The following is a 288,358-nucleotide window of genomic DNA, read 5'->3' as shown; positions in this document are numbered from 1 at the left end:
TCCTTTGATCAAGTACCAGGGGTAGGCCCTATATTGATAGCACCGTATAGAATGTCCCCAACCAAATTACAAGAACTTAAGAAACAAATTGAAGGACTTGCTAGAAAAATAATTTATCAGGCCTAGCGTCTCTCCCTAGAGAGCTTCAATTTTACTGGTGAAAAAGAAAGATGAGAGTTTTAGATTATGTTATGATTATAGATAACGAAATAAAGTGATTATAAATAATAAGTATCTTCTTTCCAAGATCGATGATTTGTTAGATCAATTAAGAGGAACTTCCATTTTTTCAAAAATAGATTTAAGATCTGGATACCACCAGGTCAGAGTTAAAGAAGAAGACATTCAAAAAATTACATTCCAAATATTTGGTTATGCCTTTTGGCCTTACCAATGTTCTCGCAACTTTTATGGATTATAAGAATAAGATAGTTAAGTCATATTTAGATAAATTTGGGGTAGTATTTATTGATGACATTCTCATTTACTAAAAAACAGAAGAACATGCGAATCATTTAGAGATAGTCTTGAAAATATTAAAAGAAAAAGAATTGTATGCTAAATTTGAAAATTGTGAATTTTAGATGAGAGAAGTGAAATTCTTCAGACCTGTGATTAACCAATAAGGCGTTTTAGTAGATCCCAGCAAGGTTGAAGCATTTATGGCTTGCGAACAACTAAAGACAATAACAGAAATTAAGAGTTTCTTAGGCTTAGCAGGTTACTACTATAGATTTATAGAAGAATTTTCTATAATCACTAAACCCCTAACCAAGTTAACTTGGAAATGAACTCCTTTTAATTGGACACAAGAATGTCAATAGTTTTCAAGAATTCAAGAAAAGACTTACTTCAGCTCCCGTCTTAATAATACTAGAACCTTTAGAAAACTTTTTAGTATTCACATATGCTTTGAGAAAGGGCTAGGATGTGTATTGATGCAAATACGAAAAGTGATATCTTATACCTCTAGGCAGTTGAGATCCCATGAGGAGAATTATTTCACACATGATTTAAAACTTGCTGCAGTGGTTTTTGCTTTAAAAATTTGGAAACATTACTTATATGGAGCATAATTTGAGGTATACACATATCATAAGAGTCTCAAATGCTTATTTGATCAGAAAGATTTAAATATGAGACAATGAGGATGGATGAAATTTTTAAATGACAATAATATGGAAATAAAATATCACCCCATGAAAGGGAATGTTGTGGTAGATGAACTTAGGCAAAAGAATGTTCATCTATTGCAACTAATGGTCAAGGAATTAATTAATAAAAAATTTTACAGATTTAAATCTCTCTATGACCCTTCATCCCAAGAAAATAACCTTACCAACTCTCAACATACATAATCATCTTAAGATTCAACTCAAGGTAGCGCTTAAGACAATGATCAAAATTTTAAGGAACTTAGGAATGAAATTTACAAGGGAAATAAAAAGGGCTTTGAGATATCTCAAGAAGGGTTAGTTATGTTTAATAAGAGACTTTACATGCCTAATGCCTAATGACCCTAACATAAAAAATCAAATTTTAGAGGAATCACATAAAAGTAGATACATTGTACACTCGGAATAAATAAGATGAACCAAGATTTAAAGAAACATTTTTGGTGGCCAAGTATGAAAGTAGAAATAGCCAAGTATGAAAATCAATGTATAATTTGTCAAAAAAAATAAAAATAAGCACCAAAGGCCTGTAAAGATGCTACAACCATTAGATATTCCAGAATGAAAATAGAATAACATTTCAATGAATTTTGCGGTTAGTTTACCAAAGATATTAAAAAGAAATGATGGCATATGGGTTATTATAGATAGATTATAGTAAAAATTCCCGGATAACGGCGCAGAGCGGCCGACCTCATAAATGCTATAGCAGCATAACAGAGATGGCCGCTATTTTAGGTATTATAAATAAATCCATAAATTAAATTACACACACACACACACACACACACACACACATATATATATATATATATATATATATATATATATATATAAACGGCGCAAAGCGGCCGACCTCATAAATGCTATAGCAGCATAACAGAGATGGCCGCTATTTTAGGTATTATAAATAAATCCATAAATAAAATTACACACACACACACACACACACACACACACACACACACACACACACACACACATATATATATATATATGCTTAGATGTCAATAACAAGTAACAACAAAATATAAAAAATAAATTTAACTAACTAAATTTAAGTCTCTAATGCTTAGATGTTTAAAAATACTAAGTGTTCAATTCAAATACAAATATTTTAATAATCATCATTATCGTCATCTCTAAGATTTGCCATGTTTTCTTCATTTTCACTTTCATACTACTTTTATAAAGAACTTCCTCCTCTTCCTCTTTTTCAAAGTCTTCCTCACCACATTCTTCTTCTTCTTCTTGCACAATTTCTTTCCTTTTTCCCTTAGATTTAGATGAAAAAGCAATTGTAGTTGTCTTAAATTTTGATCTAGCTTGTCGCCTAGTGTAGGTTATAGGCTTACTAGCCCCAATTGCATTAGCAACAGCTCCCCAAGTCAAGTTATCATCATCAAACACTAATTCATCTACAGCATCTTCATCATCTCCAGCTATTCCTTCTAGCAACCAATCATTACTATTATCAACATCCTTTAAGATAATAGGATCCACCATGTCAAAACACTCAAAACATTCATTAAGAGCTTGGTTATATTTAATGAAAACCAAGTCTTGTAATATTTGATGCTCAAGTCTACTTCTCTTTTTAGAATGAATCTATTTTACCATAAAAAATATATATTAGATTTGCACTTTTAATATAAGAACTTTAAATTGAAGTTACTTGACATTTATTTACGTGCTCAAAAGTACTCCAATTTCGTTCACATCCAGATGAACTACAAGTCAAACTCAACACTCTAATAACAATGTTTGTAAATGTGGTGTACGTACTCCATAATTCTTTCACCATTCAGCTGCAAGTTGTAACATCCTATATTTTGATTTAAATAAAATGAGGTTTGTTAAAGTATAATTGGAATAGATTTGGATAGAATTTATAATAAAAAAAAAAAAAAAAGTGAACAGTAAAACCGCCTATGAACAGTGTCGATGAACAGTAAACCGCCTATGAACAGTGAAACCGCCTTTGTACAGTGACGATGACGTCATCAATGACATCAGCATGACGTCATGGCTGACGTCACATCCGCGTACAGTACGCGTACGATCCGTGTACAGTACGTGTGCACAGTGTTTCCGGCGTGAACAGTTACTGCGAACAGTGTTTCCGGCATGAACAGTAAAGCGGTGAACAATGTTTCCGGCATGAACAGTAACTTTCAAAAATTTTCTATAAAAAGGGGGTTGCGAACGAAATTTTCATTTTTTCACTCCTATCTAAGGTTCTCAAAGGTTCTAAGGTCATATCTCGCCATTTTCTCCCATACTAAACCTCCTAAACTTAGATTTTTCTTCAGATCTGTGATTCTACGTTCGATCTAAAGGATTACAAGTAAGTTTTTCTAAGTTTGAAGTTAGATTTACCATTCGTTTCTCTTCTTCTTCTTCTTCTTATAGATGTTCATGATGTTCTTAGGAAAACCTCCGTTCTAGAGTTAAACCTTCGGTTAAATCCTTGTAAAAGCTCTGTTTTGAGGTAAGGGAGGCTCTACTTTATCATTTTGTTATGTTTATTACTTGTATTCTCATAGATCTTGTCATGTATGTAATTATATGTGAAATAATCCCTATTTTATGAGAAATAATCGGTGAAAAGTGAGAATAATTAGTTGTTTATGTGATTTTATGATGAGTACATGGTGAAATTGGGATATTATGTTCAAATAGGGCATGATAAGGTATATTGAGGATGGTTGATATGATTTTATGATTTTGTGATATAAAATATACGAAGAGATGGATGTTTCATGTTTGAATATATTGTGTTTTATGTAAAAATGATGTGTATTGTGAATATGCCATGGTTTGATGTATATGATGAAAAGTATGTGGAAATATAATGAAAAATATGTGTAAACATGATAAATGGCATATGTGAACATGTGAATATACTCGAAAGAGTATGACATGGAAAAAGATATAATGTAAATAGTTACAGAGATACACTGGGGAGTGGAAGATGGAGACGATATGGGATATCTTGAGGAAATGCAGGGTGGTGAGTGACATTCGGGATTGTGCACGGAATATTGTGTTCGAATGCACCACATGGCCACACACTCATTTCTCGACTTGACTCCTGACCATTACCTTTGCTAAGGAGCCGTCTATTGCATGCGTTGTATCCGTATTGCATTGGGCCATCCGGCGACTATTTACATGAATGTGTAAGACCTCGAGATAGAGGCATCAGATAACTGTGGCCACAGGGCGCGGTAAGCGCGGATGAAAGTAAAAGAAATTGTGAATCTATGGAATATAATATGTGTTGATATGAGAATATGCTATATATGACACTGTGATATGTAATGTCATGATGTTTTCTTTAATCGTGATAAGATGTGTGTGATGAATATGTGTTATGTATGAGTGGTAGGGTAGAGACTCACCCTTACACAACATTTTTCAGGAAACCAGGACGAATAGTACCAGGCTCACAGTGCATGGATGGATGAGAACTGCTATAGGACTTAGTTATTTTGAGTTATGTAATGAATATTTTCAGTTCTATAGCGTTCTTTTGAAACAGTTGTAAAACTACTATTTCTTTTTATTGCTTATGAAAATTCTGGAATCTTTGTTTTTCTAAAGTACTTATGAATTAATGAAATTTTACTCTATGAACCTTATGTCATTTCCATGTCTGTTTCTATTTAGAGAGTTTTTGAAAGAAAAATTTACTCTACTATTTAACTTTTTATGAAAATTTATTATATATTGGAAAAGAAATATAAGGCGTTACACAAGTTATGCATCAATTTATTAACCTTTGTGTTATATCTACATAATTACATTATAATAAAAAAAATTAAACAAATCTCTTACTAGGAGTCATTGTAGCCCTTTGTCTTTTTGCTCCACTTAAACCAAAGAAACCTTCAGCTCTTCTATATGTTAACAATTGAATTGTAGCATTGTCTACATCATCTTCACTTGTACATAGCCTCTCAATACATGTATACAAGCCCTCCACAACTTCAGGATCATTCTCAATTTGTTTATTACTATAAAAAAATTGAGGATTTAGATAATAACCTACAGCATGTAATGGATGATGAAGCTAACACTCCCATCTTCTATCAATTATAGCAAAAATCTCCTTATATTTGTCTACATTTCCTTTGAATGCTTTCTTTAGCTCTATCAATTTCCTCATATATATAATCCATTGCAGGCTTTCTTTCATTATCAACAAGTCTCAAAACTTGCACAAGTGGCCCCATAGCCTTAAGACTGAAAACCACATCATTCCAAAAAGAAGGCATAAGCACAGTGTCTATTGCCCTTTTTCCTTTAGCTTCTTTGGCTGATTTGGACTTTAACCACTCATCGGAAGTGAACATTTTTCTAAGGTTATTTTTTTTTTTATTATGCAACCTTTGTAATGTGAGGAATGTTGTGGCAAACCTTGTCACTCTATATCTAACCAATTCAGCTTTATTTGTGAACCGCCTTGTAATGTTCAAAGTCCATGAATTATTATAAATAAAACTCACAAGAGTAACACCCCTTTGGATTGTTCTCTTGACTCTATGTATTTTTCCAATGTCTTCTAATATCAAGTCAATACAGTGTGCAATGCATGAAGTCCAAACCAAATGTGGTCTTTTAGCTTGCAAAAACTTACCTAAAATAAAATTGCATAGTCTAAAATTAGAAACTAATAAAATAATTAGAAACTGATATTAATAGAGAGAGTTAAGAATAATTCTTACCGACTAATACATAATTACTTCTATTATCAATAACTACTTGCACAACATTTTTCTCTCCAATCTCTTCAACAAAGCTATCCAAGCGCTCAAACAAATTTTCTCCAGTTTTCATATAAGCAGATGCATCAATGCTCTTTACAAACATAGAACAAGCTGGACAATTTACTAAGAAATTGATCAATGTTCTATTTTTTTTTTTATCTGTCCACGCATCTGACATAATTGAACATCCACATTTTTCTTTCTTTTTCACGACTTTTCAACATTTCCTTTGTATACTCTAACTCTTTTTAAGAAGAGGAACTCTACACTCATGATAACTAGGAGGCTTTAGATGTGGACCATAGTTTCCAATAGCTTCAACCATTAATTTGAAACTTTTTTAGCGTACAACGTTAAAAGCAATTCCATTCCTACAAAGAAATTGCTTTATGTATTGAATTGTTCTTACTCTTGCCTCTTTGACACAAGCATCATTTATACTTGTTTGTCTTTTTGTTTTTGCTAATTTGATGCTTGTTTCTGGACTCTTTAACCACAATAAATCTAATGGACCCTTGACATTTTTTCCTTTTTTGGTGGCATTACAACCACTAACATAAGCTGATGCAACACTTGAGGTTGCAAGTCATTTTTCACTACGAATATTTTGAATTTCTTGCACCTCTTCTTCCTCATCATCATCTTCATCATGCTGAAATAAATATACCTCTTTTTCAACTTTCTTCTTCTCATGAGTTGCTATTAGTGTTTCTTTTATTTCTTTGGGAATCCTTGGACACTTATGAACATCTCCCTTCATTCCCATATGGTGCCTCTTTGTTCGGATAATACCGCCTGTAGTCGTTTTTCCACAAAAGTCACAAGTAATATACTTTTTATTATTTATGTCTTTTAAACTATTCCATTGCCAACCTATATCCAAATTATTTCCTAAAGGCTTCACTAATGCACAGGATGAAATAAACAGAGTCAGTTCCTTGTGACTGATTGGGAGGAGTAGCTATTACTTCTTCTTTTAAGCTTTGAAATTTTGAACAAAAAATAATAGAAGAATCAAAACAGAGAAGAGAAAAAAAATAGAGAAAAATATAGGGAAAAAAAATTGTTCAGTCACCAGAAAGTTTGCTAGAAGTCTACCGGAGTTGGAGAAGATGATCGAAAAGTATTTCAGTAATGTCAAAAGTTGTGCTGACCTTGAAGAAGATGACAAGAGATGAAGAAAATGACTCAAAATAATTTGGGTCACCTTAGAAGCTCAACGGAAACGAAGAAGATTACCGAAAAATCAAAGTTTGGATATTGATTTTGTATTTCGTTTGGAACTTTATGTTGGACATGTTCTTAATATTCATATTTTAAAGTATTGTGGTTTGAATTAATGTTTTTATTTTCTTCCTATTTATACTATTTTATATGTATATATATAATTTTGTAGGATCTTACGTTTCGTGTTACGATCCTCCAAGTTACGATCCTGAACCCCCTCTCCGATCCTACGTAAAATCTCGATTTTGACTACTATGGTCTCCATTATGCTGGTTCGAGAATAGAGGAAAAACTTTAATAAGACCTGAATTGATACAATGAACCTTTGATCAAATAAGACTGGTAAAAAAAAAATTAAAATTTGCACAAAGTAGGCAAAAGAGCTATGCAGATACTAGAAGACAATCTCTAGAATTTTAGGACAAAGAACATGTATTCCTTAGAGTCACACCTACAATGGGTATTGGCAAAGCACTGAAAACAAACAAATTAAGTCCTCAATTTGTTAGGCCATTTCAAATCCTTCAAAAGATAGGCCCAGTGGCTTATTGCATTGCTTTACCATGGCATTTGTCCAAATTACATAATGTTTTCCATGCCTCTCACTAAGAAAATATTGTCATTACCCTTCACAAATCATTGAGAATGAATTGATACAGCTAAACGATAAATTGACACATGAGGTGTACCCTGTACAAATCATTGGAAGGGATACAAAGAAATTGAGAAATAAAGAAATTCCTATGGTCAATGTCTTATGGCAAGGACAAAGTGAAGAGAAGGCAACTTGGGAAATTGAAGAGGAGGTTAAGAAAAAATATCTGTAGTTTAATAAATTTTGAGGACAAAATTTTAAATAAAGGAGAAATTGTAAGTTATTCAATAATAATAATAATAATAATAACAAAAATAACAATAAATAGCTATATGATAAATCAATATATATTTTGTATACTCTAAAAGTTTAATATAGGTGTATATCACCTCTAAGCAGAAGAAGTGCATGAGTACCATATTAGTCAACATGAAATTTGGATGATGGAATAATCTAATTAATACATTTAAACAATTATAATTAAAATAGTAACTAAAAAGAAATAAGTCAAGAAGGATAAGGAACCGTATGAATGAAAAAATTACGGTAGTAGTTGTCCAAAATAATCAAATTGAGTATAGAATTTCTTAATTAATGTGTCTAAGTCATTATTATCATTAAGTGGCATAATATTAGTGAATCAGATAATATGTTGCACTATTTTAAAAAATCACTGTAGCACTCAGTTAACACATGTAAAGTAACAAACAGTGAAAAATATTTTATAGCCACGTGTGTAACACCTATTGAAATTTCACCAACCTTCTACAGCTATATATAATGAACTCTCTAAATTTACCACACCAACACACAACTTACTAAAAACACATTTTCAATACAAGTCTTTCTCTATTCATTACCACTTCAGAAGATAAGAACTATCACTTTATTGTCACTTGAGGATTACTCTCATCTGCAACAAAGTTCATTGTTTTAAATCTGCCAAGGTATGAAAACTAAAAATGGCTCAATTCTTTAGTTGTTTTTTTTCTATTTCTAAGATTAAGGTGTCTTTTTATTAAAAAAAAATTGTCAAATTTGTTTGTTTTTTAATATGTTACCCTGTATATTTAAGTTTTTCATTTTTAGAATGAATTTTTATAGTAGAAAACTGGTGAGCAGAAATGTCTCTGATTCTGGAAAGAATTATTGTGTACTACCTATGGCCATAGAAGGACATAAAAGGGGAACTCCCTCAATTGGAGCTTAGAAAATTTAAGTTATGAATGCACAAAGTAACAGAATAAAATACAGAAAAGGGGATGGAAGATTAACTCCAGAGTAATCAGAATTAGTTTTATAGAAGAAAGAAAAACTTTTATACATGTTCAGAAACAGGAAAATGTTAAAGAAATCTAAGAAATTTTTATTTTTCTACTTAGATGTTTATCTCACTTTGTTGTTGTTATTACAATGACACAACTAACTTTTTATCTTGACGTGTTTTATATATGAGTGATGATTCCTAAGTTAGAACTAATCCTACTTGCTGTGATAGATTTTAGGATTACCATGGTGGAAGTCTTTGATGTTTATGAAGAATATGAATGGCTCCCTAATCTTAATTTTTTTTATAAATAATAATAAAAATTTACAAATCATCTTTTAAGGTTGTTTTTAAGACATTACAAAACCAAAATAAAAAATAAGAGAACTAAAATTTTACAAAAACTAAAAAAACTAAACGTATTTAATCTTTTTTTTTTAACCAAATAACCACCTTATAAATATATTACTCATTTAATTTCTTTAAATATTATATAATTTGTTATTTGATCCTTTTAAATATTACAAAATTTTCATTTGATTCTCATAAATACTTCATTTGATCTCCTAAATAATAAACTTGCAAAATTTAGGTGGACCAAATGAAAATATAAATAAATGGAAGAAACATTTTGTAACAAAATAAATTTATGATAAACTCATTCAGAAAAAATTAAAAATGAAAGACTAAATAGAAAAATTATGAATTTTCTAGTACCTGCACTTTAGCTAAGTCAATTGAAAATTATAATTCAGTCATAATTCATATATTACAAACAACCATATTCTATTGCAAAGATTTCATACATTGGCTAAACATCCAGTGTTTTCACAAACTTAGCATATAAATCGAAACGATATTACAGCTGATAATCCATTCTACAAGGCAGAGTTAGGAGAGTGCATACAAAGTTAGCAAAAATGGCTAATCCTGCCAACTTTGCAAGAACTTTGTTTTGTATAAACCCAGTCCCTAATAGGTGAGGGTAAACAATTTGAATGTATCAATGACAGAAATGCATTTTCACAACCTATCAACGTGATCTCTTGTTAATGGCATCTTACCTCCAACTGCGATGATGGCGATCGTCCCACCTGTCCATATACCGTGACGAAAGATCTCGGTCTCTGTCATACAGGCTTTCTGAGGACCAGTTTCCAAGTCTATCAGAATCTCGGTCCACCGGCAAAAAATGCCTCTCTGAAGAGGAATAATGAAGAGAATGGAAAGAAAAGGGCTTTGGGGATTCTTCATCATGCAAAGGACTTCTACTCCAGTCATACTGGGACCTTCCCCTTGAAGGACTTCTTGGTATAGAATCATGGCCACCATATCTAGGATGAAAACTAAACCTGGATGAACTATATCCTGGGTCCCCTGGAGGACCATCTTCCCTAAGATCCCCTGATCTATGTTCACGATGATATTCTCTTCCACCGTGATCACTATTATAATTGGACCTGTGCTGTGACCAGTTTCTTGAAGTATCTGAGCTTGAGGGTCCAGCCCTAGCAGACCACAATCTTTCGTCGGCATTTTCTGGAATAGGAGCATTTATTCCTGGAAATTCAACCGTCATTTTCCGTTTGGGTTTTGAACAATCGGCCTCCATAATTTCGCCATCCTCCTGCTCTGCAATCTCCCTATCAGTGTATATTGTAATGCCTGAAGGCTGATCCTCATCATCCACATCTACATTCCAAACATAAATCATGCAGATAATTAATTTGACATAAAAAAAATGGAAAAAAGGATATATATATATATATATATATATATATATATATATATATATATCAATCAGTAAAATAGCAAGCAAAAAATAAAAAATAATCAAGAAACTTTAAATATTGAAATAACAGTGCATTTTCATTAAGTTTTGAAAGACACTTGTGCAACCATAACAGATTTTTCAAAACTGTCCAGCAACTTATGGATAAAGGATTAAATTTAAACAACGAACTAGATACATATGCACCACAAAGAACACAAAATGACCTTTAGGATAGTAGGCAATGTATTGTCAGGAAAAAAATGAAATTGAGGTCAAAGCAATGAGTTTTACCAAGATATCCAGGTGGGTATCCTATTTCTCGCATTCTGTTAAGCCATGGAGGTGGATCAAGCTCCTGCATTAAAGAAAACATAAGTTTATTCCAATAATTTTCTTTAACATATACAGCCACTCTACAATTTAGAGGTCGAGTGACTTTATCAAGTTCCATTGAATATAATAATTTATTAGAAGATATTGTGTATACACACAAATATGTACACAGTTAAGGAGTAGCATGCATAAAGTTGCAGGGGGAGTCTTAAAAGGATTAAGAGAAGCATTTCTTCTTGTGAATATAATATTGACAACAGAAGAGTGTTCTGATTTGGGTTTTAGTTTGGAATTTAGTGAGCAACTTTGCTGCTTTACTGCATTTTGGCTGTTTCCTAGCAATTTTCTGGCATGAAGAATGTTGGTTTGAGTTATATAGTGGAGATAGCAGTCAATTAATTTTGATGGGGTGCTCTAACACTTCGGAGATGTGGCTGAGAAGTGTACATAATTGTCAGAACATAAAGGGTCTAATACAGGATGATGTTTTGAATCTTTGATAAGTATTTTTGGCTTTTTGGTTGGAAATCCAAAGCTCCCTCAAAGGTCAACACTTTGCTTGGACAGCAATACTTAACAGGATTAATAAGAATGATTGGCTTCGCATTAATAGACCCTGACCTGCTCTTTACTCAGGTGTGTTATGTGCAAGTCAAACAATAAACCAGAATATTTGTTTCGTAAGACAGTTACTTATTCTGGGAGCAGTCTTTGTGAGTGTTCTTCTAGTGGAGCATTACACTAGCTTCTTTAAGGGTTCACATTCAGTTTAGGGTGCATTGGTTCTCTCTCTAGTGTTCTGCTCAGGGCTGTTCCTATGAAGATGCTAAGTATATGTCCAATATGTAGAGCACAGTTTTTCTATCCTTTATAGATTATTTTCATTTTTCTTTCTACTTTGGACTTTGGAAGATACCCTACTTTTCCCTAGTTGAATTTTCCCTCACATCTTTCCAACAAAACTCATCTTTCAATCCAAATGTCTTATAGATCTAATGGTTGGTAATGTGTTACAATACTAAACATAAAAACTACATTTTCAATAACTCTTACCCCCAAGCCCAAGTGCTGACGTGTTACATCATCAAGAGCACCTGGCCTCAAACCATCATACTTTCCAGCTGGAGAATTTTGATAATATCGAGTTGGATTCCGGGAAGAAGGATTCTGGTTCCGTCGTGACTTGTGTTGTTTGCGAGCATTATTGACTGCAGTGTTGTCACGAGGCCTTGGACACTCTCTCAAAGAGTGATTGTAAGAACCACAATTGAAACACCGAGCAGCAGCATCAATGATCTCCAGACCACTACAATATTTATTGAAAAAATAAAAAAAGGCATAACATTTGCGTACAATATGCTTTCCTACTGAAATTTTCTTTACAATTTTAAAAATTTAATCAAACAGACAATCTAACACTGTAAAAATATAAAGGAAGTAATAAGGTATGTAAAGATGTAGTTCACTGCTTAGCCTACTTTAAGTAGAAATTTGAAATAAGAAGCAATTTTTGAAGCATGAGATAGAAAGACTATTCTGTAACCACACTGAACAGGGATTTTATGGAGCTTCTGGACAAAGGTTTTATGAACAGTGCAAAATCAGAATATTGAACAACTAAGTAACAAGCTAGCAGGCTAATCATGATATTAATATCATACTTCATAATATTATATTTCCAACATCGTATGATCACATAAAACATCTAGAAATAGTAAGGTAAGTGCACCCACAATTTCATCCTTAAACAATACAAAGTAACAGTGTATACCCATCCACATTACTTGAACCGTCAGCAGATGAAGTCAATCCCAAAGTATATCCACGATCATATAGAGGCACAAAATTATCATCTAAAGGAATGAAATCTTTGTTCTTATCATTTCTTGTTTCGTTCTCCATCCAGAATGACTGCAATTTAAGGAAAAGGGGAAAATGATATATCTATTGCAAAAAACGAGTGCAGATATTAGGAATACAATATCATGCCCATTATCGTTGTTAAGGAAAATGTGTAACTATGACTCAGATAGGCTTCATGCAACCACCCTAGACTTCTAACAATGCAGCAGTTAGAAATAAAGGCATTCAGAAAGACTGCACATATGCCAAATAAAAATTAATAGAGATAAAAATGATGGAGCAAATACCACATTTGAAGAGTTAAAAACAGAATATTAATAATGGATAAGGCAATTCTTAAAAAATATAGTGAATGCAGACTTCACACTGCAATGGCTATCAGAACTCTTGCCCTATTACTACAATCAACAGCATATAGTTGCACATAGTGAATTGAAGGCTTCAACCTAGAGCTTTGCTCGTTTGCCTAAACAGACTTAGGAAACTCACCACAGCAGATGTCTTTTCAAGTCCAACATGTAGTGCAGGAAAAAATGTCTCCTCACCAGATTCCAACACTTCACTAGGATCCTGAACAGAAAGACATTGTCCATGTTTCTCATTCTTTAGGGGGGAAAAAATGAAAGAAAGCAAAAGCTGCATTTATTAATAGCACAGTTATCACCCATTTCCTTGTCAATGCACCAACTGCCTAAGGATCCACCCATTGAATGTTCTCTTCCTCCCTTGAGTTGTCTATAGATTAGTTTTTACAATAATTTTGTAAATCAAAGCCAATCATAAACAACAGACATTGTTCTGTCTCATGTGAGATAATCATCACCAAAAAATAATAAAGATTTGTCAGGTTGCCACATTTTGATTCAGTTTTTCTAATAGCTTAAGACTGAGATTCACAACTTATCACCAGTGCCAAGATATTTGACTACTCATCAAAGTCAGGACATCAATCTTGGTTTGAAATTGAAAGCACTTGCATCAATCTAGAGTTTTTTTAAGAGAAAAGTAAGCATGTATTTGTATTTGTGAATCTTGTCTTCAAATTTACAGTCTTTTTCTGTGTTTTCTTGTCATGATACTTATTCTCTATCATCTGTTTAGTCATCTATTTACTATAGTTGAATTAAGAGGGAGCGAAAGAGAGAAATAGAGAGAGGGGGATAGGATGGAATTGCTTAAGTGGAATTGATCAATTGTACTGTACTTCAGTAATGCAGAACATCTATATATATAGACTCTTAATAGACTAAGTGGGTAGCATTTCAGATCCCAGGCAAAGTGTAAATAGGTACTACTTCCTAAATATTAATTTGTACAAAAACTAAATGCATTTAACAAGTGGCGCATGAAATGGGCATCATTCTAACAATTAGTATGGGAAATATTCTTTCACTATGAAAAATTAAAAACAATCAGCCTTACATTGGAAGAGGGAACATGTTTAGCATGCCATTTAGACCATTGCTGTAGTAGTTCCTGAAGCTTCTGTCTACTAGCCCTGGAATGTGTTCAAACATGAGTCAAAATGTCAATCAATGAAACTAAACTGAAATATCAAGTCACTTTGATTTTAAAAAAAAAGGAGACAAATATAGCTTTATTTCTAACTTTAGGAACTAAGATAATGTCCCACTGTAGTTTTAAATAAATTTTCTCATAAATTTCTACAAACCTTGTCAGGGAATTATACGTGAAATGAACTGAAGGTTGTTGTTCATCAACAATAATCTGGGCTCCTTTAGTACCTGATACAGCTAGCATGTCATATTAAGGAAACAGGCATAATAATAACTGGGGATGCAACTCTTCCAAAGCATTCATCAGTGTCAATGTTATAACATTTGCATAGAACTAATCCAAGCAAGTAATACCTGATCATGAACATATTGGTACAGAGAATTTTGAAAATTAAGATGTAAGCATTGCACAAACACGTTTTTGAAGGGAAAATAGTCTAGGATTAATTGCACTTTTGGCCACTTAATTTCAACTACTAGACCTATTTAGTTGATTTATTTTTTATCAGAAATTACAAAGACAATTGTTGTAAAGCATTTACTACAGCAATTACAAAAGACCACATCACAAATGCAATAAAGAGCATTGTTATAAAGCAACAACTGCACAGAAATTATGAAATACAACATCACACAGGTGGAAGAGAAATTCACCATTTTAACTTGCCCACCAAGCATATATGAATAATTTGGATGACTCCTGTAGCAGAGAACTCACAAGTCATATCAATATATGAAGCAAGGATAGCATCTAATTATTCGCCTAAGTAAATTCTGACATAGGGTTTTCCACAGAGCACAACTCAGCAGTTTTTTCAAGCAACAAACTAGACGAAGCTCAAAGAACACATAAGAAAACAACCTTTGGATACTAAGTTGGCATTTAGAAGAGCTTATCTTAAGCTTATACAAATAATTTATGACTCTCATAAGCTCTTGTTAGCTTATTCTAATAAGTTTCATTTGGTGTCTTAGGATACAAAAAATAAATAAGCACCTATTCAATAAGTTTTCTTTTTAAATGATGACTCATGTCATAAACTTGACCATGAAATAATTAGGATAAGCTGAAATCAGCTTATTTTGATAAGCTATGCCAAGAAGCTAATTGGTATAACCTAAAAGGAGCTCACAGGAGTAATAAGCTATTTTCGTAAACTGTCCATAGGCTCTTCCAAATGGACCCACTGTCAAATTTATGCTATAAGTCCTCATGTGGTAAGAGCTTATTGAATAAGTGCCTAATTAACCTGTTTATCCAAACACACCCTAAATGCATGTTGAGTTTGGGGTGTAAAAATTATGAAAAATAAGCAATATGTCTCAAATTTAAACACTAGCAAACATGCACTAAATTTCATAGAAGGATACATCTTCCATCAATCTCAAGTCTTCTACTAGGGCTCCCGTCTTCAAGAGAAATGTAACCATTATCGGCAAGCTCTCCTCTCCTTACTTCCTCAGCAATCACAACTGTCTCGGTCAACTTGAAACCAGCTTGCAAATCCTTGCCATGTGTAATTTCTGGCAAGGAAGCGACACACTCCTCAGGTTGGCTTGGCTTTTCATCTTCAACCTTGTTCTCCTCATCCCAAGAATCACTTTCCATTCTGCTTTTTTCAGCCCAAGAGCCAGAATCTTCCACAGTGGGAGGAACCTCATTCAAATGCTCCTCACCATCCATACCCATATAAACCCTTTTCTTCTTCTATTGCAAAATATTAAAATTTTATCAGAATACCAAATTGAAAACACTTCCCCCCCCTCCCCCCCCTCTCTCTCTCTCTCTCTCTCTCTCACGCACACATAAATACATACAGTGCTGTGAGTATAGTGCGAATAGAAGAAAGTGCAAAGAGAATTGGGAAAAAAATTTTACCCCAAGGGAAAGAAAAGAGGTTGCAAGCGAAAGGAACGTACCGAATTGCAAAGTGGAGAAGATTGCAGAGAAACAGAGAGACAGAGAGCTGGAACCCTAGGGGGAGTAATTGCAGATTCTTTTCTTTCCTCGTTCCAATCCCAACAGAACACTGCACTGCCCTATTAAACGCTCCGTTTTGGTTAATAATTAATTTCCCCCCTTTTTTAAATCAAAAAAGATAAGCAATAATGTGCTTTGGTGTTTGGTTAAATAAGATTTTCACATTTCATAAAGGTACACTAGACTTTTGTTCAGTATATTTTCAAATAGTTGACACTAATAGGAATAAAAATATTTAAAATATTATTAAATATATATTATGCTTTGGTACTGGCTGTTAAGTGTCTAAACAGTAAAAAAGAGAATATTGTATTATTAGATTTGAAAAAAAATGATTTAAAAGGTGACGTGTGCACAAAATCTAGATCTCTTCTAATTTATACAGGAACAAAATATCTAGTTTTATTTTTGTTTTAAAAAAATTATGCTTAAGTAAATTGCCTTTGATTGTGAAAAATTTATTTAAACAAAAATAAAATTGAATGTTTTGTTATAGCATAAATACAAAAGATCTAAATCTCATGTGCACCTAGATGCACAAGCCTTTCTTAATGTTAAATAAAAAAATTATTATATCAAATTGCATTTATACCTTTAAGTTTAATAAAATCTTATCCAATATAATATCAAATATTTTTTTAATAATATAATTCTTTCCTGATTTCTTACATAATTATATGAATTAAGATGTTAAAGTAATGTAAAAAAAAAAAAAAACCTACCAAGAAAATTTTTATTAAATCTCATGTGTTTGAATGTAATTTATGTAAAATGTTATTCTTAAAGTCATTATGTATATATACCCAGTAAAAGATAGAATTTGGGCTTAAAATCCCAACAGAACATAGCACTGCCCTATGCTAAAATGCTCCTTGTTAATATTAGGCACTTAAAATATTAAGAGAAATATAGATATTAATAAAATAATCAAAAAATATTTAAAATTTTGAATATTCAGTTTTAAAACCGTTTTTTTTTATTTGGTTTAAATGGTAACTTGCAATTAACTACTATTAACTGCCACAACCGTGTTTCTGTGACGTGAAATGACTCAATTACTTGTTTTCATCGTATTGGTGTTGGTTGCATCGTTGTCTTCTTCTGTCTCTACATATCATTGGCTTTCTAAACCTCTTCTTGGAGATGATGGAAGAATCTATGTCTGTTCTCATTACACATTTTTTGCATTTGAAAACAATGGTACCATTGCATGGACGATGCATTTAGACTACAAATGCAACCTTGGTACCGCCCCAGTTCATGGAAGTTATGGCAAGGTTATTTAAATTCAGTTTTGTTGGTTACACTCACATTACTATGAGTTTCTTTGCTTCAGATTCTTATTCATCATTCTTTCATAAACAAATGTCTTCATAAGAAATGAATTTTTTTGCATTAAATCCATAATATGAACATGAAATAAATGCTCTCTTTCTATAAATTTTTACTACTAATAGTGTTTAAGATCAACTTTAAAGGCTGATATTAAACAAATCAACTTTAAATGCCCTCAATTCTTGAAATTAGAAGGGTACTAAATTTAGACTCGGACACTTATTCATGCTAATCCCTTCATGTAAAATTGTCGGTGATTAAAATCATAACTTAATCTTAATTTTTTGTAAGGCAATTGCAGATATACTTGGTAGCTGATAACAGAATATTGATGATTAATTATGGAAACATTGGAGCTTCTGAGCCGGCAGCAGAAGTTTTCTTTGGTCCACAACCAGATCAACATGCTGAGGCTGAAATTATTGGTTTCTCAGTAAGCACATTAGGCTTGGGCTCAACTGTTTTCATCAGCATCAAGAATCGAGGACTCTTTGCATACAAGTCACATGGACGTTTGCTTTGGAGTGTTGGACCTGTGCTGAACCAATTTGGATACCGTCAAGGATGCAAGAAAAATCTTACAGATTGTTACTTTGCATCAGTTCCTGTGCTTGATCAATGTGAGGCTAGTATATATGTAAGGTTAACTCATCCTTGGTTTATTGTAATATTTATTCTCCACTTTGGCTATAGAAATGATGTACATATTGAATAATGGTTTTTGCAACAATTTCGATGTTGATGGCTGTAAAAAAAATTTTGATTTATCATGAGTTAATAATTGAAACTGTAATTGTAATTGACACTATGTCATGAAATGGTAACAGGCAAAGTTGTTTATTTTATGGCAGTATTTCAGTTACTAAATGACTGTGTATTGTGCAGTTTTCTCATATGATGAAATGTACATTTCCCAGGATTGATATGACTTGTTTGAAAGTATATGTTTTTTCACTTGCAGATCACAAATACAGAAGGAGAACTCTATTGTTTGTCAGTTCGTAGCCGTCACTTTCGATGGATACAGGATTTTAGCTCATTAGACAAAAAATTCACCATCACTCCTGGAAACAATGGTCATCTTTATGTAACAGTTCAAGCTAAGGCTCTTGTGCTGGCTCTAGATGTATTTTCAGGCACTGTCTTGTGGCAGAGAAGTATTGGGCCATTAAGCAAAGTTGACTCTGCACCTGTAGTGGACTCTAATGGTAAGTAGTTTGCTGTTAGATTAGTTTAAGCCTCACTCTAGAAAATATAATATCATTATGAATTTTCATATGTAACGTAAAAAGTCTCTCAATTACTACATGCAGGATCAGTGTTTTAATAAATATTTGTGCAAATTTTGTTAAGTAGAATTTAAAATTTCTTTGCATGCAGCAAATAAATTACTTCTTCCACAATTTCTTGTCAAAAAACCTATGGTGCCCTTACTCTCACTTACTTGAATCCCTTTGCAAACCACTGTGTGCTATGGAACTGTATGAAGGATCTACCTTTATATCCTTCACATGCATAAATTGATATCTAAATACAACAGTTTTCTCTAATTTTTCTTCATAGGACTTTCTGGTCCATCTGGACAAATCATGCCTAATAATGCTGTATCCATATTGCCGCATAGTTGCACTCGGTATTTTAATGTCTGCATGTCACACAAACTTTTGCATTAATTTGAAATATCTCTCGTCTCTACAACCAATGGTTAGAGGAATATAACTTTACTGGTGCACACATGATTTAACAGGATGGATATCTATTGGTTCATTGGATGGATTTCTGTACTCGTTTTCACCAACCGGGGTTCTTAAGAAATTCTCAAGAATGAATGCAGAGAAATATATGGTTCAAGTTGGTCCTTTTCTTGATTGCTCTGGATTTGCAGTCTACAGTTCACAGATAGAGATGGAAGGAAAAGTTAGCCATACTATAGGTGAATACACCGTTGTCTCAGCAATTCGACCAAAAGCTGCATTATTCACTATGTTGGTTCCTGCAACCGGATCAATCTATTGGTCTGAAGGCTATCCTGGTACATGCTTCTCAGTTATTTCCTCATAACCATTAGCACTGGAAATAAGGTCTCCATATCAGCAGACTAACTATTTTTCTGAGTGATTGATTCAGGTCAATTTTCTGCTTTATTATTTGAGAGTGACCTAAGTCAATTTGTTATGAATGAGGAGATTCTTCTTGCTTTCCTAGCTGCCTCAAGTAAGATTGCATTCTCTTAAGTAACAGAACATTTTCTTTCTTTTGATAATATAGAATAAGGGTAGTCAACAACTTTTCCCTGAATTAAGGTTGCCCCTATTTAGATCAACAGAAGAGAAATAGGACACTTAAGTATGGCCTTCTGCAGAATGTTGATTATTCATTTAAGGAAGCACAAAGTGGATAGCTAAAAATGTCCTGGGATGTTTACTTTTGGGAATTATATGTTTGATATGAAGATATTTTGTTTGAATGAACTAATGGGTTGGTTCTGATTTTCGAAGCAGAAATTGGCACCCCGCTGCAATGCCGAACTATAGGTACAAATCTTTTCTTCACCTGCCTTTAGATAAATAACCATTTTTTTAACCAGTACAATGAATGTTAATCTGAAATACAACCTGTAACATCACATTATCAATCGTTTAAATGACATCTATGTTAATGAAAAATCCTTCCAGCTTGTATATATTTTAAGACTATTATTTCTTGATACTAGCCAACCAGCTAAGGATTTCAGGCAATTGATTTTCTGTATGTACGTGTTCTGTAATTTATAATATTTCAATGTCAGACAAGTGTTCTTCAAGAATCAATGCTGACGTGCTAATAACTCCAACATTGATTTACATGCCAAAAATCAATTGCTTTTCTCAACTTTCAATAAAAATCAAAACAACTTGAGAAAGGTGAATGTTGTTTCTGCTTCTCAACATTGCTGCTTTCTATTCCTATCATTTTGCCTAAAAATCTAGAAAGATGAGATATGAATCCTCAAATGTTAATTTACTGCAAAACGCAAGCTTTCCAAATATAGATGGACGCCAAGGTATACTGGAAAGTTCATGGAACGAAACAATCTGATTTTCCTTCCAATATAAATATTATGGCAGAGTGTTTTAGTTGAGTACTTATAAACATGCAAAACTACAGTATCTAGGTTTTAGTTGAGCGTTTATTAAAATGCAACACTCTCTTTTTGTTAATGTGGCACAAAAATTTATGTACATGTAATATCTGATTACTTAACAGGTCAGAAACATGCATCTAGCTGCTCTCAAGCAAGAACCAAGCTTGTCAGCGTCTACACAGGTAATGTATAAATTTGAAAATTAACAAGAGAATGTGGCAACATTTCAACAATTGAATATGGTTTTCAATTTTTTGTAGGCAATGAAAGGGCTATAGTATTGTTTCTTCTCTTTGAGTCTGCACTCCTGATGGTACTATTTGGACTTGTAAGATTCTGCTATACATTCTGGGGAAAAAAGAAGCTTAAAGATCAAGGCCTCAGAAGTTTCCTTGACAAGCGAGTTAGTTTGAAATCGTGTTGTTCGTCTTGTTCTTGTTTCCCTTATTCTTTCTTCTTATGTTTTAATTCACCGAGTAGGAATTTACCTTCTATCATAATTCACTTATTTTTACCATTTTGATCTTTTAGTGCTCTCTTCAGTTTAAAAAGAAAGTTTTGGATAGGACAATTTCAGAGCTTGAGCAAAAAGCTGCAGAGGAAACAGTGGACAATGAAGTTTTTGAAAAGTTGGGTGATGTAGTAAGAGAAAGGGAATGCATAGAAAGGAAGCTTTCAACCACATATAGTTTGGGCAGGGACAGGACTGATTCACAACCAAAATCTATGCTACCTTTACATATGGGAAAAACAAAAAGCTACTCATTTCAGGATGCAAAGCAAAAGAATGTGACTATGCTGCACACATTAAGTGATACATCTTCCAGTGAAAGCAGCACTGAAGGAGAGACTTGCATGCTTGAAGGCATGGACACATTAGCTAAGGCCAAAGCAAAGACACCTGTGGTGGAGGAGGATACTTCAACTTCAAGTAACGATGAGTTTGGTTGGAGAGGCTACATAAGTCCTTCGGAAGTAACCTGACTTGAGAAGGGGGAGGGAGAGTCTGTGCAGGAAAGGAGCAACAGCAGTTGTCTTCGATTGTTCTAGTAATAGTTCTGAATGTTAACTATGAACAAATGATTTGATACCACTAACCAAATATTGAAAACAAACACTATGTAACCAAAGAAAAAAAACCATTTTAAAAAGAAAACACTTTAAACTGACAATTTCGAACATTAAGGGGGTAAAAAAGGCATGATTTAAGACAAAACAGGGCTTAGAAGGCATATATATAACGTGTAAGTCTTTCTTTTTGTTGTACAAATTTTCTAAAAAAAGATAACATGTTTCTATTGTGTATCTTTCATTCATGAGAAAATATATTCTCTTAAGATAATAAAATTAAACTTTACCATTTTATTAGTGTATTTTTTTTTTTTACTTCTTTTGAAAAACCATTGAAAATCTACGTTACACTGCATCGTGGAATCAGAACGTTGTTGTCAAATTCTTTCTCTGAAAGTGGTGAGTGAACAAATGCGCACAATGGGCTTAATATTGTTAAATTTCATTTATTATACAGTGTATCAAGGATGTGATTAAAAACTAATATCACATGTTAACGTGCGTTTGAATAAATATAACGTCAATCCAATGACACTAAGAATAGGATATGATAAAAAACTAAAAAATATAATTATTATTTTTTTATGCGCTTGGAAGCTTTTTCTTTGCTAACAGCAGAGATATTTTCCTTTCAAGCAAGTAAATTTTCTCTCTCTCAACAAAGACTTTTCCATATACCCAATAAAAAATTAAATTCTTGTCAACGTGTTTAAGAGATCCTGCTGACTCTCCCGAACTGTAGGTAATAATAGAAATATTAAGGCTCCAAGAGAAAACAGTATTTTAAATAAATAAATAAATAAAGAATACATGACATTCAAATTAAAAGAATAGTACGAGAAATTGACATTAATATTAATATATTAATATATAAGTGAATGGGAGATAGCAAAATTCACTAAACATGGAGATCTAGGCCACACCTCGCAATATGATAGGCCCTAAGTTCATAAGGAACGTCAACCTATTTCTCCCAAGAAATATGGTGACTCAATGAATGAGGAGTTTGAGGTATATATACACGAACTAAAGCCAGAGAAGTTCGTCAATAAGAAATACTATGAATACTACAACCTTAGAAGGGACTGATCTTGCCAGCCAATTTCAACAAAATCTCAGGAACAAACCGTCTTCTTGGGGGTGCAGTGGCATCCTTTGCAAGAGCATCAATATCATTGGAATGTAAAGTCGAAACTACATAATCAAATAGGTCATCTTTACCACCTCGGAGTGGATCCTGTACAACATGGTTGAGAATTAGCTCATTAGACAAAACAAAAGGATAGCACATAGTTGAACTGTAACTAGAATTACTTTGAATTTGAAAAGTGAAAAGGTAAGAAAAATCATAATATAGGCAGAGTGCTTTCCAGTTGAAGCCCTGCCTGATGCCACAAGTACCCTCCATGAACCTCTCGTAACAGATCAGTCTAGGATATTTTAGATAGTAACTCCAAGATACATTGCAATCAAATAAAAGATGCTTATGTGGCTAATTTTAGCACTACAATTACATACTATAATGTTCATCTTCTTCAGGAGCATCTAATAGGGAAGTTGTAATCATTTATATTCAGAAAAACTATTGTGCAACACATTATTTGTAGAATAAACAATATCAGTTAGTAGTTATGATATGGGATTTTAATTCTTAAACAAATTTGGGTGATTTTCTTGAATTACAGGAGTGTGAACTACATAATGGGTATTAATATAGGGTATGGCTGACTTTGTGTAGAACCAATTATAAATTGACCAAATTCTACGTAAAGGAGAAGAAAGATAAATTCCAACAAAGATAATAAGGCATCCTCTAATTGATGCAGGTTATCTCCCCTTTCTTAATTTTCTAGTGATAGAAATGATCCATGGGCATAGCACCAAAAGTGATTTATCAATCATCCCTCACTTTAAACTTATGAGTTCTGACAAAAATAATTAATTACTGTGAAGCCAAAACTAGAAGAGATCTGCAAAGATGAAGGTGAAAGTTCTTAGGCAGGGGGGCCAAGCCGAAGTTTCAGAAACTGAATCTGCTCTATGAGTCTGAAGGGAGATTAATTCAAGTTTACCGACTTAAAAATTTTTAGTTCTACATATATACTGCATGGGTATATGAGTTTCTTTCTCAGCTATACTTATAGTGATAATTGAAACGCCAAATTCAAACAAATTGCATAATACAATGTATTTGAGCCAGTATTAGTATTATTAAGTGTACAAAAATTTAAAAATGCATCACTTTTAACTTACTTGAAGAAACAAATCTGTATGAGTTTTCCCCTCATACAGAATCAGCTCAGCTCTTGCCCCTGCCTTCTTAAGAGCATCAGCAAACTGTTCACTGCATTAACATCGAAAAGTGTAACAAATGCCACCAACTTTTTTGGCGTAACATAGTTCAAAATCGAGCAAAGAAAATCATCACATTGGAGATTTCTTTTGAAGGAGTAAATTACAGCATTCCGTCATTGTGTTTAATCAGTACAAATAACACAAGTACTGTAGAAAAGAAAGGATGACCCACAATGTCATTAAGTTATTAATTTTACAATAGCAAAAGGTCATCAAACTCTGCCTATGCCATGCTTTGTTGCTAATATTAACATAGTCAACTCCAACTCCCAAGCCTAGATTAAAAAGGGTTGAGTTAAGCAAATGAAAGTCAACCTAAAACTTTGTTGAATCTTTAGGACATAACAGCAAATCAGGTTTTATCTATAGTATGAAGACACAGCATATAAGTAGATTATTGAAACCTTTAGTAGTTTCCTTCAATGCAGTAAAAGAATATAATACACCAATAGAACAATGAATTTCAAGGCTTATCCACTAACCTGGCAACTGATGGTATGGAATAATCAGCAGTTCCATGGAACAGAAATACAGGGGGCAAGAGCGGAATAATATCTTTGAGGCATGGATCTTGAATTTTGATTGCAGGAGAAAATTTCTTCAAGCTTTGTTCACCTTCCATTATGCTGCAATGACAATCACTGTTATGAGGAGGGAAAAACAATAGCCTCATAGTTGTAATGAAACTTGATTATTGGGGACACACCTTAAAAATATAGAACGATACAAGCCACGATTGTGGAAGTGATCTACTAAATTCAACAAGTTGTATCTGCAGATGTGTGTTGAAAGGGTTAATAGATTACCCTTAACATGTCTAAACCAATTGCTCAGAGAGCATAATTCAGAAGCACAGTCATCAGTCATCACACTTCTTCACAGAACAAGCCTGAAACATCTCTCTCTCTCTCTCTCTTTAATTTTAATCTCTTTGCCTAGGAAAAAGCAAAAATCAAATGGAAATAGATTACAGAAACATACAAGAGGTTTGTTAAAAACTAATTCTTCAAACAGTCCATTTAGATCTAAATTCTTTTTAGTGCCATTCCCAGAGAAACTCTTAATCCTCTATAATTCATTCATTTTCAATCCTAACTTTTCTAGTATGACCACATAACCAACACAACATTTTCATCTGCATAACGAATATCTTATGCTCCTGTTTGCACTTCAGCACCTTAAAATGTCGTTAGTCATATGGTTGTGTGGTAAAATTTTCCTTTTACCTTTGTATTATATATAACTCAAAAAATAGACAAAATAAATATCCAGGAGCTGCATTGATGTTTTTTAGACAATCCATAAAGAACAGAGATATATTGTTGAAATTGACCATTCACACATAATTCAGTACATGCCCATAAAGTTCTTGCAAAGTAGCAACAATATCTTACCCTCCAGATAAACCAAAATAAGCTTTTATTTGGGAAATGCTCCAAGAAACACTATCTTCTTTTCCAGCTTCTTTGGTTGCTTGATCCAATAAAGTGCAAGAAGAAATATGAGCACCAGCAGATTGCCCCATTAGATAAATCCTATTGCATAGTTATTAACAAAAAATAGAAAGATCAATCTTATAGTTGAATGCCTAGATATATATGAAAAGGAATCTTATATATTAGTAGCAAGCCACCTATTAGGGTCTCCTCCATAATTAGCTATGTTGTTGATGACAAAGGAAATACCCTGAGAAGTATCATTTACCATATCACTGATGGTTCCTTGAGGAAAATTTCTACGTTCACAAAACGAAGATCAATTAAGTGGTAAATATATCATACACTTTGACAATTAAATATAACAAATATGTTTGCTTCTACCATTTAAGCTATAATAACATACAAAAGAATCCTTAATTACCTTGGAACTCTACAAATCATTAAGATATTGATTAGGGAAATGCTTATCCAGTTGCCCTGAGAGTGGCTTACTATATTTTTTACTCTTAACAAAATTAACAAATAATTCAATTAGGATATGTGTGAGGCAACCGTTTGAGGTAAACATCCTTGTAGTTATGACTTATGAATTTCCTGGACACGATGTCCTAGAAATGTATTTTAAAAGGCACCCAATTTGTCCATCAGAATACCTCAAACACAGAGCAAGTCGGATCAAAGGTAAATTGTAGACTCAATCTTGCACTGCTTGAACTGAGACCAGGTACCTGTAATCAATGCATGCCACTATAATGCCTCTTTCTGCCAACTGTAGTCCTAAAAGGGAGCCCCATGCTTTATACCTAAGTCAAAATCCAACCAAAATCATTTGATTTTTAAATGATAAAATATTGGTGCATACACTCAAACAACAACAACGAACACAACTAAATTGTTACCGTATCATGATACTGGAGAGCAATTTTACATCAACCAAGTCCTACAAGTTGGTGTCTGAATTTTTAAAATTCAATTTCAATAACCTCCTCTGATATACTCTTTAATGGAAGCAGAAATCAATCCTAAATATTTAAATTATGTTATACCATTTACACCCAAGAATTCTGTTGTATGTTTCAACATGACATCAACTATACCCTATTTTTGGTCAAAGACTAGAAGCACATACAACTTGAAGAGGTATATGGTTTTTCCAACAGGACAGAAATCCTTGCACTACAACTAAGATTGATGAAATTATCCCAAATATAATCCTAAACTTGTCTTCCAAATTAAAATAGCAACATTCAGTCAGTTGGTGGAGGAGTTCATGTATCAGCAGTAATGTGCTATTCAAGCAAATATTGTATGCTCTGAATAAGACTAAACACTCTACAGAGTAAATTAACCCATGAATTCAAGCAAACCCATTTAGATATTTCAAACCACTCACCCGATAATCCATGCTCCCCCAGTTACAAATATCAAAACTGGCTTAGGTTCACTAATATCAGCAGGTAGATACAGATCCAACCTGCAAAAGCACAATTTAAAAGAATATCGTGCATACTACATGAAATGACCAGCATCACAGGATAGATTAACCAGTGTTTCAATTTACCTGTTTCTAGGTTGATCTCCATAAACAATGCTTCGCTTTACCTTGCTTGAGAAGTAATAGCAGTAAGCAACTGCAGAAAGTCAACAGTAACAGAGTGAAAAAACAAACAAGAGAGCCATTTTCTATAATGTTGCTGGATACAATATTTGTGTGTGAAGATTTCGATCTCTCCCCAAGGTGGAAGGAGAGACAGCAGCATGTAATGTAGAAGAACTAAGTATAAGGATAGGCAAGAGGGGAATCAGGTCATTATAAAACAAAATCATCATTGGGTATTGAGTGAACAGAATGCATAAGAAAATATATGATGATCTACATCCATGAATCTGAAGCACTCCCAAAGTAAATTTACAAAGCATAACATTTATCATTATTAGAGATAAGAAAGATGAGTTACACAATTATATTGAACAAACCTTGTAAAAACCCAGGCATAAGTAGCATTGCATAACATCCAAGGGCAAGTAGTTGCCTCATCCATCGGTAACCAATCCTGAACAATATATCAATAGAAAATCAGACATGCAAAGTCACAAATCAGAGTAAAATTTATGTATCAACAGAATAATCCTCATAGTTAAAAATATAAAGAGCCTTTTATCAAACAGTAGAGGTTTTTTATGAGACAATTTCTTTCTGCAAACTGTATGTGGCTAATACTTTCAGCTTCCTCTCTTTCAAGTATGGATGTAGAACGATCTTTCCATTCATGTAAAGATTTCAGTAGTATTCTTTTTTCTGTGTGTGGCTTTTAGTCTTCGGCCTTTTTGTGGTACTTTTCCTACGTACATTTACTATTTAACAACACATTAGTGGGACTTTGATGGGAATGGATTATGTTCGGAAAATAATAATTTTTTCGAAAACTCTTTAGAAAAAATAGTAAAAATAAGCAATTATATTTCCAAGATAAATTCAACCAAGCAATTACATTTAAGTGAGCTTATTTTAAGTTTATTTGGCCCCATGGCTAAGTAGCTACTAAGAATACAGTACGGGTAAGGGTACACAATACACAGTTCATATATGTGAGGGCATGGTTACTTTATGTTTGGGCCTATCTAATGGAATAAAAGGCTATAACGCATTTTCAGAAACCTCTGTCAGTTCTTTTTCCTTCCTTTTGGAAAGCTTCTAAGTTGAAGCTTACAAAAACACAGCTTTAGGAACGCTAAAAACAGCTTAGGCGGGAACTAACTTATAATGGTTTTTGACACATAATAATTAAATAATTTTATAGAATTTTTTATTAAAAATACAAAATCTAATACATTAAAAATTATATATTAACGTTATCTATTATAATTTTAATAAAATTTTATTATTTGTTAATTTTTTATTGTATGCTCTTGAGCTATGTTAGAAAAATCGATTACTAAATTACATCGTGCATGAGCAACCGTTGAAGTTCCATCCGAACCATTATTTTAGCATAAGTTTTGAAAACAATTAAAATGGGAAAAATATAATGTTTTTCCGGAATAGAAAAAGACAACGATTATTTTCCACTAAATAATTCCAACCAAACATGCGTGCATTTATGACGGTAACTACATATATTCATCACATTACTCCAACACAGTGACAAAGGGAAAGTAATTCTACAAACTTAAAGCCAATTTTTGGTAATGCCGCAACACGTGAAACAAATCAAACAAACAAAGAAATTTTCTATTATGCCTTAAAAGAGTATTTGCTCTCTCTCAATGTAAATCTTATATTAATCGATAGTAAAATTAGTTAATTATTCGAAAAAAAATATAAAGAACTTTTAACTTTTAATAGATATTAAAAAAATTACAACTACTGTATAAAATATTTATCCTCTTTAAGTTTAGAATACCGGGACAATCACCTCAAACAAATTTAAAATATCGATGCAATTTGTCACAAAAGTCAAGACAATTTCATAAATTTTGCTTAAATCATGAATATAAGTCAATTTAATCTATAAAAATTTTATTAAAAATATATCGGAATACTTTCATTTAATATTAACATTATCAAACTACGATAATTTTAATTTTTAAAATTAAAAAAGGCTTAAACAACTAATATTTAATAATTTTAAAAACTTTATCTAAATGATGTTTAGCAATTTTAATGAATAAATTAACTGATAATTTACAATATTATAAAATCATTATACGTTTAGAATTGCTTAAATTTAAAGAAATACTAATTAATTCATCGTGAATTCATATAAAATTTTATGGAAGTGCTTACCCGAGATACTTAAGAAGCGTGATGGCGAGACGAGTAATCAAGTAGGTTTCCGCGGCGACGTGGCCAATATCTCTCCGAAACGAGCTTTGCCGAGCAGGGCGAAAGTGGTGGCCATTTTCACCGGCGACTCGGCGGCGGTTGTTAGGAACGGAATCTGCCATTGGATTTGGATGGGAGTCGACGTCCACCGGCGATAGCATGCGGCGGCGATCGGAGAGGACTGCCATCGCCGGCGGAAGGTGGGAAATGAGAGAGGGAATTTGGATGGGAAGAGAATAAATTATTGCATGCCTTGGTTTGCGTAGCGCGAGAATATTGCATATATTTATGTACAGCCAAAGACAAGCTGTGTTCAAAAATTAGAAACGCAAATCAAAGGTCATTTTCAATTTTACTTAATTAAAATTTTCTTATTTAGTCTTTTTTTAAATAATTTTTATAATATATATTAAATATTTTTTATATCTCTAAATCGTATAAATTTATTATTTAACTCTTTTAAATGTTATAATTTTTTATTTGGTCTTCGTAAATATTATACTTTTTATTTGACTTTTTTTAAAATAAAAATTAGTGATACAAAAAGAGATAGAATAAAAAGTAAAAAAAATAATTTAAAACGAAAAATTTTAAAAATATTTTTTAATATATGTTAAAAAACAAAATAAGAATAATAAGAATATAATAAATTTTATTAAAATTACAAGATATAACTATTTTTAATGGAATGATATAATTAAATGAAAAATTAATAAAAAATTTATTTACTTTTAATTATATATAATTCAGCACACTTTAAATTTTTTTATAAAATTAAAAATGAGAAACTAAAAAAATTGAAAATTTTTTGAAACTGAAAATTTAATTATACCTTTTAATTTCAGTATTATGTATTATTGATAAATATTAACCAGTATCTTAAAATATTGCTTAACTATTCAAAAGTAAATAAAGAAATCATTAATACACCTTTTTTATAAAAGAAAATATTAAAGATATAGATATTTTGACATAGATAAAATATTAATTATAGTTTATATATTATAATTTTAAATGGTTGATAAAGAAAATGGAAGAAGCAAAGGAGAGTCAATCTTTATCAGTACATTTCAGGTCTAGTGAGATTTTGAGTTTATTTTTATGACGAAAGAATATAATACGCGTTGGGAAGCAGTAACATTGTTTCTTGAAAAAAAATTGTGTTATACTTTATTAGTATTCAAAGAGTTTAATTTGAATATACTATTAATATAAAAAATTATATTATTAATCAACTGTAAATTGTGGTAAATATATTTTCAAAATGATTATTAGAAGATTTAATAATTTTAATAATATTATAATACTGAAATTAAAAGGTATAATTTAAACATTTATTAATTTTTATTATAATAATTTAAAAATTATATCTATAATTTTATTTTAATTTATTTATAATGTCTGAATTTTATGCTATACAACTCACATTTTGAATTTTGTTAAAGTGTGAGTTTAAAGATTTAAAAGTAATAAATTTTTAATAAATATATTTATCACATTAAAATTATAAAATTGTGATAAATATTTTTGATAAAAAATTATTATTTTGAAATACTTAAATTTAAATTTTAAAAAAGTGAAGATAACAATTTATATATTTATAACATGTGAATGTGATATGTGAAAGAGACTTGTTGCTTTTGTGATATGTGGTGGGTGATGGCACTCAAACGTTCGGGATTGGGTGTATTGCGTTTTTGCCAGATGTTGGTATCCGACCATAAAACAATCAAGTTGCTCCACTCATTACACGTGTATCCCACGATCAACTAAATCGTTTTGATATTTTTTTTTAATTATTTTTTAAAATAATTATTATTAAAAAGGTATTTTATAAAATAAATACTAATATATATAATACTTTAATTATAAAATTATTTCATATTTTTTATTTCATAAAAATAAGTTTTATACAATATACCCATTATCCAATATCGGACGTCTCCAGAATCTTCCGTAGGGTACTTTTATATTATTATAATATTTTATAGATTTTGTTAATCATTAAAGTAGAGAATAAATAATTAATAATAATAAAATTTATTAAAAAAATATATTTATTATATTTTTATAAGTTTAATATAATAAATATATATCTTTTTTATAAAAATTTTCTATTTATAAATACTCAAACTTAACTTTAAGAATTAAAGTTAACAAAATCACAATACCTTATAAAATAGGAGAGTATTTTATATTTTTTTATATATAGAATAATTATGACCATTAAATTTATATTTTTATAATAGTATAATAGTTAAAAAAATTATATATAATAAAAAAATTATGTATAATGATTTTTATTAAAAATTATAAAATAAAAAATTAATAAATTAATAGTATAAAATTTTTAATTTTTAATAATAATAAATTTATTATAATTAATATAAAAAAATAAACTTTTAAAATAGTCTTTCAAATAACAATAATTGTGTATATTAGTTTTATATTGATTTAAATAGTCATGATAGTTCCTCCTATATTGCATAGATAAATTACTATCATTAATAAACTTTTGAAAAATGCTAACTTTTCTATTAAGTACTAAAGCAATATTGTTTCATACATTTTCTACTTTCTTTTTTTATCCTTTTCTGAGTCATGTTGTTTGTGGTGGTCTATACTTTAAAGTCGTTGTAACATCTCTTTCTTTTTTTTCTACCTTTAGAACTACATCGTTCATGCTGGTTCATGCTCCTAAAGCTTTCACCACATTCATTTCTTTTTTTTTTTTAAATCTATTCATTGTTTGATCTAGTGTACTACTTTATTTTTATTTTAGATGAAATATTTGTTAACATGTTTTACTAATAGTCTAATCGATACAAAATATATTATAACATTAATAGATATGAAAATAGTCGTCTCACATTAAGAGAGTTGAAACGTGCAAACATAATTGATGCAATGCATCACACTGATCAAGAAGAAGACATTAACAAGGGTTTGAGATAAATATACTATCATTATCATTAATTGTATGGAAAGGGTCATAAAAAGTTCGTGACAATATGTAAACAGGGGATGTATGATAGGGGCAGTTAAGAAGGTTGTGATTTAGGTTTTAAAAAATACTTGTATCTAATCTCGTACCCGAGCAGATAGTAACTTTAATTTTTATACTTATAGTCTCTGCGTACTCATATATCTATAAATGCACTCGTTTAAGAAAAAAACACTTATAAAGAAAAATATGTTTATATAACTTACAAAAATTCAATGTGTAGTTGCCAAATAAAGTATAAGTATAGATAGAAAATAAATATTTAAAGATTAAAGTTGTTAAGTGTATCTGTGAATACTAATTTTTGCATCACTGGAATGGCCTCCAAATTTTTTTAATTTATAAAAATAAAATAAAATTATTTTACAGAAAAATGTAAAATTTTGAAAAAAGAGAAGATCGGATCATGAAAATGGAAGTCTTGTACCGTGTAAGTTTACACTACAGTTTCAAAACTGACTCCATACATAAGAAAGGAAAACTCAGAATTTTGACATTTTGTAAAAAAATCCTAAAACGTGAGATGGAAGGAGGTATAAAAGATCAATATCAGAAATGAAAAAATTAAGAAAGTGACAAAATCTGTTAAAAAGAAGAGGAAGATCTGGAAAAGAGGGGACAGCAACCATTTTTGAGAGAAAAAATGGAAAAATCTTAGAGAGATATGAGAGAAAGGGGAAAGGAAAGATCAGAAATAAAAAGAAGAAAAATTCATTATCGACTTCAGATATTTCTTGCTTGCTTTATTACTTTGTTCGTAGTTGAATACCTTTGAAGAACAACAAGTGATAAAAATAAAATGTTTTCGGAAGAGCTGGGTAAATGAGAGATGGAAGGAAAATATTAAAATCAAATTGTGAAACCACCATTATTACTTTTGCTATACATTTTAATAATATAATATGATGCTATTTGATAATATTGATTTGAAAAGGGCCTAGAGTCTAGACCACGAAAATGCTACCTACTCATGAAGGGCCAAGACTTCCATCAACTTTTCACCTTTTTATTTTCTTCTATTTTTTTAAAATTTTCTAATGGAAAGTTTTGTTCCAACTCTATTACGATTACCTCTGCAGCATATCTCTCAACTTTTACTTTCCTTTCATTTACGTCTTTTATCTTAAATGTTTTATTTTTATTTTCTTTTTCCTTTTTTTTTTACTTTTAGATTTTTAAGTTTTGTTTGACTTCTTTTTTTCCTTTTGTTAAAAGAGTGAACATTATTATTTTTATTATTCTTATCTCAGATTATATTTTAGTGATACAGTTTATCTTAAATAATATATTTTATTTATTTATTTTATTTTATTTTATTTTATTATTACCTTTTTATTAATTCTCTTAGTTTTATTTTATTCTAATATAAACAATAATATTTTCTTTAATTTTCTTTTATATTATCTCATTATTTTTGCTTTAGTTATTATGTTAGTCACTTATCATTTAAAATTATTATTATTATAATTATAGTTGTTGTTGTTGTATATTTATAAAATATAGATAATGATTTAATTTATATTTATGGTTTATCTTTTTACATTATATTTATTTTATTTTATTTTTTTAATTAATAAATAATAATATAATTACATCAATTTATAATACTAATGTATAACTTCTTTATCGTCATTTATTATAAATTGATAAAATTTATGTGTACCTATGTTACCAAGACTTTATGCAATATTAATTTATCATGTATTGTCTTAAATTAATTAGTTAACCACTTTAATAATAAATCAAAATATATTTTCTTTCTAATTACTAATTTACTTAGTAATCAATCAACTAATTTAAATCTAAATTATTTTATTAATAAAATAATTTATAATGCTAATGTGTAGCAACTCTACCTTCATGCACTGTAAATTGTCAAAACCTATATGTACTAACGTTTCCTTAGGTTTTATACAATATAAATTTATCAAATAAAGTTTTATTTATTTTTTATTAAATATTTTTTTAATCAATTCAAATATATTTACTCCTTTCATTAAATAAGATTAATTTCATATTTTAAAATTTCTTGAATCATACTTCCAATTTTGATAAATTAAATAGTTAAACATTTCTTTACTTATTTATACAAATTTTTACAACATCGATGTGTAATTTACATTGTCTTTGATTATTCAATAAATTATAAGAGATTTATGTATAGCTTATTATTGCAATCGGGGTCACGATGGGACGGCAATGACAAGGAGTCGCTACCAAAGTTTATTAAAGAAAACATTGGAAATTTTTTTGATTAAAATAAAAAATTCGAAACTAAATTTGGGCTCGGGAGTCGTTTACGTGTAAAGAAGATATTAGCACCTTACTATGTCTGTTGGTTAAAACAGTTACCTTCTAATTAATTGTGCAAAATTTTATTTTAACTTTAAAAACATTTATTTCACTCTAAAAGAAACTAATTAATATTCTTTTTACTATTTTCAAATTTGTTATTATTTTTTTTTTTAGATTTATTTCTAATTTTTACAAATTTTTTAAGAGATTTTAATTTTATTTTTTAAAATAAAAATTATTTGAATTAAAGGAATGAGTTATTTGTAAAAATATTATTCTTTTTTTTTATTTTTGTATTAAAGAAATATATAGTAAAAAACTTATCTTAAAACTTTATTTTTTATTTTTTATTTTTTAAAATAAAATAAAAATTTCTTTTTTAAATTTTTATAAAAAAAATATGCTAGAAATTAATCTTAGTTTAAAACAATTTTAAAAATATTTTGAACCTGAAAAAATATTTTAAAAAAAAATTTGGACTTGACAAGTCCTACGTATCCTCCGTATGTAACATAGGAATTAAAGCTGTAGTTCTTTTTCAAAAATTATGTTTTGAATAAGTTTCAAAGATTTTCTTTCTTTCTTTCTTTCTTTTGTGAAAAAAACTTGATTTTTCTTTATTATTATCATTTTTAAGTAAATCCACTCCTGGACAAGGTTCAAGTTAGCACACGGCTACTCAATAAACCCTTACAATCCAAGCAACGTTGAAGGTAGATCCTCACTCTATCAAAATTACTTGGTCGTTGCGTGGATTCAAAAGACTCATTTTTTTATAATAATGCAAAATTGATATACCTTTTAATATAAAATTTTTGCACGCAAAAAAATAAACAAACGAGAGACATACAAAACAAATAAATAAATACAAGAGCAAACAAAAATGATGAGTAAATAACTCTTATTCAATTTAGGAAATAAGTTTTTCTTTAGGTTAAGATATGTAAAGAAATTAGGAGTTTTAGAATTTATGAAAAGAAAGAATTTTTAAGATTTGGAAAAATTAAATTTTTATAATTTTCTAAAACTTAGATCCTAATAAAGGCTTCCTTATTTTTCGATGACCAGGAATTAGATTTTTTTTTTAATCCATTTTCCTAAAAATCTACTAACTACTTTGACCATTTTTAAATCTGATTTTACATTTAAAAATTGAAAATTTAAATTTAAATTTTAAATTAGTTTTTTTTATCTATTTTCTTAACCTCTTAAAAAAATTCTTATATTTAATTTTTTGTTTTGAAATTTATTTTTGACAGGGACCTGGATAAAATTGGGTATTCACGTTATCTTAAATTCTCTTTCAATGTTAATTATAATCAAAATTCAAATTCAAATACTTCATTTACGAATAAAATATTTATAACGATTTGTAATATGATTGTGTGATATTCCTTCACCTTCCGTATCATTTCTCGTAGGATATGTGTATAACCGCATTATCTCATATTCTAAATATTATTTTATAAATTCTCAAAATGAATCTTCTTTATTAAACTTAGTTTTAATCAACCAATTTCATAATTTTTTAGATAGAACTACGTAACTTTGAGTTCTCATGGCACCCAGGGATACGTAGGAGCAAGAACTGGACCTGTCAAGTCCAAATAATTTTTAAAATAACCCAAATAATATCTCAATAAATAATATTTCTTCTTCTAAAATAAAAATAATTAATGTTTAGGGATTAAATAAATATTTTTCAGAATTTAAATAAATTTACACAATTAATTTAAGGTAACCGTTTTTAAATGGACGTTGTAGGGTGTTAATACCTTCCCTACACGTAAATGACTCCTGAACTCATTTTTGGTTTTAAAGATCATATTATATTTAAGTTTTTCCAAGGTTTTTCTTAAAATAAACTTTGGTGACGACTCCTCTGATATTTTTGAAAACGTTTTTCGCCATACCGTTGTGACTACCCGGTTGCGGCAATATCTTAATATAACAATTTTCTAAACTAAAGTATTTAGAAACTATAAGCAAAATTAAACAAACAAATAATTTGCTAGCAATGATCCTATCTTGTATGAAATTTGATCGAACCACAAAAATACTAAATTAGGCAATGACGAGATAAATCTGCACAATAGGGGGTCAACTGTTAAACGACAACGAAGAATGGATATATAACACATTCTTTTTTTTTTAAATATGAAATTTAAAGAAAAATAATGGATTTAATTGAATGGAAATAAATGATAAGAATATTATTATTTAAATTCAATATATTATAGTTGTGCTTGTAACGCACATATTGCATAAAAAAATATTATGTCAAATTAAAATATAAAATATAAATATTTTTAATAAATAATAAACCTACTTAATATTAAGTGATTGTAAAATTTATAAAATATTTATAATATATTTATTATTTATCATTCACTTTATGATTTAAATATTAATATGATTTTATTTAAAAAAAAATATGTGTGAAAAATATTTTGTGTCATATATAAATAAATTTTAAAAAAAAAGTTAATCTTATAATAATTAAATTGTATAGCCTAGTTAAATAATATAAAACAGTGAAGAAAATTTTCTATTAAAAATATGAAAAAAAATAATTTTTATGATTTACTTTAGTAGTAAATATATTTTTATGTTAATCTTATAAAATAACTATTTATGTATTATGTAAATATCTATTTTCTATTAGATATATTTGTATATATTTATATATGCATTCTTTTATTTTCAGTAACATATTTATTTATATAAAATTTTTCAACCTCTTATTTTACATAGAAAAAATTGGAAAGAGAGAACTATAAATTGAAAGACAATATTACTCAAATTAAAAAATTTGTCCATTAAAAAAATATAATTATATTTTTAGTCCCTATAAATAATAGACATTTTGTGATAAGTCTATATAAAATTTTTTGTTATAATTTAATTTTGAAAAGTTAATCCTGGTGTTAACTCTCTTTTATTAAGTGCTAAATTTGCTTAGCACTTCCATGTAATACACATGCTACATTATTTATTTATTATTATTTAAAATTAATATTTACAAATAAGTCTCTGAACATATTTTACATAATTATCAATGACTCTCTCTTCTTCCTTTTCCCCTCACCTCACCCTCCCCACTCCTCTCCATTCATGCTACCCACCTATCTCACCCCTTCCTCAACCCCAACTCCAACACCCTCCCCTCCCCACTACCCACCTCAACCTCAACCCCAACTCCAATCCCTACCCTTACATCCTTCTTGCTATCTACCCCAACCCCACATTCCTCTCCTCTCCCTCTCCACTATCCACCCCACTTTTTCCTTAACCCCAACTCAATCTTGCACCCTCATCCTCACCTCAACCCTACACGCTCTCATTCTATTCTCTACTCCCCTCTTCCCAACACTTTTCCCCACCTTATTCTCGACTCCATAATCAGTACCTTGTAAGTATCACTTGAATTGTCATAGCCAAAGCTCAATGACACACACCAACTAAAGCATAATATTTGACTTTCTAAGGGTTAAGATATTCGTTACAAAATTGGACATAGACTTCATCATATGCATTATTCTCACCAAATAAGACTATAACCCTTAAATAGACCAATCCATTGTAGGTTCTGATAATGTCGATGGGGTTATCAAACTTACATAGAACCTCACCTTCATGAATGGTGAAAGATGGGTGCTCCAATAAATGTTGGACGGGATGGGGTTGGAGTGGTGTGAAAGGGAAGGGGAAGGGGTGGATGCGAGAATGAGGTTAGGGGAGGGGAGGAAGGAAGTACAAGAGGAAGGGGAAGGGTGTGTGGGGAAGGGGAAGAGAAGGAGGAGGGGAAAGAATTTTTTGCAAATATAAAAAATGTGTTTAGATACTTATTTACAAATATTAACATTTAATAGAAGAGAATTGACAATAGAGAATAAATGTTAAATTTTTAACTTTTCAAGTACTAAATTTTAACAAAATTTTTTATAAGAACTTCTTACAAAATGCTCAATATTTATAGTGATAAAAAAATAATTTTGCCCTACAAAAGAACTGAGTAGAAAAGATAAAACATGAAATTATATAAAAAATAGTGAAATATTTATCTTAACCAATATTTCACAAAAGCATCCATGGATTTTTTTTTTTCTTAAAAGTAGGTTGAGTACTTATTTTCCTGAATTCTCATTTACTCTATTATTCTCTGCCGTGTAAACTAGAGAAAGAGTTAATTATTTATTACAAAATAACATGGATAAATTAAAATAAAAATAATATTTGAAAGAGAAAGTAGAACAATATTTTTAGTTACTATAATGTATTTTGCAAGAAAATTCTCCTTTTTTGCAATACTTGTTAGTATTATATTTTAAAATCAAATATTAGTATTTACTTGTTGGCTTCAATATGGAAGTCTACAACAATACTGTCTAAACACATGTTCTGTAAAAAAAAATGATAAGAAAAAAATAAAGAAAATAAAATCTAATTTTTTGAAGATGACTTGATGGTTAATATTTGTTTTGCTAAATAATGAAAAAAAAAATGTATACCAAATGTGTGTAAGCAGTAAAAAAAAAAAATCAATGAATTATGAATGCTATCCATCATACAAAAAAATAAATCAATGTTATATACAATCGCTTATAAAGAAAAATATGTTTATATAACTTTATATGAGTAACATAATAATACAAAATTTTAATACATAGTTATAAAATAAAGCTCAAGCATATATAAAATTTTAGATAAATAGTGTAATTAATAATATATATATATATATATATATATAGGTACCCATACTCAATACCTACATTCATCTCTATTAAAATTTGCAGGTATTCTTCTTATACCAATATTGTACTCGTTTAGTAGATAAATACTCTACTTGTGGATAAATTTTGCGAATATCCATCAAGTTCTTTACTCATTATCATTCTTAATGTGGTTGAGAGAGGGAAGACAAGAAGGAACATCAAAGATGAGAATAATGATCATAACACAAAATCGATAGATTAGATTAGTCTTAAATGAAACAATGTTGTTTTATAATCTACATATCATTTTAATGACAAAACATTCTTCTAGCGTCTGTTAACTGCAAAGTCTTAATTGTATAACAAACTAATGTATGAAAGACTAAGAAACAATTTAAATAGGTAAAGAACTAATATGAATGATTTCCACTATCTAAGTGATTAATTTAAGAGTTTACTTGTCCAAGAAGTAACACATTTATTTAAAAAATCACATGCTAACAAAATTTAATTATTGAGATTTGTTTTCATTTTCTTAAAAAAGAATTATCATTTTAATGTTTTTATATTAATTTTTATTGTTTATATTTTTATATAAAATAATTTTTTTAAAAATAACTATAAATTGCTTTTATTACCTATATTTTATTAAATTTTAGATAAAAAAACTTATTAAAGTGTTTTTATTTTTATATGATTTAAAAATAAATATAACATTTATTTTAATATAGATAAAGGAGGTATCGAATAAAATTAAATTAATGTATGGAAAATAATCTAACAGTTTGTTTATAATAAAATATATGCTAAAAAATTAAATAGCGTAAAAATAAGTGATTCACGATAATATGTATTGATTTCTTTGTATATATATATTTAAAAGGGAAAAGTTGGTTTTATTTTATACTTTTCTTTCTCTTTGTTATGAAATGGATTGATATTATTTATTAACTCCATTATTTCAAAAGGATAAAATATTAAATTTTAGTGTCCTACTGATTAAAGAATTGAAGGTAAAATTTTTATTAAAAAGTACAGAAAGAATATATTAATAATATTTTTTGAAAAAAAAATATTATCTTTAATTTGTAATTAATACCTTTCAGGCATTAATTAACATTTATCTTAATTTTATATATGACTTTTTAATATATTTAGAATATGTTTGTTTTAACATTAAAAAGACACCAAATCAATTAGAGGAAATCGACCCAAAAGAAGAAAAAAAAAGCTACCACTGCCACCTTTATAGCAATCCATGCCTTTAAGTATATAATTAATCTTACCCAATTTTTCTTATACCAAAATTCTTTCAACAAGTTTTGAATTCTTCTACTGAATATAAAAATTTCTCACATGACACCTTATTGACAACTATGCTATTTCTCTCTTTAACAAGAGAGCTGTTCCCAGTTTCTTTGATGTCGTTTTCTTTCAAATAAAAGGAAAAAGAGAACAAAGAGCTATTAACTTGAACAAGTTTTCTTCATTAATAAACAAAATACGTGTCTCAACTATCTATATATCCAGATTGCATCTTTAAACTTTACATGTGTAAAAATTATAATATTTATTTTTCCGACATCGTAGATTATTATTATTTTGCGGCTTACATTCTACACTCTATCCATGTCTCGATGGGGACATACATGTTTAGATATGGTAACAGATATGTTTGGACTCACACGAACAGAATTAATACGTTATTTAGGTAATAATTTTTTTATTAAAAATTATATTCAGAAAGATAATTAAGGAATTAAAATAAATTTTTTAAAAGAATATTATTATATTTTCCACAATTTTTAATATATTTTTAACAAAGATATTTTACTTATTGATTTTTAATTAATATGTTAAAACAGCGTTAACTTGATACTTATTCCTTTTATTGTTGTCCTTCCATTTGCCTTTTTGAACATATTGTAAAAGCCAACTATTGAAGAACATTCGTGTACTGAATGAATTGATGGGTTGGCCTTCCTAGAAGGATCACGAGACCCCAGAGGATGTCTTTTGCAATTGTTAAACATAATGAATGTGTGTTTTTGTTCGTGTTTTCTTTTTTAAATATAATTTATTTATTTTAATTTTTAAATTATGATAAATCAGAATTTTTCTTAGAAATAATCCAAAAACCAATTTCATTAAATAAAATAAATAACTGCTAAAAGGGTAAATAACGTAAAAATATATCCATATTAGAACCTACACTATGCTTTTTAAGGACCAATGGATACGGATGATAATTCGACCCATATTCAATAGATACTCAAAAAAATATATTTACAATGAATAGATAAATTATTCATTAAACATGCATGAGTTTAGATAATTATCTCCAAAATTTAATAAAGATAGGTGCATGTCAATTTCAAAAGAAGTGTATAATAAAATTTATTATAATTAATATATATATATATATATATATATATATATATTTGTAACTCTTAGTAATAAAATAGTAATAACACGCTAAATATGTAAATATAAATTTTTTATATATTGATAAAATTTAGTAGCAGAGACAGAAAGTATACATATTGAGATTAGAAAGCATAGATAAAAGGAAATTCTAAACTTACAGCACAAGGTTGATCAAGTACAAAAAAAGAAGAAAAGGATAAAAGAAAATGTTCAAAAAATACAACCACTCATTCTCATTTTTTCTTAATTATCATATGGTCTCATTTTCTCTCTACTTTGGTCCTCAACTTTCACCTTTTGCATTTCTCACGTTTATTGTGCCACAACTTTCTAAATTTAATTACCCCATCATTATGATTGCTCTCCATGTGTCTCCTCCTTTCCTTGTATTCTGTGATGCCTCCTATACTAGTATTAATGTTCCCTTCCATTAAAATGGACCTTGTTCCTAAGGTCAAAAGATGGAAAAGTTGCTGCATAAAAGAAATGGACTCCCATGTGCTAGCAAAAACAGGTAAATAAGCTTGCTGAATAAGGACCTGATCAAGCGAGTGCCCTTGTTTACAGATTCTTCTCAAGTCTATGAATGTCATGGGACAATGTTGGGGACCTTTTTCAACTATCTATTGGAAGGAGAAAATATTGCTGACTGGAATGGCCAACACACTTCTTAAGCAGCGAAATGTGAAAAAATAGAATGAATACAAGCAGTTGGTGGTAACCACCACCTATGCGCAACTGGTCTCATGTTCAATCACCGAAAAAGGACTAAAATATCGAAGATCAAGTTTCTGATGCTTGTGGGATCGAAGAGTGAACTGTCTATATGGTTGCAGCTTAACAAATACCAAATCTCCAATATGGAACTCCATATCCATCTGATTGCAATAAGCAAGTTGTTTCATGCGGTTCTATGCATGTGCTTATCCCTCTCCTCCAACAATTGAACCACTTCTATAGGTAATCCCTCCAATGGACGAATTAAACTCGGAGGTGGATGCCCATCACAACTTGAAATAGGGTCATATCTACAGAAGTATGATATGTAAAATTGTACCAAAACTTGACCAACGACAGAAACTTAAACCAATTACGAGGATAATCATATATGAAACAACAGAGGTACATTTCAATGTAACGATTAAGAACTTTCGACTGATCGTCGGTTTGCAGATGATAAGCGGCCCTCATAGCCAATGTAGTGCCTTGTGACTTGGATACAAACTGCCAAAACTGACTAGTGAATGTCTTATCCCAGTCAAAAACTGTAGATTAAGCATATCATGAAGTTTCACCATATCCTGAATGAACTGATCAGCCACAGTAACACTAGTAAAGGCAATTTTAAGGGGAATAAGGTGAGTATACAATTGACTGATAACCACCATGATGATAGTATAACCTTGGACCGGAAGAAGGCCAGTAACAAAATTTATTGTTATATCCTCCTAAATACGGTTTAGAATAGGTAACATAGTGAGAAGCCCCGCGGGTAAGGATTGAGAAGACTTCGCTTATTCACAAATTTGACATTGTTGCACATATTGCTTAACATGTTGCTTAAGACCATGCCAAAAAAACAGCGACAACAACCATTCGTAAGTGCGTAAAAAACCAGCGTGCCCCCCATAGGAGTATCATGAAATTCATTTACTAACTACAAAATCAGGGGAGACTGAGAAGGAAGAACCAAACAATCCTTCCAATACAATAAGCCATCATGGATATGGTAATGAGGCGGAGGCTGGCCAAGGCAACAATAAGCTAAAATAACATCGTATTTAGGATCAACAAGTAGTTCTTGATGCAAGGCAGGGAGGAAATCACAAGTAACCGTGGAGAGAGCAAAACAACTCACCCTAGACAAAGAATCTACACTCGCATTTTAATTGCCCAGTTTGTACTTAATCACAAATTTGTACCCCCATCAACTTATGCATCCATTGTTGTGTTCAAGAGTTTGGAGATCGTGATCAACCAATGATCTGTGTGTATAATAAACCAATGCTCCACCAAGTAATGATGAAATTTAGCAACTATTTCTGTAACCACGTACATCTCGCACACACAACCAAGGAGATAATTCTTTTGAAAAGAATGTAATTGGGTGGCCTTGTTAACTAAAAGTTACACCTACCCCAACACTAGAGGCATCAGTTTCTAATTCAAAAGGTGTTGTGAAATCAGGTAAGGCAAATATAAGGACTTGTGTAATAGTTTGTTTTGAGGCATTCCAAAGCTAGTTACATGGTTGAGTTCCAAATAAAAACCAATTGTGTAAAATTAGTAATTGAACTATCTAATGCAACTTCGGAGAATTAAATCTTTCCATTAAATTTTTCAATTAATTACACCATAATAAATTGATTATTCAATAGAAGTATCTAAAAACCCTTAATTTTTAAGAGTCAAAGACAAAAAAAGTTCAAACATTAACATGAATTTCAAACTTGGGTTCAACTGTGAGTTCTATTGGGAATGATAAGTAAATTCTTTATTTTCATTGAACTTAAAAGACGTACTTCAACTTAGATTCACTTATATTAGTAACATATCACCTTTTAAAATTTTAAACAAATACTATAGCTAAATTGATTAAACATTATATTGACTATTTTAACTAATAGTATATCAAAATTAAATTCGTTCTTTGAATAATAACTCTTCTGCACAATAACATTAATTTTTAAGAACAAATTATTTCATATTTCAATTAAACGAAGCCTTGTGTGATACTATGATATGAGATTATAATGGATAAGTTCTTGACTACACTCGTAGAACAAGGAACTAAATAATATTTTGTATTTAAAAAAAAAATTAAGTTAGTATGGATCAATTCTTTAACAAAATGCATTAAAATCAATCTCTAAATCAATTAATGATTATTTTAATCCCAAAAACTAAAAAAATAAATATAAAAATAAAAATTACTTCTATATAATTTTAAGAACTAAATCAACCAAAATTAACAGTTTCAAAAACTGTTTTGATATATCATTATTATTATTATTAACACTCATTCTTTTTATTCAGATATAGTAAAATGTTAACATCACAAAATTTGTGCCATCATATATGTATTTGTTTATTTATCTTTTGTATAATTTATAGTCAAACAAGCAATTATTTCTGTCTTTAACAATGACATCTCAGAAAGACAACATCAATATCCCAAAGAAACAATACCAAGATTTACAAAACCCGTAAAACATCACTTTTTAATAGTATACAAAATATCTATCTTAAATTGCTTTTTCTTTTTCTACACAAGTCAAGCCAGTGACAATAACTCCTTTAAAGAAATCAAATATCACCTTCCAGTAACAGAGATAGAAAGACAAAGTAGTAAGCTGTGTAACCAATCACCCATCCGAAGAATGAACCATGAATTCCATGGAAGATTAAAATATGAACTCATGCTATCACTTAATATGTTTAGGTTTACTTGTTTTAGAAAAATAACCACTTTTTTCTTGGTAAATTTTTTTAAAAAGAAATGATAAATTCTCACAAATAATCAGTTACGAAATACATGGTTAGATCATTATTCAACCAAAATGATAAAGTGCATATAAACACAATACTCAAGCATACTGAAATTCATGGTTAGATCATTATTCAACCAAAATCTACTTCAGTTCTTTGTAATATGACCAACTGGCCACTTGATCGTTCATGTGAAATCAATCTGTATTTGAAGTTAAAAACAAAAATTGTCTACTAGGCGTTCATACGAAATCATTTTAGCCAAGCTTCTACCTCAGCCACCACCTTTGAACAGCAGAAATAGGAGTTTTCAAGAATGGCGCATGGCGTTGAATGTATGGATTAATCGTCCTCCCAATTTGAGCCCAAACACTCTGATGGTAAGCCGCAGTAACAGGAACATGATACATGAGCTTCAATAGCTGCAGAAGGAAAGGCAAAGTTGGTGAATATATGTAATTAGTTAATAAAATTTATTATATTCATTTTAGTTTTGTAGCAGATTGATTGAGTTCAATGCAATACTTTTTATTGGAAGTTGGAGAACAAGAGCATTTCAAAGGTATACCCCCATTTGATAAATTATTTTCCAATTCTTTCTCCTTGGGGGAAAAATTCAAATTGTACAAACAAGCATAATATTTGTACTACATATATTCAGATAGCAATGAAACAAACCTGCCAGTACATAAACGTTTGTATTATGTTGCGCTGCCACCTGCATGCGTGGTTAAAAAATAAGGGTAGAATGAGGCAAACAATAAACTTTCATAGAAAAGGGATATGTAATATAGAAACATGAGGGAGAAAAGAAAAAGCTCGAGAAACTGACGAGAACAGTGAGATGATCAGCAGGAATCCAAGACCGATCTCAGCGTGTGATGTCAGTATGTTGAGGGTAGTACTGTTTGACTCCACCCAAACACAAGGCTCTTCCAGGTACTTCCTATTGGAGTAAAAAAGCAATAAAAAGATCTTAAATTAGATGTTAGATGTTAATGCCCATTAAGAAAATAGTGTCCTTAAAGGAGAATTGTGTGATTCAGTATATGGAGTTGAGCTAGGGGGAATTTGGGCACAAACAATTATCAACAATAAACAATTATGCATAGGGTTGTTAAGATAATTATTCAGACACTATTTGGTAGCAAGTAAATTACATGCTTAGGCAGTTAGGCCTTCCAGATCTAAAAATCTAATTATAGAAAAATGATCCGGACATTTCAACAGATAAAGCACAGAATACACATTAATTAAATAAGAAATTCCACAATTGGCTTTAGCCATTAAACTTCAATGTAAGACTCAACAAATGTCAAAATTTTAATTTAGAGTGACATTATAATTCTTCAGACCAAGCTGTTCTTTTAAACCAATGTTATATTCAGGAAGGTGCATATTCAAGAAAGAAAAAGATGAAGTAAAACAATAAAGTGCATGTTTCATTGTGGTTGCTAGTATAGAGATTTAAAAAATATTCACCTGTACAAGGTAGAGCGACTGAAATTACGTCTAAGGAACTTGGCAACATGTTCAAATGCCAAGCATAGGACAGGGATCAAAGCAACTGCAATGTAATGCAAACAGATTATCAAAAGCGGGCCATGGAAGTGACATATAGGAATGATAACATTACTTCCCTTCAAGAAGCAAACAAAGCATACAACGGGACTTAACTGACAAAGGAATACTCACATTTAAGGCAAAGATGTGACGTTACAAATGTAAGGCAGTAGATGAAGTATATGAAATCCTTTGAAGCAATTATTGTCTGAAAGTAAACTTGCAAGGCCTGCAAATTCCATGCCCTTGGCTTCTGCAATAGCCCAAGACAATGTAACAATGTATTACAGATAAAAGAATCACAAAATCATGAAAAAATCACTTGGCCCAGAATCACATTCAGAAGATAATGTTAACTGTAAAATCACTAAAAAGAACTCTTACCCCATATTGCGAGTACAATGCATACAGAGAGGAGCAAGTAGTGCCCATGAAAGAAAGCCGATAAGCTCTATGAGAAAGATGCTTCGGTACCAGTGGAATGGCTGCAAGGAAACCCACAACAAACACCTATAGAAAAATATTTAAATTAAAGGATCAGCATCAGAAATGATTCAGATCAACAAGTAAACAGTCTAAGAGGAAAAAAGAGTCATTTAACAAATAACTAGCCAAGTTCACAATTTTAATGCATCCCTTCCTAGTTCTGACATTTTTTTTTGGCCTTTTCTCCACAATTGCTCCACAAGGAGATTATACTAGTGATAAAATCAATTCTGATCTGCAGTAGCATACTAAGTAAAGTGTTTAGAGACATAATTACAAAAGAGAACTGAATAAAACAATCAGTCAAATGTGGTCATTACATCAGCAATACACAAATGGAGCATATCTTAACTAGAACATATGAATTTTTGCCTTCAATGTTGAAAAGTATGTACCCAAGCATTAACAGAAAATAGAATCGTCTGTCGATCCCATCGCAAAGGAGTAGGACTAGGACCTGCAGTTGCAGATGTCCCTGAATTTCTATTAGTTGATCCTGCCAAAAAATTCAACAAATACAATAAGACTCACTAAAGCGTCACAGAACAAACAAATATGATTACCGAGACATTCATCAACAAAAGTTTCTTATTCTAATTCTTTAAAAAATCTATGAGATTAGCAGAAATGAAATATTCACCAGAGCTTCTAGGGCGTGCTTGATTATTTGTTGGGGGTGGCGACGAAGATGTTGCCGATGGCCGTGCTGGCTGGGATGAACTTCCAACAGACATTGGTTCCACCACAAGATCAGGATCCTGTTCAGTATCCAATAGTTACAACCGATTAAATATGCTAGTGAAAATAACACACTCTCCTGATACAAATATACACTTCACAGCATCAAGATATGAAATCTTGCACGAGACTATACATGCAACCCTCCAAAACAATTCACAAGTAAAAATTAAACAATGAACCCACATGAATACTTACTAATTTACTAAAATTCACAAACAATCCAACAGTTACTTACAATCAATTTACTAATTCAGTGAAATTAGAATAAACATTAACTACTATCATTAGTGATTAAAAAGTAATAATTAATTAAGAAAAATGAAGTGAAATTTTGCAAGAAACCCCCAAACCCCATAGTGAGAAAGGAGAGTGACCCAATTGGGGAAAAGGAGAAAAATCGAAACTTGATTGAACATTGCGGGTGTGAGAAGAAAAACGCACAACGTAGCGCTGGTAGAACTTGCGCCTGAAGTGCGAAACGACGTCGGAGCGAGAGGTCATGTGGGGAGGGATGAGAACGTTGTTCCAATAATCTGGCCATCGAGAATCGTTGTCGTAGTCGTATGAATCCGCCGCTATTCGCTTCAGTTTCTGTGGATCTTCTCTCTCTTCACCCATTTTCACTCTGGTGTTGTTGTTCTTCTGCTACTGCTTCTACACACGCTCTCTCAGTGTGGACTTACTTGCATATATGTGTCGTTTCGTGCAATTTCTAAAGCTTAAACGCACCCTGACAAGTGTCGTTTACTTGGGGGCTAGTCAATGAGAAAGTGCAGGCAACTTCTTCTCTTAAAAGAAAAATCTTAGATACAATTCTTTGCTGTTTTTTATTTACTAAAATTATAATATTATTTTGGTACTTTATGATAATATTAAATAAAAATATTTATAAAAATAAAAAATTAATTAGACAGCAATACTTATAGTAAAATATATAAATTTATCTTAAAATTGCTATATTCTTTTGAATATTGATTATAGTTTGTGATCTCGAATTCAATTCAAATGTTAGACAATAAGTTTGTATTAAATAATTAAAATAAATAATTTTTTGTTAATAATAATTTTATTGTACTCAAATATGATTGTTATATTTAAATACATTTTTTTATAAGAAAAAAATAACTTATTTTTTATTTTAAAAAATTCTCTTCTTTAATTTTTTTAAAATTTGAAGAGAAAAAATTATTTTTAATTTACATAATTTTTTTTTTCTTTTACATATACTTATCTAAAAACTTACCATAACTGGGTGATGTCTTCCATATGATAAAAGATGGCACAAAATCCACTGGGCTGAGCTTTTGTATGTATCCCAATTACTCTTTTGAGGAGAATATGACAAGTCTCTCCCATCTTTCTCGCAACGATCTCTACGTAGGTACCCCTCTTTTCTATACTTTTACATTTTGTTTCAGTATCTGCAAAACTAATTCAAAAGTTTTTTTTTTAATAAAGGAAACAATAAAAATGTATTTTATTTAGAAACTAAAATAAAAAAATATGTATAAGGAGAAGAAAAAATAAAATACATATATATATAAATCAATCATAGATGCATTTTTATAAGTGTTGTTGATATTATTTTTTAAATAAAATAGAGTTTTTTTTTCAATAATTAATACAACAAAGTCAGCATTATATATAGATATATATTACTAAAATAAACTTTAATCATGTGAAAAGCACGTGAAGATCTGTACCTAAAATTTATGAATTATTCTAAAAATGAATTTTCGTTTATAAACTCATCCTAGTTTTGAGTTTGTTACGTAAATAAAAGAAAATAAATTAGATATTATGTATATCTCTCAATTTGAATATAAATGTTCAAATAAAATAAAATTTAATTAAAATTAATTTTTGTAAAAAAAAGTCAAATTAATTTTTCACTTAAAATTTAATAATTATTAAAAAATTCACTATAATTAATTTTGAATCGTTTAATAACAAAACATAAATCAATTTTAGTTCACATTGGCACATTTAAGTATTTAATTTAATTGTATTTATTAAAATTTAAAGTTGAGACCCCGTATTAAACTAAAATAATTCTTTATTTGATCCTGTAAAATTTTACTTTATAATTTATTCACTAAATATATATTATTAAATTAATTTTTTTAAAATCAATATTATATTACATAACTTTGGCAAATTTAATAAAGTTAATTAAGGTTATTTACTCTTTAATCATAATTATTTACTACTTAATTAAGATTATTCACCACTAAGTCAAAGTCATTTACTATTTAATTAATGTTATTTATAATTTAATTAATGTTATTTATAATTTAATTAAAATTATTCACCATTTAATCAAGATCATTCATCACTTAATCAAAATTATTCACCTAATAAAAAATTATTCTAGTTTAATATGTGATCTCAAATTTGAGTCTTAATAAATACAAATAGATTAAATACTAAAACGCATTTATATATATATATTAAAATCTACTATAATTAATTTTTATACTAAATTAAAATCTATTATGATCGACTTCTATATCGTAATAAAGCCTATCATAATAGTTTTCAAAAATTTACTATAACAGCTTAAAGTTTTCAGAAATCTACTATAACGTTTAAAAATTGATTATAATCAACTTAAGTAAAAGAGTTATTGAAATTTTGAATAAAAATTAATTTAAGTTGATTTATCTTTTACATGATAGTCAAGGACTTCTATTTTACTAAAATTAATACATTTATAAAAGATATATATAGTATATAATTTATTTTTTATTTATGTAAAAGATTCTTAATTTTTTTTATTGTAGGTACGAAATTGAAAAGAGAACTTTTAAGTAGGAAATAAAAAGCATTTAAAATTTTCATTAATTGAAATTTTTTACTTTTAAAATTTAACAAATTTGGTCTCACCCTGAAAATTTTGCTTTTAAGTTTGTGCGAATTTTGATTTTTTTAATTGAGTAGTATAGACTAAAAGACATTTTATTCGATTTAGTTCGTAAATATTTTAACCAAGTAAAACGCATGAGAATTTTAGGTGAAAAATGATAAAATACCATTTTTTTTATCCTCTGGTTGTTAGATCATATGGTTCTAAATTAAGTAAATAAAATAATTAATGAAAGTATATATAGATGGATAAATGTAGTCTTAAATTAAATTAAATAAAAAATGTGGGAGGTGATGCCTATTAACCGACAAGATATTTATTAGTCTATCAGACTTAACACAAAATCATCAGCAATCTCGTTAAGGGAAAAAAAAGGAAAGAACAATGAAAATAAATGATATCAGATGAAACAGAGAGGTGTGCATCATCGTCAGAAAATTATGTACATATATAATAATTAAAGTTGAATCTAATGTTTCTCAAATGATGACATGCCACCCCAAATATAACTAATATTTCACATTCTCCACAATTTCCACATGAACAATAAAAGCATATTATCAACGAAGGTCATGATTGTTAATACTAATTAAATAACTCGGATCAAATTACAGAACTTTTACAGAGTACAGATATTAATTATACCAACATATCACACTAATAAATATCCCACTTAACACTCTTTACAATGATACTAACTATAAACATTCACATGTCGATGAAGAGGCAAGATACTAACATTAGCATGGGTCATATATTCACCTCAACATCTCTAGATAGTTAATAGTTAACAGTGCTTAATGGCAGTAATGGCCAAACCAGCAATGTTTTCCATGACCAATTGCTTCCTCCATATCACCTCTACTATGAATCCACCATAATAGATTAGTCAATGAATTCCCATCATCAAAAACTTTCATGCTTCTTACCTTTTGCAATGCACTTTCTTTATTATAAATTCCTTCCATCGCATAGATAAACCCCTTCCACCCTTCACCAACACCTTTCCTGTTCAAATTGGCCAGTGTCCACTCCACAAGCTCCTTCACATAACCAACATCTGAAAACAAGGCTTCAGTAATAGGAGACAATGGTAAAACATGAATACCAAGCCTACACTCTCTCCACTGAGCAGGAGCAAACCATAGTGCACTATCTCTCTTGTTAGCCCACACAACACTCACCACCCTATTCTCTTTGGTAAAATCTTCCTCGTAGAGTTTATCTTCCTCTCTCACATGCCACCACATTTGAGCTGCATGAATTTCCAATGCTGCAAGTGTTGATCCTGTAGCAATAAGTTGAGTGTCACCATATGCCAAACCCATCAATGCTGCTGAATAATATGCATTCACAGCTTCACTAGTACTCTCCTGATTTCTTCCATCAGCAAACTCAGTTAACCCTCCAGCCCAAGAGTGCAATTTATAGAGATCAAAACACCTCAATCGTGTGTAATTAGCGTCTGATCTTCTTCCCAAGTTCATGAAATCTGCCATAAGTGAATAGGCATGAGGCTTATACTTCCTCCCCCAAGCTGGATCAATCTTAGCAAGAACAGCAATTCCATAAAGGAAGTACCCCAAATTGTAATGATGATCATTGTAAATACCAAACCCGAAATCAGCACCTGAATCTTTAGACCCTTGTTTGGTAACAATCCCTCCCCATTTCCCATCATAGAGAAAACCATTTCCATCAAAAGTTCCACCCAACCATGGCTCAATGGTCTCCTTCAAGAACTTCCTGATTGCTGGTATTGCATCAAGAAAAGACACCTCCTCAGCAATCAATGCCAACCTTGCAGCCCTTGCTATCACCTTGCCATAAAAATAGCATGATGTTGTTGTTATTGCCAAGGGGTTAAGAGCATCCACATCTTCAGAAAGAGCTGAAAAAATCTCTTCATGGTTTTCTTTGACACCTCTGGTGGAATGCCATGTGATAGAAACAGGATCAGTTTTCAACATCCATGCGTCTCCAACAACACCAACAAGCTCTCCATCAATGCTTCTATACTTCAAATCATGAAGCACAGTGACACCACATTCACTATCACACAAAAGCTTAAGGTGAAGAGGGTGAGCTAGCATTAACAACTCTCCCCACCCTTTCTTTTCCCACTTGTACTCCACACAAAATGGCTTTGTGAATGTTGCACAACCAGATATAGGGTAACAAGAACTGAACCTGTTGAGGATTACCTCATATTTAGGGTCAGAATCAGGCAACACTGCCATCCTAATTATGCCAGAAAACCCATCAGAGGTAATCTCAGAAAGGGTATGGTTCAAAGTGATGGGAGAAGAAGTGTATATGAGCCATGTTTGGCCATTGTTGAGGTTCAAGGTGTGTTTTGTGAGAGAGTTATTGGACGAAAGTGAGAGAATGGAATGAATGGTGGTGATGGAAAGTGGTGTGGGACCTGTCACTGATGCTGTAACAAAAGGACTTCCTCTAACAAGGAAGAACTTGAGGTTTGAAGAGGGAATGTCCAAGGTGACACTGAGATCACTGAAGGAAGAGATCGTGTGCTTCTCATGTGATCCTGGGGTGCTTTTCTTTTCAGAGGAAGAGATGGTGATGTCAGGGTTGAAAGCTTGTGTGATGAAAGAAGAGTTGAAGACGTGAGAAGGGTATGAGAGGGAGAGGGATGAGTTTGAGGATTTGATGAGGTAAGGGTGAATGTATTCAGGTTGGTCACCATCTTTTAGAACAAAGTTTTGAAAGAAAGAGTTTGTAGGCAGTGGAGAAGGAAGAAGGTTCGGAGAGAAGAAAGTAGAGGGGTCAGGGAGAACTGTGGATTGAGTTTGAGGGAAGGGAAAATGTGGTGGTGGAGGCGGCGGAGGAGGCGGTGGTGGTGGTGGTGGTGGTGGAGATGGAGGTGGAGGCGGTGGTGGTGGAGGAGGAGGTGGTGGTGGTGAAGGTGGAGGAGGTGGTGGTGGTGGTAGTGGTGGCAGTGATGGTGGTCGTGGCGGCGGCGGTGGTGGTTTTAAGGTTTTTCTTATTCCTCTTGCAAGTTTTCTAAACATGTTGAGTTTAGATTTTTGATGTAGAAGAAGTTAAGTTAGTTGGAGATAGAAGGGGTTGGTTACTGTTTTTGATACGTTATATATTGAACAGAAAATTGAAGCGGAGAATAATTTGGAATGACACCAAGAAAGGGATAGTAATAGTTGTAAGATTATCAGTCTAAAAGACAAGAATCTGTAAGATTTAACGTTAACGTGTCACATTATACTTAACATACTATATTTCTAAGAATTTATTAATAGAATTTACTAAATAAATTAACATAAATTTAAGAACTAATTTTAATATTTTTTATATATTAAATTAAAAAATGTATTATCTTAAAGATTAATTTGAGATTTTAATAAAAATAAAAAGGTGTTATGAGTGTACACTGCACAATAAGAACAGAGAAATGTTACAGAGAGAACATGATTCCATTCCTTGGCTTGGGTTTGGAGAATGGAGTGAGAATCCACGAAAGATAATTTCTAGTTTATGCACTTGAAGGTGCAAGTAAGAGATGACATGACGAGGATGTTTAGCATTTGATAAGGTATATTGTTTGAAGAAAGATCTTTTTCGTAACTTGTTTATAGAATCTTTTTCCCTAGCTTAGAAAGAAAACAGGCTCATTTTTATTCTTCCATTTTATGGACAAGTTATTTATAAAAATTCCTCTTATTTTATTTTATTTTCACTTTTTTGGTTTCTTTTTCTTGTTTGTGGTCAACATTCAAATAAGGAATTACCTTTTGCATTGCGTTTAAGTGGACTCGCATATTGCCTACTTTTGCAAAGATTATAAACACCAATTCTTTTCTCTCTGTACAAAAATAAAGATATTTTTTAAACAATTTTGGTTCTTTTAGTTTTTATCTATATTTTTAAGATACATATTTATAATAGGAATATATATATATATATATATATATATATATATAATATCACGTAAAATATTAATTTAGAAAGACATTGAAAATAACTATTTTGTTCTGAAATGTGAGGTTGGAGTTTATTTTGCTGTAGAATGAAGTTATTCGTGCATTGGCATAGATAAGAGATTTCAATTATTTAGATTTTGAGAGAAATGGATAAGGCACAGAACCATAGAAAATCAAGGTTTGCTACTTGCTAGTTACTTGCAGATAGCTGCCACACGTGGCAGTCAAAGGCTTGTGAAAATCAATTTTTTATGTTTTATCTAACCTTCCTAGCACTTTTCATACCAAAGTCACATTATATAATGGTTTAAGAATTTATTGCTTGTTGAGATCCAAATGTATGTTGATTAGATTTAGTTACCTTGAGCCTTAGTTAATGGGTTTTGTTTATATGCATACATAACTACTCTGCATGTCTCTATGGCAGTGTTTATTGCATATTCTGGGTGCTGCTTTTGAAGCAATTTACGATTTAGAAACATGTTTTTACTAATAGTAACTGAAACAAATTTTCTTGCTTGAGGTATATTATTTGCTTGTGTTATTGTGGTTTATTTATTTTGTTATGATTATGAATAGGTTGCTCTTCTTTGATTCTGGTAGAATCAGTGGTCTAAACCTTCATGATTTGTGTTATGTATGCTTTATATCTAATATTCGCTACGTACGATTATGATGAATAAAGTGCGCTAGGTGAGAGAGAAAATAAAAATTTAGGAGTGAAAATGGCATCATTCTCCTTGTGTTTAATCTTCATGTGGCAACATAACAGGGCACCTTTAAGGTTTGACGCAGGAGACAACATTTTCATTCCTGTGATTAAGATGATTCTAAATCTGTAGTACTTACTAGTATGTATTCAGTATGAAATCATAGCAGATATATATATATATATATATATATATATATATATATATATATATATAACTCTTAGAATATGTTTAGATAAGATATTTTAAATACGTAATTATTTTTTGAAAGAATTTATAATTTTATGACTTAAAATTTGTTGTTTGGATAATAAATTTTAAAAAATTCGAAATTCTTACAAAAGTCAAACACAAATTCGTACAATTGACCACTTCACTTTGTTAGAAGTAAATTTGTTTTTCAGTTTAATGGACATGAGATTTTCCATGAGGCCACAAAAGAACAAGGGAAGCTACGAAGATTGAAGTAGAATTTGGAATTGTCGGGATAACCCTGCAATATGAAGACACTGAAATATACTAACAAACTAACTATAGAGACACTAATTCCTTTTCCATGTTTATCAATGCTTAATGGGCACATAGCAAGAACACAGACTGCTGGAAGCCAAGCTCAATTTTTCTGAAAAGAATATCGCCTATTTTTCTTTGCGGAGACAATAGCAAAAACATTTTGTTTGAATGGGTGCTGTTCTTAGGAGCTTCTACATCAACAACCAAGTCTTATACCATTGTTCCTAGGAGCTTCTGTCCTCACAAAATATTGAAACATGGCTTTGAGGGTTAAGTTGGATAATTTCACGATCTTGGAGTTTATGTTGCACCCAAAAAAAGAAAACTTACCATGATAAAAAACTGCTTAAGTTTCTGCTGCTGTCAAATGGACTTATATTTCAGCAGGAAAAAAATGCACAACATAACAAGATTAAACAGTTTTTATATTCACTAAAGAGCTTAAAACTAGTTTCAGTCACTGCTCATATAGTGCTTCCTTAATTGTACTTAAAACCCTTAGATTATAGAGGGCATCCACAAGCTAACAGCCACTTTTACACATGAAAATGCCAAAAACACACAATGGAAAATTAAAGACAGAGAATGAATTCGGAAGTCCACAACACACACATATTTTACTTATGAAGAAATTATAAGAAACAGACCTCAGAGGTATACAGAGATTTATTTATGTACAATGCAAGAAACTATTATAACATATTTTCTTCTGTAAGTATTTGAAACCATTAACAATACCTAGTGGCAGTAATGACCAAACCAGCAGTGTTTTCCATGACCAAATTCCTCCTCCTCGTCACCTCGGCTGTGAATCCACCACAAGAGGTTAGTCAACGAGTTCCCATCATCAAAACCATTTAAGCTTCTTATCTTCTGCGATGCACCTTCATTATCATAAATTCCCTGAAGTGCATAGACAAACCCCTTCCATCCTTCTCCAACACCTTCCCTATTCAAAGCAGGCAATGTCCACTCCACTAGCTCCTTCACAAAATCAACATTTGAGAACAAGACTTCAGAAATTGGCAGTATCGGTAACAGTTGAATACCAAGCCTACATTCTCTCCAATCAGGAGGTGCAAACCATAGTCCACTGTCTCTCTTGTTAGCCCAAAGAACACCAACTACCTTGTTATCTTTTGCAAAGTCTTCCTCATACTGATTATCTCCCTCTTTCACATGCCACCACATTTGAGCAGCATGGATTTCCAATGCTGTAAGCGTTGATCCAATGGCAACAAGATGGGTGTCACCATATGCCAGACCCATCAATGCAGCAGAATAATATGCATTGACAGCTTCACTGGTGCTCTCCTGATTCCTTCCGTCTGCAAATTCAGTTAACCCTCCAGCCCAAGAGTGCAACTTATAAAGGTCAAAACACCTCAAACGCGTATAACTAGAGTTTGATCTTCTTCCCAAGTTCATGAAATCTGCCATAAGTGAATAGGCTTGAGGCTTGTACCTCCTACCCCACACTGGATCAATCTTTGCAAGCACTGCAATTCCATAAAGGAAGTATCCCAAATGATAGTGGTGATCATTGTAAATTCCAAACCCAAAATCAGCACCAGTATCAGTAGAACCTTGTTTGGTAACAATGCCTCCCCATTTCCTATCATATAGAAATCCATTCCCATTAAAAGTTCCATCCAACCATGGCTCAATGGTCTCCTTCAAGAACTTCCTAACCTTTGGAATCACATCAAGAAAACACACCTCCTCAGCTATCAATGCCAACCTTGCAGCCCTTGCAATCAATTTCCCATAAAAATACGACGAAGTTGTCGTTATTGCCGACGAATTCAAACCCTCAACATCATTCGAAAGCGCCGAAACAATCTCATCCCGGGATTCTTCCCTAACACCCTTGCTAGAATGCCAAGTCACAGAAACAGGATCTGTTTTCAAAATCCATGAATCACCAACAACACCAACAAGATCCCCATCAATGCTTCTATACTTAAAATCACTCAAAACAGTAACATCACAACCACTATCAGACAAAAGCTGAACATGAAGAGGGTGTGCTAACATCAACAAATCACCCCACCCCTTCTTCTCCCACTTATACTCCACACAAAAGGGTCTTGCAAACACAGCATCACCACACACAGGGTAACAAGAACTGAACCTATCAAGAACACCCTCAAGGTTCCAATTAGAATCAGGCAACAAAGCAATCCTAATTACCCCACAAAAGGCATCATCAGTAGTGATCTCAGAAAGGCCATGACTCAACCTGATTGGCGAAGATGCATACAAGAACCAAGTTTGGCCATTGTTAAGGTGAAAGGTGTGTTTGGTAAGAGAATCACTGGAAGAGAAAGAGAGAATAGCATGGATGGTGGTGATGGAAAGAGGGGTTGGTTGAGTCACAGAAAGGGTCAAGAAGGGACTTCCCCTAACAAGAAAAAACCGCAAATTTGAATCAGGGATATCCAAAGTGACACTGAGATCACTATAGGAGGAAATTCTGTGGTTCCAATGGGAAAGGTTGGATTCTTTAGAGGAAGAGATAGTGAGATCAGGGTTGAAGACTTGGTATATGAAAGAAGAGTTGAAAAAGCGAGATGGGTATGAGAGGGAAAGGGAAGAATTTGAGCATTTGATGAGGTAAGGGTGAATGTATTCGGGTTGGTCACCATTTTTGAGAGCAAAGTTTTGGAAGAAAGAGTTTGTAGGGAGAGGAGAAGACAGAAGGTTTGGAGAGAAGAGGTTGGAGGGATCAGGGAGGACACTGGAACGAACCTGTGGGAACACAAAAGGATTGTGCTTTGTGTTGTGAGGCATTGTTGTTGTTGGTGGTGCTATTGGTTGGGGTAATGTCAATGGTAATGGCAGTAATGGTGAAGGTGATTGGAGTGGTGGTGGTGGTGGTGGTGATGGTGTTTTGAAGGTTTTATAGTGTTTGGAGCCTTTTTTAGGGCCTCCTCTTGTTAGGGCAGTGCTAACCTTGCGTCTAAGTTTTTCCAGCATTTGCTAGGTGGTTGACTAAAACTAGGTTTACAGTAATAATAATAATAATTTATTGTTAAATGTGGTGAGGATTATCACAAAGTGCCTCAAACAGCAGGTAAGATTGCTTTACTTTAATTAATGATTTTGAGTTTTAAATATCTAATTGCGTTAAGTACTTTAAAAGAGAATTTTAGTTCTTACAAAGAATACTAAAACAAATGTAATGAAAATTGGAATTCCAAAAATACAAAAATTTAACTAATAAAAATCTTGAGGTGGCAATACCTGAGAAGCTAGCGAGGTTAATATGATTTTAGTTAGGATACTCGATTAAGCATCTAATATTATATTGGACGGTGGTGTTTGCGTTTTGGACTTTTGGGTGTGAGTTGTTGGAGGGTTCAGAGAAGGAGCTAAGTTTATTGGATTTTGGTTTGGGAAGTGGGAGTTTTATGAAGGTTGAAATGGTTGATTGAAGTTTAAGGAAAAGGGTATGTTGGGGGCAGCAAGGTATGTGTGACTATGTGAAGAAAGAAACCAAGAGGAATGTGCAAGGAAGGGATAGCATGATTATTTGTAGTTAGAATTTCTATGATGTGACTCATTCAAGTGAGAATGGGAAGACAAAATCTATGCAACTCTTCTTATGTAAGGAATTGTTATCTTATTTTGGTACATTAAGGAATTATGATGTTAGGAAAGGGACTTCATTTTATACAACGCGTTTTTGTATTTGTACAACTCTCAAATATTATATTCGTTTGATAAGTAAAATTTTATTATATAATAATGTTAATTGTTATTTAAGTGTAATGTATAACCATTTTAAATAATATTATCAAAAACTATTTATTAAATACAAATTATTTACCAAATTTATTGACTGTAATATATGGTTATTAAATGTATGATTTTTATATCAATATAATTTATCTAAAAAATAATTAATACATAATTAAATACTTAAAAAATTCTTACTCTTAAGAGATAGACAAATACAAATCTTACACCCAATTTATCGTGTAATGATAGTCTGCCATCTCATAATATCCCGAGATGTTGACGTGAGGGCACCAATTTTGGACCTTCGTCTTCGGCCCAAGCCCATAACTTCTTCAAAATTTGGATCATCATGCACATACCCCGGTCATCTTCATAGTTGTCTGAAGAATTTTATTATTTTGTTCATTTAAAATGAAATGAAATGAAAACTTAAAAATGTATTTTATTTCATTCAATTTGATTTTTTTTATTTAATTTAAGAATACGCGATAAAATCATTTTGCTTTTCGTTTCATCATAAACGTGTTAAAACCATAAAATAAAAATTATATACGAAATAATACTTATATTTTTACTTTATTAGTTTATATTAATTATATATTTTTTATAATAGTAAATATTTTTAATTTTTTATTAAATTAATAAAATATAAATACAATCTACTAAATATTTAATAGTTTAATTAAAAATTCAAATGAGTTAGATTTACATTTCAGTTTGTTATTTTAGATTTACAAATAGTTTATAATCTCAAAATAGAAATAGCTTTTTCCACGAAGAACCAAATTTTAGAAATTATGATTAAATGATAGTAATTGTTTTCAGTATTTTTTATTTTCTTACTTTATTCTCAACAATTGATTATTTTAAATACAAAATTAATTACTACAAAATTTTATATAATTTGTAATTAGTACAACATTACACATGATTAAATATGTAGTAAATTTTTATTAAAAAATATAGCATTTGATAATATTAATATATTTTTCTTTTGTTTAAATCATATATATATTTTTATTGGAAACAATCTTATTTCGGTCGAATATAAATATTATGATGACAAAATTTCTTTTTTAAATATTTACCATAATTACAAATTAAAATAAAATAACTCAGTTAATTCATGTGTTCAATGGTCTAATATCAATACATTTAATTGCATTGAATTATATTATTTTTTAATAAAAGTTTACTATATATAATTTTTTATCTAGTGTAATGTAATAATATACATGATAAAGAAACTTAAATTATTTTTTTTTTCCTTTGTAATTTGCTATAAACAATCCATTGTTTTAAACAATCGATTCAGATCCTCCTGTCAAACTGAATAGCACTTGGTTTACAACAGCATGCATTGATCCTGAAGAACTGAACTCTCAGACCAGAAAAGAGTAAGGAACAAGGCACAAACAAATATTTTATATAACAGTAATATATACCCATCTATGCCTAAGTTACTTGCACGAACAGCACGTGTCAACCGTACAAGGTAGTGTAGACGACACTTCCAATTGAATGTCTGTCCTTGTTTGCAGTGACTTGCCACAAATTTTGGAAGAGTAATACTATTTTAACGTTTAATTTGGATTAATATTAGACATTCTATATAATTGGGGTGTTAAAATGTGTTCTTTTAATTGCATTATGCATGCATCTGGTTACATTAGTATAATTTTAAACATTTTTAACACCCGATTGTGTAGAATATTAGATATAAGACATTTAAACTAAATGTTAAAATTTTAACTAGGATTATAATATATAACTCAACCAGTTAATTAACCAATGGAAGAGGATTGGTAAAACATTCCGCAAAGGTTCTGTAAAAACAAATCATGGGTTTGTGCTTGCTTGCGACCTCCACTTCCATTCTGATTCGTATGTGTGTTGACTGACTTGTGTTTATCTTCTTGTTCAATTTTTCCGTTTATGTACACACAACGTTTCTTAATGTGGAAAATTGATTTTTGGGTCCAATTTTAGGCATGTTTCCATTTAGAAACCTTGATTTTGTTTCTTGACATGGTCACATTCACGTGCCTTTGGGGCCCAAGCTTCCCTTCCCTTTAATCAATCATTCAATCCTCTTTACTTCCACCCTTCCATCATTCATTTAAATCAATACCTTCAATGCCATTCCAGCCTCCATCAACATATCAAAACAAACCTTTTAGCTCAACTTGTGCTAAAATCCAGTTCACCAACCCAATAGATTAAGGTCAACTATCCAACAAGCATCCCCCAAAATCCAATAAGTCCCATTATCCTACTCATAACAATTTAATAATAACCAAGTTGTAGATGGAGTAGCTGCCAATAATTAAAACACTAGAGTCAAACTAAGAATTTCATTTACCATAACCCCTCTCAACACTATAAAAGCCCTAAGTAACCACCACTACAACAACACAATCACCATTCAAGCATTCATCACCATAATCACACACCACATCCAAAATGTCTAATAACCAAAACAACACTCCTTTTATTTTCCCAGAGACACAATCCACTGTCCTGCCTGATCCTTCCAACTTTTACTCCCAAAACCTTGTCTCAAATCCACTCCCTACAAACTCTTTCTTCCAAAACTTTGTTCTAAACAATGGTGACCAACCTGAATACATTCACCCTTACCTCATCAAATCCTCAAACTCATCCCTCTCCCTCTCATACCCTTTTCACTCTGTCAACTCTGCTGTCATATACCAAGTCTTCAATGCTGATCTCACTATCTCATCAAACCAAACTTCCAATGGGAAGCACATTATCTCCTCCTATAGTGATCTCAGTGTCACCTTGGATATCCCTTCTTCCAATCTAAGCTTCTTCCTTGTTAGGGGAAGCCCCTTTTTGACCGTGTCTGTCACCCAACCAACCCCTCTTTCCATCACCACAATCCATGCCATTCTCTCCTTCTCTTCAAATAATTCCTTAACCAAATACACCTTTCAGTTTAACAATGGTCAAACATGGCTCCTATATGCTTCCTCACCAATCAAGTTGAGTCACACCCTCTCTGAGATCACTTCTAACGCTTTTTCTGGCATAATTAGGATAGCTTTGCTGCCAGATTCTGATCCAAAACATGTGGGTGTTCTTGACAAGTTCAGTTCTTGTTACCCTTTGTCAGGTCATGCTGTGTTCAGAGAACCTTTTGGTTTGGAATATAAGTGGGAGAAGGAAGGTTCTGGTGATTTGCTTCTATTGGCCCACCCTCTTCATCTTCAGCTTTTGTCCAATGAAGACAGTGATGTCACTGTTCTCAATGATTTTAAATACACAAGCATTGATGGGGACCTTGTTGGTGTTGTTGGGGATTCATGGCTTTTGCAAACAGATCCGGTTTTAGTAACTTGGTATTCTACCAAGGGTGTCAGAGAAGAATCCCATGATGAGGTTGTTTCAGCTCTTGTGAATGATGTTGAGGGTCTAAATTCATCGGCAATAACAACAACATCTTCTTATTTTTATGGCAAGTTGATCGCAAGGGCTGCAAGGTTGGCATTGATTGCTGAGGAGTTATCCTATCATGATGTGATTCCAAAGATTAGTAACTTCTTGAAGGAAACCATTGAGCCATGGTTGGAGGGAACTTTTAATGGGAATGGATTTTTACACGATCCTAAATGGGGTGGCATTATAACCAAACAAGGGTCTACTGACACTGGTGCTGATTTTGGCTTTGGAATTTACAATGATCATCATTATCATTTGGGATATTTTCTCTATGGAATTGCAGTGCTTGCTAAGATTGATCCAACATGGGGTAGAAAGTACAAGTCTAAAGCCTATTCACTTATGGAAGATTTTATGAATTTGGGCACAAAATCAAACTCCAATTATACACGCTTAAGGTGTTTTGATCTTTATTTGTTTCACTCTTGGGCTGGAGGGTTAACTGAATTCACAGATGGAAGGAATCAAGAGAGCACAAGTGAAGCTGTGAATGCATATTATTCTGCAGCCTTGATGGGTTTGGCATATGGTGATGCACATGTTGTTGCACTCGGATCAACACTCACAGCATTGGAAATTCTTGGAGCTAAAACGTGGTGGCATGTAAAAGAGGGTGGAAATTTGTATGAGGAAGATTTTACAAAAGAAAACAGGATAATGGGTGTTCTATGGGCTAATAAAAGAGATAGTGGACTATGGTTTGCTCCTGCTGAATGGAAAGAGTGTAGGCTTGGCATTCAACTCTTACCATTATTGCCAATTTCTGAAGTGTTGTTCTCTAATGTTGAGTATGTGAAGGAACTTGTGGAGTGGACTTTGCCTGCTTTGGATAGGGATGGTGTTGGAGAAGGGTGGAAGGGATTTGTGTATGCCTTGGAAGGGATTTATGATAATGAAAGTGCATTGCAGAAGATAAAAGGCTTAAATGGATTTGATGATGGAAACTCTTTGACAAATCTCTTGTGGTGGATTCATAGCAGAGATGATGGTGATGAGTAGTTGGGATTTGGTCATCAAACATGAAAACAATACTGGTTTCTTATAATAAAGAAAATTATAATAAAGTTACCAATGTATATCATGCATTGTATTTCTTATATGAATAATGTTTGTGGACCTATTTTCTTTAGTCCCTTATATCAGTAATATTCATGGACCTTGCTTTTATTTTTGGTACAAGACTTCTGCAATCATTGCTAAGCTGCCAGCATTGTGACAGGAGAACTTCCTGCTGTAACGTGTCAGCTTATGCCAGGTAGCCGCCCTCTCCTATGATAATATCATTTTCAAATCCTGTGTTACTGAATAATGTACGAGTTTTTCAACATTTACAACATTACATAAAAAATTATGAAGTTATATATAATATTTTGATATTATTAATACATTTAATTATATTAATTTTATAATATTTAATAAAATTTTATTTTATATAATTTTTATCCTGTATAATATTACATAGGTGAAAAAAAATTAAAATAGAATAATATAGTTATATTAAAAACATAATTTTAATCAAATTTAATTAATAAATTCAACAATTAATTATATAAATATTTATTGATTAAAAGATATTTTTTTAAAATAACTATATCATGTTAATTAATATTTAATAAAGAAGATCCAAATTCTGATTTTCCCAATAGGACAATTATGAAGGAAGTAAAAAATAATTAATTAAGTATAGTTATTGAGGAAAAATATGCAATTGGGAGTGACTAACTAAGATTATCTTCGATAGCAGCCCTTAATATGAGAGGAGACAAGTTGTTATTAAATTTGATCCCATTCTCTGTATGTAACCACCAAAAAGTGAACTCACCTAATAAGAAATATTTGAAAGTTTTCAATTAAATTCATATAGTATACAGTTATAATTTTATATTAATTTATATATACTATTAGTCAAAATAGAGAGAATAAAATTCACAAGGTTAATAGTTATTAACAGATAAGATCTGGGTTGTTTCAAAATTAAGTAATGAATAATGCATACCATTAAAGAAAGAAGGTGTAATACTTTAAATTTAATTTTAAATATCAAATTTCATAAATAGAAAAAATAAAATTTCATTTAAGATGATTTTTCTCATACATAGTTGTGAACACTAAAATTTTGATTTAAAAAAAAATCTGAATTTTAATATTATAAAAGAAGAATGGAATCAAAAAGTTTTAAAGAAAAAACAAAAATTTGTCTTAATAAAATAGGAAAATTTCAGAATTAATTTTTAAAAAGAAAATAGAATATGACAAATAATCAAACTTTTGAACCAATGTTACTTTATACATAAAAAAGGAAAAATTCAGAAGTTTTGGCCTTTTGTGAAAACCCTAATAATAAAAGGAAAAAAGAACCATGGAGCAAGGGGGGACATCAAAGGAGGCTAAAATTTTTTTGAGAGGAGACATTCAAAAACTTGGAGAGAAAAAGAGAAAATATAGAGAAAGAAAGGTTAGTGGAAAGGAGAAAGAATAAGAGGCAAGCAAAAATTTTCAAGAACATCAAGTAAACTTCATCATATATCTTATACATTTTTCTTCTTCATACATATTTATATTTTGAATAAACATTTCCTATATCAAATAAATCCCAAATGACAAAAAAAAAAAAGTTTCAAACCACCACTTCAAACACCCATATCTCACTACCTCTCCACCCATTCATCCATCTATTATCATCAACAAACACAAAACTAACCATAAAAAACTCTTTCTCTACCTTGTCTCATTCCTCTTCCTTTTGCTCTCAATAACCTTCACCACTCAAAACCATGGCCGCCATTAACCTCACCTCCACCCTTTCATAACTTTTTTGGTTTTTGTTGGAGAAAAGCACACTCCTAACCCTAAAGTCCTTCCCTCTCAAATCTAAAAATTTAAAATTTGGGATCATTTTATCCTTTTTTTTCTTTTTTTTTTGTCTGAATTTTTTATTTATTTTATTTTTATCAATATTTAGTTCAACATATAATTTATTGTTTTAGTTTTATTTATTTATTCATCATCATTATTATTTGTTATTATGATAATTATTAATTTATTTAATGAATGAGTTCTTATTATTTATTTTTATTTTTTTATGTTAACCTTGTTTAAATTATTTTATTTTATTTTATTTTATTTATTTAAAATCTCTTGATACCGTTTACTTTACAATATCATATTTGAGTTGATTTTTTTACCTCATTTTAACATTAACAATAAATTATTTCCTTTTTTATATTTCATTATTTATATCTTACTTTTTAGGATTGTTATCTTTTATTTTATTTATTATATATTTGTATCATATTAATGTGATTTAATTTTATATTTATGATTACTTTATCTTATATTGTGAATACTAAATTACTTAATTTTTTGTATAATTAATTAATAAATAATAATATAATTGTATCAATTTATAATACTAACGTATAACTTCTTTATCGTCATGTATTATAAATTGATAAAGTCTATGTGTACCTACGTTACCAAGACTTTGTGCAATATTAATTTATCACATATTGTCATTAATTAATTAGTTAATCACTTTAATAATAATGCAAGATGTATTTCTCTTCTAAATACTAACTTACAAATCAATCAACTAATTTAAATCTAAATTGTTTTATTAAGAAATAATTTATAATGCTAATGTGTAGCAACTCTGCCTTTATGCGTTATAAATTGTCAAAATCTATGTGTACCAACGTTACCTTAGGTTTTATATAATATAAATCTATCAAATAAAATTTTTAATGTTTTTTATTAAATGAGTATCTTCTTTAATCAATTCAAATAAAATTATTTTTTATTAAAATATAATTAATTTTATATTTTAAATTTTCTTAAGTCATATTTCAAATTTTGATAAATTAAATTACTATAATTTCTTCATTTTATAAATTTTTATAATATTGATGTGTAATTTACATTGCTTTCGATAGTCTAATAAATTATAAGAGGTTTATGTATAGCTTACGCTATCTTAAATTTCTTTCAATATTAATCATAATCAAATTTCAAATTCAAATACTCCATTTACGAATAAAATATTTCTTAACGATTTGCAGTATAGTTGTGTGATCTTTCTTCACTTTCTGTATTGTTTTCTCGTAGGGTACATGTATAATTGCATTATCTTGTATCCTAAACATTATAATTTTACGAAAATGATTTTAATTTTAAAATAATTTTTTTTTACTAAACTTAATTATAATCAACTATTTTCATAATTTTTAAATAGAACTACGTGGCTTTAAGTTTCCCATTGCACCCGGGGATACGTAGGAGCGAGAACTGAACCCGTCAAGTCAAAATAATTTTTAAAATAACCTAAATAATATTTCAATAAATAATATTTATTCTTCTAAAATAAAATAATTAATATTTAGGGGTTAAATAAATATTTTTTTTTCAAAATTAGAATGAATTTGCACAATTAATTTTAGGTAACTGTTTTTAAACGGACGTTGTAGGGTGCTAATACCTTCCCTACACGTAAATGACTCCCGAACTCATTTTTGGTTTCAAAGATCGTATTATATTTAAGTTTTTCCAAGGTTTTTCTTAAAATAAACTTTGGTGGCGACTCCTCTGATATATTTGAAAACGTTTTTTGCCGTACCGTTGCAACCGCCCGGTTGCGACAATAGTTTATTAAAATGTTTCAAAATAAGGATGAGTTACAACTTGTATCAAATCATTGTTACAGAATTAATTCAATTACATTAGAGTTCAAATAAATTTCTAATCCTATAATAACTCTTTTGTCTATCCTGTACAGCCTTCATCTTCTCCTTGATCATCTTGATCTAATCATTCTGCTTTTGAATTATATCCAGCGCACCCAGAGTCACCTATCCAGTTTCATACCAACATAATGGAGTTTTGCACCTCTCCCCATACAAAGCCTCGAACGGTGTCATCTCAATGATGGTGTGATAACTGTTGTTGTAAGTGAACTCCACTAATGGCAGGCATTCTTCCCAAGTTTGTTGCTGCTCAATCATGCAGGCCCTCAAAAGATCCTTCAGGGAGTGGATAGTTTGCTCGATTTGACCGTCAGTCTGTGGGTGATAAGCCAAACTAAGTCTCAACTTAGTTCCCAACGCCTTCTGCAAGCTCTCCCAAAACTTTGACATAAACCTTATATTTCTATCAGACACCATATTGGTTGGCATTTCATGCAGCGACATCCTTTCTCGCTACAGCGAAAATCTCAGAGAAAATTGCATCCTGGTTTCTACAAAATCTAGTTACAGCGAGACTGCACCTAGAATTGTACCCTAAACTACAGCTCTCTCGCTATAATGAGAAGGCGACAGTTTCACGCCTTCTTCCCAGGACCCTCTCGCTGCAGCGAGAACACCCTGCACCCTATACTCAACCTATTTCAAAAAGTTCAGTATAGTAAATCTCGATGCACAAACAACATCCACATTTATCACACACACACACACACACACACACACACATATATATATATATATATATATATATATATATATAAAATTAATATTACAAAATTTGGGGCTTTACAGAAGGAACCATGATAATTTTAAGTATTGTTTCTCTTTTTGTTTTCTATAAATTTAATATATTTTTATCTAGTTTTTAATTTTTAAATTTTTTTTACAATATTTTTTATTAAATAATTTTGTTGTGAGCTTTATTTCTCATTTGGTCACTTGAACAATCATAACTTTAATATTTTCAAAATATCACAAGTTTTCTATTTAATCTTCGTAAGTGTCATTAATTTTCATTTGAATTCTTAAAATTAGAGATGAAAAATAAATGAAACACTTATAATGTTTAAAGAAATCAGATGAAAAAACAAATAAAAGAAACTAATTAACAATAAAAAGTGTTTTATTATAAATTTATTTTAAAAAAAATAAGGAATCCAAATTAACTCAATTGTGTTCAATCATGAAAATAATGCTAATTTTATGAATACCAACAATTAGAGTAATTAAAAATAATTCAATAATTAAATCTTTGTGACTCATTTTAATTTAATTTTTATAAAAAAAATTATTTAATTTGAAAATAAAAATAATATGTAATTTTGTTTATTTTTTTAATGTAATATTAATATTGAAGTAATATTTTGTAATTTGTAACACCTTAAATTTTCTTTTAATAAGAAAATAAATTTTCATGTCTGATAAAATAAATTTATTTTGAATACATATAAATTTTGAAATTTTCACTAAGGACATTTTTCAAATATTTTTACTATCAAAATTTGTTTGAGAATTTAAGTTCTGAAATCTGACATTAAAGTCATTTACAAACTTTGATCAACATCAATTATAATTAGATAAAACAATACAATTTCTCAAACTATTTTAATCCCTATAGAGCAGTTTTCCTTCCAACACCCTCGGATTATGATCCTAGGACGGGCCAAACATCTTTATCTCTTCACATTCATTACCTGAAAATATTAGTACGGGTGAGTATCCTCTGCTTTACTAAATCTCTGGTTTAACATAGGTAAATACTCACATGCATATACAGTACTAAGAATACCATCCAACACAAATTAAATCAACAATAACACTCAAATCATCCAAGTTGTCATTATCAGGAAGCACGCATAGGACAAACAATCAATCATACTCACCACTTTAGATCATAAATCTTTCTGTTGATCTGCATGCCATACTACATGTAGTATACCACGCCAATTAATATATCACAACACATGTGTCCTAATTGCATATGTTGATGTATTACAACACATATATCATAACAACACTAACTGACATATTACAATGCATATATTATGACTGCATAATTTTTATACTAATTTATACTCATCACATTTTCACATTTATTTCACTTTCACATTCAATGCCCCTGGATCCCTTGAGGACTTCACAGTTTAGATAGTCATTAGTTAGTCGCAGCAACACAGATACATGTGTGCCGACTCAGCCTCTTCTAGCAAAGGTATAGTTAGGAGTCTCGTAAGAAAATGAGTTTGTGGCATATGAATGCTTTTATTTTCAGCAAATCGTTGTGCATTATCCACAGTAGCATTCACCACCCCCATTTTTCCAAGATTTCTCAAATCTTCTTCGGACTCTATACTCCCAATTGTATCACTGTAGCTATTTAAACTCACCACCATATTTCTCATTCTTTTCCACACTCTTTCATAGAGCAACGTGTCATAATACGTGAGTCTTGACCAAATAACTTGGTGTCTTACAATACATATATTATGAGTACACCCTTTGGGTCGTACTACAATACTTGTATTGCAATTACATCCATTCATCTATTCTGACTCCCGTATTATAATCACTTTTCCAGCATTTCATTTAATTCGTTCACACGTGCGCTCACCGCACTTAGCCACGCTCACTGTGGCAATGTAATCTTACCACACAGAAAACCTTATCTTTATTTAAGAATAATTAAACACTTGCAGTATAGCATCGGTTCACTTATTTAGCATACTTCAACTATTAAGTAACACATATACAATAATTATATCATTCATCATGCAAGCATCATCAACCAACTCATTCATTCACAATACTCTAACACTCATCATTACAACCTAGTTTGACCAATGCCAACATACCTCAATCATCATTGAATATTCATCCAACACAGAAAATCATCATACATCACACAATCAATACAAAGTGTCGGAGGTCGGACACCTCCAGACTTAGCCCAGTCGTATCACTCACATTTCTCAATAATAACAATAGAGTCATCTACCCTAAGGTTTAGCATCATTCCAACTACCCTCAAACCATGTTTGCTTACTAAAAACATAGTGTTCCTTCAAAAACAGTTTTATTTACAGCCTTTATTACAAATTTTGTTTGGAGACTTATCAAAATAATTACCAATTTTCCATTTTAACTACCCAAGAGAGGTTAGGTTTGGGATTTACTCCCCCTTACCTTAGAATGGAGACCCACCACAGAATCAACGGTAGAAACACTTCTCACACAAATTCTTGTCCTAAACATAGATGAAGAAAGGGGGTAAAAATCGAGAACCCTAACTCAATACACTTACCTCCAAATGTTCCAAACATGAATCTAGCCTCCAATCTAGGGCACGAACGACTTAAGGGAAAATTTAATTGGTGAAAAAAGCTAGGGATTGAGAGAACCGAATGAGAAAACGAAAGGAAGGTGAGAAATACGTTTTCCTAACCCTAAACCCCTTAAATACTTCTCTAATCGCGACACGCTGGCTACAGCGGCACATTCTCGCTGCAGCGATGTCTCTTGTCGCTACAGCGAAAATCTCAGAAAGAATTGCATTCTGATTTCTGCAGAATCTTGCTACAGCGAGATCCTCTCGCTGTAGTAAGACTGCACCCCAAACTGTTGCTTTGTCGCTGCAGCGAGGGACCTCTCGCTACAGCGAGAAAGCGACAGTTTCATGCCTTCCTTCCAGGGCTCTCTCGCTACAGCGAGAACATCCCAGTTTTACACACTTAACCTATTTCTCAGCCCAATCAATCCAGTGCAACCATATACAAACACATTTATACGCATCCATATTTATCTCATGTATACGCATATATCCACCTCATGCATTCACACCACCATCTAATATACATTATTATCACATAATCAATCATACAAACACATGGAAAACCATATATATATATAGTAATTAAAATATTATTATAAAATCTGGGATGTTACATAATTCACTTTAGATTATTTTTTTTATTTTTTTAATAAAAAGAGTATTTTGATGAAAATTATGTCAAACCAATGTTTAAGAGTGTTTTTATAAAAAAATATATTTTAAAATAAATTAAATTGTGATATAATTTAAAAAATATTATTTTAAGAATTATTTTTAAAAATATTAAAAAAATAAGTTAGCCTGCTGGTAATATTAAAAAAAATTAGTTTTTATATAAGAATATAAAAGAAAAAATAATGTCAATATATTATAGATGCAATTCAATTTGATTTAACTATGAGAATAAAAATCAAACTGAATAAAAAATATAAATATTTTTAATTTTTTATAAATTTAGAACCCCCTCATAAACGAAAGTGGCATTTACTCCATGTGTTATATATGTAAACGCCATGAGCAGCCAAATTTTAGCAATAAAAAAAAACAGAAAAAAGAAGGCCCGCTTAATTGGAAAAATATTTTGTATTTTCATTTCCTATATTTACTTTCAATTATAAAAAATGCTAGTGTTTTTATTTTATTTTTAAAAATTATATATGAAATAGTAAAAATGGTTTTTCATTATTTATAATCTTTTCATACACTTTTTAAAAAATAAAACAAAGTAAAAGTAAGATAACATTTTTCTGTGATTAAAAAATATTTTTAAAAATAAAACCAAGCTAAAAGGTTCCAATAATATTTATAAATATTTTATTTAGTTTTGTTTTAAAAGTTCCTTTTCGCTTTGTTATTCATAGAGATTAAATAAAAAAGTCTGCGATATTAAAAACAATAAAATAAAAAACTATGATAGTAAAGAGATAAAAGTAAATAAAAAAGTTTAAAAGAATACTAGTAAATATAAGGATATTTTCTTTGACGTCAAAAAAAATAAAAAGTAAAAAAATATTTTATTTACCTATCAACCAACTTAATATTTATTAAAAAAAGTGTAGATTGTTTGGTATTAAGTTATTCTAAATTAATCATTAATTTTAAAGTTGAAATAAAATTGATTTTGGTATAATTAATTTTAATTGTTAAAAGTAATTGTAACTTGTTCAAATTAATTTTAGAATTTAATTTTAATACATTATTATAATAATAATCAAATATTTAATAAATAAAAAAATTTGTGTTTATCCACGAGGTCTATAAATTAGAAGATTTGCAACTATTTTTTTTAGTAACAACTAGATTATGACTTAATATAAAAGTAATTATTCTTTATTTGATACAAAGAGCTTAAAATGTTAATTAGTTTATAGAAAAAATATTCTAATTTATAAAATTATCTTTGATGTTATAAACTTCGTCAATTAGCTTCAAATTAGTGCAATAGTAATCTTAAATTTACCTAAAATGTTAGTTTAATTTTTCTAAATTCATCCTTAATATTGATGAGAATGTTTTGAGAGTTCATAAAAATTAGTTTCAATACTCTTATTAAAAATAAGGACAAAAATTGATTTAAAAGAACTTGAGGATTATTTGCATTTCTAACAACACTCATGTTAAATTCATAGTCATGCTTTAAGGATTAACAATAATGACTTAAAATCTAAATATTAAACTTCTCTTGTATTACTCTAATGCGATGAAGGTTATAAACTTTGTGATAAAAATTATTCTACTTTTATACAGGTATATTAATTTTATTTAAAATATAAAGAAGTAATTGAGAAAAGATAACATATGTGATTTTTAGCTAAACTGAAGATTCATTCAGATTGTAGTTTCAAAAATTTTGTCTCATTTTTTATAAGCTTGAGATTATTTTTGAAGACGGATGTTTGGCATAGTAAAATATATATCTAATATTGCAATTTTTTTTTTCTTTGCTTTCTTCTACCAAAAAATACTACTTACAATTAAATAAAATATATTATGAATATGATTTTTATATTAATTATTAGATAAATTAATAGTTCTAATTGATATAATATAATTCACAATTAAATAATAATGTAAAGTACTTTTATATTATCAAAACAAATTCTTAATTTTAACCATAGAATTTTTTGAGTTATATTTTTTTATTGAAAAGTGAGAGAACTTAATTTTCAATTGTAAATGAGGTATACACTAATTCCACCGAGGTTCCATTCAAACATCATTTGAGTTTTTCAACTTGGCAACTTTTTAACCTGATTCTTATTTGTGTGACTGAGCTACTTGTGTTCACCATGTTTCATTTTTCCATTACATATGCATACAGCGTTGTCATTAAAGAACTATTTGTTTTAAGTGTTATGCAGAAAATGTTTTAAATTCAAACGACTTAAAACTAATCTTTATTCACAGGTGCTACTGTCTTAAAGAAATTTTGCATACTGCAAGATTCGAATACAAAATCTCTTGCTAAAAAAATCCATCACACACTTATCAATATAACATATTACTAGTTGATATTCTAAAAGTATGAATTAAGAAACAAAAATTTGAATAAATTTATATTAAAATATTTTTAATAAAAGTTAAGTACACTGATTAATATTTATGTTATTTTAAAGTTAAACAAAATTAATTATAATAGTTAACTTTAACAGTTAAACTTAATTCCAATGTGTCAAAGATAAGGATTTGTTTAAGTTATTTTATGGGATAAATAATTTAATTGTTCTTAGGTATACTAATAAAATTAAGACAATATATCAAAACTATATCAACTTTATATTTAACATTTTATAGATAAAATTTCAATCTTACTCTTAAGTGTGTGACTAAGAGACTTGTGTTTACCATGTTTCATTTTTTCATTACAGATATGCATAACTTGCTGATATGGGATATTTATTTTTGGGTCTGATGCACCTTTGGTGTTTTTGTCCCCTTGTGAAATTTCTGCCAAAATTTAAGTATAGTATTATATATTTTTAATATTATTTTAAATTAAAATTAAAATTTCACTTCAATAATATATATTAATCTTTAATATAATTTTTTTTTTTGTATAAATTTTTAAAGTTTAAACTTTAAATTTGATTAAAAAATAGCACTGCTCCAAAAAAATTTCTGATATTGTCACAATCACATACATTTATTTTAGGCCCAAGATTTCCTTCCCTTAAATCAATCATTAAATTCTCTTTACTCCCACACTTCCACAGTTGATTGCCCTTTAATCTCATTCAAGTCCCCTTAGCAAACCAAAACAAACCCTTCCCCTCAACTTGTTCTAAAATCAAATAAACTAAGGTCAGCCTCCTAACTAGAATCACCCAAAATCCCAGGACCCAAACCACCCCCCCCCCCCCCCCCCAGTCCTACACGTAAGAATATAATAAACCAAGTTGTAGATAGAGTAGCTGCCAATGCAGAAAATGATAATAAAAAAATATCACTAGATGATACATCTTTAAGCATTTTTTATATTTAAAATATATTTTTAAAATTTCTGTACCAAAAAAATATGTAATGTCTATTTTTAATAATTCAAATAGCAAAATTAAATAGAAAATAATTTTAAAGTTTGTACAATATTACACACAAAATTGTATATAGTAAATTTTTATTAAAAATTACAGAATTCATCATAATTCAATACAATAATATTATCAAATGTTAAAATATTTAAAAGTTTACTATTTTTTAATTTTTATTATATATATAATGTGGTATAAATTAAGAAAATGATAAAAAAAAAACTCAAAGGTGAGAACCACACTCACCTAACCGTTTTAAACAAAAAATTATTAAATTATCTGTAACTATTATGTATCTATATTCTCAGCTAATCACCAGGCAACACATGATGGTATTTTTTAATTTAAAAAAAAATTACAACTCTACTATATGTTGTATAGTAATTACCCAATACCATGAAATATAAATTTTACTATTGAAACCTCTAATAATTTATCTTTCCCAACACTATAAAAGCCACAAGTAATCACCACCATAATCACCATTTAAGCATTCACCACCATCTTCACCAACAATGGCAAACACTCCCTATATCTTCCCACAAACACAACAATCCACTGTCCTCCCTGACCCCTCCAATTTCTTCTCCCAAAACCTTCTCTCAAGTCCACTCCCCACAAACTCTTTCTTCCAAAACTTCGTCCTCGAAAATGGTGACCAACCCGAATACATTCACCCTTACCTCATCAAATCCTCAAACTCTTCTCTTTCTCTCTCATACCCATCTCGCTTGTCTAACTCAGCTTATATATACCAAGTTTTCAACGCTGATCTCACCATCTCATCCATGCCAAGTTCCAAGGGAAAACACATTATCTCTTCCTACAGTGATCTCAGTGTTACCTTGGATATCCCTTCTTCCAATCTGTGCTTCTTCCTTGTTAGAGGAAGTCCCTTTTTGACCATGTTTGTGACTCAAGCAACCCCTCTTTCCATCACCACTGTGCATGCCATTACCTCATTCTCTTCAAATGAGTCACTTACCAAGTTCAGCTTTCACTTTGACAACAATCAAACATGGCTCCTTTATGCTTCCTCTTCAATCAAATTGAGTCACACCCTTTCTGAGATCACTTCTGAAGCATTTTCTGGCACAATTCGAATAGCTTTGTTGCCTGATTCTGGTTCAGATGCAGAGGTTATTCTTGATTCGTGTAGTTCTTGTTACCCCGTGTCAGGTGATGTTGTGATCAAAGAACCGTTCTGTGTGGAATATACGTGGCAAAAGAAAGGTTCTGGTGCTTTGTTACTGTTAGCACACCCTCTTCATCTTCAGCTTTTGGTTAACAATGGCAGTGATGCCTTTGTTCTTGATGATTTCAAGTATAAAAGCATTGATGGGGATCTTGTTGGTGTTGTTGGGGATTCATGGCTTTTGAAAGCAGATTCTGTTGTCGTATCATGGCATTCTACAAGGGGTGTCAAAGAAGAATCCCGAGATGAAATTGTTAAAGCACTTGGGAATGATGTTGAGGCTCTAAATGCATCAGCAATGGGTACCACTTCATCTTATTTTTATGGTAAATTGATAGCAAGGGCGGCACGGTTGGCATTGATAGCTGAAGAGGTTTTCTTCTTTGATATGATTCCAAAGGTTATAAACTTTTTGAAGGAAACAATTGAGCCATGGTTGGATGGAACTTTTCAGATGAATGGATTTCTACATGACAAAAAATGGGGTGGCATTATTACCTATAAAGGGTCTTCTGATCGTGGTGCTGATTTTGGATTTGGAATTTACAATGATCACCAATACCATTTGGGATACTTCCTTTATGCCATTGCAGTGCTTGCCAAAATTGACCCATCATGGGGCATAAAGTATAAGGCTAAAGCCTATTCACTTATGGAAGATTTTATGAACTTGGACACAACATCAAACTCCAATTACACACGATTAAGGTCCTTTGACCTTTACAAATTGCATTCTTGGGCTGCTGGGTTAACTGAGTTTGCAGATGGAAGGAATCATGAGAGCACAAGTCAAGCTGTGAATGCATATTATTCTGCAGCATTGATGGGTATGGCATATGGTGATGTCAATCTTATTGCACTCGGATCAACACTCACAGCATTGGAAATTCATGCAGCACAAATGTGGTTTCATGTGAAAAATGATGGACACATGTATGAGACTGATTTTACAGAGGAGAATAGGATCCTTGGTATTCTGTGGGCTAATAAGAGAGACACTAATCTATGGTTTGCTTCTGGTGTTTTGAAAGAGTATAGAGTTGGTATTCATCTATTGCCCATATTGCCTATTTCTGAAGCACTTTTCTCAAATATTGATTATGTGATTGAACTTGTGGAGTGGGCTTTGCCTGCTTTGAATAGGGAAGGTGCTAAAGATGCATGGAAAGGGTTTGTGTATGCTTTGCTTGGAATTTATGATAATGAAAGTGCGTTGAAGCAAATAAGAAGCTTGAAAGACTTTGATGATGGAAACTCTTTGAGTAATCTCTTGTGGTGGGTTCATAGCAGAGGTGATGGAAAAGATGAGTAGGAAGGATTTGGTTGTTGAATATGAACATGCTGCTTGTTATATAGTTATCAATAATATTATGCCAATATGTAAAGGTTCCGATATTTAAAAAGAAAGTCATAATAATGTTAAAATAATACCGTGCATTGTAACATATATCTATAAGAAAGTTATATGTAATATTCTTGTTTTTTTTTTTTATAAAAAAATTATATGTAAATATATATATAATAAAATCTTCTTATACCGATATAAATTTAAAAATTTTTATACTAAATTTAAACCTATTAAATATATATCAAATGAAATATTCAGATTTAATGTTAGAGTTTTTAAACTTACATAGATATAAGAAGTTATAAATTTGTGATTTGTTATAAATGATTTACTGTAAATAATTTTTTTTAGTATAATATATGTAATTTTATTCTTATCAAAGGGTAAGTATTATTCTTCCAGCGATATTTAATGTGATGATATGATATAGATAATTCATCTTTTAGTATTTATTTTATTATTTCATCTATACATGTATCTAGCAATGTCTTTAACTCACCTTTTATATATTAAGGGTTTTACTATCTTTATTATCTGAAAAAACTTAGCCTATGTTTATTTTTATTTTTTTCTGATAAGCAGCCTATGTTTAATTAACTTAAATTTTACAAAATAATTATTTTTGTTTCTAAATTTCCTCTCAAAAGGTTGACAAAATAGAAATAATAATGTTTAAAATAAATTAACCTAAATACATATATAATTATTTGAGTAAGTATTACTTTAGGGGGAAAAAATGTAATAATATTTGAAAGCTACTAACTATATTGTGGATACTTTCGCCTCAAACAGTATTTCTAGGAGTGTACTTACAAAATAATCATAAGTTTTTCAACTTATAATATCTCATTTGATTAAGGGATTAGCTCGACTTGAACAACCTTAAAAATTAAACTGACCAATTAAATTGATTGAAAAAAGTTATATATAATTGTTAAACTGTTATATCTATTCTTTTTACATTATTTCATATATATTTTTTATCATATTATCTATCATATTTTTCTTTTTTCTCGGCTCATTTAATATTAAAAAAAGGGTGTTAAACTATCTTTCTCATTTCACATAAATTGGCCTCTTAACGAACTTCTTAACTTATCTTTATTTTTAAAAATAAAATATCAAATTAGTCTTAAAATTATAGGTTAAATATTCTAATCTCTAAAATTTTATTTTATTTTTTACCTAATAACACTTTTATTCTTCATATTTTATTTAATGTGTAATTTTAGTTTTACTAATTTTAATTATTTATATTTAGTTCTCATATTTTTAATTTTTAAATTAAATTTATCTCTCCAAAATTTTATCAAATAATTTACAAAAATAGAACTAATATTTAATACTGATTAATACAAGTTTGCAAAGATAAATATATTAGAATAATTAAATAAAAATTAAAAAAGCTTTTATTATATTTATTTAAATCTTATATATTTTTATTAATTTATACATATTAATTATATGTCATTTATTAATTATTGGATAAAATTTTAGGGTGAGTAATAATTTTAAAAATTAAAAAACTATACGACTAAATTTGAGCAATTAAAATTAAAAATAATCAAAGTAATTATAAGTTAAAATATAAGAAAAATATAATTAAGTTAATTTCACAGTAATCACCATAGTTCTTGTTCCTTTTTCTTCTATCCAAATCAATACTGCGGCGGTGCAACGAGGGATGCAAACTCGTAATTATAAAACTTTATTGGTGTTTTCAATCACTTATTACAAAAATAAATCTAAATGGGCATTGTTTATTGTATCATTGATCTAAGGAAAATATTAATTAATTTTTAAGAATATTAGGTAAAAAAGAAACTTTCTTCATGGATAATATATATATTTCTCAACAGTAACCAGAGTTTGTCCGCTGTAAATTGTTGTGATTAGTACTCATTATTTTTCAATCTTATCTTTTTTTTTCGATTTCCTTTTTATGACAATTTTCTTTACCTTTTGTTGTTTCTTTTTTCTGGTTGTTGCGATTATTATTATACCAAGAGTTATATGTGGTATAATCTAATACAATAAAATAGAAAATGAATGTTCAAGCTAGATAGATGATATTTCATGTAGAGTTTAATCGGATATTGTATACAGTGTTCGTTCACCTTCTCATGATAATAATAATAATAATAATAATAATAATAATAATAATAATAATAATAATAATAATAATAACAATAATAATAATAATAATTTGTGAATATATATATATATATTAATTTAAATTCATAATATTTAAAATAGAAATCAATTTTTTTTTATCCCAAACTGCAAAATAAATAAATAAATATTAAATTTTGTGTTTTGAACTAAATCTTGGCGTAATTAGAAATTTATGGGTTTTTAATTTTGTTCAAAACTTGAAGAAATCAAATTTAAAATTTAAAAGTTAAGATAAAATTCATATAATTATATTTAGATATTTGGATGAATTTTTACATTTTATTAGTTGATGATTTAAGTCATAATCATAATAATAAATAATAAATAAAAAGAAGTGAAGTGGCAAATTAAATATGTTAAGTTTACTTTAGATAATTGTTATTATTATCATTATCTTATACTTTATGGCATATAAATTTAGAAATTGTATATTAATAAAATATTTTGTTTAAATATTAAGATATATTACAAATATGAAATTATGTACTCTAGACAATGATTTATTAGGAGAATAAAAATTAATTATTTTAAATTTTATTAAAATAAATTAAATCGAAGAATACACATATAAAAAATTAAAATAACAATACATAAATTATTTTATTAATCGCATTTTATAAATTTAGATATATTTTTTTTTATTTCTGTAATAAAATAAAATGAATAAGCTAGTTTTTCAAATAAAGTATAAAATAAATATCTTTAAATTCTCTTATATTTTTATTTTACTTAATTAACTCGCTTTAATTCATATAATAGTTTTTAATTGCGATATATATATATATATATATATATATATATATATATATATATATATATATATATAAAAACTATTTTAATCATTCACATGTTATAGAATTACAAAGATATCAAGTTAAATATATTATATACTCAAAGATTTTTTTAAAATATTTGATATTTTCTTAATTTTTTATTTTAAAATCAAAATATTTTTTAAAAATTTATAATAATATATAAATTATTCTATCATTTATATATATTATATGATTGTAAAATTTAATTTTTATTCTATTTTTTTATGAAAAGATAAAAATAAAAATATTTTTCTTTAAATTATTTTAAAACACTGAAAATTTATTTTCATTTTTATTTTTAATTTCTTTGTTTTACTTTTTAATACTCCTCCCATTTTCGAATAAATACTTTTTAATTTTTTGTTTAAACTATGTAGCTTGATTTTCACACATCAGATGAGACAATTTTAAAAAATTTTAGAATCTTTTAAAATCTTTCTAACTCTTAGAGGGATGTATTAGTTTAGAATTTCATAAGAATTTAAAAAAAAAATTAAGTAAAAAAGTCTATTGGTATTTAATTAGAATTTTATTTCACTTAAAAATAATTTAGTTGTATTCAATCTAGATTTTTAAGATTTTTTAAAGAGTAAATTAAAATTTGTTGATATTCATTTAAGATTTTTTACAAGTTTAAAATAATCTATTGGTATTAAAAAAAATATAAAAATTTTAAAAGATTATTGTATTAGAAGAATTTTGAAGGACTTTTTAGTGATATCTATAAATACTAAATTCATAAAACAATTTCATCAAAACACATCAGATTTTGGAAGATTATTTGAAGTAATTTTTCAAGTGCTTTAAGAATTTTTATGAGTTTTTCATCTCTTTTTTTTCTATGCTTCTGTCTTTTCTATTTTTTTTCTCTGCTAATAATATTGTACTACTGCTCATATATAATATTGTATTACTGTTCCTATTCCATTCCCTTATTTTGTAAAAATGTAAATGATAGTGCTAACTAAAATTAGATAAAGCACAAAGTTTTTCCCTTCCTTCAAGATATGTACTAATTATAATTACCTTACAATAAAAATTATAATTAAATTTTGCACTACTATATTTATATTTTTCATATGATGAAGTGTTATATATGCTAAATTTAGGATTGCATTGGAGCTATTGACGGGACACATACTTTAACAATGGTGAGGGGGCGAGATGTAAGCTGTTGTCGTAATCGTTATGGAAAGATATCACAAAATGTATTAACCGCTTGTAATTTTGATTTGGAGTTTATGTACGTTCTTAATGGGTAGGAGAGTTCGACTCATGATTCTAAGCTACTAAATGATGCTATAACAAAGAGGAATGATCTTAAAGTGGCTCAAAATAAGTGGTTATTTTTTAAATAATAATAATAATAATTATTATTATTATTATTATTATATATATGTTGTATATGTAATTAGGTAAATATTTCTTGGTTGATAGTGGATTTCTTAATCAATGTCAACTTTTAGCTCTATTTTGAGGTGTAAGATATCATATACAAGATTTTGTAAATTTGGGTAAGAACCATAAAAATGAGAAAGAATTGTTCAATTTTTGTCATGCATCTTTAAAAAATGTGATTGAGAGAATATTTAGTATTTTAAATCAGGATTCATAATTTTTAAGTCAACATCTCTATTTTTATTTAAGACACAAGTAGAATTTGTATTAGTATGTGCAACACTACATAATTTTCTTTTCAAAAAATGTTCTTTAGATGAATTTCCAATTGAACTGATGGATCATCTTTAATATTTTTTGTTAATAAAGATTATAATTTTGAATCTATTATTCAAATCCAAGAGCAAAAGCAAGAAGACGCCAATACTTAAAGGACATGTATAACTATGGATATATGGGTGAATGTTATTTAAGAGAACATGATATTACAAAGAATTATTATTATTATTATTTATCCACACATCGTTGTATTTTATTATTTTTGTCTTTGATTCTTTTTAAATTTAAATATATAAAAAAATATTAAACTATTTATGTCAAAAATTCACGAAATTCTGCAAAATCTACAAAGTTATGCAGAATTTATTAAAATCTTAATTTTAAAATCTTACAGAATCTTGCAAAGTCTTAAAAGTTATAAAAATCTTGCGTAGTCTTTAAAAAAAGTCTTTTAAAATTCTAATCCAATTAACCTCTTTTATAATCTTTATTTTTTTTATTTTTAATTCATAATTTGTTTATAATTTCTATTTTTCACTTGGCCTATATTTAATTAACTTAAATTTTACAAAATAATTAATTTTGTTTCAAATATTCGTTTCAAAAGGTTGACAAAACATAAATAATTATTTTAAAATAAATTAAACTAAATACATGTATAATTATTTGATTAAGTATTATTTTAGAAAAATCAAAGTATTTAAAAGCTATTATTTTGTGGATATTTTCGCCTCACACGGTATTCCCAAGAATGTACTAACAAAATACTCATTAAGTTTTCAACTTATAATATGTGACTAAGGGATTAGCTCGACTTGACCAGTCTGAGAAATCAAATTGTCCAACTAAATTGTTTCAAAAAATCATATATATAATCCTTAAATTTTCATATCCATTTTTAAAAATTATTTTACTTTTTTATTTTGTTATCATATTATCTATTGTATTTTTTTCTTTTTTTTTCTCTGCTCATTTAATATTAAAAATGGTGTGTTAAACAAATATATTTCATTTCACATAAATTAACCACTTATAAAATTTTTTAACTTATTTTTATTTTTTAAAATAAATTATTAAATTATCAAATTATATAGGTTAAACATTCTAATCTCTAAAATTTTAATTTGGTTTTACTCTTTTAATCTTCATATTTCAGCTTAGGAAGTAATTTTAATTTTACTAATTTTAATAGTTTATATTTAGTTTTCATTTTTTCTAATTATTGAAATTAAAATTTTCTCTCTAAAATTTTATCAAATAATTAATAAAATATAATAAACACGTAATATATAATTGATTTATACAAATTTATAAGTTAGATAGAATTTTAATCATTCCCTTTTTAAAAAAAATATTAACGAAATGGTGTGTTTCATGTGTTTTTTAAATGAATATAACTTAGATTATGTTTTTGGAATGATTTATTTTTAGTCTGTTCCTTAAACGTAAACATGCGTCGTTGATACCATTCTTTTACCATTCACCACTGCTGATGCTGACGGTCAACCCTGTCACCACTTTTGTTTTTGATTTTTTTTTTAATTAAAAGTTTAACTTATTTATTAAAAGATATAATATTTAAATATTTGTATTTCTTCTACAATTTTGAATATACCTTTACCATAATATTTAATAATATTTCTTTATTTAGTGATTGATTTAAGACACTGATTACCAATACCTAATCCCCAATTTTCGAGTGTGAATCCAACGATCATCAAAATGAGATATATCGGAACGGAAAATTCTTAGAAAAAGAAAACAAATCTGAGAAAGTGATTGAAGAGTGTGTCGTAAAGCATGGCAGGGTTACTGGCCTGGGCTGCAGATGTGGTGGGTGGAGGCGGAGGAAAGGAAGAGGAAGAAGAAGACGGCGTCGTTTCCAGTATTCCAATTCTCTTCTCCGATGATCAGCAAAACTACGTTAACGAACTCGATCGAAAGGCGAGCTCTCTCCGGCGTTCGATCCACGATCTACGGCTGAGATTGCCTCCCCCTGACATCTCCCAAAGCCTCCCTCATCTCCACGCGCACTCCCTCGCTTCCAACGCCGCTCTCACTCTCCAATTAAACGCCCACTCCTCCACTCGACAACAGGTTTCGTCGCAATTTTCGTATTTATTATTTTCATTTCTTATTTAGTTATTATTATTAATTTGGGCTCATTCACAGGCCCATCTTAGAGAGGTGACGCTGAAGGAAGAAAATGGTGCGTACGAGAGCGCGATATTCAGTTGCGAGAATAAGATAAAGGAGAAATTGGAAGAGCGCGATATATTGAGGCGGAAGTTGCAGGAGATGGATGAGATTGAGAAGAAACTCAGAGCTGAATTGGAAAGCCATGCTTGGGTTTCTGATGGGTGGGGAGAAGAAACTGAAGAAACCAAGCTCAATTCTAAAGATGCTGATGCTGTTGATGAGGAATTGGTTATGCTTGACAAGTTGGAAAATAAGAAGAAAGAACTGGTTTGTTTATACATTTAATCATACAGTTTAACATATTATTATTCGGCGCTTAAAAAGAATCTACGTATAGTAATTTTTTATTGATAAATAAGATAATGCACCAATAACATCAAATCGTCTAATTTCTAATAAAAATTTATTATTTATTGATTTCTTAATAGGAGTCTATCTTTGGACATATTTAACTTATCGTATACAATTTTGCACGAGTTAGACAAATTTATATTAGAAAGCAAGATAATGTATAAATAGTATTAATGTTATGATTTTCAATAAAAACTTACTGTTTATTGATTACTTACTGTGTGTATTTGGCACAGTTTAGAAAAATCAATTATTATTTAATACTCAAGTAACAATGTCTTCAATAATGAAAAGTATGCCTGAGGTCATGAATGTGCATTTGTATCTCCCTTTAGGGGTTAATTTGATTGATAGAGTACACATTGAAGGACTAATTTGACTGTCTAAATGAATAATCCGGAACTTTGGGATTGGGGGTAGCATCCGTGATTCAAAGACTAATTATGATCAATGCCATGTATTTCAGGACTGGTTTAACTTTTTATTATATTGATTCTGTTACCAAATTAATAACCCTTTTTTCGTTTCAGAGTGCAATGGAGGATACTGTACAAGAGTTGGAGAAGAAATGGGCTCAAGTGCAGGAATATGCCCTTAAACAGCCTTCCCCAGGTATTTTATATTTGTATAGTGTTGGTATATATTTTTTGATGGTGGAATGTTAAGAGTAGGAGTAAATCTACATATGGCAATGGAAGATCAAATTTTAAATCTGGGATCTCTTTCCTTCAAAGTGGGATATTTATCATCTTGTGCGGTTCTGCCAAGATTTCTTATTGTAGTTCTTTGAACTATAAAAGGAATAGTGATAATTATTAATACCTGGATTATGTCAATTTAAAAGTGTGATGGATTAATTCCCCTTTTATATTATGAGTTTATTTTTTGATATCTGAATGATAATGCTTGTTTTAATCTGAAAGCATGATTATGTCCTTTTTTCTTTTTTATTTCTCGCACATTGTTTATTTATTTTTCCTTTTTGCTTTAGGTGGTATTTTTTGGGGGGTACTTCTGTGTGCATAGGTAATGCACCATTTGGAGCCATTGAATTGATCACACCATGAAAATATATCATAAACTCATTTCTAGAACAAAATGTCTAAAACCATAATTATGTATGCAGAGTTCTTAACTTCTTTACATAGGTTGAGTCTACCTTGATGATGCTGGGTTAGATGATTTCTTGCTTTTGGTGTTTTCTTCAAGCATTTATCTGTGCTTGAACCAGTTTTGGGAACTTCCGGACTTCAGTTTAAATACTTCCTTGACGAATTTCTTCTAATATGGTTGTATCCTGCCATTACATTGACAATATACTAATAGTTTTCAAAATGCTGATAGAAAGTTTGGTTGGATTTATTTCAAGGGTCTTTCTAGGCTGGACATGCCAAGGGACTAGGTTGTTTTTTTTATTTGATGTATTTTCCTTTTCTTTATTTCCCCTTATTGTAGCTTTGGGAAGATTCCTGATGCTCCTGTTTTTGTATTCATCTTTTTTAAAGTTATTATAAAAAAAAAGAAGAAAGAACCTGGTTGAGGAGATTTTAATCTTGTTCCATCTCTTAATAACATTGGATACTGTTTCATCATTTTCATGTTCTTAGAAGTGCATATAGCTTATTGGGACCTGAATATAATTTCTTATTGTTTTTGTTGTGTTAATCTGCCAGAAATTTTGTACACTTAAGAAGCATCTGCACGTATTGTTTTGGCTTTAAAACATTCTTGTTCTGCAGTGCAAAGAGAGAAGACATTGGATAAACAGCTTCATGGTCTAATTGAGCAACTAGCAATTAAACAGGTGCTTTTATACTTCACAGTATATGCTTGACATATAGGAAACTGCCTGTGTTTACAATACTGTTTTATTCTCCCCTTTTTTCAAGAAAAAAAATTGGAATAGCCAGTTAATAACTGTTTGATTGATTATTCGTGAAAAAGTCTAGTAAAGTGCCTTATTCTCTTGTTTTCAGGCACAAGCTGAGGGCTTACTTAGTGAAATTCATCTGAAAGAGATGGAGCTGGAAAAATTGAATGGGCAGTGGAGACAAATTGAAAGCTACAATTCAGAAGTGAATACTGCTAGGAATCGTTTTGGTAAAAGCTCCTTTGATAAGGTACATGGTTTGTCTGATTATGATGGTCATCAGAGGCTTCCATACCATTCTGCTGGCAAAACTGAAAGCCAGCAGAGGCTTATGCTGCTGAGGTCGGCATTTGTGCTTTATATTTTAGCTTTACACATACTAGTATTTATCAGGATATCTTTTTAACCAGCATTGGCACATTAAGATGACATGTTAATTTTTACTGTCCATGATTGAACCTTTATTTGTACTAATTAAAAATGTCCTGCATATACAAAGAAGTTTGTGCAAAATTCTTATTCATGCTTTGAAGTTTGATCAAAATGTTGCATGTGTGTACAGTTAAAGTTGAGGGAAAGATAAGTACAATAAAATGTAGTTGCTATACCCGAATATGTGCAGAATATAAAAAATAACATATGATATGATATCTACCGTAAACTAGAGTTAATTTGATTTTACTGTTATGAAAAATGGCGTTCAAAAAAGAAGTGACCAGTGATACTTACCGAGTGGCTAAATCTAACCAAGATTAAGCAACATTCAAATTTATATGTTGAGGCTCAAGTATTTCTGAAAAATGACAGTTCAAATTTAGTTCACACTTTGGAATAAAATAGGGGTTTGTCTAAGAAATCCCATTACTCCCATTTCAGGTGGACTAATGAAATTTTATAAATAAAAAGTTGATATAATTTTTAAAATAATGTCAACCTTATTAGTCCATCTTGGATGGGCAGCCTCACATGCTGAAGTCGACATTGTCATTTTGGCTTCGATGAAATTGCTTATATATCATACATCAATCCTTTGCATAATCCATTGTCATATTTGAATGTCTTCATCAAGATCATAAATGTGAGATCAAGCATTGCGCAATCCCTTGCAAGGCCCCCGAAGGCTCTCCCCTGTTTGGTCGTCCTTTTTTCTTATCTACTTCGTGTATCGGTATGATAGTTCTCGCTACTCAAAGTGGAGTCACTTCTGCCCACAAGTTCACGCTAGACTTTTACCAGTGATAGAATGACAAGTTCAGTATCTTCTTCACAAAGATTCTATGATTACCAAGTTACAACGGTTTTAATTATCTAGGGTAACAATTATATGGGAAATTAAAGTAAAATAAATTAATAAGTATATTAATCAAACCGGAATTAAATAAGCGATGAAATTCTTAATGAAATTTTAATTAAGGAAATTCAATCAATTAAACATGGAGGACATGCGATTTACTAAATCTAAGTATATTAAACATTAAGGAAATTTGATTGCAGTAGTATCCTTGAGTTTATTGAAATTGAGGTAATACTTTTAACCTTTGTTGTAAGTATTGGAATATGGAATTCTTTGAGACTTTTGTCTAAACTCTCAAGGACAATGTCAAAACATATCATCGAACTTACTATATACAATTTAGCTTCTCTAAGATTTTAGGACAATGTCAAATGAGATAAAAAAAATTTCTACTTTAAAAACAATTTATCTCCTAAAATCTTAGAGAAGCTAAATTGAGATAATTTCTTTAAAATTTTATCCAAACTTGAGCTTATTCAAACTCATATACAAACAAGTAAAACAAACTTATACGCCAAAGCCTAGAGTAATGAATTCACCAATTCTTCAATATCAGCACTGCTTTCAGGTTACTGCGCCGAAAAGTTATATTGTAATAACCATTGGGCTCTTCTTGCACGAATGTGCTTGCTTGCAATTAGGAGACAATGGAGCTTCTTCGGCCCGAATGTTAGAATCAAAACACGTGATAGAAAAATAGAAAATCAAATGCGTAATACTGACCAAAAAAAGAAATAAATTTACAATGGTTTTGTTATTTAAACAACAAAAAATTGATATTTTATACCATTGTATCTATCTCATTTAATTTTTATCTTTTCTATATACACAGATTCTAAAAATATATTTTAAGGACAGTTAAAAACTATCAAACACGTAAATCAACTTACAAAAATTATTCCAGTTTAATCTGTAATTTCGAATCTAAGTCTCAATAAATACAGCTGTGTTAAAGACTCAAAGAAATAGTTTTGTCACTCGTAGTTCAAATCAAATTGGTTTTTATTAGAAGATATTTGTGATTTATTAAAAAAAAAACACCTGAAAATATCTACTTCTGATGACGTGTAACTTTGCATATACATCATATATTTAATTATCTACATTGGATAAATACATTCAGCGAATTCTTTCCCCATTCCCTCCCCCCTCTCCATTTTGTATAATAAATACAGGTAAAAATAATACAATATACTTTGCATATCCAAAGACAGAATAATAATATCTTCCACATGGTCAACATGGTAAATCCGATGTTCTAAAAAACTCTATAGCTTTGAACTATAAGATGCATGGCTTTCCATATTCAACATATATTGCAAAAACTCATTCCATGTATCAACAGGGCCTGGTATACACCAGTGAACACAGTCATTTAATGTCACATTTTTGTCTTTGGAATGTCCATAGTTGTTGGGATGTCCATCAGGTCTCAACAACATAATTTCAGTTGTGTCCATCATTAAAAACTGCAAACCCCTCTTTGTGGCTTCTTTTTGTGCTTCTCTAAACTCCTCCACTTGTGTCAAATATGTCTCTAGAATATACCCATCTAACTTCATTTCTTCCTTGGTAAATGGCCTTGTCCTCACACAATTCCCTCCCTTGTTCCAATCTCCATTCTCAAAGTGGGCTGGAGAGAATGTCCTTAAAAATGTGACACCCTTATATCTTTTATGATTTGTTAGAGTTCTAAATGCAGTCCTAAAAGCTTTCCTATATCCATAGTAGTGAGCAAGGTCTTTGACATTCTCCATTCCACATTTGTTGCATCCAACAAGTTGACCCTTTTCATAATACAATAGGGGTCTAAAGAACCATTGTCCTGCTGAGATGATCACAATGTCAAAGTTTTCAACTTGACTAGCCCATGCTTCATCTGCCTCATCTAAATACAGTCTCATGATGCTGTTATAGGAATGACCACTTTGGTCAGCATCATTGCTTCTCACAAAAAATGGAGACCACAGTGTTCCAAGGGTGAAACTGTAATCAGCATAGAAATACCGTTTGAAATATGAAATATCTGATGAATATCTATGAGAAATGTCCTCAGGTTGAGACACCTGAAAGAGTAAACCACATTTAGGATTGTTAATTATTAGTCATCTAAGTAGGACTTCAAATGTGAGCATGAAAAGCAGCTCATTAACAAAATTTTCGCTCATAAGTACAACTAGTAAATGATGAATTAAGACAATGGGGTTGTGGTAAAAATACTAGCTATCTTCTGCGGTAGTGAGAGTTAAGCTTTAAATGAACTGTACGAGAAAAAAGTGAGTAATAAAAATGAGGATGTTAAGATGCGTGTTGTCATATGAGAAAGAATAAGATAAAAAATAATTGTATGAGGACATACTGAAGAGACAACTATTGAGGAGAAGATAACAAAAAACTGGTTAAAGTGGTTTGAATATATCCACACCAATGAAGAAGATGATGTGCATGATTTGTAGCCCTATAAAGGAAGACCAAGAAGAATTTTGGACGAAATTAAAAGAGATCTTATGATAAATATCTTTAAGAATTTGGGTGTGAATTGATGAGTGATGACTTACATGACTTAAGAGACACAACAAAGACTGCATCTGATTTCTCCCAACTGAGTCCCCAACAAATGCCATCTTCTTTCCTCTGACAAGCCTTAAGAATTGAGTTGCATTGAATAATGGAAGGTCACATTCATCTGGTTTCCACCTCCAATGCAGGTACTCTCTGTCAGGTCTCCCAAACTTCATGCAGTTTTGCTGGTCTATTATCCAGTTGCATGTCTCATTGTTGTAGTAAGGTTCTTCAGGATAAGGAATCCATCCTCCAGAAAAGATGTTACATTGTTTTATTTCTGTGTTGTTCAAAGTTCTGACCGCAGATATCTGAGGAGTTGATTCATGTGAGTTTCTCATAAGAGAAAGCGGAAGCATTACAAGAAGCAGAGTGAATGGTAACAGTAAAACACTTTTGGCAGTGGAAACCGTTGCGTACTTCCCATTGAGAATTTCATTGGCCCGAAACTTCATTGCTGAGCTATATTCTGAATCAAAGAGCTTTGCTGAATAGCTCAAATAAATAAATATGAACTTTATCCTACTGTTTGGTTAGGATAAACTTTTAAAGTTTAAATTCAGTTTTAAACTTAAACTCTATCAAAGTCTTCTATATTGCAGTTAAATCACCTTCATTAGTTCATGATGTGTCACAGTCTTGTTGAAATGTCATTGTTCAGTAATGGTACTCCGATGTGTACATAAACAAAGGGAGAAAAAAGAAAAAACAAAATAAGAAACAAAATTCTCATTTTCACTTTTTATTTGTGTGCCCACTTTCAATGTTTTAGTTGTAAAGGTGGAATTGCTTTTTTTCTAAACTGAGCTATAAAACACTCTGGCTTCTTTTCAGCTTCTAGATTTGCATAACCAATGGTCCCTGTGCTTGGTTCTTCACATCTTTTATTATGTATGGATAAGGACAAATAAGCTTTGTGGCTGCTGGCCAATTCTTAAATTACTAAGTCTGAATGATAAAAGATGTCAAAAACTACAAAATAAATAGAATAAAATTATTTTAAAAACCAGCAGAGGGAATCCAAGAATAAAAAGTTGCTTTTGCACTCAGGTTTAGTAGGATTTGCCAGTTTGTGGAAGTGTCAAAACCAAAAATAAATGGAAGAAACTAAAACTGGTAAGAAAGATTTTATTATTATTATTATAGTAAATCACACTCACCCTCCCTGAGGTTTGACAAAAATTCACTACTTTATGTAACAAGATAATACTACGTATCCTTCTTGATTACAGAAATCATCCCTGATTTCTTATGCCAATATATGAATGGGGAGATGCTAAAGTAACATAAGAAAAAAGAAAGATGTAGGTGTAATTGTATTAAACTTTAAGGGGTGCAAGTGTAGTTTGCCCATATTATTTTATTATGAAAAACAGTTGTTGTTTATTATTATAATAATATAATTTTAAGTAAGCATGTACGGCTAAGTAAGTAGATCTCAAGTTCTACCAACCAGCCTCCTTCCAAAGCATGAATAGTAAAGTTTACGCTCAATGCATTTTGTACATGTTGATCAAAGAAAAAGCAAACTAGTTTCAGCAAAGTTAAAAAGAAAAGGAAAGATGAGATGTTTCAGGATTGAAGAACAGAACCAAATTTCAGCCCTGAAATATTAATTGTGTCTCCTTTATTCCCTTTTAATTTTCTATCCATAAACAATTATGGTCTAATTTTGATGAATTTTCAATATAGAATATTATTAAATTATTGGCCTTTTGGTTACCCTTGTTGGATTACATGTTATTTATGCACTGAATAATGCTATATACATAACTAATTGTTGTGTAACATTGAGAGTCACTTTGAACATTGTCATCACATGCCCCTCTAGGAAGAGGTGATCTTTCAGTATTTTTCTTATCAAAATCAATGATATGAAGGAACAATTTGTATTCATTTTTTGTGTTTTCCATTGTTGTGACTCTATCATTGTTCATAGCAAAGGCATATGAGCCCTATATTTGAGATGAAGTTTGGAAGAAAGTAGTGGTTTAGGGGATAGGAATATTGCCGACAGATTGTTGATTTTCAACAGGTGTTTTTGTCCAAAATTTGCTGCATAAAAGAAAATAAAAATATTAAAAGAGAAAATATCATCACCTGTGGTCCATATATGTTTAATTTCTTTTAGAAAATAAGACCAAATGGTGGGTTCGGGAGAATGTTACCTGAAGTTAGCATAGTTTGGAAGGATGTGGAGGGAAAGGGAATAAAATATGAAGTGATGAGAGGGAAACATATAAAACCCAACAAATCAATGACTTTTTGCAAATCATCCATTGTTACAGTGATTGCATAATTATTCTTTTTTTAAAAACATTGTTTGTGTATGTTTATTGCATTATAACATCCAAACCACCATCAAATCAAAGTCGGTTCAATTTTTATTCATAATATCTGCAATGTATGCATTCTCTATATTTTAGATTTCATCTTAATTATTGAAGTATATCCTACTTGTGTAATGCAAAATTTAGACACTTAATTAAAAATAATAGTTTAATCTTTTAAATAAAAAATATTGGTAGTTCCATCCACCTTCAACATGATTCTTTTTTAAAAAAATTCTATGTACCAGAAAGAAAATATTAAAATAGAAATCTTGGGAGGTCTCTTTTGAGCTAAATGTCTTAAAAGATTTACCTTGATCAAAGTTTCTTTAGGAGCTTGCTAAATCGACATTGTTAGATTGTTATTATCACAATTAATAGCTTTGATTAATGCGTTTTAATGACTATTTAGATGAAGTTTCGTATTGGAGTATCTCTCAATTCAATTTGACAATAATTTCTGGGAATACCAGTTAAACTAACTTTTCTTGTGGTGGGGTACTCATGGTTCCATGACAGCCCAAAACAATGTCCAAAGCTTGGTGGTTAAGATATCAGTTTCGTATTTAATTTTCTAAAGATATGGAATCAAGCAGAAGCTTGAATTTTAGCTACAGATAATAATAATAATAATAATAATAATAATAATAATAATAATATGTGAAACTTCAATTTGATTCCTTAAAAAATTTCAATATCAATTTAATATTCCTGTTAAAACTAATGATATTTTTTCATAGAAGTAAATCATTGTCAATTTTTAAGAAGATCAAATCAACGTCATTTTCATTATTTAAAGATTAAATTGATGTTTTAGCACAAAAATGAGCAGCACTTAAATCCTTAAAAAGAAGGGTTTACTCGTAAGTTAAAACTTGGCCATTTGCAAAGCTTGATGGAAAGCTTTTGTGATGATGAGTTTGTGAAGTTCTGAAAAGTTTCAATTAATTCCTCTAGCAAATTTTAGACTTTTGAACACTTTCGATTTGAGTAATCTCATAGGGGTAATTTCTCTTGAAATGATTGTGATTCATTTCTGAATTTCATACAACTTTGCCTTAGCCTTTGGCTTCCCTTGGCAGTGAAGTCATTCTAGACACATTTTTTTGTTTCCAATTTTCACATTTCACGTTATGTTATATTACTCAGACACATGTCATACTGATTCATTCTTGTTACACGCCACCATATATGTTTGAGGCTTTTATATTCCGCAAGGTGTTAAAAAGATTCATCTAAATGCTTTAATGGAAAAAAAAATGTATCAAGATAATCTTAATTCTAGAATGATTTGATAAAAGTAGCTTTGAACAACTAATGGGTAATTTTTTTCCTTTTTCATTTATGTATCTTTTATAGGAAATAATCTTGTTGGAGTTGAGTAAGACAATAATCATTATTGATAGCAAAGTTATTCCTTTGAATATTGAATTCACTGAATTTAAACTTTAAATAGTGATAGTTAATGTTTTAAAGTAAAGTCTCCATTCGAATATTGTATATAAAAAAATTATTAAAAAACTAATTTAATCAAGTTGGAAATATTTGTAAAATTCCTTTTTATGAAGGATAAAAGAAGGTAAACTTTGAATAAATAGGTATTAACACATGTTGAATCCATTAACACAATTAGCTTGGAGTACCTTTGCTTGATGCGATGCAGCACCTTTCTTTTGACTCAAACACATTAAAACCGAAATTCTTGATCCAAGTACCCATCATCTAGCTTAAATTAATTTTCCTAAGTTAATTACATCCAGAAAATGAGAGATTGAAGATGCAGAAGTATCACTTTTTAACTATTCTTTTTCCCTTTGTGAAAATGAATTTGGGTGTGGCTAATCACTGAACTAAACTAATCACAAGTGTATCAATGAGCTAATAGGCCCACATGAGATCAATCATAATGTACTTGCTTTTATGGATTCAATTTTTGTCTTTATCATAGTTTCCTTTCCTTCCTTCTTAAGTCTACAAATTAAATACCAAGGAGTTGTAGATATTAAAAGCATATAAATATTATTATTTTTCAGCTATCTTATCTTTTTTTTTTTCAATTTTATTAATATTTTGAAAGATAATTCACGTATTATGATTTTACAGAAATACTTCAAAGGTTTATTTGAACATTGCCTTTCAATAATTGCATCACTCGTACCCCTATTGCTTTGCGTTTCAATTAACTAAAAGGACTACTTTTATTTCAGTAAATATTTATCTGTTGGATGAATATTTTATGGAAATGCACAAAAATAAAAGCTATTGTTAGCGTTTACTATTTTTCTTTATACTATTTTCTTATCTTATGTTTTTCATATTGCCATGTGTTAAAAGAGAGAAGCTTAATAAGCATAATTGAATGAATAAATCATATTTTGTCCCCTAAAAGATGCAATATCAATTACATTAAATTCAAAAGATAATAAAAACTACTATTTTTTTAAAAGATAAAAGTATAGATCAATTCAGTCTTTCTTCAAGAACCAAATTGGTATAAAAAATGGTATTTTTTATTTCCATGAACGAAAATAATATTACTATCTCTTAAAAATTAATACAATTGACTTCAAGTTTTTTAAAAACTAAAATGATATTTTACTGGTAACTAAATATTACATCAGTGCTAGCTGGAACAAGTAAAATCAATGTTACATCAACTTCTTTTTCTCAAAGAATCAATACGTAACCCCACTTATGTGAGCCCCCTTCTGAGTGTCATATAATGCCAATGCTTCTATGTGGATAAGAGTTATTTGCAAGCTTGATTTAGGATATGTTTGAAAATATAATTGAAGTATGTCTTTATTTTATAGATTTTATCATAAATTCTTTTAAAATAAATTAAAAAATATTTTACAAACAAAATAAAAAGAAACTACTCTTTTTATTTTACAAAATTTTAGATTACTTTATTTTTTGTCAAAGGGCAAAGAAATGTAGATAATTAAATGAGCAGTTAATTAATTAGTGGGTCAAATATCAATCATGGGTAAAACTAAAGTTAATTAGTGAGAGTAGGAAAGAATAAGGATAAAGCTATGGGTCATGGAAAAGCAAAATGCTATGATCTACCATGCAATCATGTGAAGACAGAAAGGCATAAGCATCAGAAAGTGACTTGGTGTCAGAAGCTTAAGGAAATGGACAAGCAACAAGGATGCATGAGATGGCTATATTCCACATTAACAATGGTGGGGTCTATGAAGTGTGTTAGATCCATCCTTTGGATTCATAGAAAAGTGGTAGCAGTAGTAGTAGTAGTTGCCATGAAGGCTACTACTTGGATTTGATTTTGAGGCTGTTAGTTGAGTGCCATTATTTGGTGTTGATGTTTCACAAAAAAGGTTTGTTGTAGTGGGTTTTCTTTTTAAATTTTGTTTATGCTCTTTTTGTATTTTCTATTTGACCCTTTTGTTTTATCTGGTGATTTAATTACTTATCAAGGTTAAAGGATTTCATCACTAATGATATTTATGCATATAAAGAATCAAATATAAATATTTTAAGGATCTCTTTCACAATTGCAAGGATTAGATAAATTATAATAATAAATTATTAAAAATTACCTAGTCCTGATTGAAATTGTGAACAAGGATTATTGTTAAAAATTTTAGATTTATTTCTTTTTACTTTTAATTCTTTACCCAACGTTCTTACATGTTAGCATTTATCATTTTAAATGTATGCTGTATTTGAGTCAAATTCATATTCACATTAAATATTGATACTTTAATAGATCATCTACTCTACTTTATGTTTATTAGATTAAAAAAAGTGTGTCGTGATACCTAAATCTTTTTTTGATAGATATTGTATCTAAAAAGTTTATACCAAAGAAAAGACATTTAATAAGTTAAAAAAATTATTATATATAATTTATTTAAATTTATATTATTTATAACATGATCTTTATTATTGTTATTTGTATATTAAATTTTTATTTTCTTTTTCTATTATTTTTTTATAAATTTTTAGTTTTAAATAAAATATAATTCATATTTAAGTACTTTCTATTTATTATAAATAAAAATAATTATAAATAATATATTAATTTAATAATTAAATATTAATAATAAAAAAATTTAAAATATAAAAAATATATTAATATAATATTATTATTTTATTTTTAAATTTTAATTTATTTAGTTTTAACTTAAATACTTTTTAACTTATTTAAATATAATAAATATAATAGTTTATTATTAAATAAATTTATATTTAAACACATATTTAAATATTATTAATTAAAAATTTTCATGTACAGTATCCTAAAAATTATGAATACTTTAAATTTACCTTAAAAAAAAGTACTTTTATGCTTATATTGCACATTTTACGGTATTTTTTATTTAATTTATTTTATTTTATTATAAAACTGAATGAACTAACCATATGAGGAAAGATGTGAAAAAAGGAACATTTTTAGTCTATGAAAATATTTTTTTATAAATTTATAAGCATAAATAAAAGATAAAAATATTTAAATCAATATTTTAATATTAATTTCTAATGCTAAATCTTGCACTTTTAGAAAGCATCGTCTACGGGTCCCATGTTCAGGAAAAAAGTATAAAATTTATGGATAATTCTTTAAATATTATTCATATTACTTTTTTATTAAAATTAAAATCTTATTTAGAAAACATTTAAAATTTTAAATATTAAAAATTAAATTTAACTAAAAATAATAAAATATATTAAAAATTTATACTTAAATTTTATATATAAAAAATTCTATCCTCATTTCACTATTGAATTGCCACTGTTCCTGGCCGTGGTCTCCACCAACTCTTAATATGATTGAATTAAATTTTAAATTTGTATATTAATTTTAATCTTTATAAATTTTAAATATTTTATTTTTTACTTAATAATAAATGACAGAAATTTAAACACTAGATGGATATTGTATCAACCCAAAATAGTCCCTAACTTAATAAATAGATGTTATGTCATCGCTAGACGTTAATAATGAGTATTTTTAGAATTATTAAATTTATGAGGATAAAAATAAGTAATATATTTTGAAAATTAAAATTAAATATAAAAATAATTATATAAATTAAAAAACATTTTTAAAATTAAAAATTATGTAATATTTTTTTTTATTCAAAGAGAAGTCACGGGATGTCCTCAAGTATAAAATGTTTATGATTAATTTTTGTTAGCAATACGCAACTAATTGTCGTTAGTATAAGAAAAATTTATATCGAGTAAATTTGAATGCATATTTCTTTTATTAAAAATATGATCATACTTATAAATATAATAAGAATTATTAATCTTTGGAGTTGTTGCTGAGATAATTAAGAGAGTATTTTATGCTCTTTAAAATAGTTATTATTGTTAATTTTAAATTAATAAAAAAATAAGATTAGTAATTTATTTTAAAATAATATAAATAATTTTTAATATTTAAAATATTAAAAAATTATAACTATTAATTTTAAAAAATATATGATATTTTTCAAAATTTATTAGTACCGTAATAAACACTAGTAAAAGATTAAAATTAGTAAAATATTAAAACGAATTGAAAAAATTAGTTAGTTTAACTAAACATCGATCAATTAATAAATCACTATTATAGATATTTTTAAAGACTAAAGTAAAAAAATAATTAAAAGCAATTAAAACTGATAAAAATTAAGTTTGATTAGTTATAGTGTTTCTAATTATTCTAAAATACTTTTTAAACAAATATATACGTATATGGAATACTATTTCTTATTTCCATATTAATATCATATATCATGTTGATAACTGTTTAGTCATTCAATTTAATTAAAAATTAATGAATAAATTATAATTAAAAATAAAAATTATTTTTTACACTTATTTTTCTTTCTTTAATTTTTAGTTTCTCTGTTTCTTTCATATTTAAAATCAGATTTATATCTCGCTAAAATATTTTTTATTTAAAAATAATTTTTTATTTTTAATTAAAATAAATTATTTTGATTTTTCTTTCCATAAAAAAATACTTGAAATGTTATTTTATTTTTTAAAATACACGGTATATTGAATGGAAATTTGAAGCTTGGAGTATTATTTTTTTAAATTATTGTTTTAAACATACAGTGATAAATTATGAGTACAACAATTTTTGTGAAAAAAATATATTTTATAGCCAATGCCAAAAAATTCAATCATATGACAACTCCTTCTATTTTGAAAAATATTAAAAGAATTAATTTAGAGAGATGTCAGTCTGACTAATAGCTTGAAAAAAAAAGAGAAATTAAAATAAAAGCATAATCCGTTATATCAATTTATAAAATTATCTAACTTAATTTCTTATAATTTATATAAATTCAAAATAAAATATATTAAATTATCATTTCAACTATAGTTAAACCAATAAATTACAAATTAATACATTTATACATTGACCAAAGTGCATTTGATAATAGTATTTAATTAAGTGATTATTTGATAATTTTTTAAAACGATAGTTTATGTTAATAAATTAAAAATTAAAATTTATTAAAATAAAATAGAAATTATTTATTTTGACAAGTTAAATAAAATTTTTATTGAAATAAATTAAAAATAATTAATAAAAATTATAATTTATTCTTGATAAGTGGTTTATAAGTTTTTTTTTTTTTTAAACAAACTCGATTATTAATTTGACTTTCAAATTAATATTATTTTCGTTATCTATAATATCAACATATTTTAAAGGACTAATTAATTAATGTTACCACCATTTTTTATTTTAGTATCTAGAATAATGTATTCAAATTTACTACCTAACAAAGTGTTCTTAGTCTCTGACAAGGTTAAAAAAAGCCTTCAATTTTATCATAACACAACAAATTTTATCTTTATAAAATTACAAAAAAATAAATAATCAATGATAGTTTACAAGAAAAGAAAACAGTGACTAATAAATTTAGCCTTTTAATTTGTTTGCAAATGAAGGGTTTCTCCATCTGAAAATCTTATGCTCTCCATCTTCAGCATTTCAAGCAAGAAATCACTCCATGTGTCTATAGGCCCTGGCAAGCACCAATGCACACAGTCATTATATAATGTCACATTCTCATGTGCCCAATGCCCATATCTACTTGGGTGACCATCTGGTCTTAATAACATTGCTTGAGTAGTGTCAAGTAACCTAAATTTTAGACCTTTCTTTTTACCTTCCTTCTCAGCAATTTTGAACTCTTCCAATTGGATCATATATAACTCTAAATTGGTGTCTACTAACCTTGTCTCACTGCTCTTAAATGGCTTAGTTCTCACACAATTTCCACCTTGATTCCACAATCCATTCTCAAAATGAGAAGGTGCAAATGTTCTAAGAAATGTTACACCCTTGAAATTTTCTAAACTGTTAATAGCTTTGAATGCTGTCCTAAAAGCCTTTCTATAGCCATAGAACATGGTTAAGTCATTGACATTTTCTAAGAGGCAGTAATGGCATCCAACAATTTTTTGTTTCTCATAAAACACCATTGGTCTAAAGAACCAATGTCCTCCATTAAGAATCACATAGTCAAACTCTTCAATTTGGGTTGCCCAATTTTCATCAAACTCATCAAGATAAAGGTTGAAAAGACCAGTGTGGCTTGGACCATTTGAATCAGCCATTTTTGCTTTTACTAAATGGGGTGTCCAAAAGATAGCCATAGTAAAATTGTAACTTGGATACTTCCATCGCTTAAAAGATTCATCACTTGAGTATGATACATCTATGGGCCATTCTACCTGCAAAGTTAAGAAGACTAAAATTTAACAATTTCATAGATATTATTGCAAGAAAAAAATGAACACAGTAATCTATAAGTAGATTAACTGCATATCCACAACAACCAAAAGTGTGAAATCTAAGGAGATTATACTCATTTGTTGGATACAGACAGAGAACTCATATATGCAGATAGTAAAACAAAAAGGGAATTTGAAAATTCTTCTGATTTTTAATTACATTGATTTTTTTTTAAAATTATAATACGAGTTTGCCCACAATTTACTTTACACAATTGTATTGTAATTATTATTAATTTTAGTAGTCCCAACCAAGCAATGAAACCAAATATACTTAATTTGAAATATTTTAATATTCAATTAGGCATAAGAAACTTAAAATAGTTTATTGAGATTATAATTTTTGCATTTAATTGGATATATTATTAGTATGAACAAGTTTATTCTGTTAATCGAATAAAAATTACCTTAAACAGTTTTTAAAGCAATTATTATAAATGTGAATAATTTTAAAATATGTAATAATTTATAATTAGATCTCAGTGTTGATGACAATAATTTGTCAAGGTATTCTGTTTAATTTATGTTTTAATCTTATTTTTTTTCATCATAACGAGTCAACATAATTGAATCTAATTTTACATTTTTTTTTTATCAAATTTATATATGGCTTATTTATTATTAAATTGCAATAAAAGAATATTCCAATTTAGATACACTTAAAATATGATTGAGATTCTAAATATTCTAGAAAAATGCAAACTGATGGTGTGTTTTCTACACAAGTTATGTGAATGGGTAAATTTTTTCACACAATTTAGATACACTTAATGAGGTGAATTTTATCTTGGTTTATATAAATTCAACTGTTTAAAAATTATGTTCAGCTTGTTTAATTATTGTGTATTGAAAAAAATATTAATTTAGAAATAAGAAAGTGTAGAATTTCCTTAATTTTAGTAATTTTTAACAAATTTTAATTAATAGTAAGAGGAGTGTTATAATATTATTTTTTGTGTTAAATATCAGGACAAGTCCTTAAAATAATTTTCAATTAACATTTATATAAGAATAGAATAGAAAATTAATATACTTGAACTTTAGTTTAGTTCAAATTGAATATAAGAATCCAAAATAAACCAAATAAAAAACAATTTTTTAATTTTCAACTTTTCTATCAATTTAACAGTTTGAAACTATTGGAATAGGTTCTTTAACAGCCCTAATATCATTTGGCCTCTCTTGCTATTCAGGTCAAGCTTTCTTGTTCCTAATTGGTGCATATTTCAAACTCGAAGGACCCAGCCACAGTTACCACGTGGATTTAAATTTTCTAAACTTTTCATAGTATAATTTTTTTCTTTTATTTTAGAATGTTTTTGTTTTAAATAGTGACAACAAAAATTAATGAAATTAATAAATTTTTAAAATTTAGAAAAAAAAAAAGTTAGTGATAAGATTAAATAACCCTTTTCTTATACCTATACACCCTTAATATTTCATCTCTAAAAAAAGACCTAATTTACAATTACCAAGATAGAATATTTTGAAGAAAGTGCAGAAATTAAATGATAAAAAAATGTCAGTTTAGAAATGTCAGTTTATTACGATATATAATTAGGTGATGATATAAAAAGTTAATAAAAATACACTAACAATATAATTTTTTTACATTATCATCTAAATATAATTTATTATATTAACAAAAATTATTACTTTTTATGTTAATAAATTTAAAAACAATATCTCTAATATATTTCAACTAACTGATAATCTAATTGTTTTATTAATAATATATCAAAATTAAACCCTATGAAAAAAGATAGTGTGTTAGCATTATTTATATACTATAATAATTAAGGTCCCCATCAGGTTTTGTCCCATTAGATACCACAAGAAATTATTCATTGTTCACACACAAACAACTTCATTAGTTGGATTGTCAAACAACACTAAGCATTAGCTGTTTTCCTTCCTTTGGTTTAGTTTGATTAGTCTTCATATTCAAGTTCCCATTCTATGTTGCCCCCTGATTTTTGTTTATAATTAATGTTATTATAAATTAAACAAACTTTAATTTTAAAACATTTTAATTGAAAATTATTTTCAGATATATTACAAATTATGTTTTTTTTTTTTTCATTTTTTTCATCTTTTTTTTAGTATATCTCTAATTGTAAGGTGTCAACAAGCTCTACGTCATGGGGTTTGTTAGGATTAAATAATAATTGTAGAATTAAGGGGTGGTTTAGGTGACATGATTGAGCTCTTCCCTAATAATATTATGTGATTCATAGAGATGGGCAATAAAATGTAAAGAACTATAGCCAGCAGGGACAATGTCACTTTTAGAGCAGCTTTATGCCTATAAGCTAATTTTGTTTGGGTATAAATTGGATGCACTAACTCATAAACACTATTTTTGTTTGGGTACTCAGAATTAAAGAAAAGCTTGGAACAGAGGCATGTAATTATAAAACACTGAATACACTCTGTTTCATGTGTTTAGGCATCTAAAAGTAGAAGACATGGAATGTGATCGGCAGAGTTTCCAGTTCAAAGATTCCCTAATATGCATGTTACTTTTTATTTCATAATTTATCTAATCCTTCAATCACATGAAAAAAATGCAAACTAAAATTTATTATGTTTTTGTTGTACCTTTTTTATATGAAAAAATAATAATATTTTGAATAAAATTATAGAAATATGAATTTTCTTTAAGAATAAGCAGAAAAATTATAATTGTCTATTGACAATTTTTAGTATTTTTTTTTTTCCTTTTTCTTTCCTTATATCTTTTTCCTTCGTCTAGTCAAAGCATTGTATTAAACTCTGTATTAATTAAGGGCCAGATTAGAAAGCCACAGGAATCAATTTAATAGAATAAAGTAATTATTATATCCATCCAACTTGCATTGAAAATTGTGCAAGATTTTAATATTGATTTTTTCTTTGAAAATCGATTAGGGTTGGAGAAAACATTAAAGTAATTAAGTACTAAATGAACGTTGAAACCAAGGTTTATTGCTTAAATAATGTGCCAAGTTACAGATGAATTAGAGATTTATGGAGGGGGATGAACCTTATTGATGATTAATCTTCACGACTCTAAAAGCTTAACAGAGAAGTATAATGATTGCTTTTCACGAGTGTGAAATCCATCCCATGTATAGATTACCATTGAAAAGGAAAAGGGCATCATCGAATGAAGTGTTTTTGGCTCTAAAGTTTTGGAAAAGAAAAGATGCAGGCTTGCTATGCAATCAGATACCAAATGACGTAACACCAAAGCGACTATTATTGATATATAAAAAGTCAAATAGAAAGAAGACAAAAGCAAATAAGAAAAAATGATAGTGATGATGATGGAGCAAGAATGGTAGAATTTTCAATGTTGAAGAGGGTGGAAGAGACTACTTACCTTTGATAGGAGGCAAATCATAGATTGCATCTGATTTCTTCCCACTGAATCTCCAACAAAAGCCATAGATTTTCCCTTCATAATTTCAAGGAATTGGAAAGGATTGAAAATGGGAAGTTCACACTCATTTGGTTTCCATCTCCATTTCATGAACTCAGAGTCAGGTCTACCATACTTGATGCAATTTTGGTGCTCATGAATTGCCCAACATGTTTTGTTGGTATAATATGGTGCCTTTGGATTTGGTACCCATTCTCCACTGAAAATGTCACATTTTTTGAAATTTGTAGAGGACAAGGTTGTTGGCTCTTGATATGCAGAGGATGGTTGTTTGTACTTATTGATCATCTTGAGTGAAGAGTAACTAAACAAAGGATAAGACAATGGGGTGATAGTAAATATAAGCATGGCTAAGATTGCTAGTAAAGTTACTTTTGGGATCATTTGTTTTGGGGTATTGTTCCCATAAAGAAACTCAATGTCTCTGAACTTCATCTTGGAAGAGATGGAGAAAGAGAGAAAAGAAAAGAAAGGGACAGAGGAAGGAAATAGGATAGGGTGGTAGTGGAAGCAGTTTTGCTCTATATATGCCCTATAGAGTTGTCTCGTCTGAGTTGTTTTGGCCTCTGATTGAGTATTGTTTTGGCTATAAATTGACCATTTATATATATATTCTCTAACTTTTTTAAAGTGAGTTGTAATTCATGTAATTATTAACTAGTGTTATAAAATCAATGATGTGATAAAGAAAGATCAAGAGAGATTTATTATTGTAAAAAGATATTATCAAAACAGTATAACTCGTGTGAAAACCACTATCATTTAATATCATTCAGTTTTAATATACACATTTAAAAAAATTAATTTTATTAACTATTATGATAAAAAATAAATTTCACTAAAATATTTTGATTGAATTTTTTATAATAATAATAATAATAAAATTTTAAAATTATTTATTACAATAAAAATATTTAAAAATTAATTACCAAAATGAGTGAATTCAACCATACTTAAAAAAATTGTACGAAAAGAACTGGCACCATACATCTAAGTGTAACATGTGTCACATTGTTATTGTTATATATTTATGTGTGCTACTTTTTAATTTTAAAGTTTGAATTTGAAAATTTTAATTTAATTTTATCCTCAATTAAACTAAATTTTAAAATTTAAATTCAAATTTTGACATTGATTTTTAAGTTTAAGTTTAAATTTAAATTCTAATTTAATATCAAAGTTTGAATTCAAAAATTTTAATTTAATTTTCTCCACACTTAAACCAAATTTTAAAATTCAAATTTTGTTTCCTTTAACATTAATTTAAGTTTAAATTTAAATTCTAGTTTTTCTCTCATATTGATTGAAAATTAAATTTGAAATTCAAATTTTAATTTCTTTCTCACTTTAATTAAAATTTGAATTCAAAATTTAAAATTTTTAATGTTAAACTTTAATCAAGGAGGAAAATAAAAAAAATTAATTTCAGATTAAAACTTCTAACAAAAAAAATAAAAATAAGCTTCAATTTTAATTTTAGTTACAATGAAAAAAATTTTAAATTTAAACTTGAATATTTAAAAATAATATTTATTACATTAAAATTATAAAAATATGATAAATAAAATAAAAATTTATTAATTTTAAATGTTTAAATTTAATTATATAATTTAAAAATGATTTTTTATTAACAAAAGCAAAATATAAAATTTAAAAGTAAATGATGAAGAAAAGAGATGAAAAAAAGAAATTAATTAAGTAAAAAAAAAATCTCTCAAAACATTTCAAAATCACACATAAAAATATCATAAGTAAATTAATTAGTCATAAGCTATATATTATATGTTTTCTTTAAATTATAAATATTTTTCATTTGAAACAATTCAGTTGAAAATAAATAAGATTACTATAAATAATAAAATGATTACTATAAATAATAAAATATTTTTTAAAGATATTTCAGAATTCTTTTTCTAAGTATTTACCATAATCTCACTCAAACCCTGAAAAACCTTTCTCCCACAGTCGCATCCATCTTTCATCCTCTTTTCTTCCAAACCCTAAACATACATAACCTCTCGCCCCCAAAACTCTCACAAACTCTACCTTTCGGATGAAAATGTATGTTTCCACCCTTTTTATTTCTTTTCAAAATTAATGCACTAATTTCGATTCAATCTTTCTCTTCGTATTCCGATTTTGTTGATTTTTATTGCTTTGTGGTAGCTTGGAGGCTAATGTTAGTGCTCTCACAAATTTTGAGGTCCTTGATTTCTTACGAGCTAAAGGAGCTTCAAAGGATCCAACAAGGGTCATTGCCAATGTGTCACAGTCTGAATACAAGGTTAGCTTTGTTTTCTGCTGAGATCATAGATAGCCCTTTTTAATGGATAATTTCAGCTTTTGCTACTCTATGGAAATTTGATAATTGTGTAATTCATATATAACAGGTTTATGATTATTTGGTTGATACTGCTGCCTCTGTTCAAACAAGAGAGAACATCAATGAGTTCTTGACAAGGGTTAAACGACATGACCTCGCAGAAGCTGAGGTTCTCAACATATTAAACATTAGGCCAGCTGCTGAAGTTGAAATATTCCCAGTAAGGATCAAAATTATGATTTTCCCATTTGTTTTTTACCTGAGTATTTAGTTAGAAGTTATCTTAGCTCTGCCTTTTTTTCACTCTAACCACTTTCTCTGCGATGTTTTCCCTCTCTTATTTGTCTTTAGCTTTGAAGTATTGGGTTTTAAGTTATGTTGACTTGTCAGCAGTAACATTTGAACAACAAAAATATTTTGAGAATTAGCAAGTATTGTAGCAGAATTCTTGTTTTTCTAATTACTGAAAAAATCACTTTGTTCTGATATTATCCAAATATAATGCAGTAATGTATACGAAACTGTTATTGGTAGGATAAACAAGTTTGGAAACATAGTACCTACATTATTGATAACTTTTAATGGGTCAAAAGGGAAAGTAATTGGATGTTTCTCAAGCAATATTACCAATTCAGTTTTGAAACGTTTTCTAACCGTTTATATTTGTTATCAATTTCTAAATTTCTTTTTATGGAATCCCTCAGATGAAATCTCAGTTGGAAGCATTTAGACAATTAGACGTAGCTTTTACTCTCTTTGGTCCCAAAAAGTAAATTAGCTTGTATATACACCTATTGGTGAATTAGAGGGTAAATCTTAGTGCAATGATAAGGTGTTGCCTTGTGAATTAGTGTGGTGTCTTATGTTTGATACTAATTTTCTGCTAAGAAACTTGTATCTCTATATGTTGATGTTGATTTCCCTCATTCTAGGTAAGACTTGGATCTATGAGACTAATAATACGCTTCCAAGTGTTTTGTCTATTTTAATTTAAACTTCTATTTCTATAGGTACCCCTTGTGAAACTGTATTCAGTTTGTTCACTTTCATTACACAGATCATAGAGGTTTGTGAGCAGCGTTTTTCAGATGAAGAGGTTACTGAAATAGTAGAGCTGGTGAAGAAAACATTGCCGCCGCCTGTCAACATGAACCCAGGAGAAATCACCAAGGATGGTGACGAAGAAACCGCAGCAATGAAAAATGAGAAAGATAATGAGATTAGTCAAGACCAGGATGAAGGTGGAGAACAAATGGACACAAGTTAAGATCCTAGTTGGACACGAGTTTGTTAGCTTTGATCAAGCAACCAAATGCTAAAGGAAATGCTTAAAACGTTACTGATCAGGTCGCGAATGTGTTTAGTGTAAAGTTGGCACTTAGGGATGATGACATATATAGAAAATCACTTTACTCTATCTTCCTATTTCTCAACACATCATTTAATGCGTGTTTATTTTTTATTTTGAGGATATGAACAAATCATATTTATAGTTCACTTAAATGGATTGGTTAATACAGCAAGGTCACTCCATTTCGCATGCATCATGTATCAGAATGACGTAAAAGATAACATTAAAACTTTTGTTTGCTACTGTGTCAATAGGAGTTTGAGGTGACTTGCTATTAAAAATACTTGAAATTTTAAGCATGTAGAAGCTTCTGCAAATCACTTGTAACTACCATATGATTGGTAGAAAACTTGTATGTCAAGAATTCAATATACGGTCAGTTTGTGTAAATTTTAAAAAAATCTTTATAAGAGAAAAAAATTTGTATAAAAAATAATAAAATTTTCTTGTAACTGAATTTTTTTTTATTTTTAGAGAAGTAAAATGAGATAATTTCAAAAAATTAGAGAAGCATAAATAATTTTAACTTACAAGAATAATTTGATTTAATTTTTTTATTGATTTCTTTTATGATAAATTTTGTAAAAATTTACTCAAATTCAGCTATAGGATAGTTGTTTAGGGGTGAACTAATTGTGTTATAACAAAAGAGCATATGTAATTTTCATTTGGAATTAAATTATCAATTTTCAATAAATATATTTTGGACAAGAATTTTTTTTTTTGTTGAAAAAAAGAGTTTAATTAGTGTAAAATATTTTACAATTCATAATAGATATGATTTTTGAAATAATTATTACAAAAGTCAATAATTTTTACACACATAGTAATTCATAATTGTAAAAATTTATAATAAATCGTCATATTAATCTATGAGATTTTTAGATAGATTCATTAGATATAAAATGTTAAAAATTTTAATTTAATTAACAATTTCTGTCATAATAATTATAAAATATTAAAAAATTTAATTTAATTAATAATTTCTATCATAATAATATTAACTTTTATCATTAAGTGTAACACGCACTGTGTTAAAATGACTTTTATCTTTATTTCACTTCAGAATAACATTATTTTCTCCCCACCACACTCTAGCTATATCGATTGTTACTCCAAAACCTTTACCATGTCTTGAACATCCACCTATTCCTCTTCCATAATCACTTCCTCCTCCACCGTTAACACTACTTTCTACACCACCAACTCCAAAACTTCCCACCGTGTCTGAAGCTTCGCATGGTTCCTTTAGCATTGGTGTCACAAGGTCCTTCTCTCCCAACTCCAAAATATATACATACATAATATTTTGTAATGTTATTTACATAAGAGTTGCTCAATATAGAGCTTAAAATACAGATTACAAACAAATTTACATGTCTCAAAAATTTTTGCTAAGTAGTTTAGGTTACAATTCTTCTAAAAAGCATGTTAAACTTCAGGTATCCCTTAGCCAGACAATCTAGCATGGGGAGTAGATGCATCACCTATCACTTCTGCCCACGTACCACCATACAATCATTGTAGCATATATGCCAATATAACTAAAGTGCAAGAGTAACCCTATATAAACAACAATCATAACTATAAAGTATGGAAATATTAAAATTATCTATATAACGCAAGTAATTCATGGCAATCAACATAACAGCCTCAGTCAATTGATATAGCATGTTCAGTCCATTCATAGCCCCATCTAATGCAGATGCAGCAATTCAGTTCCAGTTGGTTTTATAGCCTAAGTAATTTAGATGAACTATTTCCGGTTTAGGAGTGACTCATCCCAGTATTTGGATCTAAACATAGCACAGCTCAACATATCTATCGTTACATGTCTAACCACCTAAACATGTAACTCAGCTCTAGAATGATGAAAATCAACATGATGTAGCACAACTATACATATATTCTCAGCTTTAGCCACACAACTTTATATATTTTCAAAATAAACTAACAAGCTCACAGCATTAATAAGACCTTTCGACATATATTAACTGATGAGAATCAAGGAAGGCCCATTGAAGACAAAGACTTGAAGGCATTGGAAGAGTTTTAAGGACCAATGACAAGGGTAAGGGCAAAAAGAATAAATGAAGACTTAGAAAAGATTGTTGCTGTCTTATTTGAAAGGGAGCTCAATTTAGAGTTAGAAAAGTCTAAGATAATCAATTACATATGCTTAGAGGATTTAAACTCTAACGAGTTTTATTAGGATTTAATTATTATGTTTCGTTTATTTATTTTAATATTAGTCATTACTTATTTTGAGTTTTTATTTAGGATAAAATCTTGTTATTTTATTTAGTCTATTTGAATTTAGGCTTGTTGGTACAAGAAGCCCATTAGGGTTTGCATTAGTATTAGTTTACAAGCATTAGACATATATAAGCTCTTGTAAACACACTTTTAATTAGTTTTGAATATAATTTGAGATTGAACACTCTTGTGAGAGCGTGTGACTCTAGGTTCTTGAGTGAGCCAATTTTCTTTGATCTTATCAAGAGGCCAAAACTCTTGTGGCGATCGTTCCTTAGCTTATCAATCTTGCGATTGTGGCGCCATTTTTCATCTCTATTCTATTCTTACTTCTTATTAATTTTCTTCTTATTTCAATTCTTATTTGTGCCGTAATAATTTCTTTTTTATTGTGTGAAATCCAATTCAAGATCGTTTAATTCGGCAACACGGTTTGTGGTTGTCATCAATTGGTATCAAGAGCTTTGGTTAGAATTGGATTGAAAAGTACTATTCATCGCACGTTGCTCATTGGAAAAAAAAAGAGAAAAAAAATATACTACAAAAAATAAATAAATAGCAACACACAAAAGTGTGTTTTTGATATATTTCTTCCAATCTTTCACTTATTTTGCTTGATTCCATACAAAAAAAAAATAGTAGTTGTTTAACGTTATATAATCTTCTTTAAATTCTCCAATTTTGTCTTATTTGCAATCTATTTTTGAGTGTGCTTATTTCTTATTTAGTCTTTTTTTTTCTATTGTCTTGTTGGCTTCCTTAGTTTTGTCTTAGAGTTTTCTTTTGTTGGCTTCACTTGAGTCTCATTGATTGATTGTCTCTTGGTTTTGGTTAATTATGTGGATTGGATGTTGACTTCCTTAAGAACTCTTGAGAGCATTTGAGGGAAAAAAGACAAGAGAGAAATCCTTACACAAAAGTCAATTTAGAGTGAAACACGAGTGAATATCTACTGAGTGAAAACACTTAGCGAGTGGAGAGAACCTTTTCTTTTTGCATTAACTTTTATTGTTTTGTAGAATGTCTCAAGAAGGAGGATCAAGTAGAGAGAGCACTCCTGCCTCGCAAATTGAAAGACTTGCTCAAAGATTTGAAAACATGTTTGAAAGCAAAACGAAGCAATAAGGAATGTTCAAGAGGCGTTGGCAAATAATGCAAGAAGGCGGTCACGTGATCATTTTTCACATGCCCATGGAGACTCTAGTAATTCTTCAAGAGAAAGAAGAAGAAATAGGAGAGATGATGAAGAAAGGAGGTATGATAGGTGGAGAGATAATAGAGAGAGGAGAAATCAAAGAAGAAGAAGAGAAGATGTAAGAATAAGAGAAAATGAGAGAATTGGTGGAGTTAAAATAAAAATTCCTAGTTTTCATGGAAGGAATGATGTTGAAGCATACTTAGAGTGGGAATTGAAGATAGAGCAAGTATTCTCATGCCATGATTATAGTGAAGAAAAGAAAGTAAAGGTGGCTTTCCTAGAGTTTTACGACTACGTGTTGGTGTGGTGGGATCAAATTCAAAGGGACCGAAAGAGATATGATGAGGAGCCTTTAGATACATGGACTGAAATGAAGAACCTAATGCGTAGGAGATTTGTTCCTACATACTACAATAGAGAGCTTCATACAAAGCTTCAAGGTTTGAGGCAAGGTGGCAAAAGTGTTGATGACTATTATAAAGAAATGGAAGTTGCCATGATACGAGCTAATGTATTTGAAGAAAGAGAAGCAACAATGGCTAGTTTCTTAAATGGGTTGAACCATGACATCCGTGACATAGTGGAACTTCATCCCTATGTGGAACTTGAAGATTTGGTTCACCAAGCTATTAAAGTAGAAGCACAACTAAAGAGAAAGGGTACTTTGAGGAAGAATGTCTCTTCTTACAACTCAAAAGGGTGGAAGGAAGAAGTAAAGAAGGAGGAAATATCAATTAAGGATATAATTGTGCAAAGTGGTAAACCTTCCTCTAAAACTTCTTTTAATTCTACTAATACTTCTGCTTCTCCTACTTCTCAGCATAGAGCAATCAAATGCTTCAAATGTCTTGGAAATGGTCATATTGCATCCCAATGTCCAAACAAGAAAACCATGATTTTGAGAGAGAATGGTGAGATCTCAAGTGATAGTTCATCTCAATCATCACACGCTTCAAGTGAAGAGGATAGTGAGTTTGAAGCTTTATGCCACGAGGGAGATTTGCTTATGGTAAGGCGTCTCTTGGGTAGTTTAGCTAAGGAGGATGATACCACACAAAGAGAAAATATTTTTCATTCAAGATGTTTGGTACTTGGAAAGGTTTGTTCTCTTATTGTTGATGGTGGTAGTTGTACCAATGTGGCTAGTATTCGACTTATTGAGAAATTGAATCTTACTACTACTCCTCATCCCAAGCCTTATAAGCTACAATGGTTGAGTGATGAAGGGGAGTTGGTTGTTAATAGGCAAGTTTTAATTACTTTTTCTATTGGCAAGTATAAAGATGAAGTCTTGTGTGATGTAGTGCCTATGGAAGCAAGTCATATACTCTTAGGGAGACCTTGGCAGTTTGACAAGAAAGCTATTCATGATGGTCATTCCAACAAGTTCACATTTATACATAAAGGGAGCACAATCACTCTAGTGCCCATGACTCCTAGTCAAGTGTGTGATGATCAAATAGTCATGAGGTTGAAAAGAGAGCAAGAGAGAAAAGATGAAAAGAAAAAGAGTGAGTTTGAGGGGAACCTTAAAAAGAAAGGAGAAAAAGTGAAGACACTTACAAGTGAGGAATATGAGAGTGAAGAGAAAGGTGAAACATTTACAAGTGAGAAATATGAGAGTAAAAAGAAAGGTGAAGAAAAAAATCAATATGAAAGGAGAGAAAATTTGTTTGTGAGAGAAAAAAAAGTAAAGAAAGTTTTGTTGGCCTCTCGACCTATGTGCTTACCTCTGTATAAAGAAAGTCCTCATAATAAATTTATGGATTCCTTTGCTAACGATATTTTTCCTAGTAGTGTTTTCTCTCTTCTACAGGATTTTGAAGATGTCTTCCCTAAAGAAGTATCTTACTGCCTACCTCCAATTAGAAAAATAAAACATCAAATTGAAAAGAAAGTGAGGCAACAAGCAAAGTATATCAATAAGGGAAGGAAGAAAGTAGAATTTGAACCTGGAGATTGGGTTTGGATACATATGTGCAGAAAAAAGTTTCCCATGCAAGGAGATGCAAGGTTTCAAACAAGAGGGGATGAATTATTTCAAATCTTAAAGAGGATTAGAGATAATACATACAAAGTGGACTTATTAGGTAAGTATGGTGTTAATGCTACTTTTAATGTATTTGATTTATCTCTCATTGATGTAGGTAATAAAGAGTCAAATTTGAGGACAAATTTTCTTGAAGAAAGAGGGATTGATGAGAATCAAGGAAGACCCATTGAAGACAAAGACTTGAAGGCATTGGAAGAGTTTTAAGGACCAATGACAAGGGTAAGGGCAAAAAGAATAAATGAAGACTTAGAAAAGATTGTTGCTGTCTTATTTGAAAGGGAGCTCAATTTAGAGTTAGAAAAGTCTAAGATAATCAATTACATATGCTTAGAGGATTTAAACTCTAACGAGTTTTATTAGGATTTAATTATTATGTTTAGTTTATTTATTTTAATATTAGTCATTACTTATTTTGAGTTTTTATTTAGGATAAAATCTTGTTATTTTATTTAGTCTATTTAAATTTAGGCTTGTTGGTACAAGAAGCCCATTAGGGTTTGCATTAGTATTAGTTTACAAGCATTAGACATATATAAGCTCTTGTAAACACACTTTTAATTAGTTTTGAATATAATTTGAGATTGAACACTCTTGTGAGAGCGTGTGACTCTAGGTTCTTGAGTGAGTCAATTTTCTTTGATCTTATCAAGAGGCCAAAACTCTTGTGGCGATCGTTCCTTGGCTTATCAATCTTGCGATTGTGGCGCCATTTTTCATCTCTATTCTATTCTTACTTCTTATTAATTTTCTTCTTATTTCAATTCTTATTTGTGCCGTAATAATTTCGTTTTTATTGTGTGAAATCTAATTCAAGATCGTTTAATTCGGCAACACGGTTTGTGGTTGTCATCATTAACATACTCAACACATATATCACAGCTTTCCAGCATGTCAAATTCTATTACAGTATTCCAAGCATTCACCAACCAACACAAGGATCCCCTCAGCCATAATACTCTGGGTTCCAACCTAGGGTTTGCTCATACAACAAATCATTCTCAGTTAAAACAAAATTAAATACGTAATTAACTCAGCATTTACTTTGTAGACAAAGCCAGTTTAGGTAAGCTCTCCTTACTTGGAATGAGTTTCCTTAGATCTAGGTCCACGAGAGTTCCAGAGAAAGGAACAAGGCTTAAAGGCTCAGATCTCCGCACTATTAGAAAATAGAAACCTTTGAGAAGAGGAACCAAAAGAAAATAAGGGATGAAATAGGGGAACCAAGTCTTAAAACTCACCTAGATCTGCATAAGGTAGAGGTTCTCACTTAGTTCTAGAAGAGATTTGGCTTTGGGAGAGTTTTCTTTGAGTGAAGAGGGTGAGAGAACGGAGGGGAAGTGAGAGAGAATAGTGGTTTGGTGAGAAATGAATGTTTTCAATTCAAAATTTTCTTAAATACCTCTCAATTCGCGATTTTCTCGCTATAGTGAGCACCTTGCTACAATGAGATATACCAGACAATGGAGCCCATATGTTATCTCTTGCTACAATGAGAACCTCCTCGCTCCAATGAGAGAGTTCTAGAATGATCTATTCTCGTTACAACGAGAGACATTTCCCTGCAGCGAGATATCCAGTAGTTCAACCTGAACTAGAATTCTCGAATTCACACAACATGCATTAACTCTTTGCCCAGCAATCATACAACTTGTACACACTTGAATTCAAGTCATTCCATGCCATTATCAACACATAACAATGTATTCAAAAATACATAGACGTCATAATTGAATAATTACATCATTAACTCAAAAAAAAATAAAATAAGTATACCCCAAACACAGGCCTGACCTCATGTAAGTCTTCCTGTTCCTTATCAATGACACTCTTCTGTTCCAAAATCTCTTGCACCTCTTTGTACTGAGTAGATCCATGATAAAGAACTATGAAACAACCTTCTTTTGACACTTGGTCCAATTCCACAAAAATTGTTTCCCTTCCTAATCTTAAATCCCAAATCAATAAACTACAACCCAAAAGGCTTGTGCAATTCAAGCCCCCTAATTGTAGTGGCAAGTAGTGGTGGACGGTAGGGAGGATGAAACTTAGAGGTGGTAGTGGATAGTAGAGATGGGGGGGTGGAACGACGTCATTGAATAAGTCGACGATAGAAGCAGTGAGTTTAATGATAATAACACGGACACCGAACACAACATGACACAGACACCGGAACACAACTAAGGTCTAAAATATAAGACACCGAGACACTGCTTATACATAAATATATATAAAAAATTAAATATAATTAATCTGAAAAATTTATATTGAAAATTAAGATTTTTTCATTCATCCTCTCAAGATAAAGTTGTTAGACTTTACAATTTTCATATGATACCCTAACAAAAAATACTAAGCGGCATTATTTCACAATGTAAAGGCTTTATCTCTTTATAAAAAGAAAATTTCAAAAATAAGAAGATGAATCAAATCTCTTAGGGATTATGACCTCCTTGATCATTATTGAAAAACACAACCTCTAGTTCTGATTCATAAGTAACAAACTAGCAACTTCAAGCATTCCACTTTCATCTAGTGATTCAAATGCATCTTCCACTATGTCCCACATTTTTGTTTCCTCTTAGTCATATTGTGGAAATTTTTTTTAAAAGAAGACGGAGGTTACTGTGAACAAATTATTAGATTTTCTGCCCTATGTGGTGTCATCTTGTTTCTCTTCATAGAATGAATAAAAGAGTAAGTGCTCTAATTTCTTTTATAACATGAAAAAGAATATGTTTGTCTGAGTAGCTTAAGGACAACCTTTTGAAGTATTGGAGCATGAGCACCATGAACAAGCCACCAAGATTTTGCATCTATCTTGCTCCTATCACTTAAAGAATCAATGCCATCAAAACCTTCTCTTCTATTTGAAAAGTATCTTTTGAAGTATTTCATTCTTTCACAAGTAAGTTCCATATCTTGATGTGGAGGAACTCTATTAGAATTTTCACTTAGCCATTCGTGGCTATAATATCTACAATATAAAAAATTGGTTATAATAGCATAGAAATGTAACTAAAAATTTTAATCATAAATATTATTTAGGAATATAATTTATTACCTTAGATTTAAAGAATGAGCTAAACAATGGAGAGACATGCTACTTTTTGTCCAACATTCAATTAATATGGAGTGCACAACGTTATAAAAGCTTGATTTTCACTTTCTGCCTTTCTTTCATATCAATATATGACTTTCTTTACCTTTTCAATCATTGAGTCCCACATTTCATACACTAAATGGAGAGATGAAACTTCCATATCCATTTTCCTAAGAACATTATAGATGAGACTAGTAAAAGATAGTATATAATCAATCTTGTCTCACCAAACATCATCTAATAATGTATCTTTCATTACTAATAACCATCTTGTGGAATCCTTTCTTCAATTGCTTAAATCTCTTAAGCATTACTATAGTAGAGACAAATCTTGTTGGAGCAACCGAAAACAATTTCAATGAGTTGAATGAGTTGAAAATGGACAACTTCATAATGTGATCCATGATAAATTTTTTTATGAATATAACATCTTCCGCTATTGTAGTGATCCAAGAACATTCTTGATAAGTAACATTGCTTTTTTTGTATTCTTAGTTGTACATATATTTTTTAAAACAAGGTTTAAAGTGTGTACAACACAAGGAGTCTAATAAGTAAAAGGAAAATTAGCCTCAATCATTAAACTTGCTGCCTTACATACAGGTACATTATTAGTCACAATTTGCACAACATTTGAGGGCTCAACCTCCATAATTACATCTCTCATTTATTTGACTATAAAATCTTTGTCTTTAATCTTATTTGAGCATTCTATAGCCTTTATAAACATGGGTCCACTGTCTGTTATTGCTATAAAATTAATGAGTGGCCTTCTTTTGGGATCACTCTATCCATCACTAATAATGCTAACACATTTTGACTTATGTATTTTTTATTAGCTCCAATAGCCCCTTTATATAGTTTTTTTTTTCATTTTGGAGCAAACTTGTTCTCAACTTATTATAGCCTGGAGGTTGATATCCACTTATATAATTGTTGGTAGCAAAAGAAAAAATTCTCTTATAATGAGAATTTCTTGCTAAATGAAAAGACAATCCTAATGAGTAAAACATGTAGTAATTTCATAATCTAATACCTCTCTAGCTTGCATATTGAAAGTTTTTTCTCGTGGTCTAGATATTTTTCTCTTTTTGAGATCAACACCATCATTGGTGTCCATGGGTGATTCATTAGAAACCCGAGAGAAAGGAACAAATTTTGCTTTTGACTTTTCTATCTTTAATGTAGCCTCGTTGTCTATCTTTTTTAAATCAAGAAGTTTTGAGGGTGTAATCTTTTGACAACTTCTAACTTCTTTTTCTGTAATCTTCAAAAAATATGTCTTCACTCTAGTATAAGATCCATTGAAAGTTAGGTCACAAATATCGTATTTGACTTCATAATTTTTATCACCTACACACACATTTTTTATATTTGTAACAAATCCATAGGGGTTTAGTGTCATCTTCTTATAAGGGTTGACTAGAAGTATTCATTTCTACAAGATTTAGAGAAAATGAGTGACTATATATCAAGGCATCCACAACCACAACTTGCAAAAATAAGAAAAAAAAAGAATTGTTAATCCTCATAGTACTTCCAAATTTTCTAATAATAAACACATAGGAAAACATAATCTTAATAATAAAATTTTGGGAGAAACAGATTTATATTAACCCCGGATCTTTTATAAGAAAAACATACTCTTGATAAGGAAAACACATATGAAAACAAACTTTTAATCGTCGACCATATTGTCATATCTCTTATATTGTAATTATAATTCTTCTTCCATGCAAAAATAAGGGAACAAAAATAGAAAAAGAAAAAGAAACATAAAATGATAAGAAGAAACAGATTGACAATGAAACAGAAGCAGAAACAAGGGAACAAAAATATCAACCTTGGAATACAAAAAGAAGCAGAAAAAGAAAAAGAAACACAATAAAAAAAAAATGAAATAGCGAAACATAAATATAAACCTCAGAACATAATCAGAAAAAAAAGAAACAAAAACAAAAATAAAAACGAAAACACTGAATAGAAATAAGAAAATGAAACAAAGATGAATAGAAAAACAAAAAACTTTACTAGTAAAAATGTGCAGAGAATGAGAAGCAAACACAGAGAGACCTAACACAGAAGTTAGGAAGAAAACATGCGGAAGAAGGAATAGGAAGAAAGGAGAGAGTTTTAAAGATTTTTTTTTAACTTTTTTAAGTTTTAACATCTTTTTTTTTTTTACTTTGAATTTTTTTTTTAGTGAGCCGTTTTGGAGCCGTGTCTCCCTTCTCCAACTGTGTTTGCGCTATGTCACAGCCGAAAAAAGCATTTTAATTTTTGGACACTTGTAAAGTAGTGTTGGACACGTATCCAAGCCGCATCTAAGGGTGTCGATGTCGTATCCGTGTCCAACACCCGAACTCTTTTTCCTCTTAATGTCGGTGCTTCATAGGATAGTAACGATCATAAATGAAGAGAAAAGGTGAAACAATACAAGATAATGTGCTTAATTATATTAAAGTGTTTAACATTTGTCAAAAATCGTTAATTATATTAAAATATCTAACATTTCACAAATTCAAAAACTAACCAGATTATCTAAAAATATCAATGACTAATTAATTAGATACGTCTCAAGACTAATTTAAAGGGTTTACTTTAAAAACTTTTATACTAATAATGTGTTTAATTAAATTCTTTTAAAATTTAAAAATTCTTCTTTTAAACCTTTAAAGAGTTGATATTTTTTTTTCTTGTCTTCTTAAATAATATTTTTCTTAAATTATGTAATTTTAAAAAGTTTTCTAAAAAGGTTAAAAAAATGCAACCCAATGTATTTTCTTTTGTACCTTTCATAGTTATTAAAAAATATTAGAATTTATCAAATATTTTACATATTCATGCCATTGATATTAAGACTTTTACAAAAAAAAATTATGTATTCACATGTTAAAAGCCTTAATATTGTTACTAAGAATTTAAAATTAGTCTTAAAAACAAGAGTCTTAAAACAATAAAGAAAACTTTATATATAATTGTTATTTATATCATAATTAAATAAAATATAGTAACATTAATCTCTTATAGAAGGAATATATTTTAAATTAATTTTTTAGGTTATACAAATAAGATAATTTTTATTTTTAAAATTTTAAAATATATTATTTGTATAAATCTGAGTTTTATGTCAAAAGTTATACACCTTCAAAGTTTACAACATTAAAAAAGAATATTATTAAAAAAAAAATTAGTGCCTTCTACATCGGTTCTATAGAAAGACACATGTAGAAAATAACTTCTTTTTTTTTTAAAAAAAAAATCTACATCGATTAGAACCGATGTAAAAAACAGCGACTTTAACTTTCTATATTGATTTCCTCATAGAATTGATATAATGAGTAGTGACGTTAACTTTCTACATCGGTATTTCTACAAAACTGATGTAAAAGGTAACAAGGACGTTAACTTTCTACATCTTTACTCTCCATGGAACCGATGTAGAAAATATACATTAGCTTTCTACATTAATTCTATAAGCAGCGACGTTAACTTTCTACATCTTTACTCTTCATGGAACCGCTGTAGAAAGTATACATTAGCTTTTTACATTAGTTCTATAAGCAGCGACGTTAACTTTCTACATCAGTTCTCTCATAGAACCGAAGTAGAAAGCAGCGATGTTAGCTTTCTATATCAATTCTCCTACAGAATTGATCTAGAAAGTAACATTAAAAAAATAAATTTTTCACTTCACTAAGAGAACTGATATAGAAACTACACATTTGTTCGAGAAATTCTGACCGAAATATCGAATGACCATTGTTCTAGATTGTGTACGCTAACTTTCTACATCTTTACTCTCTATGGAACCGATGTAGAAAGTATACATTAGCTTTTTACATTAGTTCTATAAGCAGTGACGTTAACTTTCTACATCAATTTTCTCATAGAATCGAAGTAGAAAGCAGTGACGTTAGCTTTCTACATCAATTCTCCTACAGAATCGATCTAGAAAGTAACATTAAAAAAACAAACTTTTTACCTCACTGAGAGAACTGATATAGAAACTATGCATGTGTTCGAGAAATTCTGACAGAAATATCCAATGACCATTGTTCTAGATTGTGTACGGGAGAGAAAGGAGACATCATCTACATCCTAAGAACTCAAAAGCCTTAACTCCTACACCAACACTTGCACTAGCCCAGATTTCTAAAAGGGACAAGGATAATTAGGAAAACTCATTTTTGAGTGAAGTTTCGTATGATTTCAAAGTTTCGATAGAAAAAAAAAGTTAGAAATAGAGGAGTTGCAGGGAGATAGAAAAGAAAGAGATGAAGGAGAGACAATAATTTACCTATTTACCCTTAATTAACATATTATTATCCAAAATAGTCACATGTTATTTTCGATTATTAACCTTTGCACTCATCAATCTTAATCATTCATTTTCTATCTACAAATATTGATGACTCAATGTTAATTTCACTTTACTTATTGAAAAACATTATTTTTACTTCTGGCAAAAGAAAGAAGGATATTAGAATTCACTACTCTAAAAGCTTAAAAAATTCATCATTTGTGGCATGGCACGTCACTTATAACAATGTTAAACCCATTATTTTTCTCTTTCAATAGTGAAAGTGTAATATGTAAAATTTACCCAACAAAATCATCACTCAAAGTTTATAATCCACCAAACAATAATTCTACAAAAGAAATAAAAACCAACCATACATCCAATAACTCAAACCCAACAACAAAGGTTTGATTTGAATAAAAAATCAATACACAAATATGGCATCTCAAGGTGAAGGGAAACAAACATAATAGAGAAATGCACTTCATGATATGAGAAATCAAGTGAAAAACAAATAAAAATAATTAAAAAGAAAAAAAGTTACTCTAAAATTGAAGAATCTATGCAAAAAAATGTTTGCTACCATGTTTATAAACTTGAAAAGACATTTTAATAACTCTTCTTAAATTAATGATTATGATTGTTTTAATAGCTTAAAAATCAAAGGATATTTATGTCTTTTTTTAAGATGAACCATTAACCTTCATTATCTATTTACATATTTAATATAACATTAATGGTAATGATTATTTTAAGTGTGTGAAGAGTCTTCTTAGTTTTCAAGACACCATAGAAATTATCATATAAAAAAAGGTTAGGCAATAATACACTTATATAATCATGTAATCATTGAAAAGAAGATAAAGTTAGATTTTTTATTTTCTATTTCTCATTTTTTTTATTATGGTGTGGTTGTTTAACTAATTAACCAATCATTTAAATTGTAGTAATCAATGATAGACCATTTTTCATTGCTAATATTTATGATTTTGGGGATCCAAATTTACTGGTAGCACTGCAACAAACTGTCAAGCATGCTTTAAGTTAAACTATTAAGAAAATTGAATCTAACTCACTCTTTAAGGTTAACTCATAACTCATAGAAAGAGAACTATACAAGCTTTTTTATAAGAAATATTTTAACTCTATTTCTAGTTAATCCATCTTAACACAAATAATGTCAATTTTATTGAGTATGCAATTCTACATGTGATAACTTAGCAATTTATCCTTATATTTAAAAGTGAATAGTTATTCAAGACAAAAATAAAAAATGTTTTACGTATGCAAGAGACTAATTTGGGAGTCTATTTCTTAAAGAAATATAATGTAATTTTTTTTATAGAAAGTATAATGTAATTTTATAAAATAAAAATATTTATTTAATCATTTTTTAAAAAGTGTATAATTTATTCAATATTTTTTGTGTTGCAGCTTATCTCAATAGGATTCTTGTAATACCATTGTAAAAAGGAAAAAAATTGCACTCTTGGAATGAAAATTTTTGTAAATTATATTAATTTATAAATTTATCTATTTTTCTACAGATGATAATGAAGCTTTATTCCTCAGCATTTCTCATTTCCTTCATCTTCAACATTTCCAACAATAAGTCACCCCATGTATCTATGGGCCCTGGCAAGCACCAGTGTACACAGTCATTACTTTTTGTCATGTTTTCATGTATCCATTGCCCATATTTACTTGGGTGACCATCTGGTCTTAATAACATTGCTTGCGTGATGTCAAACAACATGAATTTTGAACCCTTCATTTTTGCTTCTTTCCTAGCAACTTTGAACTCTTCCAATTGAATCTTATATAATTCCAAAAAAAGACTCTCTAATCTTGTCTCTCTACTACTAAATGGCTTATTTCTAATACAATTCCCACCATGATCCCATGACCCATTCTCAAAATGAGAAGGTGAAAATGTTCTAAGAAATGTTATACCCTTAAAAGTTTCTAAGCTGCTGATGGCTTTAAGAGCAGTACTTAAAGCCCTTCTATAACCATAAAACATGGTTAAGTTAGTGACATTTTCTAAAAGGCACTTATGACATCCAATAATTTTTCGTTTCTCATAGAACACCATTGGCCCAAAGAACCAATGTCCTCCATCTATGATGACATAGTCAAACTCTTTAATTTGGGTTGTCCACTTTTCATCAAACTCATCAAGATAAAGGTTGAAGTGATCAATGTGACTTGAACCATTTGAATATGCCTTTTCTGCTCTTACTAGATGGGGTGTCCAAAAAGTGACCATAGTGAAGTTGTAACTTGGATATTTCCATCGCTTGATGAAAAAGTCACCCGGTGGGTATGATACATCTACAGGCCATTCCACCTAAAAGGTTAAGAAGACTTGATTTAATAATTTACACTATCAATACAAAAAAGGAAAAGAAATAGCAATCACATAACTTCATGAGAAGATTAAGTGTCTAGTTACGACCAAAAGTTCCACATCTAACTTCAGTTATTTGTTGGATAAATATCTCAAAAGAGTAGTAGAAAAATTTTCAACTTTCTAAAATTAGTTATACGTTTTTTATATTTTAATTATATTATTTTCTTAAAAAAATTACAATATGAATTTGTCATAATTTAGGTTAAATAATTAGAAATTAAAATAGGTCAAGTGACCATCAAAGACATATGACCTTACCTACCAGCTGAGATTTAGCCTAACCTAACTCTATTATTAGATAAGTTAAGATGTCTTAAAAATTTATTTATATGAAAAAGCTTATGATTCCAGTCAATTAACAAGCATTTTAGACTAAAAAGCTGGATTTTTCTAGTATTATCGTAATAGTGTTTTTACTATTATATCTTAGAATTATATATAGTCATAAAGTTATTGTGCTACATAAAAGCTTGACCTATTTAAGGGAAGGTTGGTTAGCTTATTTCAAAAGTCTTACTATATGGTAGGTTTGAAAACAAGTTTTCAGAACAAACCATGTCAAACAATAAAAAAAAAATGATACTTATATTAAGTAAAAGGTTAGACTTAAACTTTAAGTTTGTGAAATACATCGTGCCCATGTAAGGTAAAGTTCGATCTAACTCGATTCATTTTCACCCCATAAATAATGTTATTATATGTTACCTTTATTTTAAATTGTTATCATTTTTAATAATGCTCTCATTGGTTGGTATCTCACCTACATGTTAATTAATTCTCAACTACACATCATATCTTTCAATAAGGGTACTATACCAAAAAGAAAATGTTTTTTGTCATCATAATTGATGTAATTATTAATTTTATTAAGATGTGTCTACTATTTTAAACTACATGTAATTTAAAATGCAAGGAATATGTAATGTACCAAACAAGTAATAATATACAATTTCTTAGACTTGATTTTAATCTAATAAAATAAGGGATGACAATTATATTTGAACCAAATGAGTACCAGTAAAATTCACCTAAGATAGGGAGGGAAATAGACCACTAAATAGATCCTGATCTAGGTATTTACCTCCATGAAAATTATGAGAATGGAATGTAGCAGTGTGTTAAGGTAGAAGACTTACCCTTGATAGGAGGCAAATCATAGACTGCATCTGATTTCTTCCCACTGAATCTCCAACAAAAGCCATAGATTTTCCCTTCACAATTTCAAGGAACTGGAAAGGATTGAATATGGGAACTTCACACTCATATGGCTTCCACCTCCATTTCATGAACTCTGAGTCAGGTCTTCCATGCTTCATGCAATTTTGGTGCTCATGAATTGCCCAACATGTTTTGTTTGTGTAATATGGTGCGTTTGGATTTGGCACCCATTCCCCTTTGAAAATGTCACATTTTTTTACATACGTTGAGGGCAAGGTTGCTGGCTCATCATGTGGAGGAGATGGCTTCTTATATTTGTTGATCTTCAAGAATGAAGTGTAATTAACCAAAGGGTAGCATAGTGGGGTGATAGTAAATATAAGTATGGCTAAGATTGCTATTAAAGTTACTTTTGGGATCATTTGTTTTGGGCCACTGAAAAGCTGATCAATATCTTGAAGCTTCATTTTTGTTGGAAGGTATGTAGAAAGAAAGAAAAGAAGAAAAGGGACAGATCGAGGAGAAGAGAAGAAGCACTTTTGCTCTCTCTATAATTGTGTGGAATCAACTTAACTTTGCATCTCTTTTGTTTAATTTGGCTTTTGATTAAGTCTTGTTTTGGAAAAATGAAAAGGAATGTCTTCTATAATTAAATTAAGAAAATAAAAGAATAAATTTTTATTTTGTAATAAATTTTCAAATAATCCAACATATTAAATGCTTTCTTTTACCAGTACTTTTAGGATATTTATCAGCAATTTTTATTTTTCTTGAGGTTCTGTTCTGTACATTTTAGAGCCATGGTTGAAACTCGTGTGTAATGTTTTAGAAACCCATCATGTGCTAGACAGGTGTGTATATTTTTGTGCTAAGAACAGTTATTTAAGTTTAAAATAATATAAGATATTATAACTTACTATAATATATACAGATTGTATGGGCTGAATGTTTATGAAAAATACTCCTAATGATATTGTTCACTCACTTCTATGATGTATAACATGTCATTATCACTAATTTTATTTTTATTCATGTCCTATTCTGTAGCCTAAGTTGTGTGCAATAAAGTAATCGTCCATTTGCATCGGATTCATTTTTTCTTTCTTTTTTATTGTTGACTGATCTACTAGCAACTATTTATTTGTATGTTAAGTGATTCTCAAATCCACAACTCAATTTTCACAACACCCAGAAGCTGAAAACATAATAAGTTCATTTTGTATATAGGAAATATGATTTTGATCTCATGGCACAAGTACAAATTAGAAGAGTTTTCAATCACAGAGAGAGACATAAATTTTAATTATTCAATTTAATCATGAATACTTAAGATTAAAGTGTTAAATTATTTGACATTGAAAAAATAATTGTTATTATTGCAAGTCATCTATGAATGGTCAATTTTTTTATTAGAAATATATCCATCCTGTAGTACCATTAACTATGCATTAAAGCCCAACCATCAAATATACATTAAATAATATATTACTATACATAATTAATAACTTTTTATAAAATATAAAATTTATTAATTATTTTATTAAATTATTTTCATCATTTGTCTCAAGTTTTATATAATTTAGACATTTGTATGTTATACAAAATTTATTTATTTATATTTTTAAAACATATTCCTTATTATAAATAAATGTCATAAAATACTTATAAATCTTATCTTTTGTAAAAATACTATTAAAAAGAGTAAGTATACAAATTTAATAATTAATGTTAAAAGATATTGAATATATATATATATATATATATATATACACGTGTATTTTTATCTAAGTAAATTAATAATTTTTTATAAATTTTAAATTTTGTTAATTTAATTAATGAACTGAAATTTTATTAAATAAATTAAATTTATACAATTTAAAAATTGATTAATACTTATTTAATCAATTTTATTTTAATCAGCATTATATTTTTTTAAAGATACAATTGACTGAGCACCGTAGGAAACATAGCTAGAAAGATAAGAAAGGTTAAGATGTTGCTTCCACAGGTATCGTTGTTTGTCGGATTCAGAGGACAAAAGTGGGCCAATATCTGAAATGATATTCGACTCTGTTTCCAGTTAAGAACAGCAATAGATAAGGTTTTAATTTTTCATATCCGTGTATTAAAATTTTATTTATATGTATTTTTATATTTATTTGATAATAGTTTTTTTTTATATAATTGGATATCTAAATTCTCATGTCAGCTTTTGTTACTCATAATTTAGTTAACTGAAATATGATATTCCTCCTTTTCTGTTATTTAATTAAAAATACAATAAGTATACTACAAAATTTCAATAAATAAAAAATATAAATACAATATAAACTATAAACTTTGTATGTGAGTTATACTCATTATTATGTTAAATTTTCTATTTACCCCACCTTGTTTACTCATCCAGCAATAGATAAGTCCCTTTCCCTTTCCTAATCACCCCTTTGAATAATAAAAGAATATTATTTTAATGACATTCATAAATGTCTCATTATGTATTATGTTTAATTAATTGAAGAAAAATGAGTAATAATTAAATAAATTATGAAAAATAATGATTTCCTTTGATAAAAAAAACCTAATAAAAGAATTAATTTAATTAATATAAAAACCAAGGGAAAAAAGTATCATTAAATGAAGAAAGATATATAAATACATTAAAAAAATAGTACAAAGACTCTTATGCTTTCAAAAATAAGGACTCAACCTTTTTACATTTGGATGAATACTTTACAAACCCCAAAAACAAATAATAAACAATATATATTTCATTCAACAAGGTAAATCTGATGTTTTAAAGAGTGCTATAGCTTCCAAGGAGAAGATGTCTGAATTTTCATATTCAACATATAGAGCAAAAACTCATTCCATGTGTCAATAGGGCCTGGCAAGCACCAATGAACACAGTCATTTATTGTCACATTTTTGTTCTTGGAATGCCCATAGTTGTTGGGATGTCCATCAGGCCTCAACAACATAATTTCAGTTGTGTTCATCATAAAAAAATTCAAACCTCTCTTTCTAGCTTCCCTTTGTGCTTCTCTATATTCCTCCACTTGTGTCTTATGTATCTCCCTAACATACCAAAATTCCAATTTGATTTGTTCCTTGGTGAATGGCTTAGTCCTCACACAGTTCCCTCCTTTGTTCCAATCTCCATTCTCAAAGTGGGATGGAGAGAATGTCCTTAAAAATGTGACCCCTTTATATCTTCTAAGATTTAGAAGACTTCTGAATGCAGTTTTGAAAGCCATTCTGTATCCATAGTAGTGACCAAGGTCTTTGACATTCTCAGTTCCACATTTGTTGCATCCAACAAGTTGACCCTTTTCATACAACAACAGAGGTCTAAAGAACCATTGTCCAGCTGAGATTATCACAATGTCAAAGTGTTCAACTTGACTAGACCAAGCTTCATCTACCTCATCTAGATACAATTTCATGATGCTGTCATAAGAACGATTACCATTGTGATCAGCATCACTGAATCTCACCAAAAATGGGGACCATAGTGCTCCAAGGGTGAAATTGTAATCAGCATAGAAATAGCGTTTGAAATTTATGGAATCTGACGTGTTTGTCGGGGAAATGTCTTCAGGTTGAGACACCTGAAACAATAAACCACATAAGCAGGACTTACTAAGCAAGCATGCACTAAACTAAAAATTCATATACTTATGATCAGTCATTGGACTTTCCTCTATTGTTAAGACTTTATTAAATGGAAATAATCTGAATTAATAGTAGTATAGAAAATTCATATGCACCATTACCATTGAAGCATCATATTATTAGTACTATTTGTGCAGACTTGTAATATTTATATTAGCTAGAGGGAGTGTATGGAAAAACTTACGTGCAAGGCGCTTTATAGAAATAGCTTCTGACTTTTATGAACTCCTTAACTTATTTCAATAAAATTCTAGCTTAAGCCCTTGTATAAAAAGAGTTTAATTGACTAAACATTTAATTAAGCTGTGTACCCCAAACGCATCCAAAGACTATACCAGAGTCCAGTGGCAAATAGAAAAATGAACCATTAGTGTAATTTTTTATAGTGATGCGAAGGAGCTCATTAACAAAATTGTGTCATAAACAATGGATGATTAATCAAGAAATAAAACAAGGTTTGATAACTTACTTGATGATTAAGGAGGCACAACAAAGACTGCATCTGGTTTCTGGCCACTGAGTCTCCAACAAATGCCATTTTCTTTCCACTAACAAGTTTTAAGAATTGAGTTGCATTGAAGAGTGGAAGCTCACATTCATCTGGTTTCCATCTCCAATGCAAGTACTCTCTATCAGGCCTCCCAAACATTATGCAGTTTTGTGTGTCTGTAATGAAATGGCATGTTTTGTTGCTGTAGTAAGGTCCTTCAGGATAAGGAATCCATCTCCCAGAAAAGATTTTACATTGTTTTGCTTCTGTGCTGTTCAAAGTGCTGACAGAAGATATCTTTGGATATGATTCATGTGAGAATATCATAAGAGAAAAAGGAAGAATGATGAGAAATAGAATGAATGGTAACAGGACAAAACTTTTGGGAGTGTTTAGTGTTGTGTAGTACTTCCCATTGAGAACCTCACTGGCCCAAAACTTCATTGTTGAGCTGAATTCTGAATCAAAGCTTTGCTGAATGCCTCATACAAATATAAACTTTATTTTTCTTTTGTTTGGGATAAACAAATTTCAAATTTCACTTGATTTTTGAACTAAACTTTCTCAAGGTTTTCCACTACATATTATGCCTAAATCACCCTCATTAGTTCATGATATGTCCCACCCTTGTAAATAAATCAAGTTCTGTTATTTGATCAACTAAAAATTGACATCGTATGCTATTGTTTGTATCTCTCACTTACCACACAGCACAAAAATATACTCAAAATGTAAAGGGGACACCTCCCAATGGTTCACAATATTTTCCTAAAAAATCACCATTCATATTGACATTGTCACGTGGACAATTGACAGAGGGAAGAGGAGAAAAAACGAAAATCTCATTTCCACTTTCTTTCACGCAATATTTTAGTTGTAAAAGGAAGAATTGATTGTTTTCTGAACTACAAGTTATGAACACTCTGGCTTCGGTTCTACTTCTACATTTGCTTAAACAGAAGTCCATGTGCTTGCTTCTAAATATTTTTAATATGTATGTATGTATACAAGGTCAATGAACATTATTCTAAGACAAATTGTATTTATGAAAAAAGTCGGTACAAAAATTTATACAATGGATAGACTGTGGAACAAAATAGGTATTGTGATAGAGAGAGATAAATAGAAAAAGTAGTATAGTGTGAATGAGTTGTATTAATAACACAACTCCATTCATAAACAGTAGAGGGATTACAAGAGTGAAAGTTCCTTTTCAACTCATTGTTTAGAAGGATTTGCCAATTCTTTAGTGTAAATGAGAAAGCCAAAAATAAAAAGAAGAAACTAAGACTAGTAACAGAGATTTCTTTTTATGCATGCTATAATGTCCAGCTGATGTAAGCTGGTAGATCTTGTGTTCAAGTAGTGTTCACTTTCGAAGCTTGTGCAGTAAAATTTACACTCAGATGTATCCTGGTATTTGTTTATGAAAGAAAAAGCAAAGTGGTTTCAGCTCAACAGAAAATACAGCATTGAGCCAAAAATGAAAAGGGGTGCAAAAATTTGCACTGAAATATCAGCTATGTCTCCATTATTCCTTTTCAATGTATCATTACTATACAACTATTTTACAATTTGGAACAGGATCCCCTGCAGTAGATTTTTTTCCCCTCGCAGGGGATGCAATTCATATTAAAAATTCATAGATACAAAAATTTTAAAACGTTTATAATTTATAACTTCAATAAAATAACGATTTTTTAACATATGTCTAAAGATATATGATAAAATATTAAACTGTAAAGTGTAAATGATAAAGCAAAATACTATTGGCTTTGGACCCTTGTCTGATTACATGTTATTTATCATAACGATTAATGCTAAATCCACAACTAATAATTAAATGTGTAACATTGAGGGCAGATCCTTATACATCCTAATCACTTTGAACATGGTTAGAACATGCCACTCTAAAAAAGCTATGGTATTTCAGTATTTTTCTTATCAAAACCAATGTCATGAAAAATGATTTGTGTTTGCTTGTATATCCATTTTGATTGACTCTATCATTGTTTACAGCTAAGGCACATGAGAGCTTTATTTATATAGTTTGGAAGATAGTGGTGGTTAGGGGGATAGAATATTGTCGACAGATTGTTCTCAATAGGTATTTTTGTCTAAGACTTGTGAAGGCTCAATTATGTTGAATTTCTTTTATAAAATGGTGGGATCGGAGAGTGTTACTTCATTAAGTTGGCAGTGTTTGGAAGGAAGTGAAGAGGGTAAGGGAATAAAATGTAAGTTGACGAAAGAAACAAATAAAAGCCACCAATGATTGACGACAATTTCTTTTATGAAAATAAAAATAACCCAATAAGGTCAATTTTATTTATAAAAGACCAAATTAATGTTTCAAAATGAAAGCTTAAAGAGAAGAGTTTTCTTTCTTTTTTTTACACGAGTCAAAAATTTAATCAGAAGTTGTAAGGTTCAAATGGATCGTATAAACCCTTGTCCCATTGGCTAAACTCAATTATGTAAATCAATGGTCAAAATTTATCTAACACACCTTACGATACAAGTTGAATGATAATCTTTTTAGCATAGTCTATTTTCCTTTGGTTCAAATCTGGCTGTGAAGCATTTATGCTCGTAACTTTTGTCACAGTTGATTGATTGACAAAAAAATATAATTTTCTTTCTTAAATAATAAAATATTTATTATATAGTAAATAAAAAATATAAATTTATAAGAAATATTTAAGAAAATCACTTTTAATTTTACTTTCTTGCTGCATAGCTACTCGATCCCGTGAAGAGTAACCCAATCTTGATGTGCCACGTAGTAGGAAGAAACTGCAGATGATGGGCATTCCCATCGAGGATAATAGATACGAAGAAAACTAGCATTATGTAACAACTAAAAGAAAGCAGAAGTTTTCAGCTGCAAAACCCTTTTCAAAGATTGATGATTCTTGGAGATTAGAAAAGGAGTTAATTTCAGTTGAATTTGCTGGGTGATTCTAACTTCCTCTCTTTTCTTTTTTTTTTGGTAAAAAGTAAAATAAAAATAAATTTTGAAAAAGCTATTAAATATTGTGAACTGTTAATTTTAATTGGATGGTTAAAATTGTATTATAGGAAACTGGTTATTTAAGTTAGATTTATAAAAGGATATATTGATAATTTCATATTCTCTTCCTTCTCAATTTGTGATAATTACGAGTAAAAAGTTCATATTTTTCATAGTCGTCGATACATAATTTGTTGGATAATATTCAATACAGTTACTACAAAATATACAGATTCTAAAATCAGTAATGCAATAGTTTTTTTCCTTCTTCTTTCATTCTTATCCTGTAAAGGATTCTTAAATGGCAGAAACCTTTATCCAGAAAAATATAACACTACAAAATTTAGAAAATATTAAAATTTTAGAATGTTATTTATATTTCTCCTTTATCTTCTTCTTCCTTTTATTCCTCTCTTACTCTCATCTTATTAGCACCATCAAAGATTCATAAATGACAGAATTTTAACATAAAAAAATTTAAACTAATAAAATGACATGTTTCTTCCACTTTCTATGGGTATCAAATTTCTATTATGTTTATTAACATATTAGAACAACGAAGAAGCAAACAATCAAAGCTTATACGCACCTTCGTATACAACGTTAAAAAACAATGACATTCAAAATTTTTTACTACTTTTTACATCAGTTCTACTAATGTAGAAGTAGCTATGCAAAAAAAAAAAAAACTTTCCACATCTGTTCTTTCTAGATAATCAATGCAGAAAGTTGTGTTTTTTTTAATTACGACATCAGTTTTATGAGATAACCAATGTTACAGTAATTGCACAAAAAATAAATTTCTACATCAGTTGTCTCCAGACAACCTATGTAGAAAGTTAGAAAGTTGTGTCTTCTTTAAAAAAAATACATTATACATCAATTTTTTACATTAATTCTTTGAAATAATCGCGTAAAAAAATAAATTTCTACATATGTTCTCTCTAGAGAACCAATGTAGAAAGTTGTGTTTTGTAAAAAAAAAAATGTGTTCTACGTCAGTTTTCTGAGAGAACTAATGTAAAAAGTTGTATTTCTTTTAAAAAATATATTTTTTTATATTTTTTCCATTTTTGCTTTTTTCAACCACTTTTTATCTTCTTCTTAACTTTTAAGATTCAACTTAGAAAATTTAAACATATATATATATATATATATATATATATATATGTATATATATGTACATCGGATTTATTGAAAATCAGATGTTGAAAGTGACCTAGGGAAGAAATAAGTTTAAACATCTGTTACTTATAGAGCCAATGTAGAAAATGATGAGTTATATTTAAAAAAACATCAGTTTTACATGTGGTGGATGTCTGAACCGATTTTGATAGTTAATGTATGCTACTATCCACTTATTAGTCAGTTGTCTCAGCTGACCGACTTAGAAAGTTGCAACCTTTTAATAAAAATCATATCTACATCTAGTGGTGGTAATGACTGATGTAGAAGTTTGAAAAATAAGAAAGCATAGATTTAGTAGCGGTTGGTCACAGAGCTAATGTAAATAGTGTTGGGTGTTTATTTGAAAATTTTTGAATGTGAAGTGGAACGACCTTGTTAGGTGAAAAACGCGAAACAAGCGTTGCAGGAAATGGTTATCTTACTTGTGAAGTTTTAATTTGTTTGGTTAAACAATTAAAGAAGTATTGTCTTTATCTCTGTAAATGTTTTTCATTATGTTTTCTCAAATTTTACTTTTTTCCAACTATGTTTCATGTTCTTCCAGCCATGCCTCATTGGAACCCATATTGATAGGGTGGTGCATGTAATTCAGAAGAAATTATGAAGGAAGTCACGGAGGAAAAAAATCTCATCTTAGTTAATTTTATCCAACAAATTTTAAAGTTTAGATAAAAAAAAATCTGAGAATGAAGGAGGTCAAGAGAAAATGAGAGAGATAAAAATTGAAGAGTTGTCGTAGAGATGAAGAAGAAAGAGATAAAGGTGAAGTAGTAATTTACTTATTTATTCTTCATTAACATTTTATTACCCAATGTAGTCATATGTTCCTCTTGATTTTTAATCTTTTCACCAATCAATCTTAGCCATTCATTTTATATCTATAAATATCAAGGGTTCAAAACTAATTTCACTTTACTTATTAAAAAAGTATTGTATTTACTTTTTGCAAATAAAGAGAGGATATTAGAATCACCCGAATTTGCCTTTGTATTAGGAAATAAAGTGCAATCTTAAAAATAAGAGTACTTCCTCCTTTGATTAAAAGTGAAATAAGTTTTTTCTATGCTATATTTTTAAATTAACATTGTATGCATTTTTATTTTTTTTAACTTGTATATTTTTTCATCGAAGAAATAATACTTTCATTTTATTTCCTTTTATTTAGTCTTAGATTTTTTATTCATTTTATTTTAATTTTAATTTTTTTAACATTTATCAACTTGGTTTTTATAATACACTAATTTTGTCAAACTATACTACTAATTACATGGCTCAAAATATATTTAATGTATTTTTCTCTTGAAAATTGAAAAAAAAAAAATGGCAATGTGGTTGGCGCATTGAGGCTAGTTTTGGATGCTCACAGAACTATAGAGGTTTAGCTAGGTGCAACTTGCTTGAGGTTTCATGTGTGGTTGGTCAGTAGTCTTTTAAGATAGAAGCTGATGATGTGGGTATTCTTATGCTGGTGTTGCTTTTGGGGTTAAGTTTTTGATCAAGTAATGATTGCATAGGTAACGAAATGGTTGCATGATTGTCACCAAAGATGCAAGAATGGCTTGGTGTGATTTTAATGGTGGCATGGATTGTCAAAGTCAATGGAGACTAAAGTTGAGATTGGTTGTGGATGAAGTGACATATAAGAAGAGCTTGTGTGATGGTGTCTGCAATGTAAATATAAGAAAATATTTTGGGTAGTTTGGAATCATTTAAATGTCGCAACAATTAATTGAATTAATTTGACCTTTTATAATATGAGATTTTAAGTAAATTTAATTTTATTTATTTTAGTCTTATTTATACTCTTTTAGGATTCATATAAAAGTAGAGACAATGGGAGATTTGGAAGAAATAGTTACCAAGTTACATTATATTGTTGAATTCTTTAAATAAATAAATAAATTACTATTCATTAAGTTTTTACTTATATTTTTTTTTCTAGTTATGTGAATTAATTTTCATTTCTAATATATTCAATAACACATATTAATCTTTTCAAGGTTTTACTTTCCTAACCCAAATCTCAACAACTATTAAAGATTTTATTGTTCACATTTAAAAACTTAATTGAGCAATATTGATGAAGAATTTGTAAATGATCTTACTATAGATATTTTTCTTTGCCAACTATTTAGATGTTATATAATATGTTATTGTTTTTTATTATTATGAGTAGGATCAGGTGTTCCAACAAATTTTTTCTATAAACCATTTCAGGATAAATTATAGTGCTCTCTTTTCCATTTTAAAATATTATATATATATATATATATATATATATATATATCCTTTCTTTTAACTAAAAAAATATATTATATATGCTCTACTTCAAGATAAAAATGTGTTACACCTTTTTAGTTTGATAAGTAATTAATCTTATAGATAAATTTTTAAATATTAAGAGTATGTTTGATTTCTATTTTAAAAATATTTTTTATTTTTAAAAATAAAATATAATACAATTAAAACTCTTTATACCCCTCCCTCCGCTTGCCCGATCACCTTAAGTATAGTTTTCTAAGATAATGCTTACTTTGATTGCGACTTACCATTAATCTGTTATACTTTGTTCATTTTAGTATAAAGGAACATTTAGTGATGGTTATCAATGAGAAATAAGTCTGCTAAGAATATTTTTCCTCTTTTTCTACAGCTCCTAATATCTAAGGCAACTGAAATTGAACAGTCAACTATTGATTTTGAGACTTTAAAAGATGAAATCAAGTTTTTGAATTGTTCAGAAATTGGATTGAAATCAAGTAGAGTCCCAAGAGTTAGCTACAAATCCATGTATTCTTATTTGAGTTATTTGATAGGCATCTTAATTATGACCCAAAAGAAAGTAGTACTTTATTTTATATTGTTTTTTAATATAATGAGCTGAATTAATTATCATTAAGTCTAATTTAGATTGGGTTTGATTTACTTAGGTAGTTCAGTCCTAGTCCATATATACTTATGCTATCTTATATTTAGGTTGTCATTATTTGAGGGTTACAGAACAACCTATGAAAAAAGTTACAAAATTTTATTTTCATAAGCTTTTGAATAATATTGAATTTTTACTATTATGACTTATTTTATATCTTTTTAGAACAACATAAACTTATCAAGAGTATTCAATCATGAGGCATATATCCCTTCATAACTTAGGTTTCTTTATGCAAGATGCTAGTAGGTCTAAAAATCTCTTCCAACTTTAAATATCATACTAAAATGTGTAACTACAAGACGTTATTGCATCAGGATATTTAAAAATTTTCCATATCAAGTTTATATACATTCTTATCGTTGCTTTCATTTCTCATGGTATTCTTGAGATTTTCACCTAAAATATTGCATCATTTTGTAACTTCATAAAAAAAATTATTTTTTTTAAGTAATAAAGTTGATATTAAGGATCGAAAATGATTCTTAAAGATGTGAGGAATTATAAAAGAAGAAAATAAAAAGAAAGTAGTGTAACTTTTTTAAGAGACATATGTTAACTAATAATTCATTTGTAATATTGTAGTAATAACAGTAGTATATGTGTGTACACACCCGTGAACATAAAAAATTATCAGCTATTTTTTGTAATGAAAAATCATCAATTTATTATAATAAAATAAAAAAATATATTTATGAGTAAATTTAGAAGGAATAATCTGCCATTAATAATTGGGCATATGAATGTTACTTAGAAGCCCAACTAATTTTCAATGTGTGCAAATGAAGCCTCTCTATTAGTAGATTTCATACCATCCATCTTCAACATTTCCAATAGGAAATCACTCCATGTGTCTATAGGTCCTGGTAAGCACCAATGCACACAATCGTTATATAGTGACACATTTGCATTTGGCCAATGCCCATATATACTTGGGTGACCATCTGGTCTCAATAACATTGCTTGTGTTGTATCAAGCAACATGAATTTCAAACCCTTCTTCATGCCTTCCTCTTCAACAATTTTAAACTCATCCAATTGGAGATTATATAAGTTTAAAAATTGTCCCTCTAATTGTGTCTCATTAGTCCTAAATGGCTTCGTTCTCACACAATTTCCACCTTGATTCCACACTCCATTCTCAAAGTGAGATGGTGCAAAAGTTCTAAGAAATGTTGTACCCTTATAGTTTCTTAAACTAATAATGGCCTCAAATGCAGTCCTAAAAGCCTTTCTATAACTATAGTCTATGGTTAAATGAGTGACATTTTCTAAAGCACAGTATTGACATCCAATAATTTTTTGTTTCTCATAGAATATCATAGGCCTGAAAAACCACGTTCCTGCATTGATAATGACATAGTCAAACTCTTCAATTTGGTTTATCCAATTTTCATTAAATTCATCAAGATAAAGATTGAAGAGGCCACCATTTGAATCTGCTGGTTTGGCTCTAACTAGATAGGGTGACCAAAAAGTGGCCATGGTGAAGTTATAGCTTGAATACTCCCATCGCTTGAAATTAAAGTCATTTGTGTATGATACGTCTTTGGGATACTCCACCTGAAAAGATAAGAATACTGTGATTGATGAAAACAAGAAGGAAAAACGTGTGCATACTAACAAATTTGTAAGATTAAACCATGTTTCTGCAACTAAAAGCTTCAAATCTAGCTTTGGTTATTAATTTGTTGGATAGATATCTCAGGCCCACAGTAGTATAATAAAATTTCCGACTTTCATAATGAATTTTCAAATTCTTCAGATATTTTAGTTGCATTAAAATACAATTTTGGTATGTCATGATTTAGTTTAGAGAATTATATTATAACATGCATTATTGCACCAGTCAAGTAATGATAGCTAAATTTTTATGCTTGATTTGAATTCACTATAATTAAGTTAGCGATGAGAAGCTTGGATAATTTACATGAATGGAATTCAGAGACAATGTTTTCATTTCTTGTTCCTTCAATTGAAAAAGTATCACTTTAATAAATTTATAAAAAAAACTAATACTAATAGGAAGGAAGAGAGAATGTAATTTTTCAATGACAAATTTTCAATTTAAAGGATAGGGTATGGAAATAAATAAATAAAACTTCAACCTTATAAATTTAAACATCATTATTATTATATTAAAAAACATTGTGTAATTTTTTTATTTAGCTGTTAAATTAGAATTATTTTCATTTGTATCAAATTATGTTGAAGTTTAACACTTGTAAGAATGTGATCAAAATACTTTTATTTTTATAAATTTTAAAAGTGTATAATGTTCAATTTAATATAAGAATAGAGTATTAAATAATTTTAGAGCTAAAACTTTGCAGATATAATTATTAAAGACTAAAAAGTCTATTTATATTTTGATGATTAAATTTTTTTTTTTATATTAAGTATATTGTTTTATTTAGCAATATGGTCAAATGTTTTATTATTGTCTCTAAGATGTTTATTTAAGGAACTAATGAAAGAATAGATCATTCCAAATAAAAAAGCAATATGTACATGAGAATATTAAGATTGAAAAAGCATTGGTTTCATTAATTGACTATGGACACAAAATCATCATCTAGAAAAGTAAAATTACATTCATTTGCAAAAGATAAAAAATCTTTTATATTTTATTTTATGTTAAGCACTAAAATAGTAAAAAGATAAAGAACTAAAAGCATTTTAATTTATCTCAGCAGAAGATTAGAACAAATCAGAAAACTTTTCAAAAAGAAGTATATTAAGATTAAGAGATCATATATAAATGTGTTTAGCATAAACATGTCATCATGAGGCTATAAAATCAAGACACAGATCTAATCAAAAAAATAAGTGAGATTGTCATAAATAAACTTTTTAAATTATCAAATATTTGAATGAGAGTGATTAGAGAAACTAAAAGTGGTGTAAAAAATACTTAAAAGTGTAATAATCTAAAATTATATTTCAAAATACTTAGGTTTATTTGAGCTTCAAGAAACATGAACAATAATATTTTGATTTGTAAATTCTTAAAATTTTGTAAGAAATATACAAATATTAATATCAAATTAATATTGGACATAACCCTAGTTTTTTAGGCGAACTAATATAAATTGTTTGGTGTTTGTATTCTTTCCTTCTTCTGATACAACCGGTTTTTCTAAATTTACTAATTTGAAAATTTTATTATTTTTATAAAAAGCACGAAATCATTTTTGAAAATAGATTAAACCTCTCTTCTTTCAACTTGAAACTTTATTTGGTATCAAAGTTTGAATTTTTGGGGTTGAACACTTAATGGTGAATGGGGGAAGAAATCCTAAAAGAAAAATATGGCAGATCAACAGAATCAATTCATACCTGAAGAAGGGTATGTTTCAAGACTTCTAGCATTCTTTGGTGATAATTATTTATTCTGGAGAAATAAAATGTTCATCAAATTAACTCAATTTAATCTCTAGAACATCGTACAAAATAGAGACCATCATCTTTTCAAAGATGCGGATGGTAACATAAAATTTGAAAATTAGTGGACTCTAGATGAAGTAAAAATAAATAGCAAAATAATGCTAAGACTAAATACTTTATCACATGTGCCCTATCCACTTCGGAATACAACAAAGTTATCAGTTATAAAATAGCCAAAGAAATGTAAGACACTTTTGCAATGATGTATGGAGAACCCAGTAATGTCGAACGAGTAAAAACTAGCATACTTGTTTGTCAATAAATCATTCAGAATGATTGAACGAGAAACTATTAATAAAATGATAGAAAAAAATTTCAAATCACACTTAATGGCTTGAAAGCTCTTAAAAAGATGTATACTATTGAAGAAAACAATCTAAATATTCTAGAAAGTCTTCCAGCCAAATGAAAGCCAAAATTTATAAGCTATATAAGAATTAAAGAAGTGGAAAGAGAAAAGGATAAATTATTACTTTCAAAGCAAATGATAAAAAAAGGTTATGACAAGAGAGTTAGCTCGAAAGTCGTAAAAAAATAATTAATAGATATATTTGAATTCGATTCCAACTATTCATCTGAAGAGTTATTAATAATCTCTAAAACTCTAAAAGCTCTTATATATATATATAAATCAAACCTTTAAAAAAATAATAATAAAGAAGTATATTCATCTAAAATTGAAATCATATGTATTGAATATAAAATATTTGGGGCACATTGAATTTTAATGTCCAAATCTCAAAGCAGAAAAGAACAACTTCGGAAAGAAAACGAATTTGTTCTCCATATAAAAACATCTTAAAAAGAATAACACAAAAAGTAATAAAGAATAAAAAAAAATCACGTATTATGGCCAACCCCCTTGACCAAACTGCCTATACGTAAGAGATGTGAGTTTGAGATTTTATTTAAAATCAATTACATTTTTAGTCATTTAAATTAACAAACGTCAAATTTTTATTATTAATGTTTTTAAATATAGTATATAATTTGCAAATTGCATGACAAAGATAGTGCATGTTACAAACCGCAAAGATCCGGCCAATAGATAGTTATATAATTATTTGATAATTCTCATGCTAATCATACAAAACTTGATAGCTAATACATTATTATATGGATTCAATTAATTTAATGAGTATTTTATGTTATCGTTTAACTCATTAACTGTACGTACATGGCCTTATTAGAAGAGTTTGATTCTTTTCGTTATTTTAAAAAATAGTCTTTTAATATCATCAAATATGTAGAAGTCTTCTTAACTAATGCTTTAAAGGCATTATTTTAGAAAATTAATAAATAAAAATATTTTTTAATTATATTAAAATTTTAGAAATAGTATCATTAAAATTTTAGAAATAATATCATTAAAATTTTTTAATTATTTTATTAAACAGCATCCTAAAAACATTAATTAAATTTTATTAAAATGTATATTTAAGGATAATATAAAAAATTATGTTAAGTCAAATTAAATTTCATATATAAGAACTTGTTAGCATATCCTCGCTCTTTTGTAAATTAGACTATTTCCAAATATTGGGAATATTCTCATTTATTTACTAAAGAATACATTCGGGAGCTATAACTTTAAATTTATTAAAATATTTCTAAAAATATAATTTAACAATATATTTCTTTTAAAAATAAGTAGGGACATTAATAAGCTTCAGCTAATTACTTGCCTTTGGTTTAGTTAGTTATTCAGCAACTATTTCATTCTTCGTTCTTTAGTTGAAAATATTAACATCCCATGCAAAGTTGAATAACATGTCAAAGATAGTTTAAATAAAATTACGTAATTGAAAGTGGTTTTTAGAGCTTGTTTGTTTTAGCTTTATTCATAAAAAAATAATTTTATTTTGAAAATATTACTTTTAAAAATTTTAGTATATTTGTTTAACTTTTTACTATTTTGAAGACTTAAATATTTTAAAATGAAGAATTATCTTTTTATACTAATATAAGTTTAAAATTTTTTACATCAAATATGAATTTTCTATTTAACTTAAATTTAACTGCTAATAAAATAATAAATTATAACCTATTAAATTTAAATTAAATAAAAAATTTAAATAAAGTGTAAAATTTTTTAAATTTATACTAATTAATTCTTTTAAATTATTATATGCCGTGTTTCATGCGGTTTAGGGACACGGATGACATATACTACATCCAGATGCAGGCTTGCTATGTAATCTGATACAATATTACGTGCCACCAAAGCAACTACAATTGATATAAGAAATCAAGGAGGAAAAATAAAAATAATAATAATAATTGTGGAACCATAATTCTATAATTTGAATATTGAAAAAGAGACTGACCCTTGATAGGAGGCAAATCATAGACTGCATGTGATTTCTGCCAATGGAGTCTCCAACAAAAGCCATAGATTTTCCCCTCACAAATTGAAGGAAATGAAAAGGGTTGAAAATGGGGAGTTCACACTCATTTGGCTTCCAACGCCATTTCATGAACTCAGAGTCAGGTCTTCCATACTTCATGCAATTTTGGTGCTCATGTATTGCCCAGCATGTTTCGTTTGTGTAATATGGTGCCTCTGGATTCGGTTCCCATTCCCCTTTGAAAATGTCACAGTTTTTGACGTATGTTGGGGGCAAGGCTGCCTCATCAAGTGCTGGAGATGGAGATGATGATGGAGATGGCTGCTTATATTTGTTGATCTTCAATAATGAAGTGTAGTCAAACGAAGGATAGCATAGTTGGGTAATAGTAAATATAAGTATGGCTAATATTGCTAGTAATGTTACTTTTGGGATCATTTGGTTTGGGCTATTGTTCCCACGGAGAAGCTCAATACGAAGGAACTTCATTTTGGAAGGATGGATTAAAGAGAGAAAAGAAGAGAAAGCAGAGATAAAGGAGGAAGGAAATACTCTAGGGAATGGAATCTCTTTTGCTCTATTTGTTGTGTTTTAAACAACTTAAATTGTTTCTGATTTGTCTTTTTATTCTACTTGCTTATAGTGTTTTTTCTTTTTTTGCTATAAGCTGTTATTGCTATTTGTTTGAGAGTATTCTTTTAGAGTCACAGTTTAACTAAAATATTGTATTGTATTGTATTGTATTATAATATTTTACTGTTCATAATTTTCCGGTGCTCTCACCCCATATATATGTATAATTATTTTTAGTGGCATGTGTTTGGATTTAGCATAAACACATTGGCTTCTGTTCGGCTTCAACATTTGCATAAACAATGGCCCATTTGCTTGCTTCTGCACATTTTAAATATGTAGGTACAGTGTCAATGAACCTTTGTGATGGTCCGGCCAATTCATAAATAGCTAAGTCTGATTAATAAAAGATGTTAAATTACTAGTGGGGGAAAAAAATGATGTTAAAAACAAGTAGAAGGAAACTACATGTACAAGTTCCTTTTGCCTCATTTTTATTAGTATTTGTCACTTTCTTCGTGCACATGAGAGACCCAAAAATAAAGAAGACACTGTTAAATTGGTAAAAAATAAAGAATTGAAAACGAATCTTTTTATGTAAGTAAGCATGTGCGGCTGGTGTAAGCAGGTAGAAAGCATTGCCTTATAAGGAGTGTATCAACATGCTTGTTGGTAAACCATTCTTCTCTCAAAGCACGAAGAGTAAAGTTCATAGAAAAAAAAAAAAAAAAAGGACATTTGAGATGGGTTTAGGAGTTGAAGGACCGGAGCAAAAATCAGCACTAAAATATCACCTGGGCCTCTTTTATTAGTTTTTTGTTTTATTAAATACAATTTTAGTCTTGGACAAAAACTGAATGCACTTTTAGTCTATGTTTTAATCAATGGGTAATTTTAGTCTTCTATTTTAAAGAATGTCCAATTTTGGTCATTAGCCAAGCTCCCAGTCCAATGTCTCTTAAATGGCTTCATAGTCATCGTTCTTTCAGTATTATTATTATTATGACTATGTTTCTTTCTTTGCTTTTGAAGGAGCCTATAGTTTTTTCATTTTTATCTTTTTCATTTTGCTAAAGATTATCATGCAAATTTTACAAATATCATTAATAAAAGTATTAAGTCTTTTAATTTTATTCTTTTAGATGTATAAACCTATCCTTATGTCTAATTAATATATCTAGTGCTAAATGATTTGTTTCATTCATTAATAATTGTACTTCCACTTGTTGGATCTATTATATGAAGTAAAAATAAGACATTGCACAATCGTTTTTGGACTTCTATCGCATGATTCAAGCTCAGTTTGGACGTTGAATTAAATTCTTATGGTCTGATAACAAAAGAGAATACGTGAAACAAAATATGCATCAATTTCTTAGAGAGAATGGTGTTATTTATGAATTGATATGCATTAATATATTACAAGAATGACTCCATATAAAAATAACTAAAGGATGAAAAAAGACAAAAAGAGTGAAGACAAAAATCAAGAGAAAAAATCTACAACAATATGCTCATTCTCATAATTGTGTTTTGACTTGTTTTTATACTCTTGAGAGTGTGTGTGTGTGTTTTAATTTCATTGTAACTCAAATATAAGAGTACTACATATTTATAGTAGAGATAAAAAAAAAAGGTTTTTATGGTGTCCTTAATAAAAAAAAAATGGTAATACTCTATCAAGTAGAGATAAAGGGAGATTTTTGTAGTATACTTGGTCAAAGAAATTACTAGAATACTTTACATCCAGCATAGAAGTTTTTGTTGTATTCTTGGAAAAAGACGCTATTGTACAGTCTACCTTTGGGTTAAGGACTTAAGGTAAAAGAAGGTTTCTCAAAATTTTTGTAAGTAGAAGCCTAACAGAGAGTGAAGAAAAATTCAAGCAAATACTTGAAAATTAAACATAGATCATTTGTTGCAGTTAAACTAATATAAACAAATTGTGCACATCTCTCCTTATTCTATCCTTTATTATCTTGGTCCTATCTTAATTTTTTAATAGTTAATATGCACTCAGCAATAATTTTTTATTTGTCATTTTTAAGCACATTTACAACTAGATTAAATAAATAAAAGTTCAAAATGAGGCTTTGATGTAAACCTATTTCAATTAAGAAGTCTTTAAATAGCTTTTAAAAGTTTTCACACATGTATTTACTCTCTCGTACATGTCTTGTATGTCTAAATGTATGTTATATGAATCCTTTATTTTTTTAAAGTCTTCTATAACACTTTTCTTAGTACTCAATTATATTTTTTTTAAATAAATAAAAAGAATTTGTAAGTCTTTTTCTTTATAATAATATTTTTCTATCTTCTTTCATAAAAGATATATCTAATGTAGACCTTTCTGTCATAAAATCAAATTGATTTTATATAATTTAGTGTGACTCATAAGTTTAATCCCTCTATAGTTTGTATAATTTTGGATATCACTCTTTTCCCATTCATCTAATATATTCTTAAATCTCGAATCTCATTAAAGAGTTTAGTGAGCCACTTCACTCTTTACTTTCCTAAACTTTTATAAAGATATTATCAAGGTCAATAATTTTACCATTTTTTATCCTCTTAAAAACTTCTTTTACTTCTCTAACTCAAATTCTACAGTAATATATTAAATTTAGCTCCTCTACTTACACTTCTAATCCTACTAAATTTTTTACTTTTTAAGATTTTCAACACTTGAATGAAATTTATAATTGATACTTGGATGATTTTTTATGTTGCATTTATCTTCAAAGTAAGCTGTGAAAATTTTAAATTCATTTATTTGTATGAAAACTATTAATAGGAATATATAATTTTTTCTAATATTTTGAATATTAAAAATGTGTTTAACTTAGAGATATACTTAAATTTCTTCTTTCTTAATGAATGAGTCAATGCAAAAAGGCATATTTCAACTTAATCTAAGAAAAAATTAAAACAAAATGGTTTCTTAAAAACTGGCTCCCAAATAAAGTTAGAAAGGCTTGGATGGCATAGGTTGTGAGACACTAAGGAAGGAACACTACCCTTATAAGAAAATTAATGTGAAAGTTTTTGGATGACAAAGATGAATTGTGGGTCTCTATTCTTAAGTATCTTAAGCACAATTTGAGATAGATTTAATATTCGAGTTAGATCAAGAACTATTTCATTTTGGTACGATGTTTGGTTAGGTATTGGTTCCCTCTCTTAGTACATTGTGCATATTGCTATCGCTCAACTTAAGCATTTGGACATATAACTTAATGACTCTTAGATTTCTACCTTTTGAGACTATACACCAACATTTTTTAAAATATTCATAAAGAATCATGAAAGTAAAGATTCTAAACCATTCTTCTAGCAATAATCTCCTTACATGGGCCGCAAGTTAGGAAAGAAAATATAAACTTATAATTGGTTAAAATTAAAAGACATAATGAGTCATGACATATTAGTCTTGCATTGACATTCTCCTACAAGATATGTAGATTTAGGTCGCCATTTTACTTGGTATCATATTCATAAATCATAAGTGTTTCATGTGCAATACATGATTATCGTATGCTTTTCAAGATGTTCCTCCTTTGTGAAGATTTCTTTTTATTGTGTATGTGAATGCTCATACGCTAAAGAGTTGTGATTGTACATTAAAAACTTTTCAAGATCTCTTTTTTTGTCAAAGGAATTCTAACATTTGAATTTACAAGATATTGTTTCATGATAATGCATGTTTGATACTTGCAGTTTGTGGTCTTAGAAATGACAAAATAACATGATAATTGGTGATAAGCCATTAACTCGTGCATGTGTTCTTCAACAAATTCATATATCATAGACTGAGGTTAATATTTTTTCTCAAATCAAACTACTAATAATAACTCTTAAATCCCTCCACCATTCTCTTTTGTTAAAATGAAAGTCAATGGCAATGAAACTCTTGGATCGCATGTTTGCTTGATCAAAATTTTATTAAATCTTAAATAATAAAATAATTACTGAGAGGAAAAGAATGAATCATGTAAGAAAAGCATAGCATAGAGGTGATAAAGGGGAGAGAGAGCAATGTACCAGTCATTGAAGGAAGAAAAATGTGTTCCCCTAAGCCAAGAGAGAGAAGATTGATACGTGACAATGGTGCCGCTTTCTTGCCTTTTTCTTTGCTCTCAAGATGAATTAGGATTGTGTTGTGTGTTGCATATGTGTTCTGCAATATGCATGCACATATATGAGGTTTGTTAGGGGGAGAGAGAAACATGGGAAAAAAAGACTAAAAAAAGAAAAGTTGCTTTATTTTTTATTTAGTTTTAATTACCTTGATTTTTATTTTAGATGACCAAACTCTTAAAATTTTTCTTGTAATTGTGTTGAATTATTTATAATATTTGGATTTATGCATTTAATTAAGGAACTAATAAATGAATAATGATTAAAAAAAGGGTCGTGGACAGTTAATTATTTAAAATTAAGGGTTTTACATTTATTCAACGCTAATAATTTAACTTTGTATTAATGGATTAAAGTAAAAGTTTATAATACCTATTTGTAAAAGACTTTAATTGCATGTATTTTTCTTTATTTTTATTTAATACTCATGAATGTCTAAAATATATTCATATAAAAAAAATCAACACGGTGCTTCTCAACATGAGAAAATATAGGGAGTGTAATTGAATTGAATAAGTTCGACTTTACGTGAAAATTATGTCTTAACTAATCAAAGAAATTAATTTGGTTTGGTTGGATTTTATTGTGATTTTAACAAATCATTCGAACCAAACCAATCTAATCATATGGTTGGGTTGGTTTAGTTTAGCTAATTGAAATTGTTATTTATTTAAAATATAAAAATAAAATAAAATACATTAAAAATTATCATAAAGTATATTAAAAAAATATCATAAGAAAACCATGAAAAATTTATGTGCACTGTTTACGTAATACTATTGGTTGTTAAGTTACTTAAATATTATCACTGTGTGTAATTAAGTATTAAAAAGTTATAAATTTTCACTCTCATTTTTTTGGTAAAAAAAGAAAAACTTTTAGTTATTTCTTTGACATTTCGATCATATTTTGGGCTGCTCCCCCATTCAGCCCATTTCAAACATTCTCTTATATTAAAATCATACATGCAAAATATTTATCACATAATGGGGAAAAATTGAATTTTTACTGATAATTAATTAAAGAAGACAATATTTTTCACATATTATAAATATTTTTACGTAACATTGTTAGGATGTCAATCATACAATTTAAGCGATTCAACCTTTGCTAATAATCTCGTCTATCTACTGTATGATCTGAAGTCAACACTACTTTGATAGACACAACACAGCAACATATAAATATTTCGGATTTAGAAATGTTTTTTAAACATCTACACTACTAGAAAAGTGCTTAATACAAACAGATTTTACAGACAGATTTTAATCCGTCTGTATTATAGACGGCTTTATAGACGGATTTGTGGAATAATTTTTTTTTATTTTCTGAAAAATCCGTCTGTAATACAGATAGATTTTAATCCATCTGTATTTAGTCCGCCTTTTGGTGCCAAATGTTATAGACAGCAATTACAGACAGATTTTTCCGTCTGTAATTTGAAAATAGGAGGAAATATTATAGCGAAAAATTACAGACGGATTTTTCCGTCTGTATATATGACGGTTTTAACCGACCTTTCAGGTGACAAATTACAGATGAATTTTTCTGTCTGTAAATGGGATTGACGCATTTACAGATGAAAAAATCCATCTGTAATGTGCCACCTGAAACACACTGTTTCATTAAACCCATTACAGACGGATTTTCCCGTCTGTAATGACTGAAACCCATAAAAACCGTGTCTCCTCTTCCCCTCCCCCATAATCAGAACCCTCTCTCTCTCGCTCCCCCCTCTCTCTCTCTCTAAGAGCTCAGTGTTTTGGCCATTGCGAGTGATTGGAGCAACCATTTGAAAGTTTTTTTGCATCATTGTATTCTTAGTACGATACTCTAACTTTTAATCGGTTTAGTTTTTTAATTTTTTATGTTTTTTAAAGACTTAAAATTTCTAAGATAGAGTTATAGGATTGGAGATTGTATGACTGGGGGGAAGGCGTAGAGGTCCTTCTTCGAACCTGATTATTGTGTGTTGTGGGATTGTTTGTATTTGTGGAGTTTGTAGAATATGCATGTTGTGGAGTTACAAGGGGATGTGCTCTAGAACGGTTTAGGATTATGATGTGTTTATGTTTGATGTATCGAATAATTTATTGTTATATAATTTATTAGTTGATTTTAGGTGAAATTTTTATTTTTGTAAAAAAATGGTAAACAAATGTAAGGAAATTAACATGTATTAGGGGAGATTCTGCCAAAATTTATATTAAAAATTTCTGTAATGTATTTTAGAAGGTTGATACCACATTGTATATTTGTATTAGGTTTATATAGTTTTGGAGGAAGATGTATCTCAGAAATCGTCAGTGGATGTATGATAGGTTGCACCCAAGTCGGGGGGGAATAAAACCTGAATTCTTTGAAGGTGTAGAGGAATTTATACGCGTCTGTTGTAATTCACAGCAATTCATCACCAATCAGGTCGTTAGGTGTCCATGTTCTAAGTGCAAGTGTAGAAAATTTTTGGATATTGATTCAATTAGATATGATTTGTACAAATTTGGATTTAAACATGATTATTGGATATGGACTGAGCATGGAGAAGAAGTTAATTTGGAAAATCAAGTAGGTAATTCAAATATATTACAATCAGGTGGTCATGTAGGTAATGTAAGTTGGGAAGAAAGCAATAGTCGTTATCAAGAAATGGTTTATGATGCTGTTAGTCCTCAATTTGGAATTTTTCATGATTTTGAAGCTGAACAAGAACCTAATGGAGAGGCTGCAAAGTTTTATAATATTTTAGAAGTAGCAAACAAGCCTTTATGGGATGGGTGTGTGCATTCAGAGTTATCTTTAGCAATAAGAATGTTAAGCATAACAGAAGGCAATCAAAGTCAGAGTTCATTTGATCAATAGGTTACATTAATCAATGGGCTACATTCAGAGTTATCTTTAGCAATAAGAATGTTAAGCATAAAGTCAGAAGGCAAACAAGCCTGTGGGTTGATACACGATCTCAGGCCACATATGTAAGTCATAGTTATTGATAATATATGTTATTATTAGTGACTTATTAAATAGTTCTCCAAACTAATATCTAATTATCTGAACTGAACTGTAGGATGACTATATTCAAAGGCTTGAGGAAGCATCTTCTCAGAATCCAGAGTCAGTAGATGAGGATGCTATGTGGTCACAGACAGTGGGTGGCCTTTATAAAGGTCACATTTATGGCATGAGGGGCCGCTTTGCAGACTCCATATCCCCTGCATCTGTCACTAGAGATGCCCCTTCTCTTGCACCTGAGGATGTGGAGGACATGGTCCGCACTCAGGTCCATGCCTTCAATGAAGAACTCCAGAAGCAGAATGAGGAGATGTGGAAGAGCAAAGAAAGTGCATGGAAGAAGAAGTGGGCAAAGAAAATGGAGAAGATAGAGAAGAAGGTGGCGTCGAGAATGCAAAGGGAGGTCCAGCAGCAGATGACGCAACAACATATGCAAATGCAGCAGATGCATGCTTATTTTGAGCTCGTGAGAGCAAGCAGCTCCACACCTCTTCCTCCTCTTCCACCAGCTCCAGCACCACCGATTTTCACCTCCATGCATCATTCCTCTACTGATGATGATGCTCCTTCGGATTATGACCATACAGATTATTCTTGATGAAGACTTGTATTTTATTTTTAAATGTATTTATTTAGATGCTTTTTTGTCTTCCTTTGTAATAACATTTAAATTTTATATTTTATAAATCATTTTGAAATGTTTAGATGCTGAATCTATAGTTTCTATTTTGTTTATAAATTGTGACAATCAAGAACAGCAAGAAATAACTATCTATATAAACAAAAAAATATCAATAATAGTAAAATATATCACCGACGGATTACAGACGGATTTTTCCGTCTGTAACTTACAGACGGATTTGAAAATTCGTCTGTAATTCTTTACCGACGAGGATATTATAGACGATTTATGTCCGTCTGTAATGAAAAAAATCGTCTATAATGCTCTAAAAATCTGTCCGTAAATCTGTCTGTATAAACAGACTTTTTAGTAGTGTCTATTTTCAGACACGTATGAGACACTTCTGAATAAAGCAATAATTTATTTTTTAAAAAAAAATTTAGTATAAACATATCAAATCATGGGTTAGAATTAGACTCGTAAGTTTTTTCTTTTCTCTTTCTCACCGGCCAAACACAGTAGATGTGTCAAGAAAGGAGAAGAAAATTCAAAGAGAATAGCAAGGTAACATTAGAATGGAGGGTTGGATAAGAACTCAAGAAGATTTCATTATAATGGAGTTTACTTTCCTATCTTCTATATTTGCACGTAAGGTTTCATTTTCTTGTCATGTATAGCTCCATTACATGACACAAGTTAGCTTTCACCGAACTTTAGAAAAATATATCTTGCTTTAATTTGTATAAATTTGTAAAAGGTATGATAATTTTATTGGTAAATATTGCTAATTACTATTTTGTTTTGTAATTCAAAATTATGTTTGGATGGGAAATTTTAAAATTTTAAAAATATGAAATTAATAATGAGGATAAAAGTGAAAATCAAATATTAAAAAAAAAGTTATAAATGATGAGTACAAAAAGTTAAACATAATAGAGACATTTTTTAATTCTTTCTAAAGATGTGTTATTTCAAATTTTTTTATTTAGTATATAAATTATCTAATTAAAAGTCTACAATATTTTAATTATATTTTTTAATTATTCAGATATATACAATGTAATAATTTTGAATTATCTAACTACATTGTATAATATGTGTGTGCAAATTTTTTTTATATAGAAGAAGGATGAGAGTATAAAGAAAATATTAAAATAAAGAAGGATGAGCTTCTAAATTATAAAATGAGTTCACTTCAAATAAATTTTTATTAAAAAGAAAAAAAAATCAATTCTTGAATCCAAGATATTATTTATTAATCATGGACTATGATCAATTGATAGGTATTATCCTCTTAAAGAGCATTCTCCTCTCTTTTGTAGAGCTTTATTCTTATTGTAGTTGGATTTTCTCCTCCTTAGTAAGAGTTTTTTCCTTCTTTTTTTTCCCTTTATTTTCATCTTTTTGTTTTTATTTTTATTTTTTTACTCACTATTGTTTCTTATAGCTAATATTATTATCTTTTATCTTTGATAGTTAAAAAGATTCATTGTTTTTAATGGTCTTTTATGCTACTCAACTAATATATATATATATATATATATAAACGAGATGACAAAAGAAGAAAAAGTAAAAAAAAAAAATGTTTAGTTGCATGAAACTTAGAAAACATTTTGTTATTTGAAACTTTTTAAAGTCTTTTATAATTTTATTTTGTATGCATTTAAAGTGAACATACAATATATTTTAACGATTATATTTTAAAAAATTATTGCATCACTCTTATAAATAATAATTTTAAACGTTGATATCTTATAAATTTTGGCGATAACTTGATATGTAATGTGAGAATTTATATATATAATTAAATTATAATTTGCCTGAATTTGTGTTTCCTTTCCCCTGTTATTTACTATACAATATTTAATTTTAAATATTTAAATAACGAGATTTGTTTAGATTCTCTAATCTGTAGTGACACTGATACGATATAAGTAATATAAAGTAGAAATTTACATGCGGTTAAATGTATTAACAAAATAAAGAGTTGTATAGAAATTAAATGAGATAAGGTAATAAAGAAATAAAGATGGATAAAAGTAAAAATAAACTAGCAAAAATGTAAATAATAGTTGCTAAAGAAAAAATCTACGTTATGGTAAAAATGGGGATAATACAAAAAAACATTCTGATATGTATTAATATCCTAAAGTATTCAAATATTAGCAAACCAAAAATTTATTAAATTAAAAAACATAAACCAAATATCTTAACAAAAATATTTAAGAAACTAAATTTATACTATTATAATAACTTTTTAAAATTATAATTGTGAAATGTGTGAAAAAAAATTAAAAAATCTAGAAAATAATTTGCTAAAAAATGACATATCTCGCTATAAGTTTACAATAACTATTATTACTTTTAGTCATATAATAGATTTTATCACTATTTACATAAATTAATAATTTTGTAATTTTACCATGCAATCCACAATTATTTTGATTTTATCATTTTATTGTTGCACTATAATATAAATCTATAACATGTTTTATGAGTCAATCTTTACACAAAGAAAAAATATTAATTTTTTAATATTAAATATTTTTATTTTTTCATTTCCATAATTATTTATTTTAATTTATTCATTCATCCTTATACAGTAAAATAAATTTTCAACAAGCATTATGAATTAATCCTTATAAATAAATAAATAAAAATAATTTATTTATTTAAAATATTAAATTTTATATTTTATATTTCATTGTTAGCATAATATAAGAAAATGTTATGCATATACCTATACATATAATTCATTAATTTAATTTTTTTACATTGAACCATTAATTACAAAGAAGTTAATAGACATAAATAGACTTTTATTCTTATAAAAGTTATTACATATAAAATTAATTTATAAATAAAATTGTTTTTCACAAATTGAGTGAAAAAAATATTTTTCGTCATTAACTTTTGTCTTTTGAGTGGTACTAAGTTATCTAATAGATTTTTAACTTGTATTATGATAAACACTTGTTTTAAGCTTTGTTTGAAAAATAAAGAGAAAAGGCAAAATTATTCTTTTCATCTCTTATTTTTAAGGTAAAATTTACTTTTGTCCTTTAACTTTCTTTTAGTTCATTTTAATCTTTAACATTTACAAAAGTTTTAAATAGATCCTTCTCTGTTAAAAACCCTAACTCCCTTAAAAAAATTTGTCATTTTGTGTCATGTGTATTGTGCATTATTGTTCATCGTCTTCCTTCTTAGATCTCTGATGTTATTTTTGACACTTCTTCCTCTTCTTTCTCTCTTTTATCTTTTTATTCTCAAAACTTTACTTGTTTGCCATTAATAACACCAAGCACCCACCTCCAATATGATGAATTTAAAATCAACTTCTGCATTTCTACATTGACTCTCAGATTCCCTCTAAAATCAACTTCTTACCATCAACAACATCAATGCATCGCTCCTTGAACCGATTTATGTAGAACAAGCACGTTTTGTACTCATCTTGAATGGTAGCTGTTGACATATTCTGGTAACTCACGCAGACATTTTTTTGAGGGTCATTCCCCTAAATACTACAATCCCAGAGAAGACAGTGCAGTGTTCCGTGTTTTCTAGCGCCAATAGCCTAAAAAACAAGCACAAAGTGATGAGACACGATGGCTCTCCTACTCTCGTTGCAAATCATAAGGTGCTTCGTATTCCTGCTATGGCAGACATACTGCTGAAGATAAAAAAATGGATATTTAAAAAGTTGATTTGTTTATGCTTTGAGATTTGGGGATGGGTGCTTGGTGTTAATGGCAAGAAGATAAAGTTTTGAGTATAAGAAGATGAAGATGAAAGGGAGAAGGAAGAAGAAAAAGTGCTGGAAACCAAATCAAAGATCTAAAGAAAAAGACAATAAACAGTAACACACAGTATACATGACACAAAATGACAAAACTTTCTAAAGAAGTTAGTGTCTGTAATGGAAAAAGACTTGTTTGAAACTTTTTTAAAAGTAAGAGAACTAAACTGAATTAAAAAAAAAGTTAAAAGACGAAAGTGAATGTTACCTGAAAGTTAAGGAACAAAAAGAATAATTTTGTCAAGAGAAAAAAATATATTTTTAAAGGATATAAGAAAGAGAAAATTAATAAAAAATTCTTTAAATTTAAGAATATTATGAAAATTTTATAAATTTTTTTTATTCTCTAAAAACTTTCAAAAAAAATTATCATCACATAAATCTTCTTTTTTTTTCCTTTTTTTCTTTCACAAATTAATTCTCAAATAAAACTTATTCATCACACATTACTTAAAAAAAATTTAAGTGAAGACTTAAATAAATTTTTAATCTTTATAAAAGTTCTCATGCCTAAAATATGTTTTTCAAAATATTTTACTTGCTTAATTTGTTAAGAATTAAATTTTAAAAAATATTAATTAATTTTAAGCACAACAATTTTAATTAGAATTAAAAATTTTATTCATTTATTTATTTCTAAAATATTATTAAATATTATATGCAAAAATTTTATAGAGAATAAAAAGTATTTTTCATGTTTTCAAGACAATAAATAAAAAGAAGATTGTTACAAAAATATGTAAAACAATATAGCAAAACTCGTCTATATAATCATCTATATATGTTTCTTTATCTTTTATATATACATTTATTTTTTATTTTTAAAAACATTTACGTGAGATCTCAACTTCATATAAAATGTTTTCCGAACAAAATTTATCACACTTTTTATTTTTATATTTTTTTTCAACCTTTTCAGTATAAAATTAATAAAAATTTTAATTATTCATTCTAAATAATGATGGTCTCATTATTACTATTGCCGTAGTATGAAATAAATAAAAATTTAATATAACATAAGTAATGCAATAAATTTAAAGCTAAAAAAATATAAATATAAAAAGTAGCATGTCATTATAGTAAAGGAAATTAAAAAATATAAGATATAAAAAATCAAATAAAATTATAATATAAAATTTAATAATAATTTTACATTTAATAGTAAACATTTAATTTAATTTTGTTAAAATAAAAAATTTCTTTATGTGCATTTAATGTTAGACGTGTATATTAAATTCTTACACATAAAGAACATTGGTTTCTTAAAACTATGTATGGTGCAATAACTTTTACTTATTTTTAAATAATAATAATAATAATATCAATATTTATTATAAATACATATAGATAAAACATAATAATTTACTGAGACAATCAATATATGCAAGAATTCAAAATGGAACAATTGATGTATTTAAAACTTCAAGCTTGGTAAACTAACTCTAAAGTTTGTTAATGAGTGGTCAAGGTTACCGACATGTGTTACTAGCATTGTTCATTAAAAAAAAAAAATACTACTCTAGTGTCATTCTAATCATTTATGTTATAATCCATCTACTACAAACTATATACATTTCATTCTCACCCACCATACATTATCCTCTTTGCAATGTGTTTTATCTCTTTTTTAAATAAATTGTTGATTTTATTTGTTCTACCATTAATTCATCTTGCATTTTGGCAAATATATATTGAAAAGCAACATATGTCCACAAAAAAGAATATTGCAATTATTTTGATTTGTCTTGAGAGTCAATGTAAGTTCATTGATACAATATGCCAAAACATTCAGATACTGGTCAAGCATTTAGTCACAAGTCAAGCGAAGAAATAACGAGTTCTTACTCATATTTGATTCATAGAGTGCATGACTTTGTAAAGATGATAGGTTTCAAACTATTTCAAAATAAAAATAATTTGTTAATATTCATTTTATATTTTGCATCATCTTGACATCTTGCACCATTGACATCATCATGCATCAATTAATTCAAATAGGATTGCCTTTCATAGTACTTGGATAATCTTGACCACCCATAGTTCTAGCTTCATACATCATGTTTGTTGCATATGATAAACATTTATGTGAAATTCATTTCATAAACACACTTGTTGCATATCATAAGATTTCATGTCATTCAAGTCTTGTGCCCACTTCTTATCGAGGACACTGTTGATTCCTAGTTCAAAGATCGTCCTATTGGTTCCATCTCAAGACTTCCTATGTTTCCTCTTTGAATGCATCATAGTTCCTTCAGAAAATTATAACCATTGACTCATGACTTCAAGTTCTTCTAGGAGGTGAGTTGGTGTCGTACATGGTAGCAAAATAGGTATTACTAATGGAGTTTGCCACTGGTGGATATGGTTATGGTTTTAGTCTTCAAGAGTGGAGCTAACGAAAATAAAGAAGACGAGTTTTCTAGACATTTTTGTTATAACATTGTTTACGATGAAAATTTGCAAGTTTGTAAACAAATAATCCAAGATCAATCTGGGGACTGGATTTAGGTCCTTTTTGAGTTCTTTTAAGTGTGTTTATGGTTAAATGGACATTGTAAAGTAAATCGCAAACAGGAATAATAAACAACGACAATGTAAAACCAGATTCAAAGTAGAAGTTTTTACAAAGAGTACTAAACAAAAACTAAATTGAAGGAACATAAAGTAAAATAGAAATTAAATGCATAAAGTAAATGTGCAGGATTGTAAACGTACGACTTCTAACAAACAGTAAACAACAACCACCGTACGTCCATGGGTAGCTGGTGTCTGGCACGTGCAGGTTTCAGCTTGCAGAGAATTTTAGGTGCAATATCTGGAAACAAAAAATCATCCTTAATGGTGTCAAGTTTTTTGGTATTTATAGGCGGAGGAACCACCACCAATCTTCCTTCTTTCGCGGGCACTTCTTAGTAACCGCCTTCAACTGCTGTCCATTACCCACGATTGGCCTGATCGTACTTTTTTCATAACCACTATCTCCCACGCTCCTTCTTTGTGTTGTTGAACTTTTGTCTAGTGATAACTGCTGGTAACTGTTAATAACTGCTTCTGAGTCTTGTAATGACTTTTGAGTCTTATCATGACTATAAACTTGAAATAATTTCTCCCTCAATTTCTACATTCGATCAATTTTAGGAGAAATTTGAGAACTTATTCAGTCTCATGGACTTAGAATAATTTTTCTTTCAGTTTCTACTTTCAACCAATTTTGGAGAGGTTTGAGAGCTCAATTAATCTCGTGAACTTAGAATGATTTCTTATCTAGTTTCTACTTTTCGACCAATTTTGAAAGATCTGAGAACTCTTTTCGGTCTCGTGGACTTGGCATACCGTTTTCTGCCTTCTTAAAAGAAGACCAAGTCCTCACAAAAATAGTTGATTGCATCTTAATATCATTAAACTGCTCTTCAGACTGCCTCAACTTTTGTTCAGAATCAAGCAATTTGTCCTGCATTACCATGAAAGCCTCTCCCAAGTGAGTGCAAGAACATACTCTCTCTAACTTCAGCGATCCAAGCTTGAAGACTGTCCAAGAATCTTTCCAACTCTCTTACCTCTGAATCCAACACCCCACATAACAGATCAAATTCGATACCCTTTTCTAAAGAACCAAGCCCCGTGTGATCCTCCTCCAAATCCAAGTACTTAAATTCACTCTCCATAGTTGCAAGATGCATCACAAAAATGCTCAAGTTGGAAACTTTCTCTGAGAAACAAGCCAAACTAAAATCCAGCTTTGTAAGCATTGTACTGCAAACAATGCCTGCATCAATTAAGAAAGTAAATATAGTTTCTTGAAACAAAATATATTCTATACATGTAATCAATTAAGAACAAAACTGACACTAACTTTAATTTCATTGAAGTGATTATAACTTCTTTCAACAAAATTACGTGAGAGTGAATTTTTTATACTTCTATAATATACACTTTCTTGCAGATTTATTATTTATTTATTTAATAACTTCCTCTTTAATTTTAATTTAAAAAACAAATAACAAAAAAATTATTCCAAAGAAATAAATAAAAGAGATATAAGATAAATATAATATTTAAGGATAAAAAATAATTATAAATATATATTCTTATCGATAGGTAATGCTACTTGAAATTTAATTTCTTTTTTCTTAATGACTACTTGAAATTGAAAGATAAGAAAATTGTGAAATCACGGAAAGCCCCTTTGCATGGCCGACACCAGAACCACATGGCCAACCATGCATTGTCCCCTCCTTTTCTCTCCCATGTTCAGTGTTTTGTTTATTATGCAGTTCAAAACATTATCTATGTGGGTCATCATTCTCATGCTACAATATCTCATCTTTCTTACTTAATTTTAATAAATTTTGCAAGTTTTGTTACAGAAATATAATTACATAAACATAATCATGCATGACACATTAAGTGTGAGATCAATTAGAAAACTAATACCTTGTATATTTATCAAACCTTGTATTATTTGCCTTTATACTATACAATGTTCCAAACATGACACAATGAATATCAAATTTATGTAATATGAATAAATAAATGATTTGTCAAAAAAAAATAAAAAATTCCCAACTACACACCTTATGTGACTCTGCCAAGTAGAAGTAAGCATGACTTAGAAAATCTATAGTAGAATCTAAGTGACAAAATCATATCAGCAAGCCATGTAGGGCTGTAAGGCTATGGACAATTGCATTGTGTCACAGAGAGTAGGAAAACAAATTCACAATTTTTATATTTTGACAAATATCCAAATAAAGCATTTCAAATTTTGCTGTCACACAAAATAAATAAATATAAAAAAAAATCCAATTATACCAATGTAAATGACACTCACTTTTACACCATCAATAACTACATAAAATATGAATTTCATTAATCCAATCATTCAATTATAATTATTTATAACCTTGACTATTGGCATTAAAGTTTATCAATCAACAAAAATATATATAATTAAATAGTCTTTATTTTCATATATTTTTTAAAATATAAATTATGTTAATTTTAATGTATATGAAATAAGATATCAAATAATTTTCAATTGATTTAAAATGTTACATACATAATTTATGTTATTAGAACTTGAGATCTAACAATTGATTTGAAGATTAAATTATCCAATAAAAAATTCTTAAACAATGCAAGAATGGGTATAACTTATACTGGCGTAATATATATTTATATCCTTGTTGTCTCCTCTTTGTAGTGTGTTCTCATGGCCACATTCTAGCCATAAACACCTTGGATTTGACAAATTTCTCTAAACCTTATATTGGACTGATCATACAGTGAAGTCTAATACTAGATAAAGGATTTAATCTGCAATTATGCCTAGCACACCACAAGAAATTCTTTAGTCATGGTAATTTCACAAGAACAAGACAAGATAATTCAATATGTTACAAAGAATTCAAATATGCTTACGCATTGCTTAAATCTTGATCATGAATCTGGAAGACCATGCATAAAAATTGCCCTCCCAGAACTGTATTTTCAACACTATTCCTATGGAATCAATTAACGAAAAACTTCTAGTTCTTGTGAAGTAGATAGCACAGGTTGTTGTGATGGCTCTTCTGCTTGCAAGCTTTCATAATACTTGACAAGAACCTTCCATCCACTTGGGCACATAAAACCATCTGGTGGATTCTCCCCAAAGCCCGCATCTAGAAATATAAATCACCAAAGAAAACATAAAAATTTGCAAAGAACAGTTGTCCAATTGTCAAAGGAATTCAGAATTCAACTTGATGATGCATGTTATTCACTTTAGTTATGTCTCCTTTAGGCGTATATATAATCATGTCGTTAGGAACCAATATCTTATTGATATTTTGTATTTAACATACTTTAATCATATATGAATTTGAAATCAAACACAAAATTTGAGTTAAATACAAATGTTGCTGCCTTTCTTTAATTTTTCAAAGTTCCAACTCACTAGCATACACACAAATTACTTTTGTTTAAGTTGCAGCCAGCAAGAGTGTAAGATACAGGAACCAGGATACTTAAATTGTAACCTAATATGATACATTGACTACAAAGCTATTTAATTAAAAACCAAGTATTGTTGACAAATGCCAAATTAAGGTTGATGGAATTGGAATCTGAAACACCTGACTGAATGACAGTGAGTCAAATAATACCTTGGTTCCAGATATAAAAAGGAAATCTTTAGCACGGGTTGGATCAAAAAATGCTATCTTACTTTCCTTAGTGTCATAAGCTGCCACCTGTATTTTAAAAATGCCAAACAAGGCAAAAGATATCATTAGACTTGAGCGTGCTCTAAATAATCATAACATGAAACAGTTCGTCAGCATAATTTTTGGTAGTATATTAAACTTATGAAAGAAATTTTATGTAATAATGAACAAGTAAATTTTGTCATTTCCCTTCTCAAACAATAAGAGACATGGTATGCATCACTAAGCAGTCAATTTGATCGACCAAATATCAACTTCAGTGAAACATTGCTTAAAATATGAAGCAGAGCATAGCGTAGAAGAAGATACTATTAAAAGAACGTATCTCAGAGGAGCAAGAACTAGCCATGGGTAAAAGTAATACTACCTACCCTAAATGGCAAAATGTTAAGCTTCTCCAGACCAGGAGCCATGCTGAGCACCTTTTCCCATGATCAGGGTCATACAAATCCCTTTTCTCAGTTGGGTGGCCCACACCAGCAGGATCGCGACTAACAACAATATAGAAGTTGGCACCTGCGTTTATCCGTGCCTTGGCATGCCACTGTACTTCAGTAGGACCTGCATAATGCATTGGTGATGGAAAAATTGCAACTATGGTAGTCTCAGGATCAACAACTCCATCTTCTAGGACCTAAGAAGAAACAAAGAACATGATAGGATAAAATTCCGTAGATTGTGCGATTACAAACGAATACATTGCTGAAATTGAATGACAGTTCAGTCATTTCCAAGGACATTTCTGTGTGTGTATTGTTATAGCACATGCACATTATTATATTACTCAAAGCCTTATGAGAAGAACAATGGGAATTAATTTGCTATGTTGCTCCATCCTGACATCCAAGGGAACATCATCAGTCTTGGTGAAACCTCCAAGAGGATGAAGCAATAAAATTGGATTTCTGTAGCCCATTTCCAATAAGCGCGTACGAGTATCATTCATTAACAAGGCATGACCATTATGCACAGGTTTCTTAACTGAAATGCAAAAACTGCATCTGCTTCACGTTTGTCAAATTCTTCACAGAGTTGTTTGGGAGAGAGTCTGTAGTTATCAAGACCATCATTATATTTGATAGGTTTTAGAACTTCCAAATCTCCTCCAATAAGCCAATTTCCAGCTGGAGTAATCACTTCCTCAACATATGGCAATCCTGGAGCAGTTGTACCCCAAGTTCTAGCTATTCTTTCTTCCTTGTTATGCTTGTAAATTTCAATACTGCATAAGAGTTGAATGGTTAATGAAAGCCAAGAGATACCATGACAGAAATTTATTTAGATAGCCAGAGCACTTCAATAATCTTATTTTCAAAAGAATGTCCAAAAGACATTAAGACTTTCAGCAACAGCAGAAGCTTATCCTGCTATGTGAGTTTGGATACATGAATTACACATTGCCATTAAGCCCAGTCAACGACTGTAAGGTTTACAGTTAAAGAAAAACAGAAGACTGAAAACTGAAAGGAGGAAACCAACTTCCAAGTAAGAACATGTGAGACATGTGAAAAGACATAATTTAAGATAGGTCAATAGTTTTTTTTCTTAACAATTTTACTTTACTCAGTATTTTACTTAGCCCTCAATCGAGGGTTCTAGCTGTATAAAATCAGTCTTGTACAATCATAACACACAGGTGACAGACAATGCTTATTGCTCAGTTTTATCGAGTATCAGAGCAGCATGCTTGCTTTGCATATTCTCAAAATTATTTATCTAAGCTTAAGTCATTTGCCGGGAATGATTCAACCATGACAAACCCACCAAACACAATGACCCTTCATCACTTTTCAGTCACCTTATTCCCTTAATTCCTCATATAACCCTAGCACTCCTTTGTTTTTTTTACCTGCTCAAAGGAGAAAATATGCCATTTATATGAGAGGGAAACATGAATAAACTGTGTGCCATAAACAAATATGGATTTGTAGATGAGATGCTTAAGGCTTGGTTTATCAGTATCATTCAGAGGAGCACTATGAGCAGCAACTCTCCAGCTCTTTTATTAAGTGCTGGAAAGCCTCAAGCAATGGTAAGACCCTTCAAACTGAAATCCATGTCTCTAAATAATGGATACTAGATAGTGATGTTTCGGATCACATGACAGCTAATAACTTAACTAGTGCCCATTTGAAATCATTCCATAACCATTTGGTTGTAAGTTGTAAGTGAAGATTAAAATCTTCTTTTGGTGTTTCAACTTCCATTCACATGCATTTTTTTTAAGAACCAATCAGCATTCCATATATCTTCCAAATCTTTCACAAACACACCAAACATACTGTTTTGGTCTGCCATACTGTCGGCTAACAAGTGCAAACACAAGAGACAACTCCACAACACAATGCCACTTAAATGCATTTCATCAATATCTTCACATAGAGGACTGGGATGGAAACAATTTCCATTCTTGCTCAGCAAGTTGGGCATTTTGAATCTATGTGTTCCCACTTGAGAGACATATTAACATAAGAAAAATATGTGTAATTTGACTAAGATAGTTCAATAACTTTTGTGACCAAGAAAGTCCAATATGTAATTTTTGTGAATATGTTCCATTGACTAAGCTTTTCACTAGGCCTTGCCTAAGGCTCACTGTTCAATTTTACAATAGATAGTGGAAAAGGAAGAGAGCAGGGGGCGAGGCCACCCTATTCCAGTGGCAGGGCATGCCACAAGCCTCAGCCATGGTTACATTGATAATTAAAATCATCTACCAAAGCTAATTTCTGGCAGCAGAAACCAAACCTAAGTACTCTTAACTACATTGGTACAATAACCAACTGAACCAAGCCCCTTTGCTGGGGGCTTCATAAATTTACTCAAATCAGGATGCCAATGTTAATTTCTCATTAGGGATTCAAATGGCGGTACCATACATCTAGTTTTTGTTCCTTTTTACAATTTTAATCACTAAAATTCATTCAGCAAAATAATTGATCAACCGACAAGAAAACACCAATCAGAAAAGAAAAAAACACTAACCTTCGAAGAATAGCGACACGATCCCCATCAGGGCCAAGCAACCGCACATGTGAAGATGACCCAATTCTCTCTTTAGCCTCATCATCAATGGCCAACAGAATGGGAAGTGACATGTTCGCCACAGAACCATCCATCATCCTAAGGGAATTGAAATGCAAACTCTACAGATACTCATCCTCCCTCATGAACCCCTTCAAGGGACTAGCCCAACCTTCCCCTATCTATAACATGCACCCACTCAAGGACATGCTCAGTGAGGACAATGATTCTACCCCTTTTCTTAAAGAGTATAACCGTTATTTCTCTGAACTTTGTAATTGATTTGTGGTTAGATGTAAAACCTGCATTTAGCAGTGTTATGCATGATTTATGTTTTTCGTTTAGAAAATACGGTAACAATGATTTATTGCTTTTGTAATGCCTTCACTTTATCTATAATTTTTGTACTCTGACGTTTGTGAAAATATAAATTCCTATGGTTATAATTCCTAAAAGAAAAAAATTGAAGTTTTTTTTATTCCTGATTATTATTTTGTTAGCAGCTTTAATTCTGTTGTTAACTTCCTACTGTGTTTTATATTAAATATCAAATAATTTTTTTATTTATTATTTTAGAATATTAAAAAATATTAATTTATTTTTTAATAAATACATTACTTATTATTGATAATTGTTACCAACTAACTATTATAATAATTCTAAAATTATTTTAAAAATAATTTTTATCAATTAACTACTGCAATAACTTTAATACTTTTAATAAAAATATTTTAATAATATAAATTTTTTTATTATAATAATTAATAAAATTAATTATTTTTTAAAGATTTTTAATACTAGCTAACATCTATAATGAGACAAAAAAATGATTCCGGACGCTGATAAAAGAAAACAAAAATTAGACTCTAAGAAAAATAAATTGCCTCTTTTCTCTCTCTTATTTTTTAAGGAATGTTTGTTATAAATTATTTTCTGTTAAAGCTTGTTTCTATTGATCACATAACCCCCGCATCCCTCCCACTCTCGAACATACAACCTCGTGCATTCCTTCCACTGTTGAACATACAACCCCTCGTTCTTCCCTCCCATCATCCATCACTTTTCAAAAACGAAGATGTCAACTAAGGTGGAACAATAAGAAAATCCACAACATGACCCTCTTGCTATCGATCAACTTCAGATTTAAATATCTCTTCTTTCTCATATTCTTATTCACCCCATTTACTTTTTTTTCTTTTATATACCTTTTTCACACACATTATACTTTAGGGCAAAAATTCCCTTTTTGTGTTTTCTGTTGAACCTGATGCTTAATCACAATGTCAGTAATGGGGTAAGCCTCTACAGTTGTTCCATATGGTATTTGCACGGTTGAATCCCTTGTCAACAAAAGAAGTTTTAAAAATTAAAGGAATCAGAAAGGACTTTTAAAAATTAAAGGAATCAGAAAAGATGCAGTTGACAAGATTATCGAAGTAGGTATTATTCACCTTGGCTTTTGTTTCCCTTGCCTATTTCTTTTGATTGCTACGAAGCTCTTCTGATGTTGCTTTCTTTTCACAGCCTCTAAGCTTGTGCCGATGGATTTTATCAGTGGTAATGAACTCGAGGCCAATTGCAAGGCAACCATTCATATAACTACAAGATCAAGACAGCTTGACAATATATTGGAAGGTCAGAATCAGAAACAATAACACCTTGTTTAATGTCTGTGTGGAATTCACTGTTAAAGTGTCTTAAACTTGATACTGCTGTTTATGCCAGGTGGAATTGAGACAGGTTCTATCACTGAGTTACATGGTGAATTTGAAACTGGGAAGACTCAATTGTGTCACACCTTGTGCGTGACTTGCCAGGTAAATGGTTTCTTTACGGCAGTCAGAATACATTCATGCTGAATAAGTTGTTGTAGTGTATTCAGTTTCAAACTCGTCTTGTCATGTTTGGCATGAAATTTGAGTTTGTGAAGCTTTTGGTTCGTACATACTGTGTTATACCTTTGCCTAATGTTTCAATTTATTGTTGATGTTGTAGTTGCCACTAGATAAAGGAGGTGCTAAGGGGAAAGTTATGTACATAGATACAGGGGGCTCATTTAGGCCTCAACGACTCTCACAGATAGCAGATAGGTATAATGATTCTTGATATTAAGACTTTGCTTGCATGTGTCTTTGATATGTTGGTATGTCCATTCAATATTTATGTTTCTTTTTCCTACAGGTTTGGATTGGATGGGTCTGATGTAAAGGGAAATGTCACTTATGTTAGAGTGAATAACACTGATCAGCGATCAGAAATGCTCATCTCTTTGTAGTTTCTTCTATGGGTGAATCCTGGTGGGGACCCAGGTTCAATTTTGTGTTGAAAAGCCATGAGAAAATGAAAAATTTGGGGGAAAAGAGACGAAGGAGAAAATGGGTTTCGTCAAAGTTACACAAAAGAAGGGCTGTTCTGAAGAATTTAAGCAATGCGTAAGCATATTTGAATTCTTTGTAACATATTGAATTATCTTGTCTTGTTCTTGTGAAATTACCATGACTAAAGAATTTCTTGTGGTGTGCTAGGCATAATTGCAGATTAAATCCTTTATCTAGTATTAGACTTCACTGTATGATCAGTCCAATATAAGGTTTAGAGAAATTTGTCAAATCCAAGGTGTTTATGGCTAGAATGTGGCCATGAGAACACACTACAAAGAGGAGACAACAAGGATATAAATATATATTACGCCAGTATAAGTTATACCCATTCTTGCATTGTTTAAGAATTTTTTATTAGATAATTTAATCTTCAAATCAATTGTTAGATCTCAAGTTCTAATAACATAAATTATGTATGTAACATTTTAAATCAATTGAAAATTATTTGATATCTTATTTCATATACATTAAAATTAACATAATTTATATTTTAAAAATATATGAAAATAAAGACTATTTAATTATATATATTTTTGTTGATTGATAAACTTTAATGCCAATAGTCAAGGTTATAAATAATTATAATTGAATGATTGGATTAATGAAATTCATATTTTATGTAGTTATTGATGGTGTAAAAGTGAGTGTCATTTACATTGGTATAATTGGATTTTTTTTATATTTGTTTATTTTGTGTGACAGCAAAATTTTAAATGCTTTATTTGGATATTTGTCATAAAATATAAAAATTGTGAATTTGTTTTCTTACTCTCTGTGACTCAATGCAATTCTCCATAGCCTTACAGCCCTACATGGCTTGCTGATATGATTTTGTCACTTAGATTCTACTATAGATTTTCTAAGTCATGCTTACTTCTACTTGGCAGAGTCACATAAGGTGTATAGTTGGGAATTTTTTTTTTTTTGACAAATCATTTATTTATTCATATTACATAAATTTGATATTCATTGTGTCATGTTTGGAACATTGTATAGTATAAAGGCAAATAATACAAGGTTTGATAAATATACAAGGTATTAGTTTTCTAATTGATCTCACACTTAATGTGTCATGCATGATTATGTTTATGTAATTATTTCTGTAACAAAACTTACAAAATTTATTAAAATTAAGTAAGAAAAATGAGATATTGTAGCATGAGAGTGATGACCCACATAGATAATGTTTTGAACTGCATAATAAAGAAAACAGTGAACATGCGAGAGAAAAGGAGAGGACAATGCATGGTTGGCCATGTGGTTCTGGTGTCGGCCATGCAAAGGGGCTTTCCGTGATTTCACAATTTTCTTATCTTTTAATTTCAAGTAGTCATTAAAAAAAAAGAAATTAAATTTCAAGTAGCATTACCTATCGATAAGAATATATAATTATAATTATTTTTTATCCTTAAATATTATATTTATCTTATATCTCTTTTATTTATTTCTTTGGAATAATTTTTTTATTATTTGTTTTTTAAATTAAAATTAAAGAGGAAGTTATTAAATAAATAAATAATAAATCTGCAAGAAAGTGTATATTATAGAAGTATCAAAAATTCACTCACGTAATTTTGTTGAAAGAAGTTATAATCACTTCAATGAAATTAAAGTTAGTGTCAGTTTTGTTCTTAATTGATTACATGTATAGAATATATTTTGTTTCAAGAAACTATATTCACTTTCTTAATTGATGCAGTGGGAGATCTGGGCATTGTTTGCAGTACAATGCTTACAAGGCTGGATTTTAGTTTGGCTTGTTTCTCAGAGAAAGTTTGCAACTTGAGCATTTTTGTGATGCATCTTGCAACTATGGAGAGTGAAGAGAGTTGGAAAGATTCTTGTACAGTCTTGAAGCTTGGATCGCTGAAGTTAGAGAGAGTATGTTCTTGCACTCACTTGGGAGAGGCTTTGATAATTTTGTCAACTTCATCTTTTCCGATTCCTTTAATTTTTAAAAGGGCTTTCTTTCGAGTGTTGACAAGGGATTCAACCGTGCAAATACCAGAATCTTTAAGCTTTTGAACAACTGTGGAGGCTAAACCCAATTCCTGACATTGTGATTAAGCATTAGGGTTCAACAGAAAACACAAAAAGGGAATTTTTATCCTAAAATATAATGCGTGTGAAAAAGGTATATAAAAGAAAAAAAAAACTAAATGGGGTGAGTAAGAATATAAAAAAGAAGAGATCTTTGAACCTGAAGTTGCTCGATAGCGAGAGGGCCATGTTGTGTGATGTTTTCTGATTGTTCTATCCTGATTGACATCTTTGATCTTTGAGAAGTGATAGATAATGGCAGAGAGAAGAACGAGGGGTTGTATGTTCGAGAGTTGGAGCGATGCTAAGAACGAGGGGCTGTGTGTTCAATAGAACCAGAAAATAATTTATAACAAACATTCCCTCAAAAAAAAAAAAAGATAGAGAAAGGAGGCAATTTATTTTTCTTAGAGTCTAATTTTTGTTTTCTTTTATCAGCTTCCGGAATCATTTTTTTGTCTCATTATAGATGTTAGCTAGTATTAAAAATCTTTAAAAAATAATTAATTTTATTAATTATTATAATAAAAAAATTTATATTATTAAAATATTTTTATTAAAAGTATTAAAGTTATTGCAGTAGTTAATTGATAAAAATTATTTTTAAAATAATTTTAGAATTATTATAATAGTTAGTTGGTAACAATTATCAATAATAAGTAATGTATTTATTAAAAAATAAATTAATATTTTTTAATATTCTAAAATAATAAATAAAAAAATTATTTGATATTTAATATAAAACACAGTAGGAAGTTAACAACAGAATTAAAGCTGCTAACAAAATAATAATCAGGAATAAAAAAAACTTCAATTTTTTTCTTTTAGGAATTATAACCATAGGAATTTATATTTTCACAAACGTCAGAGTACAAAAATTATAGATAAAGTGAAGGCATTACAAAAGCAATAAATCATTGTTACCGTATTTTCTAAACGAAAAACATAAATCATGCATAACACTGCTAAATGCAGGTTTTACATCTAACCACAAATCAATTACAAAGTTCAGAGAAATAACGGTTATACTCTTTAAGAAAAGGGGTAGAATCATTGTCCTCACTGAGCATGTCCTTGAGTGGGTGCATGTTATAGATAGGGGAAGGTTGGGCTAGTCCCTTGAAGGGGTTCATGAGGGAGGATGAGTATCTGTAGAGTTTGCATTTCAATTCCCTTAGGATGATGGATGGTTCTGTGGCGAACATGTCACTTCCCATTCTGTTGGCCATTGATGATGAGGCTAAAGAGAGAATTGGGTCATCTTCACATGTGCGGTTGCTTGGCCCTGATGGGGATCGTGTCGCTATTCTTCGAAGGTTAGTGTTTTTTTCTTTTCTGATTGGTGTTTTCTTGTCGGTTGATCAATTATTTTGCTGAATGAATTTTAGTGATTAAAATTGTAAAAAGGAACAAAAACTAGATGTATGGTACCGCCATTTGAATCCCTAATGAGAAATTAACATTGGCATCCTGATTTGAGTAAATTTATGAAGCCCCCAGCAAAGGGGCTTGGTTCAGTTGGTTATTGTACCAATGTAGTTAAGAGTACTTAGGTTTGGTTTCTGCTGCCAGAAATTAGCTTTGGTAGATGATTTTAATTATCAATGTAACCATGGCTGAGGCTTGTGGCATGCCCTGCCACTGGAATAGGGTGGCCTCGCCCCCTGCTCTCTTCCTTTTCCACTATCTATTGTAAAATTGAACAGTGAGCCTTAGGCAAGGCCTAGTGAAAAGCTTAGTCAATGGAACATATTCACAAAAATTACATATTGGACTTTCTTGGTCACAAAAGTTATTGAACTATCTTAGTCAAATTACACATATTTTTCTTATGTTAATATGTCTCTCAAGTGGGAACACATAGATTCAAAATGCCCAACTTGCTGAGCAAGAATGGAAATTGTTTCCATCCCAGTCCTCTATGTGAAGATATTGATGAAATGCATTTAAGTGGCATTGTGTTGTGGAGTTGTCTCTTGTGTTTGCACTTGTTAGCCGACAGTATGGCAGACCAAAACAGTATGTTTGGTGTGTTTGTGAAAGATTTGGAAGATATATGGAATGCTGATTGGTTCTTAAAAAAAATGCATGTGAATGGAAGTTGAAACACCAAAAGAAGATTTTAATCTTCACTTACAACTTACAACCAAATGGTTATGGAATGATTTCAAATGGGCACTAGTTAAGTTATTAGCTGTCATGTGATCCGAAACATCACTATCTAGTATCCATTATTTAGAGACATGGATTTCAGTTTGAAGGGTCTTACCATTGCTTGAGGCTTTCCAGCACTTAATAAAAGAGCTGGAGAGTTGCTGCTCATAGTGCTCCTCTGAATGATACTGATAAACCAAGCCTTAAGCATCTCATCTACAAATCCATATTTGTTTATGGCACACAGTTTATTCATGTTTCCCTCTCATATAAATGGCATATTTTCTCCTTTGAGCAGGTAAAAAAAACAAAGGAGTGCTAGGGTTATATGAGGAATTAAGGGAATAAGGTGACTGAAAAGTGATGAAGGGTCATTGTGTTTGGTGGGTTTGTCATGGTTGAATCATTCCCGGCAAATGACTTAAGCTTAGATAAATAATTTTGAGAATATGCAAAGCAAGCATGCTGCTCTGATACTCGATAAAACTGAGCAATAAGCATTGTCTGTCACCTGTGTGTTATGATTGTACAAGACTGATTTTATACAGCTAGAACCCTCGATTGAGGGCTAAGTAAAATACTGAGTAAAGTAAAATTGTTAAGAAAAAAAACTATTGACCTATCTTAAATTATGTCTTTTCACATGTCTCACATGTTCTTACTTGGAAGTTGGTTTCCTCCTTTCAGTTTTCAGTCTTCTGTTTTTCTTTAACTGTAAACCTTACAGTCGTTGACTGGGCTTAATGGCAATGTGTAATTCATGTATCCAAACTCACATAGCAGGATAAGCTTCTGCTGTTGCTGAAAGTCTTGATGTCTTTTGGACATTCTTTTGAAAATAAGATTATTGAAGTGCTCTGGCTATCTAAATAAATTTCTGTCATGGTATCTCTTGGCTTTCATTAACCATTCAACTCTTATGCAGTATTGAAATTTACAAGCATAACAAGGAAGAAAGAATAGCTAGAACTTGGGGTACAACTGCTCCAGGATTGCCATATGTTGAGGAAGTGATTACTCCAGCTGGAAATTGGCTTATTGGAGGAGATTTGGAAGTTCTAAAACCTATCAAATATAATGATGGTCTTGATAACTACAGACTCTCTCCCAAACAACTCTGTGAAGAATTTGACAAACGTGAAGCAGATGCAGTTTTTGCATTTCAGTTAAGAAACCTGTGCATAATGGTCATGCCTTGTTAATGAATGATACTCGTACGCGCTTATTGGAAATGGGCTACAGAAATCCAATTTTATTGCTTCATCCTCTTGGAGGTTTCACCAAGACTGATGATGTTCCCTTGGATGTCAGGATGGAGCAACATAGCAAATTAATTCCCATTGTTCTTCTCATAAGGCTTTGAGTAATATAATAATGTGCATGTGCTATAACAATACACACACAGAAATGTCCTTGGAAATGACTGAACTGTCATTCAATTTCAGCAATGTATTCGTTTGTAATCGCACAATCTACGGAATTTTATCCTATCATGTTCTTTGTTTCTTCTTAGGTCCTAGAAGATGGAGTTGTTGATCCTGAGACTACCATAGTTGCAATTTTTCCATCACCAATGCATTATGCAGGTCCTACTGAAGTACAGTGGCATGCCAAGGCACGGATAAACGCAGGTGCCAACTTCTATATTGTTGTTAGTCGCGATCCTGCTGGTGTGGGCCACCCAACTGAGAAAAGGGATTTGTATGACCCTGATCATGGGAAAAGGTGCTCAGCATGGCTCCTGGTCTGGAGAAGCTTAACATTTTGCCATTTAGGGTAGGTAGTATTACTTTTACCCATGGCTAGTTCTTGCTCCTCTGAGATACGTTCTTTTAATAGTATCTTCTTCTACGCTATGCTCTGCTTCATATTTTAAGCAATGTTTCACTGAAGTTGATATTTGGTCGATCAAATTGACTGCTTAGTGATGCATACCATGTCTCTTATTGTTTGAGAAGGGAAATGACAAAATTTACTTGTTCATTATTACATAAAATTTCTTTCATAAGTTTAATATACTACCAAAAATTATGCTGACGAACTGTTTCATGTTATGATTATTTAGAGCACGCTCAAGTCTAATGATATCTTTTGCCTTGTTTGGCATTTTTAAAATACAGGTGGCAGCTTATGACACTAAGGAAAGTAAGATAGCATTTTTTGATCCAACCCGTGCTAAAGATTTCCTTTTTATATCTGGAACCAAGGTATTATTTGACTCACTGTCATTCAGTCAGGTGTTTCAGATTCCAATTCCATCAACCTTAATTTGGCATTTGTCAACAATACTTGGTTTTTAATTAAATAGCTTTGTAGTCAATGTATCATATTAGGTTACAATTTAAGTATCCTGGTTCCTGTATCTTACACTCTTGCTGGCTGCAACTTAAACAAAAGTAATTTGTGTGTATGCTAGTGAGTTGGAACTTTGAAAAATTAAAGAAAGGCAGCAACATTTGTATTTAACTCAAATTTTGTGTTTGATTTCAAATTCATATATGATTAAAGTATGTTAAATACAAAATATCAATAAGATATTGGTTCCTAACGACATGATTATATATACGCCTAAAGGAGACATAACTAAAGTGAATAACATGCATCATCAAGTTGAATTCTGAATTCCTTTGACAATTGGACAACTGTTCTTTGCAAATTTTTATGTTTTCTTTGGTGATTTATATTTCTAGATGCGGGCTTTGGGGAGAATCCACCAGATGGTTTTATGTGCCCAAGTGGATGGAAGGTTCTTGTCAAGTATTATGAAAGCTTGCAAGCAGAAGAGCCATCACAACAACCTGTGCTATCTACTTCACAAGAACTAGAAGTTTTTCGTTAATTGATTCCATAGGAATAGTGTTGAAAATACAGTTCTGGGAGGGCAATTTTTATGCATGGTCTTCCAGATTCATGATCAAGATTTAAGCAATGCGTAAGCATATTTGAATTCTTTGTAACATATTGAATTATCTTGTCTTGTTCTTGTGAAATTACCATGACTAAAGAATTTCTTGTGGTGTGCTAGGCATAATTGCAGATTAAATCCTTTATCTAGTATTAGACTTCACTGTATGATCAGTCCAATATAAGGTTTAGAGAAATTTGTCAAATCCAAGGTGTTTATGGCTAGAATGTGGCCATGAGAACACACTACAAAGAGGAGACAACAAGGATATAAATATATATTACGCCAGTATAAGTTATACCCATTCTTGCATTGTTTAAGAATTTTTTATTGGATAATTTAATCTTCAAATCAATTGTTAGATCTCAAGTTCTAATAACATAAATTATGTATGTAACATTTTAAATCAATTGAAAATTATTTGATATCTTATTTCATATACATTAAAATTAACATAATTTATATTTTAAAAAATATATGAAAATAAAGACTATTTAATTATATATATTTTTGTTGATTGATAAACTTTAATGCCAATAGTCAAGGTTATAAATAATTATAATTGAATGATTGGATTAATGAAATTCATATTTTATGTAGTTATTGATGGTGTAAAAGTGAGTGTCATTTACATTGGTATAATTGGATTTTTTTTTATATTTATTTATTTTGTGTGACAGCAAAATTTGAAATGCTTTATTTGGATATTTGTCAAAATATAAAAATTGTGAATTTGTTTTCCTACTCTCTGTGACACAATGCAATTGTCCATAGCCTTACAGCCCTACATGGCTTGCTGATATGATTTTGTCACTTAGATTCTACTATAGATTTTCTAAGTCATGCTTACTTCTACTTGGCAGAGTCACATAAGGTGTGTAGTTGGGAATTTTTTATTTTTTTTTGACAAATCATTTATTTATTCATATTACATAAATTTGATATTCATTGTGTCATGTTTGGAACATTGTATAGTATAAAGGCAAATAATACAAGGTTTGATAAATATACAAGGTATTAGTTTTCTAATTGATCTCACACTTAATGTGTCATGCATGATTATGTTTATGTAATTATATTTCTGTAACAAAACTTGCAAAATTTATTAAAATTAAGTAAGAAAGATGAGATATTGTAGCATGAGAATGATGACCCACATAGATAATGTTTTGAACTGCATAATAAACAAAACACTGAACATGGGAGAGAAAAGGAGGGGACAATGCATGGTTGGCCATGTGGTTCTGGTGTCGGCCATGCAAAGGGGCTTTCCGTGATTTCACAATTTTCTTATCTTTCAATTTCAAGTAGTCATTAAGAAAAAAGAAATTAAATTTCAAGTAGCATTACCTATCGATAAGAATATATATTTATAATTATTTTTTATCCTTAAATATTATATTTATCTTATATCTCTTTTATTTATTTCTTTGGAATAATTTTTTTGTTATTTGTTTTTTAAATTAAAATTAAAGAGGAAGTTATTAAATAAATAAATAATAAATCTGCAAGAAAGTGTATATTATAGAAGTATAAAAAATTCACTCTCACGTAATTTTGTTGAAAGAAGTTATAATCACTTCAATGAAATTAAAGTTAGTGTCAGTTTTGTTCTTAATTGATTACATGTATAGAATATATTTTGTTTCAAGAAACTATATTTACTTTCTTAATTGATGCAGGCATTGTTTGCAGTACAATGCTTACAAAGCTGGATTTTAGTTTGGCTTGTTTCTCAGAGAAAGTTTCCAACTTGAGCATTTTTGTGATGCATCTTGCAACTATGGAGAGTGAATTTAAGTACTTGGATTTGGAGGAGGATCACACGGGGCTTGGTTCTTTAGAAAAGGGTATCGAATTTGATCTGTTATGTGGGGTGTTGGATTCAGAGGTAAGAGAGTTGGAAAGATTCTTGGACAGTCTTCAAGCTTGGATCGCTGAAGTTAGAGAGAGTATGTTCTTGCACTCACTTGGGAGAGGCTTTCATGGTAATGCAGGACAAATTGCTTGATTCTGAGCAAAAGTTGAGGCAGTCTGAAGAGCAGTTTAATGATATTAAGATGCAATCAACTATTTTTGTGAGGACTTGGTCTTCTTTTAAGAAGGCAGAAAACGGTATGCTGGAGATCTCATTTTATTCATTTTGTTGATATTATCAGGTTTTAGGTGTAGAAAAAAATAATAGAAAGAATAGTTATAAAATACTACGAAATTGATATTGACTTGATGAATTTTGCTATGTCCTCCTACAGATCTTCCTAATAATCCTTCTCCTATTTTATAAAATAAGCATTAAATGAACAACTATATGCATTTACATCTTGAGGTAAGATGATTTAGAATTATTCTAACTATGATGTGATGATATGTTCATGAAAGGTTAGACCACTAACCCTTGTTTATACTACTCATGATCCTAAATAAGTATAAACAAATCATGAAATACGGAAATATGGTAATCAATCTGAAGATATATTGAGGCTGTCATCAAGGAATTAGTTAGGTGTAGAGAAAAATAATAGAAAGAATAGTTATAAAATACTACGAAATTGATATTGACTTGATGATATGTTCATGAAAGGTTAGACCACTAACCCTTGTTTATACTAATCATGATCCTAAATAAGTAGAAACAAATCATGAAATACGAAAAGATGGTAATCAATCTTAAGATATATTGAAGAAATAGAAAACTGACCTAGAAAGTAAATATTCTGAGATACGAAGTAGATAATATTGAATATTTTCATAATATTATGTGTTTCTAACACATTTCTTTACAAATTTTATGTTTTCATGAAGTTATGTTAAAAAGGACATTCTTTTATTTCTGTCCTAAATTATCTGGAGTTTCTCTTCCATTTCCATGTGAAATTGATCCTATAAAAGCAGTCAGAACTTTTCTTTAGGATTACTTCTATTATAAAATTGAAAATAGAATGAAAGAAAGAATCAAAGTAAGTTCTGTGGAGGACATTGAACGGTTAAGAATAAATTAATGTGAATAAGTCTGCATTTTTTTTAATAAAGGTTTCTTTTTATCTTGTTGGTGCATTTTCGATGACAACAGATAACTGTGAAGCAGGTGAAATCATCAAAGAGGATGATAAATTTTTGAATGTAAATGCCGGGCTAACACTTTCAAACAGTTGAGCAACAAAGATATATTCTGCAAATGCTTGAAAAATATTTGGCAAGAGAAATAGATCTTGAGAAGAATATCCATCATTCAAGAGAAGTTCAAGAAACTCTAAAACTAAGGATGTATATCACAAAAAGACACAAGCAAAGGTAAAAAAGTAAATTTCATTATATCATTCTTTAACGTCTACAATTCCTTCAGCACAAATCTGAAATCTTGCCTCAGCTTTGGCCAAACACGGAGAACTTATCACTTTACATATTCGCTCTTCCCCACTTCCTTTCATGAGAGCATCAAGGAATTAGTTAAGGGTCAAACTTTAAGAAGAAAGAAAAAAGAGACATTTCATATTCTGCAGTTCAAATTTGACCTTGTTGTGACAGCATGAGCCACAATTTTGCCTCCAATAGGCTTAGGTTCACCACCGTCTACTTGTGAAACTACTTCATTTGTTATTACCACAGCCACACCAAACTACAATTAAAGAATCAGAAAAAATTATTAGTTCCAAACTACTATGTTCTGTAATTTAATATCCTAGGCCAGAATCTTGAATTAGTTTGACCGAGAAGGTTAGGTGCACTGCCAGCCCAACAATGAGTTTTACCTCGTATGCTAATTTCTGAAGGTTCCTCAGAAATTTGCCTAGATGCATTTGCCTGTCTGAAAGCTCTTCCCTTCCATGGAAATCTGTTCTATAGTGGGCAGTAGCACTGTCTACTATCAGTAGACCAAACCTGTGTATATCAATCAAAATTTAAGCCTCAAGAGCATGTTTTGCCACCCAAACAAAAAGAGCTTTCTCACTTGCAGAATCAAATATCACTATTTAAGGAAATCTAACAAGTCAGGGTCTGGGCCCAAGAAAAAAAAAAAACCACAAAGGAATAAAACAGCCACTTCATCCGGTAATAATGCTAGCCTATGATAAATCAAGATGAGCATAATGCACTTGTGTATCATTATGCATATTTAAAAGGCATATTATGTTGATTTCGGCATATCTAAACAAAACTGAGCAAAGGGAACCATCAAAAGTCACACCTTGTTTCCACCATCTTTGAAGCTGCTTGCAGCAGAAACCGTGATTGCTGATCAGTGTTATTCACTCTAACATAAGTGACATTTCCCTTTACATCAGACCCATCCGATCCAAACCTGTAGGAAAAAGAAACATAAATATTGAATGGACATACCAACATATCAAAGACACATGCAAGCAAAGTCTTAATATCAAGAATCATTATACCTATCTTCTATCTGTGAGAGTCGTTGAGGCCTAAATGAGCCCCCTGTATCTATGTACATAACTTTCCCCTTAGCACCTCCTTTGTCTAGTGGCAACTACAACATCAACAATAAATTGAAACATTAGGCAAAGGTATAACACAGTATGTACGAACCAAAAGCTTCACAAACTCAAATTTCATGCCAAACATAAGGTGAGACATGAATGTATTCTGACTGCCGTAAAGAAACCATTTACCTGGCAAGTCACGCATAAGGTGAGACACAATTGAGTCTTCCCAGTTTCAAATTCACCATGTAACTCAGTGATAGAACCTGTCTCAATTCCACCTGGCATAAACAGCAGTATCAAGTTTAAGACACTTTAACAGTGAATTCCACACAGACATTAAACAAGGTGTTATTGTTTCTGATTCTGAACTTCCAATATCTTGTCAAGCTCTCTTGATCCTGTAGTTATCTGAATGGGTGCATTGCGCTTGGCTGGAGTTCACTACCACTAATAAAATCCATAGGGACAAGCTTAGAGGCTGTCAATAAATAAAAGAAAGCAAACATCAGAAGACCTTCATAACAATCAAAAGAAATAGCCAAGGGTAATATATTCTCAAAGTTTCTCTGGTCTTTTGCTAATCGGAGCTAAAATTCCAGAAATTAGAAATGCAAAAATAGGAATAAAGTTTAATATTATTAGAAATGCCCAAAAAATATCATATTCGTAAAGCAGAAAAATAAACGACTCTTATGAATGTGAAAAATATACTGGCTTAGTATTAATTATTAGTCTATTTGAATGAACATTTGAGAATTATTATTCTATTAATGATTATTATATTAATGAATATTTACAGAATAATAAATATGAAATATATTCTAAATAGAAATGTTTTTTCTAAAAAAAATTAAATTATTTCCAAAGAAAAAAGACTAGTATTCGAATATACTAATATTGGTATTATTTTATCAAATATTAATATATTCTTATAGAAATTTAAGACAAGGTGAATAATATCTGCTTAGATAATCTTGTCAACTTCAGCTTTTCTGATTCCTTTAAGCTTTTTAACATCTGTGGAGGCTATACACGATGCCTGACATTGTGATTAAGCATTAGGGTATCAACAGAAAACACAAAAGGGGATTTTTGCCCTAAAAGATAATGGGTGTGAATTGAAATGCGAAAAAGGTATATAAAGGGAAAAAAACTAAATGGGGTGAGTAAGAATATAAAAAAGAAGATATCTTTGAACCTTAGGTTGCCCGATAGGTAGAGGGTCATGTTGCAGGGACAGCTTTCTGGTTTTCTGATTGTTCCACCCTGGTTGACATCTTCGATCTTTGAAAAGTGATGATGGATGATGGCGGAGGGAAGAAGGAGAGACGCCAAGACCGAGGGGTTGTGTTCAAAAGGACGAAACTGCTTAACCTAAAAATATTTATACCAAACAATGTTTCATAACATATTTTTTATTGTATTCTTTTATTGTTAGTTTAATTTAATTTAAAAAAATAATAATTTATTGACGCATCAGTGTTACTATTTTAAGTTTTTTAATTGTATTTTTTTATTGTTAGTTTAATTTAATTTTAGAAAATAAGAATTTATTGATGCATTAGCATTACTATTTTAAGTTTTTTAATTTATTATTTAATTATTTTTTGTAGTAATTTATTTTTAAATTTTATCATGAATACTTTTATTAGGTTATCAAATAATTTTAATAAAATTTTAAAAATATGAAATTTTATAAAAAAAAATTTCTAAAAGGAGGGGCTAAACACCCAAAATAAAAATCTAGAGTTACATATGAAATATCCATTGCCATAGGTATCAACGTAGAGAATGGAAAATAGAGAGGTGGAGGGATTATCAAAATAAACTAAAGAAATACAGTCATCAAACCAAGTTTAGCAAGCTAATCGGCACAATGATTAGGTTCTCTATAAATGTGACTAAACCTAACAAACAAAATTTATTTCAAAAGGACTCTAATATTATGCAGTAAAATAGCAAAAGGATGGTGGCAAGATTGGAGATTCAAAATAAGAGATAAAGCTTTATTGGAGTTTCCTTCAATCCAAATACATTGAATATGCTTTTGGACAACCAATTTGATCTCCCAGAATAAGGCCCATAGTTCAGCACCAAGAGGAGAACAGGGAGATGTGCATCCATGGAAACCAGCAACAAATTTGCCTTGACTATCCCTTATGACACCACCAAATCCAACAGCTTTATTATGAGAAGGAACTGAACCATCCACATTAAGCTTGAGGTGACCAGAACTGGGAGGAATCCACTTGACACGACTCTATTGCTTCATCAAAACAGAATTAAAATAACACAAATCATGAAAAATCTTATGGACTAGATTATCAGGTAGAATATAAGATTGCTGGAAAATAAAAGAATTCCTATCAAGCTACATATACTAGATTACAAAACCAAAAATTCTAGGTCAGGTAGGAAAAATAATGTGACACTAGTTAGAAAGGTTGCTACTAACCCAATATGTAGATTACTACTAAAGAAAACAGCTTTATGTCTAGAAAAATAAAGTGATCCCAAACCTGTCTTGCGAAAAAATAATCTTGAAGAATATGGATGATTGATTCATAATCATCACCACACTTTGGGCAAAAAGGGGAGTTAGACATACCTTGCCTGAATCTTTCTAAATTAGTAAGAAACTTACCATGACCTATTTTCCAGAGGAACATAATAATTTTGGGAGGACCCTTCCAATTCACAGGGCATTACTTAAGAAGGAATAAGAAAATTTTAGAGAGAAATTACCATTATCAATTATGCTCCAAAAAAATAGGTCTTAACCCTTAGATTGAGAAGGGGGATTCATATTACTAATTAGAGAACAAACTTGGGAGGGGAGCAAAGTTCTAATCTTGTTCCACTGCCAATCCCCTTGAGTAGTGAAAAGGGCTCTGGGGTCTCTAAATCTGGGTTCAAAATAGGGGCATTAGAATAGTTGGATAGAGACTTGTGATTGGTAAGCTAATTATCAGTCCAAAATTTTATGGTAGAGTCATCCCCCACAATCCATCCCAAGACCTGAGAAAAGATAGGCCAAATAGAAACCATGCCTTTCCAAAGATGGGACACCTTTCTAGGGTCCCTTATACTAGGATTTTTACCAAGCACAAATCTATATTTATTATTAATCACCTCTGCCCAAAGGTCATTAGGAGAATTAATTAATCTCCAACAAAGTTTCAAAAAGTAAGCCTTATTGAGAGTTCTAATGTCCTTAAATCTCAAACCCCCTTCATTTTTAAGTTTACAAATTTTCTACCAACCTATTAGGTGACCCAACAAATCCCCAAATAAAGTCTCTATATCTTATTAATCTCATCACAAACTGAAATAGGGAAGATTAAAGATTGCATTGTGCAAGCTGGAATACTCATTAGGTAGGACTGGGCAAGAGTGACCCTGCTAGCCATAGATAGAGAATTTAACTTCCAAAGGCCAAATTTTTTCTTAAGGTTATCAATAATATGAATGAAATCTTTTTTATTAGGTTTAAGATAACTGACAGGGATATCCAAATATTTACCAAACTGGTCAGAATTATTAATGTTAAGGAGATTACAAATAGACTGAGAGAGAACAAGGTCAGTATTATTAGAAAAGAAAATTGAGGACTTATTAAAATTAATCGTAAGACCTGACCTGAGGCAGAGCAGAAAGTAGACAAGGTATCCTTAATAATCCTAGCATGATGCATGTCAGATTTAGCCACCAAAACAATGTCATCAACAAGGAAAAGATGAGAAAGCGTAGGCCCAGAACAACTAAAAGAAAAGGGAGTCCATTCTTTGTCAAGGACTCTATCATGAATTAAGTGAGCAAGTCTTTCCAAACAAAGAACAAAAATATAGGGAGATAGGGGGTCACTCTGTCTGATCCCCCTAGAGGGACTAAAAGGCTTGGTTTGCTTATTATTCCAGTTCAATTACATTTGAGTATAAGAAATACATTTATAGATCAAATTAGATAAACTAGGGTTCAAGCCAGCCTTGAGAAGGGTGTCCAAAATGAAATTCCATCTGAGTTTGTTATATGCTTTCTCTAAATCTAACTTAATAATCATGAAGGCAGATTTATTTTTAAGTTTTTGAAATGAATGGACAAGCTCTTGGAGTATAAGGGAATTATCAATTCCCTACCTCCCAGGAACAAAACTAGTTTGAGTAGCAGAAATTAAGATAAGTAAAGAGTCTTTAAGCCTGTTTGCTATAAGATTGGTAATGATTTTATAGCTAACATTACAAAGAAAAATGGGTCAAAATTATTAACATACTCATGATTAGCTGACTTGGGGATTAGAGTTATAGCAGTATCATTCACATCAACCACAGAATCTGGATTATTAAAAACATTTAACACAAATTTAAAGATAAAGGGTGAAAGGAAATTCCACTTATTTTTAAAAAATAGGGCATGCAGACCATCAAGGCCAGAGGACTTAAAGTTTCCTATAGAAAAAAGGGTAGACTTCACCTCATTTATTGTAACAGCAACATGAAATTTGTCCCTATCTATTTCCTTGAAATGGTTTACTAAGTTACCTCCCTCATCCATTGACTCATTTGCAACACTTATCACACGTTTTAATATACAATTCACCACAAGTCGTCCTCATCAGTGATGAACAATTTGATTTACATAAAGATTTGTCGCTAATTCTCATCAAAGTATGTAGAAAAATTAATACAATTTAGGATGCAAGCCTGGGTTGTCTCCATAGACATTGATTGAAAACACCCATCAAACATCATGAAAACATTACTAAGAAAATAATTAAAAGAACAAAAATGAGGGGGAGTTGTTGATTCCAAGTTCAGTAAAGAGATGCAGAAGTTAAAATTATAAAACTCAATCAATAAAGTGTAGTAACCTTAATTCATTCACATGATTTTATCCTCATTCCTCTCAAAATTTAATACTCTTTCTCTTCTTCAGAATTAGGTTGATTTAACAAGCGAAAATTAACCTTAATGTCTCATACGAAATTAAGCAATTTTAATGGGCTCCAATCCTTTTTCTCAAGATTAAGCAGCCTTAGAAGTAAACCCAGAATTAAGTAAGCTAAGTTTAGAGTCTTATTAAAACGAATTAGGGTTAATAACGCAATATCTGCCTCATTCAACAATTAATTCAATTCAAGAGATTGAGAAGAAGAAATTCATGAAAGAAAAAGATTTGTATTAACATTCAAAACCTAGGAATTTAAGAATTTGAGCGAACTTACTAGGGATTATAAAAGGGTTCAGCCTTCCATAAGGATGGGTCTCACAACTACAAAGTGAAAATGAAGAGAATTCAATAACATCAATGCAAAAATCAAAGCAAAGTAAAAAAGAAATGGAAATCCAACCCTAGGTTGGACCTTTGGATGTACCCAAGACTGACCTAAGTTCTGATAAATATCCTAATTTGGTAAAAAATGTAAAGTGTAAAAAGTCTTTTAACCCTAATTTCTAAAAATCTATTTATAATGAAGTGGACATCCTCTATAGTAGCTACTATCGTAAATGATAATAGCTACGTGCAGCTCCCAAATTTGCCCATCCTTTCTGTAATAGTCACTATTGTAAGTGATAGTCCCAAAGCGCGCTGCGCGTAGTAACTATTGTTTTTGAAAGTGGTCACGCACAGGTCTGCATTAGTTTTGCACTCGCTGTAGTGTTTATTATCGTTTATGATAGTAGACTCGCGCAAGCCTATTTCGTTCTAAGCTCTCTGTAGTGTCCACTATTGCGAAAATAGTCACTTTGGTCTGCCCTATGAATCTAGCTTGTTGTAGTGGTCACTATCACGTCTGAAAGTGATCACTTTCACCTCAAATTTTTCCAAGGCCAAAAATCCATAGAATAAATCTAGAAATTCCTGCACAATTATTCAAATGATCAAAATTGCAACCTATATCTATGTAAATTAGTATAAATTAATAAAAAATTAAGAAACCTATGATATTTGACCTAAATAAGATTTTTATGTTATTTACACTCTCTAAGTCTACTTTTTCTATTATGGAACATCAAAAACATAAGTAAAAATACAATAAAATGTGAATTCATCACAACCCCAAACTTAAACTCTGTTTGTCCTTAAGCAAATCAAAATTCAAGGAACTTGATCAATAAGGACTGGATTTATCCACAAATTTTTCTCAAAATTTTTCATTCCAATTTTAGACATCTAATTGGCACTTCTTCCAAAATTTCCACAATCATGGACTCATTCAACAGAGAAATCACACTCTTGTCAAATATTTCATGCAAAGTCTCACTAAACTGAAATAAAAATTCAACAAGGTTTCATGTAACTCACATAATCCAAAGAAATTATCTAGCTCACAAGATGATGTTTCACTCTTCACTTAATAACATTTTGGACTAAGTGTTTTCCCTCAATTCATGCATTTTGCCTCACCCTACCATAGGATTGCCCATATTCTTAATCTCTTTTGCCTAGATACAATGAACCACCTATCTTGAGGACTTCGTTGGTCACAAATGGGGCTAGGTTAGGTTCACTTCAATCATGGAGGGACAAAAGCTTAAGTGGGTTTTCAAGAAAAGAAAATGGAATGCATCAAATGATGTAACTTGAGAGGTTCAAGCATTCTTTCACCATGTATTGTTCATCAACTTGCCTTATGTGCAGTTCTTTTTAAATTCAAAATGCCTTGCTTTATATGTATTCTTTTTTTTTTCTCTTTTTCATTCATTCATTTTGATTTATTGAAATTTGGCAATCATTCTTTTCCTCCAATACGAGGATTTTGTTCTTCTTTTTTATTTTTGACATGTATTATTGACATGTATGATGTCCACCACCCCAAACTTAAAAGTTTGCTTGTCCTCAAGCAACTATAGTCATGAGCAGCACCCAAACATAGTTTCTTGTATACACGCTTGATGCAACTCAAAAGAAATAAGTTTCTTGAGCTAGGGAAAATATGTGTGCAGTCTAAGTTTGGCAAAAGAAAGAAATGTGGAACAAGAGAAATTAGGTGCAATGGTGTGTTAGGGTGGGTAGGTGTGTGCAAAGAAGGTCTCAATTATCTAGATAGAAAATTGTACAATGCATGTTCAATTAAGAAGTAGGGCAAGTCCTAGAAGATGAATGTAAAATTTCATGTAATATGCAAACGAGAAGAAGGAAAATGAATTCTCTTTCGAATTTTATTTTTCACATATTCCCTTTATATATATATATATATATATATATATATATAGGCTTGTTTGTTTCTATTTTGCTTTTTAAATTTAAAAATTATATTTTAAAACAATTCTAAAAAATTATTTTTAAGAAAAAAAATGAAAATCTTATGTTAACAAATAATTTTTTTTTTACTTTAAAAAAGAAAATCAATATTTTTAAAAATAATAAATAAATAAAACAAAATAAAAAGTCATTATTCAACATTTTTCATTAATTTTGATCCTTTTAACTTAAATATTTGTAAACAGGTCCTCCCCTTAAAAGGTAATCATTTTGTCCTCTCTCTTGTTTTAGAGGATCTTTATTTATATCATCTTATCATTCTCATGTCTCAACAATCATCAATACTCCTCTGGTAATTCAATCAAAATAAAAACTATATTCCCATTTTTTTTTCATTTTAATTTTGTAATTCCCACTCTCCTCAGTTCTTTTTCCAATTTCTTGTGCATCACCTTGTTTCATGTCTCTTTTTTCTCTTTTGCAGTTTACTTGTGTGTAGGGTTTTGAAATGAAGGAATGGGAGCTAGACTTGTATTGCTAGCTCATGGAATGCTTGTAAATGTCCATGCTCTGTTTTATGAATTGTAAGTGTAGCTGGCGTGCGTATGCATGGGTTCATAAATTGTGCTTATGGATGTGATAATGTTGCATGTACTTGTATTTGTTTAATGTATTAGAAATGTGTTGGAGATGAGACTCTATGCTTAATTATATGTTTTGGTAGTGTAGAGTACTCAACCTTATATTCATTTTTAAGGTAATCAAGACGATCAGTATTGGAAATGTGTTGGTCATTGCGTGGATTCAAAAGACTCATTTTTTAAATAATGAAAAATTGATATACCTTTCAATATGAGATTTTTGCACGCAAAAAAGAAACAAACGAGAGACATACAGAACAAATAAACAAATACAAGAGCAAACAAAAATGATGAGTAAATAACTCTTATTCAATTTAGGAAATAATTTTTTTTTAGGTTAGGATATGCAAAGAAATTAGGGGTTTTAGAATTTATGAAAAGAAAGAATTTTTAAGATTTGAAAAAATTAAATTTTTATAATTTGCAAAATTGTTAAGGTTGAAAAAAATAGTTTGTTTTAGACCTTGCAAAAAATTGAATGATTTTGGGTTAGAAAAACAAATATTATTTTTAGGGTTTGCAAAAAAGAATAATTTAGAGTTAGAAAAAAATAGTTTATTTTTAGAGTTTGCAAAAAAGGTAATACTCGGAGTTAGAAAAAGAATTAATTTCCATGGATTTGAATTTTATTTGTTAGGGTTTGATGTAAGGCTTTTAGGGTTAAAAGAACATTAGGGTTTTTAGGTTGACAAAAAAAAAAAAGAGGGTTTATCATTAAAAAAGGGTTGTTGGAGAAAAATTAGATTCTTTAGGATTTTGCAAAAGGAATGATTTTTTGAGTTAAAAAAAAGTTTTTTTTTTGTACAAAACGAACAAATATTTCATGTTAAAAAAATTAGGATTTGTAGAAAGAAAAATTTTAGAGTTAAAAGGAAAATTAGAAATTTTGTAGGGCTATAAGAAAAAGAAAAGTTTTTAGGTTAGATAAACTAGGATTTGTAAAAGGAAAAAAATTTAATACAGACAAAAGAAAAAACACATAAAGATATGATGAGTAAAAGAAAAAGGAACAATAAGATAAAAAGGAAATAGTAGTTCTTACTGAATGATAAAAAGAAATGGACTATATTTTTGTTGACTCATTTGTAATGACTCAGAGTTTTTGAATCGACTTTTCTTTCAACCTTCTAGATATGTTCTTTCCAATTGATCTCTAAGACTATGTTGTAACTCTCAGTTGATTTATTTTTAGCTCTTTCCTTTTTCTCTCTATTTCTCGAGCTCTCTCTCTCTTGAATCTCCTATTTCTTTTCGTTTCATGAGCTTTCTCTCTGTGCTTGCAAAGTATCTCCGTAAAGAAAATAAATGGTGTCCACCTAAAAGTCCCCCTCTCTGAAGACCTAAGCTTCCTATTTATAGACATTTTCTAAAACCTTAGATCCTAATAAAAGCTCCTTTATTTTTTCATGACCAGTAATCAGTTTTTTTTTTTTATCTATTTTCCTAAAAAACTATTAACTACTTTGACCATTTCTGAATCTAATTTTAAATTTAAAAATTGAAAATTTGAATTTAAATTTTAAATTAATTTTTTTTATTTTCTTCATCTCTTAAAAAATAAAATTATATTTAATTTATTTTAAAATTTATTTTTGAAGGAGACCCGGATAAAATTGGGTATTCATAGTTTCCTCTTTTTAATTATTTTTTATTAAATAATATAAATAATAAAATTTTTCATATTATTATAGTAAGAAATAAGTAAAGAAGTGAATTAATTTTATTTATGGTCCTGTGTAACACAAGCATTATATACGAGCCAGGTTTTGTAAAGGAGAACCAGTCAGTTCTAGATATTGTGAAAATTGTAAAAAGTGTCAGTCAGATTCTAGACTTTGAGAAATGTAAAGGTACCAGTCAGATTCTGGACTTTGAAAACTTTAAAAGTGTCAGTCAGATTCTGGACTTTTGAAAAATGTGAAGATGCCAGTCAGATTCTGGACTTTTGAAAAATATAAAGGTGTCAGTTAGGTTCTGAACTTTTGGTGAAAGTGAACGTGCCAGTCAGGTTCTGGACTTTTGAGAAAGTAAATGTGCTAGTCAAATTCTGGACTTTCAATGAAAGTAAATGTGCCTGTCAGGTTATGGACTTTCAGAAAATGTACAGATGTCAGTCAGATTATGGACTTTAGAAAATGTAAAGGTGCTAGTCAGGTTCTGGAGTTTTGAGAAAGTAAAGGTGTTAGTCAGATTCTGGACTTTCAATTAAAGTAAATGTGCCAGTCAGGTTCTGGACTTTTAGAAAATGTAAAGATGCCAGTTAGGTTCTGGACTTTGAAAGAATATATAGGTACCAGTCTGATTTCGGAGGAAAGTATAACAGCTAGTCAACTTCTGGACGTTTGCATCAGTACAAAGAGGCTAGTCAGATTTTGGGCCTTAACAAGAAAGTAAAGAGGGAGGAAGAGAGGACTTGTTTTGCCTGCTCTATCTTTCATTTGATGGTAGGTCAGGAAGAGGAAGGAGGTTCGGTCCTATTCCTAATCTTATGTCTGAATGTCAGATTTCGGACATTGATAAGAAGTAAAAGGGTCGACAAGATTTCAAACTTTATTAAAAAAATTAAAGATGCCAGTTAGCTATTGAACTTTGGTAGAACAATAAAGAAGCCATTTAAGTCTCAACTTTTGGTATAAGGAAATGCACGAGAACTTCGAAAAATGAGTAAGAACAATGGTCCATGAGGCATGCTAGGTATATGAGCGTATAAAATGAATGAGCACAGGGCCTACAAAATGAGGCATGTATGAGGCTCATAAGATGAGTCAAACATGCAAGGGTATAAGATGAGAATAGAACATAGGCATGTGAGATGACGAGAAGTCTTGCAGAATCCAACTATAATAAGAGTAAAGGTTTATGAGATATAAGAGGCATGAGTGATGGAATAAGCACATAGGCCTTTAAGAAAAATTGGTATGAGTGCCTCTAAAATGTGAAGCATGAGACTTGTGAGATGCAACAAGCACAACATTCTTTGATGCATAAAATACACGAGGCTTATGAATAAGCACATGTGTTGGCTTAGGCCTTAGGGATGTATGAATACAGGTACTTGTAAGATGGATAGGCACTACAGCTTTTAAAATAAGCTAACACAAAAGCCTACAAGGTAAAATAGATATTAAGACCTTGGAGATGAAGCGCACATAGAGACTTATAAGATAAACTTGTGTGAGGGCTTAGTTGGTAAGCGAGTAAGAATAGACGTGCTAACATATGAGGTACAATGAGCTTAGCATAAAACCTATATAGGCACGAAGGCTTGCACGATAGGCAAGAGATAGATTTTTTAAAGCAACAAGTATGAAAGTCTACAAAGTGGGTAGGTAAAAGTCTATCGAAGGTCACGAGCATAGAGACCTATAAGATTAAGAAAACACGTAGAAACCTATGAGATGAAATTACATGAAGGATTAGTTGGTAAGTGAATGAGGCCTGTAAGAACAAGCATGCTAACCTATGAGGTACAATAATCTTATGTGTTCATAAACATACAGGTCAAAGGAATGTAATAAGCATAGAACCTATGTCGGCACGAAAGCTTGCACGATAAGCAAGAGATGGATTTTTTGAAAGTAACAAGCATGAAAGCCTATAAATGAATAGGTAGGAGTTTGTCAGATGCCACGAGCATAGACACCTATAAAATTAAGAAAGCATGAGAACTTATGAGGTCTATGTAGAAACATAAAGTTTATAAAATGGAGAAGATCCGGAGACCTATGAATTAAAGCAAACATAAGGACTTTACATCAGAGCCTATGGTATGATATAGGTATGCGGTCCTCTTAGGTGAACAAGTGCAGGCATGATGGCTTATGAGATACAACAAACATGAAGCTATGAGGTAAGTACGTGCGAAAGCTTATGAGTTGTAGCGAGCATGAATGTCTATGAAGAAAGCACGATATGTTATGAGACATAATAATAAGGGCCTATGAGGTGAGTAGATGTGAGGCATATCAAGTGGTTTAAGTATGAAAATTATTAGAACAAGCACGTTAACCTATGAGGTGTGCAATCTTAGGAGTGCATAAGCACGGAAACCTAATTAGGCATGAGTCCTATGTATATGCAAAACAGCCTACGAGAGAACGTATGTACTTATCAAAATAGAAACTATGAAAACTTATAAAATGTGTAAGTACAAAAGCCTGTAAGATGAAGAAGAAATGAGAACCTATGAGATAAAGCAAGCATAAAAGCTTTGAGATTAGCTGACTTTAGAGCATGCGAGATGAGACAAGCTCATGGGTTAGTGAAATCAGATAGCCGTGAGACCTATGAAATGGATAGGTATAGAAGTATGTGAGATGAAGAACGTATAAAAATTGTAAGAAGAAGCAAGTACAAGAGCTCATAAGATAAGATAGGCACATGGGACCTATCCAAGATGAAGAATGTACAAGAATTTATGCAAAGAAACAAGCACAAGAGCTTGAAATTAGTTGACATCAAAGCTCATAAAATGAGATAGACTCATAAGCCCGTGAAATGAGATACTCATATAATCTATGAAATGAATATGTGAAGAAGTGTTCGAGATGAAGAATGCATAAAAACTTACGAGAAGAAGCAAGTACATGAGCTTAATATTAGTTGACATCAGAGCTCGTAAGGCACATGGGCCAGTGAAATGAGATAGCCTTAGAACCTATGGCATGGATATGTACAGAAGTCTATGAAATGGAGAATGCACAAGAACCTATAAGAAGAAGTAAGAACAAAAGCTTGAGATTAGTTGACATCAGAGCTCACATGATGAGATAGATACATGGACCCATGAAGTGAGATAGTTATGGGATCTATGAAATAGGTATGTACAAAAGTGTATAAGATGAAAAGTGCATAAGAACCTAATAGAAGAAGAAAGTACAGAAGCTTGGGATTAGTTAATATCAGAGTTAACAAGATAAGATAGGCACATGGACCTGCGAAATGAGATAGGCTTGGGACCTATGAGATGGGTATGTATTGAAGTCTGTGATATAAAGAAAGCACAAAAACCTATAAGGAGAAGCAAATACAAAAGCTTAAGATTAATTGACATCAGAGCTCATATGATGAGATTAATGCATGAACCTATGAAACGTGATACCCATAGATTTATGAGATGGGTATGTAAAGAAATCTGTGAGATAAAGAATGCACAAAATTCTATGAGAAAAAGCAAACATAGGGGCTTGAGATTAGTTGTCATCATAGCTAATAAGATGAGATAGGCACATGGGGCCGTGAAATGGGACACCTATGGAACCTATGAGATATGCAGTTACAGAAGTTTGAGATAGAGAATGCATAAGAACTTACGAGAAGAACCAAACACCAAAGTTTTAAGGTTAGTTAACATTAGAGCTTATAAGAAGAGATAGACTCATGGACCTTTAAAATAAGATAGTGATGGGACTTATGGAGTAGAGTAGGCACATAGTCCTTCATGGTGAACAAATATAGGCATAAGAAGCTTATGAGGCTTTGAGGTGAGTAGCAACTAGAGCTTATGAGATGCAACAGCAAACACAAAGACTTATAAGATTAGGAAAGCATGACAAGCTATGAAAGATAACATGTATAAAGGCCTATGAGATTATAGGTGCAAGGCTTGAGGTGTGGCAAATGCACGAGCTATTAAGAAATAATGAGCACAAGGTGCTATGGAATGAAGTAGACACAAAGACATTTCAACGGTTAAAAAAAAGAGTTATGAGATGGAACCAATTAGACGATCTTTGAACTAGGAGTAAATGGTCTCCTTAATAGGAAGTGGGCACAAGGACTTGAACAACATGAAATCAACAAGCACAATGATGTATTAAGCTAGAATTATGGATGGCTAAGAGATCAAGAACATCTAAGCAGTATGAAAGAAAATCCTAGCTGAATTAATTGATGCATGATAATGTCAATGGTGTAAGATGTCAAGATGATGTAATATGTAAAAAAGGTTGCAAAATGAATTAACAACTTGTTTTTATTTTGAAATAGTTTGAAACCTATCATCTTTACAAAGTCATGCACCCAATGAATCAAAATATGAGCAATCAAGATTATGTTAAAAAATGATGCAAAATAAGTTATTTTTATTTTCAAATGGTTTGAAGCCTATCATTCTTACAAAGTCACGCTCCTTATGAATCAAATATGAGTAAGAACATATGGTTTTTTTGTTTGACTTTTGACTAAATGCTTAGCCAATGTGCTTTCATATTAGCTTTTGCTAATATTATGATATGCTTATTTTGTCATGTTGTTTTTATCGAAAACTCAATGAACTTCCTATGACTCAAGACAAATCAAAATAATTGCAATGTTTTTTTTTTTTTTTGGGACACATGTTTCCCTTCGATATATGTTTTTCAAAATGCAAGATGAATTAATGGTAAAGCAAAGAAAATCAACAATTCATTTAAGAGAGAGATGAAACACATTGCAAAGAGGGTAATGTATAGTGGGTGAGAATGAAATGCATATAGTTTAAAGTGGATGGAATCAAAATGAATGATTATTATGATACTGAAGTTTTTTTTTTTTTTTAATTGCTAGTAGCACATGTCAGTAATAGTGACCACTCATTAACAAGCTTAGGAATAGGTTAATAAAACTTAAAGTCTTATCAATTATCCTAATTTGAAGTCATGCACTTCAATTCGCTCTCTTTTGCCCTAGTTTGCATTCATGTCATTTCATTCTTTTCATTTCAAAATTATTAATTGCTCCAATTTGAAAAGCTTGGAACATCATTTACACCAATTTAGGGTTTTACACTTATCAATTGCCCCTATTTAAATAAATCATGTCAATTGTCCCAGTTTAATGATTTCAACACATCAATTGATCCAACTTAAGCTTTATCATGCTTTTCATTCGCATTTAAGATCCCTTCCGGTAACTACCCTTTTTTTTTGTATTTTTCAAATCTATCAACCAAATTTTTCTTTTTTTCTTTTGCCCTATCTTTTGTCTAGGTTGCTCTTTTGAGTTTTCAACCTAGCGAATATCCTTTTTTTTTTTTTTTGCATTTATGATCACTTTCAATAATAATTTTTTTTGTTTTTATTTTATGAAACCTTTTTCCTTTTTTTCCTTTTTTTTTTCTTATTTTTCCAAACCTGGTAGTCATTTTTCTTCACTTTTGCCTAAGTTGTTCTTTTGCTTTTTCAACCTAGCGGACAACTTTTTCCTTCTTTTTCTTTTTTGGTATTTTTCAAATCAAATCTCTCTTTTTTTCTTTTGCCCATCCTTTCCTTTCTTTCTTTTTGTTGTTATTTTTTTTTTCTTTATTTTCCTTTGGAAGAGATCTCAACCATCATATCTGGGAAAAGTAAAGTCTTATCAGAAAATTCTTATGGCATAATGTATTCGACCTTTGATGTCTAAGTGGGGTCTAATTCATGAGTATGATCACATTCTTCACTTTCAAACTTGTTTCCATTTGTACTTTTAAAAATAAGGTTTTGTCGTCTTTCGTAAGGAAAATTATTTTAATTCCACACAAAGTTACCCCATTGCACTTATTCTTCTTTGATTCAAACCTCTTTCTTTCTCCCAAAATAATTGCCCCAATTGCAATCCAATTTCTGTGACTATTTATTACACCGATATTCATATATCAAGATAAAGCTTTAAATACATGCATTTTCTCATTCATACAAAAATTGCAATCCAAAGTTACTTGGTATAATATTACCATTGTTGTATTGTTTGGACATAGAAAAAGGAGGATGAATGAAGGATCTTGAAATATGTCATGGGATAAAAATTTATGGATAGTGAACTTAAAACGAAAGATAATGGGTAAGGAAATAAAGTTCAAAATGTATTTTAACATTCATACAAAAAGGAAACATGTTAGTTCAAATTCCAAAAATGGGGATACCCTAAAGCCTTAGGTAAAGCGCTAAAATTATTGTAAAATTATTTTGAACTTGAATTAAAAATAAAGGAAGATTGATGGTTTCTCAATTGTTGAATTTTTATTTGGCAAACAAACATAGAAAAATGTCTTCCTTGGGGTATAGACATTCTATTTTGAGACTCAACTCAAATTAATGAAGTAAAGTTGAACAGGCATTGAAAAGATATCTAAGAAGAACCAATTTACTTTCTTTCTTTAGAGATCGTTATAGCTTTAAAATTCTGGTCATTTTTAACTTCGGTTGGTTGATATGCCCATTCATCTCTTGATTATGGTATTCTAACTCATTGTTCATGTTCAATTAGGAACGTGAAACATAAGAATGTAAGACTTGAAATTAATTTTTTTCTTTTATTTCTCTTTTTAAAAAAAGAATATAAATTGGTAGTGAAAAGACTTATTTATTTATTTTTTATTTAAAGAAGTTCTCAAAATTCTAACATTAGAAGTATACTTCCTCTTAAGTCAGAAAGTTGTTGGCTCAACTTCTAAAGGAGTACTCACTCCTCAATAGATAAGGTCTATTTACTAGTAATATGTGGAATACCATATACTTTCAATTAGAAGACTATGCATATTGTTTAAATCAAATTCAATAATGAGCAAATACAATCTTGATATTTCTCATTTGCTAGTATAACATTGAACAGCTTTAAATATTCTTACTCTAAAAGTAAATTTTAAAAGTAATTAGAAATAAGAAAAATGCAACTTATTATGCTTCTATAATGTTACATGAATACACATTATTTTGAAAAATGAACATTTGGATAAATGCATGAATTATTTTTGAAAAAGTGAATGCATTGATTACTTTTGGAATATATGAATGCAGGGATCATTTTTTTGTTTTACAAGTGAATGCATGAATCATTTTTTATTATGCGAATGCATGAATCATTTTTTTTATATGCGAATGAATGAATTTTTTTTTTTTTTGTATATGTGAATGGATGAATATTTTTTGTTGTATATACGAATTCATGAATATTTTATTTTTGTATGCATGAATCATTTTTTTTTTTGTTTATGTGAATGTATGAATCATTTTTTTTTATATGCGAATGCATGAATCAATTTTTTTGTACAAAACATAAGGGTGAATAATTATGAATGTGATTTTAAACAAACGAAAGAACACGATAAATTTTGTAAAGGAAACATATTTTATTTTTATTCATTTTGATTTTTCTACATTTCTATGGTCAAGACTTTAATTTTTGAAGTTCACTATGTCCTTTTTGTTGGTGCATGGTTTCATGAATAAATCTAGATTCCTATGGTCTTATATGGCTCCCAGATTGCTCCTATTAAATAATAAAGACCTAGCTCATGACTTAGTTATAAGTAGGGACGTGCCCTCTCAATATGAGTAAGTCAATGTACTAGTAACAATCTAAGTGGTAGCTTAACAACTACCAAATGGGCATAAAACCCCTTAATAGTAGTTGTCAAGACACCTTCTACTCCTAGGCTCGCACAAGCTCGGGTATGAAGCCCAAATGTGTATGAGGTAAGTGTTAGTTATGTGTGTGCAGTATTTACCCTATTAACTACCCATCTAACACAAACTAATAAATATCGAAATATATACAAGAGTCATCTATCCTAAGATTCACAATATAGCAAGAGAAATAATAGTAACAAGATATTTACAAAAATAAACTAAATAATATATAAAATAAAAGGAATATACAAACAAGTTGAGAATTAAATAAATATAAAAAAGTTAAAAATATTGCACAATCAGTTAGGTTAGGCTTGACTCTCAAACATATCCTAGTAAAGTCGTCATCTGTCGCAACCGGGGTCATGACGGGACGGTGATGACAAGGAGTCGCCACCAAAGTTTATTAAAGAAAACGTTGAAAAACTTTTTATAAAAAAAATATTCGAAACCAGATTTGGGCTCGGAAGTCATTTACGTGTAAGGAAGGTAAGGTATTAGTACCTTACAACGTACGTTGATTAAAACGGCTACCTTCTAATTAATTGTGCAAAATTTTATTTTAACTTGAAAAATATTTATTTCACTCTAAAAGAAACCAATTAATATTTTTTACTATTTTCAAATTTGTTATTCTTATTATTTTTAGATTTATTTCTATTTTTTACAATTTTTTTGAGAGATTTTAATTTTATTTTTTAAAATAAGGAAACACAATAAAAATTATTTGAATTAAAGGAATGAGTTATTTGTAAAAATATTATTCTTTTTTTTTATTTTTTTATTAAAGAAATATATAGTAAAAAAAAACTTATCTTAACACTTTATTTTTTATTTCCTATTTTTAAAATAAAATAAAAAAATTTGTTTTTTAATTTTTATAAAGAAAATGTGCTAGAAATTAATCTTAATTTAAAACAATTTTAAAAATATTTTGAACCTGACAAAAAAAAATGGGACTTGACGGGTCAGGTTCCTGCTCCTACGTATCTTCCGTATGCAACGGAAGAATCAAAGCTACCACGTAGTTCTTTTTCAAAAATTATGTTTTGAATAAGTTTCAAAGATTTTCTTTCTTTCTTTCTTTTTGTTAAAAAGTTGATTTTTCTTTATTATTATCATTTTTAAATAAATCCACTCCTGCACAGGGTTTAAATTAGCACACGACTACTCAATAAACCCTTACGATCCAAGCAACGTTGAAGGTAAATCCTCCACTCTATCAAAATTACTTGGTCATTGCGTGGATTCAAAAGACTTATTTTTTAAATAGAAAAATTGATATACCTTTTAATATGAGATTTTTGCACGTAAAAAAGAAACAAACGAGAAACATACAGAACAAATAAACAAATACAAGAGCAAACAAAACTGATGAGTAAATAACTCTTATTCAATTTTAGAAATGAGCTTTTTTTAGGTTAGGATATGCAAAGAAATGAGGGGTTTTAGAATTTATGAAAAAAAAATATTTTAAGATTTGAAAAAATTAAATTTTTATAATTTGCAAAATTGTTGGGGTTGAAAAAAATAGTTTGTTTTAGACCTTGCAAAAAATTGAATGATTTTGGGTTAGAAAAACAAATATTATTTTTAGGGTTTGCAAAAAAGAATAATTTAGAGTTAAAAAAAATAGTTTATTTTTAGAGTTTGCAAAAAAGGTAATACTCGGAGTTAGAAAAAGAATTAATTTTCATGGATTTGGATTTTATTTTTTAGGGTTTGATTTAAGGCTTTTAGGATTAAAAGAACATTAGAGTTTTTAGATTTACAAAAAAAAAAAAAATAAGAGGGTTTATCATTAAAAAATGGTTGTTGGAGAAAAATTAGATTCTTTAGGATTTTACAAAAGGAATGATTTTTTGGGTTAAAAGAACGATTATTTTTTTACAAAACGAACAAATATTTCATGTTAAAAAAATTGGGATTTGCAGAAAGAAAAATTTTAGAGTTAAAAGAAAAATTAGAAATTTTGTAGGTCTATAAGAAAAGGAAAAAATTTTAGGTTAGATAAACTAGGGTTTGTAAAAGGAAAAAATTTTAATACAGACAAAAAAAAAAACACATAAAGATATGATGAGTAAAAGAAAAAGGAACAACAAGAGAAAAAAGAAATAGTAGTTCTTACCGAATGATAAAGAGAAGTGAATTATATTTTTGTTGACTCATTTGTGATAACTCAGAATTTTTGAGTCAGATTTTCCTTCAACCTTCTAGATATGTTCTTTCCAATTGATCTCTAAGACTATGCTTTAACTCTTAGTTGATTTCTTTTTAGCTCTTTCCTTTTTCTCTCTGTTTCTCGAGCTCTCTCTCTCTTAAATCTCCTATTTCTCTTTGTTTCCTGAGCTTTCTCTCTTGAATTCTCTCTGTGCTCGCAAAATATCTCTGTAAAGAAAATAAAAGGTGTCGACCTAAAAGTTCCCTTTTCTGAAGGCCTAAACTTCCTATTTACAGACATTTTCTAAAACCTTAGATCCTAATAAAGGCTCCTTTATTTTTCGATGACCAGTAATCAGTTTCTTTTTTTTTATCCATTTTCCTAAAAAACTACTAACTACTTTAACCATTTCTAAATCTAATTTTAAATTTAAAAATTGAAAATCTGAATTTAAATTTTAAATTAGTTTTTTTTATTTGCTTAACCTCTTAAAAAATAAAATTATATTTAATTTTTATTTTAAAATTTATTTTTGAAGGGGACCCGAATAAAATTGGGTATTCACAAATTCATTGAATTCTCTTAAAGATAACATAACTTGGATTGTTCATAATTATTAGAGAATGATTTATTTTAATTGGATTCTCACAATTGTTTACAATTGTTCACTTATTGTTTGATTAATGGCGTTCTTAATTCTATGCCAACAATGCACTCGTTATCCTTTTTTAAGGCGCCGAAGTTGGTGATAAAGGAGATTTATAACACCTTAGCTTAATTTTTAAATAAATAAACTTCGCAAAATGGGAGAAATAATTTTTTTTTATTCAAACAATTCCCAATACACAGTTCGGTAAAGTGTTTCAAAATAAAGATGAATTACAATTTATATCAAGTCAGTGCTACAGGACTAGTTAAATTACATTAGAGTTTTCAAAGAAAATAACTTTCTAAGTCCTATAGTAGTTTTATCCATCTTTTTACTGAGTCCGATGTTGATCGTCTTGGTCACCTAAGAAATAAATGTAAATGTGAGTATTATACATTATCCAACACACACAAGCATAGAGGCTCACCTTGCACACTCCACATATTTTCTAGTATTAACTCAAATCAAGCATCGACAAACTCAAGTAACACTTTTCAAATATTTCATTTCAATTCACAAACAGATGTACTCACTGCACCAACAAACATTTCACACACGCGTATGCTTACTTCACGTAGACACGCTCACTGTTGATCACAATTTTTCTAATGCCCTCAACCTCAGGGACTTAATCAGTTTCACACCATGGATGGTCGTTGGATAGCCCCCGCCTCACGGATACAATGTGTGCGGTCACGAGTCATTTAGCAAAGGTGTTAGTCAAAGGCCGAGTCAGAAGGAGAGTGTGTGACCTATGGTGCATCCACGCTCACTGTTAGTGTCACTACCACCCTCTCTTTTCCAAGATATTTCTACCACCCCTATCTTTCACACTCTCAGTGTATCGCTGAACCATTCATAAATTCCACACATTCACATCCACAATTCATCATGCCTTCCACACACACATTATTCATTCTCAATCAAAGGCACAAATAATTCTTCTTTACAGTGTTTTTTACACCTAATAAAGTAGTATTATCAAGGTACAAACTTCTTCCTAAGTTGTTAGACTTTTTTTATCTTTATCATTTTCTTTACAGTGTTTTTTACACCTAATAAAGTAGTATTTGTTAAGAGATTTCTTTCATTTTCTTTTTCTTTATCTTGTCCAAAACAATAAATATACAGAGAAAGGTTTGTCTATATGTGAATTGGGCCAATCAAAGACAACATTGACCTCTTTTTTTCTCTATGCTTTGTCTCTTCCTAATAGACCTCAGAAACTAATAAAATAAAACAAAAATTAGATGTAAGCTTGTGAAGTAAGCTTCGTGGGAAAAAAATTGTTTTGGCACTCCTCCCACTCTTTTGAAGACAGAATTAAGGGTGCAAAAAAAATCAAATATAGAAGTTCAATCCATAACTAAATTCAACCGGTTTAAAAATTTAAATTTTTTAAAAGATTAGAAAACTAAATCTGTAACTAAGCTCAACCGTTATAAATTGGTTTAAATATATGAAAATCAAATTAGATTTTAGAAAATCAGATTTATTATTCTCGTTTTTTGTAAACTTATATTTCTTTCTTGACAAAAATCACACTGATTTGGTTGGCAGCAACCGAGATTCGGATTCACTTGCCTCGCAGGCAGGTACTTTATGCAGTGTTTAGATGTTAAAGGAAAGCATGTTATGCAGTGTTAGTTTTATGTCTATCATCTACAGCTTGTAAGTTTTGTTCTTTGGCTGAAACAATGTCAACCAGCCTGCAGCATTCAAGAAAGCGGAAAGCTGTCCAACAACATGACGGTTCTGAAATGCAACATGGCCCTCTACCTATCAAGCAACTTCAGGTTCAAAGATCTCTTCTTTTTCATATTCTTACTCACTCTATTTAATTTGTTTTCCCTTTTGTATACCTTTTTCGCATTTCAATAGCCTCCACAGATGTTCAAAAGCTTAAAGATGCTAGTATTTGCACGGTTGAATCCGTTAACAATGTCAAGAAGCCTATCTATTGCATATAGGCTTAAGGACATCATAGCATAACCGTCGAGCTAACGTCTGAACCTAAAAGATCAAATGGAATGATAGATAAACAAGAAAATCCCTTATGAATTCCAGGATACTCCCTTTAATGAATGATTCCATTTTAGAGGATTCTTCATTCGAAGGGAGATAGACTACTCAAGAATTTTATATTTCATTTCTTTTCTGTCATAATTGAGAATTGGATAGACCTTTTAAAAATTAAAGGAATCAGAAAAGCTGAAGTTGACAAGATTTTTGAAGCAGGTATTATTCACCTTGGCTTTTGTTTCCCTTCACTATTTCTTTTGAGTGTTATGAAGGTCTTCTGATGTTTGCTTTCTTTTCTTTATTGACAGCCTCTAAGCTTGTGCTTATGGATTTTATTAGTGGTAGTGAACTCCAGGCCAAGCACAATGCAACCAGGATCAAGAGAGCTTGACAAGATATTGGAAGGTCATAATCAGAAACAATAACACCTTGTTTAATGTCTATGCGTGGAATTTACTGTTAAAGTGTCTTAAACTTGATACACCTGTTTATGCCAGGTGGAATTGAGACAGGTTCTATCACTGAGTTATGTGGTGAATTTCAATCTGGGAAGACTGAATTGTGTCACACTGTCTGCGTCACTTGCCAGGTAAATGGTTTCTTTACGGCAATCAGAATACATTCATGCTGAATAAGTTGTTGTTGTGTATTCAGTTTTAAACTCGTCTTGTCATGTTTGGCATGAAATTTGAGTTTGTGAAGCTTTTTGTTCGTACATATTGTGTTATACCTTTGCCTAATGTTTCGATTTATTGTTGATGTTGTAGTTACCACTAGACAAAGGATTAATTATTTTTCATCTATCTTTAAATAATTTTATAGTAAAAAACATGTTATACAAAATAAATATTTTTAATGGATTATAAAAAAAAATTAAAGATAATTGGTCCATGGGTTAACTCTAACCACTTAATTTTGAGTTTTTTTAATCATATGAACTTTTTATATTATAAGTTTTTTTAACTCCATGAACATTTTAGGACTAAATTAATTAGGATTGACATATTTGACACATCTAATTATGAAGAAAATAATGATCACTAAATAAGCCTATTCGAATAGAGCAATTTATTTTTTACCTTCAAAATTATACACAATCTCAAAATTGTTTTGGTATTACAATTAAAATGTTAAATAAGTTGAATTTATGAAAAAACTTTAATGTAAAATTAAGCTCATTTGTTTATATGTAATTTAATTAAAAAGTTTTAAGAAGATATTTACTCTTTAAAAGTTATTTTCTCTTTAAAATAGTATTTTTTTTATGAACAATATTAACATTGATTTTCAAAGCTAATTATTAAAAGTGGTGAGATTTTATTAAACAAAATTAATATTATTACATTCAAAATATTAAAGTATAAACAATAATTTTTTTAATAAAAATTCTATTTTCATATATTTAAATTTAAAAATTAATTTAAGGATAGGTGTTAATAAAATATTTTGTTATAAATTTAATTAAATTTATAAAAGATAAAATCTTGTAATGCACGAGTTTAGCCACACAGACATGCTTATGCAGTGTAATTTTACTACACTAAATTTAGTGTCAATCTTAATTTATTACTAGTATATATACCTATACATTGCATGAGTTTAATTTATTTTTGTTAAATAAATTTATTTTAAAATATAAATATATAATTTAAATATAATATATATTTATAGTAAAAAATTATTATATTAAATATAATTATACTGAAAAATATTATGAAATATTTTATATATTATTTTTTGTATATCTTATATATTTGTCATCATTTTCAATAATGAGAATTTTTACTTCATTTATTGACGCTACTTTAGACAATGTAACATATAACTGACCATGACTAAATAGAGGCTTTGGTAAATATAGTCCGACATAGTTTAATTATTATCCTTGACTTTTGTTTGTTGTCATTGCATAGCCTATCTTTATTGGAAATTATTTTTCTTAAAAAAAATGTCACTTAAAGTTATTTGCTGTCAAAACTGTACGCGAAATAAATATTTTAGCACCAATTTTATTTTCCATAATTATTTTTGTTTCAATTATCTACTCTCGTAAACGCATGGTAAGAGGTCTTATTCCATTACACATTCCTAATAAGGGATTAATGTTCCTAAGTAGCATAATTGACATTTCTTCTATCAATGGTGTGAATACCTAATTTTATCCAATTCCCTTTCAAAAATAAATTTCAAAATAAAATAAATATAATGATTTAATTTTTTTTTAGAGGTTAAAAAATAGAGAAAAACTAATTTAAAATTTAAATTTCAAATTTCAAATTTAAAATCGGATTAAAAATAGTCAAAGTAGTTTGTAGATTTTTAGGAAAATTGATGAGAATAAAAAAAATTGATTACTAGTCATCAAAAAATAAGGGGGCCTTTATTTAAAATAAATAAATAAATAATTGCAAACTAAATATGATATAGGTTTTAAAAAATGCCTATAAACAGGAAGTTTAAGTTCTTAGAAAGAAACTTTTTATTTTTTACGGGAAACAAAAAGAGAAAAAACCGAACTCTCCTGGAGAACACTAGAAATAGAGAGAGATTTGGGAGATAGAGAAGAAAAGAGAAAGAGTTGAAAAAGAGAGAATTCAAGAGAGAGCTCAAGAAACAAAGAGGAAAAAGACGAGAAGGGACTACAGAAAGCCAAAGCACATCTTAAGGTTAATCAAGAAGGACAAATCTAGAGAATCAAAGGATAAGTCTAATCTCGAATCCTAAACCTTCAAAAAGAAGTTAAGAAAAGTCGTTATTTATTAGAGTAAAGGTTATTCCTTTTTATTTCTATTTTTTTTTTTTTTTTGTGATTTCATTGTTCTTTAGTTATTCTATATTCTCTTTCTTATTTCTCCTTCGTTCATTCAGTGTTGCTTAGAGTAAGGGTTATTCTTATTATTATTTTCATTTTGTTAGTTATTGTTCTGTATTCCTTTCTTGTTCTCTATTTGTTTTGTAAACCCTAACTTTTCCAAACCCTAAAAAATGCATTGTTTGCTCTGCCTTTTGCCAACCATACAAAATAATTTTTCTTAACCCAAACAATTTTCTGCAAACCCTAACTTTCTCAAATTTGAAAACCAAAATCTAAAAAAACCTATTATTTGCTTTGCCATTTTGCCAACCCTAAAAATTAATTTTTTTGACCCTAATAATTTTTGCGAACCCTAGTTTTTTTTTAAAACCCTGAAAATATCTTTAAAAAATATTGTTTGCTTTTATTTTTGTTTGCCTTTGTTTTATTTTGTTTTTCATTTGTATTATGTTTCTCCCTTGTCTCTTTCTAGCATGTAAAGATTTAATGTTAGTATGTGAATATTATTTTTTTGCTTTTTTTATAAAAAAAAGAGAAAAAAAATTTTAAATTCATGCAACAGCCAAATGATTTTGATAGAATGGTGGATTTACATTCAATATTTTTTCGATTATAAGGGTTTATTGTGTAACCTATGCTAACTTAAACCCCATGCAATAGTGAATTTACTAAAAGATATAATAATAAAATAAAAATTTAATTTAAAAAAAATCTTTAAAATTGACCTAAAACCCAATTTCAAAAAAATTATTAAAAATAATAATAATAAAAAGTTTTACAAAAGAATCCTTGTAACTTTCATAACTTATCCTAAACCTTATTTTATTTTTAAAAAAAAACTACGGGATAACTTTAATTCTTCCGTTGCATATGAAAGATACGTAGGAGCGAGAACCTGACCTGTCAAGTCAGAATTTATTTTTTTAGGTCTAAATTATTTTAAAAAAAATTTAGACTAAGATTAATTCAAAATAATTCTTAAAAAATAAAATTATTGTGTTTATTTCAAAAAAATTTAAATAAATAAAATATCAAGATAAAATGTTTTAAGATTGTTTTCTTTAATACCAAATATAAAAAAAAAGAGCAATAATATTCTATAACTAATTCTCTCTCTATTCAAATTATTATTTTTTAATTATGTTCTTTAGTTAAAAATAAGAAAAAAATAAAAACTAATTTTTACTTTAAGAAAAAAAATCAAGTTAATTTTTATTTAGATTTATTTAATACAAAAATGTAAAAAAAAAATGGGGAATAGTATTCTATAAATAATCATTTCTCTTAATTCTAATTAATTTTTAACTATGTTTCTTTACTTAAAAATACGAAATATAAAAACTAATTTCTTTATAAAAGAAATCAAGTTGAATTTTATTTAAATTTATTTACTATGAAAATAAAAAAGAATAATATTTTATGAATAATCCATTTTTCCAATTCAAATTAAATTTTTTAGTTTTTTATTTAAAAATAAAAATATTAAAAATAAATTTTTACTTTAAGAAAAAAATTAAGTTAGATTTTATTTAAATTTATTTAATACAAAAATTTTAAAAAAAGAGATAATATTTTATAAATCATTTATTTCTTTAATTCAAAATATTTTAATTGTATTTCTTTATAAAATATATATAAAATTAAAACCTAGAAAAATTGTAAGAATTAGAAACAAGGCTAAAAAATAATTACAAATTTGAAAATAAAAAATATTAATTGTTTTATTTTAGAGTGAAATAAATATTTTTAAAGAGAAATAATTTTGCACAATTAATTAGAAGATAACTAATTTAATCAACGGACGTTGTAAGGTAGTAATACTTTGTTTACACGTCAACAACTCTCGAGTCCAAATCTGATTTCAAAGACTTTTTTTATTAGAAGTTTTTCTCATGTTTCCTTTAATAAACTTTAGTAGTGACTCCCCGTCATCACCTTAAAAAAAATTGATTACAACCCTTTTCTACAATTTTTCTTTTTCTTTTTCTTTACACAGTCGTCTTCCCGTTGTGATTTGGTTGCGACAGATGGCAACTCCACTAGGGACTTATTTGAGATTCAAGTCTAACCTAATTGATTGTGCAATATTTTTAACTTTTTATATTTATTTCACTTCTCAACTTGTTTGTATATTTCTTTTATTTCATTTTATTATTTAGTTTATTTTTGTAAATATCTTGTTATCATTTATTTACTTGTTATATTGTGAAATCTTAGGGTATATGACTCTTGTGCATTCTTCAATATTTATTTGTCCATGTTAGATGAGTAGTTAATAGTGTAAAAGACTTGCACACTCCATGCACACACACCACTAACACTTACCTCATACATATTTAGGCTCTATACTTGAGCTTGTATGAGCATAGGAGTAAAAAGTGCCTTGACAATTAAGGGGCTTTATGCCCACTTGGTAGTTATTAAGCTACCACTCAGATTGTTATTAGTACATTGACTTACTCATATTTAGAGGGCACATCCCTACTTATGATTAAGTCATGAGGTAGGTCCTTATTATTTAATAGAGGCAATTTGTGGGCTATATCGACCATTAGGAATCTCAATCCACCTACAAAATTATGCACTAACAAGAGAACATAGTGACCTTCAAGAATTATAATCTTGACCTTAGAAAAATATCAAAAAATCAAAATAAATAAAAATAAAATACATTCACCCTACAAAATTATTACCATGTTCATTCATTTGTTTAAAATCATATTCATAATTATTCATCCTATAATTTTTGTACAAAAAATTGATTTAAGCATTCGCATATACGAAAAAGATTCATGCATTCATATATACAAAAAAGATTCATGCATTCGTATATACAAAAAAAGATTTATGCATTCGCATATACAAAAATGATTCATGCATTCATATATACAAAAGAAAATGATTCAGCAAAAAAAATGATTCATGCATTATCCACGTATTCGATACTGAAAAAATTATACATGCATTCACATATTAAAAAAAAATGTTATTCATACATTTGCATATAAAAAATAATTGTCTGTAATTCCCCTATCAAGAAATAGTTCATGCACTCTCTTATCAAGAAAGGATCCATGCATTCACTTTTCAAAAACAATCCATACATCCAATTTTCAAATTCATGCATTGGTTCATATTCATTTTTGTTTCAAAATAATGTGTACTCACACAACATTTTAGAAGTTTAATAAGTTGATTTTTGTTCAATGTTATACTAGCAAATAATAAATATCAAGATTGTGTTTGCTCATTATTGAGTTTGATTATCAGTTGATGAACAATAATTTTTTGATTGAAAGTATATGATGTTCTATACATTGCTAGTAGATATACCTCATCTATTGAGAAATGAATGCTTTCTTAGAATGAGAGTCAACCACTTTTTGAAGAACTTCTTTAAATAAAAAATAAATAAATAAGTTTTTTTCCCACTAATTTCTATCTTTTTGTAAAAAATATATATATAAAAAATAAAAAAAAATGGATTTTAAGTCTTACATCCTCACATTGCACGTTCTTAATTAAACATGAATGAGTTAGAATGTCATAATGAAGCGATGAAGGACTGGTATCAATCAATCGAAGGGAAAAATGACCAAGATTTTAAAGACACGACGATCTCTAAAGAAATAGATACAAATTGGTTCTTTTCATAGAGACTTACCAATAGTAGATAGTATAAAAAAAAATTCCCTTTCCATCTAATTCTCACCAAATTGCAAGGAAATTTCAATGCAAAGGTGCATAAAAAATAATGATGAAGAACAATAGAAGTTGGCCAGATTGGATAATATAAAAATTGCAATTGAAAGGTCTTTTTGACAATTTTTCAAAGAATTTGAGCAAAGTCCCAAAATGGAATGTCTATACCCCAAAGAAGACATTTTTCTATATTTATTTGCCAAATAAAAATTCAGCAATTGAGAAACTATCAATCTTTCTTTGATTTTTAATTCAAGTTCAAAATAATTTTGCAATGATTCTAGTGCTTTAATTAAAGCTTTAGGACATTCTCCTTTTTGGAATTTGAACTAACATGTTCCTTTTGAAGGTTAAAATGCATTTTGAACTTTATTTCTTTATGTAACACCTAAATTTTAATTTCAATTAAATAATAATTTCACAAATTCGAATAACCAAATTTTCGTAAGATATTTTGAAATAAGAGAAGGGTTACAAATTAATATCAAATAACGGCTACAGGACTAGTTCAATTACAATATTTTTCAAAATAAAATCTAAGTCTTATGACAGTCCATTCGTCCCTTCACTGAGTCTGGTGCTGATCGTCTTGATTACTTGAAAAATAAATGTAAGGGTGAGTACTCTACACTACTCAAAACACACAAATAATTATAGAGTCTCACCTCCAAATCATTTTAACACATTACATAGACATATTTGCAGGCAGCATTATCACACAGTTCATTCTAGTGCAACACCGATACACTCACGACATCCACAACACGTTACATTCATAAATACAAATAAAGACAACAATCTCATGCATGCGCACTCCAACCACGCTCACTGTGACACTGTGATCACATATTCACACCATAAATGGTCGCCGGTTACCCCCGCCTCACAGATACCATGTGGGGCAGTCACGGGTCACTCAGCAAAGGTAGTGGTTAGAAGTCTAGTCAGGAAGAGAGTGTGAGGCCCGTGGTGCACCCGTTCCATAATCGGTGTCACCACCACTCTCCCTTCTTCAAGGTATTTCTACCTTCCTCATCTTCCACACCTCCAGTGTATCGCTGAATCATTCATAGCACATTACAATGGCGCTAACACGCTCATTCACACATATTTCATTCACGCATGCAATAATCACGCTTACACACAGCACACAACCCACATTTCATTCAAATACACGGCACTAGGCTCACATTCATTTCATATTACACGACACATAGCCAATATTTATCTATATTACACGGCTCTCGAGCCCACATTTGTTCACAATATTCATTTTATCGTACAACATCTAGCATATAATTCACATTCATCAATTTCGGGTAAACACACATAATATTCACATCTCACGACATATGGCCCTCATCACATTTCTCAACAATTTCCTACCCTCTAACCCAGTTACATCATAATATTCAACAATTAACAGCAAATCACACATAATAGAGTAAGATAGAGTCCCCTCTTACCTTGGATTGAAGACCTATACTCGGAGTCTACCTAAGAAATGCTCCCCACACAGATTTCAGCCTTCAAACGTTCCTCACACGGATTCAACCTTCAATCAACCTCCCGAACGGCTTTTGAGCAATTTAATCGGTGGAAAAAGGTTTTGGGTAGAGAGAATCAAAGAGATTTTGAGAACTGAATTCTCAAACCCTAAACCTCCTTTTTAAAACCTCTCTGGTCTTGACACTCTCGCCACAGCATGACCTCGCTGCAGCAACTCACCCTCTTGCTACAGCAAAAAACTCAGAGAAAACTACACTTTAGTTTCTGCAGAATCTCGCTACAGCGAGACTGCACCCATAAATGCGCATCAAACTGTCGCTCTATCATTATAGTGAGATGTTCTTGCTACAATGAGAAGGCGACAAATGCATGCCTTTCACCCAGAGTCCTTTCGCTACAGCGACACATCTCTCGCTGCAGCGAGAATGCCTTGCACCAGAACTTATCCTATTTTCCTTCAGTCTAATTCCAACCACAAACTCACATCATAATAAGGTCATATACATATATTTACATCACTATCAAGTAAATAAATACACATATGAATATATATATATATATATATATATAATTTATCAGCATTATAAGAATTTGGGCGTTACATTTTACCCTTTTTTTTTTTTTTGCAATTTTAAATTCATTCTCCATAATGTTTATCCCACGACATACTCCAACAGCTTTCATTCATCCTCCATTTTCAAAGCACAATTAATGCAACGGTGACAGTATCATACCAAGTAACTTTGATTGTTTAATTCTTCAACCGAATGAGAAAAGTGAATGTATTTAGAGCTTTCTCTTGATATACGAATATTGGTGTAATGAATTGTCACAGAGATTGGATTGCAAATACCGATTGGGAAATTATTTTGGGAGAAAGAAAGAGGTTTGAATCAAATAAGAATAAGTGAAATGGGGCAACTTTGTGTGGAATTAAAATAATTTTCCTTACGAAAAATGAAAAAATCTTGTTTTTAAGAGTACAAATGAAAACAGGCTTGAAAAAGAAGAATTGGTTCATACTCATGGATTAGATCTCATCTGGACATCAAAAATTGAATACATTGTGCCACAAGAATTTCGTGATGAGACTTTACTTCTCACAAATATGAATATGGATGATGGAGGCCTCTTAAAAAAAACACAAAAGAAAAAAGGAAAAAGAAAAAGAAAAGTAGTCTGCTAGGTTGAACTCAAAAGAGTAACTTAGGCAAAAGTTAGGATAAAAAAAATGACTATAAGGTTTGAAAAAATAAAGAAAAAAAAGAAAAAGAAAAAAGTGTCTGCTAGGTTGAAAACTCAAGAATAACCTAGGCAAAAGTTAGGAAAAAGAAAACGATTTGATTGTTAGGTTTGAAAAATACAACAACAAAAAAAAAAGAGAAAAGTTTCACAAATTGAAAAATATCCAACAAAAATTGTCAAAATGAATCATAAATGTCGGTGAAAAGCACAATAAGAGCTCAAGTTGGGGCAATGTGTTGAAATCTTCAACTGGGGCAAATGGCATGACATAGATTCATTTAGGGGCAATTGATATAGACCCTAAATTAGAGTAAAGGGTGTTCTAAGCTTCAAAACTTGGACAATTTATGAATTTAAGTTGGAAAAAATTAAGTGGTAAGAATATAAATTGGGGCAAAATGTTTCACGAAATGAAAAATAATTCGCTAGAAAGAATCGTAAATGTTGATGAAAAGCAAGAGTTAAGTTTAAGTTGGGGCAATTGACATATCAAATTTCTTGAACCACGGCAAATGGCATGACAATAATTCAAACAGGAATAATTGATAAGTTTTAGACCCTATATTGGAGTAAATGGTGTTCCAAGGCTTCAAACTAGGACAATTGATAAATTTAAGTTGACACGAATGCAAGTTGGAGCAAAAGAAAGACAATAATTCTAATTGATTTAAAGTATACTAACGTATAAAAATTCAACTCATTATATTTATAATGAATTTACTTTGCGGTTGTGAAAGTTTAAACAATAAACATTTGCTGAAGTATTTTTGCATATTTATATTTAATTAATTTCTATTTAAGTAAATTCAACTTTTTCTTTTTAAGAATAACATAATAATTTTTTTCTCTTTCTATGTATTTTTAATTTTCATATTTTACGTTATTATTTTTTATAATCATATATTTTTTATTTATGTTTTCAACACATATAATATTAATATATTTTTAATATTTTATTGTTTCATACTATAATAATGATACAGTGTCTAGTATAAATGATTTTTCACATTGTAAACTTATCCACTCGAAAACAATTTATTATTTAACAATTAATTTTGAAATAAAAAATAAAACAATATAATAATATAATAAATTTTTTTCTAAATATTAATATTTTTATTAAAGATAAATTTATATTATAAGAAATACTTAACCCGTTACGAGAATTAACAATATATATTAAGAAATCATTAATCTAATTCACATATATAATTGATTTTTCTAAATACCCTACTACAACATACAAGCCTATTCTAAGAACAATCAATTTTCCTAAAAACCCTAATGCAACCTATAAACTTATTCTAAGAACGATACTGAATAGAATTAAATATTTTACTAACATTCAATACATTATTATTAAAAAAAATATTATTTCATAAATCAAATTGTCCATACCACTAATATAATAAGTTATATGAAGACTAATTTGTAACGATTGCTATAATATTAAAAATATAAAATTTGTATATAAATGATAGATTTCAACAATATTTAGTTTTTTAAATAACTAAAATTAATTTAATATTGTAAATAATTATGACTTTGAGTTTTTAAATTTTTCAAAATATGCAAATATTTTTATTTCAATTTATAAATTAATAAAATAATTTATTTAATTTTATTTAAAGAACTTATTTGATATTATAATTTTTTCAACACAGAAATTAAATATCAAATAAAACTTTCAAGTACTAAATTAATAATTTTTAAAAAAAAAAGAAAAGAAATAAAAAAAAAGGAAAACTAATCATTTATAATTTAAAAAAAATTTAATATTTATTTCTTAAAATATAGTTTAAGATAAATAGAATAAAATATTTAATATTACAATTTGATTAATATATATTAACAATCTAACAAATTTGTTATATTGTCATCCAATTATAGATTATCATATAAATAAAATTCTTAATTTTTATAATAATTAATTTTAAAATTATATTATTTTCCTATTAATAAAATAAAGCCTCCTCATATCTACTTATATAATTGGTACAATATTTACTTACTATTAATTTTATGCAAACAATATTTATTTTATAAAATAATATATAATGAAAATATTAAAAAAGTGAATTAAAATAAAAATTATAATTTTTTTCTTTTATGAAAAAATTGGAAAATAAATCTAATATGAAATGTCAAACTGTTATTATTATTTTGTCTTTGGCTATGATATTATGTATTTACTATTATTTTGAATTTTTATCATATCGGTTCTTCCTTCTATAGTATTATTTAATTATTATATTATTCCTAACTTATTGTATTTAAAATTTTTATTATGTGTTAGTGATTTGTTTTAATTTCTTACTTTATTTTTTAATATTATTTTATTAAGAAAACTAATTTTTATGTTATTATTTTATTATAGTCTTGATATATATATATATATGTTAATGATATTAAGGAGTTTAATTTAAAATGAATAATGTTAGCATTTTTTTAACATGCTTTTTATTATTGGTTAAAATTTATTAAAAGATAAAAAAAATTAGTTTAAGAAAGAGTAAAACTCACATAATTTTTATAATTTTTAATAAATTTTAATCAATAATAAAAATATATGAAAGAAAGTGTCTTAGTAGCATTTCTAAATTACATATATTTTTAAAGTTTAATCTAAATAAATAAAAAATAACTTATTGATTAATTTAAAAGTTGTTCCAACAATATATAAATAGATACCATAAATTTGATGATTCAATATCCATATCCATCCATTGAATGCATTCCTATGGACAAATATAAATAAAGAAAAAGACCCTTTTCTTCTTCCACTCTAACCTTACTTTTTGCATTCTCAACTCAGTGCAGGAAGGAACTGCTCTATAACAAAAGAGGGGTCAAAAAATTTCACAAATTAACCCTTCACAAGGTTTGCTTCTCTTTTGAGTTGTCACTTGTCCTTTTCTTTCTTGTTTTTCTCTTTTTCTTTTTTTTCTTTTTTCCACTTAGTGAACTAAATTAATATAGCTTTGATTGCTTAACAGATTCAGCAAGGAAGGACAACCAGATGATGGGTCTAGGAAGGTTGGTTGTGACTCTGAAATCTAAAATGAGGTCTTTGAAGATGAAGAAGCTTTATGATAAGGTGGAGAAGAGTGAGAGTATGAGAATGGAGATAAGGAGCAGAAAGGCTAGAAAGCTTATTGAAGAGACCCTCAAAGTGGCTGATTCACCAAAGTCCAAAACTTTAGCTTTCTGATGCTTAATTTTTCCTTAGATATTTCAATGTTTATCTTCAAAATCTCTTTCAATATATATATGTAGTTTTAATGAGATGTTTGTTTATCTTTATCTTTAACTTGTCTCTGTTTCTTCTCATCATCACTTCCACCAAAAACCAATATAACCCAAGTGTTAGTAACATGTTTGTGGTGAATATATTTCTAGAATTTGGATATCCTGTGAAGAACAAGTGTGATTTTTTCAGACCATTAATTCTTCTTTTTTTGAAATGTCTCAATTACAACGCTTTTTTTATTATTAAATTTCAAATTTTGGAACACATTCTCTTCTATCCCTGTAAATCTAGCTTCTTTCGTTTTGCAAATTTTTTTGTTGTAATAAAATCGGGTCTACCTGATTTTTTTTAGACAGTATAGAAACAGATTAAATTTTGACAAAACTGGGCATGAATAATATATATTATGAATTTAATAAAATTTTATTTTTTATTTGTCTTATTGATAACTATTACATTTACTGTAAAATATAGCATACCCCATATTTTGTAATATCCCATTAAAATCCGGGGTAAGGAGTCACTATAATCCTGAATTTATGTAAGTGGAAAGTTCTTCACACAGGATTTATGCACAGAAAAATGCATAATATCCATGGCATTATACTATTATAAATTAATGAATTTCTAATTTTAGGGGAAATATTTATTGTTTTCTGTTTTTTGTCTTTTAAATTTTGTATTAAAAAACCAAAAAGAAAAAATATTTTCAGAAACTAAACAAGTCCTAAAGTCTTGTCTAAAAGAAGCTCTACTTCATTTTTCCAAAAAGAAAAAATTAGTTACAAGTAACATTGATATTTTTTTGTATTAAAATTGTTCTTCAGTTCATAATTAAAGACTAAACTCTTTCAAAAGTACAGTAATTATTAAGGTGAGTTTCATTTTTTTGAAAAAATTTTAATATTTATAATATTATGCAAAATTTTATATCACATTGTTATATAAGGAGTCTATATGTATTTTGTCAAAAAAACAGATAAGTGTAAAATTATAGCATAAGAATTAGTTAAATATTAGTATAAGGAGACTTTTATTTTATTTATTTCAAAAATTATCAAAGAAAATAAGAACACTAATCCCATGATAAGAGCAAATAAATGAATTGGAAATATATGAGAGAAAAATTCTTAATTAAAATTATAAACATAAATTATATCATATATAAATTATCAAAATTAAAAAATAACTAACAATCACATAATTTTTCCAGTACTTTTTTTTTAAATTTTAATTATTTTTTTCTATACCACAAGATATTAAATGCGATCATGTTAGAACTGAATAAGGAAAATTATAAATTTTATTCAAATTCAAACTTGAAATCACAAAGTTAAGTGAAAATAACTCCTATTAATTGATTAGTTTGGTAATTAAAACTTTAACTATTTAAATAAAATAATACAATTTATATTTTTACAATAATTAAATATTGAATCATGGAGTGAGATTTAAATTTTGTTTCTATCCTTTCTCATAGAGACATGAGGGAAATTCAGTAAACAATGCCACGTCAGCTTTGGCAGATTTAAGATCAAAAGGAAGCGGTGACTGTTACAACGTTAACTCACATTTATTCTGATGCATTAATAATTTTACTTTATTAATTTTATAATTATTATCTTTTTAAATTAAGAGTAAATACATCAAAATGAAATTTATTTTCTTTTATCTTCAAATTTTCGCTTTATAATAATTTAGTCATCGAATGTGTTAATTTCCAAAAGTATTATTGTGTATGTTTTAATTTTACTTATATTTTACTCTTATTTTAGTTAAGCTTTTGTAGGAGAGTGGTTCATATATGTGTAAATTGTATGAAGTAAAATTTTCAATGACTAAGAAATAAACAAATTGCTTTTTTAGGGATCGATTCTATATTTATTTTAAAATAAATAAATTATTTTTTATTTTATTCTTAATAATTTTTTATTTAATAATGGGTAATAAATAAGTAAAATATTAATTAATACAATATATATTCGCTATAATAAGATGTTAAGCAATAATTCTCTATAAAATAAAAAAATACCAACTATTTTTTTAAAATATTAAAGATCAAAGCAAAACAAACGAAAGGAGTAGGAGTAGCACTATTTTTTACAATATCATTTAATACTATAGGTGATAATCATTTATTTTTATAATAATTAATTTAAAAGTAATACAACTACTGTATTTTTATTAATTAATTGATAATATAACAAAAATTTACACTAATAGTGCATTAAAATCAATTTATTTTAACTAATGCTTAAGGATAATAATAAATTAATGAATAATAAAATTTATTTAAAATTATAATAATTATACCAGTAATTATTTAAAGAAAAAAATTAGTAAATTAGTCCTCAACTTTTGATTTTGTTTCAGTTTTATTTTCTAACTTTTTATTTTTTTTTATATCAGTCCTTTAACTTATAAAAATATTTTAATAATTGTTTTGTTAAAAATACTAATTTTGTTAAAAAATCACTAATCATTATTCCCCCTTTTTTAGACTTATTAATAAATACGCTGAATATATTAATTGAAGAAACATAAAAAAAAATTTTAATGTTTCTAATTATTTTAGAAATACATATTAGATAAATTTTGAAATTTTAATATAAAAAAACTTCTTCTATTTAAATTTTTTACATTCTTATCTTCTTAATTAATTACTAACTTTTTTATCATTTTAATTTATTTTAATTATCAATTTTATATAGAGATTATTTATACAAAAAGTATTTGTAATATACTCTTTTAAACATCTTCTTCGTAGTTTTGTGATTGATTCATTTTGAAAAAAGTTAAATCAATTACTTAGTAAATTGATCTCATTTAAAAAATAATAACCAGTCAATCATAAAATGTGTTTTAAAAATAGTGTACTTTGTAAAAATATAAACATAAGAAATAATGAAGATTATTCTACTATGGTATACTTATATTTTTGGTATTGTTAATTTCCTTACATGCAATTTTAGTCTATTAAGTTTTTAAAAATAAAATATATTTTTATAATTTTAAAATAATCTAAATTCGTTTCTATCATTTTTTTTCTAAAACTCTTACACTATTGTTTTCTATCTAAATAATTTGAAATTTATGATGAATTTGGAATATAAATTAATTTTAAAATTTTAGAAGTTAAAAATTCAATGAAATTCTAATAAAAATTATAGAAAACAAGATTAGGATATGAAGAGTAAAAAACATGTTGCCATTCACTTCTATATCGTTGACAAAAAAAAAAATTCCTTTTATACAAATATGTTGCCATGGAATATCCATTCTATCAGAAGCTTTGTTAAACTTCGTTAACCAGAGGTCTGGTTATGTAACTAGAGGGGGGGGTCCTTTAGAAGCTAGCCTAATGGCAGAGGTGGTGAGTTTCAGCAGAAGTTAATTTGAAATGATATAATTAATTTAGTTCGTGAATATTTTAAATAAAAAATGATAATTTGAAGATTTTAGGTAAATAAAACTGATGTTATGATTAGATTTATTTGATTTTTGGAAATAAAGAGATTTAATTAGGTTTAAAATAAATTTGAAGGAGTAAAATCTCATAATCTAAATTACATGAACCAAAAATATAATTAAACCATTAAAGTATTAATTTTTATATTTGTCAAGTATACTTTTACTGACTCACTTGATAAAATTGTTCATATTTTTTGAAAAATATTTTTTTAATGAAAGTTATTATGTGTTATAATTCAGACAAAAGTAGTAATTAAATTTTATTAGAATATACTTATTGTGCAAAAAATTACATTTATCCAACCGTAAAATGTCATATGATTAAGAGGTGTTATCTTTTATAATAATTACTTTAAAAAGCCATACTTAGGGTGGATTTTGATTCATTGACAATATAAAATATTTATATTGACAATGTATTAAAATTAAATTATCTATAATTTGGCTTCCTATTTTTTTCTTTTAGTTTTCAAAATTTATTCTTTATATAATTGTTTAACTTAGTTTTTTAAGTTATAAATTAACTTAATATTCTTTAAGATTAACCATCATCTTAAACAACAAAATGTTACTGGTATCATGTTAGAGGCTGGTATTAACCTGGTAATGATGTTAAGAAAATTTGCCTAGAAAAACATTATGTTAATTTTGTAACTTAAATAACTAATTTAAGACAAAAAAAAATTGGAAATTTGAAAATTTAAAATTTATAATCGAAACTATGTTTTTGGCATAAAATAAAATGCCAGCAGTCAAATGGTTGGGTTAAATCACATTTTAATCATCTTCTATATTTATTATTTTTTTAAAAATATGTCAATTTTATTTCTAATTGATAAATAAACATACTAAGATTTTAACAATATATCTTATTAAGCTTACTCTTTGTAAATTTGAATGCTCATAAAAACAAAACTATTTATAAACTTTTTTATGTTATCCTAATAAGCTAATTTAATAAATCTCCTAGTTGTTTTAACAGGTGCTAAATGCTTTTTTGAATTTTTATAATATTAAATAATAATAAACTGTAAAGTAGTAAAGCTAAAATATGGTTAAGGGTGTAAACAGGCGGTGCAGGGGAAGGCCTAGTCATTGACAGAATAAAGTTAAAGAATACTGATTTGGCAAATGGGTGCACGTGAAACAAGAGAAGTGGGGTTGACAATAGAGGACAAAGAATGAAAATGAATTGTTTGCATATGAAAATGAAACTTCAAAGACGGCACAAACTCACTTCTGAATGAAAAACGACTTCGCAGCATTGTTTCCTTCGAAAACCAACCCCAGATTCGTACACACTCCACATCTCATTAATAACTCAATTTGTCCAAAAGTTATGGTATTAGGATTCAGGAAAGATTCCCTGACACTACATCATATCTTTTGGATCCTTAGATTTGGAGGGTTTGTATGTAATCTTATAAAATATGCTCGCCCCAAAATACTAACTATTCAATTGACATCACGCTTACAAAAAAAATTTATGATACTTTTTAAGAAGTTTTAAGATTTATTTAATAATTATTTTAAATATTAAAAATAAACTATTTTGAATCATTTCTTTCAACTTTTCAGTTAAAGTTATGAGTTACAAATAAATTATCATTGAACAGGAATTATTAAATGTGTGTGTTAGCATATTAGTGGTTATTTAAAAACATATTAAAAAAATATAGATGTTATAACTAAAATAGGCTACAAGTGTAAGAATGTAAGATATTTTATTAAGACAATTTTTTTTATTTTTTCTTTTTTTTTAAAGTCAGGGATCGTGTAGGGTCTTTTGATCCAAACAACCTAGACTAATTATTGTTTACAATTCATAATTTCCGTTGACTTTAAAAAAAATTACACACAACAAACTTTAAACATAAAACTTTCTATTAAACAGATCGACAACACACATAAAAGCAACGAAATTTACATCTTTATGCCAAACTTGGCATTATTTCTACTTCATTCATGTATTTATACTCAACTGATAACTTTTTAAATCACAATTGTACAATAAATTAATAGGATTGAACTAAAGGAAACATATTTATTCAAATAATTATTGTATATTAAGATCTACAAACACGTTTATGAATTTAAAGTGAAAAAAAAGTATATAACTCTTCTTTTGTTGGAGACAAAAATGCTCAAAGATGTAGTACTACCTAAAACCTGAAGGAAAGCCAAGAAGGCAAAGCCGAAAACCGAGGAGATCATCCTAGATTGAGCATTTGTGCCCGCTCCTTTATTTTCTTTCTCGGAGGGCCACATAAACAACCTGAAAGCGACAAAAACAAAGCACGTTGAAAGCAAAACAATCAACAATTAATCCGACACAAAAACACTGATAGGAGACAGCAGAAAGAATATACAGAACGGTAATCTATATCTTACACAGATCTAACATCCCCCAAAAACCTCATAGATAAAATGAAGCATTGATATGAGATAAAGGTGATTTAGATAGAAAAAAAAGAAGATAAGAAAGGAATTATTGTGATAAAATGTGAGTGTGGGACTACAGATTTTTTTTTTTTACTTTGCATAAATATCATTACTGTATGTTCAATAGGACAGGAGTCATGAAAAGGAAACTCAATAATGTTCTTTCCGGAGAGTGGGGGCCAGGGACCCAGCCAGCCAGCAGGTTCATGAAACCTTGAAAATTTCTTTGGTTGGATCATAATAAAAGAATAACACAACATTTGATACAATGAATCTTGCGGATTCAATACGATCACAAAAATAATCAGATTGCTCCGACTTCATAATGCGCAAGTGATGAGCAATCCAACATAATCCATCAGCTTTATATGTAACAAAACAAAGTATTCACATCCAATGGCGATATTAGAACGATTTCTTTACATTCCTTAACCTCTCGGAAAGATTTGACGTGATTATGTACCATAAATATTCAACATCATATATTATTCGTATAGTGGCATTTACAAATTGCCCCGGTTTACAGGGATTTTAAGATATTTGATTCATTGCATTTTGAAAGAGAAAGTTATTTGATAGATATGATAATTTCTGTACAATGCACACAAGGAATAAATATGCCATGTGCTTGTTCCATGGTCGGCACTTCCAATTGGACATAATTATTAGAATCCTTCCTAATCATGCATTTCCAATAGGACATTATTATTAGAATCCTACAGTGAAATGCAGTGGAACTCTTTCAGCTCATGTCATCCTGAATCGGAGAATGGATTACTCCAAAATGGATATCCGAATCAAACCAAATTGAGGATCTGTTTCAAGTTCTTGAGTAATAGTTTTCTTTTTCTTTTTAATTTAAGATATGCTTAAGAAAGTCATAATGTTAATGTAGTTTTAAAAAAACATAAACCTCAATTATTATAGCATTCTCAAATTAAAAATATATTCTGGACAACAATAAACAGAAAAAAAAAAAATTATATTGCATAATCACTTTATTTTTAAAAACTCAAAACACAATCGAACAAATGTTGAGAATTAAGCCACCCCACAATGCACTGGCTAGTTTCGCTTTAGATTTACGGCATGAGAAAAAGGTCCCTCACTCACAACGAATTTCATCACAGCATTTAACTCTGATAAAAAGATGCATACTAATAGGAGTGATTACGATACAGCATCCGAAGTTCCTTGCAGTGACTGCATGTCCACGGCCGTAAAGGAGGGTCCATGCAATAGGAATGGATCCTTCGAGTCCGGCAAACGTCACAACACTCGAGGAGATCCTCAGGTTCCCTACCAAGGCAAACTACACAAGCGCCAGCTTGTGGGGACTGTATAAGCAAAAGGCAAACCACAAAGTGTCACTAATCATATTAAAATGAGTATAAACTTCCGAGTCCAAATGTGGACAACAATGAACTATATGAATATGTTGTCAAAAGTACAACGTCTAAGAAAATATAGGAAGCAAACCAATCTAATATAGATGCAAATTTAGGGGAATTATCACAAAAATGGCAATTCATAGAACAATAAAAGCAACCTATTAATAATGCCATTTCAGATATTTTTTATATTTTATTTGGATTTTATAGGTGCAATATCAACATATTCACGGATCATATGACTCGTAGTTTACCTAATAGTGGCAAAATTCAGCAAGAATTATTAAACAGAGATACTACATTACCAAATCCTGCCCAAGATATCATAAGGCTCCCAGTGAAAATATTCGTTTATTACTCAAACAATAACACTTAATAGCCAAGGCAAATCTATTAAAATGGTCTAAATGTAGGGGCGAAAAAACAGGCTAAACTAAAAGCGCTCCTACTTCCTAGTAAAATAGACGATGCCAACCAATTAAACTGCAAGATATATATGTCATTAAATTCTACAAGATCAATCTGATAGGCTTTCGGTAATTCAGAAGTACAGTGACATACCAGATACCACTCAATATTTTTTAAATTGTCTGGAATATAAACATGCCAAAACTGTACTGTGTAATAACCAAGTTAGCAAGCACTTATTCTAAATTTTACCTCTTAAACCAACACCTTTCCTACTTCATAGCCTGCCCTTTGCCACTTTTTTCCCTTTTCTCTATTTTTCTCTTTTTAATAGTCTCTTAATAGTTTTAAGCACAAATTGCCTCAATAAATTACTGCAAGGACCTAGCAAGAGACTAGTACTATTAGAATGTAATGTAATTAGCCTTACCCTACGTAGCATTACAACTAACATATTTTAATGGATAAGCTTACCTCAAAGATATTATCTGATAATTCAGGATCCATGGGGAGAAAAATATCTGAGGCTGAATTGTCCCATGGGATTGTCTGGGAGTACACTTTTTGATCAGTGGTTACTGCATGCTCAACTTTCTTAATCATCACAAAACTTGCCTTGCACAAAGGGCAGGTTGATATTTTTCCCATAGCAGTCTATAAATATTGAAAAGCATTATGAGAACGAAAGAAACACTCATGACATTAAATTAAAGAATACACCTAAAGCTTTAAGGTTTCACTAAGAAAATAAGTCTCAGCAATGCCAATTGGGTGACGCCTCAAATTCCCTGTGAGAAATCAGAAGCGAAATAAATATTTAATGAATGAAAGCTTAAAGGCATACCCTATGATGAACCCAACTCTGGATGCATGGAAAACAAAATCGATGACCACATGGCAGAATTCCCCTTGTTGAGCTAAAATCTGTGAAACATATAACGCATGACATCTCTGTTGAAGTAGGTAAGCGAGCAACACTATCAACCTGATCACCATCTGTGAACTTTTCATCATCACCGGAACATAAATCTATTGATGTTTCTGCCTCAGGTAGGGGATCTTCTACAATAAAAGTTGAATGTCTATTCGTAGATACCGCAGACATATGACTTAAATCTTTGAACTGTTCAATATTATCTGAACCTCCGTTGATAGTTTCACTTCCATTACTTAATCTAGCAACGGGTCCTTGACTATTTTCAAGAATATTGTTACTATTGACACCACCAGAAAGGCTAGAGGTAGCTGCAGCATTAGTGTGTAGTCTATCCATTCTAAAAAGGTGGTCCTCTGGGCTTAAATCCAAATTTGGAGGATCCAACACCACTTCATCAACAAAATTTGTTGCAAGTCTTCTTCCTTTACGAGAAGGTCCAGCCACACTACTAACTCCATTAATGTTGCAAATATTTCTTTTTCCTTTCCTTGACAATCTAGCTGAATACGAACTTGACTCCTCATGCTTAAAAAATGGGAAATAAAGATTAAAAATGTTCACAAGCATTCCATAAAAAAAAAAAGCAGAAACTTATATCATTATTCAATTACTTGGGCTAACCAATATAACATAGTGCATCAAAAGGATTTCAAAGGCCATATATAGAATTATAGATAAGCTAGAAACAATCTTTACTTTCATTTTATAATTGTATACCTAGAAGCACATGCAATGCATTTAACCAAAACGCTATATTCAAGAGTTTAGCATATGCAAGTACTTCAAAGCACCAGGAATGAGTAAACGAAATAAGAGACACCTTGAAAAGAGTTCATTTAGATAACCAGCTAGTTTATATTGCTACATATGTTAAATTACCTGTTAAGACAAAGTAATCCCTAATCTCCATATTATGGCAAGAATAAGACGCATTTTTTTCTCTAAAGCACTTCACAGTAAACAGACTACGTATGTCGCATACAGCAGACAGATTTGTTCATGTTTGTGGACAGATGAGTGATATGTTGAGCTCAAATGCGGAATAACTTGGACGTGTAAATTAAAATTCTGACGTAAACTGGCGAGCAATAATTCAGACCTAATAAATAGATCTAGCAGCGCAGCGGTGTAACTTGTAAAGTGTGCACTGAAATACTTCCCAGGAAAGAGAGGTGGATCACAACGGATCACTTAAATACCAGGTCTTTCCTTAGCCAGAATCTTTCCAGTTACAACACTAATACAAATATACACTTCTCCAGCAATCCAACAATCAGCCACGGAAGGATAACAAAAATAATTCTTTTCTGATGTGGAAGATCAGACTAAACTGCAACCACAGAGCATACTAAGAATTATTTTTAACTGAATAAAATAAGCAGATAAAGAACACCACTATTTAACGTGGAAAAACCTCCAATGTGGAGGAAAAACCACGGGACAAACTCCGAAAAATATTCCACTATATCTCAGGATATTTACAATATCCTTTCAACACTCTATCACACAAGAGGTGTAAAATATAGTGTACACAGTGAGACCCACTCCTATTCAAATATTACAAATTTTGTAATACCAAGAAGAAATAGAGATGATATCCACCCCAGTGTATTTTTCTCACACTCTTAGGATTTACTCAACACTCTATTTTTTTTTTCTCTCACAAACACTCACAATGCTTGATGAAATCTTGTGTGTGTTGCTGCTTGTGCTTCCTTCAATTTCATTTCACGGCTATTTATAGCCAAATAAAGTTACTATTCATTTAATAAAATATTATTAATTGTTTATGAAGTCAAAAAAAGGGGGCACCGAAATTGAAAATGTGCTGGACCTCACATGATATTAGCTACAAATTTCAAAATAATCCTTTGATGCCAAAACATCAGGAAGGTCACAATTTATGCAACTACAAAGATAAATCAGAGCGAGCGATAGGAGAAAACAGTCCCATTCCTCCGCTACAAAACCATCTGTGGTAACTACCCAGAAGTTCTTTAATTATTTACCACAAGAAATACATATAGATTTAAATAGAACACCTATGGTGTGTAAATAACAATTAACTTGAGTTAATGGTCAAGCATCAGCAGTTAAAAGGGATGTTAATGGCACCGCATATCATTTTATGAAAGTAGAGCCCAATTCATAAAAGGAAGCAGCATACTTGAAGAATCAGAACTTGCTTGGAAACACTTAGAACGTACATTATAAAAGTTGAAAGCAACCAAGAGGATAACAGAGAGCCTATTGTTACCCTTTTCATTAAACAAGAATCTTCCGAAACAGAAGTTCCAGAAGCTCCAGGACTGAAGTTGTTTTCTCGCTTTTCAGACCCAGTATCATGTAACCTGTCACTAACCACTTTATTCTTTGTCAAGCTACTTGCTCGAACAATGAGTGGAACTTCCAGCAACAACGGCCCTACTTCATGACCACTGAAAATAATATGTTATAATCAGTGAACCTAAGATCAACTACCCTCAAAATTGATCAGTTCACTCGTTATCGACAGTTACTTTAAATTTTTAATTCGTCAAGTATGATATTGGATGCTTAATAAAAAAGCAATTTATCACCATGTTTTAATTTTCTTTCAAATAGCCACAACTCTATAAATATAGCTCGGCAACAAGGAAGTGAAAAAAATAAAAATAAATAATAATAATAATAATAATAATAATAATAATAATAATAATAATAATAATAATAATAATAATAATAATAATTCACCTTTGCCAGGTATAAGTATCTTCTAGGACACGCCTTCCCTCTTTTATGCAGTCTTCAATCCATCGGTGGTTAACTACATGCATTCCAAACTTCCGAGCAATATCATATTTCTTTCCTTCAAATTTCCAACATACCTGATCACTCAAACCCCAAAAACAAACAACAATAAAAAATTCCCTTCCACTAACGAGAAACAGAAAACATATCTCACTAAACAAACAAACCTTAACACAATTCACCGTCTTAAAACAAACCTCACCAGGTGCGTGATGGATTTGGACATGGCGCCAACGTAATTGGCGCCTGCGTGAGAAATCAGCTTGATGAGATTGAATCGCTCGGAGCCATGGTAGCCACTCACCGTTACCACCACTCGTTCCATACCTTGAACCGGACTGTAATAAGATTCGAAAATAGAAACTAAAATTAACAAAAAAAAAAAAAAACACTGAGCAAAACCCTAGTGCGGAAGTTATTGTCGGAATTATTCAATTCGTAAAGTAATGAGAGAAATGTAGAATTATAATCGTCTTTTTAGTGAGCTAAAATATTCCAAATCGAAACTGTAAGAGAAAGAGAGTGCGTGAGAGAGAGACCGTGAGATTGATGAAGAAGTTGAAAGTGTTCTTTTTCGGCTTCCGTGGCACTTCAGAGCGCAGAGAGAGCGTTTGGCGGGAAATGCAAATTGAATTTTCGAAATGAGGATGAAAACCACCGAGATTTTTATTCATACCTGTCTGTGTCGGGTCAAACTTACGAGTCATGATATGGCCCAAACATTGGATCAACTATTGGGTCAAGTTTATGGCCCAAACATTGGATCAACTATTGGGTCAAGTTTATGGCCCAAACGTTTGGTCAAATTTATTATTAGGAAATTACTATTCAAACGTTGACGAAAAAAAGGTTACTATTTACATCATTATCTTTATTATTGGTTTTTTTAACATGTATCAAAAACATACAATAAAAATAATAATTTTTTTATTAATATGCGTAGCATGTAATGTATACTCATGTATTGAATCATGTGACATATATTATTGTATGTCTTTAAATATGATATAAAAATTGTGTTTTTATTAACACTATCATTTTAAAAAATTTGTAATATTTATACTAATATACCGTTAAAGACAATAAAAATCTTCACACCCTTCTCCCTCGCATCATCGGGTCATCATCATAAATTTTCCTTACCATCATTTGCTTTGACTTATGATCAATCAAATTATCCTTTTTATACAAGTCTGGCTTTTTGTTGGGACTGACATGAATAAGGCATTGCCCCATTTCCCACCATTCTATCCGCAAAAGTGGTGCATTTGCATGCCCTTTTGCAAAAGAAATTTCTAGATTTCCGGTACTTAAGAAATGTTTGTTTCTTATCTTCTCCACCTTATTTTGGTCATATATTGCTATTACTTGTCTATTTAACTAGTACAAATTGTATAATTAACATTAGTTTAAATGTTTTTGAAAATTAATTTTTGGAATCAAAGCAAGGTTTCTAGATTCTAAAATATATATATATATATATATATATATATATATATATATATATATATATAGAGAGAGAGAGAGAGAGCGTATAGATTTTAGTGAAGAAAAATTTATGTTAAATGTTATATATATTGGGACAGGTCTTGTTGGCCCAAATTCCAAACCAATTTCTCTTACGGTAATGGAAGTAGTAGTGATTGTTTCTAGGTGTGCTTTTTTATATTTTTTATTGTTATTTTTGGATAAATTAAAAAAAATATTTAAGATAATTTTTTTTTATGAAAAACTATTTTATTATCACATGGAAATACCTAAAAAAATTTGTAAATAACATGAATTTCATTTATTGAGATAGAATTTTCTTATATTAGTGTAAATTTAAAAAAATTTACACTCAATCTAAATTTTTTATTTAATTTATATTTAACGATCAATAAAATAACAAATTATAACTTATTAAATATAAATTAAATAAGCTTATAAAAGATTTAGAAGATCCTTCTCCATATATATATACACACATCAATAGTATAAATACTCCTTTGCATCCCATGGTTTGATCAACATCCTTCAAAGTTTTTACCATTATTTTTATTCATTTAAGATCTCCTAAATTCTCCAAAAACATTTTATGATAGAATTGTTTTCCTCTTATGATTCATTTCAAAAGCTTAACATCAATTACTAGAAATCAATACATATCAAGATAAAAATTTAATTAAACAATACCACATAATATACTTAAAATATTGCTCTTAAATTTTGTCTTCTCAATTTTTATAGTAAAAAAAAAAAAATACTATTAGCACATTCTCTAACACTTTTTTCAACAAATATTATCATTAAGTTAAATTCAAAAAATACCAACTAGTACAAAAAAGAGAAATTCGAGACTAATGATTTTAACCAGGGCTGACAGACCAAAAAGCAAATGATTTATGAACATATGAATGGATAACTATTTTTCCTTTATATTATACAACTATTTGTACAAGTATAGGAGCTTCTCGGTGCCTCGGTTACATATGTCTCTTCCCCTATGCTAATTTCCTACAAAACTTAAGTCAGTTCTAGAGATCCGGAAATTGGAATGATTCTTTGAATGAATACTCCTCAAGCGTTTGTGCGGCTTTTATACACAATTAGCCGAAAGCAAATCCTTATAACCAAGGATTCAAATCTTGCACTTCACATATAGAGCTACAAGTTGTCTTCTAACTCATCGGGTACATGCAATTTCTCAATGGCAGCCTGTTTTGAAAAGAATAAGAAGCTTCAAATCACAAAGGAAAAATAAAGCTCAAATTCAGATAAACTTCTCAATAAGTACTGATTGGAGTAAAAAATTAAGTAGTAAAACAAATCACTATTTCTTCAGGTTAAAATCAACTTATGATTCTCTAATTTTTTAAAAGCTTTCTCATCTAAATTTTCAAAAATTTTAGGAGATAAGTCATTTCTAACTCATGAGAGGAGTTTTATTCTATTTTTATACTGATTTTCTTCACTTATAACGACTTCCTTAGAAATTTACCCAAACTAGGCCTAACATTTAAAGGACTTCTTTAGGGATTTCTATAGCGCCATTATAAGCCAATCACCTTAATAGCAGCAGCATCTGTTGCAGAAGGTTTCAAATCCAAAGCAATACCATAATGAAACACTGCTCTCTCATGCATGCTACGTCTTCTATAGATATGTCCCATCAAAGCATAAACACTACTTTCTCGCGGAGCACACTCTTTAAGCTCATCCAGGACATCCAAAGCCTCATCGAAATTTTCCAGGCTCATGAGTATGTTGGCCTTTTGATACATGGGAAGTGGATTTTTCTTATCAGCTAAAATAGCCTTCTCCATTATGGCCAATGCTTCCTCACTTCTCTGACAAATCACAGAAGCTTAATTTCAGAAACTTGTATACAAAAACAAAAGCAAAAGACAAATGCAATTCTAGTATGTACTACTACAATCAGTAGCAAGAGATTATTAACCTTTAAATAATGCAAAGCAGTTCCAAGGTATGACAATATAACAGAAGATCTTGGGTTGATCTGGAAAGCCATGCGAAAATGATGTTCAGAGAACTCAAACTTTTCTTGGCGAAGATATACCATTCCAAGTCCATACCATGCGTTATAGTGCCTTGAATCAACCCTGAGTGCACTCTGGAAGCACTTAATCCCATTTTCAAAATCTTCTAGAGCAACATACCTGCAAAGAACAATGAATCACACGAGCATAAAAAGTTGCTGAAAACATGTGTGGGTGCATGTGCATCATAAACAAATGTTAATCTTCATACTCATGTCCACAAAGGGTGTGAGCATAAGCAAATCTGGGATTCAGTTGAACAGCTCGTTGAAAATTCTTCAGTGCAGTTTCGTGATCTTTCTGCAGGCTGTAGCAATTACCCATGGCACACCTGCCATAGTGTTCAACAGAACACATAAACCAGGATTAGTGATAACAACTAAACAGAACAGCCAAAATACAGGAAAAAGTGGGGGTAAACAGAAACTTTCAACGCTTGAGCTCTCAATTTTCTGCAAGCACATTCCTTTGTTCTTGAAGAGCAAGATAATATTATCATCAGCATGATTATTACAAGAGAAAATACATCTGAATGCTGTATATTGTAGGTGCCCGAGTCTTATTTATAATTAGTAATCACATGTTAGGATACAAATAGAATCAACCATAAATACAAATGAATCAATCAAATCCCTAATTTACGGTAACTGCTAATTACATATTCTAACATGTGTGAAATATGCCATCTAACAATCCCCTCAAGCTACAGCATATATGTCATATGATCCAAGCCTGTTATAAATATATTAAACACGAGCCTCTAAAGGACTTAGCAAACATCACAATTTTTTCTACTTCTCCAAAAAGCACCTTCTCTCTTACAAAGTCACAACTGATCTCTACATATTTGATTTGTTCTTGGAAGACTGTGTTTGATGAAGTGTGCAGTCACAATTTTCCCTGATTTCTCCAAGAAGCACCTTCTCTCTTACAAAGTCACAACTGATCTCTATGTATTTGATTTGTTGGAAGATTGGGTTTTGATGCAATGTGCAGTGCAGCTTAGTTTATGCGAGTTCAATCAAGTTTGTCCAAGTTTAACGAGACACAAGTTTACATCTGATACAACTCATTTGGGGCACCTCAACTCTAAAACTCATGATTTTACGAATTAAAACTAGAGTTTCACAACAATGTTTACAGCCACCACCTCCCAGCTCCAATGATTTCCTTAGGTAGTACGAGGAATGGAGAAAATTGTCTAAACGTTGTGTATTGTAAGTTTACAAATGAGACAGTTATAATTCAAATATTAAGGCACAAAGAAAATTAGTCATAAATATAAATGAAACAATCAAATCCCTAATTTATGCTAGCAACTATTTAGTAATACAAATTCTAATAGTGTTAAATATGTCATCTAACAATTATGAAAAAGCTTTACAAAAAAATAAGCCCCAATTAACCAAAAAATAAAGAAGTTACATGTGCATTTTGCAAACTAAGGACAGTTTGGCTTGCCCACACAACAGACAGATACAAGAAAAGGTACAGTTCTGAGCCATCTAACAAAATAAAGGTAGTGTGCATAAAAATGACCAGAAGAAACTTCAGTTGGAAAATTTGAAAGTTGGTACACCAAAATATCACAATAAAGTTCAATATATAACTACCAAGATTGAGGAGCTAATCGATCAGTTGAAATTAGTTCCTGTGCCAAGTAACTTAGCTTCATATCTTCCTTTATATGCTGCACCAAAGATAAATTATTTGTTAGTCAAGCAGTAAACATGCAAGTAATCATTTAAAATTTTGAACTTAAGTGGAAGAAGATAGCTAAGATTCCTTTGTAGTTTTGTAAATGACAACAATCAAAAAAGGAATCCTTTTACATAAATAGTACGTAGACATGTACTAGGCCTCATTAAATGTGCATATGGAGAAATAGAAATAGGAGGAGTTCCCAATTGAATGTAGTCATGGAAGAGTTATCCCTTTCTTTGTCTCGTCTTCCTCCCCTCCCATCCACAAATAAATTTATCTAATTTTCCACATTGTTGTTATGCAAGCACCCATTTGCACCTCTTTTTACCCACCATACAAAGATAACAGTTCAATGGTTCTCCAGATTCTAGTGGTGATAGCATAGCCAGTAGGCATGATCTCAAAGAATGACCCATCCACTCTAGAAGAATTTGAGTTACATAGCTCGTGCAGTGGGAGCTCTGTTGCAACTAATGACCTCCACCCCCCCCCCCCCACGCGTTTTTTTTGCAACTGAAACAAAATCAAGGGCTTTGTTGATGGTTGTAGGCCAACTGATTTGCCTACAAATCCATGCTACATGGTTGTAACCATTTAGCTCTGTTCTTTTCTTTCATAAACACAATTCTTTTTCTATTCATTTTCCCTCTATTTGGATACCTATTGAATGACCTTCCAGACCCACTTCCCCTATTTTGCTTTCCTTTTTTTCACCTGTACCACAGACCAGACCAATCCACTTCTACCTCCACCATGGACAATTTGATTTTTGTTTCTTTTATTGTTCTTGCTTTACTATTCTCTTTTTTTCCTCCTTCACTGTATCTCTAGCTCTTGATCTTCAAAGCATCATCTACCCCTATATTTGCTTGCTCCTAGGACTTCGATTCTTCATCTCACCACTGGTTCTAATTTCCCATTGTTCTCTGCTTCCACATCATGTTTCATTTCCCCTCACTTAGCTCTGGTTTTGATTTCAAGGCCTTCATCTTCTCTTCTATTTTCCAGCACCCAAAATTCTTGCTTCTCATCTTGGACCCACACTAGTTGATCTTGATCCAATTCTGGCTAAAACTCTTTGAGCAAAGCCTTAACAAAATCCCACCATGATGCACTTGGATGGTTCCCTTTCCATACAACCTACCAAATGAAATCACATTTTCACACAGGCTACCCAATCCTATGTATCTTTTCTTCCTTGTTTATTCTTGTGGCCTCAAAATGCTGCTCCACATTTAATAAGCCAACAAAATGCTTCTTCAAATTTTGGATTCATCTTCAAACTTTAATACCCATAGCTTTATTGGAGCTTTGATACTAGTTGATAGAAACTAGGTATCTAATTAGAAAGAGATCCCTACACAGATTACGGGAAAAAAACAGTTAACTCACATAAAGGACAGTCGAGTATATATCCATTCCTTCCAAACTATAAGGTGAAATCTGACGAGCAAGATTAAAGGCACGATCAGCTTCTAAATAATCAACTTGTTCAAAGTATGCTTTTCCAACCTGCATTAAAACATGTTCAAGTAACATGACAAATAGTTAGAGTGATGCGCCTATAAGAATCTCCCACACAAGAATTGTCAAACAATTCAATGTCTCACAAAAAAAAAAAAAAAAAAAAACCAACTTTGCAGTATAAAATCTTCGTACCAAATTTGATCAAATTACTCATATAAGTAAATTAAATCCTCTAGAAATTTTAAAATATGAAAACTGAGGGAAGTTTGAGAAGACAAGTTCTATTAAGCCTTCTATAATTAAGTTAATTAAACAGTTGTTATTTTGTATTACGAAGTTACGTTCTATGGTGCCACAGTTATGATGTAATTGACCTATAGGAGGCAATTAAATTATAATTTTGTCGTTATTGGGTTGGGTGAATATTTAAGAAGGAAACCTTATAATGAGTACGACACCACAATGCAACTCTAAAATCTTAAGACAATAGGTACATGGATCTATCTCTTTATAAACCCCTAACTTGTTCATATCTCATTCCATGTGGAACTCAATTCACGCTTGATTCTAACATTTCCCTCACGTAGGATGTCGTCCACTCAACGACACTTTTTGAGCTCCACACATGGGTGCCACTAACTCTCTGCTAGGGCTCATCTAGTGTCACCATTTCCTCTACGGTGCAATTTCACATTGACCATGGGTACCACACCGTCGGTTCTCTTTCCTACGACCCATCCACTCGTCTGAGCCGATTACCTAGATTGACCTAGCTCTAATACCACTGTTGGCTTGGGAGAATATTTAAATAGAGAACCTTATAATGAGTAGAACACCACAATTGTTTGTTGTGTTTTGAAGGACACTCATTGTTAGGAGGAAGCCCAATGTAGTTGATGAATTGTTCTTCAAATCTGGTTTGTAGACCAGATTATTCTAGTAAAAACATAACTATTTGTGCATTCAATTTTGAGTCCAACAATTTGGTCTAACCTTCTAGATGCCCATTATGCGAATGGACTTACGAATGATGGAAGTGGAGAAGAATGTGGACCAGATTAGTAAGTCTAACAATTAAGTGCAAAGATCCAATTCTAGCATTCAAAGAGAATATGAAGAAAATGGATAACTTGGATGAAAAATGGATATTTGTTGAAGGAATTTGCATGAAAAAAAAGACTTATAGTTCAGGAACGTGTTGCAAGTTCCACTCAGCCTAGAACTATTGTAATCTGTCACTTTGAACCTGCGAATGTTCAATCCACCAAATGTGAAGACATTCAAACAACAGCACTAACACAGAATATGAAGAAAGATCATATTTGTTGAGATACTAAAGTCCCACATTGATGGGTTAGCAACAAATAACATGGAATATAAGAAAGAAGATCATGATTCTAAATTACTTAAGACATTTTAGAAAAACAGGTCATTCAAATTTAAGCTCATACACTTCTCACTCTCTTAGATCGAGCTCATACTAAAATTCTAATATGGTATCAAAAAACAAGACCTTAGGAAGAGACTCAAACTTTAAGTACAAGCTCAAACTAAAATTCTAAAAAGATTGGATGATTGGCCTAGGCACATATTTGTATGGAAAGAACTGTTCCACATTGGATTAGATATTGGAGGATGAGACTACCGAAGGTACCATGGATTGGCCCAACTCCGTTGTAGAACCCTCAAGGCCAGCCCAAGCAACAACCCACAAAAGCTTCTGAAGGGACACTTTGACCAATATGCTCCATTAAACACCACCCCCAACAGAATCTATCATTATGTCATGCAAGTCGAATTTGTGTCCATGCCTCAATCAACCCCAATTAACAAATGCAATCAAAAGGACCATTCCAAGTATTCCAATTTTCATGATGAGTTCAAACATACCACCAATAAGTGCATCTAGCTGAAAGACACAATTGAAGAATCGATCCATGTCGGGCATCTTCAGAAGTACCTGCAATGAGAGGAGCTTTACAACCCCTAGCAAACAATTGTGCTCAATCATCAAAAGCAAAGAAGCGGAGGAGCGAAATAGGGCACAAAGCTCCCCTGTACATTATCATAAACATGACTGTTGGTAGATTCACAAGGAGTGGTCCTTCTTCCAATTCTCAAAAGAGATACTAGAGGAAAGTGATGAGCGTCAAGTCTAAAAGTAATACAAGACCAATGGAACCACATGTCTCAAAATCACCTTCACTAACAACAATTTTGAAAATACTATCCCAGACCATAACGACACTTTTGTCGCTTGAACTGTCATTGCTAATGCCAACGACAACCACATTTTGTGGATCTAGGGCAGCTCCACCGACATACATTTCTATGACACCTTTAAAAAGACAGATTTTTCAAACGTCAACCTTATCTCCCACAACAGGAGTCTCATCGCATTCACTGATGACAGGGTGGAGCCAAGGAAATACAAGACACACCACTTTGGGGCATGAAAAGCCTCTAAAATAGTTAGGGCAAAGTTTTCAATAATAGCTCTTACACTGCAATCCTAGGTTGTCCTACTTTGAACGCCTTTGAAGCTATTCAAGCACCTAGTGATCAAATTCATACCCAATGAAGGCAAAATAGAGGGTCTAAGCAAAAAGCCAAGGTCTGATCCCAGCCCTTAGGCACAAAATGTTTCATTCATAGACCTAGATCCAAGAACCAACACCACATAACAAAAATTGGGGCATGAATGTCCTCATCCCAATGGGAACACAACCTTATACTCTCACACCTTCACTTCATCATAAACTGAAGCCTCCAATTTTTTGCTGATCTCCTTCAACACCTCCTCTACCCGCAGTTTCTTTCCCAATCACCAGAAACACCATGTTAGCACCACCAATGTTGAGTCCTTACCAGTCAATATAAAGCTTATCACTATGTCAGGTTTATGCAGCTACTCGGGACAGTCCTTGATGTTGGAGGCAAAGGCATGTTCAAAGGCCAGGTTGGCATCACACATCATGCTATTACTTTGTGTGACATTTTAGCAAAAATTGACTTTTCTCAAATTTCCATTAACTTTGCTAAAGCTTTATAAGGAATTTTCTACCTCTATTCCTGACCGATTTGGAATATCTTAACACACCTCTCTCACACGTAAGTCTGGACATCTACAAATAACCCAATAGGATTATACATTTGTTGGCAGCTCAACATTCATATTGGATAAGCTTTGATACCATTTAGAAAAATGAGTTTAACTCACTCTCAAAAGCTAACTAACTAGAAAAAAGAGGTTTATTCAAACCTAATAAGGAGTATTTTGCCTCTATTCCCAACCAATGTAGGACATCTTAACAAAGAATCATTGGAGTTTGTGTAACAATCTAAATTGCTAATTGTCCCAATTAACCAAGATTTCAAACTATAAGAAAAGTAAGGACTCATAATCAACAAAATGTGCTTAGAGCCATTCATTTAGCCAAAAAAGGTTAAGAATGAATAGTATAGTGATAGTATGATGTTGGATATATAAAAAAATTGACATCCCACTTGTTCAGTGTTTCAGCATAAACTTTTGGAAGCGAAGCAATTACAAATCAATACAACTGAGGCAATTTTGACTATGAGAACTATAGATTGACTGATCAGCTACTAGAAGGTATAACCCAATGAATTCAAGTCTGCACAAAACTCATGAACAGAATTGTGAATATTCCTATAAAGATAAGCTTACATCAAGTCTCAGCCTTGAGTACTTACTTGTTTAATTTGGACCTAGACATGCTTACCAAGGGTATACAAAAGTTACCCCTAAATGCATGCTATTTACAAATGATTTAGTTCTAATTGAAGAATCAAGGTAACAGATTAACTCTAAACTTGAACATCAAAGACAAACATTTGAATCTAAAGACTTTCAAATGTAAAAATTGGAAAATACGTCATCCCACAAGTTTCTAAGTTTGAATATCTAAAATCAATTTTACAAAATGATCAGAAAATTAATGAAAATGTTAAACACATAATACAAGTTGGTAACTGAATTTGGGAAAGGCATCAAAGATAATTTGTGACCGCAAATTGCTAGTGATTGTTGGAATTTAAAAGAACACAAGATACAAAATAATTGTAAACGAAAAGATATTGGTGTGGGACCTATTGAGAAGATGGCAAAATAAGACAGTTTGAATAACTGTAAAGGTCATTGGAGGCACCAATAAGTAGAATAGGCCATATGTTTTTTAACCTAGAGAAGAGGAGTAGAGGAAGGCCAAAGGACTTTGAAAGAAATTATCAAAAGGATCTCATGATAAATAATATTTGAGAAAATGGATAAGTGCAACTAAGGGACAAATAAGATATCCTTCAAACAAAGTGGAAAAAAATTGATTCCAATAGAGAACATGATTTCTAGGTGCAGACAACAAAATATTGGATATAACATCATAAACCTGAATGTAGTATATCTCTAAATCAATGCTAATGTACGATGAATTCCAATGAAAGACCAGAAAAAGCAAGCTGAGCCACCAAAATTACCTGGGAGAGAACCCAGCCAGTGTTATAGTGCCTCTGTGGAAGTTTCAGATAGGTATCCAATGCATCCTGCTCCACCATAAACAGATATTAGGAAACAAAATGCAATTGGGGACAAGGTATTTTCTCCCATTTTTTCCATTTTCAAATCCTTAATGACAATACATTAAAATATAACGATATAATTGTTATTTGGATTTTCCCCAGAAATATTTAATTAATACCTGGCATTTGTACAAGCAGGCTAGTCTAAAGCCTTCACCAAGAACTCTTAAAAGGGATAATATTTCTGAAGCACCGACGATGACCTTAGAACCACTTATCACTTGCCTGCCAATTTGAAAAGTTTCTCCTCGTTCACATTTAACTTCAGTGAATGGAGATGAACTTGAAGTCATTGATGTATTATTTAAATGATAATCATCTGAAATGCTACGAATCCCTAAAATTAAAGAAATGGAAAATGATTAAGTATTTGAAACAAGAAACAAATTAGAAAATACTCACCATAAGAAAATAAATAAACCATTATCAAAATGGATATGCAAAATCTTTAGGTCAATAGAGAAACCTAGCAATAGATTTATATTTCTAATTGACATCACCAATTTGAATAAACAGACATTAAAGGTGCCAGCAAGACCATCAATGATATAAATTTCCTTCTAATAATATCTTTATGAAGAACAGTGAAGAGAAAATTTGCAAGTGGTTTAACTAACATTGTAACAAAATTTTCTAGTTCTACAAAGGGAAATGTTTCCATATAAAAGAATAAACTGATACAACAATAGAGTAGTGAGACTGAGATACATAAAGATACATCACCTTCATCAATGTTTTCATTGGCCCATGATTGTCCTCTACGAACTGTCATCGCACGAAATGTTGTAGGGCTAAGCTTTGATCCACCTTTATAAGAGTTATTCATTCCATTTCCAGATACAACTGTTACATTCGCATTTGCATTTATACTTGATTCGCTGGAGAGTCTTGAACTACGTCGAGGACCAGAATCAGAAAATAATCTACCTGAAATCTGGAACCATATATATTTAGGGAAAGAAAATGAATGACCAAAAATGAGAGAATATAATGTCAAATAGTCTGGAAAAGTCCAGCACTCAATTCACTCTATGTTTGATCATATTCATGCAAGACACCCTTCAAAATACTCCATTACTCAATGGAATAAATGGCAAATTAGTTCACATCATAATTGCCAAGCATATTTAATAATTCATCTTATAATGCATAGCATCCAGTAAAAATCTGCAAAAGACCAGAATGCAAAGTAAACAATATGCTATAGCTGAGCTGAGATGCTGAAGGAATGCATAAAATTAAGTAAACTCAAGCGCCTGTAAAGTTAATTTCTCAATTATTAGATGGAAACAAAATTGATGTCCAATAATGTTAATAAAGTGTCATTCCCATAATAAAAGGATCTCCATGATCAATGCTTGATTGAAGATTGCAAGTTTTGATGTTAACAATCTGCATAAATGAATATCACTACAGCCTGAAAAGAAACGAAGGAAAAAGAAAAGGCATCCAGTATTGGCACCCATACTTTAGATTAAGCCACTTAATCAAATCAGCATCTATAGTATATACAGAGAAAATACCAGATATATTAACTGTTATCTATTGATGCAAATATGAGCTGAACCACAGAACCAACCTTTAGTAACTTTCCTTCGCCCACAAACTTTCTTCGGGTGGCATGAGTAGGAGAGTTCACTGTTGATTTCGGAGAACTGTCAGCACTAAGTTTAGTAAGATTTTGTCCATTTGGCAGCACATTCCTACACACAGGGGGAGGAGCAACACTTGACAACTGCAAAAAAGAGAACGGAACATGTCATTCATTTGAAAAGAGAAATACACATCAACACGCATCTAGTTGACCAAGGAACCTGCACTATATATATATATATCTGAATCCTTCTGTGTTGACCATACTGAAAATTGTGATTTTATTTTGATAAAGTTTAGCTTCCCACAAATATTTAAACATCGATAAGTCTACACAAACACAAAACTGCACAGTCACCTGCGCAGCCATTGGAGATGGGGTGTTATAAAATGACATGTTAGATGGACCACTATTAATAGGTTCACCATAAGCTCCTCCCAATATAGATGCTCCATGGTGATTTACAGCAACATCCTTTAGACCTTGCATTTGTTTGAAGTGCCCTGAACTCACTTCCATGGATATACAAGGTCTAGTGGCAACTTCATTAGTATATTCAGGCAACATAGGTGAGTTTGTAGAGGTTGAACAATTCAGGTATTGCTTTTCAATGCAAAAAGCAGCCTCTTCACCAAAAACTGCAGTTGCTTCTTCAGCAGCACCTAGATATTTAGAAAACAGTTTAACAATAATAATAATGAAAACAACATAAAGAATGAAAGAAAAGAATAATCTATAGAATATAGAATTACATTAAAAGAATGAAACATTCATTAATTACATTAAAGATGTGTTTGGTAGGAGGATTCTTGTAATATTCAAATGGTATTCACACAACTTAGCAATCAGCCATTAAAACAACTCAGTGTTTCCCCAATTGAGTCATCAAGTATGCCCAGTGATAATTGGGAATCAAGTGAAATCATCTTACATACCTAATATGCACAACTCCTCATAAGCAGCCCACATTAGAGGATCCATTAATAGTGCCTGCTTGAAATGTTGTATAGCATTTTTCCTTCTATCAGTGTATCTGAAAAGGAAAAATAGTTATTAAAGAGAATATAGAAGGATAAGTATGGATATAAAATAAATTATAAGTTAGAACAACGTTTAAAGACAAATCAGTTCAAGGAACACAAAGGACCAAATCTTCATAAAGCACAATAGCAAATACTTGATGGGTATCAACCACCAAATAACAACCAAGGCTGTGAGGCAAAAATGCAAGAGATTTTAAAAAATGTATGTGCTAATCAAGAAGTGTGAGATTATCTATAATCCATTATGATATAGAATCCTCCACAAAATTCTTGAGCAATACCAATTTAAACAGTTTAGGCTGCTTAGTAAAAATAGATTGTATAGAGCTGGTAATAAAATTTAAGGGTTATTCCTTGTTCTCTACTTAAAATGTGTCAGCAATATGCCGTATCAAACTTTCAATAGATGCTTTTTGTAGTTGTCCATCCTTCACAAAGAAGATAGTTTACAAGAACCAAAAAACTTCACCACAACTTTTTAATATTTCTAGGGATGGTCATATAATATAACTATAACACTTATAAGCTTCTTGTACTCTCCTAAGAACAAAAAAACTAATTGGATATCATTGTTAAATATTTGCATATTTGTATGATGTGATTCAGCCAAATTAGTTAGATCATTTAATCTAAAATTATCAAATATTTATTTTGTGGGGGGAAAGGGGGAGTGAACCAGTCAATCATTGATGGGAAAATTGTTCAGCAACCTGTAAATGAGCCCTAATAGATAATGACCAGCTGCACCATTTGGAACCTACATAGTAAGAAAAGAAACAAGATTTACAAAATCATTCACCTTCTTCCAGAAAATATACAAACAAACTATAACAAAGAGAAACTTAAAACAGATGGGGTTGAAGAAATTAATTGAAAAGTGAATCAATAGTAGCAAACTAGACTACAACCAAACAGAAAAAGCATGATAAAAATTTGTAAATTGTTTGGGAAATAAAATATTACACCAATATATTCTTATAATTTAAAAATTGGCAGATAATCCTTAATATAAAACACATTCTAAATGGTGTTTTCTACCTCTGCACTGGGCTCATTAGCAGGACATAATGCTGCTTCAGCTTCACTAAGAAGATCCATTTGAAAGCATGATATTGCAAACAAGTAACGGGATTGAGCCATTTGGGTTCCTTCAAATAATAAAGAAGAAAATTCAGAGACACAATCAGAAGCACTGCTCCAAGCTAATAGCAAACAAAGGAAATAAAACACTATATTAAAAGCTAATTAAAGAAACAGAAAAGCAACAGCGATATTTAAAAATAATAGGAACATAGCCCCAAAACTGGTCTAGACATAAATAACTAAAAACTGCAAAGAGCGTACCCTTTAAGATATGGTATGCAGAAAAAGCTTGATTCCTCTGCAAGTAACAGCCAGCTAAAAGTTGCAAATTTGTCTGTACAAAACAAAAATAATTTCCAAACACTGACTAAGAGAGTCTAAAAGATGTCCTTTAGCAAGTGACACTGATTTAATAAATAGCCCTAAAGGGCACAAAATAAATTCACGAAAGAGAAGTAATAATGAACATCATTACAAGGATGCAAAATTCTTGATCAGGCGCATTCCAATACAAGAATCAGAGGCACAACCAAATACATGTACCTTAGGTGCAACAGATACGAAGGATTTAGGTATTCAAAAAGACTGATTCTAACCTAACTACAAAAGTGAAGCTTAAATATGGACATTTTCTTTCTAATTCAATGTGTGTGATTCCCTTTTTTTGCGGATGAATATAAGGAATAAATGTCCGCTTTCATGAGTTTTTGGCAACATGAGTGTTTCCATCATAGTAGCACAAAACATCTGCTAAACCTAAACCACAAAAATGTGCAAAAACAGCTACATGGTAGACAAACAACCATTGAAAATCAAACCAAAATTTCTACAACAGGCTATAACTTCCAAGTACCACACTCAGTGTTACTGCACAAGCAAACTCCAAATTTCAGAAGATGAAAAATCACCATCCAACATTCATTACTTCGAAATAAAATAAACATAAGGAATATCAAAGAAAACTTAAAACCTCAATTCGAATAAAAGAAACAGTAAAATAAAACCGAATCCAAATCTCGCCAAATAAACTTCCGTAGAGGAATTCAAATCAAACAGATTCTGACACCCTAACCAGATGCCATCGATCTCGATGCACAAAGGCAACGGAGCGGAAGAGCATTTCTAAGAAACACAAGTAAAAAGAAAGAAGAAGAAAAAATGGAAGTTCCTCAAGCTCGAAGTCTGCAGCAACTTATTTTCTTTTCATTAGGTTTTCTCTTATTCTCCGAGGAACCAAACAGAGACAGAAGAAAAACACAAGAAGTTCAGTGCGAGTGTAGAAAAATAGAGAGCGGAAACTAAAAAAAACCACCTCGGAGGGAAACTGAGCACAAAGACGTTGTGAGATGAAGATGGCGTTGGAGTGCAAGAAATGGTGCAGACTCTTCTGTACGCAATCTATGAGTATGGCTTCCATGCTCGCTCGCAACGTTCGTTTTTCACTCACAGAGAGAAAGAAGAAACAGCCAAACAGGAACTGAACTGTACACAGAAGTGGGGTTTTTGTATCGGGTTTTGGTTCAAGAGGGGGTGAGGCACGTGCTCTATCTCTCGTTTTTTCAAATTTGGTCACGTGACTTGGGAGTTATGAGGTGATCGGCGCAGATCATCTAACCGGTGCGTATTGTGAGTCACGGATTTTTTTAAAAGGTTTTTTTAACATAAATTACAAATAATTTAATAATTATTGTTAATTAAATATTAATATTTTAAAACATATTATCATCTCAAATTTGAAAAAACTTTGCTATAAATAGCATTAGTTGTGTAGTTTGTAAATATCAAAATTTAATTTTGACAAGACAACAAATAATTAGCTGTCCGTAAAAACTAAACATAAAAAAATATAATTTATTTTAAAACAATGTTTTTATTAATTATCAATGCAAATGAGACAAAATTGTCTTTATTGGACCAAAAAATATTATCTTTATTGAAATTTATGAGAAATATTGTAAAAATATAACTAGTATAAAAAAATAACATTATAATTAAGTGAGTGTTTGAATTTAAAATTAACTATACGATTCACGAGTGTGTCAATTATGATACAACAACAGTATTTATAAATAAATTTTAATTAAAATACTAATAAAAATAAGTTATGTGTTAAACATAATGAAAATAAATATGAGTCAAATTAATAACATAAAATATAATTTTATATTAAATAATGTATCTCGTGAAAATAATATGTATAAAAGTTAATTAGAGTATCTTTTATTATTATTATTATTATTATTATTATTATTATATATTAAATGATTTACATTTTATCGAGAATAATAGTTTTATCAAATTTTTGTAATAACATTATTTATTAATAATATTTTATTATTTAGTTTCATAACTTTTTTGTTTATATTAATTCCTATAGTTTAGATATTAATAACAAAACTCATATCCTTACATTATGCATTGGCCTTTATATTTAAAATATTAATATAATTTTATGTAAAATAATTTAATTAAAATATAAGTTAAATATTTATCTTCGTGTATTTTATATTGATAAGCTTTCATACTAAAAAAAGTAATTATAAAAAAATCATAATGTACCAAAAAATAATAATTAAATTTACACACATGATACATGTTAGAAAATATTACCTATTGTAAAACAATACAATACTTAAAATGAGATGTTTATTTTTCATGGGATTATAATTATAATAGTCTTAATAAGTTTAATATAAAAAATTTTAAATAATATTATTATTACAACATATACATTTCTTTAATTACTTGTCCAAATTTAAAGCAGCTACAACTGTTCACTTTAAATGAGATCACAAAACTACAATTTATCAATTAACTACAATTTGTTAATTTATGGAAGCATAATTATTTATTTTTCATGCTTAAAAATAGATTATATAAATCATAATAAATGAGTTAATAAAAAATTATAAGTTATTATCAACAAAAATTAGTCTAAATATATTTTCTTTAAAATTAAATATCTAAAAAAGGGTAAAATAAATGTGAATACACGTTAAGGAGGAAATTGCAAAATAGTATGTTATAGTCAAGTAATTTTTTATTTTTTTTTTGTGTGTCATGATATTTTTTCCGAAGTCTATATATATATATATATATATATATATATTATAGAAATGATATTTTTACACTAGTATAAATCTAAAAATTCTTATATTCAATTTGAACATTTCATTTAACTTAAATTTAACGGTTAGTGAAGTAATAAATTGAAGTTAAATAAAAAGTTCAAATTAAATGTAAGAGTTTTTAAACTTACACTAGTGTAAAATATATATATATATATATATATATATATATATATATATATATATTCACATACTATGAAAGCATGTTTATTTATTTTTGTATTGCTTAAAATGAATGATATGAATTATAATAAATAAGTTTATGAAAAAAATTAAAGTCATTTAAAAGTTACAGGTTAGAATATAATTTTTTAAAAATAAATGCCTAACAAAGGATAAAATGAACATGAATACATGTTTAAAGAAGAAAATTAAATGTTTAGTAAAAATATAAACCGTCATTACTTCATTTTTTTTCCAAAATTTTAATGTAAATAATTTATATTATTTTTTTATATTTAATTGGTCAATTGAAAAGAGATTAATTTGGGGTAAAAAAAATCAACTACATGAGTAAAAAAAAAAAAAACTTTAAAGAGATTTTAAAAGAAAACAAATCAATACTATAGTCACGTTTTAAGAATGTTTATCAATTACAATTCTACTTTTTTTAAGGAATTATAATAACTTTTAATAGACTAAACTTTCATGTTGACACTGAAATAGTTAGTATAGAGTATTTTAATTTTTAAAATATTAAAAATATTTTAATTTCTAACTTATGTTAAATTTACGGGATTAAAATAACTAATAAATATAAAAATAAAAAATTAACATGATATTTTTAATATTTTAAGAAATAAAATATATCATATATACACCTCTTCAATTATTCATTCATAGTCTATAATTAATCACATTAAACAAGTATTATAAAAAAAAAAATTATTTACTCAAAGAAAACACATTTATTTAATTTTTATGCTTAAAAATTGATATAGAAATCATAATGAATGAATTATTCGAAAACAGAAAAATGAATGTGAATACATCTTTGAAGAGTAGATTAAATGTTAAGCGAGGACATAAGTCATCCTTACGCATTAAAGCAGTGAAAAAAAAAGATTTTTTTAATTTAAAAGTAAATAATTCATATTCATATTTATTTTTCTGTGGAGGATAATTTCGGAAAGAAATCAAATGCATTAATAGAAAAACAAAAATAAGATAATACTTAAACGATGAGGGAGCCTGAAATTATTATTATATTTTTTTAAAGAATCTAGATTTAAATTTAATAATTGAATATGAAAATAAAAAAAGTAATGAAATAACCAATTAAATAAATTATGATATATAGGAGAATAAACTCGTCAATTACTACATTCAGCTATATTTCTAAAATTATTAATTTTAAATAAATTTGTCAATTTTAGCCATAAAAAAAAAATTTCGATAACTGTAAAATTTTGTTGAAACCCCTTAAAAGAGTCCAAGGCCTACTTCTCAACTTACATATCTTAAGACAAAAAAAAAATGAAAATCGTTTGTATTAATAAATTATCCATTTATTTCAAATAAGCTAAACATTCTTGAGTATGTAATCTTATAGTTGGTATTTGTTTATATTTTATAAAAAATATTAATATTAAAATAAAGTTATTCAGTGAAGTATATGAAATAATTTTTAAAAGTGATTGTATTTATTATTTTATAGCATTGCCCAATGTCTCCAATAAAAATATTATTTAATATATTCAATTAAAAAAGAACGGACTGTCCTCATTTGAAAAAAAAATGTTTAAATTTAGCAATTAAGCAGTTAGATTTTCAGAATTTTGACTAAATTATTATTATTATTTTAATATAAATTTAAAGAAGACTCAAAACTGATATAAACAGTGAAAAAAACTAATAAATTTATAACAATAACACATAAATTTAAAAAATAAAACATCGTCACTTTTGCTGATATTTTCATTTTATCAATAGCTTTCATTTTCTAATAAATAACCTTATGTAAAAGTCCATATGATGAGAAATAATCTAAATTAGCAAAAGATAATTTTCTTTTGAAAATTATCCGCCATCGAAAGAACTCAAAAATACGATAACATATAGGAATTCTTTAAAAAAATTGATTAATAGATTTCCATGGGCACAAAGCAATTGTAAGTGTTTTGTTAAAATTAATTAATTAATTGATTGATTTTCATAAATACTTTTTATGAAATGTTAGAATTATCACGCTTATAATAGTTATAATTCAAATAGAGACTAAATATTTGATTAAAAAATAAAAGAGATAAAATTAATAAATATGTTTGCTTACAAAATTATCTTTCGTCCAAAATTTATCTAATCAATTAAAGTAAAATCACCTAAATTCCATTCACACATTTTTCATTTAAACAGACGATGAATTAGTCATTAGCATAATACGAAATATAGATATGTTTTTTTTCTTCAAAATTAAGATACGTATACAATAATGCATGTTAATATCTAGTTCTTAAACAAAGTAAAGCATTATTTTAGTATCTAATATATGTAATTATTACTTATTTTAATTGTTATAATTTTAAAAATTCATTAAAATAATTTATAATTTAAATAAATTATTATTTTAATTTTTTAATGCATGTAATCACTAATTATTTTAGTTCTTAATATAATAATTATCAATCATTTTAATTTTTATTATCATTTAATTATTAATTATTATAATAAACAAATTAATTTAATTAGTTAATTATGTCACTGACCTTTAACATAATGTAATAAAATGATATGTTTTAAAATTTAGTTTTTTTAAATCTATTAGTTTGATTTCTAAATAATTTCTACACTTGATATTTTATAGAGACTAAATTAATTATTTCTTACGTTATTATTACATATTGTGCATTATGTCTAGATGACAATTATATACATTGAAAACCAAAATGAATGATGACTAAAATAAACGATGATTGCATTGACATATTATTTAGGTTGTAGACTGTTTAAATGAAATTTTAAAATTGTAAAAATTAAAATAATTAACAATTATATACGTAAGAACTAAAATGACAATTTTCTTAATTTAATAACTATTTTGATAAATCTTTCAAACAATAGGATGAATTGATATTCAATTATATTTATATATAATCTATATTTTATTGTTTTGTATTTCTTTAATTTTTAATAATATAATTAATATTTTGGAAATGCTAACCGGTGTCGCACTATTAAAGAATTATATAGCAAGTGTTCTATTTTGCAGTTGTAATTTTATTTTTTTCCTCATGTTACCCATGGAAAGTTTATATTAAAATTATTATTAATTTCCATTTGTATATGCTTTTTATTACATTTTAATGTTGTTTTTAATAAAAATATTTACTTAATACTTATTTATTTGTCATCATCGTATCATTATTGAACAAAATTTATTGAAAAAACAATTGAAAATAACGATTGTGTTATATTCTAATACTACTACAAGTATGAATACATCATCAATTTTAAATTCAAACAACCCTTTGCTAGTTGATTATATGTTCAATGACAATTTATACATAGTTTAAAGAAGTTAACTGAAAAATCTTTTAACAGTAAAAGTAAAGGGACGCAAGTTTATTTTAACTAGGGATGGCAATGGGTAGGGTATGGATAGGGTACTACAGTACCCATCCCCATACCCGCGTTTTAAAAAAATATCCGTACCCGGACCCATACCCGCGTGGGTATGAACATTAATCCCCGTACCCGTACCCTCTGGGTACCCGCATACCCGTTTTGTACCCATTACCCGCGCTTGTTTGAGAAAAAAATGTTTATAAAGAAAAATATGTTTATATAATTTCACATAAGTAGTATAATAATACAAAAATTCAATATGTAGTTGTCGAACAAGGTACAAATATAGATAAAAAACAAATATTCAAAGATCATAAATGTTAAATGTATCTTAATATAATAATTTTCTAGACTAAAATTCTTAGAAACAATAAGCAAAACTAAACACACAAGTTATTTGTCAGTGATAATCCTATCTTGTGTGAGATTTGATTGATTGGTAATGTCAGAACGACAACGAAATAGATCTGTACAATGGTTGTCCCTTCGTGTGGGATCACTTAGTAACCTCTTGTGACGGCATTAAAAACTAACTCTAATGAATAACCTTTTATAGTTATTAAGTTTTAGTGAGACAGACATTAAGAATGTGAATAGAGTTAGAGTAGAGAAGTTCAATACTAACGATAGAAAGTTGATACATAAAATATTTTTTTTAACTTTTGAATTTGAAAGTGTAAGAAAAATAATAGATTTAATTAAAATAATAAATATAATATATATATATATATATATATATATATATATATTAATACTAGTATTTTTTAACTCATATACTATACGAAAGTATTTTATCAAAAATATAAATTTTTTAAAAATTATTTTAGTGAATTAAATATTTATAATATATATAAATTTTAAAAAAATTTGAATAAAAGATAAATAGTTACAATAAAATTTTATAATAAAAAAATATACGTGTATATTAAAAAAAATTATACTTTTTTATCTTAAAAAAATTAACAAATAAAAATTAACAATAATTTTTTTATATTTATATCTTTTCAAAAACTTCTTTGAATGTGAATAAATAGTAAGAATAATATTATTTAGATTCAATAGATTATAGTTGTGCTTGTAATACATATGTTGCATAAAAAAATATTATTTTAAATTAAAATATAAAAATAAAATTTAAATATTATTAATAAATAATAAGTTTACGGTAATAGTAGGTGATTGTAAAATTTATAATATATTTATTATTTATCATTCACTTTATGATTTAATCATCAATATGATTTTATTAATAAAAATATTTGTGTAAAAAATATTTTATGTGTGTCATATATAAATAATATTTTAAAAAAAGTCAATCTCATATTAACTATGTAATAATGAAATTGTATTAGCCTAATTAAATGATATAAAATAGTAAATAAATTTTTTTATTAAAAATATAAACCAAAATAAATTTTTTGGTTTATTTTATTATTAAATATATTTTTATATTAATCTTATATAACTTCATATAAGTAATATAATAATACAAAAATTCAATTCATAATTATAGAATAAAGTTTAAGCATATATATATATATGCGGGTATGGGGCGGGGTGGGTACTTAGATACCCATACCCGCACCCATCCCCATTAAAATTTGCGGGTTTTTACCCACACCCATACCCGTACCCGTATAGCGGGTAAATACCCTACCCATTGTGGGTAAATTTTGCGGGTGCCCATCGGGTACTTTACCCATTGCCATCCCTAATTTTAACTTGTTCGAAAAGTTTATTTTACTTTTTTTTTTTTTATCTGTTCATAAATACTTATTAAAAAGTTAATCCAAACTAGGCCTTTATCTTCCATGTCCCTCGAGGGTACTACAAGAGCTTCAACGTGCCACCTGAGGAATATCAGTCAGTGAAGCTTTCACCTTGTCCTCAGGTAATGAGAGGTCAACCATATTACCCTGCAAATACTTTTCATAAGCTGGTAGGTCAAAATGGCCATGCCCACACATTGCTGTCACAATAACCTTGGGCTCTCCAGTCTCTCTACAATGAATAGCTTCTCTTATAGTTGCAGCTATGGCATGAGTTGGCTCAGGTGCTGGTATTAACCCTTCAGACCTGGCAAATTGTATGGCACCTGTAACCAAAAGACACAATTTCATTTTATATGATTCTAATCACCATCCAAATTTTATTGTTTCCAATGCCAAGGAAAATGTGAATTACCATTAAAACATTCAGTTTGTGGAATTGCAATTGCTTCCATTAAACCCAAATCAAAAACATGTGAGATCAATGGTGCCATACCATGATAACGCAAACCCCCTACAAATAAGCCAAAATGTTAATACAACAAAGATACACTAATATTTATAAGAGTAAATACACAATTTTGTACCTAAAAATGACAACTTTTTTATGTTGATTTGTTACTTGAAAGTTTGTGTGTATACAATTTAGTTTCTAAATTTGTCAACTTCGTGACAAATTAATCCTTCTGTCGCAAAAATCAAATTTGGAGACTAAATTTGTGTTGAAGTTGACAGATTCAAGGACTAAATTACTAAACAATAATGTTAAGCTTAAAAATAATTACCAGCATGAATTGGATCGGGAACAAAGTTGTGCCCAAGTGTGTGCATTTTCATCAAGGGGGTCATCCCTGCAGTGTCACCATAATCATATGTATATATCCCTTTTGTTAATGAAGGACATGCTGTAGGTTCAACTGCTCTTATAACAGGATTGATTTTCTTATTGAGCTTCTCTCTAATGAATGGAAAACTAAGTCCTGCAAAGTTGGATCCACCACCAGTGCATCCTATGATCACATCTGGGGTTTCTCCAATAGCTTCCAGTTGTTTGAGGCACTCTTCTCCTATAACACTTTGGTGGAGTAGAACATGGTTGAGTACACTCCCCAAGCAGTACTTGGTATCGGCATTTTTAGCAGCAATCTCCACAGCTTCTGATATAGCTATGCCTAAACTACCTGGGGTTGATGGATCCTGTTGAAGTATTCTCTGACCTGCCTCAGTAATCATAGATGGAGATGGGTGTACCTTTGCACCCCATGTTTGCATCATCAATCTCCTATATGGTTTTGAATCATAAGAAGCACGCACTTGCCACACCTACTCAATTATTCCACAAAACATATGGTTTCATGCCTCTTGTAAATTGATACAACAAGAACAAGTCTTATCTCACTAGGTAAGATCTGACTATATAGATTACACAACGTCATTAAGTTCAAATCTGGTTAATGAAAATGTCTCTTTTAATAACTTCAGCTAATGTTTTTTTGGGTCTTACTTGACTCCTCTTTACTGAACAAAGAGTCATGCAATTCATTCTCCTTTTGTAAATTGATAGCAAGGATAAAATCATATATATAATTCTAATTATTGGCTTGAATTGTGTTAATGATACTCAAACAATCAAAGGAGATTTTAAACAAGGAACTAGCATTGATGACTTCTTTCAGAGTACACAGTTACTTGGATGGAATTTCAATTAAATTTTCTTGTTGGTTCTAAACAGGGTTGCATCATAACTTCTTAGTTTAGACACAGTTAAATTTACCAACACTAGCAAGAAATTAGTAACATCCAAAGACATCTTTGACTGAGCTAAAAAAACCCATTGTTTCAGTTAGATAATTTCATCATGAATTTAATGCCCACAGACCATAGTTCCATACCTCACAGCCAAGGCCAAATATGCTGCATGCAAAGGCTAATGCACTTCCCCACTGACCAGCACCAGTTTCTGTCACAACATTTTTTATGCCTTCTTGTACATTATACCAGGCTTGTGGAACAGCAGAGTTTGGTTTGTGTGATCCCGCGGGGCTTACTCCTTCATACTTATAGTAAATTCTAGCCGGCGTATCAAGCAGCTTCTCTAGTCTCTTGGCTCTAAATTCACCACAGATATGTAAGCTACTAACTATATACATGTTTGGTTCAGTTTATTTTGAAAAAATAATCGCTTATTTTTGTCAACTTCCTGAGAGGACTTTTAAAAATTTAGTGATTATTTCTCCAAATTTAAGCATTTCCAACCATGCTCTATAATTCAAAATGACAAAAAGGAAAGGAAAGAATAAATATGGTGGATAATCAAACCTAATAAGAGGGGTAGGGCGCCAAAGCTTGTAAACATCAAGAACTTCATCTGGTATGTCTATGAATCTGTCACTGGTTGTCTCTTGTCTAATTAACTCATCAGGAAAAAGGGGTGACAAGTCTTCTGGTTTGATTGGTTCATAACTCTTAGGATGCAATGGTGGAGGTGGTTTCACTGGAAGATCTGCAATCAGATTGTACCATTGCCGGGGTATCTCAATTGATTTACTAGCAGCATCCAAAGTTGCTCTCACTTTAGAGCCATTTGAAAGCTTTGGATGCATTGGCCTCGCAGTCAAGCCAAATTGGTGAGGCCATTGCTTTCCAACTGAAGTTAACAAGAAGAACATGCTATAACCAAGTTATACCACTAAATTGTGGAAATTGAAACCAAACCAATGATACAACGTCAAAAACAAAACCACAAAACCCATTTGGTTATAGCATAAAATGAAATTCGCACTCCAAAGAAAGCCTTAGTGGCTCAAAACTCATTCAAACAAGATTTGAGGATAGTTCGACTATGTACTAAGATAAATTATCTAACAGTTCCAGGTTTCTTCCCTGTTATTAACTTTCAAACTTCCATCTTAATCTCCTGCATAGCTAGGTAAAACCGAGCATACACAACAAATTTAAGTCTCTGACTTGGGTTGTCTCCATTGTTTGTTTCAATCACAGATTGCAAAATACCAGTTGGGGTCAAATGCGACAAACTCAATTGACCTTAACTGCTTGCAGTTCAGAGTCTTAAAAACTTGAATTTTATTTGAAGAGGAACTGAGTTGAGAAAAGATTTGGCAAAATGAAATAAATGAAACTGAAAAATGTGTATGATTCAAACTACTACAACCAATACCTCTAGAGAATTGCTATACTAATAATTGTAAGAAGAAGAAGAAGAAGAAGAAAGGAAGGAAAATACCTTTAGGGTGAACGCAAGTTGGAGTAATATGAAGTTGACTAACAGGGAGAATACTGTGAACCATCATTTTTCTCGTGTTTGGATCTCAAAACATGAAGCCTAGTTAATTAAATAAACGTTGCAGAGCTGCACTCTCACCAAATAGGGACAAAATTTAGGTGAAGTCCCACATGCACAGTCAAAGACCATTAAAAGTTTTGTATAAATTATCATCACGATGTTACATTTAAATTTTGTTTTTTCCATAGCATGCATTAAGAATATATAATAAAAATCCATATTTGATAAATTTTTATAAGAAATTATGTACTTTAATGTATTAAAAATCATATCAAAATATTAAATAATATGATTTTTAATAAAATTTTCTTATCTCTATTATATATTTTTAAATACATATTAAAAACTTATATTTTTAACCATCTTTTCTGGCACTATTTTATTTTTTATTTATTTTACATCAGATTCTTTTTGTGTCTTTCTTTTCTTTCCACTAATTCAACACAATTTAGATACTGTTATCCAATTATTCTCCTTGAAAAAATAGGATTAGAAGATTACAGTTTAAAGATGAATATAATTAATTTTTATAAAATTAAATATATATATATATATATATATATATATATTAAATTATATGAATTTATTAAAATACAGTTTATATTGCAGACAGTTGGCAGGAATTGTAAAGTTTTAAGTCGTCGACTTGGCCCCACCCGATGGCACGCAAAGTTAGAATTGTTGTGAGGACAGAAAGTGATGAATAGACTTTCGAGTCGGTGGCTTTGGTTGAGTTTAATTATAAAAAAAAAAACATTTATTTTATATTATTAAAATATAACGGATTGAGTTAGAGTTCATTTTTTTATACGACACTAAAAATAATCTAACTTAATAATGAATAAGTTAGTTTGAGTTAGGAATTGTCTATATTTAAAAAATAAAAAATATTTTTTATTTATAAAATTAAATAGTTATTATATTAAATTTATACATATTAGTATTTGTAAAAATTATTATTTATATTTATAATAAATCATTCATAAAAGGTTATTTAAAAATAAAAATACATCAAAATATTAAAATATAAATATATATGATATTTTATTTCATATATGTATATAGTTGAGTTAGATCGATTAAATTATAAAGATAAATTTGATAATTGATAAAAAATAAATGATCAAATTTGTAATTTTTAAAATTAATTATATCTAATTATTTGACTGGTTAATTTTATTTTGGTTGATGTTGAGATTTAAAGAACCAATTTAAAAATAAGAGAAAGTAATGGATCAAGAGATGTAATGGAATACCTATCTAGATACAAGGATCTTTGCTCAAGATGATGAACCTCCTTTTCATCAATCTGACCTAACCATACATCTTCACATAATCAATGGATCAAGAAATGAAATGATCAAAGTAAATTCCACCTGCATTAATCTAAAATCATTAGATATTATCAGTCCCTAGTTTTTGATGAAAAATACATGTAGGACAAAATTCACAAAGTAATGCCACTAATGAATGCTTTTTCAGATAAAGAAAAAAGTGAATGAAATTTACAAAAGCACATCCTCATGAGTCATTAAGAACATGGATAACAAATATGATGATTGATTCTCAAGATTCAGATGAATCATTGTTGGACAATGTTTGTTAGGAATCATATGAAGATCTTAATCTCTCTCTTAGTTATGAACTTATCTTTAAGGACTGAAAGATTCCTGAAAAGACAACTTTATGAATTGTCAATATGCTTTTGGTGTGCTTTACTTACTGTATTATACTAAAAGTTGTTTTAGTTTGTAAGCTTGTTTAAAGCCCTTTTAGAAAAGTAGCAGATTCTTATATGATAGTGTTTTCTTTTAATCACGTTGTTTGTTTTCTATCTTCTATATAAGGAGGAAAGGTTGTTTGTATGAGGCAGGAAAAAATTGAAATAAAACCTTTATTTCTATAATATCATGTGTTCTTACTAGATTCCTTCTCTGAAAGCTTTATTTATGATGACTATCCTCTAGTCCTTAATTAGAAGAAAGTATGTTTTACATTTGTCTCTTTGTGAGGATCTTGTGCATCAGAAAACTTCTGGATATTGATCTATTTGCTATGGTCCTTCTTCCTATAGCTTTGATAGATTTTATAAACAGATACATTATTTTTATTCCTATTTCTTACTATAGCTTTGATAGATTTTATAAACAAATACATTTGCCTCTTCTGCATATAGGCCTAAACCTATTTCTATTCCTAAAAGCTCTAAAGAAAAATGGAAGATGAGTATCTATTCCTCAGATACAGTCAAAACAAAAGATTTAAATTCATCCTTAGCGGATGACCAAGCTCTGCCTCCCAAAAAGTCATAAAAAAAAAACCAGGCAAGACAAAATTCCTTTCAAGACTTGATTACTGAAAGAGATGACACCTCTGGTGAATCAGACTATTCTTCGCTATCTCAAAAAGAAAACTCCTCAAGTTTATGTGAAGAAGAACAAATTGACACTATTATTCCTGATGATATCCAAAGTGAATCTAGTCTTTCTAAAGAATCACTTGGGATAATCTTATAAGAAGAAGATTTTGCTGATATTACTGGAATGATGATAGTCAACACAACTGAATCCAATAATGTATTCCTCTGAAGAAGATGACAACAAGAAAGAAAAAAAAAGGAACCAAACTCAATGGAGGTCTTTATTTCACTCTTGATGATATTTCTCCTCAACATTGGAGAAAAAGACTACTTGATTTTAGGGAATGGCTTGACACGAAATTCATGAAAGCAAATACAGATCCATATAAAGTCATTGAAGAATTTTGCTGCAAATCTTTTATGGAAGAATCCAGAATTTTTCTTCCCACTCCCTCTTAAACTAAATGAAGATATAAACCCAACAAAGGCTACCCATCCAGGAATGAGTCCTAGTGATCTTCATTTAGCTATAGAAGAATGCACACAATTTCTAAAGCAGGGGTTGATTGAGCCAACAAGATCAGAATGGGCTTGTCAAGCTTTTTATGTTGAAAAAAGATAAAAAAAGTTAAGGAAAAGAAAAGGTTAGTCATTAATTATAAACCTTTGAACCATTTTTTAGATGATGATAAGTTTCCAATCCCTAAAACATCCATTCTCCATACACTCATCAAAGAAGCTGTAATCTTCTCAAAGTTTCATTTAAAGTTAGAATTTTGACAACTTGGCATTGACCAATCAGATAGATACAAGACAACCTTCTGTATTCCAAATGCTCGGTATCAATGGAAAGTTCTTCCTTTTGGTCTTAAAAAATTTGAATTACATTAGGAATTTTATTCCTAATATTGCCAGATACACCAATTCATTGTTAAAACTCTTGAGGAAAAATGTCTCACCTTGGAAATTTGAACAAACAGAAACAATAAAACAAGTGAAAAGGATAGCCTAGAATCCTTTGCCTTTGAAAATTCTTGAAGATGGAAAAAGAATCCTTCAGATAGATGCTAGTGATCATTATTGGAGAGCTGTGTTATTGGAAGAAGTCAATGGAAAGAAAGCTTATTGTGACTATGCAAGTGGACAGTTTAAATAGTCTGAGAAGTATTATCATATTATCTACAAGGAGGCCCTAGCGGTAAAAAATGGAATACAAAAATTTGATTTTCATTTAAGAGGACACACTTTTAAAGTTCAAATGGACAACTAATTTTTTTTTCGCTCCTTTTGAATTAAAAAATAAAATGCCTCGAGATCCTCAAATCCTCAGACTAAAAAAATTAGTTTTTTAGGTATAAGTTTACTGTTAAACATATAAAAGGTGAAAAAAAAATGTTGTTCCTGATTTATTATCTTGGCCAAAGAAACCAATTTCAATAATCACTTCTTTTCATATTTATAATTAAATTTGAATTTGTTCTAATTCGTACAGAAACTAAAGTCAAGTCTCAATTTGGTTTAAACAAATTTAATTCACTAAAGTAGATATCAATTTTTTTGTAAAAAAAAAAATAGCAGCTAGAAAGGGTAGCATGTGAAGGTGAATGAGATTAGATAAAAGAAACTGAAATTAGGAAAGGAGACTGAGTAAGGGAGAGAAAAAGGGAGGCCAACAAAAAAAGGAAAGGTAGGGTTTTGGTGAAGGAGGAAGGATGTGCTAACGAAAAGAGACTTAGTAAAATGACAGAAGAAGGCTTATGAGAGGAGGGAAGGAGGGGTTGTGTGAAGGGAAAAATAGGTTGATAGGAGGAGAAAAGGGATCATGATTTAGTGGAGGGGAAAGAGGGGCTGATTAGAGAAGAGAAAGAGGGTTGGATGGAGGAGTAGGTGGATTGACAGGAAGGGAATAGGAGACATGACTGGATGGAGAGGAGAAGGAAGGAGGGTTACTTGATGGAAGAGAAGGGAGAAGGAGAAGAGGAAGGGTGGTTTAGAGAGAAAGAAGTTATGAGAGAAGAGAAATTTTTATTTTTGTTTAAGCAAATTTATATTTATTTAAGTAAAAATAATATTAGACTATCCAATTTTTGTGCAAGTTAAATTGAATCTACTTCCTATATAATTATTTATTTATTAATCAAAATTATTGAATAAAGTATTAAATAAAATAAAATGATAGTTATGAAAATATTTTACATTAAAAACACAACATAATTTAAAAATATATTTAGTAAAATCTTCTCTCAATAAAAATTAAATTATTACGAATAATAAAGTTTTTTATTCAAATATTTTAAAATTAAGATTACAATTAAATAAAAAAACTGCTATTAACTAGTTAATTTTTGTTCTCAATCATTTTCTTTAAAATATTTTGATTAAATATTTTAATTAAAAATACGACGAAATTCAAAACTATATTTAATCTAGTCTTCTCTTTAAAACATTTTGGACACAAGTGCATTTTTATAGTCGTATAGAGTTCTCAAAATATGAGACTGCTTCCGGTTCTGTTTATAAAAAATAAAAAATTAATCATCAATACTAATAAAAATAATTATATATAATAAATATTATGATAATTTCAAATATATATATTTAGTGACTTACATGAAAAGTAAAAATTTATTTGATATAACTTTATGATAAAATTAAGAATATAAAATAAATTTAGTAATTAATATATTTAAAAATAAGGATTTATTTCTCATCATTAGAATAAAAATATTTTACCAGATGTAATAGCTGAGCACTAGAGCAAATTGCAGTTAATCATAAATTGAAAGGATGCATATTGCAAAATTTAAAGTTAGTGGAAGAAATGTTACAATATTTTGTTTTACCCTTTCAAATTTTATAGGGATAAATTAATTACACTGGTTAAAATCTTAGGAAATTAATTGCAGATAAAACAAAGTTGAAGGATTTCCTTTTAGCATAATATTTTCAGATAATTTCTACGGTCCTCAACTTTCATAAATTTCTACTGTGTCAGACAAGACATGCATGCACGTGAAGTATGCACCATATTTTCATATTGCAGAGTAATCTTATTTTCACTCATTTTCTTTGCAACATTTTTCACATCTTGAAGAGAGAAAATGCGAGATAAAACGAGTGATGCGACAATTAGTCAGCAAGAAAATATGAGTTGCAGAAAAGTTCTGTGAACTAAATTGATAAAAATTGTTAGGAACACACAGTTTTAAGTTATTAATTAAAATTTATAAAAATATGAATAAAAACAATTAAAGTAAGAGTAAACCTTAAATAATTTTTAATAAATTTTAACTAATAATAAATAACGTGTTTAAAAAAATTATATTACTAAAATTTATCAAATAACTTAACAATTTATGCATGGGAAGTTAACATACTCTCTGGTCCTTACTCCCATTTGCATTTGACCTTGTGTGTGTGCCTAAAGTCATATCTCAACACTAATCTTCCATCTAGTGTCCTCAAACAGAAGCTTTCCACCAACACATAACACCCAAACCTGAGCCATTCACTCTGGCTTCTTGCCTCTTCTCTCACTCTCACCATTCTTTCTCTTCCATGCCCATAAACCCATCCTCCAGCCTCTTGCACCCATCTCATGTGGTCAACAATTGCTGAACTTAAACCCACATTAGCCCTTCTCCTATTATATGGATTGTATGCTCTAAACCAAAAGAAACCATTAGCATCAGTTCTTCCGTTCTTTGTGGCTTCCATGCCATTCACCAAAACCACCTCTCTTTCCAGACAAACATTCACAATCACAACATCCCCTTCACTTTCATCATTGCCACAAGTGTAAACCTCTTCCCACCTTTGCTCAAGTGTCATGCTATAAAACATTGACTTCTTCATTTGGTGTCTAACTCTTGTTCCTTCCCTCACAAATATGAAGGGACAATACCATTTTCCTACAGTCATAGGAGGTGAACGTTTTCTAGCGATGGGAAAATTGAAATCTGGAAGCTGTTCCCTTAGAGGAGCATCAACACCTAGAGCTTCACCTAGCCTGCAAGATCTATATGAACCTGATATTCTAACTCTCCATCCCTTTTTCCTTAGGAATGAGGGAGGAATGCCATCAGGAGTAATGGACCTAGCAAAAAAGCCTCCACTTTGATGACTATGAATCTTAAAAATTTGGTACAAGTCTTTCAGATTGAAAGGCTTTGGCCTCTTGTCGTTCAAGACGTCAGTGAAGCAGCAACTAACAATGTCCCCCTCTTTTGAGCATTTGTATGCTTTCCTACAAAATAACAATAGTCCCAACATTGTAACTATGAATATCTTCACAAACAATATTGTCAAATGACAAACGTAAAATTAAGATCCAATAGCAAGGCATAGGACTCAAGTCTTGCATTGGAAGTGTGAGATTTTAATAGGCTTATAAGAACTTGAAATCTCCATCTATAACAACTAACTTTTGTGATGTAGTTCTCCAAAGATTCTTATTATGGAATCTGCACAAACTTTCTCATAAGTTGTGCTTAAACAAATATTATTGTTGCATCTAAAGTTTGACAAGAAACTGAATCCTCTAATACTTTCCTCTTCAACAGTGTTATCATTCTTAATTTGAGTCTCACACATGCCTAGTGTCATAATTCTAATGGACGAAGCACATACACTCAGAGGACTGAATATTTTCAATTTACTGTTTAAGTAACATTACTCCTCTAAGATGAATGACATGACCTTAGTTCTGACTTCAGCTTATGCATGACAAGTTCAAAAGCCATTGTAAATATAATGATAGCCAAGATGGTTAGCGAAAAAGACTAAGAAAGGGTGATCAGACAAAAGCAAAATGCACACATATGACACATACCCCTTATGTCTGCCTTTGGCTCTGATGACATAGTAGCGGTTGGAAGAGAGAGGGTGATCAGGCACAGGGAGAAACCAAACCTTGGCACTTGAAGTTTGTTGATACTCAGATGCATGAGTGATTGAGAAGATTTTGTCCTGAGGAAAAGGTAGTTTCTTAACTTTCTTACGCCTATATAGATGCCAACAACACACGTCTTCAGCTTCTGCTTCCTCATCTGTGATAACTAAATAACCTGAATATGGACCATCTGGTGGTGGTATTGACAAAGTACTAGGAGATCTTCTATACATAGACAAAGACCTTGTTACATACATCTTTTTTTTTTCTTCTCTTCTCTCTCTCTCTCTCTCTCTCTCTCTCTCAATGTGTGTGTGTTTAAGAGCCACAACTTAAACTGAAACCAATGGGCAATTTATCAGTTTCAGTTCCTTCTTGATGAAGATATGGAAATGAAAAGATAGGGTGAAGTTCAAGAATGGATAACCCCTCAATTATTAATTGGAGTCCATGTGTTTTTCATTCATATACCAGTAAGGTAGAAACATTTTGCACTTCCATACTCTCATAAAATGCCACTACTACACGTTTTAATTGGTAAAGATTAAAGAGAATTAAAGCAAAAAAAGAATGCTGCTTTTACTTTTATTTATTGTCCACTCTTTTTTAGCCACTCAAAAATCAATAGCATTTAATTAAAAAAATTATTTTGCAAATAATTGACCATCAAAATTACATGAATGCCTGTGCTAAGATTTGAAATTAAAATGTTTGAGAATTATTAGTCACTAGTCAGAACATAGACCCAAGAAGTTATTTTCTATTGTTCAGTTGTGAACTTCTACATTTATAATGAATTGGAATACATAGTGAAAGTAGCACCACTCGGATTACCAAAAAGATAAAGTAGTGCCACTCTAGTTAGTGAAGCTTCAAGAAATTAGTGGACTGTGACGACTCCTGGTGGTTCATATCTTAACTTTCCAAATCAGCATTTACCCTACTTTAATAATATCATTGAATTAGGAAGAATTATATATAAGAATCCTATGCCACCTGATCTTTATCACACAACCTTCTTTTCAATGTATCCAAGAAACTATTATAGCCTGTGATAGTGCATTTTCTAAAGTAGCCAGAAATAAAATGCTGTAATATTTTTTTAAAACTATATGTTCTCTATACTTTCGTCATTTTATTATATGTTATTTTACCAAAATTCAAGTATTAGTTGAACTTTCTGCGCTACAATAGAAATTAACAAATGAGAATTGCCATCCCGGTTCTTCAATACAAGAGTCCATCTACTTATATAATCACATCAGTGTTAGATGGAAGATTTGGAATTGTAGATTAAAAATTTGTAGGCTATTTCTTAAACTCAAACTGCTAAACCAACAAAGTCCTGTATAGTTGGTAGATGATTGTGTCCTTTAAACATGTTGATAGAGGTTCGATTATTTGCTGTGTGTAGGATAAACAAAAAGACTGCTGAAAATAATTTTTAGTTGTACCCTTGTACTAAAAAAAAATAAAATATCAAACGGTTAATTGTTGAATTAAGTGTTGTATGATGCAATTTTTTTAAGCTTCTCTTCTCCTTAGAAGTAAGAGCTTCTTGAATTAACTTCTATAAAAATCATGTGGTATTTTATTTTAGAAGGCTAATTCAATTTTTAAGAGTCTTTTAAAACTGTATTTGGTTCATCCCCTTTTAAGAAGAGAAATCCCAAAAAGTTGGATAAAATGTTACCTTGATTGAATTACATAAATTGGTATGTCATTTAATTCAAAACTCTTTTCTTTTCTATTTCCAGATCATAAGTTAACTCCTTGCCAAATTTAGCACTATACGAAGTGCATGGAAATGGGTCAACAGAAGCTTTTGAAGGTTGAGGAGTGAGTACCAACAGTAGAGTATGTTCTTGCTTTGGATAATGTGAAGTTTCTACTTTCAAAAATAAACCTAACCACTCACCAGCAGAGTGTTTTTTAAATTTAGATTTAAATAAATTTCATTTTATAGAAATAATTTTCTTTGAAAGTAAATTTAAAGTGACATAATTTATATTTAATTTTTTCTTAAAAACTTAATATAAAAATTACAATTTACCACGTGAAGGTAAAATTAATTAAACTCAAAAATAACTTGACATAACTTTTTTTACAAAATTATATTATAATACAGTAAACGTGATTCTATGATATTTTAAAGGTGAATGTAAACATGCATTGAATAATGTTTAAGGAGAGGAAGACATTGCAATTCCCATATCATGTTACAAGTCTCAACAAAAATGGTATACTTCAAATGGAATAATATACTTGAATCACCATCAAGAATTGTACACTAGACTTTTGATCATGGCAGTTTGATCCTATTAATTGAGCCACCCCTATTGCACATTGTTTCTTGAATGGGTTTGTTCCAAATATATTTCTACTCAAACTTAGGGAAGTGTTGTTGTGTGTCTATGAAAAGAACAACAGGAAGGAATAATTGTTATTTTTAGTTTGCATAATTTGTGAGTTATTAGTAAGAAGCAGTTTCATAAAATAGGACTACAAGCGTTAATAACTCGTTCATAAAATACACAATTAAAATTTTAATAAAAAATTATTTTTCTGTTAATAGTTTTTGCCTGTTTAAGTCACTTTTATTTATGCATTTCAATATTTATATTTTTTATATTTGAATTATTAAAGTTCTGATTTCTAATTTTAGATTAAAAGAATTTAACAACATAATATTTTTCTTATATCATATTCAAGAGCCCATTTGATACCAAACTCAACCCAAATAAACCCATTTTGACCCTAAAAAACCCATTAACCCATTTACCCTTTTTGATTGTAACCTTGACAAAAACCATTTACATGTTTTCTTGAATTTTGCATTAGCACTTACAGCAAATTGGAAACCTTTGATTCTTAACCCTTGAACATATTAGCACATCACACCTCCAGGACCAAGCCTCAACCATTGCGAAGGCCTCTTTACCATGTCAGAAATGGAAAAGGAAAAGTGAAATAGATCACAAAAATGGAAAAAAAAGAAGAAGAAGAAGACCAAGGTTGATGTGATATCAAAGGCACAAGTTAATATAGTAAAACAAATATTTCATGTTTGTGACAAATAAATATAATTTAATAATAAAATGAAAGAACATAATCTAAATAAATTGAATGAAGAAAGGTGACTATTAGAGATGAGTCTCTTAAATTTTAATTACTTGACGGGATAATTATATTTATTGATAAGAAATGAAATAAATCCCCAAATTTGCCTATGAAAGTTTGTTTCTTTGCTTTCTATCAATGAAAAAAAGCAAGAAGATAGAACAAAATTTCTACATTAGAAGCTTTACAATTTCAATCACAAAGAAATATTAATATTTTTATCCATTCTTATCTTATCGGTGAAAATTATAAATTCTTAAGATCCTTATTTCAAATGATTCTAATTAAAAAAAAATTCTTTAAATATCATGTCAATTATTAAAAGATAATGTGACAAAAAGATACTGATTATTTTAACCTAGAAATTTTTTTCACGAAAGTGTTGATGTAATATTCCTACAAGATGTCTCAAGAGCTAAACTACTATTACTGACTTTAATTCATAGCAATTAACTATTTCATTCTTTAATTCTTTATAAATTTAATTATAAATTTATTATGAGGGATATTATTTCAATTATCCTTAAGCTTCAAGTAAGTGAAGCTTAAAAATACTTATATAAGAATATTTGGATATTAGATTTGAAAAAAAAAAATCCAATACTACTTAAGTTGTGAGATTCATTTGAAGTTATAAATCTTATTGAATTCAGTAAAATTTTTTTTTTATTAAGATTACGGATCGAATACAGTCACTATTGTGTAACATTTTTTTCATCCTAACTTACTTAATTGATTCATTTGACAGAATTTTAATATGAAAGTTTTTAAAATATGTATTTATTTTAGAAAATCCTTTCAATAGTATCCTTTAGACATATTCATTTTGCCATTCATTCAATCAAAAAATTTGAAAACGCGATTCAATTTTCTTTTCTATATTTTCCCCCTTATCTTTCCGATAAAGGAAGGGTGAAAAAATAATATAAAAAAATAGAAAAGAAAAGTAAGAAAAACATAAAAACAAGGAGAAAAACTTTATAAACTAAATAATTCAACATCAAATAATAATAATAATAATAATAATAATAATAATATTCGATATTATAAAAAAGCAATGGTCGTCACAAATACCCTTTTTGCCTCTGCAGTGGCTCCTCACTTCCCAGATCTCAGTTCTTTTGCAGGAGCCACCGTTCTTCCCAGTCATTCTCTTCTTTTCAAGGTTCGTTCTTCCTCTTCACAGATTTGAATTCTACTATTTCCTATTAATCAATACCTATTCAACATATGCTCCTTTTTCTCTTTACCCACCATCGATTCTGCTCCCTTTGTCTCTCTCCACGCTTAAAGTTTGCAACTTTTCACTCTATTGCTTATTGGGTTGTTTTCAGATTTGTATGAAAATCCAAATTTCATTAATTTTTATGGATAATTTTTTTTATGAAATATGAATCTCCCGTTATTTCGGTGTTTATTTGCGTTGATGATAGCGCTTCACCTGTTCAAATTATTTGTAAATGAAAACTGCTGTTCAAATCATTGGTAAATAAAAATTGGTAAAATAGGGTCTTTTTTTTTTTTTTATACTGAATTCATTGGTTACTTATCTTGCAACCTTATGATGCGTTATGCTATTGGGAATGATTTGTTAATTGCTAGTTTCTCTGCCTTATGGAATGCCAATCTGTGTCTGAAATGTAGCATTTGGGGTCATAATGTATGTTTTAATGTTAGACGGTTTGCTTTTTTGGTATGTTATGCTATGTTGATGTTGAATTTGTCTGCACATTGAAGTTGTTTCTGATTGATTCTCTGTCTTTCCTTTTTGTCAGAGTAGTAAGAATGTATAATAATGTTGGATCCCAACCTGGGGTGCCACAGCCACCCGGGGTAATGCAGCCTCCGACAAGTTTGCCCCCTAATCCTTTTGGGAATGCATTTAATGTTGCTGGTTCAGGACTCATTAAAGGTGGATTGGGTGCATATGGAGGAAAAATATTAGGATCCAGCTCTGAGTATGTCCAAAGCAATGTAAGACTTACAAGTAGTATTCTAACATTTCTTTTCCTCAATAATTTGATTAGCAATATGGTTCAAGGGATAGATCTTTCAATGTCTCCTTAAAACTTTTACTTGATTAAATACTCAAATTGGTCCTTCAAAGGTGCATGAGACTTCAAGTTGTTCCTCCAATGACTTTGGGGATCAATTTTGTTCTTCATAGCATGAAAATTTAGGGAGTAAATTGATATCCAAAGACACATTGAGTGGCTGAATTGATGTTCATTTTAAATTAGAGGGCCTAAATTGATGCCCAAAATCTTTGGAGGATCAACTTGATGATGTCCTTTGTATTTGAGAGGACCAATTTGAGGATTTAGTTGATAATTTTTAGATAGGAATTTGAAGCTCAAATTGTTTTGTTTTTACCTGTCTTATGAATAAAAATGTGTCTAAAAAATCTGACCATTCAGCAAAAACTGGTACAACCTCTTCAATGTCCTTGTTTCTAAGCAGTTGGCATGTCATCTCAGCAATACATATCTATTGGTTTTCCAGAACTATTGCTGTGCATGACTTGGCAGTTTCTGAAGTTCCTATTTAATCTTTTGTAGAAAATTTGAGATATTCCATTATTCACTTTTAAAATCTAATTTATACATGGTATATGCTTTTGCTTTCAATCATATGACTATATATCAATCCACTTAGGCTAGATTGATTTTGGAGGGAACTGAAAAATGACATTAAATAGCTTAATGGACCTTGATTTTCTATCTATGCATACCCCAAGTATAGATAGTCTCTCAAGGTGTGAATTTGAGGTTTTAATTTTTTAAATTAACCTTCTTTGTTGAATAACAGATAAGTCGGTATTTCTCTGATCCTCAATACTATTTCCAAGTGAATGACCATTATGTTAAGAACAAATTGAAGGTTGTATTATTTCCATTCCTGCACAGGGTAAGCAGTAATGTCACGCTTGTCTGCATTTCTCCTTAAATTTTCATTTGATTAGCTTTTTTTGACTTCATGCCGCCGTTATCTTGTTTCTTTTCTGGTTCAGGGTCATTGGACTAGAATTACTGAGCCAGTGGGGGGTAGGCTATCGTATAAGCCACCAATTTATGACATAAATGCACCTGACCTGTACATTCCGTTAATGGCATTTGGTACCTATGTTGTTCTTGCTGGCCTCTCATTGGGTCTTCGTGGAAAGTAAATACTCCTCTTCTACTACTTTAATCCCATTGTGTAGTGCTGACACATGTTCTACTTATTTTTCTCAAATTTATAGTTAGAAAAGTTACCCTTCACCATCCTGTTCATGCTTGTACTCTTGAATTGTTAACAAATAACGTAACTACGTTGTCAACTATATGCTATTGTCTTTGACAAGGATGATTTAGAAGGAATATGGATAAATCTGTTTTCCTCCTTCAAATATCTCAAGTTTGTGCTGTGAATTGTATTGGTCTGTGATGAAGCGTTGGTAAATCAGTATGTGAAAAGGATTTGTATGATATGCATGTTGTGGGGAAGGGAATACAAGTTGCCACCTATTTGGTGCAATAAAACACGTGGGACTCTATTAGCAGCGTTGAGTGTTGGCAACATTGTTTCGAGACATATTGGCATCAGTGTATGATTACCTGTTGTTTCTGCACCCACTTTCTCTTTTTTTCTGGGCCTTGGGTGCTGAACTATTCAGTTTTTGTTTTTTGAAATCTATTTTTTTATGTTGTATTTTCTAACTTAAAAGCTGTAAGAACTTTATTCAAACTTCAAAGCTATAGGAATCTTGAGCTTCTTAGATGTTACATAGATTGCTAATTATATTTTCATTGTGCTGAAATTTTAAGTCGTGTTTTAGCAAGTTATACAGAAAATTTAGTTCAGTTCATTTTACTCTCTCTGTTCTAACTTCTATCTCCATTTCTTTTCCTCATAGTTTGTCATGATTTATTAAAGATGCTATATTAATGTCCAGGTTTAGTCCAGAAGCTTTGAACTTGTTATTCATCAAGGGATTGCTCGGTTGGTTTATGCAAGCTGCACTGCTTAAGGTGACTCTGCTTTCATTGGGCAGTGGGGAAGCACCTCTGCTGGACATTATAGCATATGCTGGGTATACTTTCACCGGAATATGTTTGGCCGTTCTTGGAAGAATAATATTGGGTTACTCCTACTACTTTTTGATGCCATGGACCTGTTTATGCATGGGAGTATTCTTGGTGAAAACAATGAAAAGAGTCCTTTTTGCTGAGGTCAGGAGTTATGACTCGAGCAAACATCACTATCTCTTGCTCTTCATTGCTTTGGTTCAGTTCCCATTGTTCACATGGCTTGGCAACATTACTATCAATTGGCTTTTATAGGGTGATAGTTTTTACACTGTACTTAGGAGCAATTCTTAGTGAAAATTTTTGGTTGATGATGTTGGAGAATTGTAATATATGGACTTTTTGTTTCCCCATTGTTTTTATCTGTTGGTAAGTTTTCAGAAATGCATAACTTCAGGCCTTATCCATATATGCTTATTTTCCCCGATACACAACAATTGAAACATTTTTCTTTTTAAAAATATGTATACCACTGTGACAACAATATGAAGTTGGATTTTTGTAGTTGTATGCGTATACCTTGCTTTTTGATCTAGTGTCTCTTACCCAACATCATATATTTTGCATAGGTGCTAGTAATGTACATGCCAAGTGGACTGTAACTAGTCTAGACTATACTTACCAATATATTGGGGCATTTGCACAAAATTCATAGTCCTGAAAACTCTTTAATTGGGGGTGGATCATATCTTGAAGTTGAAATTAGGAGCAATAACCGGGCAAAGGTTTGTAGTAGTAAAACTATCAAGCACAAGTCTCCGTAGAGATTGTGAACACTTGTTTTGTTTATCAGGTACAGGTAGAGGGTAGTTTACTCTCAACGCTGTAAATTTCAGTTATCAAGATAGATCCCTCTTTTTTGTTTCAGTTAAGCAATTGTTAATCTTAATATTTCTTTTATTGTTATATGAACATATATGCAATAATTTGCATCTACATGATTAAATTGACCTATCTATATTATAAATTTTCATTATGAGAATCCTATGTTCGCAGGAGTTGATAATTTGTTCTTGGAAAGTCGGATATCCATTTATTCTAATTGAACATATTAATGTTTACATCAAACATGGGAATTTTAAATTGTAAATCTTTAAGTTTTGGGATTTTCTTGAAGTCTCTCATATCAAATGCTACCTTAATATTATCTATTAAGGCGGGTTCCAATTTTGGTAATGGAGAAGGGTAGGAAATGATCTCAAACTTCTCTTCCATTAAGCTTATGACAGATGCAGTCCATTCTTTGGCCCTCTTGCTTAATGAACAACGAGATACCAAATTTGGACAGCACCCTCTAAGGCACTTGTTCTTGTTGACTTCATCTTTAAAGAACTCTTCTAACTCTTTTTCCATTGTGGCCACGTTGCAAAGCCATTCTTCTACACTTAGCACAATTTGGCGTCCAATTTTTCTATCTTCATCCACAATCCCTTGTATTCTCTATCTTTCTTACCTTTTAACTTTTCAAGTTCATTCTTAAGATTGTTGATGTTTTGGTTGTAGTGCACTACATACTCGAATTGCCTGTTGATTGGTGTCACTATTGATTGTCCAACCTGTGATGCAATTCCGGCTCCAAATCCAATAAGCCAATTCATTTTCTTTAGCAGACCTGACAGTATATTCTCAGTAAATAACACCCGAAAGCCGAAAGTAAAATAGAATACAATTGTTAGAATGAGAAAATAATGTCCCTAACAAAGAAGAAACGAGAAAATGTTCTATAATATAATTTTGATGCACAAAACGAAAATTGTTCCAATGTATCGTTCAACAATATGTTGCCAATCTATTGTTAAAATGATTACCCTAGTTTAAACTTTGTGGTGACCTAATTATGAATAATAATGTAAAAAGATTTTGTACGAAATTGCATAAAAAATAATACTCATCATATATATATATATATATATATATATATATATATATATACTTTTAACTGTAAAATCCTTGCTATTATAGAACTTTTTTTAAAAGCAAGAATGACGAGTTATAGATGCTTATGGAAAAATTAATGAGAATTTTAGCAAAAAGTGTGGTATATAAGTAAATTTAGATTATATACAAGAAAATTACTTCATTTTACCTTTTTAATATATTTTATTTTATTCTCTTATAACTATTTGTTGAGAAATTTATCCAATTCAACTTTATACCTTTGTTATTTTGAGAAAAAGTACGTAGCAATTGAATGTAAAATAAAATTCATATGATAAGTGCCCTCTTGTAAAGTTTAACATATTTTGTTTTAGGATATCTACAATCATTCTCATACTTGGTGTAAGGTTTGAGAAAAAAAAAACTTAAAATTTGTTAATTCTAGAAAAAAATAAAATGAAATAGCCATAATTTTTTTACTTTTCGTTTTAGTTTATTCCCATGAGAGGTGGGTATCTTAATTTTCATGAGAATGCAAATTACTTTCTCATAACTTCCCACTTCCACTTTTTCATTCCTAAAAATATCATTTTGCTAATCAAACATATTTATGAATGTATCCGAAAATAATGTTTATAGCTATAGTGTTCCTAAAGATATCATTCTAATATATATATAATAATAATTCACTTCAAAACAAACACCCCCATATAGCCAAATAAAGAGAATGGATGAAATGAAAATTTGAATAAAATTTATGCATATTGCATGCACAAATACATTTCTGTATCTTTTATATTCTGTATGAACCAAGAGGAAAGACCTTGGGAACTAATTACCTGAAGGATGTTTATGTTCACAAGAGATGTAAATTGCAAATAATTAAGTTTGAACTCAATTACTGGAGTTTAAATTCCTGAAAAGGTACTTACTAACAAAATACAAGTGTGTATTGTCCCTCCCAGGTGTTTATTATCACTTCTACTGAAGTAATTTTTGCTCTAAAACATCATTATTTCTCTCTCTTATAACTATATTAATAATAAGAGTGTCTTGCATAAAAAAATTTTAAATAAAGATTGCAGATTAGCAATAGAGCCCCTAAAAACACAACCTCATAAAACATAGATTAATATCATAACTAAAATCTATGAAGAAGGGAAACTCACCAGTCACCAAAGTGAAAGCTACACTATTTGCTCCAACGAACAAGTGACACTGAAAAGGCCTAATGGGAGAATGAATGAAAAAAATGGAGACATATATGTCAATATATATCTTACAAAATGAAACTAAAATAATTTTAATTACTAAATTAAGAGGCCGGCTATCCTAATTGCAATCTCTTTCGTTTGACATTTGTTCAACAAATTGTACTATATTACATTAAGATGAACTTCATTTCCCCTGTGTTTTTGTCGTTTTTATCTATGATTCTTTCCCTTTTAAAGTTGTCTTAATAAGAAACAAACACAAAATTTCATAGTTTGATTGTACTTCTATTAAGAGATTAATTATTATTATTGTGAAAACTTACTCTTTTTTTTTTTTGGGTGTAGGAGGTTGTGAGAGGATGATGTATGATTTGAAAGAATGTTATCTAATATATTCTTTTAAACATACTTTTTAGTACAATTTTTTATTATTAAATTTTTTAAAAATATTAATTTATTAGTTATGTATTTATTTATTTTCAAATATAAACTAATCACAAAAATATATTTAAATTATTTTGTTGCTACTCTTTTTTTAATGTGAAAATATAACAAGGGTAAGTTCAGTTTGTATTAGAAACCTTTTTTTGGGCTTAATAGAGTAGCCCATTCTCAACACTAAAATAACGTAACCCAACCTCAATTTGAGCTTGACCTCTTGAAAAGCTAGAGCTGGCTTATTTTTTAAACAAGAAAGGTTAGTATCACATTTTGTAATATATATTTTTAATATACTTATAATTATTTATTAAAATTTATTAGAAATCACAAAAATTATATTTATTTTATTTTTAATTTAATAATATTTACTTTTAATTTAATGATTTTCTTTTTTTCCTTTGGAAGGGGTCCAATTTCTCTTATCATCTTTAAAAGAGTGTTTTTGAATTTGTAGTCACTTTTTACAGGAAAAACATCTGAAACTAAAAAATTACTTTTATTTTCGTGAATTTATATAATATAAAACAAAAATCATTATTATTGTTATGAAAAAGTATCTCAATAATAATAATAACATTCCCATAACCGTCAACAACATCTATTCTATAATCTTATGTATTAAATATCTTTCAATATTTCCTTAAAGAAAAGTATTCGATTTTTACCCACATTATATTTTTTTAATTATTTTTATGTGAATTTTTTTATTTTTCATTTGACATATGATTGACCCAAAAATAAAATAAAATCGGATCTTCTCATTGGAACTCTTTTTTGCAATCTCTTATTCTCCTTTTTTAACATTTCATGTTACTTTTATCAATAATTTAGTATCTAATATTGTACGTTTAATTAGATTAAAACTTAGAAATTAATAATACTTTTACTTATTCATCATATTATACACTCTAAATAATAAGTTTTGAATTAAAAACAATAATAACTTTGGTGATTTAGAAAAAAAATTATATTTAAATTTAATATAATAAAAATATTTGATCATGATTAATTAATCAATTAAATATTATGAAATGTGTAACACCTTATAATTATAATTTCTAAATAAAATAAATTTTGTAAAAATATTAACAAAATAGAGGTTTTCATTCAAATAGTAGTTCAAAAACTCAATTTTATATAATGGTTTGTAATAGAAAATGATTACAAGTTCATTTCATAGCTTGGTATAGGACTCAAATATACATTAAATTTTTAAAATAAACTTCTAAGTCCTATAGCAGTGTCATCATCCTTCCTTCAAGAGGCCCGGTGCTGATCGTCTTGATTATCTGAAAAATAAGCGTAAGGGTGAGTCTTCTACTCTAGCATAAGCACACGAACAAGCATAAGACTCACCTGAACTATCTCACTCAAGGCACACAACAACAATCACAGGTGCGCTTACTGCATCGACAGCCAATTACAAATCCATGCATTTACACAAACACACGTGCGCTCACTACACGTAGTCACGCTCACTATAACACTATGATCACAGATTCCTGATGCCCTCAACCTCAGGGACTTACTTAGTTATGCTATGGATGGTCGCCCGAATAGCTCCCGCTCCATAGATATAACATGTGCAGTATTGAGCCCTCCAGGCAAAGGTGTTAGTTAGAGGCCGAGTCAGTAGGAGAGTGTGTGGCTTGTGGTGCACTCACACTCACTGTTAGTGTCACCACCACCCTCTCTTCCCTAAGGTATTACTATCGCCCCCATCTTCCACACCCTCACTGTATCTCTGAACCATTCATAGTTCCAACATTTAAACACATCATCATTCATTCAACATGCCATCCACACTCATTTTCAACCATTCACATTATTCAAATTTCAATCAAGGGCATGTCAACACAATTTCATTCGTATTACAATCAACCATTTCATCACAATCGTCACACATCATGCTCAACTTATTCACAATCACATTTCTATCATACAAACATCATTTTCTTGCATCCAATGGCAACCGACATAATCACATCACTCAATTTCACACAATATGCCAGAGGTTAGACACCTTCGGACTCAACCCAATTCGTACAATTCATCAAAAACACATAGTTTCACTTCTTATTCCTTACCACATTACCATATTCGTGCAAATCAACCTATTCCTAACAAAACAATTAGAGTAAAGTCCTCCCCTTACCTCAAAAATGAAGACCCAACGTGATACAATAGTAGAATCGGTTCCCCACACAAATTTCATCCCTAAAACACACATAAATTCCAAGGGAACTTAAGGAAAACCTCAGAAAATGAAAGTGAGGGACGAAAACCAAAACCCTAGGCATAGAACTTACCTCCAAGAGCTCCAAACACATCCCAATCTAGCTTCCAATCCGTCTTGGAGGGGTCCCAAATGGTCGGAATAGGCTGGGTGAGAGAATCGTGGAAGAGGGAAGGGAAAAATCATGAAAATGCCCCACTCTTCGAGCCCTATTCCGTTCAAATACTTCTCTGGTCGCGACATGCTCGCTGCAGCGAGACCGTGTCGCTACAGCAAAAAACTCAGACATTTCTGCACTCTGATTTTTGCAGAATCTCGCTACAACGAGACCCTATCGCTACAGCGAGATTGCACCCATAAATGTAACCTAAATTGTCGCTCTGTCGCTACAGCGAGACGCCTCTCGCTACAACAAGAAGGCAACAGTCACATGTCTTTCTCCCAGGGACCTCTCGCTATAGCAAAATTGCCCTGCACCAAGACTTAACCTGTTTTCTTCCAGTCCTATTTCAGCCACAACCCAACGCATACAAGTTTATATGCACGTATACACACACATCACCACACCTGCACTTATTTACATTTACATCAATTTACTACCAATATATAAACACACACAATATATATATATATATATATATATATATATATATATACATATATATACACACACACACAATTAATTAGTAATACAAAACTTGGGGCGTTACAAAATGAAATTTTCAACGATAAATTAATAACTTTTCAATAAAGATTAAAAAAATTCCAAATAAAAAAAAAATAAAAAATTATTAGACACTTATTTACTAAGCTCGTGTCACATGAAGTTTTAGGATAAGATTATGATCACCAAATTAATTGAAAAAAGCTATAAAATGAGCTTATTTTGATAAATTATACTAGAAAGTTTATTGAAATAAGTTAAAAATTTAAGAGAGTCATAAATTATTGCTATAACTTCTTTATAATTATTTTTTCAATGTGATCTAAATGAATTAATAATTAAAAAGTGTTTCAAAAAAACAAATTTTATTACTTTTATCAATAGCATTTTGAAGAAACTACTGTATTTGTTATAAAAAGAAGTTGATCGTCTTACAATTGAAGAAGTTGCTGGACATCCAATAACATGCTTGACAATTATATATTAAGAGTTTAACTCCCATGAATAGAAATTTTGCATATATACACATTATGTTAAAATTATAAAAAAATTTTTAAAATAAAATTTTACTATTATTAATTATTTATTTTTGACCCAAACATCAAAGATGTTAACAATTTCCATAATGTCCAGGAAGAATTTGTCAGCTTATTAGGATGACAAATTAATTGTTACTGATAAAATAAAAATAAATAAATTCTGGTAAAAAAAGAAAAAAAGAAAAACATATTTTTATTTATTTTTCTTACTATTTTGAGTTAATGTAGTAGGTACTTTTTGGCTATTTGCTCCTCTTTCTTTTTTTTCTCTTAAACAGGACAGAGAACAAGTGGGCACTATGTTGCCCAGAGGGGAGCAATTGTTCTGTACCCATCGGATATACAACAGGACACCTTTGCTTAAAGCAAGTTTTCAAAACAAAATGATTTAAGGAAAATAGTAGCTACCTATATATTCAAGATTTATTATTATATATTATCTTAAATGTCTCAATTTTGCAACACTTGTACCAATTTTGATATTTATGTAAGATTGGATTAAAATATTTTATTCTATTTTGTAAATAGTCTGTATAATAATATTTAATATAATAATTTTTAATAGAAATATTATTTATTAATTTTTTATTATATAAACGTTAATTAATTAATGCTAATTGTAATAGCATTAATAAACTTAACATTTTTTAGAATTCAACCTAATTTATCATGTCTTTTCTTAGAAGATGAAGAAAGAAAAATCAGAGGAATGGATAAAACGTGTCTTAGCAACGTCAGCAGATATGTAATCCTTTGATTTTTAGATATCTTTGAACCAAAATACACACATCATAGTCATGAAAACTGGGAATATGAAAAAGTTCAAAAAACACAAATACAATATAATAGAAGCATGTGTTAAGCATTTTATGTGAAATTAAATTGAAAAAAACAGTTATTAATGTGTTGAGTTTGGATAAGGGGTGCTAAAACCACTAATTTTAGAAAGTAGCAGAGAAGAGTCCCCACAGTAGTCAAAATTTATCTCATTATTACGAGCTTTTCACGTACTTTACTTGTATTTAAATGTAAATATTTTTGGAGTTAAAATTAAATTAAATACAGTTTGTATTATTATATTAAATTCAAATAAGATTTGCATATATAAAATCATTAATTTGGTGTCGGATTCAATCTTTTTGTACAACGAAGGATCGAGAGGAAAGTAGAATGAAAACGTGCAACTTTGATCCGTTTAAAATAAGATTGAAGTTTGAGAAAACGAATGGGATTGAACGATTTGATTTTCCATGAAGGAAATGAATTACGTGGGCATGTTTTAAAAATACAGAATCTGAGATTCTATTTGAATGAAAGTTTCCTGATAAAGCAGCAGTGGATGTAGGAATTTGAATAGACTCGTTCAGAATCTTGATATTCCAGATATAGTGCGAAGATAATGAAAGGCAATTATTTTAATATTTATTTGTCTTTCGTTGGTGTTTGAATTTGCGATGGTTGACTCATCCTATGGTGCTGGACACAGCTCACGACAAGATCATCTTAAATTAAGAACATGATACCGTGGATCCACGCAAGCCCTTCTCTTCCCTCAATTTGTATTCCACCGACTCCTTTAGCCAACTCATATCTACGTGGCATTCAACACCACACATGTTTCACTCTCAAACCATTATGTTATTATTGCAAGACACTATCTCCATGCGTGAATATAGCACCTTCCAACCACTCTCCTCTCTTTCCATCTCTTTATTTCCCACCCCATTTTATTACTCTTTCCACCCTCAATTCATGCATCCCAATTTCCTCTTTTAACTTACCAACTCAGAAATACGTACCCAATACAATTTTCTTAATTTTTAATTATAATTTATGGAAACATTTATCTCTATCCTTTTTTTATATGAAAATGAAGTGTAAAAAAAGGAAAAGATAACTATTATAAGGGAAAATAAAAGATGATTACCAAGAATAAAAATATAGTCAAGTTGACCACTCTAATCTTATCACACGCACCATGCACTTACCCAACTTAACATTGTAGTGTTGTACTTTCCTTTGTTAACCCGACCCAATTAGTCACGTTGGCGCCTATAAACCCCCCCCTACCCTCACTTCAACCAAACCACATTTTACATCATTTGCACACTCGAGAGAGAAAAAAAAACCATCAACCTCTTTAACCTCCTCAACCTCTTCAACCTTAACGAGAACAAAAAAGATATCATCGTTGTCATCAAAACCTTGTGATCCTCAACATTTGATGGCAACCCGTGTTATCCCTCCAAGAATTCTCAAGAAGGTTCGTTACAACACCACAACCAAGCCACTCAACTACGATCAACCCACCCTCACTACGGTGATCGCCCCGCCCTCGATCTTTGAAAAGCCACCGTCCTCCGCCGTAGATCACGCTCCCTCCTCCGCCGCGCTTAACTTGGAAGACCCCGCAAGGCTGTTCTCATCTGTGTCGACTGCGAGGCTCCTCCGGTCCTCCGCCGTCCTGCATGCGACGGCGGTGGGGCCCATGGTTGATTTGGGAATGTGGGTGATGAAGTCGAAGCTGTTCCAAACGGGAGTGTTGAAGGATCTGGTTATGTCCACAACGCGCAAGACGTTTTACGAGCACTTTTGCGCCGGCGAAGATGCCGCCGACGCCGGAAGGAGCATTCGGGCTCTGAACGACGCTGGCTTACGTGGCATGCTGGTTTATGGGGTGGAAGATGCGCATGATAACGATGGATGTGACAGAAACCTTAAAGGCTTCCTTCACACCGTTGATGTTAGCAAATCGCTTCCTCTGAATTCTGTAAGCACTTCTTCACTCGTGATCCATTGTTAATTCCTTTTCGTATAGCTTTTATTTTAATAATCAATTTTTTTAAATGTTTCATTTTGCACGAGGTTTCAAACTGCAATTATGATTGTTATTTCAGAATATTTAGGATCTTCAAAACAGTATTTTCACTGTGACTGTAGTGACATTAAATTTAGACATAAATATATTTTAGTTCTTTAAAATATATTAATTTTTTATTTTACCCTTTATATATATATATATATATATATATATATATTTTATATTTAATCTTTACATTCTTTCAAGTTTTAAATGTTTTTAACTGATGTAGTTTCACGAGATGTCAATATTTGATTGAGTCATATTATCATTTAACATTAACCGAAGATTAAAATTTATAATTTTTCAAAATGTAACGGTAAAAAAATAGTTTTATAGAGACTAAGAGTATGTATGATTTTTGTTTTAAAAATAGTATTTTATTTTTTACAAAAAAACAGAGATCATAAATGCTCTAAATTAAAATTTAATATATTTTGATAGAGAGAGAAATATTTTATCATTAATTTTATTAGTATTGTCACTGGTGCATAGAATTAAATTAATAATAATAACCATATTATTATTATTATTATATAAAATGTAGTAGAGGAGATACGGTTTGTGTGGACCTTCTGATGGTGTAAGTACGGAGCGGCTAGTTTTGGTTGTTTTCTGTGAGTGTGAATTGAGTGGGCAAGTGGGTAGTGATGCATAAATAAATTGCAGCAAATCAGCACTATAGTACAACAACTTGAGATGCCAGTTAAGGTCACGCTACCCTTTTTTATTTTTGTTTGGCAATGATGAGTGATGTCTTATGTTGGTCCCACTCAGATAAGGCCAATGGGGTTGGAGATTTGCCATTGTTGCCTCTTCACATGCCTTGGCTCAGTAATGAAATTTGGAAATTTGTGTTTAAATTTGATTTTTTGCCCTTGGAGGAAAAAGTTAATGCCATGTCATGTCACAGTGCTTGAAATGGACCATGGCTGAGTTGGTTCTTCTTTTACATTTCCTAACTAGTTTTAATTATTTCATTGTCAATTATTTTAGCCTTCTGTTGGTAGGTCATGTGGTTAATGTGCTTGTTTGCTTGTATTTTTCATTTGTTTTTATTTGTTGTTGTGTAGTGTTTAACTTGTGGCTCTAATTATTTAATTTTGATCTGATAGGTAAGCTTTGTCATTGTGAAAATCACTGCAATATGTCCCATGGCATTGCTAGAAAGACTTAGTGATTTATTAAGATGGCAAGAGAAAGACCCTTCTTTTGTTTTGCCATGGAAGCAAGATTCCCTCCCAATATTTGCTGAATCTAGCCCATTGTACCACACACAGAAAAGACCTGAGCCACTGACTCCAGAGGAAGAGAGTGATCTTGAACTTGCCAACCAAAGACTACTTGAACTTTGTCAAAAATGTGTGGAAGCCAATATTCCTCTGTTGGTTGATGCTGAACACACTACGGTTCAGCCAGCCATTGATTACTTCACATACTCTTCTTCCATCATGCACAACAAGGACAACAACCCAATTGTGTTTGGAACCATTCAAACTTACTTGAAAGATGCCAAGGAGAGGTTGTTGCTGGCAACAAAGGCAGCAGATAAAATGGGTGTTCCAATGGGCTTCAAATTGGTTAGGGGTGCTTACATGTCCACAGAGAGTAAATTGGCAGAGTCTTTTGGGTATGCCTCCCCAATTCACAATACCATTCAGGACACACACAATTGCTTCAATGATTGTTCCTCATTTATGCTTGAGAAGATTGCCAATGGACCTGGCTCAGTTGTTCTTGCAACCCATAATATTGAATCAGGTACTTAATATATATTATTATAGAAGTCATATCTACGGTGTATTTTAATTGGTTGACAATATTAAATTTTTTACAATAATAATGCACTAAAATTAAATTAGAAATTTAATAAATTTTAGTTAAAATAAAGAATACATTAAAAAAAACATATAACTAGCACAACTTAAAAAATTCAGCATCCTGATTCATGTGTCTTACATGATGTGAAAATGTTGTGTGTAGGACAATTGGCTGCTGCAAAAGCACATGAAGTGGGGATTGGAAAGGTGAACCACAAGCTAGAATTTGCACAGCTATATGGAATGTCAGAGGCACTTTCCTTTGGTTTGAGCAATGCAGGTTTTCAAGTTAGCAAGTATATGCCCTTTGGACCAGTGGATATGGTTATGCCTTACCTCCTGAGAAGGGCTGAAGAGAATAGAGGGCTCTTAGCTGCTTCAGGCTTTGATAGGCAACTCATGAGGTAAACAAAACTTTTTATTCATTAATTTATTAGCATATGTGACATAGGAAGCATTTGCTTAGATTTTATGCTAACAAAAAAGTGGTCATTTTTTCTATTCAGGAAGGAGTTGGGAAGGAGACTAAAAGCTGCCGTGTTCTAAAGTAGAGAAAGACAACAGAATTCATCAACTTTTGTACAAATTAGAGAATTCTGTAATCTGGTGCAACTCTGCAATCAATGAAATGAAATTATGCAATGTTATGTTTGTTACATTTACTAGAAATGCAAGTGAGATTTTGTGTTGAACAATGAGCGTGTGCATAAATTAGAAAAAGTGTAAAATCTCACATTTTGCAAATGAGATCAAGAATAATTTTCATGTGCCTTGGATTGGCCATGTTTCTCTATCTAGCTTTAAGTCAAGTTGGTTCCATTAATTTACTTTTGATACAAACGTCCCGTGTTGAAAGACTTCAAATTGATTTTGACAGAATAACATCATGTGCTATCAAGGGTTGCAAGTGGGTTAATTAACACACAAAACGTTAGAACTATCAGAATTTACGTTTAAAATTTGATTATTTTTGTTTTCTGATTTTACTAGGAAGATTAGCAAGTTTGGTCTATACCTTAACCATCAAACTTATCAAATGGTTGTAATTAATTATTTGTTGCTTCCACGCTCTTTGTCAATCATCAATCAATCATACATTTAAGTGTGCACATATTCCCAATTGCAACATTTGCATCCAAATAGATATGGATTAATCTTAATATTAAATTTTCGAAATGATGGAATCCAATTTGTTAGAAGTTATTCTGAATCTGAATAAAACATATTTTCATAATCTTAGTGGTAATGAGCTTTATTCGGTAATAAATGACAGAAAATTTCAATCAGCGTGATGGAAAACACGAATCTCCTTCCCAAATGCTTCCAGATTCCATTGAAAAGGTCTGGTTGGAAAAGAATGACACCTTGAATAGTCAGAGATGCAAATTTATTGCGAAAAGACTTCGAAGACTAAATTTTTTAAAATAATAATAAGATTGGTTGAAAATGAAAGCTTCAGCTTCCTAATAAATCAATATCATGATCACTGTAATTATATTAATATTATCTTTTAAAATGTGTTATCAACAACTTTTAGGTCCATTATAGTTCTCTCTTTTATATTTTTATAATATTTTTGTAATGGGTATATGTTTAAACAATAAGAGATAAAAATGTTTATGTATAATTTCTTTTATTATATGTGAATACAACAATATCTAACTAGATTCATATATCATGACACAAAATTAATGTTAATAATGATATAAAGTTTTATATTTTAAAATTAAAATTTAATTTTTTAATCTAAATTAGGTAAAATAACTCGACTATTATATAAATAAATAATAGAATAAATTAATAAAATTAATAAAAAACTAAATAAAAATATTTTTAAAGACTTAATTATAGTTATAATTACTTAATTAAAATTTCCCAATCATGTATTTAGTATATATGAGAATTATGTGACTAAGACTAGTGTGCATTGTTCTCCTTCCTCTCTATTATGATGGGAGAAACTTTCACGTCGATCTCATCAATTGCACTTTCATTTCATTATTCATACGTCTCCTTTACTTGGTTCTTTTGTTTGGTTGATAGAAAGGGAACATATCCCATCGTTTTACTATTTTAATAAAAATATTTGAAGTTAACTTTATGAGGGATGTGATTGTCTCCCCCACTTGATGGATATGGAAGAATAACAAAGATTTATTTAAAAAGATTTTTCTGTCTTATTCAATGGCCATAACGCAGTAAAAAAGAATTGAATAAGTTTCTATATTTATTTAAAAAATTATAAAATATTTAATTTCCAACTCATATCTCAATATTTATTATTTAATATTAAAGATAAGAAGGAATGGGGTGCTCAAGCCCTACCAATAAGTCTTAGATATCTTTGGTGAATGGCTTAGATTTCCACAATAATGCCAAAAGGTGTTTATTATGGTGATTTCACCACCTTCAAAATGTTAGCGAAAAGCTCCTTTGCATGTTTATTTTGTGTATCAGCCGCAAATTAGAGATATAATAAATAAACAAGGGAAAAATAACATGTAAAAGAATGAATGATCAATGTTAGCCACGATTTTGAAGATGTTTTTATTTTTCAAAAAATTAATTTTAATTTCTTTATCAATATTCTAGAATTTTAGTTAATAAAACCTAGACTTTAGTTACTTACATGTATGAGGCATTTGTTTTCGTGTAAATATAAGTATTTAAATAATAATGATGGAATATTAATTACATTATAAAGGTCTAAACATGTTTTATAGAAGACAGAAAGAACCTAAAGTGTTATCGGACATCAAAATGATTATGATTTAAAAACTGGTAAAGTAGAATTAATGTCGTTTTTTATTATTTTAATTTAACTATAATTTCAATTTATTTTTTATATAAGCGGTGATAAGTTATTCTAATTATTACAGAGTAATTTTGATAAGAATTATTTTCTTAATAACTCTCGTCAAAATTGCTTTTAAAGTAATTTAATTTATATTTTTATATTATTTTTAAAGCACATATTAATTATCTCATGTGCTTATTTTTATTTAAAATGTTTTTAATTAAATTAGTTCTAAAAACAATTTTTGAAAAAGAATATTTAAATAGCGTCGCCAAGAATGATGATTACACACCAATATAAAATATTTGTATTTAATATTGTTATGCATTATAAAAATGAAATTTTAATTTTGTTAAACAATAATACTAAAAATATTTAACGATCCGTAGTTAAATTTTTTTCCATTAATAAATGATTTCTAATGTGACAATAAATATTTGATTAGATAAAACCTACCCTACAACAGTTACTTTAGGATTTGAACATATTATTTATATAATTATTTTTCTTCTAAATGCATATTTTCTTAATAAATTGTGTCATTCATTAACAAATTTATCTTTTTTAAAGAAAAAAAAAATCTCCTGCGTAAAATTAATAGAAATGGCTTTCATACTAATAGCAGGATTCGTAAATTAATTATTCTCACTTTTAAAAGTTTAAATTCTAACAAGTGAATAGGAATATATAAGCGTATCCTTAAAATTTGTATTAAAATAGTAATATATGGTTGGGCAAATAATATTGATTTTAAGTAAAAACATATGTTGTTTTTTTAATGCTATTCAATTTAATAATAATTTTATAACCAAAGTTGGTGAGGGGAAAATTGTTGCAAAATTTCCAACTTAGAAAGTGACTCAGCCGAAAAGTAAACATAGGCTCAAGGACTTGGATTCTATTCAACGAACAAATAGTTGCAATCAAAGAAAAAAAATGGAAGTCCAACTTGTAGATTCCATCGCCCACCATTGCTGAATTTGATTATTTCCATGAATTGGTCCGAAGAACAAAAGCAAAAAGAGAATAGATACCATCTTCATTAACGTTAAAATCTTATCGGAATCCAACATATTTGGAAGATATTCACTGTCAGAGCACTCAGAATATGTTTAACTGTGTCAAAATCTAATCAACATATGCTTAAATTTCAAGCAAAAGATACTCAATAGATATTTGTTTTATGTCTACTCACAAAAAATAATGATTGATGTCTTGTATTACTATTATTCTATGTTTTGATAATTTGAATTAGTGCTATAAAATTATGAATTTTTTAAATTTGTGGATGAAAATGCTTTCAGCTCTTTCTTTGTCCATTTGAAGTGATAATATAGAAAAAGATGGGAAACATAAAATATATAGGCAGAGTAGCAGTGCACATGCATTTCCAGGTCAAACTTCGTTTTTTTCTCTTAGATCCAATTTATTTTTGGCATGACATAATCATAATTATTATTATATATATTATGGTTATGAAGTGCAGTGAGTTATTATATTATTTACAATGAAAATATTTTTATATTTACGTTATTCTTTTGGAATTTTCATAGCATGTATAGTAATGAATTTTACACTAAAAATGTAATATTGTTATTTTTTTAACAATATACAATTATATCAAAATAAAAAATTGAAAACTTTCCAAATAAAACATGATAAATAATTCCATGATAGGCATAACAGTTAGACGTCACATTTATTTGTATTAGAATTTTAGTATGTTTGGATTCGCTTTCAAAATTTTATGGATTTCTGTTTATATCAATACTATTAATTATAATTTTTGTATTTAATTTAAGTTAATAGTATTTTTGTTGTGTTTTTAAACGCATTTTATAAACTTAGTTCTGGATTAATTTGATTTGTAGAGCTGACTTTAGTTAAAAGAGAATTTGAGTGAATTGATTTATATTTAAAAGCATTTACTAGAAAAGTAATTTTAACATGATAAATCCTATTTAGATAATAGTAAAATTCATTTTAGATACATACCACACTGAAGTATGACTTTTCAGGTTTAAATATTGTTAAAATAATGGTATAATGTTATTAAGTTAAGAGTATATTTATACTTATACGTACACATACCAACGTGATTTTTCTTACCGTAAAATTAACAAAATATACCTCTTACATTTAAGGATTTTGATTCAATTAATGAAGGGCTATTTGTAAACCTGTTGGAGCTTCTTAGACATTTCAAACCCTATCGTAGAAAGATAAAATAAATTGTTGGCGTTGACCTGAGTTTATAACGTGATTAAGATGAACTGAGTTTTTATAATGTGATTAAGATTTGACTAACCACGTTTTTAAATTTATACAAATAGACACTAAGGGTGCCTTCAAACTTGATGTTGCTGCAATAAGGCTACATCCATTGCTTCATCTGAAGTCAAATACTTAACTCTTGTAAAATTGTTTTACCAACTCCATTTATGAAAATATGCGATAATAGGAATAATTCATTGAAATCGTTACTCCATCATAACATATATCCTATAAGGCTACATCCATGGATTTAGAGTTGCTTTCTATTTTCTCTAATTATTTGATGTTGAGGTAGATTTATTAAATCTTGTTGTAGGATTGCATTTGGACCCTTATTATTTAATAATTGTATTTAAGCTTTTAGATATGATTGAGGCCTAAATTTAGGCCATTTGGTTTATGTTAATTAGAACCTATAAATAGACTTATACGGTTCTGAATTAGTATGTGCAATTTTGATACTTTGAGTTTTTGAAATTTGACTCTTAATATGAATTTTTATTTTTACTTTCTCTCGAATTCTTCCATATTTCTCTCGTTCTCACTTGAGTTAAGTGATTTGATAGAAAGCTAAACCTCTCATTCAATTCGCAGAATCTAGTTGATGTAAATCCAAATTAAGTTTTGGGCCAATTGCTCTGAGTTTATTCTCATTTTATCTAATATTATATTTGTGTATTGCGATTAAATTTTCTGTGGTTATAACCTAATCGAACTGGATTACAAATTAAATTAAATTAAATTATCATTTAACTTAATTTGAATTAATTATTAAATCAGACTATCAATCAAATCCTAATTTGAATTTTAACCGTAGAAAATTTAATCACAATTACAATACACAAATATGAGATTAGAGAAAAAGAGAATAAACTCAGAGCAATTGGCTCAAAACTCAAATTGAATTTACATCATCTGAATGCTGCGAATTGAATGAGACGTTTAGCATTCCCTCGAAGCACTTAACTCAAGTAAAAATGAGAGAAATATGAGAGAATTTGAGAGAAGGTAAAAATAAAGATTCTTATTAAGAGTTAAATGGCCAAAATTTGGGCCTTAATTATATTTAAAAATACAAATACAATTATTAAATAATAAGGGTCCAAATGCAATCCTGCAATAAGATTAGTAAATCTGTCTCAACTTCAAAAAATTATAGAAAATGGAAAGTAATTCCAAATCTAGCGATTCATATATGTATTTTGAAGTCCTGGATGTTTAGAATCTAATGCAATTAGAATAAGTTAAAAAAGATATCTATAAAAAAAAGTTATAGCAAAAAAAGTAGGCAAAAGTTAGAATAATTGAAAATACGAAATTAAAACATTTATTTGTAATAATCCCAATTTATTCAAATAATTAGAAAGTGGTATAAACTCTCAAAATAAAGCATATGAAAAGTGTTTAGAAATCAAAACCAAAATAAAACTATAAATATAAATATAAAATATGTTAGATCAGTACTTCATAACTCTTCCACTATACAGCTGCAAGTTATGTAATAACTTATTAGGCCTTTATATCTATGTAATTACATTACAATGAAAGTTAAACAATGTCTTACTAGGAGCCATTGTAGCTCTTTGTCTTGCTCCACTTAACCAAAGAGATTTTCAGCTCTTTTATATGCTAACAAATGCACTGTAGCATTATCTACATCATTTTTACTTGTACATAGCCTCTCAATAAATTTATTTCTATAATTTTTTTTGAGAATTCAGATAATGACTTGCAACATGCAATGGATGTTGAAGCTAATACTCCCATCTTTTATCAATTATAGCAAAAATTTCCTTATATTTACTTGCATTTTCTTTGAATGCTTTCTTTAGCTCTATTAATTGCTTCATATATGTAACCTATTGTAGGCTTTCTTTCATCAACAACAAGCCTTAGAATTTGCGCAAGTGGCCCTATAGCTTTAAGCCTGAAAACAACAACATTATGAAAAGAAGGCATAAACATATCATTTGTTACCCTTTTTCCTTTAGCTTCTTTGGTTATTTTGGACTTTAACTACTCGTCAAAATTGAACATTTTTCTAAGGTTTTTTTTTTTTTTATTTTATTTTGCAACCTTTTTAATATGAGAAATGTTGTGACAAATCTTGTCACTCCATATCTATCCAAAATCAGCTTTATTTATGAACCTCCTCATAATGTTCAATATAATGTGCAACACATAGAGTCCAAAATAAATATGATCTTTTAGCTTGTAACAATTTACCTAAAATTAAATTGCATAGTCTAAAATTAAAAACTAATAAAATATGAATACAAATTGTTTAAATGATATTATTTTAGAGTTAAAAACAATTCTTAATGACTAACATGTAATTACTTCCATTGTTAGTAATTACTTGGAACCATGGTATATATGTTTGGAATAGATTCCATTTTGAAAGAGTTAAAAAAGCACTATCTCGTTGAAAGGTTCTATACATTTGCCCTTTCTCAAGGCATTTTTTTGGACAAGGACTCCTTTTTTCCTCTTTTCGGATCAAATTGCTCAACATTTTTCCCTCCAATCTCCTTAATAAAACTATCCAAGAGCTCAAACAACTTTTTTTTCAATTTTCATATAAGTAGATGCATCAATGCTCTCCATAAATATAGAACCAGTTGGATAATTTACTAAGAATTTGATCAATATTCTATTTTTTTAATCCTTCCATGCATCTAACATAATTAAACATTCACACTTTTCTTTTTTAAGAAGAGAAATTCCACACTCACAATAACTAGGAGGCTTTAGGTGCGGACCTTAGTTTCTAATAGCTTTAACCATTAATTTGAAACTTTTTGAGCGCACAACATTGGAAGCAATTTCATTCCTACAAAGGAATCACTCTATATATTGAATTGTTCTTGCTCTTGCCTCCTTGACACAAGCATCATTTATACTACTTTGTCCTTTTGTCTTTGCTAATTTGATGTTTGGTTTTGAACTCTTCAACCATAATAAATCCTAGGGACCCTTGACATTTTTTGGTGGCAATACAACCACTAACATAAGCTGATGCAACACTAGAAGTTGCATATCTTTTTTCACTATGAATATTTGGAATTTCTTGCACCTTTTTTTCCTCATCATCAAGCTAAAGTGAATACATCTCTTTTTCATATTTTTTCTTCTCATGACATGCTATTAATGTTTCTTTTGTCTTTTTAAGAATCATTGGACAACTATCAACATCTCCCTTCACTTTTATCTAATGTTTCTTTGCTTAGCTAATACTGTCGGTAGTTGTTTTTCTACAAAAGTTACATGTAACAAACTTTTTATTGTTTATGTCTTTTAAACTGTTCTATTGTCAATATATATCTAAATTATTTCCCAATGACTTCATTTATGCATATGAAGAAATTGAAATAGAGGCAGCTCCTTGTGACTGATTGGCAAGCACAACCATTGCTACTACTTTAAGCTTTGAAATTTGAAATAGGACAAAGTAGGATAATCAAAACAGAGAAAGAAATTAAAAAATAGAGAAGAAAAATAAGAAAAAAAATGTTTAGTCACTAAGAAATGTGCAAGTTTGTTGGAGATGTAGAATATGACCGAAAAATATGTAGGTGATATTGGAAGTTTTGCTAAACTTGTAGAAGATGAATAGGGATGAAGAAGATGACTCAAAACAATTTGGGTCACGCTGAAGGCTTCATTAAAGATGAATAAGATAACTGGAGAATGTCCCTGTCTCGTCAGAAGCCTTGCTAGAGATAAAGGTCAATAGAAGCAATAAAAATGTAAAAAACAGAGATGAAATGAAATGAAAGGAGAAAGAAAAAAGAGACATAAAATGAGAAGCTAAAGCTTGCAAAAGAGGGAGGGAGAGGATAAGAAAATAGGGGGCGAAATCCCAAGATTGCTCCCCTTAAAAGTTGCCCAATGTTGAAAAATAAAGGGCAAGTTTGAAATTTTAGAAAGGATAAAATAATGGTTGTGACAACTACAATTTCTGACATTTTTTGCTATTATTCGTGGTGCAACAATTGCTCCCCTAAAATGCGATGCTATTAGGTCTACATTGTGGCATTATGTTGCTCCATCGCAATAGCGGCCGCTGTTGACTACTATGGAGAGAAGCTCCTTAAACCTCATGCATGCTAGGAAAGAATTAAGCAAAAGGACTAAAAATCATTTTACAGAGTGACAACTTTGGTCACATATATATTAGAAATAATCCAGCTCTATACTGTAATTTGTTAAAAAGGAAACCTTGTTTGCACTTTCACTAGCGAAAAATGAACTAAGGACGATTAAGGAATTTAGGTCCAAAGCAGCCAAATACATAGGTAGGAAAATATACCTTTTGAGGCTAGGGTGGATCTCAATGCTAGAGGTGAACATCCTAAAAATTACAAAAGGATGTGTCGATACATATGATCCACTAAACACTGCCAAGCTAGATATACCAAGATGTGATGCACACAGGTTTGCTTCCATCCCTTGACCTACATCCCTTCATAAGCAAAACCAGAAAGACAATCCAAATATTGAGCCTTTCATAATAGTTATAGTCATACTATGGATGAGTCCATGAACTAAAGAACGTCATTGAGCAGTTCATTAGAAAAGGCAGACTTCAACAGAATTTTTTGACCCTACAATGAACACTAAAGCCCCATTAAGAATGAAGGGCATTACTGACATTGATTTAAGGAATCTAGAGACGATTACAATCATTGAAAAACAAGAGGTCCAATTTGGGAACAAGAGTGAGATGGAGAGCAAAGGGACAAAAGAAATCACACTCCACCGTGTGTTATGACTGTAAATACTTAAAATTTTATTTGGAGTTTATTTTTGAAATTAAAATAAAAAATAAATAATATTAAAAAAATAAAAGAAATATGCATGTGTAAGATGATGCCTTATTATTGTATGTTTGTCACTTGCACTCTTTAATTGAGACTGAATTTGTAGAAGTGTTAGTAGCGGAAGTTGGCTAGAGAAAGAAAAGGATAGTGCTAGATAAAGAAAACTGCACACTATCCTTTTCTTTCTCTATGAGTTTTTTACATGACACAGAAAAGAAAAAAGAAAAAAGCCAAAAATGGAGGAGTAATACTTGACTTGAAGGAGACTAAAGATAAAATTGCAGAGGAAGAGATTGATCAGTAGGGGAGGGGAGAGTTTTCTTACGTTGGAATTTTAGCCTTGATTAGAAAAGTACTTGTGCTTGGTCTTTAAAAGAGGAAGAGAGAGTTCTCTTGGAAGAGGAGGGTGGAATAATAGAAAAAAGAAAATAAGAACAAAGAAAGAAGGAGGGAATTTAAAAAAGAAACTGAGACAAAAAAAAAAGAGAGGAGAAAGATGTCAAATAGATGCCCCTTCTTCTGTCTCACACAAAATGTAAATAAAAGTTCCAAAGTCACCATTTTTTTTGAACTTGTAGTTTCTGTATGGAAACTGCAATCTCTTTATAACTCCCATATCTACTCTCTTCACAAGTTGAGACTAATAGCATAACTTCTCCAATCTTCGAGTAAGATTTACTAGACTTAGTAATACTTTTTTTTTAACATTATACCTTCTTCCATTGCTCTTAACTAGTGTTGTTTTCCTTTGTTCGAAAGAGAGGATATAAAACTGGAATTTCTAGATGTAAGTGTGAGTCACGAAAAGATATATACGCACATTATATTATTTATTTGCATCATAAGTTGTGTGCGATATGACATGACCTTAGAACCTATTCCTTTCGCTTGTGAATATAATATACTATTCTTGATTTAGATTTTAGAAATTAGACAAAATCTCAAAATCTTTTCAATGAAATCTTATATTGATTACTTACGTTGTGTATTATATATATTTGTATATTTAATTTCATATTATGAGTATATATTTTTATTTTAACAATGTAAATAACTAATCTATTTATTTTACTCTATTTTATTATTATTGTATTTATATTATTATTCTTATTTTTTTATAAAGTAAACATCATTTTATTTGATCCTGATGCAACTCTCTTATTTAAAATTAATAAATCTTTTGATATAAATGAATAATGATTATCAAATAAGTAAATATACAAAAACATATTATGTAAATATTTGGCTTCTTTAGTTGTATCTTCTATCTCTCATGAATAATAATAATAATAATAATAATAATAACAACATATTAAAATATAGGCAAGGGGAGTTGCGGGAGAAGAGGGGAACGGAGGAAAGGGGAGACAAGGTTTTAAATCATATTTCTAACTTTAATAAATTAAATAACTAAATATTTGACTACTTATGTCTACTTCTCCATTTTATTATATAATGTTTTGCAATACAAATGTGCAATTTATATTCCTTTCAATCGACAAATAAGTTACGAGAGATTTGTATATAGCTTACATTGTTTTAAATTTTTTCAATATCAAATTTTATATTTAAATATATATTAAAAATACTTTTTTATAAATTAAAATATTTAGTCTTAATTACCACACTCTTTTGCAATAACTTACAATATGAATGTGTGATTTTCCTTTGCTTTTTACGTTATTTATCGTGAGATAACATGTATAATTGTGCTATCTTGTATTCTAAAATATATAAATTATTTTTTTAAAAAATATAATTAATCTTAAAATGATTTCCTTCCTTTAAAATCTTATAAATTTCAAATTAATAAAATAATTTCATAATTTTTATGATAGAATTATGTGACTTTGAGTTCTCTATTGCACTCGAAATATGTAAGAGCGTGAATCAGACCTCGTCAAGTGAAAACAATTTTCAAAATATTTTTTTTACTCTTTTCTAAGATATAAATTAATATTTCAATAAATAAATTATCTTTCTTTGAAATAAAAATAGTAATAATTATTTTTTATAGGTTAAATAAATATTTTTAAAATTATAATAAATTTATATAATAAATTTAAAATAATTGTTATTTGAACAGATGTTATTAGATACTAATATCTTTCTACACATAAATGACTCTTAAATTTATTTTTGGTTTCAAAAATTAAATTTTTAAAGTTTTTCAAAGTTTTTTTTAACAAACTTTAATAATGATTCCTCTTATTTTTTTTTAAAATATTTTATTATTAAAAGATATTTTTTTAAAACTTGTGAGAAATGTAATTGTTGAAGCTTTTGTTGGAGGATGGATATGCG

At 29.7% G+C, this 288,358-nt stretch overlaps 21 protein-coding genes and 5 pseudogenes across 29 annotated transcripts; 10 read left to right on the top strand and 16 right to left on the bottom strand.

Moving 5' to 3' along the window:
- Nucleotides 1–9,749: 9,749 nt before the first annotated feature.
- LOC113867079 (zinc finger CCHC domain-containing protein 8) lies at nt 9,750–16,532 on the bottom strand. Of its 3 annotated transcripts, none has more exons than XM_027502051.1 (9): nt 16,444–16,532; nt 15,895–16,228; nt 14,679–14,751; nt 14,429–14,504; nt 13,496–13,576; nt 12,915–13,054; nt 12,197–12,449; nt 11,102–11,165; nt 9,750–10,728 (listed from the first exon to the last, which is right to left on the bottom strand). In XM_027502051.1, the coding sequence occupies exons 2-9, from the start codon at nt 16,211–16,213 to the stop codon at nt 10,097–10,099; spliced, it is 1,638 nt and encodes a 545-aa protein (XP_027357852.1). In that variant the 5' UTR covers nt 16,214–16,228; nt 16,444–16,532; the 3' UTR covers nt 9,750–10,096. The 3 variants fall into 3 exon arrangements, with proteins under 3 accessions (XP_027357852.1, XP_027357851.1, XP_027357853.1); XM_027502050.1 differs by having other exon boundaries at nt 9,754–10,728; nt 14,679–14,760; nt 15,895–16,231; XM_027502052.1 differs by lacking the exon at nt 16,444–16,532 and adding an exon at nt 16,403–16,441 and having other exon boundaries at nt 9,808–10,728; nt 14,679–16,231.
- Nucleotides 16,533–17,550: 1,018 nt separating this feature from the next.
- On the top strand, nt 17,551–21,947 carry LOC113866523 (protein GAMETE EXPRESSED 3). Its single transcript, XM_027501353.1, has 8 exons — nt 17,551–17,781; nt 18,141–18,476; nt 18,801–19,047; nt 19,587–19,871; nt 19,967–20,053; nt 21,086–21,145; nt 21,224–21,366; nt 21,495–21,947. Exons 1-8 carry the CDS (start codon nt 17,551–17,553, stop codon nt 21,945–21,947), a joined length of 1,842 nt encoding a protein of 613 aa, XP_027357154.1.
- Nucleotides 21,948–22,835: 888 nt separating this feature from the next.
- LOC113867277 (isoprenylcysteine alpha-carbonyl methylesterase ICME) lies at nt 22,836–29,962 on the bottom strand. The gene is made up of 11 exons (XM_027502484.1): nt 29,616–29,962; nt 27,806–27,882; nt 27,390–27,459; nt 27,222–27,302; nt 26,557–26,631; nt 26,023–26,124; nt 25,784–25,924; nt 25,096–25,161; nt 24,872–25,015; nt 24,288–24,378; nt 22,836–23,271 (listed from the first exon to the last, which is right to left on the bottom strand). The coding sequence occupies exons 1-11, from the start codon at nt 29,840–29,842 to the stop codon at nt 23,110–23,112; spliced, it is 1,236 nt and encodes a 411-aa protein (XP_027358285.1). The 5' UTR covers nt 29,843–29,962; the 3' UTR covers nt 22,836–23,109.
- A 15,614-nt stretch (nt 29,963–45,576) lies between these two features.
- LOC113867478 lies at nt 45,577–49,047 on the bottom strand. Of its 2 annotated transcripts, XM_027502835.1 has the most exons (9): nt 48,816–49,047; nt 48,274–48,391; nt 48,029–48,129; nt 47,532–47,657; nt 47,280–47,400; nt 47,067–47,151; nt 46,417–46,530; nt 46,263–46,302; nt 45,577–46,006 (listed from the first exon to the last, which is right to left on the bottom strand). In XM_027502835.1, exons 1-9 carry the CDS (start codon nt 48,990–48,992, stop codon nt 45,854–45,856), a joined length of 1,035 nt encoding a protein of 344 aa, XP_027358636.1. In that variant the 5' UTR covers nt 48,993–49,047; the 3' UTR covers nt 45,577–45,853. The 2 variants fall into 2 exon arrangements, with proteins under 2 accessions (XP_027358636.1, XP_027358637.1); XM_027502836.1 differs by lacking the exon at nt 46,263–46,302 and having other exon boundaries at nt 45,697–46,006; nt 48,816–49,028.
- Nucleotides 49,048–52,037: 2,990 nt separating this feature from the next.
- Nucleotides 52,038–54,272, bottom strand: LOC113867717 (probable endo-1,3(4)-beta-glucanase ARB_01444). Its single transcript, XM_027503152.1, has one exon. The coding sequence runs from the start codon at nt 54,270–54,272 to the stop codon at nt 52,038–52,040; it is 2,235 nt and encodes a 744-aa protein (XP_027358953.1).
- Nucleotides 54,273–56,947: 2,675 nt separating this feature from the next.
- LOC113867162 (probable endo-1,3(4)-beta-glucanase ARB_01444) lies at nt 56,948–59,615 on the bottom strand. 2 transcript variants are annotated; one of them, XM_027502253.1, is made up of 3 exons: nt 58,815–59,615; nt 57,434–58,736; nt 56,948–57,391 (listed from the first exon to the last, which is right to left on the bottom strand). In XM_027502253.1, exons 1-3 carry the CDS (start codon nt 59,396–59,398, stop codon nt 57,158–57,160), a joined length of 2,121 nt encoding a protein of 706 aa, XP_027358054.1. In that variant the 5' UTR covers nt 59,399–59,615; the 3' UTR covers nt 56,948–57,157. The 2 variants fall into 2 exon arrangements, with proteins under 2 accessions (XP_027358054.1, XP_027358053.1); XM_027502252.1 differs by having other exon boundaries at nt 56,956–59,615.
- Nucleotides 59,616–62,593: 2,978 nt separating this feature from the next.
- Nucleotides 62,594–64,625, top strand: LOC113867420 (probable endo-1,3(4)-beta-glucanase ARB_01444). 2 transcript variants are annotated; one of them, XM_027502738.1, is made up of 3 exons: nt 62,594–63,015; nt 63,094–64,393; nt 64,436–64,625. In XM_027502738.1, the coding sequence occupies exons 1-3, from the start codon at nt 62,627–62,629 to the stop codon at nt 64,622–64,624; spliced, it is 1,878 nt and encodes a 625-aa protein (XP_027358539.1). In that variant the 5' UTR covers nt 62,594–62,626; the 3' UTR covers nt 64,625. The 2 variants fall into 2 exon arrangements, with proteins under 2 accessions (XP_027358539.1, XP_027358538.1); XM_027502737.1 differs by having other exon boundaries at nt 62,594–64,625.
- Nucleotides 64,626–76,232: 11,607 nt separating this feature from the next.
- LOC113867918 (probable endo-1,3(4)-beta-glucanase ARB_01444) lies at nt 76,233–78,224 on the top strand. The gene has a single exon (XM_027503428.1). It carries the CDS (start codon nt 76,233–76,235, stop codon nt 78,222–78,224), a length of 1,992 nt encoding a protein of 663 aa, XP_027359229.1.
- Nucleotides 78,225–84,562: 6,338 nt separating this feature from the next.
- On the top strand, nt 84,563–87,951 carry LOC113867212. Its single transcript, XM_027502353.1, has 5 exons — nt 84,563–85,024; nt 85,100–85,393; nt 86,008–86,089; nt 87,217–87,281; nt 87,454–87,951. The coding sequence occupies exons 1-5, from the start codon at nt 84,728–84,730 to the stop codon at nt 87,751–87,753; spliced, it is 1,038 nt and encodes a 345-aa protein (XP_027358154.1). The 5' UTR covers nt 84,563–84,727; the 3' UTR covers nt 87,754–87,951.
- A 1,678-nt stretch (nt 87,952–89,629) lies between these two features.
- On the bottom strand, nt 89,630–91,684 carry LOC113867211 (protein trichome birefringence-like 19). The gene is made up of 2 exons (XM_027502351.1): nt 91,200–91,684; nt 89,630–90,707 (listed from the first exon to the last, which is right to left on the bottom strand). Exons 1-2 carry the CDS (start codon nt 91,656–91,658, stop codon nt 89,910–89,912), a joined length of 1,257 nt encoding a protein of 418 aa, XP_027358152.1. The 5' UTR covers nt 91,659–91,684; the 3' UTR covers nt 89,630–89,909.
- Nucleotides 91,685–100,322: 8,638 nt separating this feature from the next.
- LOC113867794 (protein trichome birefringence-like 19) lies at nt 100,323–105,222 on the bottom strand. The gene is made up of 2 exons (XM_027503276.1): nt 104,674–105,222; nt 100,323–101,249 (listed from the first exon to the last, which is right to left on the bottom strand). Exons 1-2 carry the CDS (start codon nt 105,166–105,168, stop codon nt 100,440–100,442), a joined length of 1,305 nt encoding a protein of 434 aa, XP_027359077.1. The 5' UTR covers nt 105,169–105,222; the 3' UTR covers nt 100,323–100,439.
- Nucleotides 105,223–106,694: 1,472 nt separating this feature from the next.
- On the top strand, nt 106,695–108,470 carry LOC113867915 (DNA-directed RNA polymerase III subunit RPC9-like). Its single transcript, XM_027503425.1, has 4 exons — nt 106,695–106,794; nt 106,900–107,017; nt 107,124–107,276; nt 108,114–108,470. Exons 1-4 carry the CDS (start codon nt 106,787–106,789, stop codon nt 108,321–108,323), a joined length of 489 nt encoding a protein of 162 aa, XP_027359226.1. The 5' UTR covers nt 106,695–106,786; the 3' UTR covers nt 108,324–108,470.
- Nucleotides 108,471–122,878: 14,408 nt separating this feature from the next.
- On the bottom strand, nt 122,879–125,355 carry LOC113867819 (protein trichome birefringence-like 19). The gene is made up of 2 exons (XM_027503308.1): nt 124,867–125,355; nt 122,879–123,667 (listed from the first exon to the last, which is right to left on the bottom strand). Exons 1-2 carry the CDS (start codon nt 125,353–125,355, stop codon nt 122,879–122,881), a joined length of 1,278 nt encoding a protein of 425 aa, XP_027359109.1.
- A 2,337-nt stretch (nt 125,356–127,692) lies between these two features.
- LOC113867716 (protein trichome birefringence-like 19) lies at nt 127,693–129,505 on the bottom strand. Its single transcript, XM_027503150.1, has 2 exons — nt 129,030–129,505; nt 127,693–128,496 (listed from the first exon to the last, which is right to left on the bottom strand). Exons 1-2 carry the CDS (start codon nt 129,492–129,494, stop codon nt 127,693–127,695), a joined length of 1,269 nt encoding a protein of 422 aa, XP_027358951.1. The 5' UTR covers nt 129,495–129,505.
- A 7,421-nt stretch (nt 129,506–136,926) lies between these two features.
- LOC113867715 lies at nt 136,927–142,464 on the bottom strand (annotated as a pseudogene).
- A 17,174-nt stretch (nt 142,465–159,638) lies between these two features.
- LOC113867713 lies at nt 159,639–163,515 on the bottom strand (annotated as a pseudogene).
- Nucleotides 163,516–164,643: 1,128 nt separating this feature from the next.
- On the top strand, nt 164,644–165,629 carry LOC113867711 (DNA repair protein RAD51 homolog 1-like). Its single transcript, XM_027503146.1, has 6 exons — nt 164,644–164,648; nt 164,727–164,794; nt 164,879–164,989; nt 165,080–165,171; nt 165,350–165,444; nt 165,536–165,629. The coding sequence occupies exons 1-6, from the start codon at nt 164,644–164,646 to the stop codon at nt 165,627–165,629; spliced, it is 465 nt and encodes a 154-aa protein (XP_027358947.1).
- Nucleotides 165,630–168,030: 2,401 nt separating this feature from the next.
- LOC113867710 lies at nt 168,031–172,768 on the top strand (annotated as a pseudogene).
- Nucleotides 172,769–176,148: 3,380 nt separating this feature from the next.
- On the bottom strand, nt 176,149–181,827 carry LOC113867709 (annotated as a pseudogene).
- A 17,165-nt stretch (nt 181,828–198,992) lies between these two features.
- LOC113867707 lies at nt 198,993–211,799 on the top strand (annotated as a pseudogene).
- A 7,109-nt stretch (nt 211,800–218,908) lies between these two features.
- On the bottom strand, nt 218,909–223,602 carry LOC113867706. Its single transcript, XM_027503145.1, has 6 exons — nt 223,480–223,602; nt 223,221–223,354; nt 222,745–222,925; nt 220,395–221,012; nt 220,025–220,204; nt 218,909–219,088 (listed from the first exon to the last, which is right to left on the bottom strand). The coding sequence occupies exons 1-6, from the start codon at nt 223,600–223,602 to the stop codon at nt 218,909–218,911; spliced, it is 1,416 nt and encodes a 471-aa protein (XP_027358946.1).
- A 2,044-nt stretch (nt 223,603–225,646) lies between these two features.
- Nucleotides 225,647–239,723, bottom strand: LOC113867896 (cell division cycle protein 27 homolog B-like). Its single transcript, XM_027503404.1, has 16 exons — nt 239,619–239,723; nt 238,568–238,640; nt 238,262–238,371; nt 237,934–237,980; nt 237,116–237,213; nt 236,538–236,842; nt 236,166–236,321; nt 235,310–235,520; nt 234,706–234,923; nt 234,485–234,550; nt 229,913–230,032; nt 228,430–228,506; nt 227,028–227,147; nt 226,717–226,936; nt 226,325–226,606; nt 225,647–225,974 (listed from the first exon to the last, which is right to left on the bottom strand). Exons 1-16 carry the CDS (start codon nt 239,721–239,723, stop codon nt 225,924–225,926), a joined length of 2,259 nt encoding a protein of 752 aa, XP_027359205.1. The 3' UTR covers nt 225,647–225,923.
- A 7,039-nt stretch (nt 239,724–246,762) lies between these two features.
- On the bottom strand, nt 246,763–250,138 carry LOC113867727 (tryptophan synthase beta chain 2). Its single transcript, XM_027503169.1, has 6 exons — nt 250,012–250,138; nt 249,087–249,414; nt 248,660–248,876; nt 247,553–248,090; nt 247,183–247,281; nt 246,763–247,093 (listed from the first exon to the last, which is right to left on the bottom strand). Exons 1-6 carry the CDS (start codon nt 250,076–250,078, stop codon nt 246,837–246,839), a joined length of 1,506 nt encoding a protein of 501 aa, XP_027358970.1. The 5' UTR covers nt 250,079–250,138; the 3' UTR covers nt 246,763–246,836.
- A 5,679-nt stretch (nt 250,139–255,817) lies between these two features.
- Nucleotides 255,818–257,578, bottom strand: LOC113867942. Of its 2 annotated transcripts, none has more exons than XM_027503458.1 (2): nt 257,262–257,578; nt 255,818–256,676 (listed from the first exon to the last, which is right to left on the bottom strand). In XM_027503458.1, exons 1-2 carry the CDS (start codon nt 257,576–257,578, stop codon nt 255,818–255,820), a joined length of 1,176 nt encoding a protein of 391 aa, XP_027359259.1. The 2 variants fall into 2 exon arrangements, with proteins under 2 accessions (XP_027359259.1, XP_027359260.1); XM_027503459.1 differs by having other exon boundaries at nt 257,342–257,556.
- A 3,898-nt stretch (nt 257,579–261,476) lies between these two features.
- LOC113867766 (protein YIF1B-like) lies at nt 261,477–265,019 on the top strand. Of its 3 annotated transcripts, none has more exons than XM_027503219.1 (5): nt 261,477–261,606; nt 262,217–262,415; nt 263,250–263,348; nt 263,452–263,603; nt 264,376–264,932. In XM_027503219.1, exons 2-5 carry the CDS (start codon nt 262,227–262,229, stop codon nt 264,761–264,763), a joined length of 828 nt encoding a protein of 275 aa, XP_027359020.1. In that variant the 5' UTR covers nt 261,477–261,606; nt 262,217–262,226; the 3' UTR covers nt 264,764–264,932. The 3 variants fall into 3 exon arrangements, with proteins under 3 accessions (XP_027359020.1, XP_027359021.1, XP_027359022.1); XM_027503220.1 differs by having other exon boundaries at nt 261,529–261,606; nt 262,222–262,415; nt 264,376–265,019; XM_027503221.1 differs by lacking the exon at nt 261,477–261,606 and adding an exon at nt 261,656–261,764 and having other exon boundaries at nt 262,222–262,415.
- Nucleotides 265,020–273,583: 8,564 nt separating this feature from the next.
- Nucleotides 273,584–276,855, top strand: LOC113867618 (proline dehydrogenase 2, mitochondrial-like). Its single transcript, XM_027503017.1, has 4 exons — nt 273,584–274,250; nt 275,456–276,101; nt 276,324–276,564; nt 276,667–276,855. Exons 1-4 carry the CDS (start codon nt 273,705–273,707, stop codon nt 276,704–276,706), a joined length of 1,473 nt encoding a protein of 490 aa, XP_027358818.1. The 5' UTR covers nt 273,584–273,704; the 3' UTR covers nt 276,707–276,855.
- Nucleotides 276,856–288,358: the final 11,503 nt, after the last annotated feature.

This window comes from Abrus precatorius, unplaced genomic scaffold (assembly GCF_003935025.1).
Source record: "Abrus precatorius isolate BTA unplaced genomic scaffold, Abrus_2018 Scaffold5, whole genome shotgun sequence".
In the NCBI taxonomy this organism is placed as follows: Eukaryota; Viridiplantae; Streptophyta; class Magnoliopsida; order Fabales; family Fabaceae; genus Abrus; species Abrus precatorius.
This window is presented reverse-complemented; position numbering and strand designations above follow the sequence as displayed.

Coding starts and splice junctions, on each gene's coding strand:
- LOC113867079 (XM_027502050.1), bottom strand. CDS start 16,213: ATGGGTATGGATGGTGAGGAGCATTTGAATGAGGTTCCTCCCACTGTG. Junction 14,761..15,894: donor ACTTGAGATTGATGGAAGAT/GTATCCTTCTAT, acceptor ATGACATGCTAG/CTGTATCAGGTACTAAAGGA. Junction 14,505..14,678: donor ACGTATAATTCCCTGACAAG/GTTTGTAGAAAT, acceptor AACACATTCCAG/GGCTAGTAGACAGAAGCTTC.
- LOC113866523 (XM_027501353.1), top strand. CDS start 17,551: ATGACTCAATTACTTGTTTTCATCGTATTGGTGTTGGTTGCATCGTTG. Junction 21,146..21,223: donor GCTTGTCAGCGTCTACACAG/GTAATGTATAAA, acceptor AATTTTTTGTAG/GCAATGAAAGGGCTATAGTA. Junction 21,367..21,494: donor GAAGTTTCCTTGACAAGCGA/GTTAGTTTGAAA, acceptor TTGATCTTTTAG/TGCTCTCTTCAGTTTAAAAA.
- LOC113867277 (XM_027502484.1), bottom strand. CDS start 29,842: ATGGCAGTCCTCTCCGATCGCCGCCGCATGCTATCGCCGGTGGACGTC. Junction 25,925..26,022: donor TATGGAGGAGACCCTAATAG/GTGGCTTGCTAC, acceptor ACTATGCAATAG/GATTTATCTAATGGGGCAAT. Junction 24,379..24,871: donor TCCATACCATCAGTTGCCAG/GTTAGTGGATAA, acceptor ATGTTAATGCAG/TGAACAGTTTGCTGATGCTC.
- LOC113867478 (XM_027502835.1), bottom strand. CDS start 48,992: ATGGGTGAAGAGAGAGAAGATCCACAGAAACTGAAGCGAATAGCGGCG. Junction 48,392..48,815: donor AGTTCTACCAGCGCTACGTT/GTGCGTTTTTCT, acceptor GATACTGAACAG/GATCCTGATCTTGTGGTGGA. Junction 46,531..47,066: donor AGTCGCTCTACCTTGTACAG/GTGAATATTTTT, acceptor TTACTCCAATAG/GAAGTACCTGGAAGAGCCTT.
- LOC113867717 (XM_027503152.1), bottom strand. CDS start 54,272: ATGTTTAGAAAACTTGCAAGAGGAATAAGAAAAACCTTAAAACCACCA.
- LOC113867162 (XM_027502252.1), bottom strand. CDS start 59,398: ATGCTGGAAAAACTTAGACGCAAGGTTAGCACTGCCCTAACAAGAGGA.
- LOC113867420 (XM_027502737.1), top strand. CDS start 62,627: ATGTCTAATAACCAAAACAACACTCCTTTTATTTTCCCAGAGACACAA.
- LOC113867918 (XM_027503428.1), top strand. CDS start 76,233: ATGGCAAACACTCCCTATATCTTCCCACAAACACAACAATCCACTGTC.
- LOC113867212 (XM_027502353.1), top strand. CDS start 84,728: ATGGCAGGGTTACTGGCCTGGGCTGCAGATGTGGTGGGTGGAGGCGGA. Junction 85,025..85,099: donor ACTCCTCCACTCGACAACAG/GTTTCGTCGCAA, acceptor GCTCATTCACAG/GCCCATCTTAGAGAGGTGAC. Junction 85,394..86,007: donor AAAATAAGAAGAAAGAACTG/GTTTGTTTATAC, acceptor TTTTCGTTTCAG/AGTGCAATGGAGGATACTGT.
- LOC113867211 (XM_027502351.1), bottom strand. CDS start 91,658: ATGAAGTTTCGGGCCAATGAAATTCTCAATGGGAAGTACGCAACGGTT. Junction 90,708..91,199: donor TGTTGTGTCTCTTAAGTCAT/GTAAGTCATCAC, acceptor TTACTCTTTCAG/GTGTCTCAACCTGAGGACAT.
- LOC113867794 (XM_027503276.1), bottom strand. CDS start 105,168: ATGAAGTTCAGAGACATTGAGTTTCTTTATGGGAACAATACCCCAAAA. Junction 101,250..104,673: donor TGATTTGCCTCCTATCAAAG/GTAAGTAGTCTC, acceptor TTAACTTTGCAG/GTAGAATGGCCCATAGATGT.
- LOC113867915 (XM_027503425.1), top strand. Junction 107,018..107,123: donor TGTCACAGTCTGAATACAAG/GTTAGCTTTGTT, acceptor CATATATAACAG/GTTTATGATTATTTGGTTGA. Junction 107,277..108,113: donor CTGAAGTTGAAATATTCCCA/GTAAGGATCAAA, acceptor TTCATTACACAG/ATCATAGAGGTTTGTGAGCA.
- LOC113867819 (XM_027503308.1), bottom strand. CDS start 125,355: ATGAAGCTTCAAGATATTGATCAGCTTTTCAGTGGCCCAAAACAAATG. Junction 123,668..124,866: donor TGATTTGCCTCCTATCAAGG/GTAAGTCTTCTA, acceptor TTAACCTTTTAG/GTGGAATGGCCTGTAGATGT.
- LOC113867716 (XM_027503150.1), bottom strand. CDS start 129,494: ATGAAGTTTTGGGCCAGTGAGGTTCTCAATGGGAAGTACTACACAACA. Junction 128,497..129,029: donor TGTGCCTCCTTAATCATCAA/GTAAGTTATCAA, acceptor TTATTGTTTCAG/GTGTCTCAACCTGAAGACAT.
- LOC113867711 (XM_027503146.1), top strand. Junction 164,795..164,878: donor TGACAAGATTATCGAAGTAG/GTATTATTCACC, acceptor TTCTTTTCACAG/CCTCTAAGCTTGTGCCGATG. Junction 165,445..165,535: donor CTCTCACAGATAGCAGATAG/GTATAATGATTC, acceptor TTTTTCCTACAG/GTTTGGATTGGATGGGTCTG.
- LOC113867706 (XM_027503145.1), bottom strand. CDS start 223,602: ATGGAACGAGTGGTGGTAACGGTGAGTGGCTACCATGGCTCCGAGCGA. Junction 220,205..220,394: donor AGAGTTGGGTTCATCATAGG/GTATGCCTTTAA, acceptor CAATATTTATAG/ACTGCTATGGGAAAAATATC. Junction 219,089..220,024: donor TATCAGATAATATCTTTGAG/GTAAGCTTATCC, acceptor TTGCTTATACAG/TCCCCACAAGCTGGCGCTTG.
- LOC113867896 (XM_027503404.1), bottom strand. CDS start 239,723: ATGGAAGCCATACTCATAGATTGCGTACAGAAGAGTCTGCACCATTTC. Junction 230,033..234,484: donor CTGGCTGGGTTCTCTCCCAG/GTAATTTTGGTG, acceptor GTTTTAATGCAG/GTTGGAAAAGCATACTTTGA. Junction 226,607..226,716: donor CTGCTTTGCATTATTTAAAG/GTTAATAATCTC, acceptor GTGATTTGTCAG/AGAAGTGAGGAAGCATTGGC.
- LOC113867727 (XM_027503169.1), bottom strand. CDS start 250,078: ATGATGGTTCACAGTATTCTCCCTGTTAGTCAACTTCATATTACTCCA. Junction 249,415..250,011: donor AACTTGCGTTCACCCTAAAG/GTATTTTCCTTC, acceptor TGTTAACTTCAG/TTGGAAAGCAATGGCCTCAC. Junction 247,094..247,182: donor ACAAACTGAATGTTTTAATG/GTAATTCACATT, acceptor TTTTGGTTACAG/GTGCCATACAATTTGCCAGG.
- LOC113867942 (XM_027503458.1), bottom strand. CDS start 257,578: ATGTATGTAACAAGGTCTTTGTCTATGTATAGAAGATCTCCTAGTACT. Junction 256,677..257,261: donor GCCAAAGGCAGACATAAGGG/GTATGTGTCATA, acceptor GTTATTTTGTAG/GAAAGCATACAAATGCTCAA.
- LOC113867766 (XM_027503220.1), top strand. CDS start 262,227: ATGTATAATAATGTTGGATCCCAACCTGGGGTGCCACAGCCACCCGGG. Junction 263,349..263,451: donor TATTTCCATTCCTGCACAGG/GTAAGCAGTAAT, acceptor TTTCTGGTTCAG/GGTCATTGGACTAGAATTAC. Junction 263,604..264,375: donor TCATTGGGTCTTCGTGGAAA/GTAAATACTCCT, acceptor ATTAATGTCCAG/GTTTAGTCCAGAAGCTTTGA.
- LOC113867618 (XM_027503017.1), top strand. CDS start 273,705: ATGGCAACCCGTGTTATCCCTCCAAGAATTCTCAAGAAGGTTCGTTAC. Junction 276,102..276,323: donor AACCCATAATATTGAATCAG/GTACTTAATATA, acceptor TGTTGTGTGTAG/GACAATTGGCTGCTGCAAAA. Junction 276,565..276,666: donor TTTGATAGGCAACTCATGAG/GTAAACAAAACT, acceptor TTTTCTATTCAG/GAAGGAGTTGGGAAGGAGAC.